Source organism: Rhipicephalus sanguineus, chromosome 7, assembly GCF_013339695.2.
Source record: "Rhipicephalus sanguineus isolate Rsan-2018 chromosome 7, BIME_Rsan_1.4, whole genome shotgun sequence".
NCBI lineage: Eukaryota > Metazoa > Arthropoda > Arachnida > Ixodida > Ixodidae > Rhipicephalus > Rhipicephalus sanguineus.
The window spans coordinates 35590781-35879138 of NC_051182.1; the positions used below are offsets into that span (position 1 = coordinate 35590781).

Below are 288358 nucleotides of genomic sequence, written 5' to 3' on the forward strand. Positions count from 1 at the left end.
AGGTACCATTGTTTGCTGGTATATGTGAGGGTTCGTCTCCATGAAGAAAAGAGACATTATTAGGTCCATTAATATTGAAATGTTTACATAATATTTTCCGTTGCGTTCATGTTGTTTCACATGTGTGTTGTGACGTTTTTTGTACCCTACTGTTCGTGTGTATTCTTGCTGTTTTGCATGCCTGACCTATTCAAGATTTGAGCAGTAGCCGCCGCCTTGTTTGTGCGCCAACATCTCCACATACTATTGGGACGTTGGCAATATCAACAAAAACACAGGTTTCTTTCAACAACGTGTATTTTTAGATATTGCAGGTAATTCAGAATTTTACTCAATGACAACTCTTGAATCCAAAGAGCTGTAGAAATCCGCTGGGGCATTCACAACCACGCTCATAACAGCTCTTGTCCTCGCAGCTCTGAAAAGCAGTTCGCCAAATGCTTAAAGATATCATCTTTTATTACCAACAAGAAATAATTTCTGCCCAAATAAACTTTGTCCCTATTAAAAGTAACATAAGATCATATAAAGCAAGACATGCAGTCACTGCTTCTGGTAAATGTTTTGGTGCTGACCATGAATTTAGACTTCCAGCCTTTTCTCAGACGCGCTAGCAAGACGTATTGTGTAGCTTAACTGAATATATTTACAAATTGCTAGAAAATCTTGTTTGCACTGTTCTAATGGTCTCTAAATGTCTGACATCAACTGTAGATTGACATTCATGTTGATTCTTATGTAACTGGGCATTAGAGTATTACAACTGTTGCAGCGTCAGCAAATACAGCATTCGTTCTCCTCAAGCGTAACATGAGAAAGTGACATCTCATCATAAAACTTGCTCACGGAAAAATACCGTCCAAATAATTAATATTACCACTTGTTCGTGACGGTCTCGAAGATGGTTGTCAGGCTATTAAGGGGATATGATAATCTAAATGGGTCGTATTGCTTTCAGAATGATATCTCACAAGAGGAAGCACATATTTAAAAATAAAAATTTGCGTGTTGGCCAAGTGGGATCTTTGCCATCATATTATATTCTTCTTGTCATCTATAGTGCTGTATATATTTTGTATTTGAGCAAGGCATTTTACACTGGTGCATAAAATAAAATGTACATTTCTTTGAAAAACATAAATAGAATCACCATGACGTTTCGCACGTTAGCTACCCATAGTAGTGGTATTATTCCCTTCCCAAAAAATGCGTTCCTACATTTATCTCACAAGAAAAATAAATATTGTCCTCACTTTCTAATTGTATTTTTGCTTAATTCTAATGTATCTATTTTTTGATAGTCGTTGTCACTGTGTGGGAGGGTTCTAAGTACAATCTCAGCATATTTCAGAACAACCGATTGGATAACTTTAGAGCGGAGCTATATCATGTTTGCAAATTTTTCAAAAAGTGATCTTCAGAAAAACGCACATTTATGTTAAGAACGCGTGGAAAATACTCACAACATAAGCTAACGACGCTGCTACACAATCATCCCTGGTGGGAAAATTTGCATCCAAAACTGATGAAATTGGCAGGACATGAATATGTTTCACCGATCTAGCAATATGTGCTTAAAATATTGTTACGGGTGATTGTGTTTATTTACAGATGAGGTGAAATGGCGTTGGGAAAGAGCAGCGTACTTCTGAGACAGGCCTAGTCCGGTTCACCCAACCACACAGTCCAAGCGCCGGCTCCACTACTCTTCTTCTTCCGCGCCCCGTACGCTCGCACATCTTCGTTGCATTGCCCCCGGCGGGAGACGAAGCTCGCCGAGCGAGTTAAATATGCCTATGATGGTACTGTTTGAGGCGGGCTAAGCTCTGAAATGATGGAATCATCTGGCACAGTCCCTCTTTTTCGGACACCAGTTGTTGCTTTCTCTCGGTGGCAACAAATGTAATTCACAAAAGCTTTACGATGGGAACGTGTGATCACGTATATCCCTGTAAGGAGTCTAGCGACATTTCGTACTATTTAGCATATGAACTCCAGGCTTGCGTGTAATGTGCTACACCAGAAACGGTAGTGTGCATAAAGGTACTATAAGCGCTACGCTTTCGGTATTTACTCCTGGCAATTGCTGCTTTCAAAAATCGGCCTTCAAACAGCCACAAACCGACTCCCATGAAGAAAGAAGCACAATATGCACGAAGACTAAGAAAGGGCACAGGACAGAGCATACTGCGCTTGTTTCATCATGAACCTTTACCAACATGCCCAACTGGCAGTCACCAACTCTCAGTCAAGCGAACATAACGGTGACAAAACGCGAATCACTGGCATGCGCTCTCTGGTATCGGCCTCGCAGACGACGCATGAGCACCTCGATCAAATAGCCGCGAACGGCACATGCCTTTAAAATTGGCTGCCTGTGCAGAACAAGCGGTTCATGGTTCTTGTTTGCAAAGTTTTATTACACTTTACACAGCATGCATAGAGCCAAAAACTGAACCATATAGCAGCTACGAATGCAGGGACGGCATTCGCTTCTGCGAGCGACCACGCGACGGCGGGTCAACTCTGGTGGCGGCGCCTGGCGGTTAAAAGCCTCACTAACGCCGCATGCCGCTTCCCATTGCGCTCCTCTCCTTCGCGCAGGCACAGTAAGATAGATGAGGCGCTGACTATACTCATTAAGGCTATGCTCTGCTTCGTCTTCTGCATTCCTTTCTCTCATCCGCATCCTTGCTTTCCTTCCCCATCCCTTTCTGTGATTCACAATACAAGACAATGATATGCCTCACCATCTCATTGGCTCATTTCCATCCTCCTCGCCCTGACATCACCCATCCTTATCATCAGTTTCTTTTCGCACCCCTTTCCCATGTGGGGTGCCAACGAACTATAGGTGGCGCGCTGTGCGATTCAAGATGGCGCCAGGAGAAGGGTCAACCCGTTTGTTAGCATAGAAACAGAACGTGCGGACGTACGACCCGTGCCGCTTTCATGACACGCACTGACACGGATATGAGACCAAAATACTTTCCCAAACCATAGAAAGTGCTAAGTGTTCGCCACCTAATTATTTTCTGCAGTTAGAAAGGTTATATTTCAGCTCCGTTAACGAGTGTCAACGATGATTTGCGGAACTCCTGTGCGTGCTACAGAAAACTGCATGATCTAGAATTGACGTATGAACTGAACGGCACTCCGAGGTACCGTGAAACTTCGGTGATACGAATCTCACGGGACCACCGAAAATATTCCTATCATCCGAAATTCGTATCACCAGAAAGCATGGAAAATTAGCAAGCGACAAAAGAAATCTGGCGTACATTCTCATTTAATGTTTTTTAGGGACGCAGGAATGTCAGGAAGAAACCTGAATGATTGTCAGCTAAGTTTTTAGGTGTCGGTAATCATACCAGCACTCGTAAATCTAGGGTCCGTACGCGCGTATTTAATTAACGAACCAGGTGCGTTGTGACCCGCGACAGCACTAGCCCCTTCCAAATTTTAGTATGCCTTTTTGTAAGACACTGCAGTACTGCAGCGAAAGTAACAGAACAAGCGCTTTGACGCAATGGATCAAGGCCACAAAATTAAAGAACCGTGGTCCTGTGTTATGATTTTGTTACCGCGGAGGTGTTGGGGATGTTTTTTGGGAGATTTACGGCCGTGCCCGCACAAGTGCGACCTCAACGGTCGCGCATGATGACGTTGTCAGGCCTGACTCCTTCGCCGAGACCGTGCTCGCCTTCTTTCGGTCCTCGTACACCTCTCATAGGACGTCTGATGCACGAGGAAGGCCCGTGTAAACACAGGACAACGACAGCAGCCCGCATCGACGCGTTAGAAAAAGAAAGCATGCCGCTAACGTCATCTGTAATCTAAACGCGAAGGCACACGGAGGCGCATAAGCGCCTCAAAGATTCACGCACACAATCTCGGAAGCCGTGACGCGTCTCTAAAGGTTTATGCTGACCGAAAGAAAAGTGTTTTTCTTTTCTTACACCGTGATTCTGACAATTTGGTGGTGCGGCACGCATGCCCATGCTTGCGTTCCCGCGCTCGCACGTGCTTGGCGCGTCTTCCTCGACAGCGCGGGCAGCACCTCTTTGTACCTGGGCGGTAGCGTACGTTCGTATCAAACGTCGCTGGTTCAAAATCGGTTCGCAACAACCGTACTCCATTGCATTGGAGGCCAACGGGCCTTGACCGGGACCGACGAAAAATTCGTATCACCCCGAAATTCGTATGAGCTGTGATCGTATCACTGAGGTTTCACTGAAGTACGTATCAAGCCTGCCTAGTACGTACCGAGTAGGCCGCTCGCGAGTACCATCATCGCTGCTGCACGGGACCGCGTGCCTAACGTGGTGATGGTCTGCATAGGTATTACGCCGTCGTCATTACTTGCGTAGTCAGGAACGCGGAGTTACTTCTTTAACGGAACACAAGCATTCAACATCCCATTCTGTAGCGTTTGTGTCACAGCCATGATCAGACTCTGGCACTTCACTCGGATGTTGCAGGTTCGATCAGCACGGTCGAACGTGAATATTGAAAAGAATGCACACGTATGCTTGTCGCAACTAGCGAAAAATTCGTCGAACAACAAGGACGTTCAGAATGTACCGGTGAAGTACGGGATAAATTAGCCGAGAGGAGTGGATTGTGCCATGACTGCATGTTTCATGCTTCGCAGGTCGAGCTCGAGGGTGTTGGCGGCATACGGCGCTCCATAATATTTAAAATAATTGTGTTACATGTAATGCACAAGAAAAACTGCTTTTATTTTGATCTCGCTCAAGAATATAATGCAATAAAGACAAGCAATGTTACTTACGAGCGTGTAAAAACAATAACGCACGAGGGGGACGTGAAGAGCAGCTCGCTTCACGCAAGTTAGCAGCTGATCTTCCATCGTCGCTGTCACCCTCGGTGCTTTCACAGCCTTCCATGTCCAGTGAAAAACCCTCGTCGTCCAGATGATTTCTTTCAACATCATTACTGAAAGCAATCTGAAGAATTTCCTTCACCGAAAAAAAGAACCACTTCGAAGTAGTTTTCTCTGCTTCTTGAGTTGACTGTCATTTTGGGTTATTTTTTTACCACGTGAATGCGTTGCACTTTAGGTGTTTTTGTGTTTTTTTTTGCAAAGCGTTGCAATAACATTGTTCCCATTAATAAAGTATTCAAGGGGATTAATAACAATACTTGTAACTCCAAGTTTCATTTTGCGTGTGTGTGAGCAAGCCTTGAATTGCTTTGACATGAAAAGAAATTCATTCTCTAACTGATGGTTGTACGTAAAATGTGCATGAGTTGCTGCGACAATGCTGTTACTTTGTTCACGTTATCTTTTGTTTATCAGTGACCTTACTTGCCTTCGTTTTGCCCTGCGCAAGTATATACTGCGCGGGGTTGACGATTAAAGCATTGTCGTAAGTCATCGGTGTTGTATGTGAACCTCTTTCTTCTGCTCCGTGTTTTGCGTTGTTTTTTATCCGCCATGTCGTACCAACACGTCCAAGCATCCACTTTAGCTAGCTGAAAGAGCTTCACTCCCCGCCACGGTGGTCTAGTGGTTATGGCGCTCGAGTGCTCACCCGAAGGTCGCGGGATCAAATCCCGCTCGCGGCGGCTGCATTCGATGGAGGCGGAAATTTGAGGCCCATGCGCTGAGATTTAGGAGCACGTTAACGAACACCAGCTGGTCGATATTTCCGGAGCCGTCCACGGCGTCTGTCATAATGATGTCGCTGTTTTGGGACGGTAAACCTCAGATATTCATTTGGGAGTTTCACTCTTCAAGTTCGATTCGGCGTACCTTCACTTCAATCGACTTGACGTACTATTCAATCTTGTACTTAGGTACTGTGTGCACATCAAATAGCACCAGATGGTCGAAATTTCCGGAGCCCATTCGGCTTGCCCACGCCTGTGTAATGAGCCGGATCCTCTACTCCGTAGCCCACCTCCGCACTATGAAGCAACACGGCCAACGCATCGAAGCCATCATTAGGAATGCTACAAAGCGAGCTTTGGACCTCCCGGTAACTACCTCCAATGCAAAGTTGTCGATACTAGGGGTGCTCAACTCATACCAGGAGTTGAAGGAGGCCCACCTCGTAAACCAATATATGCGACTTTGGGAGACGGTATCTGGGCGCCGCCTGTTAAACCGCTTGTACATAAAACGTGACTGCATTCCACAGAAGACAAGCCGACTTCTAGTGCGCCGGGGTTGAGGGATCCAAGTTCTGTGAGGATAGCCGAATGAGAGACCAGGTCAACCGCCTTTTGAAGATTGAGGATGAGGAGAGCCTTCGTGTCTGAGAAAGTGGATGAGCTGAGGAGGTCGTGGTGAGCTGCAAGAAAACGTCTTGCGTTAAGAGGCCAGGGCAGAAACCGAACATAGTGTGGGGAAGGAGGCTGTGGGTTTCAACGTGAGTTTGCAAGCGAGAAAGAAGGACGTATTCCATGAGCTTGCCGACGCACGAGGTAAGGAACATAGGCCGGAGATCCTCAATGGTGAGTTTCTTGTCTGGTTTTGGAATGAAACTACGCGCGCATGCTTCCACGACTGGGGGATATTCCCAGAGCGCCAGCAGTCACTGAGGAAAGAAGTGCGGCGACCGAAGGGGCGATGAGAGTGCGAAGGAGCTTGTTGAGGACTCGGTCTGGGCCAGGGGCGTATGTAGTCCGGAGCTTGTGAAGCGCCGCGTAAACCTCTGCTTCCGTGATGTCGCCTTCTTGTTCGGGGTTGGGGGACCCGGAATAGGACGCGAGAGGGGGCACAGACCATGCGAGGGAAGGAGTTGGAAGTAGTTAGCAGGCAAGTCTACCACCAGCGATGATGTCCGCCGGGATTGGCCTGAATTACGCGCTGCAATTGCTGCCGGACGCATTGCTGCCGGCGCTCTTCCAGCTTTCGCTGTGACTGTGCTGCGGTTTCAGCGCATGCCTGGCGTTTTTTTTTGCCAGCCTTTATCGTTGGCTGCACCATTATTCTTTCTTTTACAGCGTTTAACGCTGGCTCTTGCCAGCCTTTTCGTTGGCTATGTCAATACCTTTACGACATTTTCCACTGAATGTGTAGCTTAAGATGAGGTAGATTTTTGTGCACGTAAATAAATGCACGTTGCCCACGCTTTGGTTTTAGGGAAGCAGCAGGGATAATTAGCGTAGAAAAGCTGAGAGTGCAAACAAGTTTATTCTGCATGTATACATCTGACTGCGAATTTTAAAAATAATTTCACATTTCACGCTTTGTTCTACTTACCACTTTCTGGCACATAACAGCTGCACAGAACCTACACTAATTACCTTGAATAACGCTCTTATATTAGAAATTGCGGAAACGGGACCCCTCACAAACACCCACAGCCTCCCTAGGTGTTAGCGTTTATTTGAGTTGTCAGTTCACCACAGCTTCAAAAGGAAGTGAGTGAAAATCGAAGCGTGATACAAAATGAAATAAATGAACATCTACAAGTGAACAGGCATTCTTTACAGGCGATATCCATAAGCACCTGGAACTACCAGAATGTTCATCGTCTATTTCTTAATTAAAAGGTGACTTCGGTAAGAGCTTGAAACACTATGACAACTTGACAACTAGAAAAATGTATGTGTTACAAGTCCATCATTTCTTTGCGCGAAACGAGCGGCGAAGGGCAAATGAAAAACGGACGTTTAGCTGGCGCAAGGCAACGCGAGAAAAGAACAAAACAACAAACGCAAATGCTTACATCTCTAAGGGCGAGGACATAACTAACCTACTTCAACGGGCACAATGATGCCCCTCCCATGGGTATTCATAAACGAACAATTCTAAACAAAATACGCGGTAATGTAGACATTTATAAATGCAGCACATATTTCACGTACGAAACACACGGAAAGTAACATGCGACGAAGGAAAGAATGGACTTACTGAACGCGATATAAGCACACAAAAATCCGACGGAAAGTTTGGGAGTTGTCAGAACATATCGGCGGTCTTTGGCGGATCGCTCTTCAAAAGTCAAAACAATCAGGTCCGATGAAGAACAGGACAGCTGAGTTCTCACTGGGGCATCGCCGTCCAATCTCGGTATCCATAGAATCGCGGCATCCTGTCTCGGTATCCGACTCCATTGTTTTCCCGATGACTCTCGACTGAATACTATGGGGCGCACGCCCGCTGATACCGGGAGCCCGAACGCGGGAAAGTAACCACCACAGACTGACGAAGAATAGCCGCCGGCCAGAAGGGGCCGAAGCGCCTACGCATCTTTCGAGGTGCCGTCGTCTCTCGTCATTTACCTCGCCCCTCGCTCCCTCCCCCCCGCCCCCCGTCGCTCTCAAAGGCATTGAAAGCACGGAGCTACGTTTGAATCGTCGTGGGCAGAGCAGCCGTCAAGTGTCAAGTGTTTTATAGCCAGCCACCACCACGCTACCCCCCTGCCAGGAGGAAAGGACGTAAAATTCCTCAGGAAAACATGGCCTCGCGCTGCTTCTCCGGCCTCCCTATCACCGAGAACATTTATTCGAAGTGAACACGTCTGGTTGCGTAAAGCGTTGAGAGTGCAAACATAACTGATCGCTTATTTGGAGATTCCGCGGGCGATACCGTAGTTTTGGATAGCACGTCGCTGTAGCGCGCACATAAAGAAGTTACAATCCTGTAATGAAACCAGTCGTGTAGCAACACAAAATACGTGGCGTGGTGGAAGCCACTTGAAATGTTTTCATTGTTCGCCGCTAATAAAGCCGTGAGAATAATTTTGGTGCGCGTGCGCAAAAGCCGCAACAGCGCAGAGGCCCATTGCGAAGCAGACTAGAATTCTATTCTACTCCATTAACTCATCAACGCTATATACAGCTTAAATGTAAAGGCAGAATGTTTTTTTTTTGTTTTTATGCAGTTCCGATGTATACCCTGGCTGTATTACACAATTAACGTTAACTTTATGAGCATTGCAATGTGAGGTTTGTTTTGTGTTTCCATTCTCATAGATGTATTTCCAGCAGTGCGCAAAACTCATTTGAGAACTTGGTACTTATTTTACATTGCTCAACATCTCTAAAACAAATTTTGTCCATCTGTTTAGGATATATTTTGTGCCGCACTAAATGCCAACTTAAAAATCAAGACCCTGTGTGCGTCAATGTTCCCTTTCTTATAGAATTGAATTGAGAGTTCAGTTTCTTAACTGACAACGATGGACTGTTTTGCCATCTTTATACAGCAAAAGCTCGTTAATTCCACACCTCATAATTAGGAAAATCAGATAATTAGGACGTGTTCTCTGGTCCCGCAAGCATGTTTATTGTTTAATGGCATCAAACTATCGTTAATTCAGTCATATTTGGCCGCAACTCGGTTTATTCGGACGAACCTCAGAACGCGCCGAGCTGCGACGCGCCGCAAACATGCGATGTAAAGGAGCAAAAACGGCCGCTGGTTTTCGAATCGAAAGGCGTGGTCGTCCTTTACAATCGCGTTGTTATACGTAATAAGGAATGGGTTCAGAACACGTTTCGGATTAAGACTCGAGGTTCCTGAGCTACGTTCACATTTTGAACGAATTCGCAAATGACGAAAAATGCGTCTTTTGCACTGCTCTTATGCAAAAAAAAAAAATAAATGAATTTGTGTATTCCTCAAGAAAATGAAAGGGAAGTGATGTAATAGAGATTTATTTATTCTTTTCGATAATTCGCCATTCGATAATTTGACTTACGATAATTTGGCGTTCGGTTGATTCGGAGGGTTTTGCTAGTGCCGTGAAATCCGAATTAGCGAGCTTTTACTGTACAACGACGCTGCCAATATTGCACGTTGGGTGGCGACGTTATTCTATTGTTGCCGTCCTTACAGAATGGCCGTGCCAATATTCTATGTAGGCACAGAATAATGGAACTTTCTTGCCGTCCTTATACAATGGCGCTGCCAATATTGTATGTTGGCTGGGAATGATGGGCCTTGCTTGCCGTCCTTACACGATGGCGCTGCCAATGTTTTATGTTGGCTGGCTACGATGGGCATTTCTTGCCGTCCTTTTACGATGGCGGTAACAATATTGTATTTTGGCTGGCTACGACGGACCATTGTTGGCATCCTTATAGGCTGGCTTGTCAACGTTGCTTTTATAGTGGCTTATTTAGACCATCATTGCGCCACCGTTTCCCAACGTATAAACAATATTGGGCCAAAGTGCTGCGCTGCCTTGGTTAATTTCCTGGAGCGTGAGGACGTCGGCTGGAACCGGATGGTCAAGTTGTTACAGGTGTAAGAGGCTGCGCTTGGGGCGAAAACCGCGGTAGTTCCACTGCCAAATAGTTGCAGTAGACCAGTCAGCCATGATTAGCGTTAGTTGAAGACGTCTCGTCGGCTTGCTTTTGCGACGGTCGGGCACCGGGGGCGGTATTGGAAGCGTGGGTTTGAAGGAAATAATAATAATATTAATAATATCTGGGGTTTAACGTCCCAAAACCCCGATACGATTATAAAAGACGCCTTAATAGAGGGCTCCGGAAATTTCGACCAAATGGGGTTCTTTAACGTGCATCTAAATCTAAGTACACGGGCTCAAACATTTTCGCCTCCATCAAAAATGCAGCCGCCACGGCCCGGATTCGATCCCGCGACCTTCGCTCAGTAGTGGAGCGCTATAACCGGTAGACCACCATGGCGGGGTGCGGGTTTGAAGGGGTGGCCTTGCTCGGATGCTCTCGAGCGTGAAAGCGTGCAGGGTATCGACCGTGTCCTGAAGAGACTGAAGGGACGTGGTTGAGGGGAAAGCAGTAAGGTCTATGCGCAAGGAGTTTTGCACCTCTTGCTGCGTCATCTCGTGCTTCAGCGAGGGGGAAAATGTGATGAAGAAGAAGTGCACCCTGAAGAGCTACACTGTCGTATCGTCAGCGCTGCACTGGAGCGGCTCGTGCTGAACGTTGTTGCGGTTTGGGCTGGCTAGGCTTACGATTCTATACTCTGTCATAATACAGTTTCTCTTGTCGACGCTGTGTCTCGGCTCTTTATTATAATTGGTGGAGGTTGCTAGGACTTTTAACAATCCATGAGTTGCGCTACGGGACTCTACCTGCCGCCATGACCACCGAAACTAACACAAGTCCGCCGCTACCTGCACCGCAGTCCAACGCATGATCCGGCGCGCTCCGTCAGCGGGACCCTCCAATATTCAGCGGCACTGATGACCACGGAGTCGATGACTCACGACTGCCCTAAACAAATGCGACAACGCCATGAAACTGGCCACTGTCGGTACTTACGTCACCGGTATTGCTCACTTGTGGCTTCGGAACCACCAATCAGACGTTCCAACCTGGACAGCGTTCATGACTAAGATCAGCGAAGTCTTCAACCGTCCTGCTGTGTGAAAGCTTCGCGCGGAACAGCGCCTGCAATCGCGCTGTCTGCAACCTGGCGAGAACTTTACCAGCAATATTGAGGACGTCATTAACCTGTGCAAACGCGTCGATGCGACCATGGCCCAGGCGGACAGAATCAAGCACATCTTGAAGGGCATATACGAGGCCGCATCACAGGTGCTAATTCGAAGGACCTGGGTGTTGTCGCCCAAGTCACTGAGCTGTGCCAAAGCTACGACGAGCTCCGCCGGCAACGCGTCGTGACCCGCCGACCTGTCCAACATCAAAAATCGTTGTCCGGTTTACCTCTCTCGCAAGATCCCCTACTTATATTGCAGATTAAAGCTTTTGTGCGCGAAGAAGTTGCTCGCCAGCCCTCACTCATCCCCAACCTGCCGAAGCGTAGCACGCCGCTCAATTCCGCGCTACAACGCATCATACAAGACCAAATGTCTGAGGTCCTTCCCCTAGAGCTGCTGCCACCAGTCACCACACCGTTGATGTATGCCCAAGGAGCAGCACGACCACGACCACACACGTTCCGCGTGCCGCCTTCGTTGTCTACTCCTGCTTACGCCACGATGCCGCCAACACCTCCGGACCATCGAGTCGCCAATCGTTGGCGCACAGCCGACAACCGGCCAATCTGCTTTTCGTGCGGTCTACCCGGACATGTTGCACGCCTGTGCCGCCGCCGACTGCTATAATCGCGTGACGACCCGCACGGACCTGATTACAGCCACACGTCCTCCTACGCTTCCGACCGCGAGTTGCAACATCCGCGACCAAGCCTTCGACCAGCTTCTGACCGCCGTTCTCCTTCTCGTCGTCGTCGCTCGCTCTCCCCGATGCATCGACGTCCGTCTGCAACCGACACGGAAAACTAAATGGCGCAGTTCTCGAGGCAAGAACTGTGTCATCGTCGCAAAAATACAAGCCCTCTTCTTCTCCCGACGAATGATATTAATGCCGTTCTTGAAGGTGTCTCTGTTCTTGCTCGCATCGATACGGGTGCTGCAATATCTGTCATCGGCGAAAAACTGTGCCGCTCAGTCCAAAAAGTGACGTCCCCTTCTACGGTCCGTTTCTTCGCACTGCCACAGCACAGCCCGTCATACCTGTTGCGGCGTCTACTGCCAGCCTTCTCATTCAACGAGTGCCCTACGCAGTCGAGTTCGTCGTACTTCCGCACTGTTCCCACGATATTATTTTAGTGTGGGATTTCCTGTCCCGTCACCAAGCCGTCATCGATTGCGCCCGTGCAGTAGTTGCCTCCTCCTCTCTTGACGATGCTCTACCTGCCGACGGCCATCTCTCCTGCTCGAAGTTGGTAATCATCGACGACACCCAGATCCCTCCACACGCTACTGTCTAGGCACCTGTATCATGTTCCGCTGCCTCCGACAGTATCGCCCTCTTCACGCCTTCCGCTGTTTTCGTTCATCGCCACCTCTCACCGCTCCCAACTGCTCTGCGCACCCTTCGAGGTAGTGCGACCGACGTACATGTGGTCAATCCATTCCCATTCCCGATTACGTTGCTTCATGGTGAATGTATCGGCACAATGGAGCCTTGCGAAACCATCACGTACGTTCCTGATGGTTTATCCGAGGTCAACGCCCTCTTCTGCAGTCCCCTGACTGGCACATCGGCTGACGACAGTTTCAACCATGTCATCGACGACGATCTAAACCCGCAGCAGCCGCGACCTTTTACGCCTCCTTGACAACTTTCGCCCAGGTTTCGACAGCCACAGCACTTATATAGGCCAAACATCAACTCTATGCCACCGGATCGACACAGGTAACTACCCACCCCTACGACAGTGACCGTACCGTGTGTCGTCGAGTGAACGCCGCGTCATTGATGCACAAGTAGACGATATGCTAAAGCGCGGTGTCGTTCAACCGTCAGACAGTCCATGGGCATCACCAGTTGTTTTAGTTAAAAAGAATGATGGCAGGATACACTTTTGCGTAGATTATCGACATCTAAACAAGACAACACGAACGGATATTTATCCTTTGCCCCGCATATACGACGCCCTATACTGTTTACAACGTGCAGAGTTCTTTGCCTCCTTCGATCTCCGCTCTGGTTATTGGCGAGTACCTATGGATACAGATGATAGGCGAATAACCGCATTTGTCACACCGGGTGGCCTATACGAATTTAATGTGATGCCATTTGGCGGCATTTACAATGCGCCCGCGACATTTGACCGCATCATGGACACTAATCTACGAGGCCTCAAGTGGAACACATGCCTGTGTAACTTCGATGATGTGTTGGTATTTGCGTCTGACATTCCCACGCACCTTCATCGCTTAGAGTGGGTTTTACGATGTCTCATTCAAGCTGGCCTCAAACTAAACTTAAACAAATGTCACTTTGGGGCGCGCAAGCTGACCATTCTCGGACATGTAGTATCGAAGAACGGCGAAGATCGCGCTAAGCTACGTGCCGTTAAAGAGTTCCCGAGGCCTGCCTCTTTAAAAGAATTGTGCACTTTCTTCGGCCTTTGCTCATACTTCCGCCGATTCATTTGCAATTTCGCCTCGAATATGGCACCTTTGACAGATCTGCTTCAAGGAGACCCCAATCTATCCGCGTGGTCCCCGGCTTGCGATCATGCGTTTGCGACGCTACGTCAACTGCTCACCACACCACCCATACTGCGCCATTTCGATCCAAGTGCTCCCACAGAAATCCACATGGATTCTAGCGGTGTAGGTCTTGGCGCAATCCTCGCCAAACGAAAGCCCGGCTACCAAGACTGTTGTTGCGTACGCGAGTCGCACACTAAGAAGAGCGGACGCAAATTAATCATTCACTGAAAAAGAATGCCTAGCGATTATCTAGGCCATTACGAAATTTCGACCTTACCTGTACGGTCGACCCTTCGATGTCGTTACCGATCATCACACACATTGTTGGTAGTCCTCTCTCAAAGATCCCTCCGGCCGCTGGTCAAGGTGGGCTTTGCGGTTCCAGGAGGACGACATCCGGGTTATCTACTGCTCAGGCCAGAAGCATGCTGATGCCGACGCTCTCTCGCGTTCGCCTGTTTCCACTGACATTGCGAGGGTCTCCATGCTGGACAACTTATCTTCGCCATTAGGATCCATCGACATGGCATTGGAGCAACGCAAAGATTCGTGGATTGCGACTTTGTAGGATTACCTCTCTGATGCCCTCGCACACCCACCACCTCGAGCACTACGCCGACAAGCATCTTACTTCGCCATAAGTGATGGAGTCCTTTATCGCCCCAACTACTAATCTGACTGCCGCAAATGGCTACTTGTCATACCCAGGCAACTCCAGGAGAAGTTGCGTTTGGCCTAGTTGGTGCTTACTGTTTGACATTTTGACCGCACGAAAAAGCCGAGGACACAGGGAGGTACGACGACACGGCCGGTAAGCTGACGATTCTCAGACATGTCGCCCATGTCGTCGTACATCCCTCTGTCCTCGTCTTTTTTGTGCGGTCAAAATGTCAAATAGGCAACTCCGCGCCAGCATATACGTATGCTGCTTTCCATGCCGATCCACAGTGCACACACGCTGGTCTGTTTAAAACCTATGCCGGGTTACGTCTTCGGTTTTTTAAGGAGCGGTATGTACACATTCGTACAAAAGTACATTCGATCTTGTGCTGAGTGTCAACGCCGCAAACCCGATATTTGCCACTCTTGTGGACCAATGCCGCTGTTGCCGTGTCCAATGCGACCATTTGACCGGGTTGGAATAGATCTTTACGGTCCTCTGCCACAGACATCCGCCGGAAATCGCTGGGGTATTGTGGCGATATAGCTATGCAGAACTATCGATGACACTATCGAAACTAGCGATAGCTGAGTCACTATCGAACTATCGATGGTAAAAATACTATCGATAGCACTATCGATAGTAAAAACTTCGACGGTACTATCGATAGTATAAAACCAACAGCACGAGCTCATTGCAGAATAAACTTGGTTCCCCGCGCATGTGGTACATAGGGGAGCCAGAGCAGCAGGCTGAAGGGCAAGAAAGTTGACATACTTGTTTTTTTTTCCCTTCCGCACATGCAGTATTTAAGGAATGCATCGAAAACGACAATGACGATCGCGTTTTCCAAGATTTTTCCGGTATCTCTACTGAGTCACTTCTGGAACTCCTGTCTTTCTACCTAAACAATACGTACATTGTCTCGGAAGGACAAACATTTATGCAAAAGAAAGGCGTTTGTATTGGTGAAAAGGTGGCTCCCGTGCTGAGTAACATTTTCCTTAGCAAGGTTACAAAAGAGTAGAGGATGAATTAGCTGGTAATCGTATACGCATATTGCCGCGCGTATGTGCCAGTGGCGACGGCAACGAAGCAGCGCGAGTGTTTTTGGCCCATCGCGGGGACGAAGAAGACGTGGCAGTTTCTCTGAATTATAAATCGTGTTTGCCTATCGTTCTCCGTGTCCTCGTCGATCCCACGTCGTTACACTGGTGGAGGTGCTGGGTAAGCTTCGTGCTTGGCACTCCTTCGCGGAGCCGACAATCGAGCCCGGAATCGCCACCACGCGTCGAAACACCGGTCCACCGATTCAGTCGCCGTCTGTTAGGCCTGGCGCCCGAGCTCAACCCCCTGTCAGAAAATTCCAGCAATCGCTTGCCTCCTTCAATCATGACCACTGCAGCTCCATCGCACCTGACACTGCAGAATCCTATGATTCCTGAGTGCATTCATGGTGAAGCTTATGAAGACGCCCAAGACCGGCTGGACCAGTTCGAGCGTTGTGCGAAATACAACCAATGGGCCACCCCAGAAGCCAAGCTTTCGAATGTCTACTTCTACCTGAAGGACAACGCTCAGACGTTGTACATCAACCGGGAAAGAAGCTTGGCTACTTGGGACGACTTCCGCGCCCAGCTGCTTGACACTTTTACCAGTGACGACAGAAGGGAGAGTGCACAACGTCTCCTGGAAACCCGCATCCAAAAACCAAATGAGAGCGTGGCTATGTTCGCCGAAGACATGGCCCGTCTTTTCCGTAGGGCAGACCCCGAGATGCCGGAAGAGCGGAAGTTACGGTATCTCATGCGAGGAGTGAAGGAGCAACTGTTTGCTGGGCTTGTGAGAAATCCACCAACAACAGTAGCTGAATTCACCAAAGAAGCCACATCGATGAAATACAGGAGCATCGAAAACTGCGTTATTTAGATCTGGAACTAACTTTTCAACAAGACCACGTATGCTGGCAGTATGCCCCCAGGAGTGAGAAGCCTCTGCTAAACTACAAGTCATGTCACTCCAAACTTGTAAAAAACGGCGTGGTCTCGGGCTGCCTAGGAATGGCAGTAAAGAAGTCTTGTGCTCACAAGATGACTACTAGTCTAGAGACTCAGGTACGTCGCTGCAAGGAAGCCGGTTTCAAAGACTCGTTCATAATTGAAAATTTTGTTGAAGCGCACTAAAAAACAGCAAGCGCTGTCCTTGTCAGTCTCTTCTGTCCGTCTGTTTTTTAGTGCGCTTCAACAAAATTTTCAATTATGAACGTAATCCAACTGGCCCAACTTGCCATCTTGCTCAAAGACTCGGTTCTTGTAGAACGTGTGAGTAGATTAATGAGAACATTGAAACAGTCGAAACGTGACCTAGAGAAGCGCAGTAAGAGCGAGTTTTAGTATAGCGGGAAACACTTGCGTTAGCGTTAGCGTGCGTCTCAACGCTAACGCTAAAACGGAACGCGCTGCGTGCCAGCTGGTGGTTTTAGTACAGCGTAAGACATTCCCGCTAACGATAACGCAAGCACATACAGCGCCATCTAGAGATAAAAACCCTAAATGCACTGTAGAATCCACAAAAGCGCAACTAAGTCGAGCTGATCCAAATCACCGTTGTTGCGCTTCCACGTCGCGTTTGCAGAACCGTTGAGTTCTGACGACCAAAACACATAGGTTTCTGTCGACATGCCGAGTTCAAGGTTAAAGTCGTCCTCGCTCGTGAAACGCACACGCATCACGCATCAGATTCATGCACTGCCGCGATAAACATGAGGGGAAACGAATCTTGACAATGTCTCGGCTTGACTTGTGGCCGTATCTTGGAAAGAGGCGACTGAAGACATTGTCGCCATCTCTGCGCGGCTACAGAAAATATGAGCGGACCTTGTAACCAAATTTTGTTAAGCCTTCTGCACCGCAAATCCACTTTGTATCTCAAAAACGGAGCTATTTTATCTGCGGTACACGGTTGGCGAAGCCTCATTACTCAAGTCTAAATCAAATACGAACATTATTTGGGAATGGATGAGTTTAATAATGCAGAACGACGACTAGAAAGACTCGAAGTGCACGCCTCTCGCTTCAACAGGCACCGCCATCTTGCCCTACGTACGGAATCTCTTGCTTGCATTAGCGTTGAACGCTATATTCCAGAAATAGCATTCGTACGTAAGAGCTCGGGCTACGTTAACGTTCTGCTCATGCGCATTTAGGAGCACGCAACGCTAACGCTAACGCTAAATCCTTGCGTTTGCTGTTTTCCGATATACTAAAACTCGCTAATATGGATGACCGTGATTGAAAGGTAGCCGTAATGCCTTAGACACGCATTCCCCTTCCCATAAGTTTCGGAAAGTAGGTGCCAGGTATGGTGTTAATCTCTGCTCCTAATCAAGTGGGCAAGGTGGGAGCCGCAGTTCAAAGAAAGATAGAGGCATCATGAAGAAGCTCAGGCTGCCCAATAAAACACGTTAACAAGTTTGTTCCGTGCTAAATCGCTGTTGTATACCAGATACCTTTGTCATGCGGCCGTACATACATAGGGTAAACAGGGCGGTGCATTAATGTGAGGCTTCATGAGCACAAGAATTCATTACCAAAGAGAGCAACTAACTTGTACAAGCACTGTTTTGAGTGTCAGTCTGTACCATTTTTTGTTGACTCAAAAATCTTGTTTGTTCATAATGACAGCTACGCTGGAGAAGTAGCTGAGGCATTTCACATATCAAGGAAGGCAAGTGATTGCGTTAGCCAACCTTGCCTGGCGTTATCTTCGAAGGAAATTGGCCTGTTAACCAGGGGTGACTAGGGAGCTCACACGAGGCTTTGCCTTATGGTTTGACAAGTGATTTATCTTGGGCAATGAGCATGCGCGCTCGCCTTGGAAAGCACGTGTTGTTTTTTCATTAAACCAGTTCCAGCGCCGTGTGTGTCTCTTCTTCCTTCGTCCTGTGTTTAAGTAAGCGCCGTTTTATATTTTTACCATGGGGCATACTTGTGTTCTTCACCTGACTGCTTTGCTGATACATGATCATGAAGTCAAACTATTCAGTTGTAGCGGAAAGGAAGGCGTTACATGTAGGGGAACTGCGCGGCTTCAAATTTATATTGCACTGTATGATTTCAAAATACAAAAAAAATATGATGAACTATCTTTGGTAATTGTAAGGTGTAACTGGTTGTTTTTGGATGTGAATTTATTGATTTATTGATGGACATATGCTGCCCTTTTCACTGCGGAAATTTATTTCTTTTGCCAAGAATTGCTCATAAACTAAGCGAAGCTGATAGTAGGCTATCACGAATATTTTGGCAATATGGCCGACCCGAAACAACATCATTATTCACACCACTATCGATAGTATTGTCACGTGATTGTGACGGCGAAGAATGCTGCAACAAGACTTGGAAATATAGAACTCTTTATATGGGCGATCTTGTGACCAGAAAGTTAAAACTCAAAAGACAACCGATACAGGCTGCGCACTGAAAGCGGCGAGAACAGTCGTTGGCCGTCGAGTAGTCTGATCATCGCTGGAAAGCGTCGTCTTTTATACATCAGTCATTGAACCTTCCAGCGTTATCGCTGGTGCTCGCGTAAGCTTTCGAACAAACTTAACTATGCGCGTCCGGCGCGTAACCTCAGCAGAATAATCTCAAACAATCGTGAAGCTTCTCAAACATTACGGCGCGGTGTGCGTCAAACGTTGCTAACAGTCTTTGTGGAAGAAACCCGAATACATCAAAACGGAGCAATAAACACGCATGGCAGTAATATCGCTAGTAATATTAACCATGGTACTACCTATTGCACTATCGACAGTTTGTCGATAGTAGCGCTATCGATAATGTGTCTACACTATCGAGAGTTTCAAAGAAAATATTGATACTATCGATAGTCTATTTACCGATAGTTCTGCATCACTAGGCGATAGACCACCTCACGAAATATGCAGAAACAGCCGCTCTGCCAGGCGCTACGGCACGTGTGATTCGCCGCTGTACAACCGCATATCACTCCCAAACAAACGGTTTCACCGAGCGCTTCAACTGAACTCTTGGCGACATGCTTTTTATGTATGTCGCCTTTAACCACACCAACTGAGACCTTAGTGTTCCCTTCGTAGCGTACGCTTACAATACGGCATCCCAGACGACGACAGTCTTTTCTCCCTTCTTTTTACTCTATTGCCAGAACCATCGTCTCCGATCGACACCATTGTTCCCTACTGACGCCACTCATCAGAGGGCACACCAGTTTCCGAAGCTGCTCGATATGCAAAAGAATGTCGGCAACTAGCCCGCTCCTTTACAGCTCAAGAACATGGGCTACATAAACTTCAACACGACGACGGATGGCCCCACAATGAGTTTTCGCCCAACTCTCTTGTTTCGCTCTGGGTGCATCCCACTTCTGCTCCAGGTAACTCCGCAAAGTTTGTCAGCCGGTACTGTGGATTCTACCGCATCCTACGACAAACTTCTCCCGTAAACTACCTCATCGAACCCCTCACGCCCACTACGGACCTGGGTTGCTGAGGCCGCGAAAATGTTTGCGTGGATCGCCTCAAGCCATACAACGAACCCCTTGTTCTTACGACACCTTAGGACGCCTAATGGGCTCCGGCTTCAGCGAGGGGGAAAATGTGATGAAGAAGAAGTGCACCCTGAAGAGCTAGCTACACAGTCGTATCGTCAGCGCTACACAGGAGCGGCTCGTGCTGAATGCTGTTGCTGTTTGCGCTGGCTAGGCTTGCGATTCTATACTCTGTCATAACAGTTTTTCTTGTCGACGCCGTGTCTCAGCTCTTTATTATACAGACATCGCTTTAGCCCACGCCACACCCAAGCATCTTGCATCATCAGCGACTCTCTGACTGCCGTCCACATCTTCATAAGAGCCTTTATCTCTCAACCTGCGCAGTGCAACCTTGACGCCGCCCGAGCTCTAGTCCATCCCCCACCCCCTCGCAACCCGATACGGCCTAAAGGGGGGCGACCGTCTCCTCTTTTCGCGACGATGTGAGATAATATATCGTTACGTTCTGAAAAATCCTCTACTACCGTAAGGCCCGAGTCAAATACCAGCTGCCAGACACATCATACAATAAGCAGCAATTCACGACCTGGCTTTCATTAAACACGCACTTTCCCATGTCCTTCACTGGACAGCAGTATTTATCCCGCAGTCCACACACCCCAAAGCAAGGCGTGTGGTGCGCCTCGCGGCGACCTCGACGATCTCATATGGGCCTCTCTCGCAACTACTCACACAATAAGACACAGCATAAACCCTACATTTAGAATCACCAAGGCGGAGCAGTGGGAGGATACGCTGCTCAGCACGTGCCCAGAGGACCAGCTCTGGGCCCTCCTGCTGACCGAAGACTCCGCCAGCATTCAAGGCCTGGCCGCCGCCTGAGGAGGAGCCGTTACGAAGAGCTCGTCTCCCGGCACCCCTCCACTCTTGACCCCAGCCAGGGTACTTAAATAAAGCTTCTCTTTCTCATAGTTGTATAGTTTTTTAATCCCTTAAAACTGCTTATATTATTATTGTACTTACATGACGCCAACAGCCGTCTTTGCCAAATATAAGTCTTCCTGCTTCTACGATTACGTTGCTCGAAGGCTGCCAATCACAGCTGAAAAATTCGCACTTATTAGGTTGAGATGTATACTTCTAGAGATACGCCGATAATTCTCAAAATCAACAGGGTTGATACTGACTGCCATGATATTGGGCCAGATGCGCTTCGATGTCAAGAAAGCAAAGGCAGTGCTTATATAAACCTCTGGCGTTGTTGCTACCATCCATCGTATGATGCGCAAATTGGAGTGGGGTACGCATTCAAGCGAAATACGTTCGTTCTCATATTTGTTGTGGTAGTGAAGTGTTTCGTTGATTAAATTAAAAGTGAATCAATCCGCTTACAATAAAAATGATCAAAAAACAGCTGTGTCAAAATACTTGTCCCCTTTTGTTTACGTTCACTCATGGATACAAATTATTGTTTAAATATGTAACGTTTTCATTTGTGCAAGTGTACATCCACCAGGTCTTTAACCTGAACGCGCGACCGTTCACCACCGAGTCTATAAGTGCCGTATAGCGGAGCGCAGCGGCGAAACGAAGAATAGTACGCGCGCGCACGGGATGAACACGCCTTTGTACACCTCATCTGCTCCACTGTTGAGGGAACAGGACACCGCCCCGCTATATTGCCACGTGTGTTTATTATCACTTTTGCTGCATTCGGTTTTAGCCCACAAAGACTGTCAGCAACGCTCAGCGCAAACTGCGCCTCATTGTTCGACAGCCTTCCCGATTATTGTAGATCGTTTTCTTAAGATTGCGCGCAAGACGCGAACACTCGAGCTTATTCTAGAACTTCGCGACAACCAGCGATAACGCTGGAATACTCGACGGCACATGTACACGGTGTAAGAATATACTCAGGTGATGACATTCTTCCCCCAACGCATGGGAAACCGCAATCCACGCGCGTCCAGATATTGTTCGGGTTCTTATCAGATGAGTTGCAGAGGGCGCTACGAAAAGCGGGGCAGTCGTCCCCATAGCAACGCGCATGCTGCTGATAACGTGCATTTTTCTGTGCCATTTTGCTGGATAATGTGCATCCGCCAAGCGGCGTCGAGGGGCGAACTCGAGAGAGCAACAGGAGAGGGAACGGCGAGAGCGGCGGCGATGACGCAGCACCACCGTTATTCGGCTACTCGCGGGCGCTCTCCGCCTCAAGCCATTAGATGGCGCACCGCTCAACGGACCGACGACCGAACATTTTCTGGCCGCTTAGGCGCGCGCAGTGTCAACACCTGAATATTTTTATACAGTGCACATGTATAAATGCCGACGCGCTTCACCGCTTGTCAGTTGATCGACGGTCGACGCTCTGTTCGCCGCTATCAGTGCATACCGTGTGTATAGCTGTAAATTAGCTTTCCGTTTCCCAGCCACGAGTTCGGCCAAATAAACAGTTTTATCTTGAAAACGCCGACTGCTGTCTTCATCGACCTCACGACCACGTGACAATATTTTAGTACAGTTATCGCCTTCCTTTTTTCTTTTCCAGACGCTGCTATCCAGTTTTTATTATTATTATTATTATTATTATTATTATTATTATTATTATTATTATTATTATTATTATTATTATTATTATTATTATTATTATTATTATTATGACAATTTGTAAATACTGCAGCATAAGTTAGACCACAATAGAGTGGTACATATACCTAAGAAATGCACCTTTGGGCAAAAAAGAACAAACGATGGTAAGGCAGTTTTAACAGGATACAGAGCACTTCAGATGGAATGCTCTTCAAAAATGCCAAAGATTTCTTAGTATACAAGAAAGCTATAAACAAAATGATTATACTACGAGCGCATGAACTTTTTTTTTTGCTGTATTTCACGAGACGCTTTCCTGAGGCATAAAACACATCTGCCACTGGAAGCCAAACACAGGTAAAAAAGCAGGTCTCCTTAAGTCAGTTTCGTATAACATCTTGGCAGATGACAGCTGCACCGGACTGCTCACTGCTCGCATCCGTGTATTCTCATTCATTTCTGCGTTACGATCCGTCATATGGTGCGTATCGATTAGGAGGTCGACGCACACGCGTTCCGCTGAAAACAAAGAAAGGGGTGTCTGTGCAGTACCATTCGCGGTCGAATGCTACATCTCTAAAGTGCTAGTTACAGTGCGGACAAAAAGTCAAAACGGCACCAGCTTCCCGCCGAATAGCGAGAAAAGGTTATTCAGCGTAAGGAGAGAGAATGTGTACTGGCCATTTTCTGGCGTAATATTTTAAGCTCGATCGTACAAGTCTCATAGAAAACTGCAGCGCAAGAATAGATACTCACATAGGACGACAGGTGAATGCATACTTTCGTGCTCTAATTTTTCCCTAAAACCATGCATCATCTCGCCCAATAGCAAGCTTTGTTAAAATAAAAACCGCACAGTACAATATGGATGGCGACAGAGATAAGGGATTGAGCTAGAATTTTATCGGTGTTCTATCACAGTCGAAATTGCCCGCGTTAGACTCGCTTTATTTTGGTAAGCTTTTTGCGTGCATGGTGTGCCTAAACGGAGAAGCGACAGAGTACTACGACAATGGTCTGTTCGGTGCAAGGCCCACCGCTGGAAACGCCGGCGCTATCATCGGCCTGACGTGCTTGACAAGATCACACGGTCTTAGCGGCCGCGTTGGCTGCTTCTGGAGCGCTGCCGTGTGCTTTAAATGGGTCATGAAGCACCCCTTTGGCTTGTTGAAAAATACATCCTGCGGGAAGCTGACAAGGCTATGAACTGCTCTGCCAAATATTGCAGTCGCACGCGCCGCGTAAAGGCCACAAGCAGAGCGCGAAGTTGCCGTTTCCTCAGGCACCCTCTTTTCAAACAGAGGCCGGTTCTCGCTCTCGTCGTTGTGCTTTGGCGTCTGCCCGTTGACGTCACGGATCTGCCTGTTTACGTCGCAAGAGACATAGCATGCTTATTGGCCAATAGCCGAAATAAATGAAGAGCGGTGTTTGGATCGGATGCGCTTTTTCCCGTTGGAACTGTGTATAATAGTCCTTGTAGTTAAATAAACAGGCTGAAATATGGAAAAACTTCGTTCCGAGTTTGCGAAAAGATGACTCACTTCCGGTAGAAGCCAACTGTCGTCTGCTGAACTTGATGCGCCCGCGCACGTTCGAGCGTAACTTGAATTTGGCCGCACGACCTTTTCGGTATCGCAGTTTCTTGTGCCTCGCTTGTTTCGATTAGTCTTGTACGTCATAACTACTCTCAAACCTTACAAACCTTGTGTGTGGCGTTGAGTTCTAACGACATGGATCTCGTGCTGACTTGATCAGTGCGTGTACAGATAGAGTTGCAAGAAGGTTCTTCATTAACAGACCGGAGAGCGGCCCCTCCTGAACCATGAGGGTTGGATTATAGCTGAGGGTTTTAACACTATTATTTTGTTGACAGAGAATGCACACGATCCTTTGAACTTTGGATATTACACTTCACGTTGATGATATTCCGAAGATGGATTTAACGGTAAGGTCGAAATAATACAACCTGAATTCCACTGTCAACTCACTGAGAGTACTTTTGCTTACAGTCGTCTTCAAAGAACAACCATCGGTCTGTGCTTAAGCTGCATAATTTGTGGGGCGTCATGCAGGCCGAAGTCAACACCTTCTGCTCCGAATTCTTCGGTTCGTCGTGTCGTGCCGTTATAAAAATGATAAACGTGTGCCCTCTCGAGTGCTTCTCCATATATCGACAATGCTTCGCTCGCCCGAAATTTGTGGACACCAGCGTGACAAAGCTATCTTCAGTTCACCGAACGTATCTGCATTTCATGCGCATATGCTGTGGGACAATTTTAGTAATTTCTGCCGTGAGCTGCACGCGTCCAGTGGCAGCAGCGTGTTCTGAGCTGTTCTAAGACCGTCTGTGTTTGGATTGTAGGGGTCTGGGCCAGCCGCCGTGCAGAACCCCTTAGAGACGAGGACGAGGCGCTCAGCACGGCCGCTCGATCTCCCCGTGCACTGAGCAACACGTATTTATCATTCCAAGACTCATCCGCGACTCACTGTCAACGCCACTGAGCGCGAGCCGTGAGCCTGTTCCTGTCCATAGTTCTCTACTACCGTCGGCGCGCTCGCGGCTGCCGCTCCCATAGCATATAAAAGTTACACATGCAGACGCTACAATTACAAGGACATTGTAACGCTCCTACATTAGCTGCATTAAAAGGGCGCCTACTGTCGCGAGCTGCACGCACGGGCAACAGCGCCTTCTGAGCAGCTGAACGATAATCTATTTCTGCAATGAGCACTTATTTGCAATTCGCGCTTTAGCGTGGCATACAGTGGTTCTCTATAACTGATATTTTGTATTTAGTTGCTTTCATACTCGTAGACTACCTACTATCTTACTAATTAACCGTTATTGTTAAGCATCAGACCCCCGCGTTAAAGCGAATGCCAAAAGCGTGCCCCGATGTCAAGCTAATATAGTAACGTTGGTCAAGCACAACGTCCACAAATTTACCAATGACATGTTTCCCGCGAAATAAAAAAGGTAATGCACTTGCACTTCACCCTTGTGAACGTCCATGTGAACTTGGCATTCCCCGTGCACAGATGACGCAGAACGAATTAAAAATATATATATGTATTTCAGTCCTCCTCAATGAAACAGCTGTTCTCCAGAAAATAATGGTTCGCTTGAATTGCTAGTATACTATATTCACGGCACTAGACAGGTTGGCTTGTTCACAATTCAGAATGTTACATAGGTAACACAGAAACACGAGGACAACAGCAAATAGGTACAAAATTGAAAAAAACTTAGTCGTATGTGCACTCCCTCGTCCACTTGCACATTATGTTGAAGTTTACTTATACAACAGGCACCTTCAATTATGCTACGATTAATGAAATATCACCCAACCTACTTTAGAACAGAGTGATGAATTGTTGCCTAAATGCATGTCACCTATTTCTCTTTCACAGTGTGTTCTAATGTGGAAATCGCCTGTTCTACTTGTTTGGTAATAAGACACAGACCGGTACATTGAGCGAGCAGTGTTTCACTAATTTCTATTGCATGCAGAAGTCATTTATTCCATTTGCATGCACGACAAATAGTCATACCTCAACTGATACAAGAAACAGCGTTTGCACTATTTTATTGGAATCAAAACAGAAACAGTCCTCATGACGGCGTATGCATATGTGTATTTCCATTTTTGTGCACAGAACGTGCACCCAATACTGAACTCATGGAACAACATATAGAGTACGGCCCAAGCACTATATATAATTCACAGCAGGAAAGCAACATGAAAGTAGTTTATAAAACCTCCTCATAATGCATATTGATATGTGCGCTTCACAGTACCAGTATCTAAGCACAATCCAAAGAAATGGGATGCACAAGGATCTTGGTGTCAGCCTACACATGAAGGCAACTAAATTAGTACAATAAGGGTAGCTTTACTTTTGAGAAATATGCAACCATGCAGATAGGCATGTTCTAGTATTTTTATTGCATTAGTTTGCACTATGGCATCAAAACATGTCGCACGTGATCATACAGTTGAGTTTCCTGCAGAAAAGTTTAAAATTGATTGCAGATTCACTTACTAAAATTTATAAAAGCATACAGCAATGCCCACAAAATGACAACGCGGCCTTCATATATTGATGCACATATTTCCTCACAGATACCTGAAAACTGACGCAAATTTCTGGAATTATGCTTGGGAACTTGTCGGCGTTATCACATGAGTACAATGTACCAATACTTATATTATGCATAATTAGTACATCTATGTTTACAATATATCCATGCCAGCTAGTGCCATCTGCAACCTAAAGTTCTTGATATTTTATTCCTCACTTCATGGCTTACTCATAATTACTACATTGAAAACTAAGCCCAGCATTTGGCTTCAAGATGAACTTGAAATTAGGCAATAATGTGGCAAAAATAAAAATTCCCTACAAATAGTGGCTGACGGCTTGGCACATTCGATACTAGGACTTGATATGCCATGAGGTTGAATTAAATTTGACCACACACTTATAGGCTATAAAGCAGTCAGAACTTAAGTTCAGAGTAAAAGAAAGCGGGAAATGAAAACCACAACACACGCAGAAATGAAGGGGACAGGACGACGCTATACTGGCAACTGAAGTGTAACACGTGCTTGGTATTTTAGAAATGTTTTTGCTCTTTCTGCGACTGCGTGATTCTTTAATTTTGTAGTTTTTTCATACTGTGTGTTTATATCTTTCTGCGGTTTGCATAAAACTTCAGTTGCTAGTAGCGCATCATCTTGTGCCTTTCATTGTCATTTCTCTGCGCTGTGGGGGATTTTTTCGCACTTTCTTTAACTATGAATACACATCAACTCGCCCAACAGTCCATTTTAAGATAAAGTTTGCTGAATAAAGCCGGTTCCACTAAGTGTCACTTTGAACAATGCGAAATTTTCAAATGCACATGCTGCTCGAAATGTTGCACGCAGTATCATGCATACCACTCTTCATCAAACCCAGTATTTGCCCAAATGCTGTAAGACGTAAGAAATGTTCGAGATAGTGTACAATGAGTCACAGTGGAGTGTTCCCACAATACACTGTCTCTTACGCAAGCAGTGGGCGAGCAACTCTTGCTGATTTGCCAGAAATGTCTTCCTGAAAATAATAAAGAAAAGAAGTTCATTAAGCTTTCTGTGTCCATAAAAATGAATTTCTCGCCAAGGGCTCACACTTCACTATACTTATTGCAGATCTTTTAACAAAAGATGAAACAAATGCAAAATTGTGAGGCTGCTAAGTAGTTCCTTGTCAACTTTTCAAGTACACAGGGCGAAAAATATACGAGCGTAAAGAAATGCGAAACAACACTAGAAGTCTCTTGTCCAGTGTACCACCATTCGCGTAGATTTCGATGTCAGTCAAGTTAGCATTATTGTGTAAAGGGGTGGGATTATTGGGGAGGTTCACTTCGTTTTTAAACAATTTGGCCACTAGATTCTTGATCAACAAGAGCTGCTCTATTTAGGACTGAATATTGGGCAACTTGGTATTGATTCATGGCAAAAATTAACAGCATACTTGTAATGAGGACAAGAGAAGACCTGGACACAATGCCAGTGTTTTCACCTTGTCAGAAATTGTGTCAACAGTGAGAATACTGTGTACAGGCAATAAACACTATGGCAACATAATTCAAAACAAAATAACGAGATGGAAGGAACAAGGTGATTCAACAAGGTGGTCCAACAGGTTCAACTGGCTTATATCAATGTGATTAAAATAGCCTTGCATAATTAATACATCTCCTAAAGGCTATAAATATGCATATGTAACCCTGGCAATTTCTAGTGCTGATATGTGACTAATGAAGTGACAGTACCATAAAATGCATGTTCTTAACAACATACACCGTCACTTAGCGGATGTCTGTGACATCATATGGCCATAATTATATTTCATCATATTGTCATAATTATGTGACGATTATGTCGCATGTGAACGCGCACAAATTGACATCGAGCCGGAGGATCAAGATAAGCAAATCTAGCATGAAAACAACATAAACAGAAAACGAACTTGGCACCAATGCACATTTCATTACATAACAGCGTCATAATAGCGGCTTTTTTTTTGCTTTCGTGTATACTCCTTGAAAGCTCTCTGCTTCATTTATGCTTTATCGCAAAGAAAGAAATTATGCTGTAGAAACACTTTTTGTCAAGGCGCACTCGCGCATCATTAGCTGGCCGTGCGAAGCATGTGCTATATTCAGAGGAGTTTCTAAACACGCATTACACATCGTCGGTATGTGAGCTTAATGACTGTTCTTTCTTGCTTTTTTGATTTTTCATTGCATTTTCCACTCGACGCAATGTACAGGAGGATACCTTCAGCTGCCCGAGCGACGATAAGGACGTGCGAACAGAGGAAACATTCGTATTACTTACCATTGTGTTCCCGATGGTGCGGCGAACGTAGCGTGCCCATCATTTCTTGGTAATATACACAGCGGCAGGCTCGCCGCTTGAGTCGCCGGTACAGTGTCACACCATATTCCACCCGCAGTAAGACCCGCAGTAAGGCATATTGCACTGTCGTCAAACCACGCATTTCACGTCCAGCGGCAAATAGCTGGCACAAAACGCGCACACACGGCCGACACAGCTGGGCAGTTCAGAAGCGGCGTTCACAAGGCCAAGGTAATCCCATGACGGCATTGCTTGGGCATCTCGCACGCTGCTCGAGCAGCCTAAAACGACTCTCTTCTGGCGTTTCTTTTTTTTGCTTTTTTTTTCCTTCGCGCGCATACCTGGCGACGCTTTTTCAAACCTCGCTTGTATTCCGACGCGTCTGATTGTCTGATTTCCTCGCTCTCGCCCACGGGCTGGCGGGCTGCAACCGCCGGAAGGTCGAAGGCATTTTATCTCGCTTCCTTTCGTTCACAGCGGCCGCTTAAAAAGAGTCGCGTTTTTTTTTGTTTTTGCGTCGTGTTTTCTCCACACGGGATTTTATTTCGTGTGTTGAGGCAGGCCGCTTGGCCTGTTCGTTATATAGAAGCTTATACTGAGTGAACATGCCGTGCTAATCGGCAGCATCGAGGGCTTCCCGGCGTTTCCTTTCAGTTTAATTTTCATTTGATGGAAAAACGACATAAGCGAAGTCACGAAGGGAAGTAACGACAGTACCAATGCGAAGTATCAATATCAATGCGACATAAGCGAAGTCACGAAGAGAAGTAACGACAGTACCAATGCGAAGTATCAATATCAATGCGACATAAGCGAAGTAACGACAGTATCAATGCAAATAGATCGCGTCAGCGCTTACAACCCAGACGCGATAGACCGCGCCACGCCGCGAGAAGTAGCCGACCGGAACTATTAGTTTCCAGCAGCAGCCGTCAATGCCGCCAACTTACGCGGAAAGGCAGCCACACAACACTGATGCGAGGTGACTTGAGGCACTGGGCGGGGCTCCTCGGACAGCGCTCCGTCTCTCCTCCGGAATGAAGCGAGTTAAGAGGGTAAATATTGCGATCGCTATATATCCGGTCATTCTTTACCTTTTCGAAAAATTCTTTCGGCTATATATTTCTGGACTCATTCCAGGGTACTTTCACGCCAAGCCCACGAAGTGGTTCATGACCCCTTTAAAAATGAGTTTCAAGTTCCACTTTCGCTGCGGTCTGTGCAAAGGTGGAGGTTTTCTCGCAATTTGAACACAATCGAAACCATCGTAATAGGAGTGGCTGCTTCCGAAGGTGATGAACAGTGTGCTTTAGTGCTCGGTGCTGCAGTACCACACTGTCGCAACGGAGCCCGGTATGAGCCTGCACCGGTAGCTGCGGCACGAGAAATTGCGTGATGCGTGGGTTGTGAAGCTGAGAAACGGCAAGCAGCCATCGGCTACGAGTCGTGTGTGCATCAAGCACGTCCGCGATGAAAACTTTCACTAATGCGTCGGGGCTGTGGTGTTCGGTGATTGGCAGAAAGCGCACACTGAGAAGATCCCCCGCGCGCGACTTCCGCCACCTAATGGTGCTTATCGCCCTAAGAAGGGAAAACGCGCTACCTTTTCACAGATGCGATACCACCACAAAACCTTCGCGTGTGACCTCTTTATCGTCGGCCATGTGCTTGTGCGTCCACAAAATTGGCTGCAGATACATAATTTTTTAGATACGCAGGATAAAAAAATATTCACAGGGTCCCTTATGAATTCACCTAGGATGACTGGAAGTCGAAACTTACGTTCTTATTTTTCAGTGAATGTATTGATTGTACCCCACCCCGCTACAAAATCTTTCTGCACCTAACGTGGTTTTGTATTGCCTCCGTCAGCACTCGCCGCCATGACGACTAGCGGGGCTGATTAACACGCTCAAGTTTAAAATGGTCATATATACCCCATGAAGTCGCCGGGGGATGACCGCCGCTGTATCGCAGTTGGTAGGGCATCGGACGCGGCATTCGAAGGTCGCAGCGTCGGTCCCTGCCAGCGAAAAGTTATCTTTTCGTCGACTTTACTTTCTTGACATTTACATCGCAATTACTACAGCATAACTTTCCATGGCTTTCTTGTCTGTTAGTTCTCATTACTGCTGTGTTGAACAATGAAAAAAACGAGCCCTTTAGATTGCGCTTCTTTTGTTTAACCATTGCGAGAGAGTAATCGACCTGCCACTTGAATTTGACACTGCATTCTCTGACCACTGATGAAGCACAAAAACTGCGGCGCTGCTCTTCGACGGCTGAAGCAAACGCAAGTATGCGCGGTTACTTATCGTCCGTTGGCTGGCCTGGTCTGCTGCTTTTCATTTTCTTGAATGGGTTTTGCTTTATTACTATTGCATTGGCATTTTAAATATGGTAGGCAGTTGCTGTGCTGCAGCATGGTGCTGCAGGAGCTCCAACGATGATAGGCATATTCTTTTTGCTGATGCATGAGTGTTTATTTTTGGTCGGTGATTGAATTATTTTTTGTTACTCTACCAGTGTAAATATATGTAGATTTGCACTGATCCTACGGGTGTTCGAATGATTACGCTTTCGACCACTATGTTGACTGTCGCGGCAAAGTGATTTCTTTACCTGAAACCCCACCTGTTTGGCGTCTTCAGCTTGACTGCAGTATGCTGTGATAAATATAGACCGGTGGGTGTTAAGCCGTGCTCGCCGAAAGCAAATGCTGAACTTAGAAGTTGTCCCTGTCACTGTAGCATCTAATGGCGATGTTTTACACTTGTTTAGTTATGCAAGCTGGTTCGTTTAAATGGTAACTTTTTTTTTTATTGAAGCCGATGAGCGAGAATGGTTGAGGCCCGTGTACGTATATTTAGTGCACGATAAAGAACCCCAGGTGGTCCAAATTTGCGGAGCCCTTCGCTACGGCGTCTCTCATAACTGTATAGTGGTTTTGGGACGTTGAACCCCTGATATTACTATAATGATAACTGACGATGCAAACGGGATAGACACGCCATACACTTTGATGTGTCCCTGAAGACGAAGACCAACTGTGTACCAGCTCTTGATAAGACTTTCGACGTGATAATTTTGTTTCTTGCATTGAAAGGGCAGTGCTGCTTGGCTGTCGGTAATGTATATTGTCCGCTGTATTTACTCGTGGATTGCTTGTACTGGTAACGCAGCGGCGTAGCCGGAAATTTTATTTGGGTGGGGGACGTCAATTACCATTTCACATGTTCGTATGCGTGTTTGTATGCGTTCCTTTATATATACAGATGCGACATTGAAGACTTTGAACACTTCCTCCCCCACCAGCTGGCGGCGCCACTGTGGTACCCGTACATATCCTCCGATTTCATGTAAACCTAGCGCACGCCACTACAGCGTACTAAAGGGTGCTAGGGCGCTGAGGTATTGTGCTGGGCGTGTAAACGCACCTAAATAAACGGGGCGAAAGAGTACGAAGCACATGCGGCCCTGCGCGACTGCAGTCCTCGTTTGCAGCATCGTCGCATCTAGATAGACAACGCCAAAAAAAATAAAAAAAAACGACAAGAAACGTGCAAGAGCGGCCATTTTTTTCACTCAGAGAAAGCAGGAAAAGACGTCTTTGTTTCCGCTTCCTGTTTGCGCAGAGCAATCCATTGGTTCTAAGGAATAGTTCGATGTGCCACTGCTGCTAAGTTTCTAAATTTTTGGTACCTCTGTTAAAGCTACCGTTTCCCTTCTATAAGACAATTCTTTAATATTTGGTGTAATGCTTCCATCTTACTCTCTCTTGTACGTGTAGCACTACAGGTTTGCCCGCTCAATTTAATCCAATTGCCAGCAAGATTATTCCGGGCGCCAGTCAATTTAATCCAGCCACCACGCAAATTTATCCAAGTGCCAGTGATTTTATTTCAAGTGCCACTGAAATTAATTCGAACCACAGCCAATTTAATCCAATCGCCAGCGATTTTAATCCAAGCATGTCGTACGTGACTGCTTTGCGACTTCAAGACGACCCAGAATTTGCGGAAATGCTTAGAGCGATTGGCTTTGGCGTGAATAAAGTTTGATTTAATCAGGAGGTGTAGAGTAAGCCACGAGTGAGTCACTAGTGGTCACTTTGTGTGGTGTGACCGTCCCTAAAAAACCCACCTCGTGATCACTGGTTTCAAAAGGGGATTAACGAACGCTCATGTTGCTACTGTTGCAAGCACCAATGACTTTGAGTTTTCGTGATCACTAGTGATATGTTCATCTCTATGGCTTCGTACTGCCTTACGACGTTTCATCATGGGTATCAATGGAAACGACACTCAAAGGCCGACATAATTATTATTGCGATAGCAATTACATTGAGACACTCTCGGCGGATTTTTGCCGCCGCCGTCGTCGTCATGTCCTGGATATCTATATGTATATATATCTATAAGAAAGACACAAACAAAAATAAAGCAGAAGAAAACACTTCTGAAGTACCCGACCGGGGAATCGAACCAGCGTTGGACAACTCAACCACACGTCATGTATGCGCCGGCGGAAGAACGGCCGGTGCGCTATTTATGTTTACCATTTACTGCTTTAGGAGGAGCTTGGACGTGAATTCTATCACGCGACGCTCCTACTTTTCCTTTCAATTTCAAAACTGCCCTTATTACGCGCACGACAAAGTGGCCCCTTTCTGTACCCACTCGTGATGTGGAACGAAAAAAAGAACACCGGGTACATCTTGCGTCAGGTGCCGCCATGTGGCATGAGAGGCAGATGGGTCACTCCACGCGCCGCACTTTAAAAGAAAAAGAAAGATCTAAGAACGTCTCATTCTACATTTTCGACAGGCAGTCTTCGCCAATCTCCCAGAGTGGGTATGTGCCATGGTTTTGAGGAAACGAACAAACAATCATTGTCGACACTTGCAGCGCGTTGCTCAAGCACAAAGACGTAACAACTGTGACAGTTGTTCATGCTTGTCCTGTGTATTATTTTCATTTCGGGCGTCCTTCTTTGTACTTCAGCGGCGTGCTGCAAGTATCGAGGTGCTTGTAGTTCTTCGTATGACATGCCAATTTCTTGCTATCGCATACATTGCTTCGCCGTTGCCGCGAAACTGTGATTTTTGTGTGTAAAATATGGTACGGCCGTGTCACTCGTGATAAGCAGTCCCGGTTACAATTCGAGTGTGTACTCATTGGTATCAAACAAATTGTAATAAATTGAGCATTGCAGTAGTCACCATCGCAAGGCTAATCAATCTCACCTAATAGCGATCACTAGTGATGTGTTAAGATGGATTATCTCGCACATTCACATAACATTGCATCATGCGTATCGAACGGAAGGTCATTGAAAGGGCGATGCACTTTTTGTGTAGGAAAAATTGTACGACCGAGTCACTAATGTAAAGGAATAGGTTCCTGTTTATAGCAGTCCCAGTTACAATTAGAGTGTGTACTCACTGGTATCGAACAAGTTATCATTAAATGAACATTGCAGTAGTGAGCGCTAATCAACCTGACGCATTAGCGATCACTAGTCGTATGTTCTGAATGATGGTCTCGAACGTTCCTCTAACGTTGCATCATGCGTGTGAGATCAAAATATATTGAAAGAGTGAGTGAACCTTATTCTCAAGGCTTGGGAGGACGGTGTCACTAGTGATGACGAGTCGCTTTGTCTGGCAATATAGACGTGCCTATAATTTTCACATGTAGCGGTTGGTGTCAGTAAAGCCATGAATAATTGAGCGTCACTGAAAATTTTGTTAAGTAAGAATATTTGTGGTCACTAAAATATGCAATTGGAATAACATAGAAAACGTACATTTTGCGTAGTTATGTAAAAATTCGAAAAGCGCTACGCGCTTCGTAAGAATTTCATCTTGTAATGCGCTACCAGGAATGACACGGACCGAACAAAACGAAGGGCAACATACGTGGTGCGTATAACAGCTTACATTATTTCCAGCATGGAAAGGCTGTGCTGCGTTCGTTTTCTTCGGCCCTTGACATTCAAGGCCGCGCGTTACAAGATGATGTACCGACTAGCCCCCATTGCAGCCTTATCAGCTTTGTAAGCATCCTATTTTTCTAAACTACCTTACTGTTTACGCATTATACCTGAAGTCTAAAGTCAAGAATATAGTCACAAGGCTTTCATTTTGATTTTTGAGCCCCTCCATTAAGGCAGCAATGAAACTTATTTATATAAGGACAAGTCCGAGGGAACGTTGTAATAGAGTAATTCTCTAGAAGTAGAAGCTTGGTCAATGATGTCTTTGTTTTGGTTGCTCCTCGCGATTCCAAGTATGTATCTTTACGTCCGGCGAAAGCCTTCTATTACAACCGACTTGCCGAACAGGATAACCAGGCTAAATGTTAATGAAGCCGAAGGAGTGATTCATCAATCGTTTCGCAGCATGTTTATGGGCAGGAAGACCACACGTCTGTTGCTTTATTACCTCTTTACAGTTTAATAACCCGTCTCGCAAGTTATTGCAATGCCGAACTAAAAACGCTACCCGGACAAAACATTCTGAAATTGTTACGAAACAATGACTGTTCCTATAACGTCGAGCTCTTCTGATCGGTCATGGAAATGGTGATAATGAGTACCCGTGAAAGCAAGCCCGTGAAAACGAGCTTTATTAGCGTGAACAAAAGAGTGTTACAACCTGGGAGCCGTCCTCATGTTTCTGAGCTGTGTCTTACATATCATGGCAGTCCAGAGCACTTTGCACGTAAGTGTAATTGTGCCTATCATAAGCGGCACTCTCCACACACTGGATGAGCTCCATAGAGCGCCCCGCGGCCTCAGCCAGCAGGGCAAGGCAATGCTCTTTCTTAGAGATGCCTACCGGTGTCATGAGGAGGTCATCTCTCCGCTCGGAGAGAAAGCCCTTGACACCTGCCTTGAATTTTGAGAACAGTTCATCAATTGGACTGAAAAATAGGCTGTAGGGCGGTAGCCGCTTCACTATGTGCTCGCTTGCAGTGAGGGCAACCTGTTCAGCGCGGCGGTGCGCTGGTGCGTTGTCAAACAAGAACACTACCACTGTTGCCGGTTCCTGCTGAAAAACGTTTGCCGACGCTTTTCGTCGGCAAACGTCGTTAAATCAGCCCAGCGGACCTTGTCCGCAATATTCGAATGCAGAAGGTCATTTACATGCCGGCTATAATATGTATATTTGTACCCTTTGTGCTTGTGAAGATAGGTACACTGGAGCACCTCGTTTTGCTCTTCCGAAACTGCGTGAGCACCAGGCGTTGAAGTTTGTCTCATCAATGCAATGTCGCATTAACGTAGTTCCTTTGTTTTGAAACCATTGGGCATAACGGCGCCGCAGCTGTTTCATATCGGTGCTATTTCGGTCTACTGGCCTCTGGGTGAGCAGTTTTACTGAATAACCATGGCCATAAAGAAGCCGATCAATTGTCGATATGCTGACTTCAATATCAGGCTTCTTCTCCTTGAGAGGCCTCCTTATTTGCTCCAGTGCGAAGGATGGATTTCCTTCTACAATTTTTTGCAGGGTATCGACCGCGTCTGGGTAAAAGTTTTTCGACGAACCGCCACATGTCTTCACTGTTTCACAGTCAGTCGCCGCAATAGAACCCACTGTCTTTATATTTACTCCCAGTGTTTGGGACAGCACTTTCAGATCACCTCCGCCTCTGTGAACATCTATGATCCGGCAACGATCCAAACGGAAAACGCGAGCGTACCTCAGGTGTCTTCCGAGGCCTTCCAGGGTGTCGATTGTGGCCGTGTTCCATAGCAGCACTACGCGCAGCGCAAACTTTCGCCTAATTCAAGGATCACGCCCGCGCAGACATGACGATACCGTGACGAGACACTTCGATGTACATCTGCTCGTCTTCTGCGTCGCACCAGGCCTACTTCTCGTCTACGTGAAAATGACTCGCCAAAAACAGGCGCGACAGATTGTCGTCTGTTTTATTAATGTGGAACCATTTGTTTCGGATCGTAAAAAAAAAACTTAGCGATATTCTCGCAGAATTTATTACGTATCTTCCACACTTTGTAAAATATTCGCCTGTTTTTGGCGAGTCACTTGCCAGACAAAGTGACTCGTCTTCACTAGTGACTCTGTCCTCCACAGCTTTGAGAATACGATTCAGTCACCCTTTCAATTAATTTTGATTTCACACGCATGATGCAAGGTTACAGGAATGTAGGAGACCATTAATCAGCATATCACTAGTGATCGCTAATGCGTCAGGGTGATTAGCGCTCACTACTGCAATGTTCATTTAATGACGATTCGTTTGATACCAACGAGTACACACTCGAATTGTAACTGGGACTGCTTTAAAAACGAAGTGATTTCTTATCACTAGTCACTCGGTTGTACCATATTGTACACACAAGATCTGTATCGCCCTTTCAGTGATCTTTCTTTTGATACCCATGATGCAATCTTACATGAATGTACCAGATAATCGATCTCAGCCCATCACTAGTGATCGTTAATAGGCCGCAATGATTAGCCTTGCCATGATAACTACTGCAATGCTCATTTTATTCCAATTTCTTTGATACCAATGAGTACACACTCGAATTGTAACTGGGACTGCTTCAAAAACTAAGTGATGTATTATCACTAGTGAGTTGGGTGTACCATATTTTGCACATAAGAACTGTATCGCCCTTTCAGTGACGTTTCGTTTGATACCCATGATGCAATGTTACATGAATGCACGATATCATCGATCTGAACACAGCACTAGTGATCGCTCATAGGTCGGAGTGATTGGCCTTGCAATGGTGACAACTACAATGCTCATTTTATTACAATTTGTTTGTTACCAATGAGTACACGCTCGAATTGTAACTGGGACTGCTTATCACGAGTGACTCTCTCGCACCATACTTTACACACACTATTTGTGTCGGCCTTTCAGTGTCGTTTCCTTTGATACCCATGATAGAACGTTGTAAGAAAGTACGAAGCCATAGAGCTGAACATATCACTAGTGATCACGAAAACTCAAGGCTCATTGCTGCTTGCAACAGTAGCACCATAAGCGTTCAGTTAATCACCCTTTGATACCAGTAGTCACCAGGTGGGTTTTTGCAGGGATGGTTACACTACACAAAGTGATCACTAGTGACTAACTCGAACGCTACTCTACACATCCTGATTAAATCACACTTTAATTCACTGCAAAACTATTCACTCCAAGCATTTCCCAAAATACTGGGTCGTCTTGAACTCGCAAAGTAGTCACGTACGACATGCTTGGTATAAATTCGGTGGCGATTGGATCAAATCGGCTGGCGTACGAAATAGTTTCAGTAGCACTTGAATTAAAGTGACTGGCAATTGGATTAATTTGCGTGGCGGCTGGATTAAATTGGCTGGCACCCAGATTAATTTAGCTGGCGCTTCGATTAAATTGAGCGGGAAAACCTGTAGTTACTTCTGTTTTTATCACGTTGTTACCCCCTTTCAATTTTTTCTCGCTGTGTTTTTTTTATTTGCTTACGACTTCCGCGCTACCTTTCGCCGCGCGTTCCGTGAACTTTTACAATGTCCGGCCAGGTAACCATAACTTTTTTTTTCATCGTTCGAATTTTAGTTCCCTAAACCACGGTATCAGTATGAAGGACGCCATGTGAGGGCTCCGGAAGTTATGATCATCTGGTGCATTTTAACGTGCACCTATGTCAAAGTACACGAGCTTCTAGAAGTTCGCCTTTATCAAAATACGGCAACCATAGCCGGAATACATTCCTGAGACCCGCGGGTGAACAATCGAGAACCATAGCCACTTGACCACCGCAGAAGGTGGGCGGTCGTTGAGCATTGTAGGTACTTTTGCAACTTTTAACGTCACGAGAAGAATTCCCTGTCGTTTTTATATTAGCTATGATTGCGCATGAACGGCGTATTTAATTATCTGTTGTGTTCACTGGAATAAATGCAGGGACACGAGCAATTCTCGCGTACCATGAGAGGATGGTTCCTGTTAGAAGTTTATGATCACCTGCTGGTACTTGAATATTTATTTCGCTATTGTGCAGTGCAGTGCGTTAACCGTTCGCGCACCGCGTTCGGGGACTCATGCATGGGTCTTCTGTCATCGTGCCTTGTGTATGAGTATGAAAGTGAATCTATTTCGCGCGTTCACTATGTACCAATATCAGCATCTGCAAAGTGACAATAATACTGAAAAACAAATGTGTGCATGCATATGAAAGCTTATATTTTAACAAAGCATTTTCAAAGCTAGGACGAATAGCTGATTTACCCGCCAAGCTTGTTTTAATGGCGTGCCACATATTTTACCACCGTTGCATTGTTTGAAAACAACAGGGTAACATTGCTCATTTTTTACAGAAGTATCGCATTTTGCCCCGCTGTTTAAATAACAAAGAAGTTTAGTCACGAATTGTGTTACGTGTGTGGTAAACCAATAAATCGCAGGCTGGCTCTCAGCGAAGCTATCTCAGCGGCACATTATGCAATAATGTCATAAGTCTCAGTGGGTTACGCTGTTGAACGACCCGTATGCAAAGAGCACTATTTTCAAGTCTTTCATCGCCGTGAGGATGTCATGGCCTTCTCGGTCATGTGATTTGGTCGATATCCTTGTGAATGTACCATCTCGCCTTAGTGTTAGAGATGACTGCATGTTTTCGCAGTCCAACCGCACATTATAAGATGTCGTACATATAGCACTTAAAATATTTGCGTCTGCGGTAAGGAAGCACAGCTAATTATCTGCATGGACAAAAGCAACATTTGTTTCTAAAAAGGCCACTGATAGATGTCCAGGGGGTCTCACATTTTGCTTTTTCGTTTTAGGAAGCGGTTGAAGAACTGAGTTCTCACCTCATGAGCAAGAAGGCCGAAACGATGAAGCACGCGGTGAAGTTCTTCATTTTGACAGCCTTTTAGGAAGGGTTTCCTCACCAAAGAAATGTTCCGGCAAACTGCATAAAAAAGAAAATCCTATTACTCGAGTTATATTTGAGTGAATGTACTGCAGAAGCCCGAAGTATGAAATGTAGCGCGCTCATATAACGTGCAATAAAATGGTGCAGACTTATTAGTGAATGAAGAAAACTCTTTTTTATAAAGGGTAACGAGACGCACAAAAAACGAGGTCCTTTGACAAAAAAAAAACATAACACGTTTCGCAATTCATTCATTCATTCACAAACTTTATTAAGAGTCCTGAAGCCCGGTCTTTTCAGACCGAGGCGGGCCGCGTCCACGTCGGCACCGTTAGGCCGAGCCTTGGGGCGCCATCGTGAACCCTCGGGACAGCCCGAAGTTGATCTTCATATGAACAGCTGGAGATCATCTTCTGCCAGTGAAGCCAGTTTTCTTCGGGGTTGGCGAGAGTCGCGGGACAGCCCGCCAGCATGTGTTTGATTTCAATGATGCCACCGCATGCGTCACATTCTTTTCTAATTTCACTTTCAGGGTGAATTTTTTTTACAAAATACGGAGTGGGGTACGTCCCAGTTTGCAGTAAACGTAGCGTGACTGCCTGAGCCCTGTTCAACTTTACGTGTGGCAGTGGGAATTGTCTACGCCCCAAGTAGTAGTATTTAGTGATCTCGTTGTAGGTTAGTAAATTATCTTTATGATCCCCGGAGTGGTAGTGGGCGTCGGTTCGGTTCTGACGGGCACGGCAAGCGAGTCCTCGTGCCAGATCATTCGTCACCTCGTTGAGGTTGACCCGAGCCTCATCCACTTGTCCCATATGTGCAGGAAACCATCGGATTTCAGTTTCTATAGGTTCTACATTGCCGATAAGTTTAACAGCAGTCCCAGCGACATAGCCCTTGTCTAAGCTCTTAAAGGGCCCCTCACCAGGTTTCACAATTTTGACCTAACGAGCGCAATGCATACACTGGGCGTTCACGATCACGTCTGCCAAAATTTGCAACGCTACGCGCCGCGGAAATGGGTCAAATTTCAAGGTGAACGCTGCTTGCCCTTCCTCTCGCGGGCGCGTGCTCTAGAGAATGAGGGGATGACGTACATGAGAAAATGGCCCTACGTAGGTGGTAGTGCTGTGACGTCGCTCCTCTACGTAGACGACTGTGCTCTGACGTCGTCAACAGTAGCACGTGCCACTGCGATAATTATTTGACACGACATGTTTAGTTTGTGTAATTTCTTGCTTGAATAGATTAATAAAATTTGAGAGAAATAATGAGACACACAAAAGGAATGTGTGCGTCTTTTTCATTTTTTTTGTGAATTGCAGCGAGATGCGGGGCTAATGTACCTCCCTTTCCCATGCGTTCGTGTCCCCAGGGTTAGCGCATCGAGCAGACGCCAGCCCTGGAAACACGTAATGTTCTGGCGCGTCCGAGCACTCATTATGCTCATTTATTCTACCGCGTCCAAGTAAACGTTAATGCGGCACTGGCTCATGATACCGCCACTCTCATGCCCGTTCAAATGTCTCAACTTTCATGCCCGTCCCGCAGAAACAGGCAGTACACCACAGAGAACGCCGGCAAAACGCCCACGGCCGCTACATAAACAAAAAGGTAGCGGCCGTGCAACGCTGCTCGCGTGCTCGGGCTGGCTCGGGCACGTCATGCGCACGTGACTATGCATGCGCATGACGTGTCCATGCGTATGTGTCAAGTGAAGAGGGCAGGGAAGGGATTTGGCTTACGAAGGCTACACGGGGCGAGTGGCAAGGGTTTGAAACTCGCCTCCTCGCATCATGGTTTCGCGCCGCTACAAATTATTGTTTTTCTCAGCTCGTAATGAACCAATTTGAAAAATTCCTGCCGCATACTGCTCTTCATTTGGCACACAACAACTTTCAGCGTCTAACTAAAATTTGCTATGTGGCCTGGTGAGGGGCCCTTTAATTGCTGTTTTGGAATCGCTATAAATGTAAGACCATTTTCGGTTCCTGATAGCTAAAGCAATCGCGGCTTGCTCCGCCACCGTTGATTCCTTAGTGAACAGGGTGACGGCGTCCCGTATCTCGCCCTGGCTGTCGACCACCACGGCCGTGTAGGCCTCTTTGCCTTTGACCCAGGCGGCGTCTACGAGGGCTGCCTCTTCACCTACCTGTTCAATTTCTTTCAATAAAGCTTTCGCTCTCGCCTTTCTCCTGCTAACATTGTGCATTTCACATATATTATGCGAATCATCATCTAGTATTACGGTCGCCACCTTACCATTACAATAAAACCCACTTTTCGTGGAGCGGGTACTTGGTAAGTTGAACTTAGGCTGAAATAAACCCCATCCCGTCTTTGACGCGCAGTGTCATGTGTTTGCCTACACAGTAGTCAACATAATGCGCATGTACAAAGCAACGAAACAGAGCTAAACAAAAATAAATGTCATCTACATATGCCTCGTCCATTTAGGACGTAAAGTCCTGTTATTTATTATTAACACAGCTCTCGTTCACAGGTTGAAATCTGTACTCTTTTGGAACAGACATTGACGTTATTTCCGCTTCTCGGAAGGCAGAGAACTTTAGCTCATGGTGGAATCACGCAACATATACATGAATACTAACGTTCAAGTTCTTTCCCTCGTGGATAGCTTGAGGTCCACACGGAGACGTGAATAATGACAACCAAATGAGAAGGCGATATGAAAGAGGCACGACGACGCTAATCCATTCTACTTGTTCTTGCTCTTGTTCACCTTCAACTTTGGTTCGCACTCACTGTGGGGGATTGGCCAAGACTTGAGTGGTTTTATAAATGTTATAATACTTTAGAGGGGAGGCTACAGAATAGAAAAAATTATAAATTCGACAGGAAATTTTCAGGCTTGATCTAAAATGAAAAAGATAAATAAATAAGAATAATAAAAGAAAATAAATCAATGCCCGAATTTTATAAATATATACATGTGTTGACGCAGAAGAATAATATTATAGATTATCTAGTCAACAGATTGTCAAAACTGATCCTCAACTTTGTCTACCATGCATAGTTGAGTTGTGCAAGCAAATTTTTGGCATACACGCAATAACAATTACTTGAGAATAAACAAACACTCATCAATGTTTCAATAAAAATGAATTTATTTCGTTTCAGTTCATAAATTCATTATCATTGAGACATTGACAAGTGTTTTTTATTCTCAGGAAATGTATACCCTACGCGAGACGTTGTTTAGTCGAATCCTAGACTATGTAATAACAGCAGAGGCAAAAGAGGGAATATTCCGAAAGCAAATAAAAAAGAATTAGCTTTATTTCGGAATGAAAACTAGCGTCCACATGCGTTGAGCCTGCGAACACCAGTTACACTAGATACATCATCCTCTTTCATCGCTCGTTGGAACTTGGCCTGCCGGCGGATCTGTTTGAATGCTGCCAAACCATTTCTGGGGCCTACACTTGCCAACAGCTGCGCTTCAACGTATTCGTCTTCATCGTTCATTATCGCCATCATCAGCGCATTTATTCTCATGCGCAACGTTTTGATCATTACCGTCGTTTTAGCTTTCAAGGCGAATTTGCGTGCCCCTAGGTCTGTTACATCATCGTCATCATTATCGTCATCATCGTCGTCATCGTGGTCGTTGTAGTTCATCATCAGTATCAATGAGTACATTGTTTTATTAAAATTCTACGTCTTTATCCTCTGCAGCAGCATCGTTCGGAAACCCTTTCTTGCCGATGCCTCTGCGCCAGCGCGTCTGTCATCCGAGCTCTCCAAATCAGAACGTTCGCTGCCACTAGGCAACTCGAAAATAATGGCACGTGTCTTCATGACAAGTCCACGTCTCGAATAAGGCAAGTACATTATAAACAGAACATTTGAAAATTGTATTTCGCACTATTACGGCTATTTTTTGTGCAGAGTCACACGACAGCAAAGCCGGTCAATACCAGCGGGTCTTATTTCCAGCAGCTGCTCATATGAACTTGGTATGCTCAGCGTCCGCAAGCATGGACGCCGCAGTACCAACTCAAGCTACACAGCTTTTGTTGCTCACTGTGCAAAGAAAGTTGCATATGAAGGTAGACCCATCGTTGAGTCCAACGCATGATTTCCATCAAGAATTTAAGGCGTTATTTTTTACTTCACGGATGTGTCACCAGCAAAAGAGCACGCGGGTAGCTCGGAGAGAAGTTTAGAAGATAGCGTTACTGAATTACCCTGTGCATAGGCGTGCGCAAGGGGGTGAGGGCAGGGGGCAGCCGCCCCCCCCCTCTAGTCACCTGAGAGGGGGCACAAAGTTTGCCCAATAGATTGATTTATAGGGAGGGGTAGCTGCGATGAAGCTTCGCCCCCCTGAAAGGGAATCCTCCGCACGCCTATGACCCTAAGTGAGAGTCGAAACTCAGACTCCGCGGCTTTCGCGTAAAGGAGCTAAAAAAGCCGAGCTCTAGGCCACAAATTCATACAGAACCTGATGAGTGTGCATAAAATATATATATCTTCTGAAATTTGACACTTAAAGGGCCCCTCACCAGGTGACCTAACGAATTTTAGTTAGACATTGCAAGTTGTAGTGAGCCCAATTAAGAGCATTATGCCACAAGAATATTTTAATCGGTCGGTTAGAAGCTGAGAAAAACAATAATTTGTAGCGGCGCGAAACCATGATGCGAGGAGGCGATCTGCAAACCCTTGCCGCTCGCCCCGCGTAGCCTTCGCAAGCCAAATCCCTTCCCTGCCCTCTTCGGCACGCGCGCAGGAGGATCACATAACGCATACGCATGAACACGTCATGCGCACAAAATGTCACGAGCGCATGACGTGCCCGAACCAGCCCGAGCCCCCGAGACGCGAGCGGTGTTGTGGCGGCGTTCTTGGAGTTTCATCTCTGCAAGCTATGCCGAATGCACCCTCGCCGATCACTTGGCTTACTGAGCACGAAAGCTGCGACATTTTTACGGACGCGAGACTAGCGGTGTGCCTGCCGCATGAACATCTAGTTAGACGCGGGAGGATAAATGAGCCTAATGAGCGCTGGAACGCGGTAGAAAATTAGTTTCGTTGTAACGGGTGGCGTCTGCGCGATGCGCAAAGCGCGAGAACACGAACGCGTGCGAAACGGAGGTAGATTAGTCTCGAATCTCGCTCCGATTCGCAGTAAAAATTAAAACAGAAAACGCACACATTCCTTTTGTGTGTTTTATTATTGCTCTCAAGTTTTATTTATCCATTCAAGCAACAAATTACACCAACTACACGTCGTGTCAAATAATTATCGCAGTGTCACGTGCTACTGTTAGCGACGTCAGAGCACAGTCGTCTACGTAGAGGAGCGACGTCATAGCACTACCATCTACGTAGGGCCATTCTCTCATGTTCGTCATCCCCTCATTCTCTGGGCGCGCGGCCGCGAGAAGAAGGGCAGGCGGCGTTCAGCTTGAAATTTGACCCATTTACGTGGCGCGTAGCGTTGCAAATTTTGGCAGACGTAATCGTGAACGCCCAGTGCATGCATTGCGCTCGTCAGCTCAAAATTGTCAAACCTGGTGAGGGGCCCTTTAAGGCGCAGCCGTTTAGGAGTAGTGAAGCAAGGCACAACGCTAGAGCACTATGGCAGCGTCTCGGCATGGCACAGCAGAGCCATAACACAGTCGGGCTTGCGGGAAACAGCGCTCGCGCCTCTCAGGTGCGCACTAGAAAGTGCGCCTCCCGAGTTCATGAATCTGTGCTCGCCGTAACTTACTGGGTGGCGTCTGTGAGTCGAAAAAAAATCCTCTCGGAGATAGGTATCCTGCTTCGTGCACTCCCTCGATGCATCGAGATCGACAAAGTACCCTGCTTAAAGGGCCCCTCACCAGGCCACGCAGCAAATTTTAGTTAGACGCTGGAAGTTGTTGTGCGCCGAATGAAGAGCAGTATGCCGCAATAATTTTTCAAATCGGTTGATTACGAGCTGAGAAAAACAATAATTTGTAGCGGCGCGAAACCATGATGCGAGGAGGCGAGTTTCAAACACTTGCCACTCGCCCCGTGTAGCCTTAGCAAGCCAAATCCCTTCCCTGCCCTCTTCACTTGACACATGCGCATGAACACATCTCGCGCATGCATGGTCACGTGCGCATGACGTGCTTGAGCCAGCCCGAGCACGCGAGCGGCGTTGCACGGCCGCTACCTTTCTTTTTATGTAGCGGCCGTGGGCGTTTTGGCGGCATTCTCTGTGGTGTACTGCCTGTTTCTGCGGGATGGGCATGAAAGTTGAGACATTTGTACGGGCACGAGAGTGGCGGTATCATGAGCCAGTGCCGCATTAACGTTTACTTGGACGCGGTAGAATAAATGAGCATAATGAGTGCTCGAACGCGCCAGAACATTACTTTCGTTTCCAGGGCTGGTGTCTGCTCGATGCGCTAACCGCGGGGACAGGAACGCATGGGAAAGGGAGGCACATTAGCCCCGCATCTCGCTGGAATTCACAAAAAAAATGAAAAAGACGCACACATTCCTTTTGGGTGTCTCATTATTTCTCTCAAGTTTTAATAATCTCTTCAAGCAACAAATTACACAAACTACACATGTCGTGTTAAATAATTATCGCAGTGTCACGTGCTACTGTTGGCCACGTCAGGGCACAGTCTTCTACGTAGAGGAGCGACGTCACAGCACTACCATCTACGTAGGGCCATTTTCTCATGTACGTCATCCCCTCATTCTCTAAAGCGCGCGCCCGCGAGAGGAAGGGTAAGTAGCGTTCACCTTGAAATTTGACCCATTTGCGCGGCGCGTAGCGTTGCAAATTTTGGCAGACGTGATCGTGAACGCCCAGTGTATGCATTGCGCTCGTTAGCTCAAAATTGTCAAACCTGGTGAGGGGCCCTTTAAGGTAAATATAGAATCTATGGCAGTACATAAGGGGAGAGAACCGATTCGTTTGTGCGTCACCAGCGTTCACGGAGAAAAACGTGACTTGCAACTTTTTTTACTGAGCTCGAATTGGCTTTTTAATATACCAAGGTACTGTAATATATATTATTACACATGTTAGAATAAGTTAATTTTAACACATGATTTATTTAATGTTGGAACAACGCCGTTTGTCGACCGCCCAAAAACGGCGAAGTGAGGAAGACGGAAGCCGAGTATTGTTATGCGATGAAACGGTACGAGAGGTGGAGGCGAGTAAATGCATATCAAATCATAGTAAACAATAGCAAGGGTGTGAAAAAGGGGAGTGAGAGAGGGGAGGAGGCCAGGGCGTCAATCATGGGGTAACCATGCACAGTATAGTGAATGAAGGAGTCGGAAAGGTAAGTGTGGTAAAGTAGGAGAGGTACAAGAGTGAGGAGGACGAAAAGAAGGCGGTGTATAGGGTAAAGAATACCATAGCCATGCATTGTATACCAAAGCAAGGGGGTTGGAAAGGGAGGTGTGTGTTAGGAGGAGGTATACGAGGGAAAACAGGAGAGAAGTGGGTACAACGTGGTCATTGTAAAGACCTTTGTTAAACACTGGCGTAACATTCCAGTGCAAGCTTGGTGAACGGCTCAATTCACGGACTGCGAGAGTGAGCGGCGTCCACGAGCAATGAGCGGTAGCGAAAGGCCCAATGGATGTCGCTGGAAAGGGTTCACCACTATAGCGTTTCTCGTTGATACACCATGTATTCTATAGCATTAGGGGTGGGGAAGGGAAGTGGGGGCTGAAGAGAAAGGAAGAGGAGAGAGGGCACAGCGTAGCCATCTATGGTCAAAAGCTAGGGAGGGGAAGTGAGGGTAATGAGCGGTATCAAAGTGAGGAGGCGCGAGCAAGTAAAGCATAACATAGATAGCAGAGCTATGTATTGCATAGTACCTCAATAGGATGGAAGTGGAAGTGAGCGTTAGGAGGAGAGCTTTGAGGGTTGAGAGGGGAAAGAGGAGAGGGAAGTGAGAAAGTGAGAGGGTAAAAGATAGCATAGCGGGTCATTATATGATCCGCTATGCTATAGCAAGATGTGGGAAAGGGAAGATGGTAAAAAGCAATAATGTGAACGTGAGGAGGCGAAAAGGGCGAGGGAGTTTAAAGCAGTTGAGCGGAGGCGAGTTGGAGGTTTCTGAGCTGTCAGGGAAGGCCACCAGCTACACTGTTTCCTCAGCCTTGCACTTGTGACAAGCTTTCTGTCTGCCATTGATATACAATGTTGCCCCACTCCTGCTATAACACATTATGAGTTGCAGTGCGTAGCATAGGCGAACAAGTTAATCTATAAATAAACAAATTCATCTCGCTCTTAGGTTTCTTTTGCATCGCGGGTACAACGCATTCCTGAGATTCAGATATATTTATTTGCGTACTTAGTGGCGCCAGCCGGCCGAACGAGTGTTCGGCACTCATTGTCATGGCTACGACTAGCACTGGCTGACCCTCCCAGGATCACACATACCCAAATAGACCATGTAAATTAAAATTACACGGTCTATATTTAAATATATATTTGCCTAAATAACGCAGCATTCAATATGTATCAATGAACGATTCTAACAAAAAAATGCGGTGAGCCTTTGTGTTTTGCTATGATGGCAAATATGTTCCCACATTTTTGCGTTTCTCATGCATTGGCCGCCGTCAGGAGTTCAAAACGACACCATAACTTGAAGTGCTGCACCCAATCACGCTGTGAAAATTTTTGAATGGGAAGTTCATGTACTTATAGCTCATCATCGCCTCCGTCATCCTCAAGCAATACTGTGTCCTCTGCAGGACGATCGCATCAACCAGTGATCTCCAATGCACCCTAACTATTGTTGCGTTCTTTTTTTTTATTTTATCACCTCTCACTGAACTCGCTACCGGTCGCTGTTACTCGATATGCACTTCAAAGTGTTGTCAATTGGAGAGAAGCGGCCATATGTGCGCTCCCGAGAAATTGCGTGAACAACGCCTGTATTGATGCATACACTACCAAAATGTGCTTCATGGGGTTCGTAGCTTGAGCGCGAACACGCGCAGGCCTTCCACGTCCCACTGGCCCCTGTCGCGCTCCAGCAAGGCACGACATCCTCCCGCCCGACATCTTTGCCTTTCTTCAGCGTGTACTCTAGCAGTTTTATCAGTCGGTGTTATCGCACTCGAAGCAGTCGGCGGTGAAACACCGTTTGTGCATGTGGAAGCGACACTAATCGGACAAGCCGTCACAAGCTAACACGAAGGGAAAGGCAAAGAACGTAACTGCGTGTAAGCGAGTGTTTTTCGCTGGAATGGAGACGCTTTAGCCATGGCCTTTGAGACTGCGTGCCGGCGCGCATACTCCGAGCCCATGCTTTAGGTGCGTCGTCACCGAGTCGTCCTCTATCAGCGCTAGTAAATTTCATGCCATAGACTCAGAGATTGCGTGCTTGCGGATTTCTCTCCGGCCGTCCCAATCACATGAAGAGAATGTAACTTGTGGGCGTAGAGCGCTCCTCCTCCGCACCGCGGCACTCGCCACCGAGGGTGGGAAGGGCTGCCGTGCTGTTAGTGCGGCTTGCGTGAGGCGAGCATAAAACGGTTTCGCGCTTTTACATTACCTCCCAGTGATTTCGAATGGCTGCTCAGTGTGTACTAGAGGCAAAGTGCATGCTAGGGTCCATTTCTTCTCAACTCCGCTTTTCTTTGTGTAGATATGCGCCTCCCATATTAGAGCACTTAGAAGGGTGATGCATCTTAAAGCGATCCGCATGTTCTGGAAACGCGCTACGAACATTGCGGGTTGCATTGCATGGGGCTGCTGGCGAAGGAGATGAGAAAGTGATCGATTATTGGGCTAGTTGTGATGACGCTCGGGGCTCGCGCCCGCCCTGCCGCTGAAGACAGATCAGTAGCAGCCGGGCCTTCGCAAAGCAAAGCTGTTTTCTTGTCTCCTCCGTGTTGCCTCCGAGGGCTCCGGCTATCTACTGGCCCTGTGCCTACAATAGATATGTTCATCATTTCTGAAGCTAAATTTAAGGCCGGCGACAAAAGCAGCTCGTTAAAAACGAGCTGCCAATTTTAACATAGCTCTAATTGTTTAAGTTAGAATAAGCCAATTTTAAAAGTGGAGCTGCTTATAATAACGCCGTTTGTTGAGCGAACAAAAATAGCGAAGCGGGGGAAAGCGAAGCTAAGAGAGGAGTAAGGCGAAAGATTCCTGTGCAATACAACGATAGGAGAGCTGGAGGAGAAACATTCATGGTAGGGCAACATATTGAATTGGAAGAGGTGGGGAAGCAGAGTGAGAGCGAGGAGGAGGTGGATAAGGTAAAGCATAGCATAGCATAGCCATGTATTGTACGTTATAGCAAGCATATCGGAAAGGAAATCAAGGATTAGGAGGAGAGGAAGAAGGAAAAAGAGGAAGAAATAGGGTCAAGCATGTGAACACATATTACTAGGTGAGAAAGGCAAGCGAGGGTGAAAAGAGGTGATGAGAGCCTGAGGAAAAATGGAAAGGGGAGAGGGTACATCATAGCCATTTGTAGCGTGGTATATCAAGCGGGTGAGAAAGGGAAGTGGAGTTTTGGAGGACATAGATGAGGACGATAACAGTTAAAGCATAACCACTGTAAAGGCGCTTCTTGAACGCTGGCGTAAGATATGACCGGTCGCTTTATCAACTCCTCAACTAATGCGACGTCGGCGAGTAATGCGCGGTAGAAACTGGGTCTCTAGGGTACCTCACTACAGCCTTACTCTTCGCTGCCCCATGTATTCTATAAAAAAGAAGAGTGAGGGTGATTACTTGGGAAAGGAGGAGGGGATGGCGCAGCATAGGCAGGAAGGAACCTTCCGGTTGGTTACCCTATACTGGGGGATCGGGGAATGGGAATAGAAAGACGAGAAACAGAGAGGAGGCAAGAGAAAAAAAGAGAGAGAAGAAATGCAGTGTCGCTGAAAATGCGTGACAGGCTTCGGCAGCGTTCTCGTTGAGGAAAATATTAGGTAGATACAAATATTAAATATCGCGGTTAGAGCCGCAGTCAAACCCAGGCATTCTGCGTGGCAGTCCAGAGAGATACGGCAGTAATTCAAACTGCTTACGAAAAAAGACCCTGGCTTCATATTGCGACAATCCCAACTTTGGTTGCAGTGTTCGCTATTGCCATTTGCAGGAATGTTATAAACATTACATATTGTAACGTATTGCAAGAGGGGTCACACAAACACTGGTTTTATTATGGGCGAACTTGTGCCCAGAAAAGTAGGTGAAATAAATGAGAGTCCGCTAAAGCGTTCCACACAAGTGTCTCTTCCCGAACACACTTCTTCGTCGCCTCGCAGATCAGCCGCACTGTCTCGAGCCCGTGCACGAGGAGCGCCGCGGTGCCACAAGAAGCGCGCGCAGGCGCGAGACATTGTAGACGCTTACATAGCGGCTCGCTGGTCCTCTTGTTGGAAAGCATATTGAAAGCAGTCTTTGCGGCATTAGTCCCCCTCCGAAATACGCATCGTCCCGATGCGCGATTGAGGGTGGTAACCAAAGGGGGGGTGCGGGGGGGGGCTATGTTTCATTATCTCTCGTAATAGGGCTTCATGCGGACAACGTGTACGACTTCTGCATGGTTTTGCCGTCTTGAGCGCCCTTGTCCTTCGGGGATTACTTGATAAGTTAAGTCACTTAGTCGGCGGAGAACCTTATATGGACCAAAGTAGCGTCGAAGGAGTTTGTCTGACAGCCCGCGGCGTCGTATTGGTGTCCATACCCATACTTGATCGCCTGGCTGGTACTTCACTTCTCTGCGGCGCAGGTTGTAGTAGCTCGCGTCCTTGGATTGTTGTTGACGTATTCGGTGACGCGCCAACTGGCGCGCTTCTTCAGCTCTCTGTAGGAAGTCGTCAATGTCGGATGGCTCATAATTGTCGTTGTCGACTGGTAGCATGGCGTCGAGTGTTGTAGTGAACGTACGGCCATAGACCAGCTGAAATGGTGTGACGCGAGTGGTCTCCTGTAGGGCCGTATTGTAGGCGAAAGTTGCGTAAGGCAGGATTTCGTCCCACGTCTTATGCTCCATGTCCACGTACATCGATAACATGTCAGCAATGGTGCGGTTTAGACGTTCCGTCAACCCGTTCGTTTGGGGGTGGTATGCAGTGCTTTTTCTATGACTGGTGTTAGTCATCATCATCAAGCACTGCATCAACTCAGATGTGAAGGCTGCTCCTCGATCGGTAATGACTACCGTTGGGGCGCCATGTCGGAGAACTATGTTGTGAACGAAGAACTTGGCAACTTCTGCTGCCGTTCCTCTCTCAAGGCAACCAGTTTCAGCATACCGTGTTAAATAGTCGGTCGCGACGACAATCCACCTCTTCCCTGAGGATGTCATTGGAAACGGCCCAAGAAGATCCATTCCAATTTGCCGAAATGGAGCCTCGGGTGGGTCTATGGGCTGGATAAGGCCGGCCGTCTTTAGAGGTGGTGTTTTGCGCCTTTGACATTCGCGACATGTCTTCACATAATGCTGCACCGATGCTAACAGCTTGGGCCAGTAATATTTCAGGCGAATTCTGGCGAATGTCCGGCTGACGCCCAAGTGGCCCGACGACGGTTCATCATGGCAAGCTTCTAATATTTCATGCCTCATGGCTAACGGCACAACGAGTAAGAACTTTTCCTTGTTGTGTCCGAAGTTCCTTTTGTAGAGTACATTATCACGGAGACAGAATGAGGATAATGCCCTCTTAAATACACTTGGAACTTGGGAGTCATGCCCTTCGAGGTACTTTATCAATGGGAGCAGTTCTGTGTCAGCTCGTTGATGCTCGGCGATATCCGAAGCTTCCACCAGACAAAGGAATGGGAAGTCGTCCTCTTCTGAAGGAGTAGAGTCCAGTGGCGAGCGTGATAAGCAGTCAGCATCGTTATGCTTCCTTCCAGACCTGTATACAACGGTAATGTCGTACTCTTGGAGCCTGAGGCTCCATCTCGCAAGTCGCCCCGACGGGTCTTTTAAGCTTGCCAGCCAGCAAAGTGAGTGGTGGTCGCTGACGGCGCGGAACGGCCTTCCGTAGAGGTATGGCCTGAACTTGCTGATGGCCCATATTACTGCCAAGCACTCCTTTTCTGTCGCGGAGTAGTTTTTTTCAGCTTTTGAGAGGGTGCGGCTGGCATAAGCTATTACTTTCTCTTCTCCATTTTGCCATTGAACCAACACCGCGCCGAGACCAAGATTGCTTGCATCTGTATGGACTTCGGTATCCGCGGTCTCGTCGAAGTGAGCGAGGATCGGCGGCGCTTGTAAACGTTCCTTTAATTCATTGAAAGCTGCTTCTTGTTCCGTATGCCAAATGAATGGTTGCTCCTCTTTTGTGAGTCTGGTTAGAGGTTCGGCAATTTTCGAAAAATTTTCCACGAATCGCCTGTAGTAAGCGCATAGGCCCAGAAATCGACGCACCTCCTTCTTGTCTCTCGGCTTGGGGAATTGTGCGACGGCCGCAGTCTGTCGGGGTCCGGACCGACACCTTCAGCACTGATTACATGACCCAGGAAAAGCAGCTTTTCAAATCCAAACTGGCACTTTTCCGGTTTAATAGTCAAGCCGGCCGATTGGATAGCCTGAAGCACTAAACGTAGTCTCTCTACGTGCTGGTCAAACGTTGCAGAAAATACTACAACATCGTCTAAGTAGACTAAGCATGACTGCCATTTGAGGCCCGAGAGGACACTGTCCATCATGCGCTGGAATGTCGCCGGCGCACAACAGAGGCCGAATGGGAGTGCTTTAAATTCATACAGGCCGTCCGGGGTTACGAAAGCAGTCTTTTCACGGTCTCTTTCATCCACCTCAATTTGCCAATACCCGCTTTTTAAATCCAATGACGAAAAATATCTGGCGTGCCGTAGCCGATCTAATGTGTCATCAATACGCGGCAAAGGGTATACATCCCGCTTGGTCACGCTGTTCAGTTTCCGGCAATCAACACAGAATCTCAACGTGTTGTCCTTTTTCCTGACAAGAACTACTGGTGATGCCCACGGACTGTTGGACGGCTGAATGACATCGTCCTCCAGCATCTCTTGCACTTGACCCTTTATGACCTCTCGTTCTTTGGTGAAACTCTGTACGGGTGTTGATATACTGGCCTTGTTGCGTCGTCCGTTATTATTCGGTGCTTAACGATCTGCGTGCGACGTACTTTTGACGAGGTGGAGAAACACTGTGAGAAATTTCTTATAAGGTCTTCTATGACTTTCCTTTCGGCTGGCGATAGATTTCGGCTGATCGAAACTGCTGCTCCAACATCATGCGTAGTTTCCGAAGTATGTGGCGCTGACGCCAGGCTACATAAATCTGTCGCTGCAGTAAAACTGTGTAGAAAGGCGATGGCAGTGCCTTTTGCAACATGCTGAATTTCATTTCCGAAATTTGTGAGCAAAACATTGGCACACCCACCACGTAAGTGAATAATGCCCCGAGCTATGCAAATGCCTTTCTTTAGCAGTAGTTCGACGTTGCCATCCGCTATACCTTCGGAATCGACGAATGCGTCATTTCTTACGCCAACCAGCACACTGCATCGTGGTGGCACGGTTACGTCCCTATCGATAACCCGCAATGCAGTGCTCTCTACCTCCTTCTTGTCTATCGCCAGTTTCGTCGAGAAAGAAACGCTAGAATTCTGAAGGTTGATTATGGCACCGTTCGCTAGCAGGAAATCCATCCCGAGTATTACTTCTCTCGAGCATTCTGGAAGCACGATGAAATCAGCGACGTAAGTAGCACCCTGAATTCCGATTCTCGCAGTGCATCTTCCCAGAGGTGTTATAAGGTGGCCCCCAGCCGTACGTATTTGTGGTCCACTCCGTGGCGTCAAAACTTTCTTTAGATCCCTTGCGAACGCATAGCTTATGACTGAATAATCGGCACCAGTATCTACCAAAACGCTCAATTCACGCCCGTCCACCGTAACGCGCAAGTCTGAAGAAATTTTTTCTTTACTTATCGTGGGCGTCGTTTTCTGCTCGTCGCTGCTGCGTTGGGGCCTTGACGGAGGATCTTCGCTTTGTCGAACATCAGCGGCCTTGCCTCCCCAGGTCGCTGGCTTTAGTTTTCCTGCCGCGGGCTCATTGAACGACGCCTTGGTGAACCTGAAGATGGGGAACTTGAACGCCGGGGGCTTGGCGATCGATACCGAGTAGGTGCTGGTGACCTTGGCTGGTGCTGAAAACTAGCCGTTGAGAATTGATGCCTCGACAGGTAATCTTGTATTTCAATGGGTCTTTCACCATTACGCGGGCAAGGCGCATTTACAGAAAACCCACGCAGACCGACTCTTCGATATGGGCACATTCGGTAAAGATGTCCAGCTTCTCCGCAATGAAAACAGAGCGGCGTCCTGTCAGGTGTGCGCCACACGTCGCTTTTTCGTGGCCTCAGTTCTCCTAGAAAGGGCGAGCCGTGCGAAGCCGATGGGTGGCCACTGGGGGCTGCGAACGAAGCATTGTGCACGGCGGGTTGGCGTAGAGCGTCCGCGTACGTTGGTACACGACGTTGCTGCAGCGGTTGTTCGAGCCGGATAGGTTGCGCCTCAGGTTCCGGTTGAAGAAGTGCGTGCCGAACTTCATCACGAATGACGGTGGCGAGGGTAGAAACTGTGGGCGTGACTTGTGGCTGCAGAAGCTTCTGAAGCTCTTCCTTTACGATGGATCGCACCAGTTCCCTCAGCGCTTCACTGTTGCTGCCATGGCTCACCGAAAGGACGTCCACTGGTGCATTACTGGCATCACGGTTGTAGTGACGGGCACGCTGCTGTAGCGCCCTCTCTATGGTCGTGGCTTCAGCACGGAACTCGGCAACGGTGCGTGGGGGGTTGCGCACCAACCCTGCAAACAAGTCCTGCTTGACTCCACGCATCAGGTGGCGCAGTTTCTTCTCTTCCGTCATGTTCGCATCGGCGCGTTTGAAGAGCCGGGACATGTCTTCGATATACATGCTGACGCTCTCGTTCGTGCGCTGGTTCCTGGATTGGAGAGCGTTTTCTGCCTTCTCTCGGCGATCGGTGCTGGCATACGCAGCGAGCAAGTGTCGTCGAAAATCTTCCCATGTTGCTATCACTGCTTCGTGATTCTCAAACCATACCCTCGCCGCATCTTCCAACGCGAAGTACACGCGGCCCAGTTTCCTGGCCTCGTCCCAGCCGTTGATCTTTGCGACCCGCTCGAAATGCTCCAACCAGTCTTCTACATCTTCGAACGCATCGCCGTGGAAGGGTTCAGGCATGCACGGTGGGGACACGATGAGTTCAGATGATGCCACCGGGCTGGCCATCGCTCTGGAGTTGACGGCGAACGCTGCCTGTGTTGCCGGAGCAGTGGGGAGCGGTCCGAATTCAGGCGGGTCTCCTCGGAGGCGGCGGCTTGAACGCTGGTGTACTGGAGTCAGTTCGCCAGGTTCCAATCGTTGAGGATCAGGGCTCCGTTCTCTTGCGCCAAGGGGACTTCCAATCATACCCCGCACCTCCACCAGAATGTAACGTATTGCAAGAGGGGTCACACAAACACTGGTTTTATTATGGGCGAACTTGTGCCCAGAAAAGTAGGTGAAATGAATGAGAGTCCGCTAAAGCGTTCCACACAAGTGTCTCTTCCCGAACACACTTCTTCGTCGCCTCGCAGATCAGCCGCACTGTCTCGAGCCCGTGCACGAGGAGCGCCGCGGTGCCACAAGAAGCGCGCGCAGGCGCGAGACATTGTAGACGCTTACATAGCGGCTCGCTGGTCCTCTTGTTGGAAAGCATATTGAAAGCAGTCTTTGCGGCAATATTAACTCCTAGCACTCGCCAAGCTATAGTCAACCATTGCTAAATGCGGAGAAATACGGCAAAAAATACTTGTTATGATGCGCACGTATTCTCGCCGTACCATGCAGTTCATTTCGGTAAAACTGATATCTGTACTCTAAGGTGAGCAGCGGCTTGACGTCGGACCATAGGATGCCCTTCGGGCGTGTGTTGTTGACGTGTCTGGTAAGACCATGGACAATCCAGTACTCAGGGAAGGAAAGAAAGGCTTTTGGGGCCCCTTTCCTCAAATAGTTGCTTCCTCTAATAGCTACTTTCCTCAAATTGGGTTCTTTCTTCGAAAGCATGGTCTTCAGAAAAACGGTATTCGCCGGAGCTAGTTGGTTAATACCTAACACAGGTTTCAACAGCGAAACCTAAAACGTGGGACAAAAAGAAGACAGGCAGCGACGTCTTTGCATGTCTTGTTTTTGTCCCTCGTTTCAAGTTCCGCTGGACAAACCAGTCTTCAGCAAGTGCTCTCCTACCCACCCCGCCAAAAAAAAAAATCCTGCTATGGGCCTACCTATGATATACTCATAACTACTCAAAATGCACAAAGAGGTTGGTGCAGCTTTTAACGGTTCAGCGAAAGCAATAAAAAATTCAGTGTAAATTCTAGCTCGTCTACTGCTTCTCATGAAGCAGTAGACATGACACCGACACCTAGAATGAGTAGGTCCTGCTGAATGTTTTCGCCATTGCATTCTTGAATTGACTTGCTCAAACACAGGTATCTCGCCTCAGGCGTTGGACGACCTAATGTATATAACGGAATAGTTCGCTCTTTGCCCGTGACCTACTTTCTGCCATAGGTATATTTTGTTGCCCTGCTCCTCCTATAGCGCATTATGAGCTGCAATGTGCGAAAAAAACCCAGAAATAATCTATTTTAAATGAATGCTGTTTTAGAATTTCTTTCCAGCGCGGGTACAACACAGTCCTACGATTCAGATATACCCCGCTAGAAGATATACCCATTTTCATACTATGTTATGCCGGCTTGCAGGGTTTTCCGAACTCACCGTTTAGGCTGCGTCTGGCGCCGGCTCACATTCCAAGGATCGCACAAACACAAATACAACGTGTGAATTGTATATCTCAAGGATTAATAAAACTGTAACTACTCATATAACGAAACCTTCAATATTTATATTGTGAACGAGTCTAATAAGATTGCTATCAGCCTTGATATCTTGCAGGTGATGGCGAAAATATTGTCACATTATTAATTTTTCAAGCATTGACCAGCGTCAGGAGGTCAAAAAGACACCACTACGGCAGGTTCTGCTCCCAATAGCGCTGTGAAAACAGTTGACAGGCAACATAATTTTCTTATCGCTTATCATCGTCTCCGCCATGCTGAGACAATGATGTGTTTACTGCAGGACGATGGGCTCACCCTGTGATCTCCAATTAACCTTGACGAGTGCGGGTTCAGTTTTTGTTTTCAATGTTATCACCTCTCTCGTAACTCTCTGCCGCTCTCGGCTGCGCTTCACATCCTTTCGTATTCATTCCTTTACTTCAACTAAATCTACGGTTTTCTGGTATGTCATTAGTCTAATACGCCACTACTCCGCTAAGATTACTAATACGTCAATTTATGCCTACAATGTACACTTTCAAACTGACTCTTTTTTCTTCATTGATTATTCGGTTGATCTTTCAATCTTTCGAGAACCATCTACATCAACATACTTTGCAAGTGTTGTGGCAGTGTATACAATTATACAGCTGTAGCTTTCTCTGCGACATGGTGCCGGTAAAACAACATACCTTTTCCTAATCCACTGCCCTACCTGACGCGCCGGCAGTGTGTTGGTACTCTTTGAATCTAACAAAATAAACCAGTGATATGAAGCGCACAAGGTGATAGCACTCAATTAATGAACCAGAGGGAGGATCTACCTCCTCTTTCCTAGGTTCTTATATACCCTGAACCGCAAAATCACGCTGAAGCCTGATGCCGACTTAATTGGCCACCTACATGGGCTATACATGTAATTATTACAATTACAATGCAGGAAAGAAATGCTTCGAAGGGAGCCACAGCATACCTCATGCTGTGCTCTTTGTTCAATGCCCTTAGTTATTTAAATTCCGTGCAGTTAGCTACGAAGACCGATAGGAATTTCTAAACCGAAAATCTGACTCTGACTAAGGCTTAGTACGCGCGTGAACAAAAAGTCATTTAACCTTTTCGGACAATCACATCGAAAATAACGCCGAAAGCTTCGCAGCTTAATTTCTTCGTTATGGTGAAGACATTGTTCAGTCATATGTCTTCAAACTCTTTACATGCTCTGAACTTCGACATACTGAGCACCAACAGATAGAGCACTCCATCTGTGGCTCGCTCTTTACCTTTTTTTTAAGTGGCAGCTGCCCTGCGTCATAGAAAATGTTGCGACAAAAGCCCGAACCATGACGTGCTCCAAACATGTTTATCGCTGATGTCTGTAGCATATATTGAACAGCTGCAGAAAGCGCATGTATATTGCCACGCCCACTTCTTGTTTTATTTTGATGTGTTCGGGTTTGACCAGCAAGGACAGTTAGCAACACTCGACGCTGACCGTGCCGTAGTGTTCGAGACGCTTCGCGATTGTAGTAGATCATTTTGTTAAGATTGCGCGCAGGACGCGAACAGTCTAGATTATTACGGAGCTTGCGCGACCAACGGTGATAAGTCTGGAAAGTTCGATGCGTGATGTATAAAAGACGGCGCGTCCCAGCCATGAGCAGATTATCGACGGCCGACGCCCAGTTCGCCGCTATCAGTATACAGCGTGTATTGCTGTAGTTTGAGTTCTCGTTTCCCGGCCACAAGTTCGGCCAAATAGGCAGTTACATCTCGACACGCCGACTGCTGTTTTCATCGACGTCACGACCACGTGACAATATATACTGTATCGACGACTTTTTGATTGGCTCATTTTCATTAAAATCTGTTCTTGCTGCAAGGGCACGCAATCCAAGGTTCAACATTTGTGCTTTCTAAGTGGAACTGCCAAATTCGGACGTATAAAGGCAGTGATACCATAGAAACGCTCTCTAAAAGAGACATGGCATAGCTTTAACAAGTACAGCTGCGTGAGATGCAACTATTTTCACAGGTGACAGAACGACTGTTGCGTAGAGGAGCGACGTGCCACTGCTTTACTGGCTCAACCCCTAATCTCTCAAAAGTTATTACGCCTACGGCACATACAATTTTCAAAGCTATTAAATGCATCTGAGTGGCCATAATTATTCAGACGTACACTTTAGGTTGTGTGTTTTTAATTGTCTACAATAGAGCTATTACTTTTAAAATCTCAAAGAAGAATAGCCTGCGAATGATTGCTTTAATAAACCTAGATACTAATGTGCTGGATTTGGATATCGATGTCCTGCGGTTTTTGAACTATGTAGTCTAGAGGGCTGCCGGCTTTGAGTGTAACTGTACTTGAAGTTTCGAACTTCCGCCAGATGTTTTAGTAATGAAAACAAAGAATACCAAATTCCACAAATATTCATAGATCGCTTTATTCTGCTCGAGAGAGAGCCCCTTGAGCTCATCTTGTGAGTAGGTAGAGGAAAACTGGAGGCATATAAAGCACAAAGAAGCATATCATTTACATTTTTCTTGTTTTACCATACTGCTAATCACTTCATAGCTGATAGCAGGGAAGGCACAAGTAAAATATCACTTCTCTACAAAAAAACATGTGAATAACATTATACATTACTATTCGAGGTACACAATGTTAAAATAATTTTAGTCACAACAAAATCATAAACGAGATTACCACTAAAACAACTACAAAATGATAAGGTATACATTTCTAACATGGCGTAGCATGAGAATATATGCATTACTATAAGAATAGCACATTATAAAACATTTTTTAGAACATTCAAGTATCGAACAACATGTCACTTAAAATAATGAAATCATAAAAATAGAAGAACGAAGCTGTGCATTAGTAACATCGCTTAGGAGGCTTATCGCTTAGCGGGTTTATTGATTTCGCAATGTCGTTTGTGCTTTTGGTAAGCGGGCAATTCATTTTCAATCGCAGCTGTAAAACACTTCATTTATGATTCGTTGCATACAGTAGGTTTCAATGAACTCCAGTATTTATTGGTTAAAGGGGACATGAATATTTGAAGCAATTAGCGTTGGAAGATTATTCTGTAAGTGTATGGTAGTGCTTATCACGAGTTGGTCCGGCATGTGAAAAAGATGCATATCTTGAAGTATCCATTTTTATAATGCTGTGTAGTAGTTGAAATATTAGTTTATTTCGTTTGGTTTTCAAGTGTTGGGATGCCAGTGTTATTAGCAGATGTGTTGGCGAATCTGTCAGCATATACACGCTGAAAAAAACATTATCGCCTTTCTTTGAACTGCTTTTAATGTATTATTCCGTTGGTAGCTAAGCGAGAACCAAAGAGGGAAAGCACATTTTAGTACAGATCAGGTGAGGGTTGTATAAGCTATTAGTTTGATATTCGGTGGATCGTGCTTATGACGTCTTTTCAGTAAAATAGCCTCTTCAGAGTGTACTAGTAATGTTATCAATGCGAGTTTACCATCTGAGTTATTTGAAATGCTTATTCCTGGATATTTATGATTACAGACTCTGGTTAAGGCACAGTTCTCAATAGTGTAAGGAAAGTTACACGAGTGTTTTTTGCAAGGGACAAGGAGACACATTTACCACAAATCACGCACATTTGGCATTCCTTGCACCACTTGTGCACATCATCTAATGCTCTGTTAAGGATTAGGTGATCAGCAGCAGTATAATTTCTTGCTAAAGTACGCAGTCGTCTGCAAAGAACCGAAGTTTTGCATTAGTAGACAGGGGCACATCATTAGTAAATATTGTGAATAAAACCGGCGTTAAGACGCTGCTCTGCAGTACTCCTGACGTGACTGCTGTTATTCTAGAGGAGGTGTCCTGTAAATGTACAAGGTGGGCGATTAGTTAAGTAATCCTTAATCCAGTGGACATTGGGACTATCTCCAACAGTAACGTCTAACTAACTTTCTAGCTTGCCATGTGAAACGTGGTTGAATGCTTTCGAAAAATCTAAGATTAGATCAATTTGTTGATGGCTATCGATGGACTGGGCTGGATCGTGTATTAACTCTAAAAGTTGAGTAATTCTTGAGAGGCCCTTATGACCTCTCAACAATTACTCAACAATAGTTTCATCATGAATTACAAACTCGCCCAACAGTCACTTCGTCTAAATACATATGACTCTACGACTAATATCGACGTATACATACGGGTGCAATAAATTATCTATAACCTGCGACACACAAAACCCCTGTCAACGGCGCTTGCTTTATGCAGGTTAGAAGTTAAGCAGCAGTTAATATCTGTCATTCAGAGAGTTGAACCTCGGGCATATTTTCGGTGTTCGGCCCAACGTCTATGCTATTTACTGCCTGTTCGACAAGCGCATGGGCCATCAGAAAGCGTGGTAGGGTTCGTAGAAGAACGTATGAACCTATGGTGAACGTGGTGTTCCCCCAAGTAAATTTGTACTTCCTAGTAGAGAATTATTGTGGAATTTTATGGTGCAAAACTTCGGATCAAGATCATGAACTTGGTGCTGTTTAAGATTATACCGCACTATTTTAGGGGCGAAGCTCCTTAAGGCGGCACCCGTTCGTCCCTCGTAGTCGTCGTCGCCGTAGTAGTAGTAGTAGTCGTAGTCCGTAACAAGTCTTACGCTTTGACTTCCAAGGCGGTGCCGGTGGGAGATTTTTCCTGTGCGTTGTTGAACAATAAAAAATTCGCAGTGTGCGCGTTAACTAAAAGCCGAATTCTTCTGTCTCTCATTCCCATTAGCAGCCATTGTTTACCTCCAAGGTAGTGCCTGGTGATATTTCTCCTGTGCGTGATTAAACAATAAATTTTTTGTTCAAAACGCCGTTGATTGATGAAATAAACCAACGAAAGACGCCAGATGTTTTGTAAAAGCAGAACGAAAGAACGCCAGATGTTTCTAAAGCAAAACGAAAAGACGCCAGCTGCTTAACGAAAGACGCCAGATTTTTCGAAAGCAATGGTTTTCTAAACAATGAAAATTCACAGCGTACATGTAAAATTAAAGTGAGCTGCAAGTCGTCATAACTCATCGAACCTTAAGTATAAACGCGCCCGATCTCACGTCGGTGATGATGTACTGGGCAGAATTCACGGAAGATTCACGGTTTACCGATGAACCTCCGCAGCTTCGCCCACTCATCATCATTCTCTCCGTGGATATGCTGTGATTTTTTATTAGGTGCACTTCTTCTGAGGTTCAGCAAACATCCTTCTATGGACTTTTCGTTTCGACACCTTTTTACTCCAACACGTTTAGTGCAGGTGGACGAACTGTTTCTGCATGGTAGTGCTCCAGTGCAGGCGTAGCAGTTCACCGGAATGGCTAGACTCTTGATCAGCAATGCGGGCTCATAATCAAGATCGGCGCTTCATATATGTGTGGTATGTGCATTCCTGTGCATGTATTGATATTGCGGACTAATAACGTTTGTCCTCTTCAATTTATTACGTCTGAGACGCACCGGAACCAACTTACACTTCGTCTCTAAAATATTTGCAAAGAGAACAAGGGCAGCGTGTAATTCTCATAAGCGCCGAAATGATGTATGTGTTCGTGTGTTAACGTCTTTCATTTCTACCTCTCGAATAATGCACTTGTGCAATCTTTCAACCAGTCTACTCGTCAAATGCCACACATCATCTGAACTAGTATTCTGTAGTTTAGAACAGTGTGTCGGAACGAAATGTTTTTCGTTTCTGTTTTAGTTTCGTTCCGCCGCTAAAAGTTCCGTTTCGTTTCTGCTCCGGAACAAAAAAAATGTTCCGTAACGGTTCATAATGGTTTTTTATGCAAAAATTTGAGGTTGAGGTAATCATGAAGAAACATTAGATTTGTGATGTAGTTACTTGCCCTCCTATTAAGAAAGTGCGACAAGGGCAAAACACGTTTTTCAGAGGAGCGGACGTAACTGTACCACGAATTCCTACCAACTATAGCAGAAACCAGTATAATTTCAAAGTCATAGTATTTATTTTATCAAAAGACAAATACGAGTTTTTTAGTAGGCTCAATGCTTTGTGTCAAGGAAGTGAGCACGATCTCGGAAGCAGCATGTAATTGAGTGTACTCTCTCATGTGCGAGACCGCTGTTCTGATAAAAAGATCGCCAAGCCTCCGCGGAACAGGCCGCACAATCACAGCGAAAGCTGGAAGAGCGGACTTTGTAGAGCCCGTTGTAGTCTCTTGGGGCACCTAATACATGTACATATGCAAGGTACCCACTACGTCATAAATCATCGAAATTTTTCTGAAGTAGGGAAGTTCCCACTGCCATTTTTCATAATTCCTCAGAGAATCGTTGTAACCGTTTCACATCGGTAAGGCATTATGTGCAGTTTGTGCTGCGGCTGATGATAATGAAGAATTATGGCTGAGCACTTTGCAGTTGGTGGGAAGCAGTGTTTCGGAATGGACGCCTTCATTCCATTCCAATTCCATTCCGGGGAATTAGAAATGACCGCATTTCCATTGCTTTCAATTCCTAGGAATGAAAAAAGCTTAGCCCATTCGCACTCTGGGAATGGGCGGGCAGTTCAATTTTATTCCTGTAATTCTCCAACGTATGAAAGGCATCTTGATAGCTTTATCGAGTTAAGAATAAACGCCCCATAAAGCTGATGTCATCAGATGCATTAGGAACTCCAAAAGTATGAAAAACACGTTACTAAGGTCGAGGGATAGTAGCTTGGCGACATATTTCGTGCAGTGCAACCACCCTACTTATTCCCATAGGGGCTGTTCTCCCGCTACCTATAGTAATGGTTGAGTTTTATTAGTGTTTAAGATTAAGTGTGTTAGAGCTAAAATGACGTCATAGCGTATTTTATGCTGACATATGTAGTGTTCAAGAAGACTAAGCAGTTTTGCCACGCGTCTGCTAGATCTGCTGGTATCAGTTGTTACACTGCACCGCTCGGACACCCTGTGGCTTTGCATCAAATACGGAACACTGGGTCGCACTGCTCTACTGCACTCACGCTTGTCAAGCCCGCCTCGCAAGCACGGATGGGGTGAGGAGAACTTTCTGTGTTCGCCTGTTCGCAGGTATGCAGTGTGTTCCTTGTCGCAAAGGTTATTTACGTGTGTCAGGTACTAAACTGCTCGTGAGATAAAGATCAGGCTGTGCATAGAATATTCGCCACTTTCGTGTGGGGGTGTCAATGGGAACCAACGCGCAGGGGCAATTTGTTTCTCCTTCGGCATCTCCTGGGATAATCAATTTTTTGTACACTAAGCTATGTCTCGGTTTGTAGTAGGCACATTGCTTATAAATGTACCATGCTTGTAATCAGCCAAGCCATTTTAAAAATACTGCTTTATTGTTAATTTCGAGGCTCGGACTTTCTAATGTTTGAAAACGTGATCTATTTTCGGAAAAAGGCGAAATTCCATACCCATTCCATGCCGTGCAAAAGGCGCTTAATAACATTCCCATTCCATTCCGGGGTCGCAAACATGTGGAATGATGGCGCGGACAACACATGAAAAGCCAGAGTGAAAATTGTAAAGGCCATGGAAAATGACTAAAATTATAAAACAACACTGCTGATATGATTCAAAGCCAAAGAGCAACAACGATGAAACACACCAATGAGGCAAAACACCAAGGTTCGCAACTTAAAACCGTCTAAAAACTTTACAAAGCGTCATACAGAAAACAAAATAGGCGAAAAGATTTTCCTGTATGACGCTTTGTAAAGTTTTTAGACGGTTTTAGGTTGCGAACCTTGGTGTTTTGCCTCATTGGTGTGTTTCATCGTTGTTGCTCTTTGGCTTTGAATCATATCAGCAGTGTTGTTTTATCATTTTAGTCATTTTCCATGGCCTTTACAATTTTCACTGTGGCTTTTCATGTGTTGTCCGCGCCATCTTAGAGTTGTAAAAAGATTAAATAGTAAAGAGATAAAGTAGAGATGTACACCCCGTGATTATGTGACAACAACAAAAAACAAAAAAACGTGGCGCTCGCTAAAAATGAGGTTTTTTTTTTTTTTTCACAGCTCTGTCCACGGTGCAGTGTTGTAAATGAATCTTGGTGTTGTGCGCATCGTGATGGCGCAGCGTGGCATGCCTATATATTGGCTTCGTGAACTGAGAATAAACAGTTGGTAGTCTGCGCTCTTTCCTGTCTCCCTTCTTCTTTCCTGCTGGTTGCGCAGTAAGGGCGAGTTTACAAGTATGAACCAACTAGTCTGCAAAGAAGTTTTACTGTGATCCAGATTGTCACCAGATTGCCAAGCGGCGAGAGACTGTGGGGTGAACTGTCGCGATTTTCATCACAGCTTCCCGTCATAATCGACATAATGTTGAAAAGAACAAAAGTGATTGTACCAAAAAGCATGCCATGAAATCTAAAACTGCGCTTCGGACGATACATCGGAGTACTCTGCTCTCTCGTCCTAAGCGCAGTTTAAGTTTTTATAATATGTCTAACCTACTAGCCCCCAATACACGCTGTTCAAAAAGCATGCGACGTGAAATCGCAGGAAGAATTGATGCTCGGCACCTAGGAGTGCAGAAATGCAAAGAAAGAGCACGACGCCTCATTTTTAATGGCCTCGGCTCAGCAATGATATATACCTGCTGATTCAGAGTTGATCTACGTGTCGGAATTTGTAATACAATCAACCGAAAGAACCGTTACTCATAACGCCCAGTCCGATTATGCGTATGTATACGCGTTGCCGTGGACATTTTTTCGTTTGGAAGAAGTCCATGCGTCGTAGCGTACAACGCACTTTCAAACTTCACGGAAGTCCATAACCTCCAGGACGCTGCTGCAAAAACAAAAATTTCGTTATTGCGCAAAATGTTGGCCAGTTACAGCGTATCTCTATATGTGTGCACGGACAGTGGTCCGTAGTTTCCCGTAATGAATTCACAGTAAGCGCACGTACTACCACTTAGGTCATGTCACATCAAGTGAGGATTTTTCACAGTGGAACGGTCTGGCCCAGAAAAAGGTACAGATCGTTAAACGCCCCCTGAAGAGAATTGAAGGCTAGCGCGAAGACGTTTGCCTGGGCTTGTTGCCCTATCGCTCTACGCCGCTTGTGAACCTAAATAACTTCGCGAAGACGGCCGTGTCAGGTCGAACGTAGCAGACTTTGGTGGCGTGCGGTCTACATCAGTCAAAATGCATCATCAGAACAACCGCGGAAAGCCTTTGTCACAATGCTATAAAGGGTGGATCGTAAGGCTTAAGAACGTAACACTGTAACAAAAAGGTATTGTGATAGGAAGAACGTCTCCGCGGGTTTGCGACGTGGCAACGGAAGGTGGTCGGGTGTTTATACGTAAGAGACGACAGCTGTTGCAGACTAGTGAGCAGGGGATAGCAGAACTGAGTGATGACGATTGCGGGCCGTCCGAGAGTATGTCCACTGACTCTAGGGCGCCTGCATCAAGTAGCTCCGTTGATGCAACACCGCACCAGCCTACAACGCATCCTCAAGCGTCATCAATCGATGGAGAAGCGTCGTCCACCGATCTCTTCCCAGGCCGACACTTGCCCCAAGAAGATCGGGTAGCACAGTTGAGCCTCCTTAGCGGCTTCGTTAGGATGCGGCATTTAATCAAGTAACCTGAACTGCCATTCTTTCTCCTTAGCCCTCAAAGAATGTTTCCGGCGTGCACTCTATGCGCTACGTCATCACGACAGCATTGTTATCACGTATTTTGCTTATATAAATGCCTGACGATAAACACTGCATTTATTATTGTGCCTGTCCTCGTATTGTTGCATCGCCCTTTAACGAGACACACGTCTCACACATTGCAGTTGGGATCAAGCTGACCGTCGTCCACGACAAAACCAACGTGAAGGAAAGTTCATCAGCGCAGAAACAAACACAGACAAACACAAACACGCAGCAACAAACACGTGCAAGCGCTGATTTTGAACTCATATTTTATTCAGAAAATACACATATATGTAGTGAAAACTTGCGCAACGCAAAAATACCTGTGACTCTTACCGCGTATAATCGCTAACAAATGATAAAAAAATTAAAATAAAGTCCAGACAAGTTCAGCGAACTCGAAAGGCAATGACTCCAAGTCGAACACGATGTTTTCACGGGTAATAAAGTGTTGGCGATGTAGCGTACATACTGCCTACCCGCACGATAAGCGCGGTGTGCAGGCCTTGCTCACAAAGGAGAGGTTGAAGCGCACTGAAGCGTGCGCTGTTATTAATGATTCGTTAGCACTTCTCACTCCAGCGCTCTTTACATTGTTCGAGATGTACTTTACGCAATTTGCATAAGAGAGAAGCATTGCTTCTAATGAGGTAAACGCTGTGACGAGCATGTAGGAGCGCCGATGGTTCCGTGCCAAAAAACAGGATCGCTGACATATGCTGCAGGTGGCAAAACTAGCGCGTTCTAAGGGGCAAACAAAAAGAAGATTGGTTTCTTCACACTTGGTTGTGTTATTATTGGGCGGTCTTGGGAAGCTCCTTAACGCCACGGGTCGTGGCCGTTTCCTGCTTGGAAAAACGCCGGTTCAGGAGCGTCATAGGATGCTCATTTCACTTATCCAGAAGCTGACCACACATGTAGCATAAGCGAGCCCGGTTCACATCTTCCCTGTACTCTCGCAGTACTTTCGCCTATAACCGGCACAAGAGGAACGCCAGAAGCTGAGAGGATTCTGTTACCGGTCTGAGAGAGGGAACCGGTTTCGAAGCGACAAGGGTAGTCCGGGGTAACCCTGGCAGTAGAGGGCCCCTGCCAGCATTGGGAGTTTCCGACAAAGGAACAAAAAGATCCGAGTTCTGTATTCACCCGCCACGGAGTTCCATGGCGGGGTACAATACGAAAGTACTGTCCCAGCTCGTTTCCTCCAGGCACAGACGTTTTAAAAGACAGCGATGAGCGAACGATGAGAGACAAAAGACAGCAATGAGTGAACTTGATCCTGCGCACGCGTGTGGCTTGCGCTCGCTCACCACTAGAAAATCGGTCCAACCATGTTTATCAACAAGTAAATATGTTTCTGAACTTCACAACCTCCGTGTCCTTTCTGAGCGCTTCGACCGACCACTAGCCTTGATCCTGCCACTGTACCATAATTACAAACAAAATGGAGAGAAAGGTACAAACCATAATTCAACAGACTGTCACATGTATGGTGAGGGAGGCAAATTTGATTCGGAAGTGGTCCACGCGAAGAAAAAGAACTACATGTCGGTCTTAGCCCATATAGGTGTTTGTGCTTGAGAGCCTGGCGCCGTGGTTGCCTTGTGGAAACAGTGCTTCTGTATAGCGAAATATCGAGGGCAAATCTAGGTGGTATTTCTGTCCTCTTAGCTGAAGATAGGGAAGGTCATTAGCCAACGTTAACTCTCATTGCAACTCCAAACATTTTAATCTCGAATAAATTCAGCAAACGATTTCTCTGTATCTATGAACGTGCATTATTTTAAGTGTAGTATACCGATCCTGTGTGACACATTCATGCACACGCAATTTAGGCGGCCTAATGTCATGGTTTTGACGTTTGCTTATAATAAGACAAAGGTTGCTCTATGCGATACTAACTAACACTATGAACATCCATAATAGCATGGTGTCATCAGCACAGCGAAAGAAAAATCGAATTCCTTAGTGCCGACGAATCTTTAATAACTCAATTAAGCTAGACTGACCGTGTTGCTGACATTTAAGCGAAAGCGTAGTTACCTTGTTCAAAAAGACTGACATTTTATGTATACTTTACATGGTCTTTAAGGAACATGGCTGTGGAGGTCATTAAAAACTGAAGAGTCAACGCCCAATAGATTCAGCCTTACCTAAGCAGTAAGTGGGTGACTGCATCGAAGCCTACGCTGAGGTCCCAGTAAATGGTACCAGCCTACCCACTCTGAAATACAGACTTGAATCTCTGCTGGTGGATACAGGATGACATTCGACATTAGCCACAAATGAGATAATTTGTTATTGTCAATTAGTGGAATTTTCGCATTTAAACATCCGTTTTAAAAATTATCGAAGGTTGTACTAAGTCGCGCAAAGCTGGGTCACAGGAGAGCTGCTGGGCACTTAGGTTGTTCTGGCTTGGCTAGGCTTTTACACTCTCACCCGTCTCTTTCCCACCTCCTGCTGTACCGTGTGTGTCTATGCATAATCTCTCCATTTAAAAGTGTGCGCTCTAGAAATCGAGTAAATGCCACTAGTAACTGAATTGGAACATTAAAAATTAAGGGAACATACGGGCGGCAGACACCGATTAGGAGGAGGAGAAAGACTTCATTTATCCCAAGAGGGAAGGGTGCGGTGGTGGAGGGAGCAGAGGAGCCTACCCGGCGTAGGTCTCCGCTACCCTCTTGGCCCAATCCAGGATCTGGTCCTGGACCTCGGGCGCCGAGCTGCACATAGCAGCCTCCCACTGCTCCTTACTATTAATGTTTAGTGAGTTAGGTGGTGGGTTCATAGTACAACCCCACATGATATGATCGAGATTGGCTCTTTGTTGGCAGAAAATGCATAAAGGGGAGGGATATATCGCAGGGTGTATAAGATGGCGAAAAGAGGAGGTAGGGAACGTACGGGTCTGTAACTGGCGCCAAAGTATTTCGTCAGTGCAGGTTGCATCTCCCAAACTGCCCTTTCAATTCTTAATAAACATTCTCTCACACCGATTAGGGTTCGCAAGTATGAGCTTCTCTTGTGAACCGTCTGTACGAGTGATTGCGTGTTGATTGAGCGCGTTCAGGTTACTGATGGCGATGATTTTATGTCTACCGAACAAGGCAAAACTGCACCATTGTAGTTTTTATACATATTTTTTTCTAATATACAGATACCTTATTGGTTCCAATGTCTGGAACATTTTGTGAGGGAAGAGGTAACAGCAGCAAAGAAGCAATAGAAAATTGGAGAAGAGATATCAAATGACGTGTTACATTAGAGAAAATCGAATAAAAAAGACATATCAAGACAATAAATGTAACACATTTCAAGACGCCAGGGTATATATATATATATATATATATATATATATATATATATATATATATATATATATATATATATATATATATATGTATGTGCCTGTGTATGTGTGTGTGTGGCAAAAGAAACACACTCCAGAATGTAAATGCAGAAAATATAGTGAGTAAAAACTAGTCGCAGATACAGCAGTATGATAGAATGAACTGGTTTTATAAACACTTGTACGCGAGAAATGTAAGTGCAAGAAAAAACTTACTTCATTTCGGAAAATCGGGTCGCGTATGTTACAAAGGTGTCAGGTAGCCCGTTCCATATTTTGACACCCAGAGGCAGGGCAGAACTTTTACATGCGACCGTTTGGCCAGACACTCCCTGAAGGCACGTGCTATTATTCTAACGGCTCGACCGGCGATGCGACCTTACAAAAGGCAGTGTGTTTTGACGTTGCTGAATATTGTTTTCTGTTGTAAGCGTATTAGAGCAATCCCTACAAGTCTGAAGGTGTGGAAGCGAAAGTAAATGCTTAATTTTGGTTATACTAGATAATCTGTTGTACTTATGGACAGTGATGCGAGCAGCACGATTCTGAACAACTTCAAAACATTTGATAATATATATCTGGTGGGGCGACCAGATGGCTGATGCATATTCGAGCTGAGGGCGTACGAAAGTTTGGTAGGTGAGCTCGTGAGCAGTTTCAGGTGATATGAAGATTACGCTTCAGATAACCTAATTTTTGCGATACTTTTGGAGTTATTATATCAATGTGCGTGGACCACGATATGTTAGGTGTGATATTAATCCCAAAATATTTGTAGCAATTCAAACTTCGTTCTTGTTAAGAGGATATGTTAAGAGCGTTCTTGTTAAGAGGATATGTAAACACGGAAATTCAGAGCTAGCGGCAAATGTCATCGTTTTGCATTTGTTATTATTCAAACTCATCAGCCAATATTCACACCAATGCGTCATTCGGCCGAGCACACTATGATCGCTGACTGTATGAATTTTGCTATAGAGCACACAGTCGTCCACAATCAATCTGTTTTTTGATGTTATCAAGTCCTTAATGAATATGAGAAAGAATAGAGCGCCCAGGACTCTCCCCTGTGGCACACATGATGAAAAGTCTGCAATTGGAGACGGAGTAACATCGATGACTATGAAGTGTTTACGAAATGAGAAGAAGTGTTGGAGCCAGCAGGCAGTTACAGCTTCGCTGTAAAAAAATAACCTTAAAGATCTTTTATATGGCTAGAAAATTCATTGCTTGAAAATGCGCGGAAAAAGATGGTCACACGAGAAAGGCGATTAACACAGGACGACGTGCTAATCACAACTGATTATTTTTATTAGTCGGACTCGCTTTTATACCCGAAATACGTTTTGTAATCGCAGTAATAAATGTACTCTCTAATTAATATCATAGGTTTATATCTAAAACTTATCATCGGAAGCGCGATCACAGAGCTCCAAAGCAGGGTAACTCCTCGAAAGTTCCCTTTGTCCACTAAAACGAAAGGTCTGCTCGGAGTCTAGCTCCGTCCCGGCTCCCAGTAGTCATGTGACGCGACATGGGCATGCAAAGCCTGCTTTATGTGTCCAAATTGTTAATGTCTGACCTTTCGTCGTGTTCTGCTATATGGTGCGAAAGCTACATGATATTGCCGCATCATTTTAGGAATGTGCAGGAATAGCATAGATTCATTAAACAAGGTGTGGGGCAGAGCATATCCACTTGACGATATATAAGGCTTGAAAAAAGACAGTAATGAATTTCGTGTCGGGTGATATCTCCTTATGTCGAACCAGGTACATATAATGATTAAGCGTCCGCATTCTATTCGCGTCTTTATCACGAAATTGGTGATAAAAGATATCTATTTGTCCACCTCCTGCAAATCCTACCCGCATTGTGCAATGGCCAAATTCTACCCGTATAACATCGTTAGCAAAGCATACACCATAAAAATACAAAAAATGCGCACAGTACAAATCATGCATAACGTACACTGATGAAACCTGCAAGGAGAATCCCTCAAAGAAAAGTTTTATAGACTATATTGAAGAGTGCCACGAGGCTCTGGAACAAGAGAAATGAAGCGGTGAGCTGGAAATCACTGCTGTAGCCAGGGGGGGGGGGCACACCGGGCCTGTGCCTCCCCCTGAAAAAAATGTTTCTCAAGGGATACAGTGGACAAAATGACTTTCGACCCCACTTATTGGCCCAGACCCAATGTCGGATCAAGGAAATACCGCCCCCCGCCTGAAAAAAAATTTCACAGCATATCCACGTGGTGAATGATGATGAGTGGGCCGAAGCTCCGGAGGATTTCATCGGTAAACCGTGAATCTTCTGTGTAACGCCCAATCAATGATCATATAAAGAGTGAGAAAAACCGTGTGTATATTACAAGCATCAGACTTTTATTTTTCTTATTTAGATTATGGTTGGCTTGCGTTGTCCCTTGATTATCACGGCTTTATTTCCGTGAAATGAAGGGATAGGCGTTCCTGTACGGGTTGCAACTGGAAATTTGAAAATACCAGGTCTACACACGTCCCTCGGATGCTCGAGGGTTTCATATGATCAAAGGACGTGCATGTGAGAGCATATTTGGCTGCCAAATGTTGTATTAACCACTCACTGTTCTTTTCGGTAATATCGACGTTCAGATCACCAACTAACACAAATGGTCTATTCTTGCACTTGTCATAATTACAGAATGCCATGTCAATGAATGTCTTGATACTCCCACTCGACAAATTGGGTGCAAGGTACATGTTCATGATGATGCATCCATCAAAATCGATGGCAGCATATTCACCGTTGCGGCTCTGTGACGTTGGTAGTAGCTTCAGATCTTGTGCCTTTTCTGTTTGTTTGATGTATACGGCCACACCGTCTGCAGGACGCTCTGCATCATCGATGCACACGACTGGAACGTGTCATTTGATATACGGTCTTTTCGCGTTTCACGTCTCGGTAAGATAGAGAACGTCCACCGCAGTAAGTATGGGGTCCCGTTCCACATCGTCTACGCGGGCATGCAAAGAACGAACGTTGAGGAGGGCAATGGTAAACTCGTTGGTAGAGTCAACGTCTTCTTGCAGCGCTCGGAAGTACTGCTGCTTCAAGGCGGGTAGTCGATGTTGGTTCAGACGGTGAAATTCGTTCAGCATTGCCCTATCCTCGTTCTTGTCTTAATGGTAGAACCTGTGGTCGCCTTTAGCATTGGTAAGATATAGGTTATTTAGGTTTGTGCATCCGCTGAGTGCCACATATACCAACTTCTAAGGGTGTGTTTTATTATACTCGTATACTATAGACGAGTACGTTCCACCCTGTGACTTGTGAATGGCAATTGCGCTAGCCTGAACGAGGGGGAACTGCCTTCGCTTGCAAACAACGCCAGTCTTACGGTCCAATGTTAGTGTAGTAACTCTAGGTTCTATGGGTACCCAGGAAGCGTCCAACCGGTGACTCCGCACGAAAGAGAAAGCGCGCCAAGAGGGAGCCTCATGGCGCGTTACTTCTGAAATGTTGTCTTCGGGCGTCGTTGAAAACACGAGACGTAGTAAAGAAGAAAGAACGCCACACAGGCGAACACGCATGATAGCCTCACTCGTCGACGTCGTCTTCTTCTTCTACCGCATACCAGAACGCGTGCTTCTCATGAACTAGAGGTGGCTACTACAAACAAACAAACAAACAAACAAACGGAGGATGGATGGACCCATGGCATAAGGTGCTTCGCCCCTAAAAAGTTCTGCCTACGCCCCTGCTAGAACTCTATGTTAATTGTGGAGAAGTCTGCAGAGACGCCCGAAATTTGTTTCAAGGGTCAAAGTCTGAGAACTACGACTGCCCACGCCTTCAGTATCCGGAAGGAAGATTTCGTGCGCCCCTGCGGCTAGCGCAAGCAGTTCAAGACATTGCAGCCGCGGCAGAATACCTGATGCGATCGAGCATGGCTTGCTTACAGCCGGATTCTCTTGATAATTTGACTTTCCGCACAATAACATTTGAAGAAATGAACTATATACTATGACACAAAGACTTCCTTCATTTCATGTTTGAAAAAAGCGCGGTAAAAAATCACAGCACATAGACATGAAGGAGTAAGCATGATTCGCTCCTTCTTGCCTGTGTGCTGTGCTTTTAGCGATTTTTCAAACATGAATGTGCACTAACTCGCCCAGCTCTCCCTGTAATTTCATTGAATTTTCATTCATTAATAACCTCAAGGCCAAAGACATTGCAGAAGAGAGTGATTAAAAAACACAAGTAAAAGCAAACTGGAAACGCAGCAAGCAATAAATAAGGATACAAGTTATTCGGCCTATATACTAGCAGTGGTGTGATATATAGAAACAACGCTATAACAAATAGTTTTTGTCATCCTGTCTGCACTTTATACGTATTTTGAAATGCACACGTGGTTCACGGAGTTCTTGATCATTTTATATTGGTTAGGGCATTTACAACAAAGGTAATACAATTGCCATTTTTCCTGCATTTCTCTAGACATGACATGGTTCTACTATGCTGAAGACAGGCGTTACACAACCAGAAGCATGCACGATTGGGTTTGATAGTAGAGCACGTTTTAAATTTCAATAGAGAGTGCAATAAAAACAAAGTGACGAGAACGTTCTGTTCAATGTCTCCTCTGTTCTCTGCGCTCACTGTTGAAACTGTACTCATGATGGTAATCATTTTTCTTGCTGCAATATCTGCTATCAAACGATCTTGATGATTGTCATTACATCTGTAAAAAAAATATGCACAGTGTACCACTACCGAATAACCGTTCATCGTAACTGTTATGCCCGGTCAACTGTTGCCACAGTGAGGCCCTTTTGTACAAGGAATTGCCGTAAATAAAGCCTACTTGTTAGCGTATCATGCGCCAACAAAACGTAGGTATTTGCTATTCAAAACGCCTTGCTGTCGATTTCATGTTCGGCCAACAACACCGACATCATTGCTCGGGCATCCTCGCGGGGCCTGATATCGGGTCGGGCAGCGCCGGGCGGGGTAGGTGAAATTTTTACTCGAGTTCGGGTCGGGCCCGGGTCTTGCGTTTGACTCACCGGGCCGACTTAGGGCGGGTAAACTTCAACGAGTGCCGGGCTCGGGCCGGGCCCAGGGCGAGAATTACAACTCGTGGAGTGCTCTAACAGGGGCAGTCTATATACGACACCTACTGCGCAAGGCGCAAAAGGCTTCGTGTGGTTCATACTGCATGCCTTGCGATTTTGAGACGGACATTTAGCACGCTTGCTGATAGAAGAGTAAATGTGCCCCACTTTTCGATTAGCGGAAAACACAACACTGATGCCGTATCTCGACCCTACCCTCTTGAGGCCGTAGGATTGTCATTGGACGTACGGCGTCGTCGTCTCTCTCTTAACGTCTTGAGAGGCGACCCTGGAAGTGACAGTGCCAGCCTTGTGCTTGAAGGTGAGTCATTTTTCGCATGTGGTAGCCATGACATCCATTGGCAATCCCGCTTTTGTCAGTCACTGTACCTGTGTAACAAACCCGGTGCTCATTTGGTGAGCGCGAGATTTTCCAAGAGCGGATTTCAGGCAGGATGAGGCTATGCCGTCTTTGTCCAGTAGGGAATGCCCTGAGTGATAGTAAAAGAGCGACTTTGCCGTCCTGGGTGCATATATCCAGCATATGTGATCGGTATTTAATGTTAAGCGCACGTCAAGAAAACGTAGCTGCTTTCCCGCCGCACTTCATACGTAAAAGACAACCCCATTCTTTGCGCGAGACAACCTCCAACACTTCGTTGCGAGTCTAATCATCGCAGGTGGAGCTAACCTACACAAGATAGTCGTCCGACGTATCCGATCACTTTGTCACCCAAAGCGCTCTCTGGTGTCCTGTATAATTTAGCCAAAATATTTTACCAAGTATGGGAGCCACCTTGCGAACCCAATGCTTACTCCGAAGCTCTGGACGTAGGTCCCATCTTCCCAACCCAAGTAGGCGTATTCCATGTAGGACACGAACAACCGAACTCCCAAGAAAATTTCAACAGAGACGCCACACTTGCCGACAAATATCAACTTATCGTTGCCACAGATACATTCCTTTACGCACGTCAATATATCACCGTGTGGCAAGGAATAATATACGTATTCAATATCATTGCTAAATCCGGAAATTCGCTCACCATTTCCTTCCTTAGTAAACCGCATGACATGCGATTAGTTCGCGATCATATACGGGTCGGCGACAGTGCGAGCACTCAGTGGAATATGTAGGTAAGTGGGCTCCGCACAAAACGAAGTGGCCCTTTCCGATGTAATTGTGCGAAAGGGAATGTCCGGCTTGTGCGTTTTCACTGAGAAAAACGCGTCTAATGCCACGCCTTTCAGTTGTTTGGAACCACTGCACATCCATTCCAAGTTGAGCCTATGTAGGAGTATCATCGATTGCTTCTTCACCTCTGGTGGTCAGTCCAACACTTCGCAGAAATTCTTGGCCACGGCGGCGTTGGCCTTCTTGCTGAACATGCCATTCAGAGTCACCACAAAGGATCCATCTTTGTCGGACAACAAAATCCGAAGGCCGTTAGTGGCGAAGTAGTCGATTGCCGGGTTTAGATTACCACTGCGCGTCTGCCTAGCTTCTGACCTAGGCAAGCTTTCCCCACATTGCGCGATGTACCTGGGTTTCAGATGCGAAGCAGCATTTGCGCTGGGCTGTGCCTGTAGTTCCACTGGCGACCGTCCCACCTAGCATAGCAATTTGAGCGCGCGCTCGCGCCAAGGAGAAGTCTTCTTCCTCTTGTTCTTCGACCGCTTTGATGGTGATACGTGCAGAGCACTTTAGGGGCCTGGGCGGCCGTATGCTGTCCTAGCTTGGCGTAACGCAGAAAAAAAAATGCGCTGGCAGGCGCTAGCGGGTTCGGGTCTATGTAAGGGGCTGGGTTAGACTCTGTGGCCTCTCCCCCTTACACTCTCTCAGCAATGATGTGAAGACATCGGTGAACGAGATTTTGCATACGCGCAATGAACCAACGCGTTGTATCCTAGTCGGAACGCGCAGGCGCGCGCTCACGCGTTTCAGCCTTTGTAAGGGGCTGGGTAAGAGGCTCTGACCTCTCCCCCTTTCTCTCTCTCAGCAATGACGTGATGGCGTCGGGGAACGAGATTCTGTAGACGTGCGATGAACGCCCGTGGCGTGCTCCAACAAGAGTTCGGGACGAGTAACAGCAATAGCAACTACAGTGAATTCATGGTGTGCTCCACTTGTAAGGACGCGTTAACATCGGGCAAGGTGCCCGCGATGAACGGAACTTTAAGTTCACCCATGCGCTGCTTCCCATCCCCGCCTGTTACCCTTTAGTGGCAGATGATGTAATTTTTAGGGGCGAAGCTTCTTATGCCGTGGGTCTGTCCATGCTCCGTTTGTTTGTAGTAGCTACTTTTAGTTCGTGAAGTGCTCAGTAGACGGCATTGCTGGCGCATGCCAGGCGCTCTTGGCGCGCTTTCTCTTTCGCTCGAAGTCGCCGGATGGAAGACAGATGACGCTGTATGGCTCGCTTTATAATGTGAAAAATGATCCCTAAATGGTGCGTGTTAGCGCGCCAAGAGGCTCCCTCTCGGCGCGCTTTCTCTTTCGTTCGGATTCGCCAGATGGAAGACAAGGCTGCGGAACGGAGGGCTCGGAAGGCGGCGACAGCGCGCGCTCGCAGACAGAATCCAACAAGGAAGAGCTCAACAAGGAAGAAAAGGCGCAGCTAAATCAGCTGATTTTGACGCAGATAGAAACTGAAGAGCTGGCCAAATACGAAGATCAATAGTAATGTACGATTCTGGGCAAAAAGGAAATGAAATGAATGCGCGACGGCGCGTGGCCGCCATCGAACAGTCCCGCCAGTGATCCTTCCACAAAGCATATAAATGAAATCGAAACCTCCCGTAAATCTCCTCAGAATTACACCATGTCACCAATGTGGTTAACCTGTATAGTGAACCTTTGGCACCGCCGCAAATAAAGCTGCTATCAAAAGGTCCGACAATTTCTTGATATATTTTTCGTATGGGCTGATGCTGAGCATAGCATTTCAACCTTCTGTCCCGCCTCTGGAAAAATTGACGAGTTTCAGCTGTACCAAGATTTGGACAACTTTGCCACAACATTGCGTCTAAAAGAATATTTTCGTGACCGAATCAGCACACAAGCAAATCAATGTTCCGATAAATCATGGACTCCCAGCGAGCTACGGGCCAAATATTTAGACATGTACATTTTAGCCGTACGGGCAGATATAATGAAGGAATAACAAAAACACCAACCCATTCGCAACAATCTGCTCAGGGGGGAACGGCAGACTTTGCGCAGCTTAAGTGACAGCCACAGCACCATTGTGATACCGGCCGATGAGGGTGGCGCTGTGATTGTACTTTACGGGAATGACTACATAAGGGAAGGGCTTCGCCAACTGGCAGATCGAAATTTTACAAAAACTCTCTTGTGATTCCACAGAGGAACATGAAAGGGAAATTGAAGCTTCATTAACCTCGTTACGCAAAGGTGGTAAGATAACGCATCCTACGCTTACGATGTCACCGGCCAACTCCTCTCCTGGTCGCTTCTATTTACTACCTAAAATTCACAAGATTAACAATCGCAGCCAACCTATAGTTTCTAGCAATGGTACCGCCCTGAAAAAATCTCTAGCTTCATCGATTCTCTCATTAGGCACATACCACAATCATTTCCATCATATGTCAAAGATACCAGCCGCTTCCTTCGAGAAGTCTCAAACATTGTCGCCCCGCTAGGAAGCTATTTGATCACCATGGATGTCTCATTGCTATACACCAATATTCCCCAACCGAAGGAAGTGCCGCCACAATCGCAGCCTATGGAAAAATTAAATCGACAACTGAGAGCGATTAAAGCGCTTTCGAGAGCCTGCTAAATCTTGTATTGAAACATAATCACTTAGAATTCGACCGCAAACATTACCTACCAGTCAAGTGGACTGCCAAGAGAACCAAAATGACCCAAAACTATGCAGGTATTTCCATGGCACCTCTAGAGATTTCTTCATCGAAAGTTCTCGAGCCAAACCGATATTCTACCGACCTTTTCTTGGTATATTTTTCGTATGGGCTGATGGTGAGCATAGGATTTCAATATCCATCTATGGTACCAACTCCCTGCACCATTCAATAACACTTACACACACGTACTCGCAAGAGTGTGTTCATTTCCTGGATGTCATTGTATCAGTCATTGGCACCAGCATCTACACTTCCCTCTATAAAAAAAAACGAACTGACCCCCAACATCTGCATTTCCACAGGAGTCAGCCCCGCCACTGCAAAACACGTGTCCCCCCTCTCAAGCCCACAGATACAGAAGAAGTTGCTATGAAATTACGCAATATGATACCCACGCACAGCAACTGAGAGCAGCATTCTTGCGTCAAAAGTACCTAGAATAAATCAGTGACAATGCAATTGAGCGCGCTCGCTCACTGGACCGAGGGGTCACAATGGAAGCAAAAGACGGAAATAAAGATAGAACGTCAGGAGCAAATATACTACTCACGTTCTCCGCCACCACCCTCCAGGTAAACTCTATATTAAACCACCACTTCAACATACTGAAACAGTGTACTCGACTCTCTACCGTATTTAAAACCCGTATTTCAAACAGAGACTTGCTGGCCAGGGCGAAAACACAAAAATTCGACCACCATCAAGGTCTGTAGACTACGCAGGAAATATCACTGCAAGGTGTACAAACACATGGTGACCACAAATACGGCCGAAGTGTCCTATTCGGACTTTAGGCATAAAATTAACGACGACCTTAATTGTGACTCATCCAATGTGGCATAGAAAATTCGCTGTGTAGTGTGGAAATAGGAATACTTTGGACAGGCAGAAACCACATTCCGTTTACGTTTCAACAGCCACATGGCACACGTGAGAGGCCTCCCCAATTTACCGTTCTCGAAACACATTAACCTGTCTGGTCACTCTTTCGGGCTTATAAGTATAAGTATTATAATGCCGCTCTAAAAACACACGAGAGCGCGAACAGCGGGGGTAACATTTCGTAAACAAATTCAAATCAGTCTCCCACGGAATCAACGAGAGCTATGGGCGACTGACGTGCCTCCATGACTAATTATAGCGCCCAGAAAGGGACTTTTATTTATTTATTTATTTATTTATTTATTTATTTATTTATTTATTTATTTATTTATTTATACACACATGTCCTCAGACGCACGGGACGCTACGTAAACGATCGAGCGCGTGAAAATAGACCCTATCGGTGCCACATGCATCAACCAGCTCACGCTCTTTCTTTGTTTTCTTTTTTTGAAGGGAAAGAGGGGGGGGCACTTTTACCCTTGTATCGTGGCCAGAGTTTTCCCAAAGCTGGAGCGGGTCGTATATATCTCTTCTCGTCTGTGTACGGCCCGGCGCCGCGGGACAACCGCCGATCCACCTGATCATGGACTCCGTGAGTGTGATGTGTAGCAGCGACAATTCTCTTTTCCCCTTTTCCTTGGTCGCTTCCTCAGGCCGCCTTTTTATCTGCCCTACGAAGATAAGACAGGGATAACTCGCCCCCCTCCTTGCCTTCGGCGGCTCTCCGTCTTTCCCCCCGCTGTTCATCCTTCCGTACATCTCGGAGGAGCTTGAGCATGCTTTCTAACACGCAACGCTCCTACATATTCTTTCAATCTGAAAACTGCGAAAACTGAAAACTTCAATGCGAAAACTGTGATACAAGCCTGATAAAGTGGCCCCTTTCTGTGCCCACTCGTGATGTGGAACGAAAAAAAAAGAATACTGGACACAGCTTGCTTCAGACGCCCCGTGTGGCAGGAGGCGCAAAGGGGCCACTCCACGCCACGCAGGTTAAAAGAAAAATATGTAAGACCATCTGATTTTCCATTGTTGACATTTGTAGCACGTTGCTCACCAACAAAGACGTAACAACTGCGACAGCTGTTAGTTCCCACTTATCATGTGTATACCTGTGCATTTTTTTCGGGCGTGTTTCATTGTGCTCCAGCGGCACGCTGCATGTATCGAGCTGCTTGTCGTTCTTCGTGCAACATTCAAATTTTTTGCTATCGCGTTCATTGCTTCGCCCTTGCGGCGAAACTAACTTTTGTTCTCTGTTGATTTCTATTTATTTTCTCGCTTCTCTTTATGAATTTCTTTGTCTTTCTTGCTCTTTCTTTTTTCCTCCCTACTTTATTGTTTCTTTCTCGCTCTGTTACTCCTCGATTACTTCCGTGTTTTTTGTTATTTTATGCGTGGTTTTCTGGGTTTCTAAAGAACTCCGCATTTATCATCATCATGGTACTCCAATAACAAGAGGAAGAAGACTTCTCCTTGGCGCGAGCGCGCGCTCAATATGCTACAGATGGCTATGCTATTCGTGGTTTTACCTGCATTACGCCAAGCTACGACAGCGTACGATGACAGCATACGAGAGTCCGGCCGCCTGTACTACTCCGCACTTAATAAAAACTGGGAAGCGATACAATCAGCTACCCCTCTGCTTCTCTCCATCATTGGTCTAGTAGGCTAAATGACTTCACGTTTCGCATAGCGTGCGCGTATATAGGGGCTTCAAGACCCTAGAATGGCAGGAGTGCACCGAATTGGTCTGGTCGGCATAGGGTTAGACACGTGACGGTGATAGAACCACAGAGAGGGTGCCGGGACACGGCATGGCGATAGAAGAACAGACTCAGTGCGCTATCTGCCGTTCTATGACCATCTAGTGTTTAGCGCTCTTTGTTCCTGTCTTAACTAGAAGTACGCAATTTTAACAATATGTTAATCCAACCGATTGAAACCATCTACCTATGATTTACTTTCATATGACGCTCATTAGGGTATATTATATTATTGTAGCGAAGCGTTCGAACTTCGTAATGGGTCGTCCTCTCGAGCACCTTCTAGTGGGTCGCCCTCTTCGGCTCGAAGAGAACGCAGCTCGCGCTGAGAGTCGGCCCCGCCTTGACTGTCGCTGTATCGTCGAGTATCGTCGCCGCTAATAAACCTCTTTATAATTTGGTGGAGGTGCTGGGCCTTCACAACAACCTCGGCCCTCATTCGATGCCGCTGGCTCTTCGATCCCGTACCCTGCCGCCTACCACGCCTCAAGACGCCTCCCAGCAAACACCCCCGCCCGCACCGACCTCATGTCCTGGTGTCCCTCGTATTCGCGACCCTCCCGTCTTCGCTGGCGCCGATGGTACCGACGTGGAGGACTGGCTCGCGATTTACGAGCGCGTGAGTGTCCCCAATAAATGGGACGAGGCAGGAAAATTGACTAACCTCGTTTTCTACGTCGCGGGTGTGGCGGGCCTGTGGTACAACAACCACGCATCCGATTTTACGACGTGGTCCGACTTCAAGACCGCCATTATCAACGTGTTTGGCCGCCCTGCCGCTCGTCGCTCTCCATCACGCGACGCCGAGCTCGCTGGCTTGTCGACCGTACCCGACCACTCCGCGTTGCTCGCAGAGATGAAGACATTCGTGCGCGAGGAAATCGCGCGCCAGTTCTCTCTGCTGGACTTTGCTCGCCCTCGGTACGCTCAACAGCCGTCGCCCACCCTTCTGCCTCCCCTCCGTCGAGCAATCGAGCAGGAAATCACGGAGGTCATGCCCGAGTACCACCAGCACCATCCGGCTCCTGCACCTTTGAGCTACGCCCAAGTTGTCGCAAGAACGCCCGCACCAATCGCTACGGCTTCCCCACACATTTACGCCGAAGCCTCCGCTCGACCTCACTCTTTCGAAGCGGATGTACCGGTAACCTACGCCGACGTCACGCACAGGCCACGACTGCAGCCCACCATGCAGTCCTATCAGTTGCCGCCCCGTCAATCCCGTCCTGCACCATGGGCGGGCCCTGCCCCAGCGAACCGATGGCGCACACCTGACAATCGCCCCATATGCTTCGCATGTGGTTACGCCGGCCACGTGGCGCGCTATTGCAATCGCGTGCAGCCGCCTAGAGACGCGTCGCCTGCCACCAGCCAGTCGAACCGCCCATATTTCGACCCACCTGCGCCTCCGTCGCCGACGTCTCGCCCAGCTGCATCTACCCGCCGTTCACAGTCACCACGACGCCGCTTGCTGTCACTGATGCGGCCACGTCCGGTCCCACGCGATCAGGAAAACTAGTCGTCGCCGTCCACGAGGCAAGGGCTGCGACGCTATCGAACTGCGAAAGCCCTCAGCGAAGCCCATCGAACGTGATAGACGTTTTTGTGGACGGTGTTCGCGCCTCTGCCCTTATCGATACTGGAGCCGCCGTAACCGTTATGGACGCTAAACTAAGCCGCCTGCTACGAAAAGTGACGACGCCACTTTCCGGGCTCTCCCTCCGTACAGCCAGCGCCCAAAGTATTCACCCGACGGCGGTATGCACCGCCCGCGTCATCATTCAGGACGCTCTGTACGCCGTCGAATTCATTATAATTTCTTCATGCTCTCACGACGTCATCCTGGGCTGGGATTTTCTCGCCCGCCACGACGCCGTCATTCATTGCGCACCAGCCGAAATAGAGCTCTCACCATTCTCAGATTTGACGCCGGCAGGCAGTTCATCGGCTGCGACCAAGGTATTCGTCAAAGACGACATCACAGTTCCTGCAAATTCGTCAACGGCTGTGTCAGTCTATTGCACCGGTCTCTGCGACGCCGTTGCACTCCTTTCTCCATGTGACCGCGTTTTCACTAGGAAAGGCTTGCTGGTGCCATTTGCGACCGTGGAAATCACTCAGGGCGACACGGATATTTTTGTGACCAACCTATCCCCGTTCATTGTTACGTTGGTGCGAGGGGAATGTCTCGGCAGAGTGGAACCCCTCGAAGACGCACAAGTTATGGACACACCCGACGACACGCACTGTCCCAGTTCCCGTACGCTCAGTGCTGTTTCCACGTCCGATTCGTCACCTGCTGATGTGTTTAAGTCCTCTATTGCTGACAACCTCACATCGGTCCAGTGTTCCCAACTTCTGTGCCTGCTGGACGAATTTCGTTCTTTCGATATCGGGCAAACTTCTCTTGGCCGCACTTCCGTTGTTACGCATCGCATCGACACTGGCGCCCAACCACCACTGCGGCAACATCCATATCGCGTGTCTCCCGCAGAACGTCGGGTCATTAATGAGCACGTCGACGATATGCTTCGACGCGACGTTATTCGGCCCTCGGACGTCTCCCTCGGCCCATGGGCGTCTCCCGTTGTTCTCGTTACGAAGAAGGACGGTTCCGTGCGGTTCTGTGTGGACTACCGACGGCTCAACAAGATCACTCGCAAGGACGTTTATCCGCTGCCGCGAATCGACGACGCGATTGACAGCCTGCAAGGAGCCGAATTCTTTTCATCTCTTGATCTGCGCTCGGGGTACTGGCAAGTGCCCATGGCGGATGACGCTCGACCGAAGACAGCCTTTGTCACGCCCGACGGCTTGTACGAGTTCAACATCATGCCGTTTGGTCTGTGTAATGGGCCCGCGACCTTCGAGCGCATGATGGACACCGCTCTGCGCAACTTGAAATGGCACACGTGCTTGTGTTACCTGGATGACGTCGTGGTTTTCGCTCCGGACTTCTCCACGCATCTCCAACGTCTGCGGCATGTTTTGACGCGTTTGCGCAACGCCGGCCTCCAATTGAATCTGAAGAAGTGCCGATTTGCAGCACGGCAGCTGACAATCCTCGGCTACGTAGTGTCCAAGGACGGAATCCTTCCCGATCCGACCAAGCTTCGGGCCGTGGCCGAATTTCCCAAACCTACGTCCGTCAAAGAACTGCGCAGTGTCATAGGACTGTGCTCGTACTTTCGACGCTTCATACGAAACTTTGCCACCATCATATCACCGCTGACGAAACTCCTTGGAGGTAACGGAGCCCAAAAGTCGTGGTCGTCCGAGTGTGACGACGCGTTCGCAAAGCTCCGTCGTTTGTTGACGTCTCCTCCCATACTACGCCACTACGATCCTACGGCCCCAACGGAGGTACACACGGATGCCAGCGGTGTAGGCCTCGGCGCTGTCCTTGCGCAGAGCAAGCCAGGGTTCCCCGAATATGTCGTGGCATACGCAAGCCGTACGCTTACCAGAGCCGAGACCAATTACACGGTCACGGAAAAAGAGTGCCTGGCGATCATCTGGGCCCTTACAAAGTTTCGACCTTATTTGTATGGCCACCCATTTGATGTCGTCACCGACCATTATGCACTATGCTGGCTGTCGTCCCTGAAGGATCCCTCAGGCCGTCTCGCCCGCTGGGCGCTTCGCCTGCAAGACTACGACATCCGAGTGCTGTACCGCAACGGACGCCAGCATGCTGACGCCGGCGCCCTCTCGCGCTCTCCCTTGCCTGACGACAATGCCCCTTGCTGAGTATCTCACATAGCTGTTGCTTCAATCGACGTTCACACCATCGCTACCGAACAGCGCAAGGATAAATGGATCACCTCGCTGATCGACTTGCTCACTGATCCGTCCGCAACACCATCCACTTGCGCGTTGCGTCGTCAAGCCCACCATTTCTCCGTTCGCGACGACCTACTGCACCGACGCAATTACGACGCCGACGGCCGCCAGTGGCTACTAGTGATACCCCGCACTCTGCGTTCTGAAATATGCGAGGCCTTCCACTCTGACCCGCAATGCGCGCACTCTGGGGTATCCAAAACAAACTTACCACCGAATTCGACAACGATACTTCTGGCGAGGGATGTACCGCTACGTGCAGAAGTTCGTTCGCTCCTGCCTCAATTGCCAACGCCGAAAACCTGCAACGCACGTGTCGCCACCAGGTCTGCAACCATTACCGTGCCCTAACCGTCCGTTTGGGCGCGTGGGCATCGATTTGTACGGACCACTTCCTCTGACTTCGGCTGGTAACCGCTGGGCCATCGTCGCTGTTGACCATCTAACGCGATACGCCGAAACCGCCGCCCTCCCAGCGGCTACAGCGCGCGATGTTGCCCCCTTCTTACTACACCGATTCATACTGCGTCACGGACCACCCCAAGAGCTGCTCAGCGATCGAGGTCGTGTCTTCTTGTCGGAAGTCGTGGAAGCCATTCTCAAAGAGTGCCATGCTGTTCACCGCAAAACTACTGCTTACCACCCGCAGACGAATGGCCTAACCGAACGCTTTAACCGCACGCTCGGCGACATGCTCTCGATGTACGTCGCCGCCGATCACACCAATTGGGATGTCATTCTTCCCTTCGTCACCTACGCCTATAACACCGCCCCTCAGAGCGCTACTGGTTTTTCACCTTTCTTCTTACTGTACGGAAGGCACCCGTCGCACACCATGGACACGATACTTCCATACAAGCCGGATCGCTCTGAATGTGCGCCTATTTCTGCCACAGCCAGAATTGCTGAGGAGTGTCGTGAGCTCTCCAAGACCTTCACTACGTATAACCAAGAGCGGCAGAAGAGTGACAACACCACTTCTGCGCCCACGTTCCTCCCTGGAGCGCTCGTTTGGCTCTCTGTCCCTACCACTGCAACTGGCCTCTCTTCCAAACTACTGCCCAAATACGAAGGCCCATACCGTGTCGTCGAATGCACATCCCCGGTCAACTACCTCATCGAACCCATAGAACCGTCTTCGGACATGCGCCGTCGAGGGCGCGACATTGTCAACGTGGAGCGCCTGAAGCCCTACCACGACCCCCTCATAGTGACTAGTTGCTAGGTCGCCAGGTGGCTCCCTTTTCCTACTCGGGGGTAATTGTAGCGAAGCGTTCGAACTTCGTAATGGGTCGTCCTCTCGAGCACCTTCTAGTGGGTCGCGCTCTTCGGCTCGAAGAGAACGCAGCTCGCGCTGAGAGTCGGCCCCGCCTTGACTGTCGCTGTATTGTTGAGTATCGTCGCCGCTAATAAACCTCTTTATATTATTTTGAATTTCGCAGATAAGGAAGACCAATTATGGAAAATTCTTGATATATATGTTTGGCTCAATGGCATTCAAAAACGAGTTATCCAATTCATCGTGGATACACGCATGCCACATGGTGATCTTTTACGGTGTTTCGAGGAAACCCGCGAGACATGAACTCAAGCTTTATGACCGCGCTCACAAAGCAGCCTTCTGAATTGTGTTTCCAACGAAATAAGCAGGACGAAGACCGTGAACGTAACGTTTATCAAAGACGACTGCGCTTACGTGCAATGTGCAGCCGTCGAAAATTCTAACGCACTGGAAGTTGATGCCTATAGAAGCGGCCGATTATTTGGACACGTTCCGCGCGCCGGTTGTTTCGCAGGCGCTCAAATAACATTTCAGAGCCGTGCAGTACGGTAGCGCACAAGCGTGGTCACGCGGTTTATTTCGCATTTCACGGCCTTTCTGCTGAAAAAGCAATGGGGTTTAGAGAAGCAGAATGGCAGCAGTTCTTTAGTACACGCACGACCAGTGTGCGTGTACTCTTAGATCAGTTACATGGAGCTACGTTACACTAGAGTAGTACACGAATTTCTCGGCGAAGAACGCCGCAACCTCACCTTCCTCAAGAGTGATGTCACGGATCTGCACGAGAAAATGCTGCGTCTAACGTACTAGTGTACAACACTTAGCTGCAAAAGCAGAGAGTTATCTGCAGCAAACGAGAGAGCATGAGAAGGGTTGAAGTGCTTCAGCTAACAAATTCACACATTGACACGCCAGACTTGGCCGTATTTGGGTGGCTAAGAGCGCACGTATTCGATTCCAAACGTCAGTAAACGTTTGTACCTTATCTGTCTTATCTGCGTTCTGGAATGCTTTCACCGGTTTAGAGAGAGCTCGGCAGAAAAATAATTCTTTCTTCCACTCACTATGCAATCAATGTCTGTATTCGCTGTGTCCGCGATATTTTATGCTTTATTGCAGAGAAAAGCTCCCACAAAAATTATTTGGGATACTTGGGCCAATCTGTCGGTTCTGTAAAATAACTTTACAGACAGCTCAAGATAAGCGCCGTATAGTGATGGACTTGATCATCTGGGTTGGTTTTGCTGGCCACAGGTGACCATCCAGTGGTCACATGTGATGGTATGAGCCACCCCAATACAAATGATGGTATGGGCCATCATAAGCACCCAGCTGAAAGTTTATGTAATGAACTTCTGTCTGTGTATGTGCACGATATTCTTCAGTTTTAATCCGTTGTCATACTGCTGCGAAAACAGGAATTCATTGCCATAGCTCCCCGCACCAAGACGCTGGCGACAATTCCTGCATTCTTATTAATATCAGCGATGCAGCTATGGTGACAATAGGGCTCCATTTTGCACCTAGTCATGAAGAAGATTGAAATACTAGATATAACCCGCCGCTTAACTTACAATATGTATGTAAACAAGGGCCGTTGAAAGGCGCGTCGTTTCTGGCAGGTCATGTATAGTTTATCTACCATTGTTTGTACGACTAGATTCTACGCACTTAATATGATTGTCTGTGCTTCATTACGTCTCGACGTTTTCTCTACCCACTCCCCAGGTGAGCTCCAGCTGCTATTTTTCTCGAGTGCAATAAAACGTTCTATGAACATTATTGCACATTGCCATTCTCTGTTATCTTTAATAAACATGATCCAGGGGTGGGCCGCTTCAAGTACAGTCCCACTCTATACCGGTAGCCTTCCAGATTATATGGTTCGAAACGTCCGGAACAATAGTGCCCACATCCAGAATATTAGTATACAGAATTAGTAAAGCAATCATTCCCACGTTATCCTTCTGTGACATTTTTGTAAATAAACTCGACATCCGTAGAATTATGGTGGTGGTTTGTAAATGCTTCGCAAACGAAATTTGTCATTTGATTGAGGAGATACTTCTTGCTTAAAAAAGTATCTCCTCTGAAAACGGAAACTGAAACTTCCTGCTAGACCATTTAGATACATTGATTGGCTCTGAGACTTGTATGTGTCATAGGCGTAATAATGTTTCGAGACAATTAGGGGTTGAAGCAGTAAAGCAGCGTCGAGTCACACCTCTACAAAACAGTCCTGTTCTTTTTGGAAGGAGTTGCGCCTCACCTCAGCTCTACTTGCTAGAGCTATGTGAGAACAATCTCACAGAAGATTTCTATGATGTACCTGTCTTTCTACGTCAGCAAGTGGCAGTTCCACTTAGAAAACACAAGAGCTGAACCCCGGCCTGCGTGTGACCATAGCAAGCATAGACTGCATTGATAATGAGCCAATTGAATAGTCGTGGATACACTACAATAACATGCCCTTTCTTCTTTGTCTGATGCATGCTGCAGACGTCAGCGATGAGTATTTTCAAAAAGTTAAGGTTTTCAATTATTGCCGCCACATTTCTTATGGCGTAGGAGAGCTCCGACTTAGGAAAAAGGTCAAGAGAGAGCTACAAACGAAACTCTTTATCTGTCGGAGCTCAGTATGTCGGAGTTCAGAGCATGTGAGAACTTTGAAAACAATATCAATAAATAATGTCTCCACCTTACCGAAGCAATTAAGCAGTCAGTGTTCCGGCGTTAAGCTTTGATGTCTCTGTTCAAAAAGGGCAAATGATTTTCTATTAAGGCGAATGCTTCATGTGAGACATATTTCAGATTTTGATTTTCAGCTTTCCTGTCGGTCTCCGTAGCTTCTTCCACAGAAATAATTCCACTAAGGACATTGAACCGAACGTACAGCATGAGGCACGCAGTGGCTCTCTTCAAAACATTTTTTTCTAGTATTGTTGTAGTTATATTACTTATGTGTAGATCCCACGTAAGCGGCTAATTAAGCCGGCGTCAGGTTTCATCGTGATTTTAGCGGGTGATGGTATATAAGAACCTAGGCGAAACGGCGTACATCCTCCTTCAGGTTCATCAATTCTTTGAGTGTGATCACCTTGTTGGCTTCTCTAGTTTCAAAGAGTACCTAAGCACTTAGGACGCATCAGGTAGGAAAGTGCAGCCGTAAAAGGTACGTTGTTTCACCGGAAACATGTCGCAGGGATATGTACAGCTGAACAATTGTGTTTTTCAACCCTGCAAAACTGAGGCCGGCAGAAAATTAGGTGAGAGGCGAAATAAAAAGTGAAGTCGCTGTAATTAAGGGGAATTGGAGATTACAGGTGAGACTGTGGCAGCTACTGCTCGCTATGCGTTGGCTCCAAGAAAGTACAGGACGACGAAGTTTGTGTGCGCGGTGGGCCGTTCTCACCGATTGCCATGTTGTCAGTAATGTGAGCGTAGAAAAAAATACAATAATACCAAGTGTGAGTGTGTTACTCAATTACCTAAAAGGCCACCGTCCCGCAGTGTACCCAGCATCGCCTGATGATGAAGGTACCGATGACGAGCGATAACGAAATAAACATGCCTGTGAACAGTTGGCACAACGCTATTGGGTGCTCAGCCTGATGAAGTGGTGTCCCTTTTACCTACTGACACTGGCCAATGCATGACAAACGCAATATTGTGACAAAGTCTTGCCCATCAGATGTAAAATATAGAGGTTAATCGCTTTTTTATCAGAATCGAACCGATCATAAAAATTCAACGGTTTTGCTATATAACCCGTTAAAATCTCGTTAACGCTTTAGAAATACAATTTACATGGCATATGTGTGTGTATATGCGTGTGATCCCGGGAGTGTTAGCCAGTGCCAGTTGTAGCCATGACTGAGAGTGTGCAACACTCTTTCTGCTAGCTGACGTCAGAAAGTACGAAAATGAATATATCTAAACCATGGGAATGTGTTGTACCCGCGATGGAAGCGAAACCTAAGAAAAGATGAATTGATTTATTTGTCGATACACGTGTTAATCCTTTTTACACTCTCCAGCAAGTCATAATGATTTATGGTAGGAGTGGGGCGACGTCGTATATCAATGACATACAGGAAATAGACCATGGGCAAATAGACCACTATTCCGGGAGATGAATTAGAACGTTTAATTGTGTAGGGCGAATTGCCATGCGTGAACAATCCATTCCAAAATGCAATGGCAAACAAAAATAAAGTTGCGCAAGCTGCGTCCACCAGAAGGCTGCAAACCATCAAGTATGAACGTAAATTGGTACTTTAGGCTACATGGCTTTAAACAAAAAAAACAGAGCGCAATTGCTGTACAAAGAGAGAGGACCTTTGAGAGGACCTTTTTTTGAAGATTCATAATAATAAACACCCAAAACTTGATCGCTGTGCGTAGTACTCTAAATTAAAATATATAATTTTTCGTTTTTCCCTCGTCCTTACCCTCACTTCCGTTTTCGGCCCTCTTACTATAGTACTATACATGATAATGCTGAGCTTTACCCTATCCACCTCCTTCTTTTCACTCCTACTTACATTCACTTCTCTTTCCCATTCGTGGTTATACTACACTGCACATGGCTATTCTATGCCTTACACTCTCCTGTCCTCCTATTCCCAACTTCGGTTTTAGACCTCCTTGCTATAGTATACTACGCTTTACTATGCATCTACTGTTTTCGACCTTTCGTACCGTTGCATTGTATAGTATTACTAGGGTCCCCCTCTCTTACCTTGGCCATTTCTGTGCTTACGACTAATGATGTTATTCCAAGCTGAACAGATCCGCCGTTACAACTAAATTATGCTAACACTTAGTTGAATATAGATAATATGGAACATGAATATAACACAAAACCTATTTGCAAACAGAGTGAAAATGTTGGAAGTGACCTTTTACACTGTGAAGGCAGGTGACGTGCAAGCGGATCGGTTCTATCCCCTTATGCACTGCTCACTGATTGTCTCTGCTCTAAGCTGGGTGGCTTTGTCGTTCTCATTGTTCAGAAGCAGTGCAGGGAGCAGGATAATATCTCCACCAATGATTTGGTTCCGACTCACTACGCAACTCACCAGCAATAAATGATTTTAGCTGTCTTTGTCGGTGATCTTGAAGTGACGTTTTGCTAAAGGCCATCGCCATAATAAGGGCACTCAAACAATATCATCCGGTCATCGTGGAGAGATGAAAACGAGAACATGCGAACAATTAGAAGCTAAAAGCGTGTCATTGCTCCCTTAGCACCTTGTAGTGGACCGTATTACATACGTCGGAGTTCGGCTTAACAGTTTCGTGACAGCGCCTATTCTCATGGTTAGTATGCCAACGATGGCTTCAAGTTCAAATTTTGGCACTAAAAGAGCTCTTCTGCACAGCTCATCCCCTTTAAATGGTAAAAGGGGGAGTACTTCATCAGTTTCGCTTTTCAGATTTTTTTTGCGCCGCGGGTAGTCTTGTAAAGATCGTTCGAAGTCGCGAAGGTGACCGCCCGTGATTTCATTATGGTGGCAACATTGCTCGAGGGCGCCCCACGAAAACGGCGTATTTCGACAGTCTCCGACAAATCTGAGCTGAAATCTTTGAATGATGGTTGCAGCACAGACACAGAAGATGACTTCGATTCTTCAGACTTCAGTACAGACGGTGACATTACTTCAAACCACCCCGCAACATCTGCATGTATCCGCCGATAAGTTTCGATCTGCCTTCGGGACGCTGCTGTTGCGCGTTGATGTGAACGTATCCGGTGCGTACCAAAGGTCACAGCTCTTATCTCTAAGGTGTCAACTTCGTTCGGACCGGAGCATTTGGCGCCGGCTGCAAAAAGAGCGTAGTTTAGCTCCCTGAAGACGGCGAGGAGTGGACCTTGACCTAGCAGTGCGGAGTGCCGCGCAGCGGCTTCTTTTGGTTGTTTTTTCACTGCAGAATTCGTCCGAGAAATATGGAGCCGAACAAATAAGTATGCCTGGATGGATATTTTCGGAAAACCAAGGCACAGTTACAGGGACGGATCCTGGACAGAAGTGACTAAGGAGAAGATGCGCAAATTCGTCAGACTTCTGGTGTACACATGAATCGGCCAAGTCCCGCGCCAGCATCGCTATCGCAGTCGACGGCACATAATTCCAAGCCTTCTTCCGCCATCAGTGAGGCCACGAAAAAAAGTTCGAGGCGTTGCTTGCCTTCTTGGGCGTCCCTGAACCAAAGAATGCTACCTTTGCATACCACGGGAAGTTCCACCGCGTCTCTTGTCTACTGCAACACATTCAATACTAATCGGAGCTATTTTTCAACCACGTCGGAACCTCTCCGTGAGGAGAAAGTGGTGAAATAATAAAGTCTAGCTGTGATTTGGCAGTACATGCGGGACAAAGTGGATGAGAGACAAGCTTTACAGTGTTAAGAAGCTGGTTTCCCGGAAATCAGAAGTTCCTGCTGTGGCGACGGTGTCGGCGCCGTAGATTGTGAGCGACAAATCATCACCTTGGTCATCACCGTAAAATTGAGAAAGAGGCAAAGACAATAAACACTAAAAAATGTTGCAGTGGCTTAGCTCGGCTATTCGGGATAACGTAGCGTTAGCGAAGGTTCAGCTGATTGTTCTTAGCTTTCGCGATTGTCTAGGATTAGCTTGATTATCATGCCTACTGCTGCTTCAATGTCGCACACACGTTATACATATTATGTGACACATGTATATTTATTTTGCCAGGCAACTACTTCGGGATCCGATGAGTTAAGCTTCTCCACTCTTCTGCGTCGTTGAGCAGCATTTGCGCTCTCCTTCTTCATGGCTAAACCACACTGGCAAACGCCAGTCAGAGGCGCTATCAAGTGGCTCCAGCGCAGTGTCAGAAGGCGACTGCACCGCGAAGGCGAATAGCTGCGCGCGCGCCGGCATCAGTACGTCTACCTCGGCTACCACGTCACTCCTCTGGAAAGCACAGACCAGCGGAAGCCAGTCGTGCGCGGCAGCGGCGGGGTGCGCGGGAGGTGCCAGCTCCGATGCGTCAGCTGTTGACATGACTGATCCTCGAGCATGCGCAGGACGGCTCATGACCATCCACGCGAAAGTGGCTCGGCTAGGCAAGTGTAGCTAACGCTAGAAAATATTAAGTTCGAGTTAGAACCGAACCCAAGACATCTGCACGGGAAGCAGGTGTCCTACTATAAGACCGCGGTATTTATTGAATCTGTGAATGTGAAAAATGTGAATGTTATGTAGCGGAAGGAATCTCCTTAGCGCATGGAATATTACGTGGCAGAAGCGTAGAATCGGGCAATGCATCAAAACATGTGAATTGCGCAACGAGTGGGTGTTTTAAAGGCCCATCCGTTACAAAGCGATCAGATATATTTAATCCATAAGCTGAATACGCATCAACAAGGTGAGCTGCTGCGTAGAGTAGCGTTTTGCCTTTAGGACGCATACAGGGCCCTACGCCTACTTGCAAAATGAAGAATTATGGCTTAGTGGGCACTTCGCAACTGATCTTGCAGTAGGCATTCTAGGATACTTTTACAGAGCCAATGTTACGCGCACAGCCATTGGTTTCCTTAGGACACGGTTGAGGTATCCACCGAGAACCGAAGCGAGACTAACATGGCGATACCCACCGGCCCGAATATTCGCAATGCCCATAGACTGTCGCGCCGCCAAGCGGAATTCAGGAGCGTCCTCTCGAGGAGGGTTAGTAGACGACAAAATGGCAGCACTACGCAGTCGCTCCCTTGTTCGGCTGTGCTAACCTCAGTGTTAACGCGTTGACAAGGAAGGAACACTACGACTTGGCATGTTCCCTGCATCAGTGAACAAACTGGGCCCTCCGTGACACGAGAAATCTGATTCGTTCTTGCGAGGCGCGAAATTTTCGTGAAAATACGTGGCGACTCGCGCTTTCAATGCTAGCCCACAGCGTACGCATACTATCAGCTTCGCGAGGCTTTCTGTAGCCACGTAGGCTAGTTAAATGTTATCGTCTGACATATTCAGTTGAAGCTCACCCTGTTTTACTTGTATATAGCATTGGTCAGTGTTTCTTGTAGTGCATGAATCCCATAACACTGTACGCGGGAGGTCGCGCCGGCTCGCGATGTGCTCTTGTGAAACTGAGCGATCTCAAGTTGTCGATACATTAAAATATGCCTCTATCCTTTGTCAGCAAAGCGCTGTTACTAATCGTGCGAGCGACATTTCAATCATTCGAGGACGCGTCCGCTCCACGCCTTTCGTGGAGCGAACGCTTTCCACGCCTTCCTTCGCCAGTGTGTTGGTTTCATAGCCAGCGCTGCGCCGCTTGTTTTTGTACGTTTGTTGATAGGTGGCAGCACACTGCAAGCGATTTGCTCGTTGACCGATCTGAGAGCGAAATGTTCTCCGCGCCCAGACGTCTCTGTAATTGTAAACGTGGTGACGCGGAGTGGTCGAAGTTGTTCGGCGGAGGAAATTCTTCAGATTGCTTTCAGCAGTGATGTAGAAAAAAACCATCTTGACGACGAGGATTTTTCACTGGACGTAGAAGACTGTGAAGGCACCGAGAGTAACAGCGATGATGAACGATCAGCTGCTAACTCACGAGGAGCGAGTTGCACTTCACGTCCCCTCGTGCGTTATTGTTCTCTCACGCTCGTAAGTCACTTTGATTGTATTTAATGTATAATATCCTTGAGCGAGATCAAAATAAAAGCATAGTTCCTCTTGTGCATTGCATGTATCAAATATTGTGGATATTATAGAGCGCCGCATGCCGCCAACACGCTCGATCTCGACCAGAGAAGCGAAATGGTTAGAGCGTTGAAACGTGCAGTCACAGCCACAATCCACGCCTCTCGGCTAACTTCTTCGACGTTGCGAAAAGGATACGTGTGCATTCTTTTCGATATTCGTGTTTCGATCGTGCTGATCGAGCCTGCAACATGCATGCGAGTGAAGTGAATTGCACACTGCTAGAGTCTCAGCATGGCTGACACCAGCGCTACTGAATGGGAAGTTAAATGCTTGTGTTCCGTTGAAGACGTAACGCCGCGTTCCCGACTGCACAAGTAATGACGACGGCGTATTATGTTTGCAAACCATCACCACGTTAAACGTGCGGTCCCGTGCAGCAGCGATGGCGCTACTCGCTGGCGGCCTACTACTGCGGCAAATCCGTAAGGCAGGCTCGGTACAACGTATGTATAAACGTTGGCTCGGTACATACTACCTCGGAGTGCCGTTCTGCTCATACGTCAATTTTAGTTGATGCAGTTTTATGTAGCACGCACAGGATTTCGCAAAGCATCGTTATGCACGGTAACGGAGCTGAAATATAACATTTCACACCACAGCAAATAATTAGGTGGCGAGTACTTAGCACTTTCCATGGTTTGGGAAAGTAGTTTAGTCTCATATATCCAATTCAGCACTGCTCATGACTTCATCCGGTGAAAGTGGCACGGGCCGTACGTCCGCACGTACTATCTGCTCCTATGCTAACAAACGGGTTGACCCTCCTCCTGGCGCCATCTTGAAAAGCACGGCGCGCCACCTATAGTTCGTGGGCATTGCGAATACTATCGCGTCTTACTCTTGCAGGGGAAACTCAAACGTCCTCACAGTTTTTTTTGTCTGACCTTCAATTTCATGCATTTAAACACCTATAGGGGCATCACAATTTCCATATTTTATTCTTATCAGGAAGAGCCTCTTACCGTAGGCTGAGATTTGAAATTAAACGATGGTCCCACGTACCAGAAAAAATATTTTGAAAACGTGGTTAACCGCAGCTGTGGTCGTGACGTCGACGAAGACAGTAGTCAGCACGTTCGAGATGAAACTGTTTATTTGGCCGAACTTGTGGCCGGGAAACTGAAAGTCAAACTACAGCGATACACTGATAGCGGCGAACAGAGCGTCGACCGTCGATCAACTGTCCAGCGGTGAAGCGCGTCGTCATTTATACATATGCCGTCGAATATTCCAGCGTCATCGCTGGTTGTCGCGCATGTTCTAGAATAAGCTCGAGCGCTCGCGTCTTGCGCGGAATCTTAGCAAAACGATCTACTACAATCGCGAAGCTTCACGAACACTGCGGCGTGGACATAGTCGAGCGTTGATAACCGTCCTTGCTGGTCAAACCCGAATACAAGAAGTGGGCGTGGCAATATTTTCATTTTGGACGATTCTAATGACCATGTTCGGACCTCGTAGGCTCCAAATCACACTTATGCTAATTAGCACCGCCCTAATTAGCGTTGCTTTGATTAGCAAGACCTTACCTACCTCGGTCTTAGCTTGACACGGCTTCATTGCCATAGTCCTAGTAGGATGGGCCTTAATAAATCGGTGTTAGCATGATTTCGCTTAATTAGCTTAGTCATAGCATTTCCTGACTAACCTAGATATACCGTTAGGCTAAGTGGCTAATCAGCCGGGCGCACATGCTAAGGGAGCCTCAGATGATGAAGCAGAGGACGAATAGGGCGCGCGCCGGCCGAGAAACAACATAGAATGTCCACGTATGTGCCTTGTAAACGCGGGGTTGTGTACGAAATACCCCTTATTTGCGCAAATCGTACGTGCGACAAAGTGGCAGGTGTCTTACCGTTCTTGTAAAGGAACGTAATGAGTCCTTGAAAAGTCGAACACATCATAACTAGCATCGCATTGTAATCTTGTCGCTGCTCTCCAGTCTTCGTAGATGAAGTGCTTTCTAGGCACAGTAGCAAATTTCGCCGTGAAGTTATCGAGGCTTTTCACATGAAAAGAACGGGAGACGCATGGGTGAGCCACGCATGAGTGGCTCACGCAGGAAACAACCTTTTAAGCAGTTATTTGCGAAGTAATTTGGACACGATAGTTTTTCTAGCAGGTTTGTTCTCTAGAAAAGTTCAAACTCAGAAAAATTAGTTTAAATATGGCACACCATGTTATTTATCTCGATGGTCATAAAAATTAATCAGTCACCTGCTGCAGAAGTAGGGCCTCCCTCTTCAACACAGCGCTGCCCTGCGAGAGCTGCATCAAATTGTCTTGAATTTTTCTAAGCTTTCGAGGTGTGAATCTTGCTCAGAACCAGGGCTGGGCAGTATCGCGATACAAGATTATCGCGATAGTAGTACAGGGATACTGTTGTGTATCTGTATTTCTGTATCGAGACGCATTTGGAAAATGTATTTGTATCTCAGTAGTGAAATACATTTGAGATGTATCGTTTGTATCGCGATACTATGCCGGACACGAGCGTCTCGTTACATTTCTTTTTGTCGGAAATGAGTTGAGGCGTTTCCAAGGGGGGGAATGATGTTTTTGTTTTGTTTCTGTGCCAAGACAAGCAAAGGCGCGCCGCCGGTCGCCGACAGAAAGGGCGGTGGTGGTTTCTCCTCATGCACATAATGGCCCATGTGGTAAAGCAAGCGACGCCACAGACAGGAGAATCGCGGAGGCAGTGTTGTCGACCTCTGCCAAAAAAATCGCTGCCTCTCAAGGTCATTGCAGCACACCTCATTTTTTCGTGTGGCAAGCAATTACTTCGTGACCCCCGCGCGGATACCGCCTTGGACCAGAGGCTTTGCAATGCTTCGCGTGTGTTCACTTCTCAAAGCGGCGGCCCTTCGAAAAGCAGTTGCCGTTGTCGCGGCGGAAGTGACTAGAAGATGGTTATCTTTGTCGCGCTTTCAGCCACCTCTCCAGCGTGTCGTGGTGCGTTCCTAACTGATCACAAGCGTGAAACGGTCTTTTGTGGTACCAGGATCCACCACCGCCGGAGCCGACTTCGCCTGTTGCGGCTTGCTGAAATGGGTGCTGGTAGCGTCGGTGGTGGCGACACTCTTTCGTCCCTAGCGACGAGTGCTTGCTGTAGTTTGTGATGGGGCGCTCTGAGAAGCTGTCCCTGTTTCAACGCCTGTGTAGAGAGATGGCAGGAGCGACTTGGGAGGACTTAAGCCCTCTCATCCCCAAATAACATGATTTTAGGAAGCCAATGTTTGAATTGTGCAGTTTTGACGTATTGGGTTCCATTGCGCGTAGGTAAGGTGGGGAGCGACTTCGGCTTCTGAACGGTCAGAACAACCCATGTGAGGGCGGAAGTGTTTCGGTATCTAGATAACCCGAGAAGAGATATCGCCACGCTGCAGGCTACCCGGCTTTGAAGGCGGTATTTATTCACTATAACACCAATTTGTGCTCGTCTGCAGCGGTATAGAGAGGCTTTTTTTTCTTCTTTCGCAAGTGTTGTGCTGAGGCCGAACCGACACTGTCTAGAAGACAGCCTATTTGAGATGCTCACACAGCAACCTTCTGAGCAACACAGATTTTATGTGCAAAATAAATGCATACTTTTTTCAATTCACTGGAGTTCATTAGTGATTCGAGTGATTTGCTTAAACTGTGCTGTTTCTAGCATGGCTAATTTTGTTGTCGCCGAGTGTGTCGATTTCGGTGTCTAATGCTTGTTACTCTTGCTGTGAAATGGTGTACTATTTGTTCAGTTGACACATGTAATTATGTAATTATTACTAATTAAGTACTTTGTAACCCCCCTCCCTGTTTAGAATGGCACTGAGGGTAATGTAAGAAATAAATAAATGAACTGAAAGTATCAATGTGCTGCAACTTTACTTACGACATTATGCTGCACTTATAAATGTCTTTGCAGAGTTCGACCATCCTTGAAATGAAAAAAGTTTTCCAGTATTTGTATTGCTTTATCTTTATTCCAGAATACTTTTCCAGAATACGAAAGTATCTGTGAAATTTCCCGTTACGTTAAAAGCAAATGTATCTCAGCATCTGTATTTCAGGCTTCCAGTTCATGTATTTCGATATCTGTATTCCGGAATACTTTTCCGAGTATCTCTGTCCAGCCCTGCTCACAACACGTGTTGGCCACAAAGCGGACCACCCGCTGATCGTGATGTACTCACAGGAAAAATAACAGATGAGCCGAGGAGGACAGAAACGCAGCAAGTGTAACTCATAATTGGCGCGAAACCAGCGGTGAATGGTCACGTGATATGTTCCACCAATTCGATGTTCAGTTCCGGTTTCGCCAACAACACTGCTGATGCCGCAAGTAACAGTATACTTTGTAATTTATTTCTTTGCCCTCTGGTATACTCTCGTGAGAAGGTCATTCGTGACTAAAAGCCGCGAAAAACGAACTTTCCAATACGGGCATTCACTTTGTGTTCAGTTTCTTATCCGCTGTGATGCCGGGTCTTAAATAGAGCGTTTCAGAGATGCTTTCGACAGCAAATGCATGGCGCCATCTCGTAAAAAAATTCGTTTTATTCGTTTCTTCTGCACAGACAACAACCAGACTTGTTCGCATGTTCCTTATGCACCAGGAATCCAAAACAACTCAAATGTGAAAATGCATTATTTTTTTTCGAAAACCGGTTTTTTAGTGCCACCTCCACCATTAACAAACCTGAGAGAAGACGAAGAAATCAGTTTGTTTATTTATACTGAATTGAAATATTTGGACTCGACATCAGAATTAATCTTGGCTAGTTGCATTCCCTGTCTTCAGTTAAGACAAAAACACCACCTACATTTATCCTCGACCCTTCACTATACAAAACCCCATCTTTCCACAAGGCAAACACGGCACCATGGCTCTCAGGCACAACACAAACACACAAACACAACAACGCAAGAAAGATAACGCGGCAATATTTGAAAATTTCGAGGCTTACTGCTCTAAGCTAAGGAATGTGGTACATGAGGAATATCTGTTTCGTTAGAGGAAGCAGGCCGAAGGGAAGGCATTTAAATATTTTCGAGTCCGCAAAAAGCAAGCTGTGAAGTGCAGTTTCGGAGAACATCATGAATTAATGATCCGGGATTAAATAGTGTTCGGCACGAATATCGCGAAGTTGCGCGAAATAAGTGGTGCGCGAACCATAGTCAACGTGATGCAAGGTGGAAGATTTCTACGTTGCTACCGAATCTGTGGCGCAACAAAACAAAGTTTGGTGAGCAATGGACAACGAAACTGACGCGACTGCAGGGCCTGCACCAGTGCCGAAAACCATAAGCGCCAAGATGACAACAAGCAATACCTCAGCACCTGAAAAATTTCAGGTGCTGCGGGGATGCCGAAGGGCAATTGGACGTAGCGGCGCCTATGAAAAGGAATAGCAAAAGGGCTTGTTTTTATTGTTTACTCGCCAAGGTCACTCTGGTGAAAGCCGAAATTTGCGTCCATGCAAATAAATACAGTGGTACCGGCCAATTCTCCTTCGGCATTATCACGGATTGGGCGCTGGAAGCGTTCTGTGTTGATGTGCTCATTTATTTTATTGGGGGGGGGGGGGAATCCATGCAAATTGGCACTCTGCCGTCCTTTTTCTGGCGGTAACCAAAGGGCTTACCCTGTTCTTCAGGTTGTTTTCTTTTACGATGATGACGTCGTGCTTCAATCTTCGTCGCTGTTCCTAAAGAGGACTGCGCATGGACAGGAGAATGCGCCGCGCTGGTTGAACGAGTGGAAATCCTGCTGTCTGCAGGACAATGCTGTATGGTTACTTCAGGCAGTCTAATCCCCCGAAGACGTGCTGCAAATGCATCACTGCTTCGCAGTCTGCTGAGGTGCTTACGGTGCCGCAGTTACTTAAAAAGGTGAAGATGGCGTAAGGCTTCACTCACATCAAGTGGTACTGCGTCTTGATTTCCCTTCTTGACGAAAAAGAACTGCAATGTGCTGGAAGAATTTTCTACTATTACTTCCTGCGACATCCCTCTGAGGTGTGCTATGACGCCTCCCTTGAAGACCCATAGCATCCAAGGAGAACCTGTCAACAACCTTGCTAAACCTTGTTCCGGTATGGCTAAAACGGTAACAAGCTGGCCTGCGACGTAGTCTCTAAATTAAAGGAAACGTTCTTACCCGCGACCTCAGCTTCCACTATTCCGTATTTGATATTTTTGTAGGCAACACATATTTGCAGGATTTCGAAGTCGTGATTACTGTTGTGTTCGGTGTCTTGGGCAATTTTGGACGTCCCTCAACAACACAGCGCAAAATGCTTGACAAGGGGCATAGCTTGCATTTTTATTTGTACGCTGGAGAATCCCTTGGTCTTTGCCGCCGGCTGCGAAATGTGCAGTGGTGCTGCTCATTCTCATATTGGGCGTTGCGACTTTTTGGCACTGCTGCAGGCCCCGCAATAGCTTCGATGTGGCTGTCCGTCGCCCTCCAAACATCGTTTCTTTGCGGCACAGATTTCGCTACCTGAAGACATGTTACACCTTGCCAAACGTCGTCAGTTGGTTGGCGTAGCATTTCTTCGCGCAGCGTTTACTTTTTTTTGCCGAACACTAGTAGATCAGGGATCAGTGATCACGGTGCGCTCCGAAATAGCACGCGCAGCTCTTTAAGGACGTCAAAAATTTTTTTAACGTATCCCCTACTGCTAGCTTCCTAAGCGACGCGTATACCGCTCGTGCACTTTGTTGTTTACCTGAGCGCATTAAGCCTCAAATTTTTCAACGACTGTCATCCACCAGCCGAGCTCGGCATTCTCCTTGCTAGGCATCAACGATGCTGCCGTGGAGTTTCTCCGCGATGTGCGAACTCACTTACTCCTTGAGTTTTTTCAAGGTCCCGCTAGTAGTCAGCCGTCACCAGTGCTTCACCTCACTGGGGAGTGAACCAACTCTCGTTCCCATGTTCTATCGATGTACAAACGGGCCGTAGAGAGGCGCTGGCAGCGAATAGACAAAACACAACGAGTGAGTTTGAGCCCGCGCACTCTCGCGGCTTTCCTACCTCTGTATCCTTTCTGAGCGCTTCGGCCAACCACTTGTACTTAGCTTACAATGCATACACATACATTTATATTCACAAGACTGTAACAAAATCACAAACAAAAAAGACAGAGCGTCAGATGTGCGGTGATAGAAGGAAATTTCATTCTGAAATGTTCCATGGGAAGAGAACTTGTACATGGGTGATTCCACGTAAGATCGAACAAACGATGGCTGGTCGACCTCTGAAACTTATTTCAAAATTTTATATATGCGATGCCTGATGCGATGCGAACAGAGGGTGGATAAAATAGCGAAGCTCCAGTGCACGTGCGTTCGAGTCACCCGAGAGGTGTTGCTGTTTCAAACTCAATCGGTCTGAGGACGCGAAAACGGGCTCTCACTGCGCCGTCTCTTACAACGAGCATGTCGGGTGCGCCCGCTCCTGCTCGATAGCCCCGCGCTCGCGGCCGCTGCAGCGACCAAATAATTTCAAACTTAACGTCTTCAGTGCCGGCGACGCATTTTTCGGTACCTGCTGGCCTCTTAATAAAAAGAAATTAAATGCGGCCTGCATTTTATGCACTTGCTGGGCAAGAAGTCTGAATTGCCAATCCTTGCCTAAGGGTCTTATTGGAGGGGCCGTAACTATTAGTGCAACAACATTATGCAACATGTTTTCAATGATTGTGAAAGATGATGTGGACAAGAATAAGTGGACAAAGTTTAAGAAATATAAAAAAATGTTTTTTTAATTGTCGTCAGAAGTTTGCACTGTTCGGTGTTTTCTTGAACTTAGCTCGATCATATATCTTTACTGAAACGTTATATAATTGTAAGAGTCGGCACTTTGGGAGATAAGCATGCGACGAACTTAATGCGCAACTTTTGTCGCTCTGGTACAAGGCTTTTTTGAGATAACGGCGTTCAAAGTAAAGAAAATAACGTTCCCTGGGCCAAGTTTGAGGTTTCTTATAAAAACATCTACACTAAACAAAAAAACTAAAAGTACCTGAGCAGAAGCAAAACCATGAATATATTTAGTTAAAGAAATTTCAGCCACCCGACTTTAATATATTTCGTGCAATTCATAATGAAAGTTGGCCAAAAACAGCAGAGCGGATGAGCGCTCCACTCCACCCCTTCGTCATTATTGATTTCCTGTGCTTCGAAACAATTTTTTGCGGCAAAACATATTGCCGATCTCTTCTTTCCACTCATCACGCAATAATTTATAAAATTTTGAAATAAATTTAAGAGGTCGACCAGCCATCGTTTGTTCGATCTTAAGTGGAATCACCCACTTTTCTGTTTTAGTCGAGATAGGAGTTTGTGCTTGAGAGCCTTGGTGCCGTGCTTGCTTTGTCGTCATCTCACTCTACCGGTGCTATACAGCATACCCTTGGAGCTCTGTTGAGGTTGACGTTTGCACAATATTTCTTGGCAATGTCGCAAGAAGAGCGCTCCAAGGCTGGCAATTCACGAAGCCTGCCCCGTTGGGAACCCCTTCCTGCTTGGTCACCACCCCACAGAAGGATCCACTAGTATTCGCTGGCCTTCGTGGGGGCGACGTTGAAGACTTCGAGCAGTACGAGCGTGTGAGCGCACTCAACCACTGGGACGACTCTGCTAACACACTGTGTCGCCTTCTACCTGACAGCTGTAGCCAAGATCTTGTTTTTGAACTGTGAGCTGCACTTCGTCGATTGTGCCTGATGTAAACAGCAGTTTCGACAGATTTTTAGGAACCCTTCAGTCCGCTCAGACACCGCGAAAAATCATTTAGCGGAGTGTATCCAGCAAACCGGTGACACACATACTTTTTACAAAAAAGTTCTCCCTGCCCTTTGATGCCGCCTGACAACTCAATGACGGAGAGCGACAAGGTGCGCCAGCTGCTCAAAGGCAGTGGGGCTGCGGCATTCAATGCTCTTGCAGTGCAAAACCTCACTACAGTCTCAGAAGTTCTCGCCACGCGTCAACGCCTTGATGAACTCCGTCTGTTACGTGTGCAGCCTGACACATCTCATCTGAGCGCAACGAATGACAGCGAGCTACGTGCTTTCATTCGTTCCATCATACGAGAGGAAGTCCAAGTACAAGCTATGTCTTCCCTACTCGAGCTCAGCACGACGCCTCCGGCAGCAGCCTCCACACCTTCGTCAGGGAAGAACTTGTTGCCATGACATGCACGGAAGTTCCCAGGCATGACCCGGTACCGCGGCGAACTTAAGCTCAGGTTGCAGCCTTTCCACCTTCTCAACAGGCACCACCGCACGTGCCCACAATGCACCGTTCAGTGTATGTTATTACACCACGAACGTCCCATCCGCCTCCCAACAACTTGCGCTCACCTCGACCAGTTTGTTCCTACTATTGTGGAGTCCGTGGCCATATTTACAGGTTTTGCTGGTGCCGCCAAGAGGAGGAGACGGGGTTGCGACTACCATGAAAGAGACGAGTTTCGTGCTACGGTTCCACAACATGGTCGTGCCTCCCAATATTAGGAATATCGCTGACAATCTCCGCAGAGTCTCGACGGACCCGGTGCTTCCCGTCACCCACGCCGCCACCCTCCGTCACCGATGCGCTCCTCCTCTTTTTTCCTTCAACCACCTACTTCGACCCTACGCCATCACCCGGAAAACTAAATATTCCAGCTCGGGAGGGAAAGCTGCATCTTTCAGGCTAGGCCAAACTCATCCGCAACAGCTCTCAAATGAACTGTTCGTAAGTGTTGACGATGTATGGGCTCAATCATTTGTAGACACGGGTGCAGCGCTTTCCGTTCATAGTCCTTAGATTGCCTGGTCCTTCGCCTTTCGCGCTGTTTCCCTCCAATATGTCACACCAACTCGCCCAAGTAATCACTTTAACTGAAAAAAGGCTCTCGCTTGCGAAAAGTAAGATCGGCATAGTCTGGACCTCAATTTCGGTGTGCCAATGCAGTTCTTGTCGGCCCGTTGTTTTGTGCACAGGGCGCGTTTTCTCCTATGGCATACTTCGTCACATTGAGTTTCTCCTGGCGAAGGAAAGAAGATTACTTTTAAGGGCTCGTTTTTCTTTGTTAAACACAACATTAATGAGACCTAACAGAGAATAATGCCAAGGAAAGTATAGGGGCCGTTCGTTGTAGCAATTATGAGATAAATGTAAAGAAAGTAAAGTGGACGAAAAAATAACTTGCCGCAGGTTCAGTTCCTGCCGGCAGCAGTTATCTTTTCGTCCACTTTACTTTGTTCACATTTATATCCTATTTACAACACATAATACCCCTACACTTTCCATGGCATTATTGCCTGTTCTCATGACTATTGTGTCTAACAAAGAAAAGGAGTGTTTAAAGTTCATGTTCTTTCCTTCATTCTTAGCTAGGGTCTCGTTCTGGCAGACTTGATGCCGTCATGTAGTATGCGAGTGAATATTGGTCAGCTACCAGCTCGTAAAAAGATCACGTGTAACGTGACACCAGCAGGCAGAAAAATAGTGTTCCACACTAGCCGCCACGGCTGCCATCAGGGCTCACTAACACTCCTAGGTTTAAATGGTAAAGTGGTAAAGCATTGGAGGCGTAATTCGAAGGTCGCAGGTTCGACCCTGCCGGCGGCAAGTTATCTTTTCCTTCACTTTACTTTCTTCACATTTATATCCTGACTAGTACAAATAACACCCGATACACTTTCCTTGGCATTATTGTCTGTTAGTTCTCATTATTACTGTTTCTCGTGTATCATGTACCCACGTACATAGTGAATTGAATTGTGTTTATTCATAACAAGGTTGCGAGGATGACCAGGCAAAAAAGCTGCATTGAGCAGCTTGAGGGGAACCTGGCCACCTCATACGATGGGACTTTCTTCTGCGCCGGCCTTGATATCTTGTCGTCAGCTACTCGTTCATATAAATAACATGGAAGTTTCATCTGATGGCGATGCTCCCAAACTTCATTTGAAGTAGGACACGACGCACTCCGACGTTAGTCGTTTTTCTGCGGAAAAGCGAAGTACGCGCTACATATCTGTAAGCTATTATGTAGATTTTGTTGAAGCTGCAAGAGGCTGATAATGAAGAAGAATTATGGCTTAACACTTTGCAGTGGGTGAGAATCATTAAACCACACAATTTGCGCAATTTCATTCTCTGGTGACTGCTTGTTATTTTACTCTTCTGTCTCGCTATACTACACATGCTAACGCGAGTCCTTGCCCGACATTACGCCTGTATACGGTCTTTTTGCAAATGAGTTTCAAGCACCAGCATGAATCTGTCGTAGACCAGTCGACTTTAACGCAGAGGGCCCGGGTTCAAATCCCATTTGATCCTGGCTATTTTTTAGATGTGAAGCATCTTATAGCGGAGTTAAATCCGGTGGTGGTGGTGTGCGGCGTGACCACCCTTACTGAGCATGCGCATACCCTCTCCACACACCTCCTCTCCACTCCTCCTCTCCACCCCTCATCTCCACTTCCCCTCTCCCATTTCCCCCTCACCACTTTCCCTCTGCACTCCTTTTCTCCCCACCCCTTCTCCACTACCCCTCTCCCGTTTCCCCTCTCCCCTCTCCAATCTTTGAAACGCAGGCTACACATGCCAAAATTCTCTCCTGCGCAACGCCGCGATGAGCACCAGGGCATGTGCGCACCCTCCCCCTCTCTCTCCTCTCCTACGCTGCCGCCCTCTCGCGCGCCTGTCGACCGCGTTCCCCGCTCGCCCTGTGAGAATTAACGGCCAGGCTAGAGAGAAGACAAGGCGCGCGTAGCGTTCCTCTTCGCGTTGCAAGACGCGAGGTCGGTAGCATGCCCAGCGAACGCCAACGGAACGCGATCGTGCAAGTGCTCCGGCTTCGCATCGCCTCATGGTCCCAGTTAGCGGGAAATGGTGCAATTTTTCTCGTTTTCTTTTTCCATGTCTATCTATCAATTTTTCATGTCTATCGGTTACGCTAACGACGGCGTTTAAGCCACCTAACGCAGGGACAGGCGCCTAGGCTCTCCGCTCTAAAATATATTCTTATTCCACTCACTACAAGAATATTGTCTCTACTGCTTGTGTTGGCGTTTTTTCATGAGTTATTGCAGGTGAGATTGCAATAATTTGGAATGCTTTGGCTAATTAGTTGGGTACTGTAAGTGCACTTTACACACAGCTCAAGATAATCGCCTTAATCTAATCGATTCCATCATCTAGGCAGGCTTTGTTAGTCTCAAGTGACCGTTTATTGGTCACATGTGACGGTATGAGCCACGTTATCACAAGTGACGGTATGAGTCAGCTTAATCACCCCGCTGAAAGCCAATGTAAAGTATTTGGTTTCAGTGCCGGATCTGGGTTGCACGTCTAAACCAGCGTATTATTTCAGGCGATGGGTGAGATTTCATGAGTACATTATTCGACACGCGTAGATGTAAGGCGTATCACAGGAAATGAATACATTATTTTGCTGCTGAGGACAATTAGACCTCCTCTTCTTTTCTTTTACAAAGATTTTAGTAAGGAAATTTATCTTTGTTCTAGTGCATTTAAGGCACATTGAAGTGAAGACGAACAATATTTGTCAGTCTGCTATGTAACAAATGCACAGAAATGCACATAACATGCATATCCCCGATCTGGAGTGTGAGCACGCATCGCTTGTCAAGAGTCCGTGCATTTTTGGTGATCAACTACGCCTACACTGGAGTTCTATCGGGCAGAAGCAGTGCGCACCGCGTGCAGCAAAGGTGCTGCAGTAAATATGCGTGGAAATGAAGAAGCTCGTTAAGGAATATTTGCATAAACTCCAGAAAGAGCACAGATAGTAAAATAGTGTAACATCATCTATTCCAGCACCAGGTTCGTGCTCTCTATCGTCAGTTTTGCATTACAAATTGTCACAAAGTTTCTAGGTAGAAATATGCATGCACGGACCTCCTTCACATTCAATCCATGCCCACTGGTACGAAGCCCACCATGCTTTCCCCTGGCGTGCGCGCTTGTCGGTCACGCATTAAATACCGTAAATATTGGGCGGAACGCAGAAAAAATGCTCAATATTCCAACCTGTGTCTGTGTTCACACAATATTCTTGTTTTACTCTGGTCTGTGAATGCTGCAAAAAGACGATTTCATTGCAATTACTCTCAGCACCAGGATGTTGAAGACGATTGCAGCATTCCTAATAATATCAGTCAGGCAGCTGTGGTGGGTATTGCGTGCCATTTTACAACTTACAATGAAGAATAATAGAATGGAAGACATTACCCGTCGATTAACTTATAATCTGCACAAAAACAAGCGCTGTACACACTAAACATTTTTACACCCTTAAGGGTGTAAATCGGTTTGTCGCCAGACGGACACCCTTAGGGTGTTATTGACTACACCCTTCAATTAGGGTGTTAATTTAACACCCAAAGGAAAGGGTGTTCAGCAAAAATTTTATGGGGTGTTAGGGTGTTAGCTTGTATTAACACCCTTTTGTATGGGCGTTGGAAGGGTGTACCCCATTCATTTCGCGTCATGTGTAATGGCCGAAACAGAAGCTTTAGGTGGTCACAAAGGGCATCATGCATGTGTTCCTGCGGATATCATTATTCGGGGTGTACTACCGAATTTGCACAAACGCGTCTTCATATTGGTTTGGCAAAGGTCGTGTTCGCATAAGGAGGGCTTGGTTGGAAAGACACCCCGAATTAGTGAAATCTGCAGTGATCCATGCGTAAGCCTCGTGTGTTCATCTGAAGCTTCAAATTCGGTCATCACCCACTTGTGCTGCATATTAAGGATCATGAAATGAAATCAGAAGTAGTACACACATATAAATATGTATATACAACATCATGTACGAGCATATGTACAAAGCAATGCTTAATATGGCTTCCACATCCAGTCAAACTGGTCTGCAAAACATAACACTTGATTTTCAAAAAAAAATTTAAAATATTTATTGTACGCTGTGGTACACAAAGATATGAAAAATTGGGAAAAACAGGCATGGGAAACGATCATACTTTTTTGCGTACAACAAAATTTGCGTGTTATGTGCACTTTGACAACAAACAAAGGTGATCGAACCTGCCAATGAGGGTGCCTGATACTTGAAAATGATTTGTTAAATTAAAATAATGAATTCCTTATTAAGATGTCTTGAATAGTAAAAAAATCTAAAACATTCTTACTGTGCTCGAAAACTAACAACAGACCTTTGCATTATATCAACACTAAAAATATAATTCAAGCAAACAGATGCCGAAAATCGCCCGTTGTACTAAATATTGCAAAACTGAAACGGGCGCTTTCATACAGCAAGCCATTTCATTGTCCTTAACAGAAAATGTTCATGTTTGACCTCGAGGTTGGGGAAATCTGCAAAACGGCAAGTAGATGCACTTGGAACCACTGGAACACCACTGTCTAGTTGATGCAACATATGGCACCTCTGAAATACCGCTGTCAGTAGATGGAGCACAAGGGATTGCAAGAATCTCACCCTGCATTGAAAAATAAAATGCATTGTGAGTGTGTACTGCATATGTACAGTCAACCACAAAAGTTTACGGACCACGCGAGCGCGTGCCAAACTGCCTGTCCGCGCCACCTAGCGGTGCGCCATCTACCGTCGACCGCAGCGCTGGGCCGGAAATGGGTCTTATTGTTATTCACTGGCCTTACAATCTTCTAGTGCCTCGCAACGCATTGTTAGTTCGCAGCGCTTATGTGCAGTATGACCGTCACACTTTGATAGTAGGATCAAAGCTATCACGGCGTGCCTCGAACTGCGTGCCTTTGGGTAGGTATCACTGTGAGAAGGATTGCGACTGATAACAGTTATGCGGATACACCGCGGCCGCCAAAGAGCGCGTCTCGTGAAAAAGTGAAAGGCGAAGAATATTTCTGCCCAGTCGGAAAACAGACAGGCCATTAAGGAAGGGATGCGTCTCGGGCGCTGCGCTGCTGTCGATCGCCGCTGATGTAGCGGAAGTGTCGCGAAGAGGCTCTTGGCCACACGCTCGCGTGGTCCGTAAACTTTTGTGGTTGACTGTACCTTGTACTACAGCGCAAACACAATCGTAAATACGTTCCCGCTATTTATTGTGTCCTTGTGTGTTCGAGCACTAATACAACGTGAATACACACCTACTTCCCCAGACCCGTTCGCTACAGTATATTGTTCATTAATCTCCTGTACACAGCAGAAAATTTAGTGCCAGTGTAATGGCATGCATAATTAGTTGCGCAGGGAACAAACGGCAGAGGGAACAAAGCTGATGCTATGGGCGCTACTGGTCTCCCTGTGCCTTAAAAAAAGAAGGCGCACACAGTGGTGAACCTTTTCTACAGCTGCTTCTGTTTTACGAGCTGGAAAAAAAAATTGTTAATATATGGAGCACCTACTAGCTCTGTGATGAACCTATATAGGCGAAATATTGTGCTGTAATAACTGTCATATACGCAACAAATGAAACCAACAGCCAATAATACGCTCTGTCTAACAAAGAAACTAGCCCTCGAACAACTACTTTCCTTTAATAACAATTATAGTTGTGTACTTGATCGGTAGTACATAGGTGTGTGCACGTATTCAGAATTTCGAATACGAATCGAGTATTTCGATAATATATAAATTATTAGCATATTGGGCTAAAAATGTGAAATCACGCTTTTTGGAATATTCGGACAAATTCGAACAAATGAAGACCTGAGTGCTACGCATTCATGTCTTTCAAGTAAGATATCACTAACACGTAATCGTTCTAAGCCTGCTACACTCTAAAAACTGAAACTCCTGCAGTGAGAGTTATAGAGCTGTGTTACTCCCACAGATCTCATTATACTCTCTCTCAGGGAGGCGCTTTACTCTCTTTTGGCCAGGAGGAGTGAAAAGGCCTTTCACTCCTCCTGGCGAAAGAGAGTAAAGTGCCTGTTTCACTCCCGCATCCCACCAGAGAGTAAAAGGTTGTTTTACTCTCTTGCCATATAAAAGCTTGTTTCAGAGCTTGTTTTAGTCTTGCAACTCTCCAAATATAACGAGCTTTAAAGAAAAGTTCGTGCAGTCTAATATCTTTGGCAGTAGCTCAATCGATGAAGTGACGGCGATACGTTCCTCGTCAACTTATCGCGACGAAAACCGCTGACATGCACAAAGAATCTGCGATCATAAATGTACGCGATTATACACACACGTACGTACACTCTGAGTCAGGTCCTAGTTATTAACTGACTAGAGACGGCACGCCGCAACGTACGCAATAAAATGCTGCAGACAGAAAGCACGAGAAAAAAAAGAAAAAAAGGGGGCGGGGGAGACTCTTAGTTTCGCCTTTAAAACGTGGCAGTGGTATTCGTACACACTCATGGTCGCGCGCGCGCGCGCACACACACACACACACACACACCCACTATCGCCTTCTCAATCGCTAGCTTGCCTGCGCTTCTCGATGGAGACGTATACACAGTGCCGCAAGGAAAGCCAAAGTGCAAACGCCCTCTCTCTCTTTGCATCTACCTCGACTTTTCGCTCACGACCAACCAACGCTGCTTTTTCGCTCAGAACTAATGACGCCGGCGCCGCCGACACCGGAATTTCTGCGAGACGAGCTCTTTGACGCTATCGCGTCCAAATATATATATATATATATATATATATATATATATATATATATATATATATATATATATATATATAAACGCGACTTCCTTCAAGCAGCCACTAACCGGGAGGGCTGTTACATGAGCCGCCGAGAGAAACACGATAACACAACCTTACGACGCAGGCACATAGGCGCGAGCGAGGAAAGACAAAATAAAAAAAACAGACAGACAGACAGACACACACACACACACACACACGCACACACACACACACACACACACACACACACACACACACACACACACCACACACACGCGCACCAGGAGAGGAGAAGCGTGCGTGCTCAAGTCGAAGTCTCGCCGTCGCCCGTCGCTGCCTTCGCCATTTTCTCCCGTTGCCCGGTCATCGAAGTTTCCGAATTGCTCAGCTGTGTCGGCTGTGCGTGCCCGTGTCCTTTGTGTGCGCGACTCTGATCTCAACGCTGGACGTGAACGGCATTTAGCGACGGCAGTGCAACATCGCGTACTGTGAGCGTGTTCGTGTTGGTTTCATGATGGTCTGAAGACTCAAGCGTGCTTGCACCTTCGTGTATTCGTGTTCGGCCAGCACCTGGTTAGGCACAGTCGGAAATGCGAACGGTAAGTGGTGCTTCTGTGTACTCACTTTCGCGTCGCTCACGTGTGTAGTGCTGCACAGTGTGTCGCGTGGAAAGTACAATAAAAAGCAGAATGAAAAAGCATTAGCGCACATACGTGTGATGCCTGATGCGCGTTTAAAAAGCTTTTGTGAAGGCACACGCTTCGCACGGCCAGTCTATCGAAGAGCGGGTACGCCTCAATGAAGAAAATTTGTGCTATACAATTTCTTTGCTTGCCATAAAGCATGAATGCGGCAGCGTGCTTTCAGAAAATATAAACAAGCGAGAGGCCGCGGTTATCACTCCGTCATGTGTGCATTAAGGCTAACTTTTGTTTTCAGTTGATTCAGTTATTGTAGTTGTCAGCCTCCGTTGTACGATGGTTGCGGTGCTCGGCTGCCGACCCGAAAGTCGCGGCTTCGATCTCGGCCGCGGCGGTAGCATTTCGGTGGAGGCAAAACGCTAAACGCCTGTGTACTCTGCGATGTCAGTGCACGTTAAAGAAAACAGATGGGCGAAACTTCCGGAGCCCTTCGTTGCGCCCTTCACTTTTTTAGAAAAACGCCTATTTTCATAATTCATTTTCGGTAAAACACCCCCTCCATCAGAATTTCGCTCCCCCCCTTCCCCTGTGGCTACGGGCCTGGCGTACGCTATTCCAAAACTCCCTAATATTAGTAAGTGGGAATACTTTTCGATAACAATTTTGCATTGCGCACTTTGTTCGTCTCCAAGACAAAAAAAGGAACAGCATACCATATATAGGGTAATAACGTCATTAGGTTGGACTAGAACGAATAAATTATGCTGCATAGATATGAATATGGCCATATTATGTGAAAGTTGTCTGCTAAGTGACAGCCTTTATGGTGAAGCACGTGCATTTTACGATATTGTCACTTAATTCGTGACAATTTTGTGACATAATTAGTGACATCTTGATTTTTCCTGAATTTCATGTGGATATTCTCATCGAGTTGAAGATGTGCGAGCTGTGCCAGGCTTATTCAGTCACATCAGTGCAAGTCAGCTCAATGCAATACTGATGGCAGAGGGACAATAATTAAAAAAAATGTGACTCTCATAAGACTAATATGAAGCTTTGAAGCAAGGCTAAGCAGCCATTAAACATTATCACAGTTAAAAAAAACTAATGTTCAGCAAGAACAGAACACCTTTCGTCATTTCTTATGGTTTACTTCTTTAAGTCATATGTAAGCTTCCTACCTTCATGCTTCTTGATGAATGTGAATATTGTGTTTAGTGCAGCACCAGAAGCAGTAGACAATGGCACGCAGGTCACCAGATGACTCTATCGCAAATTCTCAAAGGATGTGCTGTTGTGCACCTACTCCTTGCTGTATCATGCTTTGTTTTGAGCTCTTTCATTAGCATGATACATGGCAAACAACTTAATTTATCAGAAACTCAAATGCTGTGTTCTTGACGAAATGGTAGGTGTGGAGTGAACAAGTATTTGCTTTCTAGTCTCGCACAGGCAATGAAATTTGTGGTTGGCTGTAGGTTGGCTGTAGGTTATGAATGTTTGTGCAGTTGGCAACACTACACTACTGAACTTGATGTGTATATTTGTAAATGCTGCAAGACTTAAAATGAAGGAAGGAAAGAAAGAAATAGATGGGAAGACAGGCAGGTTAGCCACTTCTCAAACTGGCTGGCCATGCTGTGCAAAGGAAGAGGGTACGAGGAATAAAGGATAATACAAAAGAAACTTTACAGAAAAAGAACAAAGCAGGAAGGAAGAGTATGATGCCTCGTAAAGTCTGTCTGTAAGCTCACTTTTGCGTAAGAAGCACAGCAGCACTTTCAATGCTAACATCAAACGGGAGCAGCAATGAAAAAGCTCTGGAATCTGTTTTCCCTGATATTAAAAAAAACGCTTTATCTACACTGCCAGTTTTGTATTATGTACTGAATTAGTTCTTGGTGTTCGAGTGCATTAGGATAATAAATTTAGAGTTAAAAGATTGTTACATGCATGCACGTCTAACTGAATTTATGCCGGTTATCTGAATTAGGTATTGGTGTGCTTTACAGCTGTTTAGTGTAGCATGAAATAGTGAGTCACTGCAAAAAATCTGTACATTTGTTTTCTTTGCAGATGGTGCTCAAGATGGCACATGCAACGCTATGCAGCTGTGGACACCAGCAGCTTGATAAGAACTCTTGAAGCTCATCTGGATGCTTCACAGAACCTGGGTTGGTAGCAGTAATTTCGTTAGGAGAGAGTGATCAAATAGAATCCATTTCTGAATTGTGCAATGCATACCTGTCTTTAATGAAGCAAGTCATTTATACATTGGAAACAATGAGAGTATCACTATTTGGAGTCCAATGTCATGGTAGCTCTTATCTCAGTCATCCGATACAGTATGCAGAATCTGCACCTGCACTCTGTCACGCCTATAACACTATATTGAATTTACAGTGGAGTGCCTCGGTAATAGACACCTGTAGCATGATATTGACTGTATTGTGAGGGATTCATAGTGTTCCTGGCGAAATGGTCAGTACTTATATAACGGCAGTGCTAAGAAGACAAGGACAAGAAAGTGCACATCAAGAGCGCTTACTCACAACTGAAAGCTTTATTGCCTAAACTTGAACCTCGCCCATTACCAGCCAACTAGTTCACATTCCCGTTTTGCTTCAAACGGTCAGTATTGTGATGCATTACCTTAACAATGAAGTGGCATATACATCGATACACATTGAAGCTCACTAGCCCATTGCTATTATGGTGTTTAACTTTATTTTTGTGTTCGGTAGTTGCAAAACCGTTCACAATTTGCGACACAAATGTTAGTCCTGCTGTGAGTCACAACAGGACTAACATAGGATGGGCTGGATGCGCCTTGTGATTTAAGTTATCACTGTTAGGAAAATTTTTACATTCATTTCCATTTGATAGTTATATTAATTGCTTGTCTAGTTTTTGTTGGCTAGGGGAGATTTAAGGTAACAGCAAGCAGTAAGCAGCATATAACATTTTCAGTATGCACGCATTTCATAGTTGGCAGAAGCAGGATGGTGCAGTGCTTACAGGCAGGTGCTATGTGCACAGCTGGTTTAGTCCGAAGTGCTGTGAGAAGGACAACATCTAGATGTTGCTTTGGCATAAACAGAGTTTTATATTTAAATGTAAATTAAAAAATCGAGGCTGTCCACTGTGGCATGCCTCATAAGTACTATATATCGATATTTTGTCCCGTCTAGCCTAGGAATTCACTAAGGTTTGAGGATAAATGAATTATTTTTGTAATAGGAGTTGCCTCTACAAAACAACAAGCAACACTGCACACTAGCTATTGTACCTTGTTCTTTTGCTAGGTGTATAAAAACATGGCAGCAAAACATGAACAAGCAATTGAGCCTCGTCTTTCTGTATTATAATGCTGCGTCTTTCTATATTACAAAAATGAAAGTGTGCTGCATACTCATTGCATATCTCACAAGAAAATACTTGGCAGCTTCTTAATTTTGTATTTTTCTGTTTTTTCGGAAAAGTCTGCAGTAAGAGAAGACAAATGGGTATTTTGTATGGATGCAGAAAGCTTAATGGACTTCTTTGCTTGATATCTTTTTCAGGAAGACTGAACACTTTTGGCAAAGCAGCAACAGTTCTGGCCCACCTGTTTGTCTACAAGACGGTCTCTTCTGTGAACACTCCTGTGCCTTACAGTATACTATACTGATGATCTTGTACATCTCTCAGTATTTAGGATTGTCACCACTTGGACTGCTGCACTGTGTTATGCACGGTGCTGAGTCCAAACTTTCCAATAACAGTGTGCATTTGAAAATTTTACATGGCTTGAAAAGATGCTGAATGTAAACTCATTTAATTTACTAAGCATGGTTCTTGACTGTTTTACAGCCGTTATTTATTCCCTGTTCAATTTTTATTCAACCTCATGGCATGTCCAGTCCTTGGCTCTAATGTGCCAAGCCACCACCAGTATTGATGGGCTATTTTTAATTCAAAGCATGTTATTGCCTAACTCCGAGGTAACTTTCCTGTCACGGTATTCGCGGATTCATTTTCAATGTGGCACTTCTGCATGAGCCATAAATCGAGCTGTTGAAGGTGACGAGGAACCATTGTTCCGGTCGCATTTCATGGCATAGCTGGCATGTAAATATTCTAACCATTGGTCTACTATTTATGCATAATAATACGGGTGAATAGGGTTGTGAAATAATGCCATGTTCCCAAGCTTAACTTTATAAATTTACATTATTTCTTAAAAATATGTGAATAAAGGCAACTGTGTTTACAAACCTTGGCAGGTGGATCTATGGTCGACACCACAGGTCTTTATACAAAACATTGAACTGCACAATCATGCGTAACATGTTTCCATGCCTGAGGGCAAACTAATGCAATATACAAGAAAAATGGCACACCACCATGCCCAAGTGTTGCAAGCCTTTATTACTTATCGAGTTGCCTTCATGTGTAAGCAGACACCAAGTTCTCTGTGCATCAGAGGCATAGGCAGAAATTTTTTTCGGGGGGGGGGGGGGTCGTCTCCTTGATTTGAAGTGGGAGCCGGGCAGGCAGATGTGTTCAGTTGTCATTTTGGGCTCTCTATGCCATAGCAAAAAAAATTTTCGAGGGGGGGGGGTGAGGGAGGCCCGGTGTGCCCCCCTGGCTACGCCACTGCTGTGCATGTCATCTCTTTGGATTGTACTTGCATACTGGCATTTCGAAGTGTATGTGTCTTGCTTTGTGATGAATTTTCGAACTATACTTTCATAATATTTTACTGCTGTGAATTAGTGCTCAGGTTGCATTGTGTATGTTGTTTCATCTGTTCAATAATGAGCATAGGTTCTGTGGTAGATGAAAATGTATAATTTACATTGACATTGTGAATGTTATTGTTTTGATTCTAATAAAGTGCTACAACCAGCATTTATTGTATCATTTGAAGTTTTAAGAATTTGTAATGCATTCAAACAAAAAAGTCCTTGTACATGTAAAAGAAATTGTTCAGGCTCTGATATATAGGTCGTGGTTCTCAACCATGGATGTTTTGGAGACCCCTTGTGGACTGGTGGAAGTGGTGAGGGACCCCTTGCAGTGAGAAGTAAGGAGGGGAGGGGCTTATAAATGAGCACAACATGCAGCGTGAAATAGGTGCCTTGCGTTTCTCCGTGGCAAAGAATGGTCAAACTAAAGTGCCACGCCAATTCAATCTCAACAGCTTGTCACTAAGTTGTGCGCGATCTGCCGCCACATTTCAGCTGTTTCTCGCGACGCTTTCTCTTCAAATATGGAAGCCTGGAAAAGCACATGTGGTAGAAAATTGCAGTAAAAGCTTTACAGCCATCTCATGGAAAGCATAAGTCAGCTCCGCCGCAATGCATAACCGTAATGCGGTGAAACAAAAAAAAAAAAAAAAAACTGGGGGCCGCTGTTATTGGACATGTTGTTTCTTCAAAAAAAGGCGTATTTTGTTTTTTGTTCGAAGATGCGTTTCGCGGACCCCCAGAAATGGCTTCGCTGACCCCCCCCCCCCCGCCCCCTTTGAGAACCACTGCATGCTACAGATAATGCTTGCGTTCTACCAAATAGGTTTAACCGATGATTCTTGCAAAACATCGTGCAAATAAGCGACAGGCAGTAAACGGAAACAGATCAACTGTGATCGAACATTGATGGGTCGCATAATTTGTAGATTTGGAATCAACTACAGGTACACGAGGTAGTAGGAGTGCACATGGCACCCACTTTTTTCAGTTTTTATTCATCTGCTGCACTCATGTTCGTGCTATGTGTAATCCTGAATCACGAAAAAGTCAAGTTGTGTCCTGCCGTGACAAAAATATCCTAATTAAAATGACACCTTATTTTCTGAAGAACAGCTGTTTCACTGAGGCATACAATTATGCCTTTTTTTTAATAGGTACTGCACAATCTCTTCAGGAGTAGTGCCAACTACACGCGGACGTTCGCAATACAGAGGCGCAACAGTATTATCTTTTCTATTTTAAGGGAGACATGTCACTCGCGAATTAATGGACATCGTGCTTAACCTTGGTGGACGCCTTCGACATACATTTTAACGGCGGCGTGATACGGAAGAGTAAAGGTTACTTAGTAAAAGGTAGCTAGTCTCCTAGCATAAAAGCAATTAAATACTGACTATAACTAATTCAGAAGCACTGTATGTCGTGCTTCAGCGCGCGTAAGTGCTCATCACGCAAATATTCGTCTAACTGCTCAGAGGTGCCGCTGACCCTGCGTGCAGATCGCAACAGCACCTACACGCGCAATAAATGCACATGCTTGTATAGGTGCACGCTAAAATACCCTTGGAACTCTGACATCGATGTATGTAACAAAAATATGCGACATATAATGGTCTTCGAACAGCTGAGAACGCACTGCCGACACTTGCAGCTCGCGGCAAAAATAACCAAAACTGCTCCAACAGCACACGCTCGTAGAATACACATACGTGAGTTTCGCTATCTAAAGGTACTTGTCACGCCGGTATGAGCAATTTTTTGGGCGAGCGAGACATCCACGATGTATGGTGAACACACAAAAAACACACGTTTATCATTTCTCTTGCGGCACGACAAACGACGAACAGAAGTCGGAGCTGAAGGTGCTAACGGTGGCCTGCGTGAGTTCATGGCGCCGCGCTAACTATTTACTAACCTAATCCACGCGCAAACACACGCCGATGATGCAAAAAAAGAAGTAGCAAGCTCCGCCCTCTCGTTGCAAACCACTTTGTAAATATATAAGGCCGTGAAAAGTCAATGAAGCACACGGTGGCTCTGTGGCGTAGTAGTTAGAGTGTCTGCTTTCGGTGCTTGTGGTCATGAGTTCGATTCCTGTGTCGTGTGCGATTTGTATGTGTTGTCATATGTGCGTGTTTACATTGATGTCCATTTTCTAATTACCCCTAGAGATAAGCATTACAGGAATTATTCCGTGAAACGCTGTTCGAGTGCCGAAATTTTTCTTTTTCGCAGCCGCTTTGTGTGCCGTAGCTGCCGCCACGTCAAGTTGCGCCAGCTATGGAGGATAAAAACAACTAACCGACACATAATGTATGACCTTCGAGATTCCGGGATTGTCACTCGCTAAGCCTACATCGTTGATTATTTGAGTATGGCTCTCAAAAACGGTGCCGGATCGACACGCATACCTTGCTGTCGAAGCTTAAGGACGTGAACCTAAAGCAAATAAAGGCATCAGTTCGGAGATAACGAGCGACAGAGAGCGCGACGGCCACTTGATAGATTCGAGGTGGGCGGCAATCACTTTCGGCGGCGCGACCATGTTTACCGGGCGTGCGTATGCGCAGTTCACACCCGGTAATCCGGTGCAAAGCATTTTGCGTATAGCGGTGTGCCGGACAGGCTGAAATCCTCTAATGTATGCGTTTCGGTTGCGAGCGCTCTACGTGTTTTGGTTGCGTGAATGTGTGCGCGTATGAATGTGCCATTTTCTGTGCTCGATTAATTTTATTTCAAAGCTGTTTCAACGTGACAGCTTTACTCCCTCGGAGGAGTGCTTTCACTCTATCGCAGACGGAGTACTGTACTCCATGAGGAGGCGTTGAATCACTCCCTGTCTAGAGGGAGTTGTTTCACCCCGGAAAAAGGAGTGCCCAGCGGGACAAGCCAAAACTCTCACAAAGGGAGTGCACCGAAGCCCTTTGTTCTAAGAGTGTAAGGTTAAAACGGAATTGCGACGAATCGCCCCTGGCCATATGCCTACCGGTTGGCGCATGCCGCGATCACGATTTCACGCGGAAAGATTAACCGCGTCCCTCAACTCGTGATATGGCCGACGCCACGCAAAAGGTCTTTCGTCCTTTGGGAAAGCGAAAGGCCTATCAATGAGTCCGACTTCAGCGCGAATGCATCGCGGCAACGCCGTTACAGATAAACACCGGAAAGCACAAAAAACGCGGTTACGGCCATCCATGAACTTGCCAGTACGGCACAGCCCTATAACCATAAGAAAGTGAAGCCATCTGCCACAGCGATGTTATATGCGTGCTGCGCGGCTTAAATAGGTGACGAGCCAAACGCGCCTGGCCGCCATTCGCTGCCACCTTCGTTCCTTGTGATGAACCGCGAAGTGCGCGTCCGTCGCGGAAACTAAAACAGCTGGCCCTCGCAAAGCCATTTGCTTTCCCAAAGGACGAAAGACCTTTTGCGTGCCGTCAATCATATCACGAGTTGAGCGACGCGGTTAATATTTCCGCGACAAATCGTAATCGCGGCATGCGTCAACTGGTAGGCATATGGCCAGCCACTACGACAGGGGCGATTCGTTGAAATTCCGTTTTAAGCTTAGCAGGCTTAGAACGATTACGTGTTAGTGATATCTTACTGAAACGCGGCCCCTGCGCTCTGATAGGAGAGGAGCGGGTACGAAGAATATTCTACAACAGGGGGTCGGCAAACTGAAGCCCGCGGGGCAGTATTATGTGGCCCCCCACACAACGTAAGGACCTTTCCCCCCCTCCTCTTTTCACTACCTATATGAAGGCCGACACGGCAGTTCTGACCTCAAATGGGGTTAGACAAGAACAAAAATTGCTTGCGGTTGGCATTACAACGATTGTTTGTAAATTGCTGCCTTAGGAGGTGCGTGCTAAACACAAACGTGATTTCTATTCCAGTTTTGCACGTTATTGTTCGTTCCACGAATTCGTTTGCTTTGACTGCAAACCGTACATAACGCTGAATACATGGGCCGTCAAAATAAGTAGCGCCGCGCGCGATAGAGGCCGAAAGGGGAGGATCAACCGGTTGGAAAACGTGAAGCTGCACGTGTCAAAGATCATGATGTGTGTGTGTGGGGCGGGGTGGGGGGGTGGGAAGCGACACTCGAAACACCGAAACAGCACAATGCAGAGAAAACACGAACAAGCAGCGGCAGCGAGTGTTTCGTTTACTTAAGTTTTTTCATATTTTTCTTGTTTCGTGTGCAGTTAACACGGGCGTTATGAGTCCCCAAGTAGCCCAACTGTCGACCCTGTTGCATTATATAACCTATAGGTAGGTGTCCCGCCGCATTGTACGAGCTGAGGCTGACATTCACTTACATCCGAGTATTCGCAATGCCCACGAACTATAGGTGGCGCACCGTGCTTTTCAAGATGGCGCCGGGAGGAGGGTCAACCCGTTTGTTAGCATAGGAACAGATAGTACGTGCGGACGTACGGCCCGTGCCACTTTCACCGGATGAAGTCATGAGCCGCGCTGAATTGGATATGAGACTAAAATACTTTCCCAAACCATGGAAAGTGCAAAGTACTCGCCACCTAATTATTTGCTGCGGTGTGAAAGGTTATATTTCAGCTCCGTTACCGTGCATAACGATGCTTTGCGAAATCCTGTGCGTGCTACATAAAACTGCATGAACTAAAATTGACGTATGAGCTGAACGGCACTGCGAGGTAGTACGTACCGAGCCTGCCTGACGGATTTGCCGCAGTAGTAGGCCGCCAGCGAGTAGCGTCATCGCTGCTGCACGGGACCGCACGTTTAACGTGGTGATGGTTTGCAAACATCATACGCCGTCGTCATTACTTACGCAGTCGGGAACGCGGTATTACGTCTTCAACGAAACACGAGCATTTAACATCCCATTCAGTAGCGCTTGTGTCACAGCCATGCTGAGACTCTAGCCGCGTGCAATTCACTTCACTCGCATGTTGCAGATTCGATCAGCACGATCCAAACATGAATATCGAAAAGAATGCACACGTATGCTTTTCGCAACGTCGAAGAAGTTAGCCGAGAGGCGTGGATTGTGGCCGTGACTGCACGTTCCATCGCTCTAACCATTTCGCTTCGCTGGTCGAGCTCGAGCGTGTTTGCGATGCGGCGCTCCATAATATCCACAATAATTGTGATACGTGCAATGCACAAGAGGAACTATGCCTTTATTGTGATCTCGCTCAAGGATATTATACGTTAAATACAATCAAAGTGGCTTACAAGCGTGAAAGAACATTAACGCACGAGGGGACGTGAAGTGCAACTCGCTCCTCGTGAGTTCAGCTGATCGTTCATCGTCGCTGTCACAGCTGTCACTCTCGGTGCCTTCACAGTCCTCTACGTCCAGTGAAAAATCCTCGTCGTCAAGATGGTTTCTTTCAACATCACTGCTGAAAGCAATCCGAAGAAATTCCTTCGCCGAACGACTTCGACCACTCCGCGTCACCACGTTAGAGAGACGTCTGCGACGTCTGGGCAGGTCTGGGCGCGAAGAACATTACCCTTTACCCTCGGAGCTCACTTTACCCTCGGATCGGTCAACGAGCAAATCGCTTGCAGTGTGCTGCCACCTATCAACAAACGTACAAAAACAAGCGGCGCAGCGCTGGCTGTGAAACCAACACCAACAAACTAGCGAAGAACGGTGTGGAAAGCGTTCGCTTCACGAAAGGCGTGGAGCAGACGCGTCCTCGAATGATTGAAACGTCGCTCGCACGATTAGTAACAGCGCTTTGCTGACAAAAGGATAGAGGCCCTATTTTAATGTATCGACAACTTGAGATCGCTGAGTTTTACAAGAGCACATCGCGAGCCCGCGCGACGTCCCGCGTACAGTGTTATGGGATCCATGCTCTACAAGAAACACTGACCAATGCTATATGCAAGTAAAATAGGGTGAGCTTCAACTGAATATGTCAGACGATAACATTTAACTAACCTACGTGGCTACAGAAAGCCTCGCGAAGCTGATAGTATGCGTACGCTGTGGGCTAGCATTGAAAGCGCGAGTTGCCACGTATTTTCACGAAAACTTCGCGTCTCGCAAGAACGAATCAGATTTCTCATGTCACGGAGGGCCCGGTTTGTTCACTGATGCAGGGAACATGCAAAGTCGTAGTGTTCCTTCCTTGCCAATGCGTTAACACTGAGGTTAGCACAGCCGAACAAGGGACCGACTGCGTAGTGCTGCCATTTTATCGTCTACTAACCCTCCTCGAGAGGACGCTCCTGAATTCCGCTTGGCGGCGCGACAGTCTATGGGCATTGCGAATTACACACGCGCTTCGGTCCACAGCCAAACGTAACATGAAGCGCGTAACAGCCGCTGCCCGACACCGCGGACGGCACACTGTCGACGCTGAAACGATTCGCTTCACGAAGACAGAGAACAAGGCGCGGATTCGAAGCGCGGACGGCGCGACAGCAAACAACGAAAGGACGAAAGAGTTCAGAACAACGGGTGCTGCGCCGGCGCGAAATTCGTCGCAGGTGGCAGCGGCCGCCAAGCTCCCCTGTTCCATTTAGCAGTGAACCGCTCCGTTCATACAATGACATCTCACACAAGACACAAACGCTAACCACAACAACATAAAAGATAAAACAGGTACTCGCCTGGAAGCTGGATTTGTTGTTTTGCTCGAAACATTAACGAAAGAGAAATTCAGGAACGCCGTTTTGAAGAATCTCAAAGAAATTTATTTTGAACCGAAAAAACAAAAGAAAGCCGCCCTAAAGCTGCTCAAGAACATACGCCTAAACTCGTTGTGGCAACTTGCCAACCCCGCAGATGCAAAGTTGCTGAAAGTTTTCTTCAGATACAAAACCCAGAATACTGATTACCTTCTTTGGGTGATTGTGTACGAGAAGACGCCTTGCAAGTGCCGTCTGGAGAATTTTCTACAGACTCATTTAAAAAACGCTGCCAATATTGGACCCTTTTCTGGTAAGAAGATCTGACGAAGGTATTTTGGCAATTACCAAAGCTCAAGGAACTGATCAAACTGCATTTTCAATGGATAGTGAGGACATGTACTATTCTGTGACGCATGGTGGCCCTATGTCAGCTGTCATTAAAGAATGGAGATATTGGGGAAGTGAATTTTCACAATTATCTGGGCCTTGGCGCCAACAACGTTTTAACGTGTTTAGAATTTTATATTCATTCAACGGTCATCGAGTTTCAGAGCCATTTTTACGTCCAGCCGACCGGAATGTCCATAGGTTTAGCCATAGCCCTTATTTTGTGCAACATATCATTATCATCTCTTGACAATGTTGTGACAGCTCAGTAGTAGACACGCCTGTAACAATAGTTAGGTTCTTAGAAGATTGCTCAATCGTTATGAAGAACAGCGATTGTTTCCATTTACGTCAGCAAGTCGATAACATTCTACACATTTTCATCAATCATCGGGAAAACCCAAGTTCACGCACGAATTTCAGAAAATAAGCGCATTCAATTCTTCACATCAAGCTATAATTTTCACCAAGGAAACATGTATGCTGGGTATAGCATCCTAGATTGAAGAAAACCTTTATACCGAATGTGAGCGTAGCCTGATGATGCAGCTAACAGGTTACGAGACGCACGCTTTCCCCGTTCAGTCATCACATCCGTGTGCGAAACATTCATGCGAAGAGCAAAAACAGAACCAGGCAACAAACAAAAAAGGTAAGAGAGGAGACCGGTGCACGTAGTTCCGTACCAGCACAAGTTGTCCCACGATCTTAAAAGGTGCCAAATAAGCAGAATCTTAACTTGCTTTTCAATGCCCCTTCCAAGCTGTCCCCGATATGGGCACGTATGAAACCAAACAGGACCCACGCATGCGCTACTAATCAGAAAACCCACTGCAGCGAATGCACGAGTTATGTGGCATATCTCATTCCCATGAGCAGTGGCAAAGTCTATATAGGTCAAACTGGACAACGCTTGAAAGAATGGTTGGTCGCGTCACCACTCCAGTAACGTGAAGAATGGATATGGCAGTCATTTGGTTCACCAGTGTAGGAAGTGCGCATGCGTTCTCATGTTTGAAAGAACGAAATTTAGAGGAAAAGAAAAATCTAAGAAGGAAAGATAAATTTTGGAGGCATTTTGGATCCATAACAAACGGGGCTATTGTATCAGTTCGCCCTCTCTTCTACTATCGGACAAAGAAATAAACTTCATAAACGAGACTGTGTGTGTGATTAGCGAGTGCTTGATGTGCGCATGTCTATTCTGAGAATGTATAAAAGGCTTATTTTCTTGAAATAAACATTCAGTTTGCAGTCAGTGCTTGTCGCGTGGTCTTTGTTCCTATGTCGTCCTTGTTCCATTCGCACTTTTACTTTCTCAGTTACTATTATAAACCAACTAGCCCTCACCAAGTTGGCCCTAAGAAAGTGCGTACTCCCCAGGAGCAAGCAGCGTATCTCGGAGCTGGACGTGTTGGTCAACGGAGGTACGAGCGACGAGGGTTTGCCAAGCTTTCCGCTACTTAGTGCCAACTTCCCAATTTTTTGCAAGCGCAAGTTTAGGGTGAATTCTATCGCAAGCGCTGGCCGACCAACAGAGGAAAAGAAGCGCCAGCAAGCACGGTGAGAAAAACAGGCTCGTTCGACTGCTAGCAGGGTGTTCATAGCCTCCGCCAGTATAAATAAAAGTCATTTTATGTACCTCGACGCCATCGAGTTGTTCCAACGCTGCTCTAACCCATATCTCAAACAAATGTAATGAGAGGAAAAGACAAACACAACTAAATGAAGCGGTGGTCGTTGTCTTTCTGTCCCCTTTTGTCTTCCCCGCTAGAAGAAACGGTAATTGTTGGAGCGATGTTTACAAGCTAACAAATGCTAAATTTTAGCAGTGTCAACTGTGTAAACGTAATGAAGAATAATATCCTGAACAAGACCTCGTGCTTGGTGAAAAAAATGCGTACCGCGAAAAGCAAAGGCTCATGTGAACAGCCTATGAAGATGCTGTCTTATGCGGCAAGCAGAGCTTAGAAGTGGAGCGCGAAGTTGCTATTTTCTCAAGTCCCCACTTTTGATTCAGTGGCCCATCCTTGTTCTTTTCGGAAAGCGGGTGCAAGCTCTATTTCACCTCGGAGCAGATTTCTGCCGTCATCCAGTACTTGACATAAATCAAGGGTGGCTTTTGCATGGGATGCGCTTTGCGCCGACTCGTGTGCCAGCACGAGTCGGCGCCAATGTCCCTTCCTGCGTATCTTCCAGCGCTATCGCTGGCAGGAATGAAGAGAAAATGCGCTTGAAGCGTGAGACAAGTTCCTGTAACTCTACCACTGCCTCAAGAGGTGAGTGAGTGAAAACCGTAATGAAGATGTCAGGCTATTTCGGTGGGATTGGGCCACAATCGTCAGGTTCTACATGACCGCATTGAGTCCATGGACGCGGACGCGTGCCTCCGCAGATTTGAAAAAAAAATTCAGCGATCTATTAATGAGACACTAACTTCAGTACTGAATCACTCAAACATTACCTTGAAATGTGTCTCAGGGCTACCCGAGAGAGAAATGGCAAGCATGTTCTCAGATACATTTCCTGTGTTAATGTATGACAGGTGTGTCTCAAATACTTATCCTGTCAGTTTCCTGTATCAGTATCTTCTCACAATTGCGAATTATTTCGCCCAGCCCTAGCTGATTACCTGGCAGGCATGGAACATTGTGCACACAACTATAGCTCAAATTTGGCGAATCATTATAACAAACTTGGCACACAGTAGATGCATTTTGGTATTGGTGGGTTGCTACTATTATTTGGCCTTTTGAGACGCTCACGAATACAAAATATAACAAGACACTTGGTGGTACCAGGCTTGTGAATTACAGGCGTGTCACATTGTGCATCATCATTGTCTGATGCTAGTTTTGCTTAACAAATTCCAGGCTCCATCCGTGATCTTCCGTTGAACAATATTTCGTGACATTTCTCGCAATAATAAGAAACACAGTGCTTAAACATCATTCAAATAACGGCCATTCGAGTTTGTATGAAGTAGTTTTCTTGCTACAGACAGTTCAATTTATCAATGAAAATGTATGAACTTCTACCAATTTATTTTTTTCTAACACGCCTGTAAACTCGCTTTTCTTCTGATGCAGATATGCCTAGAGTAATGGGTTGCTACATTTTACTACTTGTGGTGGTATTCTGTTGGCTGTCTCCTCTTCAAATGGCTGCTCGTAAGACCCGCACACGTGCGTATTCGCTCTCCTGCATGATGTTACTACGCAGCAATAGATTGCACTTTCCTTATGTTTAAGGCGGGATGCTGGGCTAAAACGCGTTTTTCTAAAAAAATGTATGCATTTTCAAATTTGAGTTGTTTTGATAGATGGTTCATTACAGAACAAGCTCTACAAGTTTGGTTGTAATCTGCGCAGCAGTAAAATTAAAAAAAAAAATGTTTTTACGAGTGGGTGGCGCGACTTTCCTTCAGAGAGCGTCTCTGAAACGCCCCTTTCAATACGCGGCTCCAAAGCGGGCAAGAAGCCCAACGCGAAGAGAATGCAAGTATTATATTGCTAGTTTTTCGCGATTTTTTGTCACAGAAGGCTTTCTGTGAAGCGTAATTCAGAGAACAAACAAATGAATTAAAAAGGCGCATTTGTAGCCGCTCGCCGACAGCAGAGTCGCTCAACAACTGGAACTGAACCTCCAATTGGCATAAAAGCATCACGTGACCATACGCCGCTGCTCTCGCGCCAATTTTGAGTTACTCCTGCCGTGTTTTTGTGCCACGCGGCTTTAATATTCGTTTCCTCGGGAGTTCATTGCGGTCAGCGCCGGGTCCGTTTTGTGACCAACACGTGATGTGAGCAACATTTCCAACTCGAAAGCTGCGAAAAATTGAAGATGATTGCGTGAAATTGTCACACACCAGTGTCATGTTCATGATGAAGGCCGTATTTGTGGAGGAAGTAACTTCGATAAAATTTCGGATGTTGTGAAATCTCTAAACTCATTTTTCACAGTTCGCATTTTTAGAGGCAACAAGCTTCTCAGCAAAACTATCACTTCCAAACTGTTTCGCCAAACGCCGCTTACAAGGTTCTTTCTAGAATGAAATTTTGTCAGGCACAAGATAAGGTGCTTTTCTGATCCCTAAGTAGTTTCTAACACACAAAAGAAATCAGTAGCCGTGCATGCAGTGACACGGAAAAATATTGTTCGCGTTTAAAGCGATGGCATGTTTACAGAAACATCATAAAAAAATTTACGACTGCCCTTATCCTGCACTACAAACCTTCTAGAGGACTTAAAATGGTAAATAACGCGTAGATCTTTATTATTTTTGAAGCGATATTTTTCCTAATTTAGCAAACATGATTCATAAATACACCACCTGTAGGTGTTCTTGTAGCCTAGTTAGGGTGCAGAAAATTGAAACGTTTCCTAATATTAAGAAGGTAACCCATCCCTGAAAGTTTTCATCAATATTGGTGCAGCAGTTCAAAAACTGACATTTTGTCTTGTTTTGCCCTTTGAGCACGCAACGCCAAAGAGCATTTTATTGTGCCAAGAAATCTGATGCTTCTGACGTTCCATATGCCGTATTTTAGAGCGCAGCTGTTAGGCGCCCGTTCCTGTGTTGAGCGGTAGCGCCGTCGCCGTCAGTGACGTAACCGATATGCATGAAAAAGTAGCCAGTACACATGAAAAAATAAAAGAAAAAAAATACCGAGGATCGAATGTGATTTGAACCGGGGCCCCCTGCGTGGCCGTCAAAACATCGGGCGCTGTTCTGTACAAATAGAAAAGCAGTCGCGTCGTGGCGCTTCTGAAGCCGGCAAGCGCCCTATGCACTATTGTCCTAGAGATCAACTGTCCTGGCGATTTGCGTTGGCAAGGTCATGGAAAAAATGGCGTTTACGAGGCAGGAATAGTCCCTTGAGAAGAACGACCTCTATCCAGACATGAAGATAGCTTTTCCCAAAAGGAGGCTTTTTGTTGACATAGTGGTCGATATACAGGGTGTCCCAGCTATCACGCAGCACGATTGAAAAAAAGAGGACCGGCGTTACGCGAAGCAAACCTACTGAATATTGTTCCTAGTACACTGGAGTAGCCACTGCTATTTTTTCGTTATTGAGGTTTAATTAATTAGTAATAATTATATTTGTAACTCGACAAGTACTCACCTAATTGTCAAAATGTCAATGAGGCGTGTGTAGACATGTTCAAGTGGCATCTAACTGCGCTACTTTCAACAACGTGCTAATTGCGCGCTCATTTTTCCCGCTTGATCAAGAAAGCCCGCGAAATATGCAAAGTGACACGTGACTAGACTGTTGCGCGCGTCGGGAACCAGCGCCCTCAAACAGGCTCCCTATGAATTAGACAGTAAGGAAAAAATGCAGAAAGACAAAAAAAAAACGCATCGCCCTATCTGCCACTCCCCGGCCTAAGAAACGCACCGCTTGGTTTTACAGAGTCAGGCCGTAATCAGAACATCTGCCGCGTTATCATTGAGAACAGTCGGCCGTGAAATATGGATGATTGCGGCGTACTATCGAACGGAATGAATCCCAGAGAAAAAGCACGCATATCGTTGGCGCCCGACCTGTACCCTTGCCAAAATACGGAACGCTGTCTCTCGCAACGGACAACAGGCAAATCGGTTGCTTGCAGTAAGCTTATTTGAGGGCGCTGGTTTCCTTTGCGGGTGGGAGCGTAGTCACGTGTTATTTTTCATATTTCGCGGGCTTTCTTTATCAGTCGGTAAAAATGAGCACGTAATTAGTACGTTGTTAAAAATTGCGCATTTAATGTCCTTTGAACATGCCTACATACGCCTCATTGACATTTTGACAATTAGGTGAGTACTTGTCGAGTTACAAATATAATTATTACTAATTAATGAAACCTTATTAACGAAAAAATAGCAGTGGCTACTCCAGTGTACTAGGAACAATATTCAGTAGGTTTGTTTCGCGTAACGCCGGTCCTCTTTTTTTAAATCGTGCTGCGTGATAGCTGGGACACCCTGTAGTGTGAACTGCCTAAAAGAAAAATAAACGTCAACGCTTGACATCGGCACTCTTTTTGGTAGTCAAGGGCGCTTATGATAATGTGTTACATTACACAATTCTCGACGCACTTGAGGAGCTTGGAAATGGAGGCAAGATATTTCTCTGGATAGGCAGGACCATATTGGTGGATATTTATGCATCTGACACGCAGGACCATATTTATGAAGACGCAGATGGCGACATCAATCATCATGAAGTCGTTCGTATTGTTCCTGATCCTGACAGCGGCATTCTCAGTCACCATTCTGTAACATAACCCTAATTGCAGTCACCGATATAGTACCAGAGAGTGCAAGAATGAGCCTGTACGCAGATGATATCCGCATAAGGGCTTACGGTTTTTCACGGCTACAGATTCGTGCAAGACTACAGCGTGCAGCGTCAGTCACCTCTAAATATATGCGTTTGCGAGGTGTGCAATTGGCGACAGCGAGGTGTGCGGCCCTTGCATTAACGGGCATAGCGGTATACCGCTATCGGATTACAGATGGCGCCGCCGTACCATCAGTAACGCATCAAAAATTCCTAGGAGTGATGATTGACCGAATCTTGTCATGGATCAAGCATGTGTCGATGATTAAGGCCAAACAAAGCAGCTTTATACACATGCTTAGATATATTGCCACACGCGCTCATTTCTTTCTATGTTTTATGCGACCGCCCCATTACGCATGTTACTACTACCTTTTGCAAGCCGCACCAGAATGTCTGGGCACGTTGGCGCGGCTTGCGCAAGGCATTAGTAACACGCGTAGGGGGCGGTAACGCAAAACATAGAAAGAAAGGAGCGCGTGTGGCAATATAGCAGACCCGAAACAAGGACACATCAGGGATGTTAATGCTCCAACTATATGAGGTACATTTCCTAGGCTATCTGCGATACAGCTCCCGCCCTGCCAGAGCATAGAAGGAAAGTTTCCAGGCACAAGAATTGAAAACATGTTTTGGGCTGCCACGCTGTTCTTCAGCGAATGGAGTTACTGCGGAAGCACGCGAAACTCCCGTAGACCTTTCATGCGAAGTTTTAAGAAGATATGTGCTGTTGTTGACCCGTCAGCTGTTTTCCCGTCTACACCACGGAATGACATCGACGGCCGCAGAGCTAGTGGCCATCGGCGAGGTAGTTCCTTATATATTGACTATGCCGCCTCACAGCTGGACTACAATCTGTGACTGGAAACGAGCGCTTCAAGTAATAGATTCTGCGCTTAAACGAGGGCCATATTATCTTCTTGCAGAAGACGTGGCATAATGACATGATGTAGCCCTGAAAACAGGCCACCGTATTAGATAGCTCTGTCTTCCAGTGCACTGCGGCATACTTGAAAGCGAGGAAGCCGATACGGAAGCAAAGATAGTCCTCGTTAATGGCACAGTATTGCCCATTCCATTTTCACGGCAGACACTAACGCCATTGTGTGTACTCTACTCAGCCAAACTGCTGTAGCATATTGGTCTTCGTCGAAAGCAAAGGAGTGGGGCAGGGACTTAGGAGAAGCATGATAGAGAAAGAATAGGAGGATTCTGCTTTTCTGCCTCCTCAACCACGGATCACTCCTCCTCACCCTTACAGGGATTATGTTATACAATGATACGCTATACTTTCTTTTTTTTTCTCTCTCTCTCTATTTAGTTTTAAATCTTTCTTTGTCACCCTTTTTTTGCTTTATCTCTCTCTGCGTTCTGTAGCCTATAGCAACGCAATCATATGGCTCCCCCAAACGCTCGTTCTGCTAGCGCGACTCCGCAGTGCAGGCCTTTTTTTGTACCGCAGAAAAAATAGGTGCCTGGATAACCGGCTGGTTAAGCCGTTCGCCTTGTGACCGTGGGTACGCGGGTTCGAATCCGCCCTTTGTTCGTATGACATTCCAAGTTGTCGATATCACATTCATTGCTTCACCCTTACAGCAAAAGTGGCTTTGTTCTGTGTGTGCACTTGCCGAAAGAAGCGGTGTTATCCGGCGTTCGAGAACGCGAGCAGAAATTACCCTTATTCTGAACATCAATTTATCACCCTATATAGGTTGATATGAAATTTCGCAAATGAAATTTCTATTGGTGCGACTAGGCGATGGGCCATACGTGTGTGCTGACGGCATCCACCACAACCTTAACTTCTTGTGCTTCAGTCGCGCATTCTTGGAGCTAATCTAGGCTCTCATTTCCTTTGCCTTTGTCTTTACTTATCTTATGTGGAACCGTGCAATAAACGTTGGAAGAATAATGCTTCTTCTCGCTTTAGATCTCTTCTGCCCGAGTGTGCTAGTAGCCACCGGTTGTGTGGGCGCTTGTGATGCAAAACAATAGCTAGTACTATCGATATTATCGATTGTTCACTCACTATAGAACTATCGATGGAAAACACTATCGATATCACTATCGATAATAAGTTTGACAGTACTACCGATAGGATAAAATCAACCACGCGAATTCGTTCGAGCACAAACTTGGTTCCCCAAGTGTGTGGAACAGGAGGACCAGGCTGAAGGGCAAGAGAGTTGAGATGCTTGCGATCATTATCCAGAATTCTTGGCTGACATGTGGTAAATAGGTTGAATTATTCACGTGTACAGCAAAACGAAATCGTTACTTTGACTTTATTATGCGGCTTCCAGTTTACATTGCATTTTGTAATTACAAAATACATAAGCAGAACTAGGTTTGTTCATCGTACGATGTAAGTGGTTACTTTTGAATGTGAATTCATTGATGCACGTATTCCTGCATTTTTTGAGCTAAAATAACCTCATTTCGCCAAAATGTTGCGCTTGCAATGCTAGGTATACTTAGCATTGCCGATAATAGGCTATCGCAAGTGCTCTGTGGCATTGTCGCCTGTCAGCAACATCATAAATATTTACAGCACTTTTTAGAGTAATGTGGGTAGTAATACTGCCGACGGTAAAATCGATTGCAGTTTCGATAATACTATCGAGAGCGAATCGAAAGCTTCGTTACTCTATCGATCGCTTAAAAGCTATGGATGCTATCAATAATCTCTTTGCCGATAGTTTTGCATGACTAGTGGGCGCTAGTGGCTAGGACGACATTCTCCCACTCCAGCCCTAATGCATGGTAACGTCGACCTTACATAACTATTGTAATGAAGGTGCAAGATCGATGAAGGTGTAAGTGACCAGAGCAGCTACATCTCTGTTAAAAATATTCTAAAAATGTTGTTGTTTAAGATTGAGGTCATGTTCGAATTCGTCGCGTCCATACATGACCTCTGGCACAATTGTCTCTCATTTGATCTGAATATCTCGAGGGTACGTCGTCCCTAAAAGCATTAGACATGTTTATGCTGCCTGGACATTGTCGTCTTCTCTTCGCCTAGTTGATCATGCAGCTCGGACGTTTGTACAAAATCCGAACTTGTTTTCCAATGCAGAACTATTACCCATTTGAAAGAAGATATTGTCACGTGGTTGTGACGTCGACGAAGGTTGCACTCGGCTCGTCCAAGATTAAACTCTTTATTTGGCCGAACTTGTGGCCAGGAAACTGAAGGTCAATCTACAGCAAAACACGCTGTACATTGACAGCGGCGAACAGAGCGTCGGCCGTCGAAAAAGCTGCTCATGGCTGTGACGCACTGCCTTTTATACATCACACATCCAACATTCTAGTCGTATCACTGGTGGTCGCGCAAGCTCTGGAATAATCTACACTGTTCACATGCTGCGCGTAATCTTAGCAAAGTGATCTACAACAAGTACGAAACTTCTCCAACACTGCGGCGCGGTCAGCATCAAGCGTTGCTAACCGTCCTTGTGGGTCAAGACCAAAAACATCAAAATAAAACAAGAAGCAGGCGTGGCAGTACGTTTCGTTAGTAAGAATGAAAAAGAGTGAAAATATCGGCTATTGATTACGACTGTGCAACAAAGTACGCAGTCCGGTACAGATTATCTAAGGTGCTTTTCTTAGGATCCACTTAGGCTCGACTGGGTCATTAGTGAAAAGTATCTTGCTGAGCTTGGCTTCACTAGCTTCATTGAGAATTTGACTGGGATTTAAACCTTTTTTTGTGTCACGCACGTTCCTGATGATAGTTTTCTGCTGACGCTAACCGGCATAACAAACAGCTTAACAGCTAAACTTTTAAAAACGTGGCCGTCTTAAACTTTAATCACCCTCTATATCGATGAAATAGGCAATTTATGCAGGCGTTTCACACAGCACAAGAATGACGTTGATAAGGGTTACGCCATGATAACTACACTTGCAAAACCCGCCAAAAAGACGGGTCATGAGATCAGCTGCGACAGTGCGCACATCTTGGCCACGAATAGGAATTTGACAAGAATGCTCAATCTTGAATCACTAGTAATTCAAACAAGTAACGCAACCAATATATCATCTCGAATCATTAACCACGTGTACAACGTTCAACGCTACTTAAAGTACTCCCGCTCACTCCATCGTGAACGGGGATGCCTTCGGATGCCGAAATACAATTTTCTTACGTTTTCGCATTCGTCTATCAGCTGTTTATTAACAATGGCTTTACTAGACCAGACGGTAATCCGTTGAACATTTGACTAAAAATATCAAGCAGAATTATTTGAACGGGTCCACGAGCACCTTTGAAACGCCTATTTTTTTACTTGAGGGTTGCGCATAGTGAAAGCTGGGAGTACTTTTAGCATAGGTCATACCACCAATATTCACAGATTTATCGCCTTAGTCACGGATTGCGGTATCTGTATTGTTGTCGACCGCACCAATGCGATGGTACTCTCTTGAACTATTCGCGGCGGAAATCGCAAGAACTTGTTTACATCTATAAACTATTACAATGAAACCGAGTGTTGCGTAAAAAAGATGGATGCTATTAGGTTTTCGTTAGATTTTTGTGATTTTTTATTGGCTGCCTGGTAGAGAGCAGTCGAAACAAATATTAGTGCACCTACAAAACGCGATGGATATACAGACATTGAAACGCAATGATCACGAGGACGTTATGCCTTGGCATCCGCGATCGGCTCCGACAGTGCGCTGCTTTACAGCCACGGACCAGGTCGCGGAGGTAACGATTGTACATTTGAGAAGGCACGAAAAATGCCCGAAAGCACCATTCGAGCGCTGTCTTGGTACAGCTGTGATTGCGGCAGAAAGTTCCAACGCCGGTACTATCTGTTTGCCGGCACCTGTTTGCGCACGTATAGAAAATTGGTAACACAATATTGTTAAGATCTGCACAAGAAGATGCTTGGCAATCATTTAGATGAACGTTTACAGCGGTTATGATACGCACTAGAGTCGAGCGAATCTCAGCGTTCGTAGAACAAAACCCTAGCACTGCCTAGGGAAGATTGGTGCATTTTACAAGTGAAAAACAGCGCTAAAGAGAGAAGGCAAGAAAGGACACGAGACCACGGAGCTGGCTAGCAACCAAATATGTTTTATTCTTCAGTCAGCTTTGATGTAATTCACCACTATCGCAATGAAATTACAGAAAACTGAAGACTCAGCCTGCGCAGAGGTATAAGGCGATCAATGGGACATGAATTCTATCTCCTTCGGAAGGAGGGAAATCGAGGGGAGGCTTACGGGGTCAACGAGTTTTGTAGCTGTGAGGAGCTGATGGAGTTTGCTATGGGAAATGAAAGCCTCCTTCAACGTGTCGAAGGGATAGCGGGGATATGGCGAGGCTATAACATCCGCTATGTATTCGGCTGCGTTCGAAGGTAAGGAGGACACCATACGCAAGTGTTTGCTCTGTTGGCTGGTGATTTCCCGTAGACGGAAGTGCACGTTAACCTCCAGAAACCATGTGCTGGGGCTGTTGAGCCAAAATGACGGTAGGTTGACATGTTGGAATGCAGCCACCGCAACGACGCTAGGTCTGGCGTCTTGTGTTTCAGAACCGGCCGGAAGGGTAGAAGAGCCGGCGTGATCCATGCAGGATGATTCAGGCTGCGTGTTCCTTACCGGGTCGCCATGAACTGTGGGAGCTATTCGCAATGCCCACGAACTATAGGTGGCGCGCCGTGCTTTTCAAGATGGCGCCAGGAGGAGGGTCAACCCGTTTGTTAGCATAGGAACAGATAGTACGTGCGGACGTATGGCCCGTGCCACTTTCACCGGATGAAGTCATGAGCCGCGCTGAATTGGATATGAGACTAAAATACTTTCCCAAACCATGGAAAGTGCAAACTACTCGCCACCTAATTATTTGCTGCGGTGTGAAAGGATATATTTCAGCTCCGTTACCGTGCATAACGATGCTTTGCGAAATCCTGTGCGTGCTACATAAAACTGCATGAACTAAAATTGACGTATGAGCTGAACGGCGCACCGAGGTAGTACGTACCGAGCCTGCCTGACGGATTTGCCGCAGTAGTAGGCCGCCGGCGAGTAGCGTCATCGCTGCTGCACGGGACCGCACGTTTAACGTGGTGATGGTTTGCAAACATCATACGCCGTCGTCATTACTTGCGCAGTCGGGAACGCGGTATTACGTCTTCAACGGAACACGAGCATTTAACATCCCATTCAGTAGCGCTTGTGTCACAGCCATGCTAAGGCTCTAGCCGTGTGCAATTCACTTCACTCGCATGTTGCAGATTCGATCAGCACGATCCAAACATGAATGTCGAAAAGAATGCACACGTATCCTTTTCGCAACGTCGAAGAAGTTAGCCGAGAGGCGTGGATTGTGGCCTAGACTGCACGTTCCATCGCTCTAACCATTTCGCTTCGCTGGTCGAGCTCGAGCGTGTTGGCGATGCGGCGCTCCATAATATCCACAATAATTGTGATACATGCAATGTACAAGAGGAACTATGCTTTTATTCTGATCTCGCTCAAAGATATTATACGTTAAATACAATCAAAGTGACTTACGAGCGTGAAAGAACATTAACGCACGAGGGGACGTGAAGTGCAACTCGCTCCTCGTGACTTCAGCTGATCGTTCATCGTCGCTGCCACAGCTGTCACTCTCGGTGCTTTCACAGTCTTCAATGTCCAGTGAAAAATCCTCGTCGTCAAGATGGTTTCTTTCAACATCACTGCTGAAAGCAATCCGAAGAAATTCCTCCGCCGAACGACTTCGACCACTCCGCGTCACCACGTTTACAATTAGAGAGACGTCTGGGCGCGAAGAACATTATGCTCTCGGATCGGTCAACGAGCAAATCGCTTGCAGTGTGCTGCCACCTATCAACAAACGTACAAAAACAAGCGGCGCAGCGCTGGCAGCGCTGGCTATGAAACCAACACACTGGCGAAGGACGGCGTGGAAAGCGTTCGCTCCACGAAAGGCGTGGAGCAGACGCGTCCTCGAATGATTGAAACGTCGCTCGCACGATTAGTAACAGCGCTTTGCTGACAAAGGATAGAGGCCCTATTTTAATGTATCGACAACTTGAGATCGCTGGGTTTTACAAGAGCACATCGCGAGCCCGCGCGACCTCCCGCGTACAGTGTTATGGGATTCATGCTCTACAAGAAACACTGACCAATGCTATATGCAAGTAAAACAGGGTGAGTTTCAACTGAATATGTCAGACGATAACATTTAACTAACCTACGTGGCTACAGAAAGCCTCGCGAAGCCGACAGTATGCGTACGCTGTGGGCTAGCATTGAAAGCGCGAGTTGCCACGTATTTTCACGAAAACTTCGCGTCTCGCAAGAACGAATCAGATTTCTCATGTCACGGAGGGCCCGGTTTGTTCACTGATGCAGAGAACATGCAAAGTCGTAGTGTTCCTTTCTTGCCAATGCGTTAACGCTAAGGTTAGCACAGCCGAACAAGGGAGCGACTGCGTAGTGCTGCCATTTTATCGTCTACTAACCCTTCTCGAGAGGACGCTCCTGAATTCCGCTTGGCGGCGCGACAGTCTATGGGCATTGCGAATACTAGAAATATCCAGCTCTGACAGCGTTGGGTTTTCGAAGAGTTTTTTTAACATGAAAGTGTTTTATGCCGGGGTCCACCAAGACTTCAGTGACGTATTTCCGGCACGCAAATGACGTTGAAAAACATTACACGGTCAGATGGCAAAGAAAAAACGTTCCGTCAACGGGCGTCGAACCAACGACCGCTCGGTCCGCAATAACAGATGCCGGGCACGCTATCCACTGCGCCACGGTCCATTTTTTTTTCCTTTCCCGGACCCCAGAAGCTCTACAAACGCGCCTTTTATATCTACCACTCTCCCGGTCGGCGGGGTGGTGTTGCCCTCTGGGAGCCGTAAAGTAAAGCAATTCGTCATTACTGCGGCCTCCGCGATTAGCACCTGAAACGCGTTACACGTCCGTCCCATTCGGCGCGTTTTCAATGGAACTTCAATTTTGTCAATGCCTTAAAACACACCGCGAGGTGGCGATCTTAGCCCAAGCGTCGCAAAAGCGTCGGCCTCGCTCATAGCATCACGCCAACATACCTGCCAAGTTTGGAGGAACGGAATCCGGGAGATCTACTCAACGGGGGGAGGCGCGGGGGAGGGGGGTACTGCGATAGCAATTATATGAACACTGTCAGCGGGATTTTGCGGTCGCCGCTGATCTGTACAGAGTCCAAACCAATAAATCGCTTACGCATCGTCTGTTTGACGTGCGACTGTGCGAGTAAAAGCGCGCTAGCGCTAGGGACAAACGCGGTTGAAGCAGAGATGAAACGACCCGGCCGTCACCGTCGCGCGAAGGGCACGTGCGATAACATCGCTCCGCGTGCGAGGCCTGTCGCCGCTTGCTTACCAGTTATTTCGTCGGGCAAGGGACCATAAGGGGCACCGTTGAGACGGGGACGGTCGTGAGCGCTGGCGAACGCGCTATCTCGACAGACATCGGTAACGGCTACCCTTTTAAGTGCAGGACTGCGGCGCACAGCTACTTCATGCGCAATGAAGCTGAGTTGGACCTTTCTACCATCGTTAAAAAAAAAAGAAGAATCCTTTCTACTACGTGGCCAGACCGCTTTGCTCATGTGGCCAGACAAAGCAATGGACGCGCGGGGCAAAACTGGATTTCCGGGAGATTTACCTATGACCCGTACAACCGGGGGAAACATTCAAAATCCGGTAGTCCCCGGGTAATCCGGGAGACTTGGTAGGTATGCGCTAATCCAAACCAAAAATAGCTGTGACACGCGCCTGCCTCACCTGGCTGTAAAACCGAGTTATCCGCTCACACGGTCGCCTCGAGAAAAATCGCAGCCGGGCTACCCGGGCGGCACGACGCGCTCTGAGTTTCCCTCTATCCGGGCGTGGTGTTCAATCACATTTTAACATGCCGCGGGATGGCGACCATGTTCTGCGTCCAATACGCGACGCTCTTCTGGCTATCACACCTCGTTCTCTGATTACGCTTTCACCGTTAACTACTACAGCTATCACAAGTGTTTGTTTAATCATTTAACGTGGACGTTAGCCGTTGGGATGGAGATGTACCACCAATCATCAAAGTGGGTGCATCCAGGTTAAATGGTGCTATAGCTTCCAGACATCAATATACATTGTGCAAACTCTTTTATATCAATGTACACTAAACATACAGTTTCTTCTGTAAGGGCATGCTTTACTTTTTTGTTATTCCGATTCCTTTGACGGAGGAATCAACCATCTTTTTTGTTATTGCGCTGCACCCGCCGCGTGGCCAAAAGTCAACTTGTTTTTACTTGACGGGCGCCGCATGCCAAGGCGCTAGAAAAGCACTCGCTTTAGGACATGGCGGACTCAGGTGTAAATAAACGTCTGCCCCGTAATAGAATACGTCTATTATTTTATAATTCTGTGTTGCGCGCCTGCTGGGGATGAGTAGGGTGTCTTGAAATACCACCATCACCAGCTTCACAGGACAGTCGATACAAGTTTCACTTGAATTGCTATGTTTTATGGATCTGCCAGAGTACTGAATAACGTTAAAAACAAGACACATGTATCGTCTGAAGAGGGCGTAATTGGGCAGGCCACAACCTGTAAAAAAACTTCACGTGTTATAAATGTATAAATGTGGGCCCAACATCCGTAAGAAGTGATACGGTAGTCAGGCGCTTTTTGACGACAGCACATATTATATCACATAAATGTGATACCGCCTAAATCTGGGCCCTCCCCGAAACAATCGGGAATCTAGCGCTCCTCAAGAGGCCTAGGCCAGGACATGATGGTGCGATGGTAGCATTGCACACCAAGCCGGCAGGGCGGCAGGTCACTGCAATACAGATCAATGGTCAATCGCCGCCACGAGATGCGGGCACCTCTAATCACCTAGTCTGCTGGCTACTGCCCCTTTATTACCAGGCCACGAACACCCAGGCGCATGCTCCTCAGGTCAGGTGCGGGATCAGGCTCCTACGGTAGCAGGTCAGCGGGTTATTATCAGGCGCAGAGTGAACATCGGCCTCGCCAGGTCCACACACGCGCAGATAGCCCGACCGAAGGAGCAAGCTCAGAGCATGACATGAACTTGCCAGGTCCGCCTGGCTGCAGAACGCCCGGCTTAAGAACGCCGTGATCAGAACCGCCAGTCAGCCAGCTGTCGTTCTAATTGTTGCACGCTCAATTCGCTCGAGCCGCTTGCCGCGCATACTTTCTTTTATATCATATTCACTCCACAGGCACATATCGCTGACCAGAACTGCCATTTTCGGCTTGTATCGGCGACAAAATTATTGTCGCAACCTTCCTTATACAAGGGCACAGTTTAAGCTCTACACGACTACCATTTTTTACTGCATTGAGGAACCGTTTTATTTGTAACGGAAAGGGGTATCCACATAATACAGCTATCATTTTCTTCAAATATAGCGTTTGTATTAGGTGAAATGGGTTCTTTAAATTTAATTATTATTTACACCTATGCGGAATGAAATATAAAATCATCAACGGGTTATCTTCGAACACTTACGAAATAACGGTGCCTAAGTAATACAAAACATGGGTTTGAGATAATTCAGCCTAATGTAAGACGGCAGCTAAAGAGTGAACGTGCTCTTCTGCTGACGCTGTTCAACTATTTTATTTAGGAGCTGCAAGCTTTCTAGTCATGGTTCAAAGCAATTTTTATTCACTTTCGAGCCTGTCGTCTTGCTTGCCTTGCTTCTTTTGACAGCTCTCGCGCTGTTCTATTCGCAATATATTGTCGATTGTGGTGAGCTTCTTTAAGCAAATGGACTGTATTTTGGCCAGGCTTAAATCCTAATGATTTCAGTATCTTGGCATGTGCGAGGCTGTCATCTATAACCGAAAGAATTGCATGGAATGTCGCAATCCATGAAACGCAAGCTACCACACAAACTGCAACAAAGACTCTGCGATGGAATTCCCATTAACTCAAAACATCCACCGCACATTATGAACGCAAGATTCTGTTTATTTGCATCACAAATAATTCGCATATCTATTAGAACATACTTTTGTCTACATGCACGCGTATGCGGCTTAAGCATCCCCGCTCCCCTACATTGTCCGAGCCTTTTGCTATTCTATGTTAAAGCAGTACTCTTCGAATAAGCAAGCTCCATTACTACACTCTGTTGTTGATATGCTTGGCTGACTACTAGTACCGGAGCGGCCGGTGGTTCAACTCAATTATGAGTGATTTGCCACGTAGGTAAATGTGAAACTTTTGAACAGCCCACACTAGCGCTAATCCATCACACTGTGTTGTAGAACGGCATGTTTCCCTGTCAGAAGATTGCAACTAGCGTGAACAACCGAGTGCAAAATATCATCACCGCTTGTCTGCAGAAGCACTGCGTTTGGGCTTGTACTTGAGCCATCCGGGTGAAGCCCGAAATGCTTCGTGAGGTCAAGGGTATGAAGTAGGGGACTTGCGCCGAGCTTGCCTTTTAGCACGGCGAAGGCTTTTAGATGCTAAGTATCTTAAGGTCGAGCTCAATCCGGCGGTGGTGGTGGTGGTGGTGTGCGGCGTGACCACCCTTACTGCGCATGCGCATACCCTCTCCACACACCTCCTCTCCACTCACCCTCTCCCCTTCCCCTCTCCACGTTCCCTCTCCACTTAAAGTCGGCGTTCGACTCGCTCCCCCACTCGTCTATCCTCAGTGCTGTGCGCGCGCTAGGTGTTGAGGGCAAACTCTTGAACTACGTTCAGGCCTTCCTCACTGACCGAACGTTTACTGTGCGCGTGGGCGGGGCGACAAGTGCGCCGCGATCTGTCAGCTGTGGCGTCCCACAAGGCAGCGTCCTCAGCCCGTTTTTGTTTAATCTGGTACTCGCGCCGCTCGTCAAGTGCCTACCAGAAACGGCTGTGTTCCCTGTTCGCGCAGTGGTGTACGCTGATGACGTCGCATTGTATGTGCGTGGTCCGACCCGAAAGTGCTCGGTGGTGCCCGCTTGCATGCAGGAGGCCCTCCAATGTGTGGCCGCCTTCGTGAGAAACGTCGGACTCGCGATCTCGGCGCCGAAAACCGAGGCCCTCGTCGTCCACCCTCGTGCTGAAGCCCGACGACGTCTTCCGTGCCTTCAGCTGGATGGTGCACCAATAGTTTGGAGTAGCAACGTCCGCTACCTCGGCCTGACGATAGACAATAGCCTCCGATGGTTCCCGGCGGTGCGACGTGTACGACAGACGACGCGTCGCGTGGAATCGGCCGTGCGCCAACTACTCGCAGGCGGCAACGGCTGCCCCGTTGCCTTCGCCTGCACCATCTACGAGGCGATGGCTCTGTCTGCCATCCACTACGCACTGCCGATCTGCAAACTCCAGGCGCCACAGTGGCGACTGATCGACCAGGACCACCGCCGAGTCATCCGCATGTGTCACGGAATGCCTCGTGGCTCTCGTGTGGCCGAGACCCTCGCGGAGGCTCGTGCGTGGCCTGCGTCGCTCACGGCGGACCTGCGCGCATTGTGCCACTTGCAGCGTCTCCACCGAGCGCCTGATGCAGGTCCCCTCCTCTCGCGGTTACGTGCTGTGCCAAACTCACGTGTCGGCCAACTTATCGACGTGTACGACGGTGTTGTGGCTCACGACCCCGCACGCCTTTCGCGCTGGCCACCCCCTCACCGTCGAGTGCCCTTCGAGTGAACTTGCACCTGCCGGGCATTCGATCCAAACGCCACACCCCCATCAGTGCCATTGCTCAGGAGGCCGCGGCGCGGATGTATGAGGACCTGGCCGGGAGGACGCAGGTGTTCACCGATGGGTCCGTCCTGCAGGATCGCTCAGCCGCGGCCGCCTGCATAGCCCCTCAGCTCAGCTCGGAACGACAGTGCCGCTTGCGATACTGTGCATCCTCAACAACAGCTGAGCTAGTCGGGCTCCAGCTGGCTGCAGACCTCCTGCGCAATTCGCCGGCCGTCACGAGCGCAGCAATCTTCTGCGACTCGAAACCTGCCCTCCGCCAGCTCGCGAGGGAGGAACGAGGCCCCCTTCTTGCTCAGCATGCCGCTCTCAGCCTGCTGGCCCTCCAGGAACGAGGCTGTGATGTGGTCCTTCAGGTGGCTCCCTTCACACGTAGGCATCGCGGGCAATGAGGCTGCAGACGAACTCGCAAAACGAGCACACTCCGCCGAGACTTCGCTGACGGATTACGCCAGCTCGTTCGACTCGGCACGCAACAACCACGGCCGCTACATAAAAAAAAACAGGTGCGGCCTGCTGCGTCGCGTGGCCGTCAATGGGCAAGCGCGTCCCGGTCGAGTTCGCAGTTGCGGCCGCAGTTTTTGGTGAGGACGCCACTAGCGCGGTCCGCAAAGCAGAGGCCAGTTCGTGCTACCATTATGCAGCGGCCGTGGTGCTACAATGTGGTCGGCTCGGAATTTATGCGTTGTTCGTGTGCTTTTTTGTGTGATCGTGTGTGTGAGTAGCTTTCCTCGTGTTTCTTGCGCCTGAGTGCGTTTATTTGGTGTGCGCGTCTGTGGCGGACGGTTTTTTCCAGCGGTGAGATGCCGCGAAGCTGTTGTGTGCCGCTGTGCAATTCAAACGCGAGAAGAGACGCTACTATGAAGTACCACGAATTCCCTAGCGCTCTGCAGCGTCGCGAAGCGTGGCTGAAGAATATTTCTCGGCAAGGGCCATCAGGGAAAGCAAGTAAGTGGGAGCCAAGCGACAGGTCGCTGGTATGTGCATTACATGTCACTGAGGATGACTATAAAAAGAACACGAAGATTAGGATTTTGCTTCCGACTGCGGTCCCAACTGTGTTTCCCGGTTATCCGCACTACAAGCAAAAAAAAAAAAAAGAACGCGCAGCCCAGGAAACGCCGGCGAATGAATGCAGTGATGACGCACTAGTTGGGGCAGGTGATTGTGAAAGCTCAGGAGAAAGCCCTCAGATCAAAAGTTCCTCGCACCCTGTGAAAAGACGAGATCGAAGCGTTCGTTCCACAGTCGGCCTCAGAACCAAGCACAGAACGTAGCTTTGCTGTAGATAAGGCCTGCCAAACCACATTAGATCTTGCGCATCTCTTGGCATTTCTAATAACGACTTCAATATTCAACCTGTAATGTGAAGCTATAAAACCCGTAATCTACGGCCTGATTGGAGTAAGTGTCGCGCGTACAAACGCGGCTGTCGAAGCGCTTCTCCGTGAACAGCTGGACCGGTGTGGTGGCGCCAGAGCGGGCGCAAGGAGAACTAGGCCCCGGACGCCGTTTCGGCGCCACGCAGCAGGCCGCACCTGTTTTTTTCTATGTAGCGGCCGTGCAACAACCTTCGCCGGGAGCTGGTGCGCGAGCATCCTGACGCACGGGTCGCCTCCGGACACCCCCCTCCTCCCATCCCAGACACTGGTTTCACTCGCCGCGAGCGCGCGCTTCTTCTTGCCCTGAGGACCGGTTCTGTGTGGCCCGCGGAACGCAGGCATCGTCTTCGCGGCGCCGCTGCACCGAACTGCACCGATTGCGGCGCGATCGAAACCCTGTGCCACCTATTGTTTGACTGTCCGTCTCTCAACACTGCGCGGAAGCGGCTCGCCATGAAGTACCGCCTCGTCGGACTGCCGTGTGCGACCCTACAGGACTTGCTCCATCCCACCGGCCACGTGCACCGTCGCCGATCAGCCCTTGCGGCCCTACTAGCTTTTCTCGAGGATGCCGGCCTAGTCGAACGAATTTTCTAGCCGCTCACCACGGTGTCTCGGACGCCCGTTCTCCTGCCCCCCCACCCCCTCACTGTTTTTTTTTTCCACTCATACCTTTCTTTTTCTTCTTTTACCATACTCTTTTCACTCTCACTGTCCCTTTAATCCCCAATCCCCCGTGAGTGTATCGGTTGAGGTGTCCTCACTTGAGAGACAGTTATCGTGCACTCCACACCCAATTTCCATTTTCATTTCCTTCTTCCTTTTAAGAATCACCTCCCCCCTCCCACTTTCCCTCTCCCATACCCCTCTCCCCTCCCCCTTTCCACTTTCCTCTGAAACGCGGGCTAGACATGCCGAAATTCTCTCCTGCGCAACGCCGCGATGAGCTCGAGCGCATGCGTGTCCCCTCCCCTTCTCTCTCCTCTCCTACGCTGCCCCCCTCTCGCCCGCCTGTCGACCGCGTTCCCCGCTCGCCCTGTGAGAATTAACGGCCAGGCTAGACGGAAGATACGACGCGCGTAGCGTCCCTCTTCGCGTTCCACGACGCGAGGTCGGTAGCATGCCCAACGAACGCCAACGGAACGCGATCGTGCAAGTGCTCCGGCTTCGCATCGCCTCATGGTCCCCTTTAGCGGGAGATGGTGTAATTTTTCTTCTGTTGGTCCGACGATGCAATGTGATTTTGGTGTTTTTTGATCAAGGAAGTCAGGTGCTTACGTAGTTCGGAATGAACGTGGTGTAATAGCCCGTTGTAGTTCTGAATGAACTTGATGTAATAGCCCGTTGGACGGAGATATGATTGTACATAATTCATAGTTGTAGGGCGCTGGGTGGCTAGGATCTTGTCCAGCTTATTTAGCATTTGTTCTACCATCGCCTATCCAATGCGATGTCCCAGGAATGTCATATTACGCTGTCCAGTCTTATATTTGCTGGCTTAGATTGTACGGTTTGCACTGCGGATTCTCTAGATTGGATGGCGCAAGGTTTCCAGGCGTTCGAGCCGTGTGGTAGCAGTAGTGACCCCATCGTAAAAGTAATGGTACACGTTCTATAGATCACCTACAACTCTCCTCATTAGGCGTTCAAAAACCACTGGGGCCGTCCAAACACTAAAAGGCGTATATTTGAAGTGGCAGAGTTCCCAACGTGCTTGAAAAGGCTGTATTTTCGCGAATATTTGAAGCCATGGGGACTTCCCAACAGCCCTTCGTGAGATCGAATTTCGAGAATAATGCTGTATTCCCGCAGGTGCAAGAACGATATGAATTATGGAAATTGGTTCAGTGGCAAAAGCCAACATCTTGTCTGTTATAAAAAATCAATGCACAGCCAAATTATTTTGTCACACCTCTTAACGACAACGGTCGGTGTATGATATGGCGATTTGGATATCTCTATTATAGCGAAACCAAGCATTTCGTGTAGCTCTTTTCCATGTTGTCAGGCAGAGCTAGAGGTATTGGGTCACGTGAACCGGGTTTTTGTACGCTAGTTTAAGAGAACATTCGAGCTGTTGTGGTGTGTTCTGCAGGTCTGAAAATATGTCTGTAAACTGTTCGCGCCACTGCCGGACTTGTTCTAGTTGTTCTGTGTGTACGTTAGGCGAAATCTTGACGTCTGAGGCCGTAGACTCAAAGTTGCAATGCCATCTTCAGGGTCGGAAGCCGGACTGATCACTTCTTCCGTATCTTCAACACTTGTAGTAGTGACTGCAGCCGAGTAGTCGTTATTATCTGTTCTTCGTACTTTGCAGCATATTAAATTTAAAGACCTTGAAGATCTACCGTAAGTGAATTGCGTAATCAACGTCGTTCTTGACTTCAGTAAAAAGGACTCTGCACTGCATGAGAAGCTTGTTTATGTCTGTAGGTAAAATATTTAGAACTTTGTCACCAGATTTAGCCTTTTCTGTCGGCTATGACGATCGTATTTAAAGTTTCTTTCTTTCACGTACTTTATCAAGCTCCTTATAACCCAGGTTACATGTCTGTTCGAGTCGATTCCGAAGGTCCGCATGGTTGGTATACGTTGTTCGCCTCTCATCATCAACGACCTCGTGCGTCCACTGCTCTGTGGAAACTCCCACAGGTGTAAGCACGTGTCTGCGGTATACTAACACAAACAGGTGAAATGCCCAAACAGGCAAGTAGCCCAAGGTCAAGAAGGGAGCCGACAGATGGATACACAGAGTGGGATAGGTTTCAAACAGGAGAAAGTGCCTCAGAGCAGGCTGGCCGACCTTTCGATAGATGGACCTATCTTGATCAATAGCGCCTTGTTATCCTTGGCGTGTAGTTTTAAAGGGTTAGTGTTGACGTCATGTCCAAGCGGTGGCGCTTGTCGCTGTTGGTGATTCCAGCCTGGAAACTGAAAACTCGAGAGAGAAAGTGTAGCCCTTGCCACATAATTTTGAGAAAGTTGGCAACGGCGCTCAGGGGTCAGGGGAGCTGCAAAGAGGAAAAAGAAAAAAGGAGAGAGAGAAAAATGAAAAAAAGGGGGGTGTCTACCAAAGGGAGAGCCATCAAAAGGCACTACAAAAAACGCAGTACGAAAGCGACCTGGGAAGGCCGCAGGGGCGGCGCGTCTAAGAAAGTAACTTAGGAGGGTGGACGATCGGGCTAGTTTTGGTTTCTTGTGGTTATTAGTGCGCTATACCGTCTTATGTCTAGGAGAGAGCGGATTATGCCAGCTACCTGGAAAAGCAGCAGTAGGGCGGCGCGGCTAGCCATCACAAAAGGCTGCAGAAGATTGTGGGGAAGGAACTATAGGCGGGAAAAGCGGACGGCGTACTTTTAAAAGCCCACATGTCGAGTTTAAGTGATATGAGAAGGGTGTCTTTCTTTGTTGTTATGAAAAAACAAAAGAGAATAAAACCTCGGCCCGCACCATAATAACATAGCAGGGAATGCCAATGAGAAAAGAAAAATGAACAGGGCAGAGCCAAGTTAAATTTTGAAGGGCAAGGGGAACGGGACTCCAACCCAGAATAGCAGACAAAAAAAAAACTACTGTTCATGTTTACATTGCTTTCTTGCTGCTAACATGTGTCAGAGTTTAATCTTCGGTGCTCAATCTTGAAAGTGGCAGCTCTTCAATCTTGTCTTCGTGGAATCTTCCTTGTCTTGTTTCCTATGGGGGCAGGCTGTTGATTTTTGGTTTAACTTCTCCTACTGATTAAGTGCTCTGCAAAAATAATGAAATTTTGATTACTGATCCCCCCACCCCCCACCACGGTAGAATGTGACTTGCATTACGTGTCAGTAGTAGATGCGGAGAATATATCTAAGTTGAATTATTCTTGAATTCTTGTTTTTCATTTTTTTATTACATTACCGATATCTAGTGGTTGAAAGTGTGAGAGAATGGTGCGGCGCTTACATATTCTGTGGTTGACGTGATAGTGTGGTTAACCTTTCTTCATGAATTTTAGAGATGTAATTTCATGGTTTTAATTGTGAGCAAGAGAATTTTGAAGTGTGACAGATGGTCCTCGATAGTTAGATTGGCATTCGTGAGTAAACATAGTATGTATATATATTTTGCATATACTTCCATTTTCACAGTTTTCGTTTTTTCTTTGATTTTATTTCTCCTTTTTTCTTTTGCATCAGTCTGTTTTTTGGTTGTTTTCTTTCTTTTTTCTCTCTCGATGATTTTTTTGTTTTTTTTTCTTCTGTATTCTTTTCACTTTTTTGTTTTGTTTTGTTTTATCTTTTCCTCTTTTGTCTTTTTTTTTCTTTTTTTTGTTACGCAATCCTTTTTTTTCTTTTTTTCACTTCTATTCTTGTTTTCTTTTTTGTGCTTTCTTTCTTTTTTTTTCTTTTTTTTCCTTTCTTTTTCCAAATTCATTTGGCGAATTGCAGTTTGAATGTTCCTGAGCATAGACAACCATTTGAAATAATAATACTTTCGTTTTGTTGAAGAGAGTGTTAGAAGTCAGAGGGAGCATTTGCTTTCGGTCGGTTTTTTTTTCCTCAATCCAATATAATGTCGTCTCCTTACAGCTCTTCCCCCTTTTTTTTATATTGATTTCATGGTGAAAAAGTTTTTGTTTTGTGTTCTGTTATTTAAAATTTTCTTTTATTGCCTTTATAGTCTCCTAAATGTTTTAGGGCTGTATTTATAGTTTGACCTACATTGTTCTTTGTTCGTAAAGGTTTTCGAAGTAGCTCTGATTTGCCCACCGGTGGGTCCTGGGGGTCTTATAGAGCTGATTTGCCACCACGTTTTATTCTGATTTTGAACTTCTCCTTGTGCACCGATTGAACAGCGCCAGGAGAGGATTGCCCACCTCGCATTACCAGGGGGTCATGTTTCCTCCATAGTTTTTGGTATTTGAAAGATTTCGCATTAGCTCGAGGTTGCGCTGCTCATATGCACCAAATACGGCGGTCGGAGGAGCTTTTATGCGCCCACCTTGTATCCAGGGGGTCTAAGTTCCTCAGAGCTAAGGAGGAATGAGGTGGCAGGAGTTTTTGTTCGAGGTTGCGCTGATCCGAATGCACCGAAGTTACGGTGTTTGCTCGGAGAGGCTTAAGAGCCGCCCAGTTGTTCAGGGGGTCCGGTTTCCTCTGAGAATTTGTAGGTCAGTTGTGTAGATTTTTAGCTTTTGTGTTTTTATAGGACCGTTTTGTGGTATTCTACAAGCGACGCACTGCCGCTCCCAGCAAATAGGCGTGCCGCCGCTACGGGACTCGCAAGCACCGGCCTCCGGTCACTCAGCCGCGCGGCCCGAGCGACAAGGCGTATTAGGTTACATTTTCTTTCTCACGAAGGACGCAGCGCATGGACCACGCCTTCGCGAACAGGAGGCGTTTTGGAAATAAAGGTAAAAATAAAAGCAGTTCATACGCAGCAGCCGAGCGGTGTGATTCTTCCCAGGGAATGCCACGCAAACCCCATAGCGTCATGCGTTTGACACAGATACTTCGAACATTTCTTCTTTTTAACACGAAAGTGCTTTATGCCGGGGTCCACCACGGCTCCACTCACGCATTTCCGCCACGGATATGACGTTGTAAAATATAAAGACTAAAAGCTCCGTCACCTGGAATCGAACTTGCGACCTCTCGATCCCCAGCGCGCAGCGCGAAACGACTCCGCCACAAACGGCATGTTCTTCGCCATACTAACGGCGTGCTATTTATATACACCATTTGCCAGTGGCGGTACTCAGAAATCAGGGTACATCAGCGTGTGTTCGTTATCACTTGCGAGATGGCGCGAAGGGCTCGATGAGCGCGCTTTTAATGTCGTCGCCCCCCGCGTTGAGACGAGCGCGTGTCTCTAAAGGGCGTGGTCGTTCCTGTGCGCGCGCTTATCTTGTACGTCTCGCGCTCTCACCGCAAGTTTGCGTTCAAGTTACAGAGAGCACGAAGGTCATATCGTTCACTGCAGAGGCCGCTTTTGCGAAAGGAGCGCGCTGCTCACAAACAAATAAGTTACAACTGTGACAGTTCGCGCTCATCCTGTGTATACTTGGGCGTTCGTTTCGTGCGTCCTCCTTTGTATTTGGCCAGCGCGCTTTAACTGTCGAGCTGCGACAGTTGTTAGTTCGCGCTCATCCTGTGTATGTTAGTTCCGTGCGTCCTTTCTGCTTGAGCAACGCGTTGGAAGTTTCGAGCTGCTTGCCGTTCTTGGCGTGGCATTACACCTTGTTGCTATAGCATTAATTCCTTCGCCCTCGGGGCGAACCAATGCACAACAAACGCTCCATTATTATGACATTATTATTATTATTGTTATTATTATTATTATTGTTATCATTATTATTATTGTTATTATTCGGCTAGAATGCTTTGGTTGGCTTTTTTGACTATCTCCTCTATAATGTTCATTTGTTCTTTGTCTTTAATTATTTCTGGCTTATGCTTGTCAATGCTCTGTAATATTTCTGTAATTTTTCTCTTTCATTTTTAGTAATTGAACGTGAGGTCAGATAATGATCAAACGAAGATGCCGCTTGTCCGCACTTGCATTCCTAGTCTTCGATGATGCCGAATCTTCTTAGGTAGTAAGGGAACCGTCCGTGTGCTGAGACCGCTTGCGTTTCCCAATGTCCCAGTGGAAAATGGGCCGGTAGGTTGTTCACATTTTTTACCCATTCGTAGCAATATATTCTCTTACCCATTTCATGCCATTCCGAGTTCCATCTGTCAATGTATTTTTCTCTAAGTTTCTTTTTGATAAATTTTGATGCGATTGGCACCTCAATATTCTCTCCACTCGTGCATGCTTTTTTTAGCTAATTCATCTGCTTTTCGTTCCCTGTTATTCCTTTATGAGCTTGACCGTATGTTAGGGATATGTCTTAGGTTGGCAGTGATAATATATTCTGTTTGATAGAGTACACGAAGCATTTGTTATTATGGGCATTTTCGAAACCTTTTAAGAAAGATAGACTGTCTGTTAGAATTAGGCAACAGTTGTAACAATCTATGCTTTTAATTTTTCCTAATGCTTCTCTGATTGCGATTGCTTCTGCTTCGAAGTTGCTGGAGTAGTTTGGTAGTTTAAATACGTTGGTCTCTAGTGTAATGCCATTTTTGTCGATAAAACCACGTGCTAAATTAAGTAGTTTTCAGACACCCCTCGCAAGGCGCCTTTGATAAAGATAGGTCGACCTATCGAAACGTCGGCCAGCCTGCTCTGAGGCACTTTCTCCTTTATGAAACCTATGCCAAACAAGCAAGCCGCAAAGACGAGGAGCAAGGTCGCGATTCCATGACCATGGCTTCTCCTGACATATTTTTCATACAGGGCCTTCAGCGTGCCATCGAAGTTTTCGCCCTGTTTATTAGCCATGGCATGGTATAGAATGGTACAAAAACTTTACATACAGACAGCAGTCGACCCATTTCTCTCATGGGTACTTCGATAGCCTCAATGTTGGGGAATGCTACTGCATCAAGACAGTGAGTAGAAAAGTGAATTATGGTAAGCACATAGCAATTACCCTTTTCTGATCGAGGAGACAGGGGTTCGATCAGGTCTTTAGTTACTCTTTGGAGTGGTGCTCGTACAAGGCACATATGTTCTACCGGGTGTTCAAAGTTAAGCTTTATGGTTGCGCTAAAACTCAGCACTTGGAAGAACGTGAAAACTACCTTTGCAGATAAGTTTTTCCAGGGCGACAGAAAGTGAGACAGTAATTATCGCAGTCAGCCACCCAATTAACTAAGATTGAATAATAGCTTTTTATTGAGTGTAACAAGCGGGCATGTTTGTATTGAAAAGTTGGAGCAAGTCGAGCAGGGCTGGGCAGAGATACTCGGAAAAGTATTGCGGAATACAGATATCGAAATACATGGACTGGAAGCCTAAAATACAGATACTGAGATACATTTGCCTTTAGTGTAACGGGGTATTTCGGAGATACTTTAGCGTTAGGACGAAAAAAGTATTCTGGAATACAGATACAGCAATACAGATACTGGAATACTTTCTTTCTTATTTCAAGGATGCTCAGACTCCGCAATGACATTTATAAGTGCACCATAATGTTAATTGTAATTAAAGTTGCAGCGCATTGATACATTGATACTTTCAGTTCATTTATTTATTTATTACAGCACCCTCAACGTCATTAAGACATTACAGACGGGGGGGTGTTATAAAGTACCTAATTAGTAATAATTACAAAGTGCACATATCAATTGCAATAAAAAAGTACGCTATTTCACAGCAAGAGTAACAAGCAGTGGACACCGAAATCGGCATACTTGGTGACAATAAAATGAGCTATGCTAGAAATAGCACAGTTTAAGCAAATCACTCGAATCACTAATGAACACCAGTGAACTGAGAAAAAGTATACATTTATTTTGCCCATAAACTCTGCTTTGCTGAGAAAATTACTGTGTGAGCATCTCAAATAGGCTGTCATCTAGACAGCGTCGGTTCGGCCTCAGCACAAGACTCGCGACAGAACAAAAGTCTCTCTACTGCTACAGACGATCACAAAATCGCGTTATAGTGAATAAATACCGCCTTCATACCCGGATAGCCCTGCAGCGTGGCGATATCTCTTCTCGGGTAATCGAGATGCCGAAACACTTCCGCCCTCACGTGAGTTGTTCTGACCGTTCAGAAGCCGAAGTCGGTCCCCATCTTCGGAATTTTCAGCCGTCTGGCCCGGTCGGCACCGGGTCAGACGGCTAATTCCACTGCCCACATAGGCCGGCCATAATTACCTAAGCGCAATGGAACCCAATGCGTCAAAACTGCACAATTCATACATTGGCTTCCTAAAATCACGTTGTTTAGGGGTGAGAGGGTTTGAGCCCTCCTAAGTCGCTCCTGCCAGCTCTCTAAACAGACGTTGAAACAGCGACAGCTGCTCAGAGTACCAGAAACTACAGCAAGCACTCGTCGCCTTGGCCGACAGGGTCACCCTTCAATAAAGCTGTTGCCACCACCGACGCTACCAGCACCCATTTCCGCAAGCCGAAACAGGCCATGTCGGCTCCGACGGTGGGGGCGCCTGGTACCGCAAAAGACCGTTTCACGTTTGTGATCAATTAGGAACGCACCCCGACACACTGGAGCGGTGGCTGAAAGCGCGACAAAGATAGCCATCTTCTAATCACTTCCGCCGCGACAACGGGAACTGCTTTTCGAACTGCCGCCGCTTTGAGAACTAAGCGCACGCGAAACATTGCAAAGCCTCTGTTCCAAGGCGGTATCCGCGCGGGGGGGTCACGAAGTAATGGCTTGCCACCAGAAAAAATTAGGCATGCTGCACTGGCCTTGACAGACCGCGACTTTCGTCAGCAGAGGCCGACAACATTGTCTCCGCGATTCTGCGATCTGTGGCGTCGCGCGCTTTACCACATGGGCCATTCTGCGCATGAAGAAAAACCATCGCCGCCCTTTCTGTCGGCGACCGGCAGCGCGCCTTTGCTTGTTTTGACACAAAAAAAAAAACAAAAAAAACGTCATTCCCCCCTTGGAAACACGCCTCAACTCCCTTCCGACAAAAAAAAATGTAACGGGATACTCGTGTCCTGCATATTATCGCGATACGAACGATACATCGTAAAAGTATTTCGCTACTGAGATACAAATGCATTTTTCAAATGTATCTCGATAGAGAAATACAGATACTCGAAAGTATCTCTGAAATACTATCGCGATACTCTTGTAACGCGATACTGCCCAGCCCTGTAGTCGAGTTTCTACACAGTTCCACTTGAAATAAATGTCCTATCATATCTGTGCCCCGAGATACTACGCTGAAAAGTTTACTTACTGTTCGCATCATTACGCACGCAAGACAGTGAGCATTGTCGCAAGGCTAACAGAGAATAACGGAGAGCTGAGCTCGTTGGTAAGCACTCATTCTAAAGGAGTAATGTACGGATGTAAGACTGTGAGGATCGGCGCAATGCTCCTTCCTGATGTGACGAGCAGTCATTGCTTGCTATCGCCAGCCGGTAGAGAAAGGGTAACCATTATCATCTTTGCCGATGCCTTCTGCCCGTTCTCAGATGTAACGCAGCACGCAACTGCCGCGGCACATCGGGGTGGAGCCTCAATGTCTTGCGTGCGTAATCATGCTCACTGTCCTGCGTGCGTAATCTTGCAAACCAGAATTAAACTTTGCAGCGGGATATCTCGGGACACAGACATGCTAGAAGAATTAATCGAAGTGGAACTGTGTAGAAACGTGACTGTCTCCAACTTTTCTATACAAAGATGCCCGCTTGCTGCACTCATTAAAAATACATTAATAAATATTAGTTAACTGGGTGGCTGACATCGATAATTCTCTCTCACTTTGTGTCCCCCTGGATAAAATCTTATCTGCAAAGGTGTTTTTCACGTTCCTCCCAGTGCTTAATTTTAAGAAAAGCATAAAGTTTATTTTGAACACACTGTATAGTAATGGGCTGTAAAGTTGAATTAAAAACTGCTTTAGTCAAAGATCTAACGCTACATGCCTGGGCGACGCCCTATACGCGTCGTACCGCGATGTGAGTCGAGCTTCCAATTCCCGCAGGTAGATCGCGCACCTCTTAGATACTTGAAGCCCGTGCCACCTGAGACCTGATCCCTTAAGCGTCGCTTTCTCCACATACCATGCCGCGCATAGCAACCGTAGGGCATCTTCGAAGTCATCCTCTGTTTCTGTCGAGCATCAGATATGGCGCTTGTAAGCACGCTAAAGCCATGATGAATCCCGACACTACATATCCCCCATTCAGTTAACGAACCGGGCAAGAGGGCGCACAGTTCTCGTGTGCGCGGTCACGTAGGGTGATGGCACGTTAGATGTTGACTGCGTCGTTACCGATTGCTTCATACCTGGAACCTGACCAGACAGAAGAGATGGTATGTCCAGTGTTGCCGGATGACTGTCCAACGCCACACCTGCGCTGTCTTTGACAAGGTGTCTTCTGTTGCGGCGGACACTGCCCGTTTAGCATTAGTTCCAGTATGAACGTGGCGAGTCAGCCTGTCTTATGACGGTACCATTGTATTTGATGCCTTTTATCCACAGTTGCTGCCATGGGTTAGGACCGGTAAATGACGGACCCCGTGGCGACGTATTTCCCTTCCTGGCGCTGCTTGGCTCCTTGCTCAGTTTTTTTTTTTTTTTGAAGTCGTTGACTGCCTGCGAGCGTCGGCTTCAGCATGTGAAGAGAAATCGGAACTGAGGTGCGAACGCGCCGGCCAAAAAGTAGCTCTGCTGGGCTGTAGCCGTTCTCTAGAGGTATTGCACGGTACGCCGGAAGAGCCCTATATGTGTCAGCTGCATTGGCTATCTTCGCTTTTATCTCTCTCTCTCTCTTTTGGCTATCTTCTGTTTCGCGATTTTCACTGCCGCCTTGGCGAATTCGTTGCTCTGTGGCTACTTCGAGATTGATGTCATGTGTTTAAATCTGCACTCTCTCACGAATTTCGAAAACTCGGATGTATTGCGGGGATGAAGCTGTGGCCCGTTGCCAGATACAACACGATTTGGAATGCCGGGGCGCGCGAAGATTGTTTTCATTTTCTGTATGATTGTTGCAGGACGCTGATCTTCGAGGAGTGTAATCTCGAAGTAGCGCTAGCAGTAGTCAGTCACTAAAAGATATTTGGAAACTTTCGCCTACAAGAGATCGACACCGAGCCGCTGCCAGGGTCCGTCTAGGAGTGCCGTTGGCAATCACGGTTCGTTCTTTTCATGTCGATGCTCTATGCAGTTGGGGTACTTTTCTATCAAGCGTTAAATGTTCATAGTGGTCCCAGGCCACCAGCACGTTTGTCGGGCAACTCACGAGCACTTGACGTCTCCCGCATATCCCTAAAGCAAGGCGTTCAGTGTTGCCTTCCGTAAGCGTTGAGGATTGACAAGTCGGTGGCCCATTAATGAGACGCCGTCGTTACTGTGACTTCATTCTTGAATGGTCACTACTCACGGAAGTATTTCAGTCTTTCTTGCTCTTGTGCGCTGGCCACCCGTTTCTGGTAAAGGCTTCTATAGCTTTAGATGTCGGATCGCGCTTCTGCGCCAGGACAAGTTTCCCGAGGCTTGCCACCTCCGACGACAAAAGGCCTACTACGACACTTGCGTTAGTTGATACTTCGCCTGAGATGTCTCCTGGGTTCTGCGTTGCGAGTGGCGGACAAGCGAGAGAACTGGCTCTGATGAGCTGCTTGCCTGGTATAAACGTGGTATCGTAGTCGTACCGCAACGTGCGTAGACAAAGACGCTTAAGTCTGGGTGTTAGGCTCTCGACGGGCTTAGCGGAAAAGATGGGAACTAAAGTCCTGTGATCAGTTTCTATCTTGAAGTGAAGCCCGATGAGGTAGTTCCTGAATTTCTCACATGTCCATGTTATTACGACAACTTCTTTCGGAGTTTGAGAGTAACCTGCTTCAGGTGAGATTGACGTTTTTGAAGCGTAGGCTGCAGGCTGCCGATTGCCGTGGGAGTCTTCTTGGAACAGAACTGCTCCCACACCGTTGCTTGAGGAGTCGTATGAGACAATCAGTCGTTGCCTCGGGTCATAAAGAGCTAGGGCAGGTCGTGATATGAAGGCTTTTTTTTCTTTCTTGGAAAGCCTGCTGCTGTGCGAGATCTCACAAATTGGTTGGACTTGCGCAAGAGCTCTGTCAGTGGGTGCGCGATGTCACCGAAATTCGGAATGAACCGAGACATGAAGTTGGTCATCCCGAGGAAGCGCTTGATCTCTGTCACGTTGGTTGGCACCTTCATTTTACCGGTGGTTTTAATCATACCCTCGTCTGGACGCACGCCGTTTTTATCAATGATGTGGTCCAAAATTTCACGCTATTTTGGTACAAGTAGCAGTTCGCTTTTTAGCACCTGCCTCGCGGCCCTTGGACTCAATGCCGTGACGAGGGCTTCGTGCTATTGCTATATATCTACACCATAAATTTATCACCACGAGCACTGCCATTCAATCCCGCTACACACATCGCACGTTATCCCCATGATTTTAAAAATTATATGTTTTAGCCGCCATAGCGCGTGGAATTTTAGGCCTGTTCACAGCCACATAACACTAAATAGTTGAGCTCACATCCCTTACATATTGTAAATCACGAATCATTGCTGCTTTGTCATGACTGTTAATGGCGCTCTTTGGCCAACCATGGTCGTTGCGCCATTAAAACCCACACATCATCCTCATGTCCCTTCTGTGGAGCCAGCAGTATGAATATGCGGTTGGTGCTTGAGGACTTCATCGAACCTTTAAGCGCAAGGTACTGCTTTTTCCAGTGTCAGGCCTTGGTCAAGCTGAACTTTCACGGTCAACTTTTTGTCACGCACGCCAACGACAATCCTGTCACGAATTAATTCGTTCTTTGAGCCGCCGTAGTCGCACCACTCAGCTAAACCATGCGGAGCTGTGATGAACTCTGTCATTGGTTCACATTCATCTATTATGCGGCGATTGAAGAGGCCTCTCTTAGAGATGATGTTTTTTTTTTCTTGACGACGAAGTGACTGTCGAAGGCTTCGATGACTTTGGCATACTTCTTCCTCTTGGTGGTTGTCAGGCAAAGTGCCGTGAGGACGTGTTCAGCTATGTCAGTCATGATGTAGATCAATGAGTTGATTAGATCAGTGTCTCATTGGTGATGAAGACCACTGGCGGTTCGGAATCTTTCTCACCTTCACTTCCAGGCATTTCACTGCTCGGCGATGAAGCTGATGGTTTGAGGTGATTGGAGTTGGTTGCGCTGATGGCTTTGAGTTCCCGAGTCACTCTTTGCTGGAGTTTTTGATAAGCATTGACTGGGCGACGTGAGGTATCGTACCTCAATCTTTCACGCCTTACTTGAATGAGTTGAGCGCATACGAGGACACGGACAGAAGGAAGATACGTACACACACTGGCGCTACCAACAACAATGGTTTATTTCATTCTCCTGCCGATTCATATACCAGTTTTGCGCACGACAGTCACGTGAACACTCTTTCATAAAAAAGAACAATTTTATAACAAACAAGGAAATTCACCTCACGATATAGATAAACCGGGTGCACAGGCAATGACAAGCACATTGAATTATTCATGCGCAGAAAGTGTAATTCTTTAGCACTCAGGGACATTGAGGGATTGCTAACACAAGCGTCTCCAAGAAAATCGATTTGCTCGGCTTCAATGATCAGCCTAATAATTTCGGACCGGTTCCTACTGACGACAACGGTTCCCTCAAAGTTCGGTTTGCACGCACAAGCATGGCAGTGTTGCGCCAGGAAGCCGTCAGGTGGGAAGTTGCCCACTTTATTACAGTGCTCTCCAAGCCGGACATTTAGGCAGAGGCCAGTCTGCCCAATGTAAGCACGGCCACAAGACAGAGGAATGCGGTATACAACGTTAGTCACACACTGCACAAAATGTTTTCTCTGCTTAATGGAGCATTCAGACTGAGCTGTCTTATCTGGATTAGTTTTCTTGCACAACTTACTGAGTTTAAACGGGGCGGAAAAGACAACACGGGTGTTAGCTCTGGCGGCTATTTTTTTGAGATTGTGCGATACTTGATGGATATACGGAACAACTGCCACGTTTCCATTTTCAGGCGTGGGGCGATCATTGGGGCTGGCATTACAGTGCATACCTTTAGATTCTTTAAGCAAACACTCAGCTACTGCAACTATGAGGTAGGTCGGGTACCCTGCTGTTTGTAAACGTGAAGCTTGCTGCCTAAAGCTCTCGTCAAGCATGTGCACACAGGACTTACTGAGGGCATTTTTGAGACACATTTTTACGATGCCCCTTTTAACGAGCTTAGAGTGACTCGAGTTAAACGCCAATAACGACTTATTTGCCCTGGGCTCGTAACACCAGCAAATTAGATCATCTGCAAGGGTGAGCGATACGTCAAGGAATCTGATGACACCATCTGCAGGCTGCTCCACAGTCACAACCAAGGGACAAAGACAGTTACGTATCAATGATACAAGGTCATTACACAGATCATTGAAATGATTAGTCGTACATTTAAAAAACACAATAAAATCATCAACGAACCTAAAAACTGTTACACTGCTACCCCTTGCGTCAAGCTGCGTGGACATCTGTCGGTCAATTCTAGCTAAAAACACGCCCTCTTCTATAGGGATGCGCTGTAGTCAAATTATAGAACTAGCTTATTCGAAGCTATAAAGCTACATAATTGGGCGACGCCCTATATGCGTCGTACCGCGATGCGAGTCGAGCGTCCAATTCCCCCCCCCCCCCCCCCCGGTACATCACGCGCCTCTTGGATAATTGAAGCCCGTGCAACATCAAACCTGAGGCCTTAAGTGTCGCTCTCTCCACATTCTACCCGGCACATAGCAACCATAGGTCATCTTCGAGGCCGCCCGCTGTTTCTGTCGGGCATCAGAGATGGTGCTTGTAGGCACGCCGAAGCCGTGATGACTCCCAACACTAATGCATGTTGCTCAATGAAGGAACTCTGACTTTCTTTTTCGGCGTCGCCCAATGCCATATAACAATACATTAGTCGACCGGCCCGCATATTTCAGCGCACTAGTCATCCACTTGAAGTTGTCCGGGCACGGATTAAAATGACAAATTTTTCTATGTCCTTCTTCATAGAGACTGCAGAAAACTGAAATGACCTGCCTCATAACGTCGTCACCGCTGCATATCTAAGAAGATTTTTCGATCAAGTGTGTTCTTATTTTTCAACATGAAAGCTTTTGGCAAAAGTTAACTTTATATATTAACGAACCTCTCGTCTAATACCCCCTCGAGGGTCTTTAAGGAAATGGAAGTGTTGTGATGTGAACTAAATGATGTTACATATATTGAAATCCATAAAAAAAACGATCCACCTTTTTTTAAGACAGTGTGCGAAATCTTCAGCTGAGCGCCAAGAAGGTCGAATACAGCGCCAATAACATTCCGCGGGAAAGCCAGAAAGCCTCTGCGCATGGCCGTCAACGATTTCGGTAACCGTAGGACTGCCGCTGATCAGTGAAGGCTCCCTTTTTTTGTTTCATTTTTTGATGCCGCTTGCCCCTGCGGCGCCACAGCGCCAAAATCAGTATATAATTTCTGCAAGTTCATAATTAACACATGGTATTAGAGCACTTTAGATTGAAGATGCACGATGCACGTGTACGCGTGCTCTCAGTATGGCCAGCAGTGAACCAATGGCATATTTAATATGGGTAAGCAGCTGAGAAATCTTAAATTTGTGCATACCACGAAAATAAGAGCAGTATTGCAGACAATATCCGCAGTTGCGGCTGCTATGTTTGAGCCATGTGGTAAAATATGGGCCAACATCTGTCCAGATATGACAATGTTGATTTACCTTAAAGATGCAGCGTTACCTCATACATCGCTGGAGTAACATATTTGAACGTTCTTGAATGTATAGGAACATCTGACAACATGGACCAAACGTTCTGAAACATCGCGCAATATTCAACAACATTCGCAAGACTGTGTCAGCAATAGGTGCTACTATTCTGCCACTTCTTGGAGCGTTCGACCGATGCACATTTCTCATCCATGGGCTAAGCCATGTCAAGAAATACTGCTTTTTCCCGAAATATATGGTAGCATAAGATACAAATTTTCCTGTACTGTGATCATTCCAGTGGATCAATTTGTGTCCACGACGCCCTCATGTCTTGCACTTCACAGACAGCTTGGGCGCGTTACGACTATCAGGAGCATCATGCCGTTTGCAGTGACAAACAAAGCAACTCGTATGTTTGTTCTGTAATATAACAAAACGGGTGTATTACATCGTCCGCATCGTCCGCGATTCCCGTTGTTTTAACGCTATGAGCTTCGAGAAAGCGGCCGATGCAGTCTGAAAGGGAGTCAGGGATTTTGCATTCTCTTTTTGAGGAAGACTGCAAGCTTCAGCTGACTGCAGAGTAACAATTGCTGGACAATTATATAATAACGAAGACCGCCAAATGTTTGGGAACTACAGCAAGCTCGATCCAGTTATCGAAGTTTATGGAGATCCTTGCTGCTGAGTGTTTCTTGCTTCACGATCGTCTGCTCGGGCGGGCCGGGAATGGTCTTTATATCCCTGCGCAGTGAATCTGAAGCGCTAAAGTAGGGCTTTTTTCACTTTGTAGCAGCCCAGTGCCTCCTCATCAGTCATTTCCTAAATGGCAGTGATTGCCTCGACAGTTAAATACGTGCTTACTACAACACCACATTTATCTTTTGGCCGATGTTGCTGAGTACCGACGTGTTCAAGCACCTGCAAATACGCACGCAAGTCGTCGCGCCGCACATCGAACAGCGGAAATTATTTTTGCAGGCTCGGACATCAGGTGTTTGCCAACTGTGCGAGTGCTGTGGCCGCACATGGCTTACTCTTAATCTCTTCCTGAAGCTTGCGCTTAAGGTGAAGGTATCGGAGCTGCCTCTCATCCTCTAACGCTTCACTCTCTGCTGCTTTGGTTGCATCTTCTCTATCAACTGCTTCTTCACCCCTCTGCCTAGTCCGTTCTCGCTGAGTTCACACGCGATGCTCCACGCCAGAAAAGCATACCTACGCTGCCACAGCCGCTAACGTATCTAGATACATGCATTTCGTCTTGTGATGTCTGCGCACACGTGGAAGGTGATTTCCTCATTATAGATGTTAGTGGTGGATACCTGAACCCTTCTCATGGTGGTGAAAAATGGATATATGTGAGCCTTGGATCCTTAAGAAGTGACATGGCACTCCAGTGTTGTGTGCAGACAACAGATACTCTATCTTATAAGATCTTATAAGTGTACCGCTAGAGGAACAGAACACTGACATTTATCCTCCAAATGTATCAAAGTCCTAAGCACCGAGACACAAAACATCCTTCCACTCGCCAGTGTGTCGTCATCGCTGCGGTGGGGTTTGTCGTCGTGAACCCACCACGAGGCAGTCCGGAGACCACCGCCTCTCGAGATGCCTGCACCAGGCCGTGATGTTGAAATGGTACAAATGCACAACAGGTCGGCAGGACACCAGGTCACTGTAGTTCATGTCACTGGCCAGTCGCAGGCACGAGCTGATATGGTGGTGGTTGCCCTGTGGTAGCAAGCCACGGGCACCCAGGCTCCATGTCCTTAGGTCAGGTAATGTGCCAGGCCGATACGGTAGCATGCAGCCGGTCACCGAATTAATATCAATCACTGAGCGGGCATCGCCCAGCTGCAGGTTGTCCTGTCGAAAAGCCAAGTTAAGAGCGGCAGATCAGGCTCACCATGTCGGCATGGCTGCAAGACGGCCGGGTTAAAAACGATGCCACCCGAACCGCCGGTCAGGAAGCTGCCGTTGAAATCGTTCCATACTCCGTACGGTCGAGCCACTTGCCGCGCTTGCTCTTTTTCGTCGTCGTCACGCCACAGGCCCATAGCGCAGATCACAACTGCCGTTCCATCTTCCTCTCCTGGCAGTCAAACAATCAACCTAATGTGAATACATTCACGTATCCCTCCTACAAATCACAAATGCGTTTTGCGCCCATCAGCTCTGCTGGTCACCAAACTTCACCAATTGCTACAGCTATAAATTTTAGGTGCGCAGCACTTCAGGGGCCCGGTCTCTTGTCTGGAGCTGTCTGTTGTCGCCGCTTGGTGTCACGCCCATAGCACAAAAAGCAGATGAAACGAGGGATCTCAGTGTCAAGCAAATAGCATAATGGGAAAATAGATGGCGCTATAGTCCAATTCAACACCAAACTAGGTCAAGAGAGGACGCCACTGCATTACAAATGCGGATTTCCTTCCGGCCATCAGCACCAAATGGCTTCATGTTTCGAAACCCAGCACTTCCTTGCCCTTGAACTCGAGTCTCGCCCAAGTGCTAATCGGCCTGTCCTGGCATCTCTTTTCTTTGAGGGTGTGTGTGTGTGTGTGTGTGTGTGTGTGTGTGTGTGTGTGTGTGTGTGTGTGTGTGTGTGTGTGTGTGTGTGTGTGTGTGTGTGTGTGTGTGTGAAAAACACATGGCTGATCCCTCCGTCATATGAATCGGTATAACACGAAAGTGAAACGTGTCTTCACAGAAGTAGTGCTTATTGTGTAATGATATATGAGAGCTTGTACAATGTCTATCCGTGTTTGGCCGCTATAGCGCCGTTTGTCGTGGATGCACCCATGTTGACGGCATGTATCTATTGTGACGACGAACGCCCATGATCATGATTAAACCGTTGTGGTAGCTGACCTTGTGAACACATATTTGGACACAGCGAATCGCGAATCCCGCGTAAGCATGATATCAACAATCTCATAATCAAAACTGGTACCCGGTATGCACTTCTTCAAAGCGTCGTCAATTAAGGAGAGAAACGGCACGGTGTGCCCTTTCTAGCAATGGGTGACTCACGCCTGCGCTCATGAATACACTACCACACACTGCGCTTGAACAACACGGGAGGTAGAGGTCCGTAGCCTGAGCCTCAAACGCGTCTGTCCCGCTAGCCTCTGTCTCGCAGGCGCTGGTCTCGTTCCACCAAGCCACGACATTCGCCCGTCAAATTCGCGCGCTTTCTGCAACGCGTATTGCAGCAGTTTTCTTAGTCGGTGCTCTCGCAATCGAAGCACTCGGCGGCGGAGAAATCCCGTTGGTGCATGTGGAAGCTGCACTACTCCGATGAGCCGACGCACGATAACACGAAGCGAAAGGCAAAGAACGAACTGCGTCAAGGCTGCCTCGGCGATGCCAGCGCGCCGACGCACACCGAGACGTTTTAACCATGACCTAGCGCTAGTAAATGTCGATCGTGAACCATTAGTTCTTTTCACCTATCACAGACGGCGGCACCGCCCCGCTATGCCCCGCCTACCTACATCGCCAACAGAGAGCACCGTGCGAAATAGAATGTCTGAAAGACATAAGGCGCGTTCGCGCCGTGTGCTCTGCCGAGTTAGCTTAGTCGGTAAGGTGTCGGGCGCTTGCCGTCGCGGTCGCAAGGTCGTGGGTTCGATTCCCACCGGGGGATCTTTTTCTTGGTTTTTTTCTTTCTCACCCGTTCGCGTTCATTTTATCAACGTCATGTCCGTGACGGATGTACTTAGTGGACCCCGGCATAAAACACTTTCGTGTTAAAACTTGCATTCAATAAAAGGAGAATCTGCAGGCCCCAAAGGCCCCTTACTTGGCGTGGTTCTTATTGCACTATCCCGGTGGACGAGGCTGCTCCCGGCGCCTGTTAGACTAGAGCCCTTTGAAACTGCACTCCTCTGCGAATGAGTAGGGCTTCCTACCATGCCTTTCTATTAGGAGAATAGTACGGAAAAGGGAATGATTCATCAGGCATGCCCACATTATGTGGCAGTTACTTTCCCACAGTGAGGGCACCGCCCATCAGCGGCCGTGGTCCTAGCAAGCGAAGCCACAGCGAAACGACAGCACCGGAAGTTAACGCAGATCTGTGGAAGAGGAAACGGAGTGAGAACGCCAGTGAATGCGAGGTAAACGTCATCTTCGGTAAAACACAGACGGCAGCCGAGCGCCAACAAAGACAGGTGAACACGCAGCTTTTATTCAGAGAAACGCAAGCCAAGCGTCAACAGACGCAGTCGAATCCTTCACACTGCTGCACAGTTTCGGTAGTTTTCACTGTGTAGAACTGGCTGGACTTTTTTAAAACGAAAGTTGTTTATACCGGGGCCCACCAACACTTTCATGACATATATTTCCGTCACGAAAATCTCGGTCATCTCGCTCATGACATGACATCTCGGTCCGCGACGATGGCAGGCGGGCGTTTAGCCCATTGAGCTAGCGCCACACATGCCGGAGGCTAAATGAACGCGCCTTTTATATTGCACACTTTCCTCTCACAGTGCCCTTGAATGGATGTATGGTTGCTATGAGTGTCACCTTTATAATGGGGTGGCTTCATATGTGTCACCAGGCTGAGAAAAAGAAACATGCTCCCATTCGGCGCGTTTCCTACAGAAGCGTAATTTCATCAACGCTTTACCACACCGCGAGATGGTGGCTTTATCCCAAGCATCACTCTTCATAAGAATATCTGGGGTTTAACGTCCCAAAACCACGACATGATATGAGAGACGCCGTAGTGGAGGGCTCCGGAAATTTTGACCACCTGGGGTTCTTTAACGTGCACCTAAATCTAAGTGCACGGGCCTCTAGCATTTTCGCCTCCATCGAAAATGCAGCCGCCGCGGCCGGGATTCCATCCCGCGACCTTCGGGTCAGCAGTCGAGCGCCATAACCACTAGACCACCGTGGCGGGGAAGCCTCGCTCATAGCATCCATCCATAATGAAAAATAGCTCTTCCACGCTCGCCTGGCTGCCGCACTGCGTTCCCCGCTCGCCGTGTGAGAATTAACGCCCAGGCTAGAGAGAAGACACGACGCGCGTAGCGTTTCTCTTGGCGTTTCACGACGGTTTGAATGATTCCATATCGAGTATCAGTGTTTATGATGTTTGTTGCTGCCATCTTTGCGCGGAATTCGCCCTAATACGGTGTCCACGTATATGTTAAAAACTTCAGCTACCGCAAGGGTTAAATCACCATCATCATGAGCATTAGTCGTCGGTTCGGAGGTGTGCCACTAGGCGGCAACGTTTTCATTTACTCTCCAGCTGCGTATTCGCCCGGAACTGGTCATGACTTCTAAATATTTTCATTCAGCGGCCGTGAACGGGACTTCCAAATGGGAGCTGCGATGCCGTGTGGTCGTTGCAGCCTCCTCTAAACGGTTTGGAGAGCGACTTCGAAAATGCGGTTTACTGCCTGGAAGTGCCGTGCAAAGAGACAAATAGTATCGCTTCAAAAGATAAAAACCCGTTCTTTTTCTCAGAAGCCATAACGGCCCACGTTTAATAGCTGCCTGGCATGTTCCATGGTGTAACTCACATAACACCATCAGATGCCATGATGGTATGCAAACTATCTAATTGCAGGGCTGTTGTCATATGCGCCCCCCCTCCAAATTTGAGTGGAGTTCGTTTTTTTCCTGCTATTCTAAAATTCCTAGCCAGAATACCTTCAGACAGCGTGCCCCTATGGTTACCGTTTGTGTTGTTTTAATCTGCCTATTTCCTATTTTTGTGCCAGCCTCAATTGAAAAAAAAAAGTTTCAAAGTTTCGGGGACCCTTAAGCTTGGCCTTTATGAGATGAACGCGATAGCGATATCCGGTCCCATCCTCATCTCTTTCGCTTGTCTTCGGGTTCGGTCGTCCAGCCAGCCAGACACACACACACACATATATATGTGCCCAGGAAAACTAGTCGTCGCACTCCACGAGGCAAGGGCTGCGACGCTATCGAACTGCGAAAGCCCTCAGCGAAGACCATCGAACGTGATAGACGTTTTTGTGGACGGTGTTCGCGCTTCTGCCCTTATCGATACTGGAGCCGCCGTATCTGTTATGGATGCTAAACTAAGCCGCCTGCTACGAAAAGTGACGACGCCGCTTTCCGGGCTCTCCCTCCGTACAGCCAGCACCCAAAGTATTCACCCGACGGCGGTATGCACAGCCCGTGTCATCATTCAGGACGCTCTGTACGCCGTCGAATTCATCATAATTTCTTCATGCTCTCACGACGTCATCCTGGGATGGAATTTTCTCGCCCGCCACGACGCCGTCATTCATTGCGCACCAGCCGAATTAGAGCTGTCACCATTCTCACATTTGACGCTGGCAGACAATTCATCGGCTGCGACCAAGGTATTCGTCAAAGACGACATCACAGTTCCTGCGAATTCGTCAACGGCTGTGTCAGTCTATTGCACCGGTCTCTGCGACGCCGTTGCACTTCTTTCTCCATGTGACCGCGTTTTCACAAGGAAAGGCTTGCTGGTGCCATTTGCGACCGTGGAAATCACTCAGGGCGACACGGATATTTTTGTGACCAAGCCATCACCGTTCATGGTTACGTCGGTGCGAGGGGAATGTCTCGGCAGAGCGGAACCCCTCGAAGACGCACAACTTATGGACGCACCAGGTGACACGCACAGCGCCAGCTCCCGTACGCTCAGCGCTGTTTCCACATCTCATACGTCATCCGCTGATGTATTTCGTTCCTCGATTGCTGACAACCTTACGTCGGTCGAGCGTTCCCAGCTTCTATGCCTGTTGGAAGAATTTCGTTCTTCGTTCGATGTCGCACAAACTCCTCTCGGCCGCACGTCTACTGTAACCCATTGCATCGACGCTGGCGCTCAACCACCACTGCGGCAACGTCCATATCGCGTATCTCCAGCAGAGCGTCGTGTAATTAACGAGCAAGTCGACGACATGCTTCGCCGCGACGTTATTCGACCCTCAAACAGTCCGTGGGCGTCTCCTGTCGTTCTTGTTGGGAAGAAGGACGGCTCTGTGCGGTTCTGTGTAGACTACCGACGACTAAATAAGATCACCCGTAAGGACGTTTATCCCCTACCTCGAATAGACGACGCCATTGACAGCCTGCAAGGAGCAGAATTCTTTTCATCGCTTCATTTGCGCTCAGGGTACTGGCAAGTCCCCATGGCTGATGACGCTCGACCGAAGACGGCCTTTGTCACGCCGGATGGCTTGTACGAATTCAACGTCATGCCGTTTGGGCTGTGTAATGCGCCCGCGACCTTTGAGCGCATGATGGATACCGTTCTGCGCAACTTGAAATGGCACACGTGCCTGTGTTACCTCGACGACGTGGTAGTTTTCGCCCCGGACTTCTCCACGCATCTTCAACGCCTACGGGATGTGTTGACGCGTTTGAGCGACGCCGGGATACAACTGAATCTAAAGAAGTGCCGATTTGCAGCACGGCAGCTGACAATACTGGGCTACGTCGTGTCCAAGGACGGAATTCTCCCCGATCCAGCCAAGCTCGGGGACGTGTCAGAGTTCCCCAAACCTACGTCGGTCAAAGAACTGCGCAGTTTCGTAGGACTATGCTCCTACTTTCGGCGCGTCATCCGCAACTTCGCGACTATTATATCGCCGCTGACGAAGCTCCTTGGCAGCAACGGGCCCCTCAATTCGTGGTCGTCAGAGTGCGATGACGCTTTCGCAAAGCTCCGTAGTTTGTTGACGTACGCCACTACGACCCTACGGCCCCTACAGAAGTACACACGGACGCCAGCGATGTTGGCCTCGGCGCTGTCCTTGCGAAGCGCAAACTTGGGTTTCCGGAATACGTCGTGGCATATGCAAGTCGTACGCTTACTAAAGCTGAGACCAACTATACCGTTAAGGAGAAAGAATGCCTGGCAATCATTTGGGCCCTTACGAAGTTCCGACCTTATTTGTATGGTCGCCCATTTGATGTCGTCACCGACCATCATGCACTATGCTCGTTGTCGTCCTTGAAGGATCCCTCAGGCCGTCTCGCCCGGTGGGTACTTCGCCTGCAACACTACGACATCCGTGTGCTGTACCGCAACGGACGCCAGCATGCTGACGCCGACGCCCTGTCCCGCTCTCCCTTGCCTGACGACAATGCCCACAGCTCAGTGTCTCACATAGCTGTACCTTCAATCGACGTTCACACCATCGCTACCGAACAGCGCAAGGATCAATGGATTGCCTCACTGATAGGCTTGCTGACCGACCCATCGGCCACACCATCCTCTCGCGCATTGCGTCGTCAAGCCCACCATTTCGCCGTTCACGACGACCTCCTCCACCGACGCAATTACGACGGCGACGGTCGCCAGTGGCTACTAGTAATACCCCGCAGTCTACATTCTCACATATGCGAGTCGTTCCATTCTGATCCGCAGTGTGCACACTCTGGGGTATCGAAAACCTACCACCGCATTCGCCAACGGTACTTTTGGCGAGGAATGTACCGCTACGTGCAGAAGTTTGTTCGCTCCTGCATCGATTGTCAGCGCCGCAAAACTTCAACGCACCTGTCGCCGGCAGGTTTGCAACCTCTACCTTGCCCTGACCGGCCGTTTGGGCGCGTTGGCATCGATTTGTACGGGCCACTTCCTCTGACGTCCGCTGGTAACCGCTGGGACATCGTCGCTGTTGACTACCTCACGCGATATGCTGAAACTGCCGCCCTCCCTGCGGCTACAGCGCGCGATGTGGCCTCCTTCCTGCTCCACCGATTCATGCTGCGTCACGGTCCACCCCAGGAGCTGCTCAGTGATCGAGGCCGTGTCTTCTTGTCGGAAGTCGTCGAAGCCATTCTCAAAGAGTGCAACGTTGTTCACCGCAAAACTACTGCTTACCATCCGCAGACGAATGGCCTCACCGAACGCTTTAACCGCACGCTCGGCGACATGCTCTCGATGTACGTCGCCGCCGACCACACAAATTGGGATGCCATTCTGCCCTTCGTCACGTACGCCTACAATACCGCCCCTCAGAGCACTACTGGTTTCTCACCCTTTTTCTTATTGTATGGCAGGCACCCGTCGCACACAATCGACACAATCCTTCCCTACAAGCCGGATCCATCTGATTGTGCGCCTATTTCTGACACAGCCAGGCTTGCTGAAGAGTGTCGCGAGCTTGCAAAGGCCTCTACAACGCACGAGCAAGAGCGGCAGAAGAGCCTTCGCGGTGGCACCACCACTTCTGAGTCCACGTTCCTCCCCGGAGCGCTCGTATGGCTCTCGGTCCCTACCACTGCAACCGGCCGCTCTTCAAAACTACTGCCGAAACACGAAGGCCCCTACCGTATCGTCGAACGCACATCCCCGGTCAACTACCTGATCGAACCCATAGAACCATCTTCGGACATGCGCCGTCGAGGGCGCGACATTGTCAACGTGGAGCGCCTGAAGCCCTACCACGAGCCCCTCATAGTTACAAGTTGCTAGGTCGTCAGGCGGCTCCCTTTTCGTACCCGGGGTAATTGTAGCGAAGCGATCGAACTTGGTAATGGGTCGTCCTCTCGAACACCTCCTAGTGGGTCGCCGTCTTCGGCTCTTTTCGAAGAGAACGCAACTCGCGCTGAGAGTCGGCCCCGCCTTGACTGTCGCTGTTGAGTATCGTCGCCGCTAATAAACCTCTTTATAATATATATACACGCGCATTAAATACCTTTAGTAAAGATAAAGGTTTGCGCCCTCTTCAACAGTACTTTAATGACAACAGTGCACCTATACGTATGTGCTAGAGAATGCGTGCTCTTATGTGTGTGGATTTTGTAATCGGTGACATGCTTTAAACTAACAGCAATTTCCGCGCACGATACTTTTTGAAGTTGCGCTGTACCCAATACGTGTACGCACTCTAAGTGTTCTTAAGGGAATATGAGCAATAATGTGTGTCTTTTGATATCAATTGCCTGCTTTAAACCATTATCTCGGTATGCAATTCACGCGGTGTGACGCCCGATGGTAATGTACGCTTGTACCAGGATTTAATGCAATATTACATCTCGAACAATGACACCTGTACACAATACACGTTTGTGCGTGAATCACTAAAACCACACTTGCCTGCCACGCAGAAGCGTGTGCGCGATTCAACCCCGGATACATCAGTTATTATAATGTGCATCTATGGCAATTGTTGCAGTCACGGACATGATATTTTTTCCGCTTAAAACCAACAGCGCTGACACCGGAATTTCTGCGACACGGTCTCTTTCCCGTTATCGACGTATTAATGCCAGAATGGATTGTCAGTAATGTCAGTAATGGATCAATGTGCCAGAATGCTTTTAACACTAAAATAATGATATTTTCAGTGGTTATGAAGCACCGTTATGAATTGTGTTATGTTATTGTTCTTCTATGGTATTCATTCTAAATTTCTTTTGTTGTTTCTTCTTAAAGGTTGCATAAATAAGCAAATGAAGTTTCAGTGTGGTGCGGACGGCATCTCACCCGAAAATAAGTGCCCGGATGTAGGTGTTAATTGCGTGGCAGGCACAGAAATATGTGGCTGTGGTGGCAGCTTGCATCGCAATAGAAACTTTCAATGCGTAAACTATGAAGATTGCGGTAAGTAGCACTATACCAATACGAACTATCTCGTTACAATAAATTAAAAAATGTTAATGCGACCGTAATGGAAATCGTAAGGTTCTTAGAGTAGCGCTCGCAGTGACTTTGTTGATAAAGTAGTGATGAACTGTGAGCTACCAACTTCTTTTCCTTATCAGTCGTTGTATTGATCCTTGCCCTCCACCGACAGAAAGCTTTCAGCACCTAACATGATTTTGCAATGCATCTCGAATCGGCGCATCTTTCTCCTTGAGATGATATGGTGTGATCACGTGCGCACGTTATGTTTTTCTATGCGACGGCATGGTGACATCAACGACGCCGAAAAAAAGTGCGCATCTGTGACGCCATGATGTATTCTCGAATCACGGGACCATGTTTGATGCCAGTGTGCCCCCTACACCTCTTCTACTTCGCTGTCCGACGGCATACCCACAAGAGCTGCTCGTGACGTATGTGGTGCGTACTCTTATAAGGGGGAAGTGAGGAGGAAAAGCGAGGCGTGTGACACCTGGCGAGCGCCGGAGCAACTGCACCGTACACGAGCCCTATCTTGTGTTGCATGCAGGTAAGGTGAACGCTGTGCAAGCCAGCACGCAGCTGGCGCAACAGCAGGAGGCGCGGGAGAGAGCGTGCGGCGAGGAAGATGTGACGTCAATGCGCCGGAAGTTCGCCGTCTTTTAGCGTGTTTGAAGTTTGACGTACTCTAACCTACGCACTATCGCACATAACCATTAGCTTAACCAATTCCATCCTCCTTATATACGTCTTCAACGCATGTGTGTGTGATGGTGTATTCGTGCGGTGAACATTGCGAAGTGTGTGAACTTGAGCTTGTTGGTACACATTCATAGTAAAAAAACTCGGCAGATCCCACGTACCGTGGGAGTGGATGTTATGCGAAGCATGTGGCGGGTAGGTGACTGTGGCGTAACTTTTAGATGCGAAGTATCTTATGGCGGAGTTCAATCCGGTGGTGGTGGTGGTGGTGGTGTGCGGCGTGACCACCCTTACTGCGCATGCGCATACCCTCTCCACTCCCCCTCACCATTCCTCCTGTCCTCTTCCCCTCTCTCCTCTCCACTCTCCACTCACCCTATCCCCTCCCCCTCCCCAATTCCCCATACCCTCTCTACTTTCCACACCCTCTCCACTTCCCGTCCTCCTCTCCCATTCCCCTCTCCACTTCCCTTCCCCCTTTCCACTCTTCTTCTACGTGGCGTTGGCTAGACATGCCGAAATTCTCTCCTGCGCAACGCCGAGATGAGCACCAGCGCATGCGCGTCCCCTCCCCCCCCCCTCTCTCCTCTCCTACGCTGCCCCCCTCTCGCACGCCTGTCGACCGCGTTCCCCGCTCGCCCTGTGAGAATTAACGTCCAGGCTAGAGGGAAGACACGACGCGCGTAGCGTCCCTCTTCGCGTTCGACGACGCGAGGTCGGTAGCACGCCCAACGAACGCCAACGGAACGCGATCGTGCAAGTGCTACGGCTTCGCATCGCCTCATGGTCCCCTTTAGCGGGAAATGGAGTAATGTTTTTACTGAGCGACATGTTACAAAATGACGCTAAAGATTTGTATATATTATATACGCACACATATATATGTTGAAGAGCCGCATACGTGTTATATAACCAGTTGCTTACGGTTGGGTAACGCTGCCAATGGCAACGTGAGTATTACGAAAACCAGAAGCGCTAAGCTGATATGTAGTGCTTATACGTGTCCCGGGAACGCACGCACGTTTCACGAACCCGTGTGCATGTGTGGAAGAAGTTCTTGACAGTTCTTGATAAGGGCATCATCACCATGTTCAGTGAGCACCAGCAGCTGGTCATGACTTGTTATAGGATCCGGTCGTGATCGTGGTGAAGAGGGGTCCATGTGTAGTGAAGTATGTGGTATAGTAGAGCTGTTGGAATTCGTGGATGCCTCGGTCATTTCGTCGACAAATTATCTGTCGACAGAGCCGGCGACATGTCCGAACCTGAAGCCACCCTTCGTGTTGGTGAGGTATAGCCCGTCGAGGCTTGTAGGCCTGGATAGTGCTACGTAGACCAACTTCAGTGGATGGTGTTTGTCGTATTCGTAGACTACCTGGGCGTATGTGGCCTACGTAGCCTAGTCTACAAAGCGGCTGTCAATTAATCTGGCATCATCCTCGGTCAGCATGATGCCATCGCCTAGCCTCGTAAGAAATGAAGAGGACACTGCGTCGTTCTGGTGGACGAAGTGCACTTTACGTTGCGGTGATGTGGATATCATATGTATCTTTCGTTAATGTATTCTTCCGGGGTCGAGCAATGCTTCAATATAGCTTCCTGAATCATAGGAATACAGATGTAATGTTTATTAGACTGCTATAAAAGAGGAGCCAACAATGGAACTAAAGACGTTCATCTGATATGACGCCTGCATCGTAGGAGTACACATCGTAGAAGTATCATGTAGTGTTTGTTGCTGGCTTGTAAAATCGAGGGAGCCGCCACGTTCCGCGGATCAGATCACCATGCGAGGATTCATGGCTGGAGGCATGCGACCGGGTCTCCACGTTCAACAACTGGGACTGCGTCGTGAAGCTACGCCATGTCTACTTCGCTCTTGAAGATGGCGCAAAGGCGTGGTTCGAGAGTCCACGCTAACATCATGGGACCTCTTCCGCACCAGATTTCTGAACACCTTCACGAGCGTCATCCGGAAAGAAAGGGCTGACACCCTTTTGGAGACCCGTGTACAGCACCGCAACGAGGACATCGGTCTGTACACCGCAGAAATGACCGGTATATTTCGTCATGCCTACCTCGCAATGTCCGAAGAAAAGAAAGTTCGCTTCCCTGTGCGGGGAGTGAAGGAAGACCTTTTCGCCGGACTTGTGCGCAACTGGCCGAAGACGGTCCCAAAATTTGTTTCGAGAGCCAGCACAATCAAAAAGGCGCTAGAAATCCGCACTAGGCTATATAACCGCCGCATGTTTATGTCAATATGCGGGGATGCTCAAGCGCTGAGCCACGCGCGTTGAGAGCTCCTCCACCTTTCGCGTGGCCGTCGAGCCTCGTGACGATGACGGCACCGAAGTCCACTTTTTCTTTGAAGGCACGCGTGCGCTTCAGAGGCTTGACCAATGGATGCGTCCATCACGAACATGATGTCTGGGTTGGTGGCGTTGGACACTTGCAACATATCCTCGAACAGCGAGTACTCCTGCTTGTGCTTGCCGCTAGTGCCGACAACGATGATCTCGAAGCCCTCATTCTTAAACTTCTCCACGCCCTCCTGAGCTATCACCGCTGTGTCGACCTCCGTATAACTTCCGTAGAAAGGTATTCTCGCCTTTGTCGCATTTTGCTTCAACTGGTCGAACGCGCCCACTCGGAAGGTGTCGGTACACACCAGGTACGTCTTCCAGCCTTTCTGCAGGTAGTGGTACGCCAGCTTTTGGCACGTTGTGGTCTTGCCCCTGCTTTGAAGGCCGACGAACATCATGACGTTTCTTGCCTTTCGTCGGCTGCCATGCCTTAGAGAGAGAGAGAGGTAAGATTCTTTAATGAAATGCCCGGAGAGGTTAGCCTGGTTTGTCGCCTGGCTTGCATGCCTTGACAACGGGTTCCACCAACCTGATCAGCTATTTAACACGGTGGACGGGATGATTCGTCGCTTGTTCAGCCCGACTGCCCTCTCATCTATGTCAATGACAGATCTGACATTTTATCTGAGCTGCTTCACGAGGGTCATGCTGATGTCAGCTTTTAGAAGTGCCATAAATGTCTCTTTTTGCACCGAATATAGACCCGCTTTGTTATTGATGGTCGCATTGTTGAGCAACCGCAACGCATTGATGATCTTGCGGCATAAGTCGGCTACAATCATGGTGCCAGTGTTGAGGCCTTGAGCCCGGCTTCCGAAATAAACGACTCCTCGTGGTTCCTTTAAAGGGGCCCTGCAACACTTTTCGAGCATGCTCAAAAAGCGCTGCCGATCGGTAGTCGAGGCTCCCGAGAACACGCGAGCCAAATATTATAGCGGTGCGCACGGCCTGGAATTTACAATAAATTCTCAAAGTCAGCTGAAAATCGCTCCCTCTTCTCTCGACAAATGATGTATTAGTCCGCAAAATATGACGCGATTGTCGGCAGTTCCACCATTGGCTGATGTTATAATCACGATAACACCCTCATTATTACTTTCGTTGTTAATTTTGAGTTCAATAAGTAGATAATATGTATGTTTATATTATGTTATCGCGTTAAAAACACCGAACAAACATTAATATTAGCACTTCCGGTCTCACCGACAGCTCGTCTGCTCGTAGTTGCGTGGTTCCGTTTTCTTCGCCATGCGCAGTGCCGAAAACGTGAATATTTCTGTGCTTTTGACCATCGCCGGTTGCAGTTGAGAGTGGCAGCCGTTCGAGTGTTGCCTCGTCAGCTGAGAACTGCATCGTCGGCACGTTCTCACGACCGACCGAGGCACGGGCGCAGCGTGTCTCCGATAACAATGCTGGCGTCCGGTAATGGCGGCGCTTCGGGGTCGTCTGCCAGTGCCGTCTTACGAGGCGGTGTATCGGAGTATGGGCCGAAACCGATCTCAGCTGTCATTCGTTCCAAACGAGCGCGCACGTTTGCTTCCATGGTTGGCAGAGCGATGAAAACACTACGGCGTTCGAGGTGCACAACCAACATTACCAAACCGACGCGCAGTTTTCAAGCACGCGCGATACACAGCGCGATCGACTCCGCTCGACGAGAACGACGCAAGCCGACCGGAAGTGGCGGCACAGACCACGTGGTTGCGCCGAGACGTCAGAGAGAAAAAAATGAAAAAAATGCCGCCGGCGCTGACGTCGCCTCCTCGCACCTCTGCCCTCCCTCCCTCCCCTCACGCCGCGCGCAGCTTTCCGCGCGCTCGCTGCGTTGAGTTGAGAGAGAAAGCTGCGGAACGTGATCTCTATAATTTGGTAACACCACTTAGACTTGACGGATTCGAAAAATTTTTGCCGGATATGGCTCGTGAAGAGTCATACGTCAATAATGGGACTATTCCAATATAACAAAGAAAGGTGTTGCAGGGCCCCTTTAAGCATCTGGAGACGGCATTTACTGCTGACCTAGCTCAGGCAATATTGAAATACAGCCAGACAAGCCACCGCCGAACCACAGCGTACCAACCATAGACCAATGACCTTACGGAGCGACGTGGGATACGATCCATCCGTACGTGACCTTCGCATACAACACTGCCGCGCAGGAAACGACGCAGATGATGCCATACAAGTTGATCTACAGAAGAAACCCGGCAACGACCTCGACGCCATGTTACCCGACTTCTCTGACGAAGAAAAATTCGACCTCACCGTCTCCTTGAACGCGCCAAAAAATCTTGGCAACTCGCCCGTCTGCGCATCCAGAGCCAGCAAAAGACCGAGAGCCGTCGTTCTAACATTCGACGCCGGTACGTGGAATACCAGCTAGGCGACCGTGTCTGGGTCTGGACGCATATACGCAGACGCGGACTTAGCCAGAACCTTCTTGGACGATGCTTCGGACCGTACATGTTACTTCGACGTCACGGCGGACTCGACTACGAGATTATCCCCGACGGCATGACGAGCTCTCAGTGGCTCCGGGCACGGCCCCAGGTCGTGCATGTGGTACGCCTGGAGCCTTTCTATGCCGGTTAAGGAACGTGTGGACTCCACTTTTAGCTTGCTTTATTATGTTTCTTTTGTATTACAATGTATTGCATGCATGTTTTCAATTCTATGTTCTGTTTTACGCATCGGGGCGATGCTTTTTCAGAGCGGGGCATGCCACGCGCGCCTCTTTTGCTATGTTTTTGTAACTAGTCCGTTGCACGTGCGATCGTTGTCTGAGCCATGCCAGAATGCCTGGGAATATTCCAGGTTGTAGTAAATCATTTTGTCAAGATTGCGCACATGACGCGAATAGTCAATATTATTCTAGGTCTTGCGCTACCACCCGTGATAAGGCTGGAAAGCTCGATGCATGATGTATAAAAGACGGTGCGTCCCAGCCATGATCGATTTATCGAAGGCCGACGCTCTGTTCGCCGCTGTCAGTGTACAGTGTGTATTACTCTAGAGTGACTTTCCGTTTCCCGGCCACAACTTCGGCCAGATGAAGATTTTCATCTTGGACACGCCGACTGCTGCCTTCGTCGACGCCACGACCCCATGACGATATTATAATTCTTAGAGTTTTACGTGCCAAAACCACGATATCATTATGATGGACACCGTAGTGGAGGGAGCCGAAAATTTTGCCCAGCTGGTGTTCATCACCCGCACCTAAATCTACATACACCTTCCTCAAGATAGGTGGCCGCCACGACCGGGATTTGACACTGCGGCCGTCGCGTCAGCAGTATAGCACCGTAACCACTAGACCACCGCAGCGGGTACACGAAGAATGGCAAGGAGCTCGACACCTGCAGCGAGCCGCTGTAGCGCAAAGGACGCACGAAAAAAATACGGCAGATCCCATGCACTTTGGGAATCAATGTATTGAGAAGGAGTCGGCAAAGGCATGCTACATCGCCTTGTTTGTCTTTGAGACAACTGAAGTCATTCATGCCATTGCGTCTAGTTATCTGTATATCGCATGTTTTACATTCATGCATGCATGTACCATCCGGTCTATGTCATGCTAATCAAATGTATATTCTGGAATATACAATACATGATCTGGTATTTATGTAATGACACACTAGTGCCATACCATACCAATTTTGGTATAATGCAGCTAGCAAAACGGCCGGAAGCGCACCATGTCATGTAAATCATGGCACACATACATGCATGTCATGATAGCTATGTTGCAACCTCTGATTTATGTTCGTCTACAGTCACGTCATTGAATACCAATATCGGTGTATTCATTCTAGCCAAACGGCCGCGAGTGCACCATGAGCGTGTCATGTATGTCATGTCGTACATGATGTGCGTGTCATGGTTTTCATGTTATCACCTGTCATTTATGTTCGTCATACAGTCGCATCGCACAATGCCAATTTTGGTGTATATCAGGCAGGCAAAACGCCACGAGTACACCGTGAACGTGGCATGTAACACATGTCATACGTAACATGCAAGTCGTGATTTTCACGTTACCACGTCTGATTACCACTACAGTATTATAGCGCAATACTAATTTCTGGACCCCACGAAGCTTCTGTCGCGAATATGTCAAGTTGTTCAGAGCCTTGAGACACCTACACATCAGTTGTTTCCTTTCCCAGCTGTCGCACTAAAGCAAGGTCGCAGTGAAGTAGACGTAGCAGAAGATTATTGTCAATTACTGGTAGGCACTTCCTCCTCACCGCTATCGCTTTTATGCTGCGCGTCACCCGCATATTGTGACGATCGCCTCGACTTGCCTTTCACTATGCACGAATTTGACACTGCGATTGCCGCCTCCCAACGCTCGTCCGCGACAGGGCGTGATGGGATCACCTATTCGGCGCTTTGTCACCTTGGCCAGGAGGCGCGGAAAGCTCCTATGTCTTTCTGCAATTCTACGTGGGACACGGCAACAGCCCCAGACAGCTGGAAGTGCACTCGCATAGTGGCCTTACTGAAAACAGGCAAGCGCTTACACGAGCTTTCTTTATATAGGCCATTTGTACTAGCCAGTTGTGTCGTAAGTAATGGAACGCATGGTGTTGACGAGACTGGAATGGCTATTGGAGAACAATGTCATCTTGCCAGATTTTATAAATGGCTTTCGAAAGGGCCGATCGTCAATAGACGGCGTCGTTGACCTAGTTTTGTCGGTAGAAATAGAAAAAAAAAACGTCAGAGATTAGTAGGCGCAATGTTTTGGATATTAAAGGCGCCTACGTTAACGTCCTTCATGAGGCTATTCTCGATGCGCTTGAAGACATTGGCGTAGGAGGCCGCTTTCACGCGTGGATAGTCAGCTATCTTAATGGTCGAACCATTTTCATGTCGATTCCCAATGGTCACATTGGCCGGCACCACGTCAGCCGTGGAGTTCCACAAGGCGCGCTCCTCAGCCCGATACTTTTCAACATCGCCCACGTAGGTCTTGCGGCTGAGCTCCCTAACGTAGTCAAAGTCAGCGCCTACGCTGACGATATATGCATATAGGCATCTAGAGCAACGCCTCCGCAACTGCGAGCAAGACCTAAACACGCCACATCAGTAGCGTCAAAGTACTTAGGCCGTCAAGGCCTGCAACTCTCAACAACATTGGCGTTTACAAAGAAATCAATCAAGTACCCGATCTTCGCTGCCGGAGCAGTGGTCCCTGCTGTCACGCACTACGGATAACTAGGTGTCGTCATTGATTGCATGCTATCTTGGACGAAGCATATCGCTGCGCTACGGACCAAACTTGTTAGTTTTGTAGACGTTCTTCGAGTCGTAGCAGGACTAAGATTGGGTCCCTCGGAGAAGAGTCTCCTGCAGTTATACCAGGCATTGTTCGTTGGCTATTTACGGTACAGTGCACATGTGCACTCGAGTATGCGTGCAACATGCATCCGTACATTGGAGAGCCTTCAAGCGCGAGCGCTGCGAACGTGCCTACGGCTACCAAGGTGTACAACAACCTCTGGCACAATAGAGGAATCACGTACATGCCCTATAGAGGTTTACTTGTCTTGTGAGCCCTTCGAGTCCACATTCGACTGCTGACTCGACACGCAAACCATCTCTTGTCTTCGCTCCACAGAGATCGACCAGGCTGCACCTACTCATGATGCCTCGATACACATAGGCACGTCATCCCTTCTGACTTTACACCAGTCGTCATCCCCACAGTGTCACCGTGGACGCTGAACAGGCTACTGGTGCCCTTTCAAATACCCGGGATTACGAAGAACCGTCGTGTTCCTTGTGCTGCGCTCAAACAACTCACCTTGGCACATTTGACTCCACGATACGATGACACTCTGCACATATACACCAATGGATCTGTGACTCCGTGCGCTTCGAGTGCGGCCATTGTGATCCCTCATCTGGGTACCTCCCGGAACTACAAATTAGATCACAGGTAGTCTTGAACAGCTTGAGAACTTGTTGCGATACGGGAAGCTATCCAATTCGAGTCGGACAATCACCACGTAAATGGACGATACCATCAGACGCAAAATCCGCGTTACAATCTATTGACTGTTGCTCAAGAAGGGGACAGTATTATGCGCTAGCTTTGGAAATCATTCACGGATTCGACGTTACGCAGAAGATTGGTCACTCAATGACATTGCAATGGATCCATGGACACTGTAGATTAGCAGGCAACGAACTTGCTGATGCTGAAGCAAGAGCCGCTGTCTGTAACACCCCACTGACGTGAAAGTACCGTACACGCGAGGGGACGTGAGCTCTTTATTGAGGATATTCCTGCGAGAGTGCATCACGACTTATTGTTCTCAGCCAGACCATCAATACAGGCGTCTGCAGGAGATAGATCCGGAAATGACCTTACTCCTCCCGGCTAGAATGTATCGACGCAACGCCAGCTTGCTGCACCGCATTCGTCTGGAAGTTGCATTCACTCGCCGCTATGCACACCTCAACCGCTGTGCGGACAACTCGAACTGTGAACGCTACCAAGTGCATGAAACAACAGCACATCTATTTTGTGGCTGCCCACAATACGTGTCGCAACGTAATACGCTCGCTTCAGCGTTGGCAGGAATCGGTGTGGCAACACTAAGTCAGAGTGGTATTTTGAAGTTGAATTTGAAATTTATTTGCATCATCATAATGCGGGAATGCTCGGGCAAAAAGTGAAAATCAGTTCACTTCAAAAGCGCCCGAGCCCCCATATACAAAGCACACAAAAAGGGCTACAATATACACTAACAAGAAATTTTAACCGTTTCACATTGCAGGTCAACCTCTAATGTTGTACAATATAATGCGAACAGCTCGATAAGAATTACACATACACAAAAACACTAGCACCACTTGAAGAACAAAGCACTAACATCATGGAATGAAACACTCTCGTATATCACGTATGCTGCGCTGTTCCACATGAATATCTTGGAAAATCAGTTTGTTAAACAGAACTGAAAGTGCATGACGTAACATTTGCTCTCCATGCTTAGTATGACAAAATGTAACGAACCAATACTCTTTGGTGCGAAATGGATATACAGAGGTATTCGTTTTCAGCGATGACATGCTAAGAAATGCATGCTCGCTGTTATCCACAGATTTTTTGTGCGCATATAAAAAGAACTCGTAAAGGTGGGACACGGGAACAATTTTAAACTGGCGAAACAGTTCAGCAGTGTGTTCATTGTAAGCAGCACTAGCGATATGGCGCAACGCCTTCTTTTGTAGCACATACAGTTTGCTAATGTTAGAGGATGTGGTATTTCCCCAAACCAGAAAACAATAGTAAAGGTGTGATAAGAAGATTGTCTTATACATTAAAACTTTTACGGATACGGGAAGATATGAGCGTAATTTTGCTAGAACACCCACACACCTATTTAGGCGAGACATAACAGCTAACATGGGGATCCCAGCTCATATTTTTATTGAAAATTATTCCAAGCGTCTTTACAGTATCCACTATTTCAATGTTACCGTTGTCGAACATTATCATTGGTTCTAAAATAAGCGGGCTTTGACACAGCTTTATTTTTTGGAATTTATTAACAAACAGTTTGCAGTGCTCCATATACTAAGTTTTTCCATTGTTTCGTTGATCACCGAGGTGACGTGCTGTATGTCGTTGCTTTTAAATAGGAGGCTTGTGTCATCCGCATACATAATATAATTCGGAGCGTCACTAATAGTTGTTATATCATTAATATATAATAAAAACAATAATGGGCCCAGGATACTACCCTGAGGAACTCCTATGGTGATATTCTGGCAATTAGACACGTGGTTTCTTATCGCCACACGCTGGCATCGATATTGTAGATAAGCTTTTAGGAGGAGAGCTGTGATTCCACGAACACCATATATTTCCAGCTTTTCTGAAAGTATTCCATGATAGATTCGATCGAACGCCTTCGAGTAGTCTACAAATACACCGATGCATCGCTCCTTGTTTTCAATGCACTCAAGAATTAATTATTTTTGCTTTAGGAGAGCTGTTTCTGTGGACCTTTTAGGTAGGAAGTTGTATTGTGAAGAAGTAATCAAGTTAAATTTCATGCAGAATTTCAATAGCCGTTTATAAATTATCCTCTCCAAGCCCTTGGAAAAAATTGGCAGAATCGAAATTGGCCTATAGTTGGCCATGTCTCTTCTTTCCACACTTTTAAAAAGCATACTGACTTTACCTACTTCCATCAGTTTTGGAAAGCAACCTGAAGTAATCGATAAGTTATATACATAAGCCAATACTGGTGATATTAGTTTAACGACGTGTTTAACCGGAATTATCTCTATACCATCAATATCACGTGCTTTGCTGTTTTTAAATGAGTAAAATATAGCACATTTTCGGCCTCATTGGTTGGTTCGAGATACATGCTCGAAGGGTTCCTCTTTATGGCGTGATTTGTCCTACTTGACCTTCGCGGACTGGACACAACATCTCTGAGAAACCATATTGCTCTTTTAGCGCAAAAAACGACACCACAAGAAAGAAGACGGAACACAGCGCTACTCTCAACTGACATGGTTTATTGCGTCACTCCACTCTATAGCAACCAGATACCGGTAGGACATGCGCCATGCACCGTATGCGCACAACCACCACACCTTGGACACCTGAGCGCAATCAAGAAAGCGTATCCAAAAAGCAAAATTCAGAAGAAAACAAGGTAATGGAAGGCACACTAATGCACTGGGACCCCAATGATTGAATGAAAACAGCTTCTGATAATTCTCGGGCGGTGGTGTCACGACTCTTTAGTTAGTCTAAACAAGGCTTGACAATTGCATTTTTTGCAGTGTTGAGCTAAATGTGAGCCTGTACCAGTTGGAAGGGATAGCTCATGTTCTTTCAGCTTTCAGCTCATGTTCTTTCAGCCTTTCAGCTTCTGCTGTGGGCCCTGTTTTTTGTGTGTCTGCGTCAACTCCGGAACCTACCGTTCTGGTCAGTCACATTGCGTTTGCTGTGTACCGCGCCAGGATGCTTTCTTTCTGCATGAAGAAAGGACTCGTTCCACAAGAAGTCGCTGTCCTCTTCGGTAGTGTGAGGCCGTCCGTTGGTCATGCACAGCGCCTTTCTTGGATTCTCCGCTCTGAAATTTGGCGGCAGCTACGTCTTCTCTGTGACTGGATGAAGCTTACATGCTACTCGCGGGACACTTCTACCGTGGCCGAGAAGAAATTGGGCTGCTACAAACGTCTAGCAGCTCAGACTACTGAATTCTGGTGGGTGCAGCTTCTGCTACAGCTTCGGTCGAGGTCTTCGCCGAGGAAAGACGCAACGCAAGCCGACGTTGGTGGTTACCATGTACTCGGTGATGTCAGGTTCCTGACGAAGTTGCGCATTTGTTAAGGAAAGGTTCGAAGTTCAGCACGGAACCAAGTATTCCTGCACATGAGCTGCTGGCATTGAATAGGCGCATCTCAAGGAAAGCTGAACTGGATGACCAGGAACGGTGCCTCCTTGATGGAGTGGATACCTTGCGTCGGACTGTCAACAAGGACTCCCCACCTTCGTCGGCTCTGATCAAGAAAACGGTGTCGTTTTAGGGGCGAAGCTCCTTAAGGCGGCACTCGTTCTTCCCTAGTAGTTGTCGTAGTCGTAGTGCGTAACCAGTCGTAACGCTAGTACCAGATCTTGACCTCCAAGGTGGTGCCGGTGGGAGATTTTTCCTGTGCGTTGTTGAACAATAAAAAAATTCGCAGCGTGCGCGTTAACTAAAAGCCGAATTCTTCTGTCTCTCATTCCCCATTAGCAGCCATTGGCATGTTCCAGTAGAAACGTTAGTAGAAGTAGAAGTGTAAGTGTTAGCTAAAAGCCGACTTCTTCTGTCTCTCATTCCCATTAGCAGCCATTGTTTACCTCCAAGGTAGTGCCTGGTGAGATTTCTCCTGTGCGTGATTAAACAATAAAAATTTTGTTCAAAACGCCGTTGATTGATGAAATAAACCAACGAAAGACGCCAGATGTTTTCTAAAAGCAAAACGAAAGAACGCCAGATGTTTCTAAAGCAAAACGAAAAGATGCCAGATGTTTTCTAAAGCAATGGTTTTCTAAACAATGAAAATTCACAGCCTACATGTAAAATTAAAGTGAGCTGCAAGTCGTCATAACTCATCGAACCTTTAGTATAAACGCGCCCGATCTCACGTCGGTGATGATGTACTGGGCAGAATTCACGGAAGATTCACGGTTTACCGATGAACCACCGCAACTTCGCGCACTCATCATCATTCACTCCGTGGATATGCTGTGATTTTTTTTCAAAGACAGTGAACTTCGGTTGTTATTAAGTGACAAGGAGGGTAATTTTGTAGTAGCCCTGGCTGCAGTCTTCAACGACAAAGCCATCCAGGCTGTCAACAAGAACTTCATTACGTCCACAGCGAAACGTCACAAGGTAAAAAGCAAAGCAGTTTCCTTGTTGGATAACGTAGGCCTCACCAAACTTGCAAAAGGTGTCAAACAATGAAAGGTGCTCGCTCTTGAAGTATTTTTCACTGCTAAGACGCAAAAATTGGATGTGCCTTTCTGTACTATAGTCAGTGAAAACAATTCTTCGCAGATATTAGTTAGCCGCTTTTTGCAAAAACAGATCAATCTGTTGACCATTGACGATCCTTTCGGCATTAAAAACTCCTTCGATGTTGTTTCCTTTCTGAGAGACAACCACTCAGTTGTCAACTTTTTTTCTGTGGACGTCGAAGATTTATATTATTCGATACCGCACGATGAGCTTTTCTCTGTGATGGCCTGCATCGAAGAAAATGGAGAGTTAGACTTTCGCAATGCTACTGGAATGTCCTCAGAAAAATTCTTGTCCGTTCTTGAGTTTTATCTAAGCGCAACTTTTAGCTCGTTCGAAAAGCAACTATTTATTCAAAAAAATGGTGTGTGTATTGGTTCGTGTGTGGCGCCTGCTCTTTGTAATATTTTTTTATCCTTTGTCGACCGTGCTCGTAAGAGTGTTTTAGACAATGACCTGGTCCAGATTTTTAGATATATTGATGATTTCCTTGTTCTGATAAAACAAACTAACCACGAAGGCTCTGGCGCAGTAGCTGATATTTTATCTCTGTTCACGGACAACGGCAAGGGTTTAACCTTCACACATGAACTCACAAAGGATGGTAAACTGCAGTTTTTAGATCTACAACTTTCCTTACAAGCACGTCATGCCTACTGGATGTACTCGCCGCGTGCACGTAAGGGTCTTCTGCCATACGAGTCTGCGCACTCTAAGGTTGTGAAACGTGCCATTGCCATGATGTGTCTCGAATCATCATTAATGAAGTCGTGCCATCACACAGCTAACGAGAGTTTTAACGCGCAGTTAAAAAGGTTGCAGGATGTGCGTTACCCAAGTGTGGTTGTGACGTCGGTCTCTGAAGTTTTGCTTCAGAAGCTGAAAGGCAAGCGCCAGGGGTGTAGAAACGACACAGAGAAGAAGCCAGTAGTAGTGCCGTATTGACATAAAGTGCCTCACAATCTTAAGAATGTGGCCACTAGGTACAAAATCCCGGTTGTATTTTCTGCCCCCCGGAAACTGTCTATGTTGTGCAGGCGTGTTTATGAAGAAAACGAAAAGCCGCAATGTGAAAAGAGACAACAGAAGTTTGTCGAGTGCAGAGTAGGGGCGGTCTACAACATTCCACTCTCTTGTGGCAAAGTGTATGTAGGTCAGTCAGGCCGCTGTGTGAATGAGCGCCTTAAAGAACATGAGCGATCCCTGCCGACTGGTACAGGCTCACATTTAGCTCAACACTGCAAAAAATGCAATTGTCAAGCCTTGTTTAGACTAACTACTATCTTAAAAAAGAGTCGTGACACCACCGCCCGAGAATTATCAGAAGCTTTTTTTCATTCAATCATTGGGGTCACAGTGCATTAGTGTGCCTTCGATTACCTTGTTTTCTTCTGAATTTTGCTGTTTGGATACGCCTTCTTGACTGCGCTCAGGTGTCCAAGGTGTGGTGGTTGTGCGCATAGGGTGCACGGCGCATGTCCTACCGGTATCTGGTTGCTATAAAGAGTGGAGTGACGCAATAAACCATGTCAGTTGAGAGTAGCGCTGTGTTTCGTCTTCTTTCTTGTGATGTCGTTTTTTGCGCTAAAAAGGCAATATGGATTCTCACCAACTAGCCCTCCAACGCATTCTGTAGAACTATATCTCTGAGAAACTTATTAAACTGCTGAGCAAGCTCGAACCCCTCAATATGATGTCCTTGATGGGTTAGCTCAGTGACTGCTGGCGAGACTGGTGAGCGATTTAGCAAACTGTTGAGCTTATTCCACATCTGCGCACTGCCTTTACACTTCTCTTTACTAAATTGATCATGCCGAAAACAACGCTTTTCATTTTTTACAAAAGTGTTAAGCTTATTGCGGTATTTTTTGTAAATATCGAGATCCTGTTTACGAGAACGGATAACTGGGCTAGTTTGTGGGAACTCATGTTAAGGCAGGTAGCGCAAAGAGACACGGACACAAGCAAAGAATAAGTGCACAGGACAAGCGCCAAGCGCTTGTCCTGTGCACTTATTCTTCGCTTGTGTCCGTGTGTCTTTGCGCTACCTGCCTTAACATCGAGATCCTGTGGTGACCTGGTCTTAAGAAACTTTTTGAACAATCTTGCTTTCTTTTTTATTCTGCGCCGACACACGCGGTTTATCCACGGTTTCCGGCTTTTGTTACATTTTAGCAATATTTTTTCTTTAAAATGCTCGAAATATATACGTTTGAAAGCACAAATGAAAACCCCGTAGGCAGCATCTGCCGTTAAAGAATGGTAAACGTCAGTCCAAGTTTCTTTTTCAAGGCACGCGTAGAAGGCACTTAAAGTTGTTGGTACGATATTTTGTACCGTCTTTACGTCATTCATTCGCGCGTATGTAAGTTGACCTTCACCCCTGATAAACAAATAAATCGGTAAGTGGCCGCTGATATCACAATTCAGGACACCGGTTGTCAAGCTTTCTGTATTTAAATATGTAATAAAAAATGCCCCCACCTGCCCGGAGGGCATCGTGAGGAAATGCGAAGGCATTTCTTGCGCCGAGAGTACGCGGCGTAGTAATTTTAATGGTGTAAAGCTGGACACATTGACGCGCTCAAGTGTCTCCCTTTTGGGCGCCTCTTTCAACGAACGCTTCCTACGTGCGTTCGTAATCACCTCATGGATGTTGCCACCGCCTTCAATGCAGCACAAACGCGTCTAGAACGCACTGTTTTCAGACTGTGCCAAGGCAGCACAAACGCTACAAACGCGCTTCAAACGCACTGCATTGAGGTGGTAGTGCAGGGAGGAGAGAGAGCGAACGGCGAGAGAAGGAGCGGCGAAGCACTGCACCTGCCCGCGCGCGCGCCCGCAGCTGTTGTTATGGGAGAGGGAGTGAGAGCGGAGAGGCGCGCGGACAACGCCGGATGCCTCACATAGCCTGACTAAGAAACGCATTCGCATTTAAAAGGTCGATGAGTGTCTCTGCGTGGGATGTAACGCGCGTTGCCGTGTCTGTTAAGATGGCGTGACCAGATGACTACTGCGGGAAAAAGTGCTTCTGTATTGTGGCTAGATTTTAAGATATCAATATTTACGTCTGCGCCAAGAATTAGTTTCGCTTTTTTCGAATTCACATGATTGAAAAGCTTTTCAAGGTATTCAATGAAACGTTGCATTTGTCCCTTCGGTGCCCGATACATGACAGTGAAAAAAAAATTCGCGGGACAAGAACGTCAAACACTATGTCATGGGATATAATGGAAAACTGGGTACCAATTTCACATTCTAACTTACGTTTCACGAGAACTTCTAGACCCCCACCTTGCTTATGTTGCCTATTATGGAAGAAGCTTTGATAACCACCACGGTTGAAAATTTCAGTAGTTGCAGAACACCATGTCTCCGTAAACGTTAACACGTCGAAATTGAAAACAAATTCATCTAAGAAAACTGACAGTTCATCCTCCTTGTTTCTGAGGGAACGCGCATTCAAGTGAAAACAGGTGAAAGGGTTTTTAGAAAGGTTAAATGCATTGTTAACATATTCTGGAGACAGAGCCATTGCAGAAACACTAAGTAACAAAAATACATCTGCAGTCGACGCGACCTACTTAATGCTTTCTAGATCACGCTCGCTGCGAATGCGCACAATTGGTGACGTTTCATCTTTCCTGGCCAGAATCTTGCCGCTGCTTGACCAAACAAATCCCCAGTTTTTCACTCTATTTTGCGCAAGCGCCATGCCAAGAAGATGCTTCAGCGTTGGGCAAGATGCTCGTTAATAAACAGCGGTGAACCGGGGCAAAAACCCAGTTCCCGAGTTGACAGGCATGACTTTTTTGCTTTCTGCAGGACTGAATACCGCTTGGTGCGGCTCTTAAGCTGCACGATTATGTTTGGGGTAGCATCAGCATTTCTTGTTGGAACACGATGGCACACTTAAATGTCTGTTTCTATAACAGATTCAATCACCGCCACACCGATTTTGTGCAAAACCTTAGGGAGGCTTTCACCTTCAGTCAATGGTACACCTTTTATCTCGAGATTGCGGTTTCTTTGGTACTGCGCAGACACAGTGACACGGTTCTCGAGTTGAAAAATGTGCTTTGATAGCGTTGAGCAATCGCTTGCAAGTTGTGCATTAATTGCCTTGAGCTCCTTGTTTTCTTGCGCGACTTCATCTTTTTCACGCTCGACCTTTTCGAATTCGTCATGACAAAAGTCAAGGCTTGCCTTCAGCTCTCTGAGTTCCTTTCTGACCTTTCCTTTCTGTTCCTTTCTGTTTTGTCAGCCATGTGCGACCAGCCAAAGTCACCAACTGCTATGAGGACTGTGATTTTCTTAAGAGCACAGAACTGAACAGAAGACTATGGCGAAATCACTTTTTGATGAGGTTATTGTATATACGCATATCTCTTTCCTCTCCCCGTCATCACCCCTCATCACTCTTTTTCCTCTATCTCTTTCCCCTGCGCAGAGTAGCAGGCTAGAGCGCACTAGCTCAGGCCGACCTCTCTGCCTTCAAATAAATTCTCCCTCTCTCTCTTTGTCTATATAAAGCCAGCGATACCGCAGAGAGTGCTCCATGAGCGCGGGATGTAAATCATGTCATACATCACATGCATGTCATGATTTTCAAGTTTTCACCTCTTATTTACGTGCATCCTACAGTCGTGCCGTGCAGTACGAATTTTTATGCATACAGCGCCAGCGAAACGCCGGCGATCGGACAATAAGCATGGCATTAAAATCTTGTCGTACATGACTTGTATATCATGATTTTCACGTTAGCTTGAGAGAACGGCAGCGTGGGCTAGTTGGTGATTTGTAATGGGCATATTTGCACAGCGCTACGAGAAAGAGGACGTATGAAAGGAGACAACACAGACGCCTGCGTTGTGTCCTTTCATACGTCCTCGTTCTCGTAGCGCAGTGCAATGTGTCGATTTCACGTTAGCACCTCCGATTTACGTTCATCATACAGTCTCGTCACGCAATACCAATTTTGGTGCATATCAAGCCACCGAAGTGGCGCGTGGGCACCATTAACGTGGCATATAAATCATGTCGTACATGACTTGCGTGTCATGATTTTCACTGTGCCACCTCTGATTTGCGTTCATCATACAGTAATATCCCGCAATACCAATTTTGGTGTACATTGCCACGTAGTCGTGACGTAGACGAAGACAGGAGTCAGCACGTCCGAGATGAAACTGTTTATTTGGCCGAACTTGTGGCCGGGAAACTGAAAGCAATACACTGATAGCGGTGATCAGAGCGTCGACCGTCGATCAACTGACAAGCGGTCAAGCGCGTCGGCTTTTATACAGGCGCTATCGAACTTTCCAGCGATATCGCCGGTGGCGGCGTTATCTCTCGACAAAGCTGGAACATTCGCGGGCGGCGCGCAATCTTAACACAACGATTTACTACAATCGCAAAGTTTCTCGAACACTACTTCGTGGACAGCGTCCAGCGTTGGTAACCGTCCTTGCTGGTCAAACCCGAATACATCAAAATAGAAGAACAAGTGGGCGTGGCATTGCCCCCCTCTGAAAAAGCATCGTCCCGATGCTTGTGAAAGACCAAAGAAGAGAAAAAACAAACAAATGCCTACATAAATAAATTACAATACCAAAGGAAAAAGTACAGTCCCCAGGTTCGCTAACGCGCAAAAAACGGCTTAAGGCGCACGATATGGACGACTTCAGGTCGTGCGCAGCGTCGCTGGGAGTTCGTAATGCCGTCCGGGATGACCTCGTAGTCAAGAGCGCCGAGACGTCGAAGAACCTTGTATGGCCCGAAGTATCGTCGAAGAAGCTTCTCACTAGATCCCCGTCGGCGTATTGGCGTTCATACCCATACACGGTCACCGGGTTGGTATTCCATGTGGCGTCGTCGAAGGTTGTAGCGGCGGCTGTCACTCGTCTGCTGGTTATTGATTCATAGGTGGGCGAGTTGTCGTGCTTCTTCGGCGCGCTGTAGGTAGGTGGTCACGTCGATGTTTTCCTCGTCGCTCACGTTTGGTAACATGGCGTCTAGCGTCGTTACCGGGCTCCGTCCGTAGACCAACTTGTATGGCTTTATCTGCGTCGTTTCTTGTACGGCCGTGTTGTACGCGTAGGTCACGTACGGAAGGATGGCGTCCCACGTCTTGTGTTCGACGTCGACGTACATAGCCAGCATGTCGGCGATGGTCCTATTGAGACGCTCGGTCAGGCCGTTGGTCTGTGGGTGGTACGAAGTGGTGCTCCGGCGGTGGCTTGTGTGGCTGTATTCCAAGATCGCCTGAGTTAGGTCAGCCGTAAACGCCGTACCTCTGTCGGTGATAAGAACCTGTGGGGCGCCGTGTCGAAGGACGATACTCTCAACGAAGAACTTGGCTACCTCAGCGGCCTGTCTTTGGGCAGGGCTTTTGTTTCGGCGCTGCGGGTGAGGTAGTCGGTAGCCACGACGATCCATTTCTTTCCGCAAGTCGACGTCGGGAACGGCCCCAGTAGGTCCATTCCGATCTGCTGGAATGGTCGCCGAGGAGGCTCGATCGGCTGAAGAAAACCTGCTGGTCTTGTGGGCGGTGTCTTCCGTCGCTGACAGTCTCGGCACGTCCTTACATAGCGTGTGACGTCGGCGGCAAGGCGCGGCCTGTGGTACTTTTCCTGTACACGTGCGAGCGTGCGGGAATGTCCGAGGTGTCCAGCCGTCGGGTCGTCGTGCAGGGCATACAGAATTTCTGGCCGCAGTCCTGAAGGTACAACGATAATGTAGCTGACTCGTGCCGGAGAGAAGTTCTTCTTTACGAGGACGCTCTTTTTCAAGGAAAATGATGCCAACCCTCGCCTGAATACTTTTGGGACAACAATGGTCCTGCCCTCAAGGTATTCACTAGACTGTTCAGTTCCGGGTCGGCTCGCTGTCGTTCGGCGAAGTCGTCGGCACATATGGCTCCCAAGAAGCTGTCATCATCCTGGTCGTCGGGCGGTGTGGGTCGACGGGGGCACGAGACAAGCAGTCGGCGTCGGAGTGTTTCCTTCCGGACTTGTACACAACGGTAATGTCGAATTGTTGAAGTCTTAGGCTCCACCGTGCGAGGTGACCTGAAGGGTCCTTCAAGTTAGCTAGCCAACACAAGGCGTGATGGTCGCTCACTACTTTGAAGGGCCTGCCGTAGAGGTAGGGGCGAAACTTTGACGTAGCCCAGATGGTGGCGACGTACTCCTTTTCTGTTGTGGAATAGTTGGCCTCTGCCTTAGACAGCGACCGGCTAGCATAACTGATAACCCTTTCCAGTCCCTCCGTCCTCTGCACAAGTACGGCGCCGAGTCCAGCGCTGCTTGCGTCGGTGTGAATCTCCGTATCGGCGTATTCGTCGAAATGCGCAAGTATCGGAGGAGTCTGCAGGCGTAGTAGTAGCAGTAGTGGCGTCGTTTCAGTTCATGAAATGCTTCGACTTGCGCTGTTGGTCACCTGAATTCAACGTCGGTCTTCGTGAGCTGCGTTAGTGGCTCGACGATCCATGAAAATTCTTTGACAAAGCGTCTGTCTTAGGCGCACAAGCCGAGCAATCGGCGCACGGCCTTCTAGTCGGTGGGTGGCAGGAAAGCGGCGATGGCAGCTGTTTTCTGCGGGTCTGGGCGCACTCCATGCTTGCTGATCACATGACCCGAAAACAGGAGCTACTCGTACGCGAAGCGGCACTTTTGTGGTTTCAGGGTGAGCCCGGAGTTCTTGATTGCTTGAAGTACGGATTCAAGGCGCTGGAGGTGTTCATCGAAGTTCGAGGAAAACACAACGACGTCGTCCAAGTAAACAAGGCAAGTTTGCCACTTCAATCCATCAAGAACTCCGGGCTCACCCTAAAACCACAAAAGTGGCGCTTCGCGTACGAGGAGCTCCTGTTTTTGGGTCACGTCATCAGCAAGAATGCAGTGCGCCCAGACCCGCAGAAAACAGCTGCCATCGCCGCTTTCCCGCCACCCACCGACAAGAAGGCCGTGCGCAGACCAGCACCTCCAGCAAGAAGACCAGCACCTCCACCAGACGTCACGTGCTCGTGACGTCGACGAAGACAGGAGTCAGCACGTCCGAGATGAAACTGTTTATTTGGCCGAACTTGTGGCCGGGAAACTGAAAGCAATACACTGATAGCGGCGATCAGAGCGTCGATCGTCGATCAACTGACAAGCGGTCAAGCGCATCGGCTTTTATACAGGCGCTATCGAACTTTCCAGCGAGATCGCCGGTGGCGGCGTTATCTCTCGACAGAGCTGGAACATTCGCGTGGGGCGCGCAATCTTAACAAAACGATCTACTACAATCGCAATGTTTCTCGAACACTCCTTCGCGGACAGCGTCGAGCGTTGGTAGCTGTCCTTGCTGGTCAAACCCGAATACATCAAAATAAAAGAAAGGGTGGGCGTGGCATTATAAGGTCTGCGATACGGCTGCGGGTGCAACATGAGCGCGGCATGTAAACCATGTCATACATGGCATGCATGGCTCTATTTTCTTGTTACCATGTGTCACTTATGTTCATCATACGGAATTGTCTCATCATACCAGTTTTGGTATGTATCCATTAATTTAAACTGTTGCAAGAGCCCCACACCGTGGCATGTAAATCAAGCTGTTCATGACATGTATCATGACTTCATGTTACGACCTGTCATTTATGTGCGTAATGCGGTCATATTATGTCATACCAATTTTGGTATACATCCAATTAACTAAACGGCCTGGAGAGCTCAAAGTCGTAGGTGGTTAGATAGTTAAATATATAGATAGATACGCTCTAAGTCGCAGAAGGTCGCTAAGTAATGCTACACACTTAAACACACACATGACGAGCACGATCAACCGTCACAGCTTGATACTGGCACCGCGCTGTTTACACAAGGAAGGACGTTCCAAAAGGACACACTTGTTTACGCAGGACGAGCGCGAACTAACAACTGTCAGTTTGTTACTGCTTTGTTTTTAAGCTGCGCGCTACAACCCAGCTTTCTCAAATACATTTTCCCCTGAAAATTGCGAAGCGTGGAGTGACCCCTCGGCGTGTCCTGCCGCGCAATGGCGTTCGACGCCTTGTTTACCTAGCGTTTGACATCGCGAGTGGATGCAGAAATGGGCCACATTTCAGTGCGTGTGTCAAGCGCAGTTTTGAAAGTAAAGCAAAATGTAGGAGCATTGCTTTAAAGCGCACCCTTCGGGCAATCTTGTGGGTGAAACTGCACACGATGAAGCACCTCCTAGCTCTCCGTACCGCCAGCAGTAAATGGTGTTTAACAATAGCTCGCCGTTACCATTAAAAAAACGGAATAGCGCGCGGCTGAGTTGTCTAAGGCGGCTCGCTAAAGAGTGAGCGTTCGCAGGTTCAAATTCTGGTGGCGCGCTACGAAATTATTTTTGTTTATGGCGTTTATATACATATACGCATATATACATATCGAGGACATGACGGTGATGGCGACGGCAAAAACCCTCTGAGAGTGTCAATATATTTCATACTTAAAAAAAAGAAAGTGAGCGAAGAGAGGGGTGCCAAGTGTGAAGGCAGTGCGAAGCTACGCAGCCGTCTCTGTTTGTCGTCGATTTTCTCTCCCTTTCATCCTATCTTTCTTTAATTTTTACTTGTTTCATTTTCCTCTCTTCTTCTCTACTTATTTTGGTTCGTTCTTCGTCTTTCTTTATCTATTTCTTCTTTTTCTTCATTCTATTCGTTTCCTTTTCTTTCCTTTCTTTCTCTCACTTTATATTTCTCACATGTTCCTCTTTATCTGTATTTTTATACGTGATTTTGCCTGGGTTAAGCCAAGCACGACAGCATCCGATAGCCCGGGCTCCTAAAGTACTCCATACTAATCAAGGCGTTCGAAGCACAAGTGGATAAGACTTCTCCTTGGCACAAATGCGCGCTCACCTATTATTGTCAAGGCGCCCAAAGAACAAGAGAAGACTTCTCCTTGGCGCGAGCACGCGCTAAATACGCTAGAGATAGTTGAAAGCGTAAGGAGTGCCCTTTCTAGGCTCAATTATAAATTAGGTTGTACAAGTCCCACTCGATCCTGGATATGTGTTTCTCATTGCACGTGATAGCGGCTACGGACAATGGCCGTAATAGTCCGTCCATAAGTGTAAAAGAAGGCCGCCCCCAGGGTATTTTGGAAACACACAAAAATTCGATAGCAGGTCTGTCGCTATGCAGCGACATAGTGCACCTTCGTAATAACGAGGAAGAAGGCGGTTGTGGGGCAAGGCAAAGAGTTTTGCCTTGTGTGTACAAGGCAAAACTCTTTATTCGGCGAGCTTGCGCGCAGGAAGTGAAAAGTCAACCCACAAGCAATACATGCAGCGCGCTCATAGCGGTGATTACAGTCGTCTGGGAAATGGTTCGGCTTTTATACATGTCTTATCGAACACTGAAGCGTTATCGCTGTTGCTAGCGTTAGACCTAGAATAAATTCCGTTACTCGTCACTTGTGCGTCCTCTTAACTGAACAGTGTAGAAATGTAAAATTTAGTAAACATTCCGGCGCCACCTGCGACGACCGGTGATGACTGTTTTTGTGAGTGAAACCCGATGACATCGCAGATAAAGGGAAACAATTCGGCAGACCCCACTCGTTGTGCGAATCAGCCAGCGAGTAGTTGCCTATGCGGCACTTTGTCAGTTTCATGCAAACGCTAGGAGCTGGATCGACCTCTTTTTATAAGTGTAGTAGTTGTGTGCACATCGTGGGCCTCTCGGTTGTTTACACTGGTGTTTAAAGGGTAACTTGTTGAACGGGTAACTTAAACAAGACTGGTGTTTAATGGGTAACGTAAGTTCTGACGTAACGTCAGCGCGCACGTAAGAGCGCAGACGTCAGTAGACAGATTTAGTTGGGCGTCCGCAACAACGTACGGACGCAGCCTGCCAGCCATTTCCTATGGCAGGCTGCGTCCGTACGCTGTTGCGGACGCTCAACTAAATCTGTCCAATATCTTCGAAACGAGGTGCAGTTTACGGTGTGAAGATGTGAATATCATACGTAGGTTTCGTTAGCGTATTCTGCAGGAGTCGAGCAGCTTTTGAATATAGCTTCATGAATCATGTATTGGCACATCGCGAGCGCCTCTATAAGGAGCGCGCGTTCTGGTATGCAGTCGAAGACGACGACGTTGACGAGAGAGACTCGCGTGCAGTTCGCTTGTTCGGCGTTGTGTTGCCTGTGTCGCATGTTATTTCTGATGTTTTAGTAAAGTCTCTTTCTTCTTTACCACGGCTCGTGTTTTCAACGACGCCAGAAGAGAACATCTTCAAAAGTGCGATTACCATCCAGTTGCCACCGAAAGTGTAAACGTGCGTTAGGTGCACGGAGCTGGTTAAACCTAAATGAAACCGACTGAGGGAACAGCCATACCGACTGGCAGTGGAGACACGGACTGTGGCCATGGAGATACGATCACGTCTCGCGATCTCCTTTATGTGCTCCAAGAAAAGTACCGACTGCTGTCGACACACCTCGAACGACTGACTGTGGCCGGCGCGGCGCAGCTTCAACCAGCGTCAACGTTCCAGGTGATCCCGGACTTAAGCCAAAACATGAGTGCCTTCCACGCCTCCGAGGACGCTCCTTCGGCGCGCGAGTGGATCGAGAACATTCGCGGAACATCGATGCTTCACGGGTAGCCAGCTACCTACACGCCGGAAACTGCCAAAGCCCGATTAGTTGGAGCTGCCAGGGACTGGTATCGTTCGAGGAGCTCCCGAATCACGTCGTGAAAAGAGTTCGAGGTACGTTTCCGTCGGACCTTCGTGAGCCAAACTCGCGTTGCGGAACTACGGCGCAGGATGCAAGATTGCGTGCAGCAGCGTAACGAGAGCACGACCACCTACTTCCACTCCATGATGCGTCTTTGCCATGAAGTTAACCTCGACTTCAACGATACGCGAGAACAAGTCCTCACGGGGCTACGGTCCCGAGAACTCTGCACCATGCTCTTGGGAAGGACGCGTGACGATGCCGACGACCTCCTTCACGACATCCTGGAATTCGATCGCATCGAACGAGAACGGCGGGAGATTTTTGGTACACGCACCCGAAGCTTTCTGTCATCACCGGGTTCGGAGCGCAGCCTGCTCATGGCAAGGGAATTAGCCAGCGACGACAACCAGCAAACTGATAAGCCTGGGATTGCCGACCGTGAAACAACACAGTGAACGCAAGGGCTACAACTGCAATGCTAGAACTGCAATGGCCACATACGACGTGACTCTCCGGAGCCTGGTTCAGGAACCGACTAATTCATACGGTTTCGGCCGCAAGCATGTTCCCGTGACCAGAAGCTTTGGTCTCTGCAAAGCAAAGGTCAGTATAGACGGCGTTGTCGCAGAGAGTATTCCTGTCCTGATTGTTCCGGACGACGCACAAAGCATTGACATACTGGTGGACCGAACGTTCCCCGAACTGCCCAACGTCACGTATGCCAAGCTGGGGAGCACGTTTCGTTTCTACAACCTTAAGGATTGTCTTTCTGCCCATCTAGTGTCACTGGCGCAGCAGCCTGAAGCGCACGTGAGAGCCAGAGAACATGAGCTTCGAAAATATACGGAGAATTTTATCACTATGTCCACCTATCACTCTGTCACAAGCCCTGTCGTTTCCCGGCACTGTGGACGCAATGTGCTTCGTGAGATGAAAAGAGGAAAAAGCGCAGCTGCCCTTGATGATCCTGAGCAGCATGATCGGGACATCGAACCGAAACAAGTTGAATGCGGCTCGAACAACTCTCTAAACAAGAGTATCAGGGAGAGCTCATTCGAGATGCCTTATAGTAACAAGCCAAATATTCATGGAGTGGAGCTTGAACAGCTTGCCGACATGGAAAGTCCGTTGAAGCCACTTCAGTAATTAAGAACCCAGGTGCATCAACCATTACTGGACTAACAGGACTCCGCCAAAGAGGGCCATGATCGACGACACTACCCTGCAAGACTTTACGACATTGGGTAAAACGTATTTATTAGCACGGCTCCAGCACATACACGGAATGCGACAAAAACTCAGCCGAAATATCGAGGACCTTTTGTTTTCGTTCAAGATTTGGCAGCGGGCACCTCCGTCTTCATTAAGAAGGCCTATTTGTAACAACCGCCCACGTCTCGCAACTAAAGAAATGATATTATACAGCTCGAACTTCACGCAAGGACGATGGCGCAACTGAAGGGTCCCTAGAGGAAGAGGAAATCCAGTACGGCAACTTCCGCATCGCAAATGCACGTTACCAACCAGACTACGAGACTATGTGTTGTGATGTTTTCCTGTGTGTGCGGATAGTTTTACTGTGATGAGTGAGTGCTTAGTACAAAACGTTTTTGTCCCATTTTATGTGGCTTTCCGCAACGTGAAGCCAGTCAAGCTGGCCCTGAAAATATGACATCTTATTCAGAGTTTAACGTTATGAACTGCTGAATTCCTGTTCGTTGTGTCGAATTTAGAGCGTCAGTGTTTGGGTAGTCTTTTGCTTCTGTTTTTATTTGTTACTTGCTTATCGTGTTCCTATCGTGTATCACTTAGTAAGAAGTTGAATAAGAGGTTGGCGGAGCGTTTGTATGCTAAATGATATGTTAAGGAACTTTTGCCGACATCGTCTTAACGGGACGTTAAGCTTTCTAGAATCCCAGAATGTAGGCACATCGCGAGCGCCTCTGTGAGGAGTGCGTGTTCTGGTATACAGTCGAAGATGAAGACGACGACGTTGGCGAGAGAGGCTCGCGTGCTGTTCACCTGTGTGGAGTTTTGTTCCCTGTGCAGCATGTTATTTATGATGTTTTAGTAAATTCTCTTTCTTCTTTACTACGTCTCGTGCTTTCAACGACGCCCGAAGACCACACAAGGAATACGATTGTGTTTATGAAACAACTCTAAAAGCGGAGCCAACACTTAGACCACAATTATGGTTAACTTACATGACGCTTCTGTTATGGGAGTACATATTGCCACGCACACTTTGTAATTTCGTCGAAGAAGACTGATGCCTAGGTCGACGTCAGCGCCGTGTGACATCTGGTGGAGGTGCTTACCAGTTCATGTACCATACGCCCCCCTTCGCGCTGACCAACGCCGTACCACCCGCTTGTCGGTCAGCGCTATACGCCGAGGAAGACCGGCGTTTGGTGTGCGCTGACAAGCGCCCCCTCTGCTACCTTAGCGGAGAAGCTGGTCACACGTACAGCCGCCGCCTGTATCGGCAGATGGGATTGCGTGTGTTTAATATCGACGCGCCGCATCCACAGCAGGGTGAATCCCCACGTGACATCACCGAGTACCTCACAGGAGCGCATTGGAGCCCCCGAGGACCTTTCCAATCGCCGTCGCCAGGCTGCTACATCTCTCCCCAATGGCGACCGTACACAAGCCCGACACAGGACCGGCCACCTAGTCCGTATTCGGAGAACTAAGGCCAGCAATCGATGGAGGTGCGGTTGCTGGACGACGAATACCGAAGATCCTGCGCCCCCGCCGACGAAGACTCGGGAGTCATTGGACCTCTTCTCGCCGCCTCGTAGACAGAGTTTTCGTGAGAGCACTTCTCCCCGAAACAAGATCAGACGACATGACGGTGCAGCATCGCAGCAAGTCGACGCAGCCGTGGCCCGACGCCACGACTTAACAGTAGCGCAAGGCGACAAACCACCGAACTTGACGTGCTTATTCATGGCCACAACGTCACCGCCCTGGTCGACATCGGAGGAGACTACTCCGTCATTGACCTATGATACCAATCGATAACGCTTTCCGCGGACAATGCCACGCGTCGGATAGGAATATCGGTCACCATGACTTGAATGTCATAGAACAGCAGGTCACTGGTCCGCCTCTCTCCAGCGTCATCATTTCCGTCCGCACCGAAGCACCGACAGACTTAGAAGTTGTCATCGAGGGCGACCAGCACCTGCTTCTGAGCCGCCAGATCTGCATTGCAAGAGCCACAGCTGACGTGCGAGATGGCAAAGCGAGGGTAATAAAGACGAACTTCAGCCACGAATACAGCCACTTCAACATTCATACGACGGTCTCTTACATGGACGAATTCGTGGATGCCAACAATGATTTCGCCCTATTTGATCCTACCGAACCTCATTCGACAGATCGACGTCCCCAACCAGATTTCGACGTACACCCTATTTTCGTCCAATTTACTTTCTTCACATTTATATCCTAATTACTACACATAACATCTCCTACACTTTCTGTGGCGTGATTGTCTGTTACTTCTCATTAATATTGTGTCTAACAACGAAAAACGACCCCTTCAAATAATTTTCCTTCATTCATAGCGAGGGTCTCGTTCTGGCGGACTTGATGCCTTCAGGTAGTATGCGAGAGTTTATTGGTCAGCTGCCAGCTTGTAAAACATCACGTGCTCCGTGACGCCAACAGGCAGGAAAAAGTACACTATGTCTCACTAAAGGAAACCATGGGGGGATACAAAGCAGCGCATGGGCCGGCTTAAAGTTCCGTTGCCCGATGTTAACGCTTCTTTGCAAGTAGTGCACACCATGAATTTACTGTAGTCGCTATTGCTGTTACTGCTCCCGAACTCTTGGTGGACCACACCACGCGGATTCATCGCGCGTCTGAAGAACCTCGTTCCCCAACGCCATCACGTGAGTGATGAGAGTGTAAAGGAAAGGCCACATCGTGTTACCCAGCCCCTTACACAGGCCCGAACGCCGCGTTCTAAGATACAACGCGTTGGTTTATCGCGCGTATGCAGAATCTCGTTCCCCGAAGTGAACACATGAATGCTGAGAGAGTGTAAGGGGGAGAGGCCACAGCGTCTTACCCAGCCCCTTACACACGCCCGAACGCGTTAGCGCGTGCATGCACACGTGGCTTTGTCTGCGTTACGCCAAGCTAGGACAGCATACCGCAGCCCGGGCCCCTAAAGTGCTCTGCACGTATCATCATCAAGGCAGTCGAAGAACAAGAGGAAGAAGTATTCTCATTAGCGCGCGCTCAGATGGTTATGCTAAGTGGTAAAAAGCGGACGGTCGCCAATGGAACTACGGACACAGCCCAGCGCAAGAGCTGCTTCGCATCTGAAGGAGCGTTCCGCACTCGCCGCCGTGACTGCGATAGGCGATGACTAACACTCCAAGGTTTAAATACACATATATACCCCATAAAGTGAACTTGAGGATGACCACCGCCGTAGCTCAGTGGCAGGGCATCGGACACATTATTCGAAGGTTGCAGGTTCGCTCCCGGCTGGCGGCAAGTTTTCTCTTCGTCCACTTTACAATCTTCACATTTATATTCTAATTACTACAAATAATATCCCCCTGCAGCGAAGCGTTCGAACTCGGTAATGGGCCGTACTCTCGAGCAGCTTCTAGTCGGTCGCCCTCTTCGGCTCTTTTCGGAGAGAACGCAGCTTGTGCTGAGAGACGGCCCCGCCTTGACGGTCGCTGTCGAGTATTGTGGCCGAGTGCCCGCTAATAAACCTCTTTATAATTGGGTGGAGAGTGCTGGGCCTTCACAACAACTTCGGCCCTCATTCAATGCCCCTGAAGCTTCGATCCCGTACCCTGCCAGCTACCATGCCTGAAGACGCCTCCCAACAAACGCCCCTGCCTGCACCGACCTCATGTCCCGGTGTCCCTCGTATTCGCGAACCTCCAGTCTTCACTGGCGCCGATGGTACCGACGTGAAGGACTGGCTCGAGATTTACGAGCGCGTGAGTGCACCCAATAAATGGGACGAGGCAGGTAAATTGACTAACCTGGTTTTCTTCGCCGCGGGTATGGGGGGCTTGTGGTAAAGCAACCACGCATCCGATTTTACGACGTTGTCCGACTTCAAGACCGCCATTATCAACGTGTTTGGCCGCCCTGCCGTTCGTAAGCTGCAGGCCGAACAGCGCTTACGTGAACGCGCTGAGCAGGACGGTCAATCATTCACCAGGTACATTGAAAACGTAATAGATTTCTGTAAAAAAACCGACGTCATCATGTTCGATTCTGACAAGATCAGGCACGTCATGAAAGGCATCGACAACGACGCCTTCACCGTGGTGCTGGCCAAGACCCCCAGCACAGTGGCAGAGGTCATAACACTCTGCCAAGCTATGAGGAGCTGCGCCGGCAGCGATCGATGACCTGTTGCTCTCCATCACGCGACGCCGAGCTCGATGGCTTGTCGACCATATCCGACCACTCCGCGTCGCTCGCAGATATCAAGACATTCGTGCGCGAAGAAATCGCGCACAAGTTCTCTCTGCTGGACTTGCTCGACGTCGGTACGCTCAACAGCCGACGGCCACCCTTCTGCCTCCCCTTCGTCGAGCAATTGAGCAGGAAATCACGGAGGGCATGCCCGAGTACCACCAGCACCATCCGGATCCTGCACCCTTGAGTTACGCCCAAGTTGTCGCAACAACGGCCCCATCAATCTCTAGGGCTGCCCCACATATTTCCGCCGAAGCCTCCGTTCAGCCTCACTCTTTAGAAGCGGATGTACCGATACCGGTAACCTACGCGGACGTCACGCACAGGTCACAACTGCAGCCCACCATGCAGTCCTATCAGTTGCCGCCCCGTCAATCCCATCCTGCGCCATGGGCGGGCCATGCCCCAGCGAACCGATGGCGCACACCTGACAACCGCCCCATCTGCTTCGCATGCGGTTACGCCGGTCACGTGGCGCGTTATTGCAATTGAGTGCAGCCGTATAGACATGTGTCGCCTGCCACCAGCCAGTCGAACCGCCCATATTACGGCCCACCTACGCCTCTGTCGCCGACGTCTCGCCCAGCTCCATCTATAGCCGTTCACCGTCACCATGACGCCGCTCGCTGCCACCGATGCCGGCACGTCCGGTCCCATGCAACCACGAAAACTAGTCGTCGCAGTCCACGAGGCAAGGGCTTCGACGCTATCGAACGGCAAGAGCCCTATGCGAAGCCCATCGAACGTGATAGACGTTTTTGTGGACGGTGTTCGCACATCTGCCCTTATCGCCACTGGAGCCACCGTATCCGTTATGGACGCTAAATTAAGCCGCCTGCTACGAAAAGTGACGAGGCCACTTTCCGGGCTCTCCCTCCGTGCAGCCAGCGCCCAAAGCATTCACCCGACGGCGGTATGCACCGCCCGTGCCATCATTCAGGACGTTCTGTGCGCCGTCGAATTCATCATTTCTTCATGCTCTCACGACGTCATCTGGGATGGGATTTTCTCGCCCGCCACGACGCCGTCATTGATTGTACACCAACCGAAATAGAGCTCTCACCATTCTCAGATTTGACTCCGGCAGACAGTTCATCGCCTGTGACCAAGGTATTCGTCAAAGACGACATCACAGTTCCTGCAAATTGGTCAACGGCTGTGTCAGTCTATTGCACCAGTCTACCGACGCCGTTGCACTGATTTCTCCATGTGACCGCGTTTTCACTACGAAAGGCTTGCTGGTGCCATTTACGACCGTGGAAATCACTCAGGGCCACACGGATATGTTTGTGACCAACCCATCCCCGTTCATTGTTACGTTGGTGCGAGGGGAATGTCTCGGCTGACCGGAACCCCTCGAAGAGCAGAAGTTATGACGCACCGGGTGACACACACTGCGCCAGCTCCCGTACGCCCAGTGCTGTTTCCACATCTCATTCGTCATCCGCTGATGTGTTTCGTTCCTCGATTGCTGGCAACCTTACGTCGGTTAAGCATTCCCAGCTTCTATGCCTGTTGGAAGAATTTCGTTCTTCGCTCGATGTCGCGCAAATTTCTCTCGGCCGCACCTCTGCTGTCACCCATTGCATCGACGCTGGCGGCCAACCACCACTGTCGCAACGTCCATATCGCGTATCTCCAGCAGAGCGTCGTGTAATTAACGAACAATTCGACGGCATGCTTCGCCGCGACGTTATTCGACCCTCACACAGACCGTGGGCGTCTCCTGTCGCTCGTTTTGCGAAGGACAGCTCTGTGCGGTTCTGTGTGGACTACCGACGACTGAATAAGATCACCGGTAATGACCTTTATACCCTACCTCGAATGGACGACGCCATTGACAGCCTGCAAGGAGCAGAATTCTTTTCATCGCTCGATTTGCGCTCAGGGTACTGGCAAGTCTCCATGGCTGATGACGCTCGACCGAAGACAGCCTTTGTCACGCCGGATGGCTTGTACGAATTGAACGTCATGCTGTTTTGGCTGTGTAATGCACCCGCGACCTTTGAGCGCATGATGGATACCGTTCCTCGCAACTTGAAATGGCACACGTGCCTGTGCTACCTCGATGACGTCGTCGTTTTCGCCCCGGACTTTTCCACGCATCTTCAAGGCCGGCAGCATGTGTCGACGCGTTTTAGCGACGCCGAACTACAACTGTATCTAAAGAAGTGCCGATTTGCAGCACGGCAGCTGACAATACTGGGCTACGTCGTGTCCAAGGAGGGAATTCTCCCCGATCCAGCCAAGCTTCGGGCCGTGTCAGAGTTCCCCAAGCCTACGTCGGTGAAAGAACTCCGCAGTTTCATAGGACTATGTTTCTACATTCGGCGCTTCACGCACGACTTCGTGACTATCATATCGCCGCTGACGAAGCTCCTTGGCAGCAAGGGGCCCCTCAGTTCGCGGTCGTCAGGGTGCGACGACGCTTTCGCAAAGCTCCGTAATTTGTTGACGTCTCCTCCCATACTATGCCACTACGACCCTACGGCCCCTACAGAGGTATACAGGGACGCCAGCGGTGTCACGCTCGGCGCTGTCCTTGCGCAGCGCGAACCTGGGCTCCCGGAATACATCGTGGCATATGCAAGTCGTACGCGTGCTAATGCTGAAGCCAACTATACCGTTACGAAGAAAGAATGTCTGGCAATCATCTCGGCCCTTAAGCAGTTCCCACCTTATTTGTATGGTCGCCCATTTGATGTCGTCACCGACCATCATGCACAGTGCTGGTTGTCGCCTTGAAGGATCCCTCAAGCCGTCTCTCCCGGTGGGCACTTCGCCTGCAAGACTCCGACATCCGCGTGCTCTACCGCAATGGACGCCAGCCTGCTGACGCCCAAGCCCTGTCCCGCTCTCCCTTGCCAGACAACAATGCCCGCATCTCAGTGTCTCCCTTTGCCGTTTCCTCCCTCTGCATTCACACCATCGCTACCGAACAGCGCAATGATCAATGGATTGCCTCACTGATAGACTTGCTGACTGATCCATCGGCTACACCATCCTCTCGCGCATTGTGTCGACAAGCCGACCATTTCGCCGTTCGCGACGGCCTCCTCCACCGATGCAATTACGACGGCGACCGTCGCCAGTGGCTACTAGTAATACCCCGCAGTCTGCGTTCTCACATATGCGAGTCGTTCCACTCTGATTCGAAGTGTGCACACTCTGGGGTATCGCAAACCTACCACAGCATTCGCCAACGGTACTTTTGGCGAGGAATGTACCGCTACGTGCAGAAGTTCCTCCGCTCCTGCATCAATTGTCAGCGCCGCAAAACTTCAACGCACCTCTCGCCGATAGGTCTCCAACCTCTACCTTGCCCTGACTGACCGTTCGGGCGCGTTGGCGTCGATTTGTACGGGCCACTTCCTCTGACGTACGCTGGTAACCGCTGGGCCATCGTCGCTGTAGACCACCTCACGCGATAAGCTGAAACTGCCGCCTTCCCTGCGGCTACAGCGCGCGATCTGGCCTCCTTCTTGCTCCACCGATTCATGCTGCGTCACGGTCCATCCCAGGAGCTGCTCAGTGATCGACGCCGTGTCGTCTTGTCGGAAGTCCTCGAAGCCATTCTCAAAGAGTGCAACGTTGTTCTTCGCAAAACTACTGCTTACGACCCGCAGACGAATAGCCCCACCGAACGCTTTAACCGCACGCTCGGCGACATGCTCTCGATGTACGGCCGCCGACCACAAAAATTGGGATGTCATTCTGCCCTTCGTCACGTGCGCCTACAATACCGCCCCTCAGATCACTACTGGTTTCTCACCCTTTTTCTTATTGCACGGCAGGCACCCGTCGCACACGATCGACACAATCCTTCCCTACAAGCCGGATCGCTCTTAATGTGCGCCTATTTCTGCCACAGCCAGACTTGCTGAGGAGTGTCTTGAGCTCTCCAAGACCTTCAGTACGCATAACCAAGAGCGGTAGAAGAGCATTCGCGGTGACACCACCACTTCTGCGTCCACGTTCCTCCCTGGAGTGCTCGTTTGACTCTCTGTGCCTACCACTGCAACTGGTTTCTCTTCCAAACTACTGCCCAAATACGAAAGCCCCTACCGTGCCGTCGAACGCACATCCCCGGTCAACTACCTCATTGAACCCATAGAACCATCTACGAACATGCGCTGTCGAGGGCGCGACATGGTCAGCGTGGAGCGCCTGATGCCCGACCACGATTCCCTCATAGTGACAAGTTGTCAGGTCACCAGGCGGCTCCCTTTTCGTACCCGGGGTAAGTGTAGGCAAACGTTCGAACTAGTTATTGGGTCGTCCTCTCGAGCACCTTCTAGTGGGTCTCCCTCTTCGGCGTTTTTCGGAGAGAACGCCGCTCGTGCTGAGAGTCGGCCCCGCCTTGACTGTCGCTGTCGAGTATCGTCGCCGAGTGCCGGCTAATAAACCTCTTTATACCCTATACTTTTTGTGGGATTATTGTCTTAGTTCTCAATACTCTTCTGTCTGACAACAAAAAAAAAATTACAGCATATCCGTGGATGAATGATGAAGAGCTTCGGCGAAGCTCCTGAAGCAGTCATGGTTACACCGTGAAATGTTCAGTGGTTTCGCCCAGCCGTCATCAAAGCGATACGCCGCTTTGATTATTTTTCCTTTTTCCTGTGTTTCTTCTTTCTATTTTCTATTTTTTGTTCTTTTATTTTTATGTTTTCATTTTGTATTTCTTTCCCATTTTTATTTATTTTACCATTTTTATCTTTTTATATTTTATTTCATTTCTTTATTTTATTTTTTCTATCTCTATAGGACAGCGCCATCTAGTATATCGTAACCCAAATGCAGTTTACATGCATCTCTATGGGACAGCGCCATCTCTTGAATGATACGGGAGACGCGACGGCGGGGGCACGCCGCATGGAGCGATGACCGTCCAGGCGATGCTATAAGGAGCTTCACTCATAAAACGAGCCCTTGAAAATATTCTTTCCTTTACCAGAGCCTCCCGAGCACAAGGGAGACCAACTAAAGCCCTGCTCCTGCAATTCAAGGACTGCTTCTCGTAGTCATCGAGAATTTGACAGACTCCAGTCGCGAAGACTCGCATCATTACAGAAGAAAGTACCCGACCGTTATGTCAGGACCCGTACACAATTTCGACGCGACAACGCGAAGCCGTTACGAAACCGGTCGACGAAATTTTACGCAACAACATCGTCCACCCGCCTAAGAGTCCGTGGGCGTCACCTGTGGTGTTAGTGAGGAAGAAGGATGGAGCCCTTCGTCCCTGCGTCGACTATCGTCGTCTTAAAACAACGCGAAGTACTCTTCGTGGATGGAAATCAAGGCCGGCTACTGGCAAATCGAAGTCGGCGAGAGAGACCGAGAAAAGACTTGCTTTATAACACCAGACGGCCTGTTCGAGTTCAAGGTCATGCCCTTTGGTCTTTGCTCGGCACCTGCAACTTTTTAACGCGGCATGGAAACAGTGCTGGCTGGCTTGAAATGCCAGACGTGCCTCGTGTAATTAGACATCGTCATTGTTTGCCTCAGATTTTGACGAACACCAACGGCGGCTTGAAGATTTACTTCAAGCAGCAGCACCTCCGGACTCACCTTGAAGCCTGAAAAGGGCCGCTTCGCCTACGAGGAGCTCTTGTTTTGAGTGCCGTGATCAGCGAGGGAAAATAGCAGCCGTTGCTGCCCCCCCGCCACCCTGCGACAAGAAGCCCGTACGCCGATTTGTCGGCTTGCGCGCCTACTACAGATGCTTCATGAAGGAATTTACAAGAATCGCCGAGCCGCTAACCCGCCTCACGAAGTGCGACGCGCCCGTGCTGTCCTTCTGCAGAAGGCTGACAGGCTGGAAATGGTCATCAGTTATTCTAGCCGGTTGCTGTAAAAGAGAGAAAGCAACCATTCCACAACGGAAAAAAAGTGGCTTGCCACTGTCTGGGCTACCTCCAAGTTTCGCCCTACCTCTACAGCAGGCTCTTCAATGTGGTGAGCGAATACCACACCTTGTGGTGGCTAGCTAACTTGAAGGACCCTTTGGGTTCGCCTCGCACGGTGGAGGCTAAGACTTCTAGAATTCGACATTACCGTCCTGAGTGCATTCAACACCGACGCTGACTGCCTGTCTCGTGCCCGCGTTGACCCAATGCCGCAGGAATGCCATAATGATGACTACTCTCTGGGAACCATAAATGTCGATGACTTCACCGAATTACAGCGAGCCGACCCGCAACTCAGGCGCCTTGTGGAAACTCAGGGGGGTTGAGGCCAGAAGTCCTTCAGGCACTACAGGACAACACCACGGTGGGACACCGGTGTTTCCCGCACGCTCACAAGAATACAGGAAAAGCACTACTGGCCGCGCCTTGCTGTTGGCGTCGCTTGCTAAGTAAATGCATGCGGAGACAATCAGCAAGAGCAGCAGGCTTTCTTCAGCCGATCGAACCACCTCTCTCACGATTCGGACAAATTGGTATAGACCTACAGGGGCCGTTTCCTACGTCCACTTGATGAAATAAATGGATCGTTGTAGCTACCGACTACATCACCCGCTACGCCGAAACAAGTGTCTTAACCAGAGAAAAGGCCACAGAGGTAGCGAATTTCTTCGTTGAAGACATCGTGCTGCGTCATGGCACCCCAAGTGTTCCAATCGCCGACAGAGATACGGCCTTTACTGCGGAGCTGGCTCAGGCGATCTTGCGATGCAGCCAGATAAGCCAACGCCAGACCACCGCCTAATACCCATAGACTAATGGCACCGCCGAGCGTCTAAATAAAACCATCGCCGACATGCTGCCCATGCACTTCGACGTCGAGCACAAGAGGTGGGATGCCATCCTTTCGTACGCGACCTTCGCATACAACACGGTCGTGCAAGAAACGACGCAGATGACGCCATACAATTTGCTATACTGAAGGAACCAGGCAATGAAGCTCGAAGCCATGCTACCCAACGTCACCGACGAAGAAAACCTCGACGCAACTGTCTACCTCTAGCGCGCTGGAGAAGCCCGTCAACTAGACCACCCACGCATCAAGAATCAACAGACGCCGACAGCCACCGTTACAATCTTCGCCGACGGTCTGTGGAATACCAACCCGGTGACCGTGGACAATGTGACGCCGATGTGGGTTTTATGAAAAAAATTCGCAGCATATCCACGGCTGAATGATGAAGAGCTTGGGCGAAGCTCCTGAAGGAATCATGGTTACACCGTGAAATCTTCAATGGTTTCGCCCAGCAGTAATCAAAGCGATAGCCCAGTACATCATCAAAGACGTGACAAACACTATATATTTATACAAGAAATTTTATTCATCGTAAGTGGTAGCTAGACGTGGCTTCCGTTCCCCCTTCATTATAACGGCTTTATGGTCGGCGAAGTAATGGATCGGTGATGGATCATAGTGGGATGTTTGCAAAGACGAAGTAGTGGGCAGTTTGCAAAGGATCGGTGATGGGAGATACTGTTCGGGAGGTACTGCCGGTTACGCCTTACGCCGGACGCCGGACGAGTGACAAGGTTAGACTAAGAGGAGCTTCGCCCTTAAAACTTATTCGACGATATTTCGTGACATACAAGGTACTTCGACGTGTCGGCGCTATACACTACGAGGCCATGCCGGACGGCATCACGAACTCTCAGCTATGCTGCGCATGACCTGAAGCCGTCTATTTCGTGCGCCGTAAGCCGTTTTGGGCACGTTAGGGAGCCTGGGACTCTGCCTTTTTCCTTTATCATTGTACGAGTACTTTATTTGCGTATTCACTTTTTCCTCCTTCCGTGTTGTGTTACAAGCGTCAGGATGGTGCTTTTAAGCCTTTGAGTGTTGTCGCCGTGCATGAATAGCATCACCTTACAGGCACCCAAAGGGTTTCGCCGTGCCTCTACGGTATTGCATGTATGTTTAAAACGCGCGCCTTTTACGATAATTTCTCTTGCTTGGAACCTGGTGCCACCATTCGGGAGTGCGTGAAATTTTTTTTATGCGCCGATGTCTCTGCGTTTTTTGTTGCTTTCCAAAGCGGCGCGGCGGCTACCACTTGCGCATCACAACGCGCGCACACGGTGCGACTGCTTTCGGTTTCGTCCGTCGGGTGGTTATTGCTTCTGGGGTCCACAAAGCTGATGGCTGTCTGGTTCCTAATCTCTTAAAGGAGTACCGCTTGCGAATCTCGTTTATTGCTGCCAGGTGGGCGTTTAGATCTGTTTCCGTGCGGCGCTAAATTACACCAACGACGCCGCCTGGCTGTGTTTCCTGTTTTGGGGAGTCGGAAAAGCTAACTCCAACTCGATGGCGATAAGACGAAGGGTTACTATTGCATTTTCACTCGTTTTGCTTTCCGTACGGTCGTAAAACTATAGTTTTCTTCCGTGCGTTCGCTCAGGCAGTTCGCTTGCGCTATGGAAGGGCGCGCCGGTTGCTCCACTAATAGTGAGTCGAACGTCGAATCTTCCTATGAGGACTATTCCCGATGTGCCGAATCAGAATCTGATTCATTGTATTTAGGTCCGTCGGACCAGGATTTTCTGCCAAGTTCACGATTTGATTATCACTCTCTGTGGAGCCATGCTCCAAAGACTATCACACGCTGATGTGTTGTTAGTGTTAGAGCATGAACGTTTTTTACCGGAAATGTAGGTTGATGAGCTTATTTTTATTTCTCTGTGAGCTATGTTTAATACAATGCGTACCTTTTATTTATAAAAAATCGTAAGAGAGATTTTAAGGCTTTTGCTTGATGTTACCCTATTACAAAAAGACAAATGGTGGATATTGTGGAAACCACCATCCACCATTATAGTGGAATAATGTAGTAGTGGATGGTAGACGGGGTGGATGGTGGACAACGTAGGTGGATAGTGGACGGTGGTGGATGATGGACAAGGTGGGTGCATAGTGGACAGTAATTTAGGTGGGCAGATGGCGGAGGGTATCCTAGGTGGGTAGAAAATCTGCTGTGTACAAGTTGTGTGCCAGGTACGGGGATGGCGGTCATATTTTTCAATGAACTATTTCCCTTTCAATGCTCTTTCAGTCCCATTTGAAAACATATTTGCCTTTTACACAAGGCACACAGGTTAGCCACAGAAAACAAGATGTTAAGTCCCAGTGTTCGTTCCAAATCAGTTATCAGGCAAAACAGGCACCATAATACCATGCTTGCACTAAGCAAGAGACTGGTTCATTTAATAGGTTTATTCTCTTTTCTACAGTTCCTGGTGTGGTACTCACTCCTTTGCCTCGACGAGCAGCTTCTGTAGAAAACCCTTGAAAAAAAAAAAACCCTCAGCATTTCATCACGGTAGTTCCTCGGTGGTTCTAAGTAAAGCGGCTACAAAGATATGCATTTCTCCAAAGAACCTAAAAAATATTTAAAAATCATCATTAAAATATAAATAATTTGTTTAGTAATCAACATATTGATGCGTGTCACACTGCTCCTTTCGCACAAGGAAATACATACTTTAGTGAGTCCTTGTTGCAAATATGGCATGTTGCTGGGCTAGTTGGTTCATAGATACAGCAGCCACGTTCAAACTGCGCGAACACAATACGTTAGAACACAGAAATAAACGCACACACGAAGGGCACGGTGCGTGTTTTCTGCGCTTCTGTTGAGCTTCTATGTTCTAACGCGTCGTCTTCGCGCAGTTTAAGCGAGTCTGCTGAACTTACTAAGTGACTTTTTTAATATTACAGTAAAATGGAACTACAAATCACTACAGCAGGTGATGTAATACCGGCTGTGATAATATTATTTTAGCGAGCTGCCGTAACCGGAATAGCGCCGGAATTCTGTACGGGGAAAATTACTTGCCGTCGCAACAGGCCACCAGCATTCGCTTCATGGCAGCGCTCGCTCCTGAAAGAAATCTTATTCAAACCACAAGCGGGTTAGTTTTCTCGGCAAATAACCTTCCCCTCGCAAAATGAACACGCGATTACCTAGCCCGCGCTGAGCAAAAGAAAAAAAAGACATAATCAAACCACAGCCTAAACTTTCAAACGTTGCAGCGGCAAATGAAATCCACATTGGACAGTGCCGGCAGCCAGCCAACGAGGATACACAGCCCACTATACTCGGCGACAACTTATCTTGGCATTGGAGCGAAGGCTACGGAGGCGGGGCATCCGCACATTTGTGTTACTACGCTAGTAGTTCGGCATCTTGCAGCCGATTTCAGTTCCAGTTTCGGTTTCGCTTGCTCGCATCGCTAGTGCGTTTAGTACCATGTCTACATGCAGAATGGGAACATCAGTGTGCGTAGATGCATCTACCTACTGTACTGTATATTGTATACTCTGTATACTGTATACTGTACTGGTTGTTACGTTGACGAAGGCAGCAGTGGGTGTGTCGAAGATGAAACTCCTTATTTGGCCAAAATTGTGGGCGGGAAACGAGTCAGTGAGAGCGTCGTCCGTCAATAATTCTGACAAGTCGTAAAGCGTGTCGGCTTTTACACATGTTCTATCGAATGTTCCAGTGTTATCGCTGGTGGCCACGTAATCTCTGACTATTCGCGTACCGCGCAATCTAACCAGAAAGATCTAAAACAATCGTGGCGCTTCTGGAACATCGCATCGCGGTCTGCGCGGAGCATTCCAAACAGTCTTTGCGGGTGAAGCGCGAAGACAACAAAATAAGACACATGACAATATGATGAACGCCATCAAGCGCACACCGCAGCCTGAATACGGCGTTTGCTCGATTGTAACGCGAGGGGCGACTTTAGTAGCAAAATTTGGAGAAAAAGCTCCCATTGTGTTCGAATAAATACGGAATGCAAGTACCATGATGCCGCTGAATTGGGTTTAGATTTAAAGAGAGCTCACGCTTAATTAAAAACAGTCTGACGCAGATTGTTTTATCAAGCTCGCTGGTCACACACCTTCAAAGAGCATAACGGCCACCGATGTTTTTTTTTCATCTGTACATGCAGTATGTAACAGGTATTGTCCATAATACCGATTGTCACTGGTAGAAAAAAATAAAGCATAAAAAACCATTCTTATTTTTTATTGCATTGCATCCAGGCGTGATTTGAAACAGCGGGAAAGCAAAAGGCAAGTAATTATATTTTACAGCACAAGAACTGGCATTGCAAACAAAAAGACCGAAAGTTCTTGTTGCTCTAAATCAGGATTTTCCAGACGCTTCGGTAACAAATCAGTCTTGTCCAATTCACAAATCACTTTACCTTTTTTCAAATAATCATTATGTCCGACAACAAAAGCATTTCCACATAGGCTTTCAAGCTCAAATAAGAAAACTTTTCCGCATTAGGGAATACAATATTCTTGGGCACTCTCTGTCAATATATTGTTTTGCGCTTATGGTATAGAACGAGATAAGCAAAACTTTTTGCTGACATTCATAACATTATTGCACTTGCAACATTACAATCTTTTGCTGGCACTCGATGTCAACATGACATTTTATTTGCGCGAGTCATGACAAAGAACATAACAATAACAACTTTCAGCTGGAAATGCATGGCAACTGAGATTTCGCCCTTGTTACCATAGGCCGGCGAGAAAAAAGCTGGAGCTCACTTACTTAAAAACATTTTGCTCAGAGAGCTCACTGTGACTCAGACTCACGAAATTTCCTTCATCCGGACTACCGAAACCTTTTCTCGACCACTCACTCAAGCTCAAACGTTTTTTTATTTAAATAGAAAAGAAAATAACATCAGAAGGTAGGCTATATTAGAGCCGGCTGTCTCACCGAGAAGAAGAAAGAGGCCATAACAAGAAAACTGAAAAGAAACAAAAAATAGAAAAAGAAAAACAATAGGCTCAACTATGCACATATGCAACATGCGTCGTACAACTTCGCACTTGCAGAGTCTAGCACATAGAGGGTCGTGTCGCATAACACCTCGGATGCAGTCCACACAGCCACTTTCCCATACAAGGACATATGACATGACTAGAAAGTATTCTCAATAACGTAGTGCTATGAAACTAAAGAATTATGGCAATCGTAAGCCTGTATCAAATAAAAAATCCAAAAGAGCACTCATAGCCCATCTTTTATTGTCAGGATTTGGCCATGGTCCAAACCTTGCAAATTGAGAGTGGTCGTTTGTCAAGTTTATTGAGTAGGTCAATAAGTCGAACACGCTGTTCTTCATATTTCGGGCATTCTATAAGGAGAATGCCCGCTCCACTGATGCATCAGAATTATCAATGGTCGCTGGTATTGCTCGGCAGAGTAACCATTTCTAATAAACAAATCTAACCAGGCAAGAGTAGGAACACATTGATAACAAGGAAAGCCAGGGTAGAACAACTCACTAAATGATTAAATAAAACACAAAAATTAGTAGTGGTATTACAATTTCAGTTCCGATTGCGACAGAAATGAAACAAGGCAGCAAGCGCCATTGACATGAGATCAGAAAGAAAAGGGAACCTTATTTTGATCATTTCAAGTCACAACTAAGCAATGTGGTTCTCGCTGATGCAGCATGTAATGTAACGGCACCATGTAACGACCTAGATAATCATATCCCAGCCACAGTGACTGTACAGTGCTTACAGTACGTGGCTGCTGACACGAAAGACTCATGTTTGAGCGTGTCGCATTTCAATGAACGTGAAATGCCAGATGCCCGTGTACTTATATTTGGGTGCACATTAAACAACGCCCAGAGGTCAAAATCTGTACAACCTCAAGCATAGCATGCCTCATAATCGCAACGTGTATTTGGCACACAAAATCCCAGCAGTCATTATCACATTACGATAACATAATCAGAACATGCACGAAGTGCTACAGAAGAGATCAGCAGCAAAATAACAATAAAGTGAATAAACTATCAAAATGTGAAGAAACAGCAGTGACCGATAGTCCTCAAAAACTATATCACAGTTTCTGGTTAGGTACATGTGCAATCATTTTCTCGAAGCGTTGGCAAGGCACACATGGAGATGTCACGGCAGTTCATCAATTCCACTCATATCGGAGCAGCTCGACTCAACTGAAGAACTTGAGTCTGTGCACAAAGAAATGATGAGACTTTCTGTTTGGCTGTCTATAATGCCATCACGCTCCCATGCCTCATCCTCAAGCCTCATCACGTGAGTGCATTCATGGAGCCAGTTCTGTTGGGTCACACTTGCGATTCCTTCCTGCAGCAGCTTCTCGACAGATTCAAACTTGAAATCTGTATTCCTTGAAGCAACATAGCCTTTGTCCTGGTTCAATACAAGCTCTATAGGATTTACCTCACAGTGGTAAGGAGGCGAGCGCACAACCTCATGCCCGGCAGCACTTGCAAGTTTGTCAACCTGGTAAGCAAGGAAAAAGACGCTTATTCTGCTTAACGAGCTGCAGCAGTTCACTTTTTAGTTCGTCATCCGAAAAAGGTATATTTTTCTATATCAACCAGGACTGGATTTCCGCTTTTCTGTATGATCTTCTCAACCTGAGCACTGTGATACGACGCGTTATCCATCACGATCACACTGCGTGCCTTAATGTTCGGTAGCAGCTGTTCAACAAACCATTTCTGGAAACGCGAAGTATCCATTTCTGTGTGGTGATCACCAGCGCCCTTCTTGGCACGGAAAACTAGTGCGGCTCCATCAACAAAGTCTTCTGCACTTCCAGCATGTAAAACGATTAGGCGTCCTTCTTTACCGCTGGGTACATGGAAGCCAGTTGAGAGCACTTGACGAAACGCGTCTTTCCGAGTCAACACGCCGGTGTCTGTCCAAACTCTCCCCTTTGTATGGCCGTCGTTTACCCAGGTCTCATCAATGTAGTGGATGGTCCTGTAAAATAGAAAGCAGTCTTATTAACAGCGCACTTTCCCTGGCAAGAGCCCGTTAACAAAGCAGGCAGCCTTCATCCGAGGTTATGCCTCTGTTTAAGGGCAAAAAAAGTGCACTGACAAAACTTATATGTGAATATATATAACATACATATGCTGGCAAAACTCCCTGTAAAAGAAAACTTGTTTCAGGCTGCCGGAAGCGTCGCCAGAGGGCGGCACTCCGGGCCTGTGCCCCCCCCTCCTCCCGAAATTTTCTTTCTTCCACGGAATACAGAGCAGAAAATGACACTCGCCCACATAGTCCGACCCGGCCCCAAGCTCAGACGAAAGTGGTGTAAAAAAATTCTGCCTACGCCCCTGCAGGCTGTATATCAAAGCTCATGCAACCACGTCCCCAATCCCCAATTACGTGCGCAGCGTATTCGCTCAATAAAATCTACAATTCAGAGGGCCATCACTAGCTATTCCTTGCTCCTACGCGGAAAAACGGCAGTAAGTCTTCCCAAACGATGCCAGGGCAAATGCTGCAATACACAGCGCTGATTTAAACCTACACCACATGCAACGGAATCCTCGGCGAATACTATTATTTACCGTACAAGCGCAAACATGAAGAGCCACCATATCTTAATGGGGAATTTTGCTGCGCTTTAAGCCAGGATTAAGTAAGGCTTTTGATCACTCACGTCAATAGCACACGTTTGGCGATCACAAATGCAAATCACACCTATCGTTTTCGCTAACCAGTTGGTCAACACGCATGCTCACCTTTCGCGTCAACTTTTTTACCAACAATCACGTGTAGTGAACAGAAAGTTTGCAGAAATAAAAAGAACGTAAGAACTTACCGCCGCTGCCTTCGCATTTCTCGGATGGTACGGAGGTACTTTCGACGACAAGCAACGATGTCGTCTCTCTCTAGCAACGCGGAATTCCTTGTTCTTTTTCGCAAGGCGAAGCCCAAGTCTTTCAGCATTCTTTGGATCGTACGGGTGCTGATGGTCGGCATATCCATGTCAGGGTCGCTGATCACGTCATTGTGTAGTTTCTCGGCCGTAGGTATTTCATTGCGCATGAAATAGCAGTGCACTTTGCGCCGCAATGATGCCAACGCAAACGTGTAATCGCGCAGCAGCCGCGTTTTGTCGGTGATGCGCTTCTCAGTTTGGCCCGAGAAATTCAATTTCTTGCGCTTCGGGGAGGCAAGTGGGGCCCGCAGAACTTCAGTCTTGATACGCTTAACTGTTCACTCACTCACTCCGGTGAGCTCGGCGACAGTCCGACACGCTGCATTTGCAGACAAATTCACGCTGACGGCGCCTCACTCCAGCGATGACATTGCGGATAACTTGCGTGGTGTGGTCTGATAGCCACTTTCTGTCACATTTAGAGTACAGCTTCTTCGGAGAACGAAACGGCGAGTTTGCGGCCGCACACGGTTCAGGCAAACGGTTCACGCGGCATCGCGAACGCCATGTTGAGAGACTGAGAGAGCAGGCGTGAGGAAATGTGGTGCAGGCATGAGAAAAACGTGGTGCTGTCCAAGAAATAAAGAGAGAAACAAATTTGAAGTTTACAATAACATTTTTTTTTCACGAATGGCTTCCCATACTCGTTCTCTTTTTATAATGAATAAATCTTTATTTATTCGAGCTAGGTAACTTTTTGAATTAGAAAATAGATATAGGTACTATTTCCTGGCGCGCGCATGCAGGCACTTTGGCTCTCGAGCTTCCACAGTGGTGCCAAGAAACGTTGTCGCCGAGTATAGTTGCCGCTCGCACTGCAGTGCGGAACCTCCACCCCATTCCGCCTTCCCCAGAAGCCCACCTACTGCATTATATCACCCTTCAGAGGCGGATTCTGAACAAATTCCCGTTATTTCCGAAGTAAAAACTTATGAGTGCGAATGTGTGCTAGGATAATCAGTGTTAATTTTTGCATCAATAAATAACACAAAGTAAGTGCTAAGAAATTCAAAATAAACTACTGGTAATTACGCCTCACCGATTCCAAGTCACAGCACAACCAGGGGGCTGTAGCAATACATTTTCTTTAGTTTGGTTCTTACAAATACCTGTGTAAGACGAGCGCCTTTATGGCGAAAATTTTATCGGCGATTTCAGTTTTACAGCGGGTAGTGCGTCCGTCTGACATATCCAAGCGCTTTATCACTCTAGCAATTAAGCCGTCCACGAACGTCGTGCGGGAGGAGCTTCAACACAACGCTAAATACATTCAGCACCGCGGTATTCAATATCTCTTGGCAATACGCATAAAGCAAATAATGCATAACGTGCGCAGGAGCACTCACAACCACCTACCTTTCTTAAGAAAACATACTGGCAGCGTACACGTTGCGACGTCTGCCGGTCTTCAGGTGATGTGTAGAGTCAGTGTTTGTGGGCATCCGTCGGTCTAGAGGCAACATGGTTAGTTCCCAAAGTGCACGAAATGTCACGTCGATTCTCTATGCCCCAGCGCGCATTCCGAGAAACTATACTGGCGCTGTTCATCGATGATGACCATCGACAAAAGAATCGTACTTGGGAAGCTGGCACCTGCTACTCACCGCGTATCATACTGATTCAAGAAGTTCCGCCTAAGTCAATGACCGCAACAGAAAACACGCAACAAGGACACGCATAAAAATCCACCGCAACAGCACGAATACAATCACCACGCTATGACTACATTGTATGCAGCGCGCCCCATGTCAGGTAATAGAAATGTGGGAGGACAACAACGGCGAAGCCAGTGGCCACGGCCTGAGCGCCTAAACAAATTTCACTTCCGACGCTGTCGGACGTGACGTCATTGCCGCCATTGAAACAGCGCCTGTGGCGAACGCGGCCTCAGAGACAGCAGTAGACGTAATCTCGGAGGCGCGCTTGTGAGGCGCTACCAGCGCCGCCGCAAGCTCTCAGCGAGGAGGACGGAGCTGGGAAACAGCTGCTCGGCAAGTAATGATAATTGCCGGGGTTTCACGACGTCCCAAAAGCGCGATATGATTTTAGAGACGCCGTAGTGGGGGATTGCGGAAATTTCGCCCACCTGGGGCTCTCCACGTGCGCCGAAATCTACGTATACGGCTGTGCTTTCACTTTCTCCACGTCGAAATGCGGTTCTCAACTCAACCCGCAAATTGTTTTAAAGACAATAGTCTTTCTTGGGATACTTAAACGGAGATATTTCGGTCTGTCTTTATGTCTGTCTGTATTTCTATTTGCCGGCACGTCACTCGATTCGGCCACTTGGCTAAAGTTGAACCACTTGCCCAAGGGCCAGGCATCTTGAACGGCTCACTAGGTTCATACTTGTGCTCATTGTCGATCAAAAAGCAAACATTACGCATATCTGAGGCACAACATCACTAGGTAAGTATTAGGTGGTGTGTTCCTTTAATAGCAAATGCGTACATACGTGTCAAGAGCGATAGCAGACGACGCTCGGTTTGTCACCACACAGCGTAGATTGTCACCAGCACAGCGTGGTCTCGTCAAGAGTATGATCAAGGACATCATTGATGCCAATATAGTGCGACCTTCTCGGAGTCATTGGGCGTCACCACTGGTCCTTGTAGCAAAGAAAGACGGGACGACGCGCATGTGCGTCGATTATCGACGTCTCAACGCAGTCACTGAGGACATCGTTTACCCCTTTCCAAGGATTGAAGATGCGCTGCAGGCACTCACCGGAAGCAAGTACTTCTCTGTTATGGACTTGGTGTCTGGATTTTATCAGATCGCCATGCATCCAGATGACATGCAGAAGACTTCATTCGTTGCGCCGTGGGGTCTTTACGAATTCCTTCGGATGCCATTTGGCCTTATAGGTGCCCCATTTACTTGTCAGCGAGCCGTGGATACAATCATTGACGGTATTAAATGCGACAATGCCCTTGTCTATATGGATCACTGTGTGGTCTTCAGTCGGACATTTGAAGAACACGTTTCGCACCTTGAAAACATCTTTACAAGGTTCGAAAAAGCAGCCTTAAAGTTCAAGCTACAGAAGTGTTTCTTCTTTTGTACTGCCATCAATTATCTTGGGCACGTTGTTACAAAAGATGGTCTATCTCCTGACCCATCGAAACTGGCAGCTGTTCAGATGTTCCGGCCTCCTCCAAACGCCCAGGAACTACAATCATTCATCGGGCTTACATCGTACTTCAGGAAGTTCATCCCAAATTACAGCGTTATCGCCGCACCTCTTCGATCACTCCTAAAGAAGAATTCTACTTATTCTTGGGAAGAGGATCAGCGAGTTGCCTTCGAGACATTAAAGCGCACTTTGTGTCAGCCACCTGTCCTCAAGCTATTCTCTGAGAAGCCGGAATTTCATGTCCAAGTGTACACAGACGCCTCTCGGCTCGGCTTGGGAGGTTTGCTGCTGCAAGAGGATGAAGAGCGCCGCTACTGTCCTGTACTATACTTCAGTAGATCGCTCAAAGGCGCAGAGCTGAATTACTTCGACGGAACTGGAAGCTCTCGCAGTTAAATAGGCATTAGAAGAGCTGCGACCATACCTGATAGGCCGAAAATTTCAAGTTATCAGCGACCACCACGCGCTTTGCTGGGTTTTACGCCACAAGGAGGGCAACCAACGTCTTCTTCGTTGGTCGCTGATTTTGCAGGAGTTTTATTTTGACGTCATCTATAAGTCAGGAATCCTGCACAGCGCACCGGATTGTCTTTCCAGGAACCCTCCTATTGCTGCTGACACAGACCAAATTCTTGCAGTGTCATATCCCTCACTGCAATCTTGTGACAACATGGGTGAGGAACAGCGTCAGGACGCATTTTGCGCTAAAGTTTTGGATGTACTTAGGGGTGCGCTGGGCACAAAGAAACAACAGAAATGGGCCCAGAAGAAGTTCGTTACGCACAATGAAGTGTTGTATAAAAGAGACCAATGTCCGGTCAGCAATCGATTCCTCCTCTGCCTTCGATGCCTTAAGGTGCAAGTATTACTGGCCGAAGCTCTATGCGGATGTCAGACGGTACGTGCGTCACTGTGACCTTTGTCAGAGGATGAAGATGTCGACATCGGTGCCTTACGGTCTACTACAGCCAATAGAAGTCCACAGCCCCTTCCACACAGTTGGGATGGACATAATAGGACCCTTCAAGACTTCAAGGGGTTACAAGTACATCATCGTAGCCATTGATTACCTCACAAATTTTGTTGAGGCAAAACCACTGAGGAACATAGAAGCTGCAACCGTCCAGAACTTTGTTCAGCGACGGATCATTTTGAAGCATGAATGCCCAGCCACGGTTATCACAGACCGCGGCACTCAAATGAAGGCGCGCTCTACTGAAGCCTACTTCAAGCATCGGGGCATCAAACATGCTGCCACCACCGCATATCACCCCGCAGCAAACGGCTTGTGTGAAAGGGCCAATAAGACAATCAAGCAGATGATTACCTTGACTACCGCCGGGGGAGAAAAGTGGACCGATGTTCTCCCATATGTTGTATTCTGTTACAACACGGGGTACCAAGACACGGTTCGCCAAACTCCATTCTTCTTGGTGTACGGTAGGGATCCGGTGCTGCCGTTAGATGTTGTATACAGCCGCCGAGAGCTTGAAGAGCTCAAAGAAGAATCTTGTTATTTCGCGGTAGTGCGCGAACGACTGCAAAAAGCCAGGGAGCTCGCGGCCGCGCATATCCGACTGGCTCAAGATAAACAGAAGGAGCACCTCGACAAGCACCACAAGGACGTTGTGTTTGAAAGAGGGCAACTGGTGCTCCTCAAGGCTCGACCATCCGGTGTGAAATCCACCGTACACTGGTCCTCACAAGATAGTGAACAGACTGTCTCCCGTGAATTATGAGATCGAACTCGCAGACAACATGGGAAGTGACATAGTGCACGTAGAGAAACTGAGACCCTATCTGAGCCCCATTGCTCACATGGAGCAACCTCATCCTTCGGACTAGTGCGTACATGTGGGCCGTGAAGTGTAAATAACCGTTGGTGTTTGTGTGTACTTTTGCGTGCGTGAAAGTGGAAAGACTTTGATTGACTTTTGTAAATATTTATAAATTGGACTGTTTAGGTTAGTTTAGTTCTGTTTCACCAATCTTCTGTTTGTGTTACGTGATGTATTACGTCGGGACGACTACTTTCAAAACCCGGGCATGTCACGAGCGATAGCAGACGACGCTCGGTTTGTGTCTCGCGCTTTCGCGCGAAGAAAACGAAGAAGATCGACGCCGAGCTCGCGCGCGCTCGGGCAGCTTCGCAGAGTAAAGGAAAGGGTCTGGCAGTCCCTTCCTGGCCTGCAATGTGTTCGGTCGTCTTTCTTACGCCGCCTCGGAACCCATAGATTCCGACGGCCACAGCGGCACGTCACAATACGTAATTCTAGAGACCCTAGTTTCTTAAGCTGCGCTGAAAATGCGACTGCGCGTTAAACTTGACTTCCTCCGTGCCCTCTGAACGAGCTCATTGTTGTGTTTCAGTTTCGGTTCTGTATTGCACTGTACGAATGCCATGGGGCGCGGCTCTGGCATTCCTGTTTTAGCCAGGCGACGTGTAAATAAAAGAGTGTGTGGAGAGTACTCGTTGAGTGCGGACGTTTCTTCTGATTCAGCGCTTCGCGCCAAACTACGTGTTCGAGCTGGCTGGCCTCCCTGCCGGTCGTTTTGGTCACCGCCGGTCTTCGCCTGCTGCTGCGCCGGGACTACCAGTCCGCAACACAGCATTCATGTTCCCGACGTATTGCCAGATGGCGTCCATATCTCACACAGCGTCTCTTCCATCTTCTTTAGACGACATTTGCGGCGAAGCACGCAGATACGCGGCCAATTTTTTGCATTGTCAATCTGTTTACCCGAGGTGATTGGGTTGCATCATGCATTTCACGGATCTTGTTCTCAACCTTTACATCCGTAGCACGTACAATGTTTACTTTCAGCCTTGTCATAATTGTGAGCGAGCCGCAGTTTCAGCGCGAATGTTAAAGCGAAACACGCGTGGTCTCGGGTGGGTACATCCCACAGGGCCAAAAAAATAACTGCTATACAGTAATCACTAATTTTGTTTTTTCTTCGTGCTCGAATCAACATTCCGAGCCAGGAAAATCGTAATAAAGATTACTAGTAATTTAGCAGTGCACTCTTGAGCATTTTTCCGCGATCAATACAATAGGTGGGCAGCAAACAAATCTAGCATTGAAAAGGAAAGCTCAAAGGGCTCAACCACTGACCATAAAATATTGATTTATTTCCTGCCAATCATCAAGCAATAAAGAAAAGGCGCTCACGAAGGGTGTTTACGATAAGTACAAGACAAATTAGTTCCTCTCTGTTGCGTTTTCATTGCTCCATTAGGCATTACCAACTCCAAAATGCTATTCAATTGCACTACAATGATTTTTCACGTTATACACATTACGGTTGCTTCTGCTTTCGAGTATATTCACGGTGCTTTGCACACCCTCTCCAGCATGGTACACCATCATTTTCCTCACCCACCATTCCTTCGCTGCTTCCCAGCATTCTCACGATAGTGGGCGTAGTCTCCTCACACTACCCACTATTTTGCGGTTGCTCTCCACCATCGTCCACCATCCTTTTCACCTTACCCGACTAACGTAACCCATGCCACCCACCACTGTCCACTATAAACACCATGATTTTCAGCATACCCAGCATTATTCCCACTATATCCACCATATTTTTCAGTATCCACCTTGGTAGTTTTTCCAACAGGGTACTGCGAATATACCATCTATAATACAGCATAAGTGATTTTTTGTGACTTTACGGTCATGCAAGAAGATTTTCGACATTTTTTTTTAAATATAACTCTCTGAAGAATTTGTTACAGCTATAAAAATTACAAAATTTTGGACTGCTTTTCGCGATGTTTCACCTCTCGAAGGGTTAACACGAAAGTGTTTTATGCCGGGGTCCACCACAGCTCCACTAACGTATTTCTGTTGCAGATAGAGCGTTGTAAAATATACACTAATCAATGGCAAGGAAAACAACTAGAGGAAAAAGTTCCGTCGCCGAGAGTCGAATCTACGACCACTCACTCCGTAGCGCGCGGCGACAACCGACGCAGCCACATTCGGCATTTTCTTCAGCATACGTACGGCAAGCTATTTTGATACACCTTTCACCTATGGCGGTACGCAAACATCAGTGGCACTGCAGCGCGTTTTCGTTATCACAAGAGAGATGGCGCGCAGGGCTCAAAGGACGCTCTTTAACGTTCGTAGATCCGCGCGTTGTCATGTGCGCGCGCCTCCACAGGGCGTAGTCACTCGCGCGCGCGCGCGCATATCTCATGATGGGGGGTGGTTTGTACGTTTTGGGTCCTCACCGCAAGTTTGCGTTGAAGCTGCAGAGAGAACGAACGTCACTTAGCTCACTGCAGAGGCCGCTCTTGCAAAAGCAGCGCACTGCTCACACACAAATATGTTACAACTGTGACAGTCAGTTCGCGCGGATCATGTGCCTACTTGTGCGTTCGTTTCGTGAGTCCTCGTTATCTTTGAGCAGCGCGCTTTAACTGTTGATTGGTGACAGTTGTTACTTCGCGCTCATTATGTTATGTTCTTTCCGTACGTCCATTCTGCTCGAGCAGCACGTTGCGAGTTTTGAGCTGCTTGCCGTTCTCTGCGTGACATCACAATTTGTTGCTATAGAATTCGTTTCTTCACCCTTGCGCCGCAACAATGTACAATAAGCGTTCAACTATCTCTGTGAAGACACGTTTGACTTTCGTCTTATGCATATTCCTGTGGCAGAGAGATCAGCCGTGTTTTTTTCAGAGGAGGGCTCTGCCAGGCACGCTTCTTATGTTCTTCTTATGTAACTAGTCCGTTGCACGCGTAGCTGCTGCCTTGCGCAAGCCGCGCCCTAATGTCTGGGAACCTTCCAGTTTTTATTAGAATCTTCTTATAGGCTTCAGCGCGAAAACGCGAACAGCGAAGATTATTCTGGATCTAACGCGGCCACCAGCGATAAGGCTGGAATGCTCGATGATGCATGTATAAATGCCAATGCGCCTTGCTGTAGATCTGTTTTACTGACGGCCGACGCTCTGTCCGCCGTCCTCCATTTCAGTGTACTATCGCGCTCAGTACGAGCTACACTACGCGAGCGCGTGGCAGAGAGCTCTGCAAGGTTGTGCAGTGGCACCGGTCATGGCTTATTTTCGAGTTATCGGGAGAGAGTTTGGCTGCTCGTTCGAGCACGCATCACCTCCACTTGCTTTCACCTTCGGCTTCGTTTTGCCCTGCGGTGATGTCAGCCTAGAAAATGATAACTTCGAGGGGGAGAGCAAGCAAGTTGGACTTTGTTCAGATGACGCGTAAATTAGTGTTTCGTCTTTAAATGACGCAAGGTGGTTCCACGAACACACGCCTAAGCTGATCACTTTGGGTAAGAATATTGTTATGATTATTAAGAGATGATACCTTTGGCACAGATGTGGAGTGAGTGAAGCCTAAACTGGTATGTCCCCTGAAATAAAGCAGGTTTTAAGTACTTTAGTGTGGTCAATTACTTCGGCTCGATTGACCACATAACTATTCTTACAGGGTATGTCTCTTTAATGAGAACATTGTCCGTTTAATGAGTCAGCCAGTTTATAAGTTTCCGAGTCTTCATAGCCTAATTAAACCACCCGGATTCCGTCACCCAGAGGGGTATTGTATATAACGCACTGGCGTCTAGAGTTACCCACTGCAGGTACAGTGGGCCGACCAAGGTTACTCTTTTTGTTAATTTTAGGTGTCGGGTTAAATCTACCAGCTGCAAGGCTTAGTTTAATGAGGGGCTTGCAATTTTTGCTTCTATGTTGCGATCATTTCTACGTGCAGGTATTGTATTTTTGATGTCATGTTTTAAGTCTGTTTCAGGAATAATATGCTCTACGGCTTTAATGTAAAAGTCCGGGTATTGCTCGCGTTGTGTCGGTGGGGTCCAGCGCCTTTTGCTTGCTTGTCCGGTGTGCGTTGCGTCTGCCCCTGCCTACCAAAATATTATTCCCCAAGACACACATTTCTTGCGAAGTTGTCTAGGTTTCGTGGAAGATGAAATTCATTAAAACCGTCAGTGGCCGGTCAAAGTTGAAGCCAATTGGAAGTACCCTAATGTGGCCTGCAGAAAGTCTGATATTACATAGCTTGAGAATGTTATTACAAGCGATTATTTTGTTCTTAGCTGTGATTGTTGCGTCGCGTTCAGCACGTCATTTTGTTCTTCTGCCCACATTTCGCTGATAAAAATGATGTTTTAAATATAATTTCAAAGGAAGAAACCACGGAAGGCAATTGCCTGCATATAAGACAAGGCTGTAGCAACTTCAACCAACAACATCATCCACTTTCTGTTGCTTTTATTAGCTTGTGTCAAACAAAGAACCCTTTGTCGATTCTCATTTTTGCGTTCACTCACAGTAAAGGTCGTGCTCCGAAATACTCGAGTACTGCATGTATTATGCGAGGTTTAAAGGTGAACCGCCAGGCTGTAAAAATAATTACAGTTTCACCGCACGGGCGAAGCAATGAAGGTGAAAGAAAAAAATTGGAATACTATACGAAGTAAGGCTAGCAGCTAACTCTTGCGGATCGGATCACGCCTAACGCTACATTGTGCTCATTAGAACAAATGCGACAGCTCCAGGGAGCAGAGCGGTTTTCGTGCCGTCTATCGTCTGAACACAAGGTAATCGGTGAGATCTCACCACGTATACCTGTCTAGTGATCTCTATTGAGATCAGGTCGTTGAGTGATTAAAGTTTGCAATTGCTGCTCGAGCGACAGCCCCCCTTACGCCTAGGGGTGCCCCTGCACGCTCCTTCACCTGACGAAAGATGTGTGGGACGTTTCATCTCTGCCTGACAAGCTTTCCACATCCGGCCTCGAACGCGGGCCGAATGTTATTGCATGGGTCCTCGGTGCGATTGAGACGACCGGCTCTTTTCATTTCTGCTTCAGCCACGTTCGTCCGCAGTGCTTGAACTTTATACGGATAATGACAGCAACGGTGACGGCAAAAACGCACCGAGAGTGCCCATATAAATTTACTGCAATAAATTATTCCATGCTACATCAGGCCAGCTCGCAAGGAAAGCAGGATTCCACATTTGCTGTCGTGGCTAAGAATGGCTCTTGCTAACGGTACTAAGTTTACCTGCACAGAAAAAACTCAATAAATTGGACGGGATCATGACCACCACCGTAACTCGACTAGCACAGCATCAAGCCCATTATAGGAGGGCTGCAGGATTGGTGCCTACCGATGGGAAGTTGTCTTTCCACCCGCTTTAATTTCATTACAATGATATCATAGTTAGTACACTACAGTTTGGACAACAAATACTGTGCCGTATACCTTCCTCGACTTCATCATCACCTGCTTTGATTAAGTTGTGTCTAGCAGCAAAAAAAACCCTTGATCAATTCCACTTCTTCTGTTCCTTTACTTTCTTTGCGTGTTTTGAAAATTTGATGCGAGATACCTGTAGCACAGTATTCTCGTTTTAGTTACTCTTGGTGTGAATAGCTATCGTTTTTTGGGTGCAGAATAACTTTAAAAGTGAATCATTCTAAAAGTCCAGTATTCAAGACTGCGCTCGACGCTGCGACATTTACGTTACCATAAATTACAACAATGATGCTTTCTGTGGCTAGAAGAATGTCCTCGCGCCAAAAATTTCTAATGCACTTAGTTTAAGCGAAACTATTGAACATTATACGCGAGCCCCGAGCTTTCCATTGCTATTGGAAGCCATTAGCACGCTGGACACTTCACATGATAACTGAGTGGTGCAAGGTAGGGCTGGTCAACCCGAAAGCTTTTGCGCAGATTTACCTCAATCAATCAATCAACCAGTCGAATTGTTATTTCAGTTTCTACATACAAACTGGGGATAGCGAGAAAAATGCAATTAGGTCCTTTCAAGTATTGGCTAAGGGAACACCAGACTAAAAACATTTCGGTTCCTTCGCGTGATAGACACTTTTTTTAATCAATTCGCCCCTTCTTATGACTCATACGAGCACAGTGCAAGCAAGTGGAGACGATGGTTAATGTTCTGTTTTGGCCACCTCATTTACACACAAACTTGGAGCTATGGTAGCACCACATATTATTCGCTAGTGGTCCCAAAACAACGCTGTTGACGGCTATTGTTGGCTAAATCAGAGCGTATGTTGGCTACTGTATGTTAATGGTGGATTGTGTCGGCTAGCCGCGGCTAAATATTCGCTAATGGCTGTTAGTCAAGTCAAATGTTGAAGTGACGCGGACACGAAAAAAAAGTCACAGTTTCGCCTCAAGGGCGAATCAGTGAAGGCGATAGCAAGAAATTGGAATGCCACAGGGAGAACGGTAAGCAGCTAGAAACTTGCCGCGCACTGCTCGCACACAAAGGACGCACGAAAATACATAGAACACACACAAGGCGAGTTCGAACTAACCACTGTCGACACTTGCAGCGCGCTGCTGAGTCACATCGAAGAATTCATGAAAATAACACGCAGGTATACATAGGTATACATAGGTCTACTTAGGACAGGTAGTAACCGCGGAGCCGAACCATGAGAGTGAAATAACTAGAAAAATAAAGATGGGATGGGGCTCATTCGGCAAGCATTATCAAATCATGAATGATAATCTACCACTCTCCCTCAAGAGGAAGGTATATAACAGCTGCTTCTTACCGGTACTTAGCTACGGAGCAGAAACCTGGAGACTTACAAAGAGGGTTCAACTTAAATTTAGGACGACGCAGCGAGCGATGGAAAGGAAAATGATAGGTGTAACCTTAAGGGACAGGAAGAGAGCAGAGTGGGTCAGGGAACAAACGGGGGTTAAGGACATCATAGTTGAAATCAAGAAGAAGAAATGGATATGGGCCGGGCACGTAGCACGTCGGCAGGATAACCGCTAGTCATTAAGGGTAACTGACTGGATTCCAAGAGATGGCAAACGCGTGAGGGGGAGACAGAAAATTAGGTGGGTAGGTGAGATAGAGAATTTGTAGGTATAACGTGGCAGCAGAAAGCACAGGAGCGGGTTGATTGGCGGAACATGGGAGAGGCCTTTGCCCTGCAGTGGGCGTAGACAGGCTGATGATGATACATAGGACGAACGCGAACTGTCACAGTTGTCAATTCAACTATCCCCTACCATGGCTCTTAAAGCTAGTAGATCACTCATTTCGCAAAAGCGGCCGCTGCAGCGGGGAAAGTGACCTTCGTGTGGTCTATAGCTTCAACGCAAATTTTGAAAAGCACAAGACGTCCAAATCTCCCCCTCAAGAAATAATCGTGCGAGCACGGTCGACCACACCCTGTATGTCAAAGTAGAAGTCGAACGCGCACATCCCAACTCTGGCGAAACACTAGACAGTTTTAGAATTGGGGATCCAGGAAATTTGCTAGCGGCCAGGAAGCATGGGCGAAACGCTAGCCACTCTCGGACTCTTATGCCCATGTTGTCCCAAGACCCTGCAGTGCTTTCGTTTGGGTGGCAAACAAAACCGCAGAGCGCGCGACCTCAAGAGAAGAAATAAAGACGGCACTTGGCAGTGCCACGTGAAGCCACGGCTCGCGTTCACTACGAGCGTCGATTGTGGTCACTAAGATACAACGTCATTTGGCTCTAGTTGGTACATATTCCTCAGGCTAAAATTACCCAGCAAACACACTTCTTTTTCTTCGAGGTTTACAGATGTTTAGGTAATCACTGTTTCACATTGTCATAAATACCTTATTCTTCTTTTGAATGTGGGTATTGGCGCGAGAAGTTTACACTTTTTTCTCGCATTCACCGAATAAACTCATTTCGTTGCTTTTTTATATTCCAGTTAAACCTACGCACAATACCTTTCAGGTAAGGTAATCAATCTATTGTGCTCAAGATAAATTTTCAAATTTCTCAAGTTGTTCAATGACACTTTCGTCTGTGTAGATTTATTGGTGTAAAGTTCTACTATACATATTGGTTACGAAGACTGCTAATGACATTTCTTCGTTCAGCAGGTTATACTGAAAATTTAGGCGCATCACTATTTAAGGACTACAGTTATATTTAAATAAACAAAATTCGGCAGATCCCACGCGTTGTGGGAATCGGTTTTATGCGAAGCAGGCAGCGAGTACTTCTATGCTGTATTTTATGGCTTTCAGCCAAGCATTACGAGGTGGATCGACGTGTTTTTGCCAGTGTATCACCTGTGGGCACATCGTGGGCTTACCAGACACGTCGACAACACTGGCGTTTAAAGGTAACTTATGGTGCGACGGTAACGTCAGCCCTCGCGTTAGAGTGCATACGCCAGTATTATCGAAACTAAGTCTACTTTATGCTGCAATCATGTGAATATCATACGTAACTTTCGTTCGCGTATACCCCTGGGTTGGATCAATGCTTCAATATAGTTTCCTGAATCACAGAATTACAAATGTGATGTTTATTAGACTGCTATAAAAGCGGAGCCAACACCGGAACCACAGACGTTAATCTGATGTGATGCCTGTATCGTAAGCAGGGTGTCGGAACGAAATGTTTTTCGTTTCGGTTTTAGTTTCGTTCCAGCGCAAAAAGTTCCGTTCCCTTTCTGTTCCGGAACGAAAAAAAAAAAACGTTCCGTAACGGTTCGTAACGTTTTTTTTTCGTTTGTATGAAAAAAAACATTGAAGGTAAGGCAATCCTAAAAAAACATTGGATTTGTGATGTAGTTACTTGCCCACCTCTTAAGAAAGTGAGACGAGGGTAAAACACGTTCTTCAGTGGAGCGGAAGTAACTGTACCACGTATTCCTACCAACTAGCACAAACCAGTATTCATTTCAAAGCCATAGTATTTATTTTCTCACAAGACAATTACGCATTTTTTTAGTGGGCTCAATGCTTTGTGTCAAGGGAGTGAGCACAATCTCAGAAGCAGCACGTAATTGAGTGTACTCTGTGTTGTGCGAGACCGCTGTTCTGATAAAAAGATCGCCAGGTCTACGTGGAACACGCAGAACTGTCACAGCAAAAGCTGGAAGAGCGGACTTTGTAGAGCCCGTTGTTGTCTCTTGGGGCAACTAATACAAATACACATGCAAGGTACCCACTACGTCATAAATCATCACAATTTTTCTGAAGTAGCGAAGTTCCCACTATGCCATTTTTCGTCATTCTTCGGAAAATCGCGGTACCCGCTACACATCTGTAAGGCATTATCTGCACTTTGTGCTGTGGCTGATGATGATGAAGAATTATGGCTGAGCACTTTGCAGTGGGTGGGAAGGTGTGTTGCGGAATGGGCGCCTCCATTCCATTCCAATTCCATTCCGGGGAATCAGAACTTGCCACATTTCCATTCCTTTCAATTCCTCGGAATGAAAAAGCTTTGCCCATTCACACTCTGGGAATGACCGGGCAGTTCGATTCCATTCCTGTAATTCCTCAACGTAGGAAAGACATCTTGATAGTTTTATCGAGTTACGAATGAACGCCTTATAAAGCTGATGTCATCAGATGCATTAAGAACTGCAAAAGTACGCAAAACGCATTACCAAGGTCGAGGGATAGTAGCTTGGTGACATATCTGGTGCAGTACAACCACCCTACTAATTCCCATAGGGGAGTTCTCCCGCTACCTATAGTATTTGCATGGTCAACATGTTTGAACGAATGGTGGTGTTTCAATATTGTTTATGCTTAAATATGCACGGCCGGTCTGGAGGCGCGCGCTCGCTCCTTCCTTTACGGCCTGCGCACGGGGGGCTGTTGCTACCTATGGCCGCAATTTCGTGGGGGCACTCCGAGCCAACTGCTCCCTAACTCACTCCCGGCTACTCCCGGCCATTGCGGAAGCTAGCGCGCGCAGCGAGTGCTCGGCTTCCGACTTACCGTGGCGCTTTCTGAAGTTACTCTATATGGTATTCATGGTACCAATGCGATAGAAACATGGTAGCAAGTATATATGATGACTCTGGTAAATTCCGCTTTACAGAAGTGGTGGCGCAGGCCGCTCAAAAGCCCGCTTCTGTTGCTCGGCAAAGCATCGACGCGGTTATAACACAGCGCCTTGTTTTTTTTTTTAGGTTTCTGTAACTTCGAGAATAAGTAAGAGGATGAACATTGCATTTGGTTGAGGAAACGATTGAATCATGGTTTAGGAAATGTTTATTTCAAATGTATGTGCCGGCCGTCGCTGTACTTGAAAATAACAAAATTGCACATTTTTTGTTGGAGGCATCTTAATTCGCGCTTTAATATTCAAACAAATACTTCAAAAAAGTGAAAGTCACTGCATAATGGGGACGGCCACACTGCAGACGAAGAGGAAACATAAAAAACTTTCAGAAAATCCTTTCAATGGGAAACAATGTTTTCCTTGGTACTACAACAATATGCGAATGGAGAACTGAAAAAAATTACTGCTGGTAAAACACTGTAGTGACGATCACAGTTTAAAGGAGTCAAGTCTGTCACAGCCTGATATGCTTCCGCGAGGGCTTGTGAATAAAACCGGAAGGCCTGTCATTCTGATCTGTTAACTTTTTTGTGTAGTTAATGAGAAGAATCCGGAGAAACCTCTCGGAAATAGTATGAGCCAGCACGCTCGCGTGACTCTTGTCCACACCTTCCGGACAGTCCAGAAGTGGCGAATCTTCAAGGTATGGCTCAACAGTCAATTGCACAGTCTCGAGGATTTTCGTTCGAGTAAGATATTTGACTGCTTTCTCGAAGAACGTCACAATTGTGTCCAGCATTGATAGTAGCTCCGGCTTTGGGTAGTGTAGATAATAGGCTTCTTGCTGACGGAGAAGGTGATACAAAGGACTGCTCGTTTTGTTTGTCGTCACTAGCATGGCACATGTTTCGCAACCGACATCAGTGATGAGTTTGGCAATGTAACCACCTACATAGACCAAGCTTGAATAGGCAACAGAGTTCGGTGGTTTGCGAGGAGGTTTTCGCAGAGCTTCAAGTTCCTCAATAACATCTTCCGGAATAGACAGCACCGCTTCTTCAATGTTTTCGTCGCGAATGCCCATGTCTTTTGAAGGTAGCGCCTTTTCCTTGACAATATGGGTCAAAGCAGCTGTGACGGCTCTTGCGTCTAGCGCGTCATTGCCCCCGCACATTGCCCTCAATTTTCCAAACAATGCCTCTATAGGATCACTGTTAAATTTCTTCGTGAGCACATAGTTTACTCCTTTTCTCAGAAAAAATCGGACTGTCTCCACTGTGGACTTTGTGGTGAAAAGCAGGGCAGCTGTACGTCTCGTCTGTAAAGTTTCCAACGCAAGCGGCGACAGAAGAATCCTGGATGCGCTTAATGTAGCCTGAAAATTCATTTTCCAGCCACAGAAATCTAAGCACACGGGCCTCAGGCATTTTCGCCTCCATCGAATATAAGGTGGTCGGGTATTAAAAAATATTGTTGTTGCTAGTAGCGCTGCGTGTGCGTCTTCTGTTGCCGAGTGCCGAGAAAGGCAGACTGTCCCCACACGCACCTGTACTTCCTTCACCGCTTCCTACAACCTGAAGAAGTAATTAGCACGAGAAATTGGCCGGGCACAGCTGGTTTACAACACGAAGCGCATGCGGCGAAACGCGCTTTGGGCGGTTGGCTCGCGACGCCCTCACGCGGAGCGCGCCGTCGTGACTGTATAGAAAAAGTTCCATTGTACTCCCGGCGGCTGCTCAGGCCGTAAGGGAAGGAGCGAGCGCACGCCTCTAGACCGGCCGTGAAATATGTTAATGCTAAAATGACGACATAGCGTATTTTTATGCTGACAAAAGTACCTTTGCATCGAATACGGAACACTGGGCCGCACTGCTCGTCAGCACTCACGCTTGTCAAGCGCGCCTCGCAAGCATGGATGGGGTGAGGAGAACTTTCTGTGTTCGCCTGTGCGTAGGCATGCAATGTCTTCCTTGTCGCAAAGGGTATTTACGTGTGTCGGGTACTAACCTGCTCGTGAGATAAAGATCAGGGTGTGCATAGAGTATTCAGCACTTTCGTGTGGAGGTATCAATGGGAACCAACCCGCAGGGGTAATTTGTTTTTCCCTTCGGTATCTGCTTGGATGATGCATTTGTTTGTACAGTAACTTATACCTCGGTTTGTAGTAGGCGCGTTGCTTATAAATGCACCGTACTTGTAATCAGCCAAGCCATTTTAAAAATACTGCTTTATTGTTAATTTGCGAGGCTCTGACTTACTAACGTTTGAAGTTTGAAAAACAGCACGTACACGAAAACGTCCTCTATTTTCGGAAAAAGACGTAATTCCATTCCCATTCCATTCGGTGCAAAAAGCGCCTAATTCAATTCCCATTCCATTCCTCCGAGCGTGTCCCCATTCCATTCCGGGGTGGCGAAAATGTGGAATGAATCCGGAGTCATTCCAATTCAGGAGTGGCAACTCCGCCACACTGGTGGGAAGCATTAAACCACACACTCTTTGCGCTATTAGCATTGTGTGATGACTAGTTGTTATTTTACTCTTATGCCACGCTATATTACATATGTTAACGCGATTGCTTGCCCGACATGAAGCCTGTGTAGAGTATTTTTGCGATGGAGTTACAAGCAGCCGCGTGCCACTGTGGTGGAAGATACGACTGCCACGCAGAGGGCGCGGGTTAAAATCCCATCCGATCCTAGAATTTTGTTTCTCATTTAATTTTTTCTTATATCACGCTATAGCGATCATGTACACCGGCGGCGGCGGACAACTATATGGCGCCAAAATCGGCTGTTGTGATCTCATAACACCTTTTGCTGTAACAAACTTCAGCGCCGACAATGCCCTCTCCGCTTTGGCCTGCGTGACAGGCGCGCAAAAGTCCACTTGCGTTAATATAAAAGTCTCTGGTTGTCACTGTATTTGTTTTTCCCACAATTTCAACATATCTTTACCCTGGAATTCCTGTCTGAGGTACGCGCTAATACTACACCCTGAGATATGCTCACATTGCATGAGCTCAGTCCCGAATTACGAAAATTTCTCGTGAACCGAAAAACGATTTAAAAAATTTCGGTTTCGCTCCGGAACGAAATAATAGATAAAGTTTCGGTTACGTTTTCGTTCCGGTCAAAAATATCGTTTTTTTCGTTTTTCGTTTTCGATTTTCGTTCCGTTCCGACACTCTGATCGTAAGAGTACATATGTAGTGTTTGTTGCTTTCTTGTAAAACTAGATAGCCAGCACCACAACTACAAATGACGTTGCGCCGCCTTTACGCCTGCATAGGCTCTTTTTCCAAATCACTTTATAGACCTGGCGTGGCTCTGTGATAGAATACCTGATTGCCACTCAGGATGCTTTGGTTCGATTCCTGCTGGTATCATATAGTTTTAATAACCGACATCATCGCGTCAACGCTGCCGATGTCGGTTTTTCTTAACGCTCTGCTGTGCTGGCTGGATATAAACCGTCAATCACCTGTGGTGCATACCTGTACACCGCGGCCTGTGGTAAACGGGTATTTGCGACACGTGTCTGGAGGAAAGGGTTTGACGATGTAGGCGACAGGATTTTCACGTTATTCATCTCATGACCGGTGAGTCACATTTGTGAAATCCTCTTACCCGCCCTTGCCAGTTTTCCTCTACACAAAGTTAAGGAGGCGGTCATGAGAGCACTCAGACGTAGCCGGATAGATAGATAGATAGATAGATAGATAGATAGATAGATAGATAGATAGATAGATAGATAGATAGATAGATAGATAGATAGATAGATAGATAGATAGATAGATAGATAGATAGATAGATAGATAGATAGATAGATAGATAGATAGATAGATAGATAGATAGAACGCTCAAAGTGCCAAAGTTTCGCTAGGAAATGCCTCGCATTTAAAAAAAAACCACAGCATATCCACGGCGTCAATGATAATGAGTCGGGCGAAGCTCCGGAGGGAATCATCGGTAAACCATGAAACTCTTCCGTGAAATTCGCCCAGTACATCATATAAAGAGTGTGAAACACCGCGGTGAGGTTACTATCGAAATAAAGTCGATCACACACGTCGCAACTGTGGCCAAACGAATGAGCGAGAAATTCCCGCTCGAACAGCGCGTTGGCTCCTTGAACGTGAGACCGCTGGCGCCGCTTGGTCGCCGCTTCCCGCGCACGAGCAACATCAAGGTCTGCCATTCGCCGCGCTCGCTTCGCCGCCGCTTCTCGGGCTCGCCTTTTGGGGTCTGCTGCTCCGAGAGCACGTTGCGCCGCGGCGTCATTGGCGCGCTCAGTCACGGGATCCGCCAGGTGCCGAGCTCGCTTCGCCGCCGTTTCTCGGGCTCGCACCGCGGGATCCTGGCGACGAGCGCGAGCCCCCGCGGCCCTCCGCGCCCGCCGCTCCGCTTCCTCCATGTCCCACCAACGATCCGACACGTACGGCGACGATCCAGGAGACTGAGAGAGGCAATACCCGGAAACACGGCCGCTCCGGCGTCCCAAAGAATTACGTCGTGATGACGTCACCGACACCATCTTGAATAATTTGCTAGTTCGGCGGCCTTTTAAAAGGGGCCGTAACTGAAGGTGAAATTGGCGCTAGTGTTCATGGAGATTCAAAATTAAAGCAGCCAATGGCAGCCTGCCGCCGTGCCGGCAAAGCTGTGCACCCCGCGCCGGCCGCGGAGGCCGCGCGCGCGCCGCGACGCCATGGCGACGCTAGTTTTGAATTCCTCGAAAGTTCCGTTGTAGCATGGAGCGAGTGCTGAGAGCGGGCACCAGGCTGGCCGTGCAGGGAGGCTATGCTTGGCGGACACCTGCAAGTCTCCCGTTGTGGTTAGCGGGTCATTGTTCGCTCTTGAGACTTATCGGAGTGGTCGTTATGTCAGCCGTGCTCCGTCGCCGCCATACACGAAGGAGCCCGTCCTAGTCGCCGGCCTTGATATGAAGTTTCGTGATGTTCCGTTACATGAAGCGAGCTTTGGCCGGCGTGTGGAGTTTTCGTGGTGTTTGCGTGTTGTGCGCTCTTGCCGCCGTGGTGGTTAACGGCACGCACCATTCGTACATCATGGAACGGTGCACGGATACTTCAAGACCGGCCGAGTTCCGCAAGATTCTTCGAGGTTCCGAAAAACTAAAGGTGAGCATGCGGCTTGCGTTCGCAGCCACACATTTACGAATTGCAGTTGGACAATACAGTTATTATTTTTTAATTACGGCTGAATCGTGAAAAGCACGATGTTGCAGTTAATATCGCTGTTCCTAGAAGGAATGAAATTAAGAACTTGAGACTCATAGTTTAACTTTTGCGTCTATGACAGAACTGCGTGATGGAAGTGCGTTTCGCTTTTTTTGCCTGTTTATCACTCACCATCGTTTAAATACTCGTTCCTGAGACGCAATAGGCAGTTTAGAATAGCGTATGAAAAGCTTTGCGTTGGCTTTTCGCGCAACTGTCATGCGTCGTACGCTAACCGCTTGCGGGCTCCCGTAGTGACGGAAATAGCGAGCCGCAACGCTAAAATAGCGTACGCTATTCTAAAACTGCCTAATGTATCGCAGCTTGCTCTGAGCCGAGACGACGAAACTACGTTTGCCTCATGCGACTGCGTAATTTGTATCGTTGCAAATAATAGTTTTCAATTGCTTATTTCAGGACGGAAACGTTTTCGGAGTATTCGAGAAGGCAAGAACTGATGCGTTGCCCAAGGAGGGTTAACAGCTGTAGAATCAGCGCTCTGCGAAGTCTCGATCCGCAACTCAAGTGGACCAGCTTTCTACCCTGCCCCCAGTGCTTCTTCTCGGTGCGTGAATATGCTATGTACTTACGGCTGAAGAAGTAGTTTGTGTGTTTATATATTGTCTCTGTTATTGCCTATGGAAAAACCGCTCTAAGGATTCATGTGTAGGCATGAGACATGTCCTATATGCAGAATTTTACTGTTTGTGTTTATCACAATGAAGTGCTCAGTGTACCCAACATGACGTCCTCCCTTCAGTGGCGTTATATTCAGCTAGGCATTGTATTCGCGGTGAAAGAAAAGCTGCGTATAGGCTTATTTCACCTGGTCGTTGAGTAATACGCTTTTCTTCGAATGTCATGTGCTGCTGCATAAACTGACCATGGCCTGCATCCCGTTGCCACCAACTAACTTTCAAGTAGTGTTCAAGTACCATATAATGTGTCTTGCTCTTTTAGCGCAATGTACTACTTACTGTGCTAAATCTATCTTTTTCATTTTGTTTATCTGGTGAAGGTGTCCAGCATTTCATGTATATTTGTGCAAAATCTGAGCAAATATGTAAGTGGTTGTTTTGTGTTTCGTATCATTTCAACGGTTAATAAGTAAATCATTGCAATATTATTTCATATTTACATATTTTGCGCTTCGTTATGTTTTTTGTCATGCACTGACATTTCTTTCAACTACATGATTACCTCTCATCAGAGGCTCCTCTGCACTTTGCTCGGTATTGCACCAAATGAAAATCGTGTTTCTTATATGTGTGTACGTCAAAGGGCCTACACTTTCCAATGTGTTCGATTTTTTAATTTCTAAATTTTACAATGAACTGTTGTGTTTAGTCATGCACACACTGTGAATTCTTCCCTTCTGTTCTTCTCCTGAACTTGTATCGTGTCCCATTACATGCAAATCTTGAGTTTCGGAAACAGAACAATAAAAAGAGGTAACAGAAATGTTGTAGGTGGATTCATCCTTTATGCTCTAGCACATGCTGGCTGCGGTCAAACGCGAATGCGCGGCCAAGCACAGCATGCGCGCGAGCGCACGCGAAAAAAAAAAAAATCCCGGCGCGGGGCATAGGAGAGGAGAAAAAGCAAGCGTACAAATAAAAAGCGGTGCGCGGCATGGGAGAGGAGGAAAGCAAGCGCACAAAAAAATAGAAAGAAAACGGCGCGCGGTGAGGGAGGAAGAGGGGGTGGAGGCGAGCGGCTGTTGTTACTGTTGCCCTGACGACGTAAGCAACGTAATCGCTACGTCATCGCCCTTTGAGCTTGGCGGCCTTCTGCAAGGGGCGTAACTCAATAGCGCTCTCGGCGCTGTCGGCGCTTGCGTCGGCGGAGCGTTTGAATTTCGCGTCCTATGGGAGGTATACGAAGAAACCGACCCTTGAGAGAGGCACTTGTTCCCCGCGCACCCAGGCACAACCTGCGCAGCAGCCAATCGGAGAGTAGCGGCACTTCCACCGCCATCTAGTGGCGATTCACACAAGCGCACTATTGCGCGCACTCCTATTGGACCAGCGCCATCTAGGAAATGAGACGAGAAATGTTGATGACGACACAGATTGTGTACAGCGCCATCTAGAATATCACCACTCAACTGCAGTTTGTATGCACTTCTTTTAGACAGCGCCATCTATTACACTGTTCGGTTACGCCTGACGCCGGACAAGGTTAGAATAAGAAGAGCTTGGCCCTAAAAAAGAAACATGGATGATTCCTCCGTCAAAGGAATCGTCATAGCATGAAAGTGAACGGTGTCTTCGGAGGTGTTCTTGTCGTTTATCTGTAGTAATGCATCAGCTCTCCCAAAGTCTATAGCGCACAAGACTATGCAGCCACGTTTACGCCTAGTGGCACGTCTCCTTCGGGGCGGTTAGACTATGAAGAGCTTCGCCCCCAAAGAAAACGCCAGGCCTGCGCTGAAACCGCAGCACAGTCACAGCGAAAGCTGGAAGAGCGGCGTTTCTAGAGCCCGTTAAGCTCTCTTGGGGCTACCGTACAAGTACACTAGAAAGGTACCCACTACGCCATAAATCAAAATTTTTGTGAAGTTGGGAAGCACCTACTAAGCCATTATTCGTCATTCCGCGGAGAAGCGAGGCACCAGCTACACGTCTGTTAGGCATTATGTGCACTTTGTTGACGCGACGACTGATGACAATGAAGAATTATGGCTCAGCCCTTTGTAATGGGTTGGAGTCTTTAAACGGGCCACCAGTTATGTAATTTGCATTGGGTGACGCCCGGTCGCTATTTCCCTCTCCCATCATGCTGTATAACATACGTTGACGTGGGGGAGAGACGGGGGAGCGAAGAACTTTACTGAGACCCCGAGGAAATGGATCATGCGCTTATGGGCTTCAATGGCAACCAATACAAGTGCACTTGCGAGGAACCCACTACGCTATAAGTCATTGTAATTTTTGAGATGTAGGGCAGCAGGCACTGTGACATTTTTCGTCATTCTACGGAGAGCGTTGGTACCTGCTATACGCATGTAAGTCATTATGCGCACTTTGTTGATGCTGTGCCTGATGACGATGAAGAATTATGGCAGAGCCCTTTGTAGTGGTTTGGAAGCATTCAACAACCTACTCGTTGCGCAATTCGCATTGTGTGACGCTTGGTTACAGAATTCGCGTTGTGCGACGCTTGGTGCTTATTTTACTCTTCTACCACGGTATATTGCATATGCTAATGTGGTTCGTTCCCGACATGAAGCCTGTATAGGACCTTTTTGCAAAGCAGTTTCAAGCACTAGCATGGCTCAGAGGTTGAATACTGGGCTCCCACGCAGAGGGCCCAGGGTCGAACCTCGTTCCATCGTGGAATTTTTCTCTTATTTCGTTTTTTTTTCTTTTTTCGAGCGATACTGGTTACGGACACCGGCGGCGGCGGCGGCAGCGGCGGACAACTACGGCGCCAAAAACGGCCGGTGAAATGATCTCATAACAGCATTCGCTGTAAAAGAAACATGGATGATTCCTCCGTCAAAGGAATCGGCATAGCATGAAAGTGAACGGTGTCTTCGCAGGTGTTGTTGTCGTTTATTTATAGTAATGCATCAGCTCTCCCAAAGTCTATAGCTCACAAGGCTATGCACCCACGTTTACGCCTAGTGGCACGTCTCCTTCCGGGCGACTGACGTCCATTATCATGGTTGAACCGTTTGGCGTAGCTTAAGTAGTGTACGCCTGCGCACAGTATATGGTGAATCCAGGCCCGTAGCCAGGGGGGTGCCCAGGGGGCCCGGGCTCCCCTCCCCCCCAAAAAAAATTTTCACGACACGTGGTGTTTTATCGAGAATAAATTTTGAAAATACGCGTTTTTCGCAAATTTTCAAGGCTTTCAGCAAGTGCCCCTACCCGCCCCCCCCCCCCCCCGAAAAAAAATCCTGGCTACGTGCCTGGGTGAATCCCACGCAAATATAGCATTAAGAAGAACATATTAGACACTGGCACTCGATATGAACTTATTCAAAGCATCGTCATCTGACAAAAGAAAGGCCATGGTGTGTGCTCCCCAGTAATAGGGTAACCTACGCCTGTGCTCATGCTTACGCCAGACAACGCTTCAGGAATGCGAGAGGTGAGGTTTGTCTCTGCGCTTGTCTCTGTTACTTTTTTGTCCCTTATCTGTTCAGCGCTGGATCTTGAAGATGAGGTTGTAGCTTGAGTCGTGAACGCGGGAAGGCACTCTGCTTCCCGCATTGGCGTGTCTGTCGCTGAACCGTAGCACTCACTGCGCGACACTCACCCGTCGACGGAATTGCCTTTCTGTGCCACCAGTCGCAGCAGCTTTTTGTTGTCTGTGCTACTGCACTCGCATCAGCAAAGGGTTGCAAACCACCATTGGTGCACGTCAAAGCTACACTGCTCTGGCGACGATGCGTCACACGCTCACACGCTAAAGGCAAAATATGTACTGCCTCACCATGAATCTGCATTACCATGAAGCCACCCGCAGCGGTAGCTACCCTGCAGAGGGTCGGCCTCCAATGCGGCAGGTACCGGGTTCGATTCCCCGTGCCGACTGGAAAGCCACCGGTTTTTCATAATGGGTAGATGAGTACGGTTCCCTGGCGCTCGGTTGTTTCTGGGAATGGTGGCCCCACAAGGTTCTGTAAAGGCACCTGGGTGCACCTTAACCGACCACAGCTTTGGTGAAATTGTTGAGCTTCCGCCACTGCTGTGGCAGGCAGAAAATAGCTGGTACCGGGTACCTACCGGTAAAGCACACCTCCAGCCTGCAGCTCAGTAGAACGAAGTACAGTCGAGCGCGATTTGAAGAATATCGCGCGAGCGTCAACCAAGAACCACAACAGCGTCACGGCCCCGAATCCTCTCTCGAGGCGAGGGAGGTATTAGGCAAGCTTCCCTCATTCTTTTTGCTGTTCCTTAAAGGGACACTAAAGAGAAACAATGAATCGGTTGAGATAGATAAATTGTAGGGGTGTGCGAATATCAAATTTTTCGAATACGAATCGAATACGAATATCCACCTTCGAATATAGAATCGAATATCGAATATCAAAGGAAAAATGCCTCCACAGTAACAATATTTTATTTAACATGTAGCTACTTGAAAAAAAAACATTTACAGCCTGACTGGCAACAAAACATACACTGCTATCTAGAGAACACAATGTCCAGGCTAGCACAATGCACATCACAACGGAAACAAATATCACGGCACAATGAAAGTAATTATTAGATGTTATCATGAAGAAATATGAGTTGCTCCACATGATCAGGCAGCAGGCGCTCCGTTCTAACAGAGACAACCCCCCCCCCCCCCCCCCCCCCCCGCCACTGAAAAGGAAAAGGCACGCTCGCTTCGAACAGAAGTGTCTGGTATAGGGAGGTACATGGGGCAAAGCTTTGCCAGACTGGGGTATCTGAAGGTGCCTACAGTCCGCCACCAGTCACATGGGGCAAAGCTTTGCCAGACTGGGGTATCTGAAGGTGCCTACAGTCCGCCACCAGTCACATGGGGCACTGTCTTTCTTCAGAAGTGGACCCGCATAGTGAACGAGTGGTAGTGCGCACGTTACGGCCGCATAACATCGAAAATGTACGGTTACATGATCGCCAACAGCGCTGCCCGTCGGAGATGCACCAGCAATAAATCATACGTATTGGGGCGTTCGTCGCAGGCAGATATCGTGCCTCCGTGTACTTACGATGTTTATCGCTCCTCTCGGCAACGTTTTTAGCGATACGAACGCAGCAGAAATGTGGAAGACGAGTATTTTATGCATGGTATGCGAATCGCATTTTCGAATTTCTTGTATCTTCGAAGTTATCGAATATTCGAAACTTTTCGAATACACGATTTTCGAATCGAATACGAATATTTCAAATTTAATATTCGACGAATATTCGAAACTTTTGAATATTTGCACACCCATAATAAATCGTGCTATGAGAACTCCAATGTCGTTATATTGGCCATCACAGGTTTATTAATAGAGGAGTAAACCAAGTTCAAAGTTTCGTTTTTAAATTTCGCGCCGAAATCTCCCCGCGTGCAGTCACGGATTTCAAAGTGTATTAATCGTATTTTGGCGCCATTGGCTCAACAAAATTACCCCAAACTTGGTATGTTAAGTCTATGGCCCCTTTGGAGGACAATGTACTTCATTTTACCGATTAGGAACTACGTAGTTCCTAGTAGGCGCCGTCAAAACATGTGGTGTTACGGCGAATGGTACGGAAAGTTCAAGGTGGCGTCGCCACCCACATTTTGTTTTTGCGCGTTTTTTCGCTTACTAAGCGTCTTCTCGCAGCAAGGTGGTGTACTTGGTATCGTGAAAGAGTACTTTACTAATATGAGAAACATCGTTTTGCTCTTTAATCTCCCTTTAAGCTGTAAACACTCCTGCCTGAGGAAGGCGCACTTTCATGTCTATTTTTTTATTGACAATGCGATATATTTTGTGCACCTTATCAAGTCGTTCAAATGAAGCAGTGCCAAGCACTAGTTTTTGCCATGTATGCTCCATCACTTTCGTTATCATCCGCGACGATAAGAGCCAACGATGTATAAGCTTTATCGCAACGAATGGAAAGCTTAGAATAGAGAGAAAAGGTACTGAGTTCGTCGTTGGGGTGACTATGGTAGCATGCAGGCACGTAGGCAAGGGGGGGGGGGCCCGGGGGGCCCGGGCCCCCCCCCCCCGAATTTTTTCCATCCCTCTATATTCCCAGGGTACTTTTTTTGTTTTTGCCATGGAAAGATTGTCTTTCGAACAATTAGGCCTTGGGCCCCCCCCGAAAAAAAATCCTGGCTACGTGCCTGGTAGCATGGAATAGCCAACGAGGGAGAGAAGAATGCGTAATCTTGATTTTTCACCATTTCAAAACGTGCCGCTAGGCCACTGGGATGCTAGGCCGGTTGATGCTTGCGCGATAACCTTCAAATCGCGCTCGACTGTACATAGTCGCTTGGGAGGGCACCCGCCCTGCGGAAAATTGGCGGCGTGGGAACACAAGAACTAAAAATACAATCATCCTGCTTTTTTGGCGGGGTATGACGGAACCTCGGATGATATGCACGCGTTTTGGCGTCTTGTCGCAAGCGGCTATCCTTTGATAGTCCGCCGGGGGTTTCTTCCCCTAGTTCGGGCTATCGGCATCGGCGGGTGTGCGTGCTTCAGCAGCCTGTCGAAATTCATCGCGAAACAAACGGACTCGCATACCGAAACAGGATGCGATTCTACGGCGATGCCGCAGTGAGAAAACAGCTGCACTGTGATTCGTCGCACCTGATTGTTTGGCTTTTGACGAGCCATTTGCATACGACCACCGATTTGTTTTCAGAACTCGCAATTCTTTCGATGGATTGTTGTGTTCGTGTCGCGTTCAGTTAATCGTGCATTCCCTTCATGGCATGTTACTTTTGGTGTTTTCAGTATGATAAATATGTTCTGCTATTATTAATATGCATGGTTTGACTTATTAGGCGCACGCAGACGATGCTATACTATTCCATACCTCATGACAAATTGATGGCGTGCGTTAAAGACTGCATCAGCCTAGATAATGATGAACTTTCTTTCTGCTTGAATTGTGGAACATCGGTTTCTTACTTCCTAGAATTACTCAGTTTCTACTTCAAGTCAACGTTCGTGACTTGAGGGAGAAGTCTTTATGTCCAGCGCTCTGGTATATGTATAGGCTCTTCCATTGCTCCGATATTAAGCGAAAATTTTCTGGGGAAGCAAGACGTAGGACTTCAAAGACATTTGTCAGGACTGCTAATTCGTGTTTTCAGATATGTTGATGATTTCCGTGTATTCAGTAGTTCCTCAGATTTGACACAAGATGTTATAAATATTTTGAAAGCGCTTAGAGAAGCAGCCATGAAACTAAAATTCTCTTTTGAACTGCCGCATCTCAACCAACTGCAATTTCTTGATATTAACTTGGTCTTTGAACCGCAACATGTTTGCTGGTACTATTGTCCTAGATCTATAAGACCTATACTTAATTACATGTCGAGCCACTCAAAGCTGGTAAAAAGGAGCATCATGCAACACTAGTTTAGGTTTTGCTCTGAAAAAGTCTTGCCAACACTAAATGAAAATGAGCTTCGACAACCAGGTGAACAAGCTAGCAGGGTATCCCCAAGATGTCATTAGGTCAGTGTGCAACAACACCGTTAAGAAACTAAAAAACAATGTACGAGATCATTTGGGCAGCCGTAGTGACTGTCGTAAGGGCAGGAGGCTGGCAGTTAATCCTTATCTACGTAGAACATCGCGCGAACTTAAGCAAATAGGTAATAGGTTTAATGTAGATGTGCTTTTCTCGGCAAAAATAAACTGCAATCAATTTGTTCACGCATCCGCAAAGAACTGCCTCAATGTCGTGTCAACCACAACAAAAAATTTGTAGAGTGCGCATTGGGAGTTGCGTACATCATCCCGTTTAGCTGCGGTAAAGTATACATTGGCCAGCAATCAGCTAATCCGAGAGATGACTGAAGCATTTCATATAAGAAAAAGAGGGGATCAGTGTGTCAGCAAACCTTCAGTTTTGTTGCATGAGAAGGAGCTTGTTTTCCTTGATAGCTTTCCGCAATAGTTTATCGCCATTTTAACCATAATTGTCTTGTCACGCATGCGTCGTTCACTTCTTTGTTGTATTTATATCCTTTCTTGTTCAATAAATTTTTTAGTTGTGAATAAGCGCTTGTCCTGTTGCCTTCCTTTTTTGTATTCGTCTGCGTGCGCTTAAGAAGTCAAACCATGCATTTCAACCAACTAGCCCAGTTGTCGATTCTCTTGCATTATTAATATGTGCATCACCACGTATTTTCGTTATAGTTGTTAGCCTCTTAATACTGATGGGATGGCTTTGTTATGCTTTGAAGCGTACTTTACAAAGTACATTTCATTTTTTTTGGAATAGAAAATACACTATCCAATATTATAATTTTTCTGATTAGCATTTTTGATGCTTAAGGTTGCAGCAAGACACTCCTAATCGAAGATACTGACTCAAGTCAATTTTTTCTGTGCTACGAGTTGTTAAACTTTTGAAAAACGAGCGCCCGTTGAACGCATGTGACGACTACTACGTTTTCTAAATTAATTTAAGGTTTCACACTGTATATATTGAAAAAAAAAAAACAGATTGATTGTGCTTCAAAAGGTACAATATAACCGCGGCGAAGCGCAAGAATCAGCTGTAGTGCACAGTTTTGCTCTGAGGGGTAATCAAATGTTGGCGTACTTTTTGTAGTACACTGGGCCTTTGTGGGAGCTTACATGTGCAGTGCGTTGTAGCTTGCCTCAGAAAGAAAACCAGGTATTTTCTTCAGAACAATGCCGTTTTTACGGTCATTTGAGACTCGGGAGACTGCAACAGATGCCGGCAGGGATATACGAGAGCCTCTTGGTGAAGTAATTGTCACTCCCAAACAGCTGAGGAGGAGGGGGCAGACGGCTGTGCGAATGAATGCCTTCCCTATTGAAAATTTATCCACCATGTGGGATGGTGGATTCCACCATCCGCCATTATGGTGGATTATGGTGCTGGAAGATGGTGGCACATGGTGTATGCTGGATGCTGGCGTATGATGGATGCTGGGAATAGCGGAGCGTAAAACGGCTCTACAGCGTCGGGACCATCGTGATTAGCTGTTACACATAAATAATTGTATAGAAGGCGATGTAGAAAGCATTAGTACAAAAAACGAAAAAAAGCCGTATGCAAAAAAAAAAAAAAGAACTGCCGCCACCGGGAGTCGAACGTGCGACCTTCGGAACTCGAGCCGAGTACTTTACCACTACGCCACGCTGACAGTTTCTTTGATTTCTGCAAAATGACTAGTCAACATACGAATACACCGTTTGGCTTCAGCTTTGTATTTCTCATACTGGAGACAGACGCGATCTTCACAACCTACTAAAATTTGCATAGTTACTAAACGCGAACAAACTGCTGCCGGTAACGAATGGCACGTCGATAATGGCAACAGGGCTAACTTTCTTGTAGAATTCACAACGTAACTCCAAAAAAAGTGTCAAGTGGACCGAGGAGCGGGTATAGTGAACCGAATGTTACAGCTAAGTTTAATTGCCGTTTCTCGCTTTTTCCAAAGGGCGACATGTGCAGAGGCTTTATGTCGACTCAAATCTCATTCGATAAATACGCGCGTACGGTTAATTGAGTATTGTGATGCTTTTTTCGCGCAACCTACAGCGCAGCCGTGCCAGCGCACTGATCTGACGCTGTATCATTAGCTAGAACTGCAGAACAGCTCGGCCAAACGCAAGTGCAGTGCGCGGTAAAAATATGCCATCATATTGGTTCAGTAAGGCGTTCGAATTGACAAGTCTATGTTCTCGCATACGTGTCAGAGAAGCGCCGGCGAGTGCGACCGGCGGCGGTTGGTGACCGGAGGCGTTTGCTGGAAGCGCGTCGCATCTATGCTGATCGCTTCTTGTGCGGACACCGTACACAAGAAAAAATGCTTCATTTAGGTTAGCCGATGCCACAGCTGTGCTGTAAAGTCATTCGTACTCATCGGAATCGTGTATCCTGAAACCCAGAAGTGCCGATAACACGTAGACGGACTCGGTCGGTAAGCTATGCCTAACCTTTGATGGCAATCATGGTGGTAGAATATGATGGTGGAAGTGATACTTGGTCGGGCTTATCTCGACGCAGGCCGAAGGTAAACGTTTGTGCATTTTAGCTTCGCACGCATTTTCACTGTTACTTTAAAGTGCCGCTGAGGTAAGTGAGTGTGCAAGAATTGCCAGAGTTGCGTTTCTAGCGTGACGGTATCAAGCGGCGGCTGTTTTCTGGTCTACCCGCTGGAAGGGCTCATTTACTTCTCGGCAACTGCGCGCCGATGTAACACAGATACTGTCGCTGTTCACACCGACACTTCTAGACTTGTAAACATCACAATGGAGCAGCACATCGCGGATGTAAACCTGATAAGTACGTGCGTAAAATGTAAACATTCACGGCTGCTGTGCTCCACAAATCTTGAGGCGGTTACGCCGCATGAATAAAAAAAAAGCGTGCTGGAAAGCTTAATGATCGGCGTTGGCTTCTTTGAACTGTAAACATATTTTTCTACACATTGAACAGCAAAGCATTAGAAGTGACAGTGATTTCACATAATGTCACGTGCACTTCCATCATGCCACCGTCATCGAGCTTGTTCACCAAGCCATCCACCGAAACATGTTTTGCTCGCCACCATCAGCCAGCATTTTCCACTTAACACCAAAAAAAGCTCGCCACCACCACCACCATCTGCCACCATTTTTCCACTCTCGCCACCATCAGCCAGCATTTTCCACTTAACACCAAAAGAAGCTCGCCACCACCACCACCATCTGCCACCATTTTTTCCACTCTCGCCATCATCAGCCATTATGACCACCACAGTTTCCACCACATCCACTATTGTTTCCACCTTGTCCACCAAGAATTCCAGCATCCACCAACCCACGATTTTCAATAGGGTTCTGCCTGATAGAACGAAAGAAATCGAAAAGACTGCTTCTGTTTTGATCCGGGAAGCGAGTTTCTTTTCGTAAAGGGCAAAGACAATAGCATAGTTGCTATGGCGATGAACTATGACACAGTCGAGCCACTACGCTCTGTAAGCAGATGATCATCAACTCAAAAGAAAAACGTAGTGCCATCACGAAACATAGTCAGCAGCTAGAGAAATATTGCCATGGGAAAGATTCACCTCCACAATCAAGCTGCGTATAACTTCAGAATTTTCATTCGTGGTAAAATGAGATGGAAGCACCTATTTACACAGAAATTCAACATTGCTGCACTGAATGCATAGAGGATCTGCCTACCTACTGGAGGTTAGCAGACCCTCTATGCGTCGACGGCTGTCATTCACCTGCATACTTGCAAGACACTACCTGTGCCGCGTACACAATAGAAATATCAAGAGGTCTTCCGTGTCCAGTGTGCCTGCCAGTCCCCTTCATCCATGTGGGCATTTCACAAGAAGATTGAAAAACGGTTGAAGCGCACTGTCTGTGATAAAATAGAAATGACGCTGCGAAAAGTATGGTGCAACGCTTTGCATGATGCGTCGCTGCTTCGACAAGTTGCATGTGCCAAAACAACTTTTGTATTAGTATGGCAAGGGCCAAGCATGCTGGCTATTCGTGTGCCGAGCCAGCTTGCATTGCTATCGCAATGGCCCAGCGTACTTTCTAAAGTACAGTATCATAACTTCTGAAGGAATAGATGTAACGCTATGAAACTTGCCAGATGTTGTTGTCTACTGTAGTTAGATAAGTGTGCGAAATTTCAATTAAATTCAACGAATAGTTTTTGCTTGGGCCTTAATGGGTAAAGTCAATGCTCTTAGCGATGTTTTCAGCATTTGCATGTCGTGTTCTATTCTTTTGTCGCGTTGTCGTTTGTCAGCTAAGCACCCGTGTTTGTTCTGGCCTTCGCGGTTCATTTCGTGTAGGCAAATGCTGGATTTGCAATACTAAGTTTTTTATTGTTGTGAAATTATCGAATTTTTTTTCAAGCACCAGTCGCAGTAACCGTTCAATATATAAAAAAATCACACCATCTCCCGCTAAAGGGGACCACGAGGCGATGCGAAGCAGTGTTTCGGCATGTAGAGCCCGCGTTTCAGAGGTGGAGTGGAGAGGGAGAAAAGGGAGAGGGGAAGTGGAGAAGGGGAATGGAGAGTGGGAAGGGGAGAGGTGATGATAGGGGGAGGGGAAAGGGAGAAAAGGGAGAGGGGAAGTGGAGAGGGGGAATGGAGAGTGGGAAGGGGAGAGGTGATGAGGATAGGGGGAGGGGAGATGGGGAAAGGGGGAGAGGAGAGGAGGAGTGGAGAGGGGACAAGAAAGGGAAATGAGATGGGGAAAGGGAAGGGGAGAGGTGATGTGGAGAGGGAAAGGGGAAAGAGGGAGTGGATAGGGGAAGTGGAGAGGGTTTGCGCATGCGCAGTAAGGGTGGTCACGCCGCACAACACCACCACCACCGGATTGAACTCCGATATAAGATGCTTCACATCTAAAATATGTAAATCATTTGGTCGGTGCCCGGTTGCCTTCACATATGTTTCATCCCGGACAGACGGGTTTCCCTCATACTCTAAACTTCATAAATAGGTCATGTACTCTGTGTTATTTAAAAGTGGATGTGGATGTCGGCTACATAGAATGCCTGATCAAGGGGAGAAGTTCAATTATTTCATTTTGTATCGCACTTCGTTTTTCACTGACTGCTTTATGAACCTTCCGTAAACTGACAACTCATGCACCCTTAAAGGGACGGACAACTGCCGAGAACATGAAATGAGATGACTCCCCTGATGGAAAGATTGTCCGTCGCATTGACTCAAACCAACCCTGTTTTTTTTTCGTGAGAGATGGATTTATATTTTTATTTCTTAATTGAATGTCGCCAAAAATGACCTGTGGCGCCTCTGGTGGCAAAACAATGAATGATTCGATGAAAGCGGCCACGTAACCGTTGACTGCTCTACGCGGTCGACGAGTTGTTTGTTTGTATTGAAATATTGTTCGTTTCGTTATATTGAAAAGTGTTACTCCGTGAAAAAGTACATATAGGCATGCGCAAGTAGTTTGGATTAAAGTGGCGCTGCCTTCGCGTGACGTAATGACTCCATGCTCGTCAGCGCGTCTTGAGCAACTTTTCAGCGTGTTCATGCAACCATGCACGAAGTTCCCAGGTCGCTAAGATTTTGAAGCGACATAGTTTTGCTACCTACACTTCGTCTCAGAAATGACGCGCGCTGCTACTCTGCGCGGCCCCGCGTATGCGTAGTGATGTTTTCGATGACATGGCTTGGCTGATGCATCAAGAGTGTAACGACGCCGGGACAAGCCACTTATGACACAGGCGCAGGCAACCTTGGACGCATGCGCACACAACGCGGTACTGATACAGGGAAGGTGTATTATGCCACATCTCATTGTAACAGCTTGTTATTTAGAAAATTAGTTGAAAAGCTGTAAACAAAGATGACTAAGCATAGCTAAGGAACGCCTGTGAAAGCAGAACAACGATAGCTTTTACAAATCGCGAGAAGGGCTGGCGGCATCGCTATCAATTCTCAACGTTGTTGGATGAAGGCTCCGTCCGTATTTGGAGCATTTCAGATAGAAAAATACTGCTTGTAAAATAACTACGCGCTTTTGGGATTAACTACTGCAGCTACAAACACTGCGATGGGTGAGCTTACTGGCGCGCCGTAAAAAAATGGGTCGAGAAAAATCAGTTATCGGTCCCTTTAACAGGGACGCATTTTCGCTAGGTGTATCCGTGAGTAGTGTATCTTCCCGAATTTTAATATAGAATGTAATTCTAAATATTTAGGTCCCTATGCAGTTGTTATCTGCTGACAAGTTGTGAATAGAACAAAGCGCGCAATTCTTTCCAATACGTTCAGTATTTTTGCCGTATGTATAAAAGCAGTATAAACCTGTGTTTACTCAGCTTTTCTACGCTGATGATCCTTGCTGCTTGTCTAAAGCAAAAGCGTCCCAACATGCATTCAGTTGCATGCAGAAAGTATTGGCCCCCATTCCGCTCTGCGACCGTCAATGTTCAGCGAAGCTGTTCCGTCCCCATTTTCAGCAAGAAAATTGTTCGTTTCGTTGAGCATTGTATTCACGCTGTTCTTCTCTGTCCCTAATTTCCGTGGTTTAAGAATGTATGGGTTTTTCCAAGGACACTGTTGAGCAAGACGATTTTGTTCCATTAGTCGAGCAATGAATGCACGCTGTTCGTGTGTCTGGTAGCAAACAAATGGGTTGCTAACCCACTTGCGGCGCGTAGGACCGCCTTCGCAAACGCGGCGCGTGGCAACACCTCATTTGCCTTGAATTGTTACATGGCTTTTTTTGTCTTTTCACAACCATGTTTTCCGACCAGCGCCGCTCAAATGCAAGATTCCCGTGCGTCTGCTAGCAGATGAGCATGCGTGCGTCGGTGGAAAGTTCTGGGATTTGCCCAATTTCTGTGACACATACGCGCTATAGGACTTTTGTGCTGACGCCACGAAATTTTCAGACCAACGACACGTCAACACCGTCGCTGTAAAGTCTACCTGAAGTTACAGTACACAAGTAATCAAAAACGTCGAAAGTATATTAACATCACCAACAAAGAAGGGGGCCAGGAACTCGCGTTAAACGCCAGAAAAAAAAAAGAACGATGGCGCAGCCATCGATAAAGCTGGCGAGTAATATTAGAGCTACCAATAGTTATTACATGTTGGCGATATTTGCGAAATAATAACAGTAATTGTTGCGGTTCACTATCCCAACATCAGGATATGATTATGAGGGACGCCATAGTAGAAGGCTCTGGAAACTTCGACCACCTGGGGCTCAGTAACGTGCACAAATATCTAAGTATATTAGCCTCAAGCATTTTCGGCTCCATCGAAAAAGCTGCCGCCGTGGGATGGATTCGATTGCGCGTCCTCCGGCTCACCAGTCGTGCACCATAACCACTACACTGGTGTGGCACGTGATACGTACAACGGACAATGCTAGCTAAAGCCGTCTTCGCCAACACTAGAGATATGTTCGGCGGCCAATATTGTCTAAAGCAATCTTTGCAAGCATTGGGCCATTATCAGCTTGCAATATTGTACCAACGCATATTTATGCGTAGCAAAACCAAAAGCAGTCAATGTGGAACCAAGATTTATGCCAATGGGTTACACCAGCCATAGGCCCAGATTAGTCCAATGCCGGCGTGAAACTTGGTCAGTGATGGCCAATCGATACCCAATCAATAGGTAATTGATAAACAATAAATAACCAACATATTCTAGAAAATCTTTGATAAAGGTAGCTTGACCCAAATACATGACCGCGTGATAACAACTGTTAGCAAATCAATAGCTGATCAATAGCTTTGAATAAAAGTGGAACTAAGTAAAACCTCGGTGATACAAATCTCGCGGGATCAGCAAAGATATTCTTTCATCCGAATGGAAATTCGTATCACCAGAAAGTATGGTAAATTAGCATGCGACAAAAGAAAGCTTGCGTACATATTCAGGTATTGTTTTTCAGGGCCGCAGCAAAGTCACGAACTGCTCTGAATGATTACAACTGAAGTTTTTAGACGTCAACGATCATACCTGCACTCTTAAATATACGACCTATCCGCGCGTGTGTAATTATTGAACCAGGTGTGTTCCGACCCGCGATGGCTAGTAGCCCCTTCCAAATCTCAGTATGCCTTTTTGCGTCACACCAAAGTAGTGCGGCGAAAATGGCTTAAGGAGCGCTTTGACACTATAGATGAAGGCCAGGACATTTCAGAACCGTGGTCTTATGCTGTTATTTTCTTATCGCGGTGGTGTTTTTCGAGAGATGCTCGAAATGTTTTTCGGATGTTTTTCGAGAGACTCTTCTTTCGGTCCTCGTCCACCTTTCATAGGCTGTCTGATACACGAGGCCATCGCTTGCATGGAGGACATGACTTGTGATCTAAACGCGAAAACATATCGAGGCCCATTAGGCTTTCGAAGAATCGCGCACAAAATCTCGTAGGCTACGGCGCGTCACTGAATGTTTATTGCGATCATTGTGTAAGGAAACTATTTTTCTTACACCAGGACTCACGAATTTGCGCCGCGGCTCGCATGCCCGCGCTTGCCTTTCTCCGCCCGGACGTTCTTGCGCGTCTTCCACGACAGCGCGGACAGCACCTCTTCGTACTTGCGCGGTAGCTTACGTTCGTATGATACGTCGCGGCGTGAAAATCTGTTTGAAACAAGCGTACTGCATTATAGTGCAGGCCAATGGGCCTTGGGTGGGACCAAATAAAAATTCGTATCACCCCGAAATTCGTATGAGCCGTGACCGGATTCACAGGTCACCAGCATAGGACCGAAACTGCAGGTACGTCACTGATGCCTGCGCTAGCATTGTTTTTTCCACGGGCGGTTTTTCCCTTCTCCATCGTCTCCCTTTCTTCCGTAGCGTATATGCGCTTTTACATATTGTGAGGGCGCTCGGTGCTACTTATTAAGGCGGAAGCCTTAGATGCCTCACCAAGCACAAAAAGTGACCGTTGACATCAACGCAAGTGATGCAAAAAATCATCATTCATCATCTCACAATGTCAACCTGACGTCACATATTGCAAAAGTTTGTGACGTGGCTGCGAGAGCACATAGTATACCGTCAAGAGCTGCCGTCATCACACGAGATCATCACTTCTTAACTTATGGGCCGATCACGGGGGTGCGTGAGGTGCAGAAAGCGTGAAATGCCTCTGATCTCGGAATCATTGCACGCTTTGGGTTCGAGTCATCTTAGGCAAATGCATAAAGAACGATGCGAGTTTTTTTCGATGACAGAGGATGGATGGATAATAAGGGCATCCCATTTATGACAAGATATTGACCTGCGGTGCACGAAGCTCAGTATTTTAATATTTTGGTACTAGTAGTATTAAAATTACATATCGGCCTAACGTCGTCTTCCTGATATAATGTTCTCTTCCTGCAAAAAAAAAATGTAAATTCACAACCCAACTTTCCCCGCCTTACCGCCGACTAAGTTTAGTTTCCCCGCTTTTTGTTTGTTTTCTGGCTACTTTTGTGTCACAAATACTCCAGTCGTAATTTACTGATTTCTATCGCCGGACTGTTTACCTCTTCAGTGTTGTCCCTAAAAGACAAGGCTTCATGTAGGCTCGTGCCGAAGCATACACCGGAGGGAATACCTCCACACGCAATCAGAACATGCTCCGTCATTTCCTTAGCTTCCCCATAAAACGTGCATTTTTCCGTTTTGTTGGACTTCGCTTGATACTATGCGTTCGAAGGCAACCTGATCTGTCAGCAAAGTGCTTCACCTTCAATTATCATTAAGTGTATTGCCTGAAATTTCGCCTTTACCCTTTCTGCAGCTACTCCCAGCCTTTTTTCTTTCCGTCGCTGCTATCCAATAATTGTTTTCCGCCTCTCTGACTCTTCGAATAATGTTCTTCGTAACAACGTCGCTTACTCTGCTTAGTCTGCCAGTCGTGTAATTGCTGATGAATCTCCTAGTTGTTTTACTGAACTGGGAGTCAACGCTCCACCCATAAAGTGCCGGAACGTATTGTGACGGGGTCGTGACGTTGACGAAACCAGCGTCGGCGTGTTAGACTAAACTATTTATTTGACCGAACTTGAGGTCACAAAACGGAAAGTCAAACTAGAGCAATACACACTTTACACTGATAGTGGCGAACACAGCGTCGACCATCGAAAAACTGGTCACTGAAACTCGCCGGCCTTCATACATCGTGCATCGAACTTTCCAGCGTTATCGCTGGTGCTTGTTCAAGCTCTGGAATAATCTTGGCTATTCACGCAGAGCGGAGCTTAATGGAAGGAAGCTTAACAGAATTATCTCAGACGCGAAGATTCTGCAGCATTGTGGCGCGGTCTGCGCCGAGCGTTGGTAACAGTCTTTGCGGGCGACATCCGAACACATCAAAATAGGTTAATAAACGCGTGTGGCACTTCTGTTACCACCTTCCATGCTCCTTAGCCTCTCTTCGAAACTAACTTTCAAACCGCTGAAGTCGGTAACGACTTCAGCGCCGTGACACGTCTGCATGTCGTATCGTGCAATGAAGTGTATTCTGTACCTCATTAATATTTTCGTTGTGCTGTTTCACGCTTAGGGTAAATGCAGCGTGATAATAAAGATGTATGGTAAAGTAGGGTGATATTGATCGTGACGTGGGGTATTTTCCAAAAATGCTTGGCGTCACTCTCATCTTGGCTCCAAATGATCCTCTCATTGCAGATTCGTCCGCTTGGACGTCAACTAAAGCGGTGATTATGTGACTATAAGGAAGCATGTCGAGGTCGGTGGTTCGCCGTCGTGCATTATTTCCACGGTCGCAGCAAGGCTGCGTTGGCTTGTTCCTCTCATTTTCTCCAGTCGCGTCGTTGCTTTATATTTACATAACGTAATCAGTACTTCTTTGTTTTTATTGGTTGCCCGCCTGTCTTCGCTACGGTTTCGTGATAAATATTGTATGATTGCCCTCGCGGCTGAGCATATTGGCTTTTTCGACGAACAGCAAGCGCACCTTCATGAGCATCAGCTTTTAGTTTTCCGGATACACTACTGACCAACCGGTTCCGGGTTGTGCCTGTGTATGTTCGACACTGGGAAGACAGGTAGCGTACTTGCCTTATCAGCGCCAGCGGCCGACGACATATATTTCCGCCATTTCGGCATACCAATGCAAATCAAACCGCTGATTTCCATTTTCACGCAGCCAAATTACTTGGTGTAACGAGGCGGCAAAACCAAAACCAGAAGGATCTTCTTGTCAGAGCGAAAACAAGCCCTGCTAAAGTTGGGCCAGGCTGTAGTTTCTGCAAAAAAGTTCATGGCAATATGACCATTACAAATGAAGCAAACGCAAGCTTCTCGGAGTTTAAAATAAAAACTGAGGCACTGCTTAGTTCTGACTGTGGTAACGTAACATACATAATATATTCTGACATCTCCGGGCAAGAAAACATTGGCGAAACGGACACAGCATTTCAGTTACGGTTCAATGATCACCGGTACCAGACCACTTCACTAATTCAGACACCTAGGCCTGCCAAACCACAAATTTGAATATTTCAGCGGGGCCATTTTACACTGCAGATTCTGAAAAATGTGCAAACGGAAGCACCGCGAGGAATATTTTATTTAGCAATTTTGCTTGCTATTCCCCTGGCTCTTTCCGCCCACCGCGTGGCAACTATTGGTGACTCTGCACATGCCGAGAACCGGCAGGCAACACGACCTAATAAGCGGATATTCACTTAGCGGCTTTCGGCCGTGTACACTTATCGTATCCCTCTCTCTCTGAGATGTGTCCGAGTAGAAGGGGGAATACGGCGAAAAAGCCAGCTCGACGATAATTTTTCACGCAAGCCCTCACAAAGAGAGGAGGCTTTCCGAAACTGTTGGCGAATAAATAATTTTTCACTACTCCTATAAATGCCTCCGACGTCCTATACATAATCTATATATGATATCTAAACAAACAACAATGTGAGCCTGAGGAAGAGAAAACAAGTACATACGGAAGGGCATCGAAGGCGGCTGCTTTTAAATTCAGTTCGCGAGAAACCCCACCACAATATCTGCGATCGTCACATTTGGCTGTTTTGGAATAGCGTACGCAAACGTCTGTCTTTGCGTTCACCCGCCATTTCAGTCACTTAGCGGAGGCCCTCGAGAGTATAGCGTACAATGCATGCACAGTGCCGACAATCCCAAACGAAAAGCTTTCATTACGCTATTCCAAATCTCTCTATTGTCTCAGTGATCTGGCGTGTTGGGTAGGCAGCACACCGTTGCCCGTCATACCCGCATGACGCCCGGTGCACTGTCAAGCTTGTAGTTTGCTTCCCGCTTGTCGATCGACAGTCGCGGCTATTCACAATGAATTGCTTTAGCCGTTAAGGGGTAGCACTGCAGAAGCGCACGTAACTGGGCTATTTGGTGCGTCAGTAAACCGAAAGAAACAACGCTGTACACAGGATGGTGATAGAACGATAGACAGGGCGCTGATGTCATTCTATCACAGTGTTGTACTGTGCGGTCCACTGGTAGAAGGAACACGCGATCGCGTGGCCGGCGGCCCGCGTGGCGCAAACTGGCGGCGATATTCGTAAACGCGGCGCACGAGCATAAAGGCGTAAGGACGGCACTTGCCGCTGTTCGTCTGCTACCTTCCGCCCCTGCGTTGGCGAGCGCTGGACAGAGCTTCCGTTTTTCACGGTGCCATTCATGTAGCCGCCTCTGTTTCTGTGCCTCATCGAGTAATCAGCAGGCAGAAAAAAATATGTGTGGTTTCTTTGTTACGCTGGTTTCTCGCCAGTTTTGATGCGAATCGCGGCCCCAGCGGCCGAATTTCGATTAGGGCACCCAGCTGTGTAATTTTGTGAAAGTGATAACGCAGCCTGTCACTTGCGTAACCTAGTGTAAGTGCTCATTATGAGGAAAACTGCGCAAAAAACAACGTCAACAAAGAGAAAACCGAACAGCACAAGCGCATGCGCTTGTGCACAAGCACGTGCGTTCGTGCTGTTCTGTTCTCCCATTGTCGACGTTGTCTTTTTTGCGCAGTTTGACTCATAACGAATTACCAACTAGCGCAACAGTCGATTCTTGTAGGTGCTCACCGATAACTTTGTTGTAAGCTTTGAACATGCTGCTCGCACCAGCCGGCCGTTTTTTATAACAGACAAGGAAATTTATGGCCGATGCAGATATCGTACCAAGCTTTTCCTTCCAACCGTAGAAATATAGAATTTCGCTAGCGCAGGCTGAGCGCTGGGGCGAAGAAGTAACAGACGACGTGGGACACGAACCGCTCTCGTGATTCACGCGCGTGCTCCGCGTTTCTAATACCCTTGTTACACAGGCAGCCTAAACCGCGGTTACGCTAACCGCGGTTACGTTAACCGCGGTTCGCTGATATTACACGGCACACGAAACCGCGGTTATGCCGCTAACCGCGGTTTTAAGAAACCGAGCTTGGCAACCTCCGTTAGGCAGATAACCGAGAAAATGGCGGCGCCCACCACCGATGAGTGCATGCCGGCGAGCGCGCGTGAAAAACGAACGAACTGGACGACACGGACCACGGAAAGTCTGATAAGGTTGTGGGAAAATCATTTGCGTGATCTGCGGAGCACGTCACGCGATGCAAAGGTGTACGCGGCAATTACAGCCGAGTTAAACGCCGAAGTTCCGCCTGACGCAGACCAATTCACGCCAAAGCAAGTCCGGATGGATGCTTTCGCGCTGTGTAACATCGGCGAACCCTGGTTGGCGCTAACCGCGGTTCAACGCGGTCAACCGTGGTTGGTCGTAACCGCGCTTGCTTTGCCTGTGTAACATGGGTATAAATCTCGCCAGCAGTTAGCGCTCCGCGGACCACCGGCCGCGCGCTCGCGTGTTCCCTGTAAGAGTGGACCGTACTGTACATAGCGCTGTTTGTTCCCGTGTTAAGGAGGTAGCACGCCAGCTTTCACTATAGTCGGATACAACTTCAGAAGTCAGCGGCATTTCCTCCTCAAACACGGATGAACACAAACCTGTACCAATGGGCGCGCAATCGGGACTGACGTCGTGAGCGAGACGACCGGTGGCTGCGCCTTCATAGAACATCGGCGCGCGCATGAGCGGGACTATTTCTTCAGTCGCGGAGGCGATCGGCTGCAGCGCTTCGGTGGTTTTGGCGGGGCGTCTCCTGACTTCTTAAGTTGTATCCAACTATAGTGTCAATCACACGCGAGTATCCGTAGTTTTTTAACAGTGAAGCTGTTTAATCCAGCTGTCAAACGTCCACCCTGTCGCAAATCTGTCATCATCAGGAACGGGTACCTGCCAGAGAAGTTGGGCAACTCCCTCTATTCACCGCTTTAGCACGGCCTGTAATAACCCTGATGGGTGAGAGCACGAGTACAGAGAGAGATCGAGAGAAAGAAAGAAAGAGAGAAACAAAGAGAGAGAGAGACGGTATGAAAGATGTAAAGTAAGAAATGTAGAAAAAAATTGTTCAAAATTCTCAAGAGCCCGCCTCTTCAGAATTTCATTGTCGACGAGATTTTTTTTTGTTTTCTTTTGGGACCCGCGTACCATCAATCATAAGGCGAGTGTCCTAACCACTCGGCAAGTTAGGCACGCTAAGCAGAGCATAGCATAGCCCTATCTTGTATAGCGTAGCAAGGGGGTGGGCAATTGTAGTGAGCGTGAGGAGGAGGGTTGTGATGGTTTGATGATGAGGACGATAAATCAAGTAAGTCACGCCAAACGACGGAGAGATCGCGCGAAACACTCGCTTTATAGTGCATAGCCTGGCTACGCCCGATCGTGTCCTCAGTCATGGGCTGACCAAAATGTGCGCACCCCCAATGAAGCAGCCGCGCATCTCGAAGGTAGCCATGTCGGTCGACGGGGAGTACGAGAGGCCACGGGCCCGTGTTTCACTCTCCCAAGCTTTGCGCGACTTGGTGCAAGCATTAGAGCATCGCAGCTCGGCTTCCTCAACAGCTTGCGCCATGTTTCTTCGGGCCATGCCGACCCATGCGTTGCCGATGACCCCGAATGCTGCTGTTGTTCTATTCGAGAGGCCGTCGGCTCCGTTATTTCGCGGTCCAGTCGCATGGCCAATGCCAATTGATAGGTCCACCTGCTTCGCCAGCAGTGTCACTTGACATGCAGAGAAGGACGCCGCAAATTAAAACTGACGACGTCGTTTTTGGGACAAATGTTCCGCTCTACCAGTTCACAGAAAATCGCACCTTCAACTGTGGGGACTGTGGGGGTCGGTAGTCAAGGTGAACTTTATTTATTAGGGTTATTCTGCTGCAATCATCCTCCCATGATGTTATCCTGAGGTGGGATTAGCGGTCGCGCTATCGCGGCTTCAGACTGCTGGCAGTGAGAAGAGGCTTACTCCGCTACAAACCTCTACGGTAGATCGTCTTGTAGACGCTCACAATTTTTTGTTGCTGCTACACATACATAACTCCAAAACCATCGACCTTTGTAAACCCGTCCGATTTGGCCGCCGTCGGCGAAATGCTTCTGTTCGACCGGTCAGACTCATTTCTGTGCAGCCAAGGCCTACGACTACCGTTTTCTGTACCCACCATTGACAGCGGTGCTAAAACCATGCAACTACTCATTTCCATCCCTATTTCCAGCTGACTCACATATTCATTTGCTTAACTTCATGGCAAATGTTTTGACCACATACAACACGTCGGCGTCCATTGCTCTCTGGAGTTCGCAGATAAGTGCCATCACATGAACTGTTCCAAATTTTCAGCTCCAGATAATTCACACTCTCCTAATGCCACTGATCTATTGTAAACACATCGCAACGAACATGTGGCCCTTCATCCGGCCTTGCGCCTTTCCATCAATTGCGCTAAAACATATTTGCGTTGTACAACGAGCTTCACACGCCACATTGACACCTGTTGGCACAGTTCCTTTAGCCAACGACCCTATCGAGTTTCAGATGGACTACGCATTATCAAGTAGTAAGTTGATCCTATCAACGAGCTAAAGCCTAGTGTCTTCCATCATTTCTAGTTATCTTGCCCTGTGGTACTTGTATGCAAAAAGATGGCTCTATCAGTTTATGGGTAGATTATCGTAGCCTGAAAAAGCTGGCCGCCCCCCCCGCCCTGCGAACGTGATATTCAAGCAGAGCTGTATCAAGCACCACATATGCTGACGAGTTACGGGTGATGTGTAATTATTTCTTTAAAGTAATGGTAGTCATAATCGCATCGTAGTCACGGTGGTAGACCACAATTAGCCCCACGACTATTTTCAGCAAGGTTACTTAGTTCTTTTCGTCAAGCATTGTGTTGACTCTGTTCTTCCGGTGTGTATTTTTCGGGGCCAACTCATCGCATTCTTAGAATAAACTCAATGAGTTCCTAGATGGGTCTCCCTTTTATATATGCAAGCTTGAAACACACGCAGGGAGAAGGAAGGGCCGTTTGACGACTTTCTAACCCCCCCTCCCCCGTGTGAAGTGTACAGCAGCTGCAACCTAATCTCTACCGGGAGCGTGGAGGGTGTTCCAAATGTTCACAGGCGCCTTTGATGCTCGTTTCGTGGTATTTTTTACTGAAACGCTCGTGCTCAGACGCACGGTACTGTTCTCCAGGAAGCCGCAAATTACGGTAATCTCTACGGTGCCTAGCTAAATGTGACCGCAATCATGATTCGAAAGTTTTACAGCCGCCTCGCTGCACGCTGCGCAGTAGTAAAAAACGCCAGGCCTGCGCTGAAATCGCAGCACAGTCACAGCGAAAGCTGTTAGAGCAGCGTTTCTATTGTCCATTGTAAGCTCTATTGGGCCTACAATACAAGTACACTAGAAAGGTACCCACTACGCCATAAATCACAATTTTTGTGAAGTTGGGAAGCACCTACACAGCCATTATTCGTCATTCTGCGGAGTAGCGAGGCACCAGCTACACGTCTGCAAGGCATTATGTTGACTTTGTTGACGCGACGACCGATGGCGATGAAGAATTATGGCTCAGCCCTTTGTAATGGGTTGGAAGCTTTAAACGGCCCACCAGTTATGTAATTTGCATTGGGTGACGCCCGGTCGCTATTTCCCTCTCCCGTCATGCTCTATAACATACGTTGACGTGGGAGAGAGACGGGGGGGGGGCTAAGATCTTTACTGACACCCCGAGGAAATGGATCATGCGCTTATGGGCTTCCTTGACAACCAATACAAGTGCACTTGCGAGGAACCCACTACGCTCTAAATCACTGTAATTTTACTGAGACCCCGAGAAAATGGATCATGCTCTTATGGGCTTCCTTGGCAACCAATACAAATGCACTTGCGAGGAACCCACTTCGCTCTAAACCATTGTAATTTTTGAGAAGTAGGGCAGCAGGCACTGTGCCATTTTTCTCATTCTACGGAGAGCCGTGGTACCTGCTAAACGCATATAAGGCATTATGCGCACTTTGTTGATGCTGTGCCTGATGACGACGAATTATGGCAGATCCCTTTGTAATGGGTTGGAAGCATTCAACAACCTGCTGGTTGGGCAATTCGCATTGCGTGACGCCTGGTTACCGAATTCGCGTTGTGCGACGCTTGGTGCTTATTTTACTCTTCTACCAGTCTATATTGCATATGCAAATGTGGTTCCTTCCCGACATGAAGACTGCAGAGGACCTTTTTGCAAAGCAGTTTTAAGCACCGGCATGGCTCAGAGGTTGAATACGGGGCTCCCACGCAGACGGCCCAGGTGAGAACCTCGTTCCATCCAGAAAGATTTTTCTTATTTCGTTTTTTTTTGTTATTTCAAGCGATACTGGTTACGGACACCGGCGGCGGCGGCGGCGGACAACTACGGCGCCAAAAGCGGCCGGAGAAATGAACTCATAACAGCTTTAGCTGTAACATCTAACCCCGGACAGTGAGGGAACCTGACGCACTATGTTTATTCCTTGATTTCATATGAACGAGAGCAAGAAAGCGCGAGGGATGGAACCCCCCCCCCCCCTATGCACACCCTCGTTGTCAGCGTGCGCCAATGCGTGGTTGCAATAACAGCGCCCCGATAGCAGGGATCTGCTGCTCCTCGGACGGGCGTTGCTGCCTGGGGACTTTTTACCAACCCTGTACTTGTGCTACATCGGTGACGTCGTCGTTTTCGCTACACATTTCTCCACGCATCTTCAACGCCTGCGGAGTCTTTTGACGCGTTTCAGGCACGCCGTCCTGCAGCTGAATCATAAGAAGTGCCGATGTGCTGCCCGGCAACTCACGATACTCAGCTACGTCCTATGCAATGACTGAATTCTCCCTGATCCAGCCAAGGTTCGGGTTGTGTCGAAGTTCCCGAAACCTACGTCCGTCAGAGCACTGGACCCTATCGTGGGGTTATATTACATCTTTCGACGCTCTATACGGAACTGCACCACCATCATATAACGATGCTCCTCTGAAGTAACGGGCTCCTCAATACGTGGTCGTCAGTGTGCGAACATGAATTTTATGGGGGCGCTCGGCGGCTGTGAGGGCGTAGAAGACGTCGACAATCTCGTCTGCGCTCGTGTCACGCGGCAGCTCCTGGCAGCTCGCAGTTGCGGCCGAGGCTTGGAACAGTAAAGACGTATCTCTTTGGTGCCCAACGGGAAGGACCACGCCCCGACATGTTCTGCCCGATCACGTACGCCGGATCACGTACGCCCAGCAGCTCCTGATTTCGGCCCCCTGCACGGCCATATCGCCTTCGCGGAGCTATGGGCGCTGAAACGGGCGTTCCTGGACATGGCCGCCTACGGGGTCTAGACCTGGTCCTCCTACATCAGCCGGTCGAGACCCTCGTGTGCCTCTGCCTCTCCGGGAAAATGACCCCCGACGAGCAGCGGCGTGCTATCATCGCCCTGGAGCACCTCGGTACTTCGGAGTGCTGCTGCTCGTGCAGGCCATGGAGGCTCGGGCGCGCTCGTGTGGCGAGGCGGTACTTAAGACCGACAACGAAAGCGCCGAACACGCGTGCGCTGACGAGGTCGGCGTCGAAGCTCCTGCGAGCTTGGGCGGCGGGCCTGCACCGCCGGACGACAAACGCCGCGCCGGCGACGCATCGTGCGCCAACGACGGTGCAGAGCCCCGGCACGGTGAGGCGAACACGTCGTTGGACGACGCGCTTTCTGGGGACACGGCCGGCGACTGCGACGACCTCGAAACAGAAGTCAAGAAGTCCCGGGATGACGATGCGGCAGCCGTGAAGAAAAGGAAGAAGAAAAAGAACAAGCAAGCCACGGCGAACGGAGCGGTCATGTGGAGGCTGCGGAGAACGTAAGTGACGAGAAATACGCGGACGTTGACGAGATGATCGTTTGCGACGCAGATGGTGACTGCCAGGACATTGAAGAAGATATCGGCGAGTTTCAGCACTATGAAGAGTAGGTCGGGGAGTCACAGCCTGGTGACGCAAAGGCCGAAGAGTCCCGCGATGATCAGGCTGCGGTCGTGAAGGAAAACAAGACGAATAAGCGAACGAAACAGCAGCAGAATGAACACAGGGACAAACGGCCAGGTGGGACAAACGCGTCGGGCGAGAAAAGGGAGCCGCGGAAGCCAAAGGTCGCCGGCGAGAACGAAGACGATAAGGACGACGCCAACGCTCGCGAGGCCAACCGTGAAAGTGACGACAACGACAACGACGGGGACACTGACAAAGACAATTACAAAGACACCGACAAAAAGACGCAGATAGCGGCGACAAAGCTTCGGACGCTCAGGACAAGACGGACGCGCAGAAGGAGCTCAAGGAGCAGAAGGAGCTCAAGAGTCGTCAGCATTTAAAGAATACCGCCTGGAGGAGTGGCCGCCACCCCGACGTGACTGGTCCTGGCGGCCACAGCGGAAAAACACGAAACTGCGAGCGACACTCTACGACAACGGTACCAGCACCAAGCAACAACGTCGGTGACCGGAGGTCCACCGTGACTGCTCTGCGTCCGCTGGCTCGGTGGGTGTGGTGCCGCACAGGGCTCTCGCGGTCCTGCTCTCGCGGATGAACGTGGTCGTCAAGCTGAGTGAGTCCGGTGAGCCTCAGTCTTCGTGCGGCTGCGGAGTTGGTACCCATGCACAAGTCAGCGGTTGCGACATTCGACGGCCCATGAGGTCCTACAAGAAGTTGTGGACGGACAGCGGTGGCAGGTCGTCCTGTGTGCAACGCGCAGTCCGCCGTGGCCAAGGATAGCCAGGACACTTGCGTGGGCTACCGTTGTAAAGTTCGCGTACTTTTCGCCTACTTCTTTCCGAAGGCAGGGGGCAGTCTGGGGCGTTCGGCGGTTGTGAGCGCGTAGAAGACGACGACGATCGCGTGTGCGGTCGTGTCACGGGGCAGCTGCTGGCAGCTGGCAGTTGCGGCCGCGGCTTGGGCCAGTAAAGACGTATCTCTTTGGATCTCGGCCCTATCTCTAAAGGGTTCAGGGCTAGCCGCAGCCGCAAACCCTACAATTCTCAAAGCTCCGTCTTTTGTTCTCCTATCCCATACTGCGCCACTACGTCCATACGGCCCCTACTGATGTACACATCCACGCGGCGTTGGCGTCGGCGCTCTCCTTGCTCAATGCAAAGCAGCATTCCCTGAATATATCGTGGCATATGCAAGTTGTACGCAAACTAAAGTTGAGAGCAATTGCAAATGATCACCTGCGCCCTCACGAAGTTCCGGCCTGATATGTATGGTCGCCAGGTTGATGTCACGGGCTACCACATTATTTGTTGGGTGTCATCATTGAGAGAACCCGCCGGTCGTTTTGCACGCTGGGCACCTCACCTGCAGGACTACGGTATCCGCGCGCTGTAGTTCAGTGGAGGATAACATTCGGACACTCACGCCCACTTGCGCTCTCCCTTGGCTGACCACAATGTGCACTGCTCGATATCTCAGCTAACTGTTTTTTCCCACTACCTTCACACCGTCGCTACTGAACAGAGTAATGTGAAATGAATCACCTCGCTGGTAAATTTGCTCACTGATCCGTCGGTAACACTTTAGCGCACTTGCGCGGGCTACCAGAATCCGACCAGAAAAATTTGCAGTGGCTTAGCTCGGCTACGCTAGGACATACGTAGCTTTAGCAAAAGTTCAGCTGAACATTCTTAGCCTTCCAGATTGTCTAGGATTATTAGCCTTCTGCTTTTCATTCTTCGTACACTGAACCGCTAATTGCCAGGCAACTACTTCGGGATCCCATGAGATAAGCTTCTCGGCTCTTCTGCGCCGTCGAGCAGCATTTGCGCTCTTCTTCTTCATGGCCACCTGCAAACGCCAGTCAGAGGCGCTATCAAGCGGCCCCAGTGCAGTGTCAGACGGCAACTGCACGGCGAAGGCGAATAGCTGCGCGCGCCGGCACCACTGTGTCTATGGCTACGACGTCACTCCTCTCGAATGCGGCGCAGACCAGCAGCGGCGAGCAGCGCGCGGCGGTGGCGGAGTCTGCGCGCGCGCCGGCGCCAGCATGTCTGCCGCGCCTACGACGCCACTCCTCCCGAACGCGCAGACCAGCAGCGGCTAGCTGCGCGCGGCGGTGTCGGAGAGCGCGTGAGATGCCAGCTCCGGTGACCCAGCGTGTGACATCACTGATCCGCAGTGATGTGTAATTCTTGATTGTGTAATTCATTACACCGAACCCATAAAGATAATATGTCAAACCAATAAATAATCGCTGAACCAATAAAGATAATATGACAAGATGGGTCGACTTCATCGCAACCGCTACGTGTCAATCAAGGATGATTTCGTAATGCTTCAAACGAAGGTAATTCCTCGGGAGGTTCGACGCCTCTTTGGTTTTATCGATCTATCCTTGGGATACTGCACGTGGCTATTCAAAGTGCCCAAGTCTGAGTTAGCGCCGCTCCTCGTCACTTATGTATTTACCCTTTGACTTTGTCCGTTTGCACAACACATACTTAGTGCCTCATATATACTGATGCGTTAGTATGCGCGCAAAGCTTTGAAGCAAGTTTGCAGTTGTGGCAGGGCAATATCAAATCACGTATATTAAATCCTGTGAACAGCGCACATGTAAAAGCACAATGGTACAACATAGTGGGTGCCTAGATACTGAGCCATATATGGTAACATATGTTTAGACAAAACTGCCGGAGGCCAACAAGAGTGAATGACTCCTTCATAGATGTCTGTCCCAGAGACTTCAAGCCTTTGTGAAGCAAAAGCTAAAAAATTACTGACTCTCATTATGGGTTGTATAAGTGCACATTAACCTACACCTGAGTGAGCCATGGTAATACTCCGGTAATTGAGTCTTCAGCGAGGGAAGGAGAGCGCGAGCGCCCCGCGTCTATAGCCACAGAAGCAGAGGCGGCCATCGGCCGCTCGTGCCACGTCAAGACGCAGGAGGCGTCGCTGCTGCCTACTCGTTGCAGGAGAGAATGAAACGCGCGAGAGGGGGAGAGGGCGCGGGGAGATTAGGTGTGTAGAGAGGGCTTGCGCATGCGCAGTAAGGGTGGTCACACCCTTACTGCGCACCACCACCACCACCACCACCGCCACCACCACCACCACCACCACCGGACTGAACTACGCCATAAGATGCTTCGCATCTAAAAAACATTTTCTATTACCATTCCTGCAACATAGTCCCCAGTCCTTTCATACTGAATCAGTAATGACACTTTTAAGAGACGCAGATGTCATATTCATGTTATTTACCTAGGCAATCTGCAGCACGGCATCTTAGTAGACGTTGCGGCTGCGGTAGCGTAAATCATGGAAAACACCTGCCTTCCGCTCCTTGGTGTCAAAGACGTTGATGAGGTATTCGCGCTATATCCACATTTTGACCATTTTTTATAATGGTCTCTGGAGACGCGTACAACACGTACCTAAGAATTCGAATGTCACTGCCGTAATTTTGATACTTCACATCTGTTATAATTCTGTACGACCATTACTTTTACGCTACTTTAGAGCCCTATTTGATAACGTATTTACATGACTGTTTCACTAAACTTGAAATTGGAATTTGTGAAAGGGGCGAGAAGTGCAGGGGACACTTACAAACAAAATTGGAACTAGCACAGCCATCAATGGCTGCACAAACGAGAAATCAAGGACGCTGTGGTGCGGTTACATGGAGTGTGGCTACGCGTATCATTTCAAGAAAAAAATGATGGTTTTCCTTTCTGTCCGGGGTGTGAGGAGTGCCTCTGCTGACCATATAATTGGCTCGTCGATAATTTTGCGGCGCCGTAAACCGCCGAACGACTGCATACCATCCGCAATCCAACGGCCTAACAGAAGGGGTCTAAAAACCATCGCTGACATGTTATCCATTTACGTGGACGTCGATCACATGAATGGGGACAGCTTTCTACCTATCTTAACTTTTGTATATAACACCGCCGTCCAGGAGACCAAAGGTCCTTTGTTGCTTGCTTCACGGTCGCGACGTTACCATGATATTAGATGTCATGTTTTACCTGAGACATTTGGGACCGCCAAAGAAAATACTGCTCACTATGCGCAGCGCGCTGAAGAAGCTCTTCAGCTCGCTCTCTTGCGTATTCGCTCTCAGCAACAGTACGACACTCAGCCATATAACATTAGTCATAGAGAAGTGACGTATCACCCCGGAGATAGTATGGATATGGAGTCCCGTCCACCCATGCGGCAGGTCTTAGAAACTCTTGCGTCTTTACTTCGGGCCTACAGATTTCCTGAACGCCTCACGACGCGATCTACTGAGTTATGCCAGGAACAAGCGCACGATCGTCCCGTCGTGCATTACGATCAGACATCTTCCACGTGACTACATAGAGAGAGAAAGAAATGGCATGTAGACATAGTGAGTTTCTGTGACTGTTGTGTGGCTACAGTTTCGCCATTATTTGCGCGTGGTGCAGAATTCGAGGTTTCGTAAGAGAAAAAATATGATCGGCTGCTCTGCTGAAAGTCGTGCTGCTATATATGCTCATTTTATTACTGTGACAATATTATTGTATAGTATAGTAGAACGAAGGGGTGGGAAAGAGAAGTGATGGTGAGGATGAGTGATTTGAGGTTGGGGAGGACAGAAAGAACAAAGTGAGGGGGTGAAGCATAGTATCGCATTTTATAGTGTAGTATAGGAACGGTGGGAGAAGGAGAAATGAGGATGAGATGGAGTGACGGGAGGGTGACGAGCAGGAAAAAATGAATTTACAAGGTAAAATCATTGCATACTCGTGCTTAGCATCTGAAGCAGGAGGGTGGGAAAGAAAATTTTAATGAGGAGCACTGATATGAAGTCTAGGAGAAAAATGAAGTTACGCCACAAGCTACCCTATTTTTTCAGTCTTCGCTCCACTAGTCTGTAGTCGCAATAATTGTTTTCTCGAAGAACTAAAGCGAAAATGCAAATCAGCTGCACCAAAAGCGCTGTTGTCGCAATATACATCTTCAATACCATATTGTCACGTCGCTTCAGAGGTCCAGGCAGGGCCTCTGCCAGCGACCTCGCCTCCAAAGGTCGCTTTACTTAGTTTTCCCGGCGGGGACTGGGGGACCGAGCGCCAGCATATCGCTGGGGCGGAGATGAAAATCGCCTCGGCGACGGTGAGCGCGACTGCCGCCCGGCAGGCGGTGGCACGCGCTGCTGAGCCAGGTAGTCCTCAATGTCCCGGGGTCGCTGGCCATACCGGGGAGGCGGCGAATATGCAGAAAAGCCCCGCAGTCCGAGGCGCCGGTATGGGCACTGGCGGTACAAACAATCTGCTTCACCGCAGTGGAAGCACAGAGGCCGATGATCCGGAGTGCGCCAAACATCGGATTTCCGAGGGGACGGGCGTCTATCGTCGATGTAATGTACTGGTTGTTCCGAACGATGTGCGACAGGACCGGCGTAAACGAAAGGTGGCGATGTACGTGTATCTTCGCAGTACTGTAGCTGCTGCGCCGACTGGAGGGAAACCGTGGGAGGTGCATGTACGAATAGCGGGGGAGAGGAAGCAGGGCGCTTCAAGGCTTCCGCGTAGGTCGCACGACGGTATTCAGTCGGCACTGCCGTGGTGTTATCGAGAGTCACAGGATCCCGGAGGGCCTGGTGTAACTCGTCCTTTATGATGCTTGCAATGGAGCTCACCGTAGGTAGGGGTGGTGCGGCCGCCTTTTGCAGCTCCTCGCGTACTACAGAGCGAATGAGTTCTCGCAGATACTCGGTGTTGCTCCCGATAGCCGGGAAAACCTGAGCATCGGACGTACTGTTGACTTGCCGCTCGTACAGGGTGGACCGATGCTGAAGCATCTTTTCCATTGTGACGGCCTCGGATAAGAACTCGGCGACCGTCTTCGGAGGGCTCCGTACAAGACCAGCGAAAAGCTGCTCCTTGACTCCTCGCATCAGATGCCGCAACTTCTTCTCCTCCGCCATTCTTGGATCAGCTCGTCTGAACAGGCGCGTCATATCTTCGACATAGGTCGTCACAGTTTCGTTGGGCATCTGGATGCGGGCCTGTATCGCTCGTTCCGCTCGCTCGTGGCGATCAGCACTGGTGTAAGTGTCTAGCAGCCGACGGCAGAATTCGCGCCACGGCGTCAGCTGTTCCTCGCGGTTCTGGTACCACGTACGTGCTCCGTCCTCCAAGTAGAAGTACACACGTCGTAGTTTCGCTGCGTCGTCCCATTCGTTCAAGGCAGCCACGCGCTCGAAGTCGACCAACCAGTCTTCGACGTCTTCGAGCACGGTGCCATGGAATGGCGTCGGAACTTGTGGGCTCTCAAGTGTGTAGCGATTCACCATCGTGCTTTCCGTACCGCTTGGGGTGGTTTGAACGGAAGTGCTGGTCATACCGCTCGAAGTGGTACGCACCGTAACGTCCGCTTCGGCTTCGGGAGGCCATCCCCTGATCCTGCGGCTGGCCCGATGCATGGGAGTGTTGACTGGCACTGGGCTTGTGGTGCGACTTCCAGGAGGGGTCTGCAACATTCGTGAGGGCTACCCCGCACCTCCACCACTTGTCACGTCGCTTCAGAGGTCCAGGCAGGGTTTATTTAACGTAGAGTAACAGGGCTCTTGCCAGACGCGTCGGTTGAGCTTGTTCGCCAAAAGGGACAGCGCGCGCACTTCTTCCTTTCGTGGCCTGTGCCTCTGCCTTTGCGTATAACCCACTACTACAGGTGGCAATATGAACCACTCATACCTGCCGTGTTTTGTTATGGTTATTGTTTCTGCTCTACTTGCTTTAATTTTACACGGCTTTCTTTTTTTATTATTTATTTTCTGCTCCATGGTAATTTCTAAAGAACATCCTTCCTCTACTGTTAAATTTTTTTCTCATGCATATTTCTTACTGTTTTCCTCAAGGAGGCCATATGTAATTTACTGCAATAATCTGGTATGAAGCACACACTATCCAAATTCTTTATTGCACCTTACCTTTTAGGTACACACCTATTAAGTATGCTTCTTGGCTCCTCAGAGCTCGAAATACCTCCCAAAATATACTGGCGATGTACTAAATCACCCAGAAGTTCATATCGCTAATAGATGTGGTGCATATCTTGAAAGCACACAGCACCAGTGTACTCTCTTACAATTCTGACGCTTATTAAATACGAAGCATGTTTGGCGGACATTGGCACTTTGAGCGTTTCTATCTATCTATCTATCTATCTATCTATCTATCTATCTATCTATCTATCTATCTATCTATCTATCTATCTATCTATCTATCTATCTATCTATCTATCTATCTATCTATCTATCTATCTATCTATCTATCTATCTATCTATCTATCTATCTATCTATCTATCTATCTAGCCACCTACGTCTGGGTGTTCTCATGATCGTCCCCTTAACTTGGTGTAGACCAAAATTGGCATGGGAGAGTAAGAGGCTTTGACGAATATGACTGTCCGGTCATAATATTAATAACGTCAGAATCATGTCGCGTACGTCGTCAAACCCTTTCCTCCAGACACGTGTGGCACATTCCCGTTTACCACGAGCCGTGGGTGTACGGGTATGCGCCACAGGTGTTTGATAGTTTACATCTACCCATAAACGGCAGAACATACATTGGTGATCTAAATGGGAGAGCGTTAAGAAAAGCGACATCAGCAGCGTTCACCCGACGAATGAAAAGAATGAAAATTAGCATCGCAGCAGGAATCCAGCCCAACCATTCTGCGTGGCAATCAGGTATTCTACAAAACTTCCACGCCAGGTCTCTAAACTGGTTTGGAAAAACAGCCTATGCAGGCGTATTGTCGGTGCAATGTCAATTGTGGTTGTGGTGCTGGCTTTCTAATTTTGCAGGAAAGCAATACATACTCTATGATACTACAATTATGTGTACTCCAGGGGCGTAGCCAAGGGGAGGGTTGGGGGGGTTCAAACCCCCCCCCCGAAATTTTTCAGTTTTGCTTGCGTATATAGGCACGCACACATACAAACGCACGCACGAACATACATAAAGTATGGTTGAACCCCCCCCCCCCCCGAAAAAAAAATTCTGGCTACGCCCCTGGTGTACTCCAACGATAAAGCCATCATATCAGATTAACGTCGTCGGTTCCAGTGTTGGCTCCGCTTTTATAGCAGTCTAATAAGCATTACATGTGTATTTTTATGATTCAGCAAGCTATATTTAAGCATTGCTCGACTCTGGAGGAATACAATAACAAAATTTACGTATGATCTTCACATCACCGCACCGTAAATTGCACTTAGGCCGCCAGAATGACGCAGTGTGCTCTTCCTTTCTTATGAGGCTGGGCGATGGCCTCCTGCTAAGCGAGGATGATGCCAGATTGATTGACAGCCGCTTTGTAGGCTAGACTACGTAGGCCACATACGCCCAGGTAGTCAGTCTACAAATACAAGCGCCATCCACTGATGTTGGTCTACGTAGCACTATCCAGGCCTACCAGCCTCGATGGCCTATACCTCACCAACGCGAAGGGTGACTTCAGGTTCCGACATGTCGATGGCTCTATCGACAGAGAGTTTGTCGACGAAATGACCGAGGCATCCACGGTTTCCAACAGCTGTACAATACCTCCTACCTCACTACAAATAGACACCTCGTCACCGCGATCACGAACGTCATGACCAGCTGGCGGTGCTCACTGATCACGATGATAATGTCCTTGTTCAGGAACTGTCAAGAACCTCTTCCACACAAGCACATGGGTTTTGGAAACGTGCGTGCCTTCTCTATCATAAGGGACAAGTATAATCACTACATATCAGCTTACCGCTTCTGGTGTTGGTAATTCCCACGTTGCCGTTGGCAGTGTTACCGGACTGTGAACAACTGGTTATATGACACATGTGCGGCTCTTCAACATATATGTGTGCATATAAAATTTATACACATCTTTAGCGTCATTTTGTAACGCTTCGTTCAGTAAAAAATACGCCACTGTCACCTTCCCGCCCTATGCTGCGCATAACATCGACTTCCAGGGTATGTGGGATATGCCCATTTTTATAGGCCAGTGTCTTTTATGGTCGTTAACTCCTTTACATCACAAGAGTGGACCATTAGCCATCCTTTATTCATTTCCTTTTAAAATGCAATCTTCAGTTGTCCATCGCTCTGGACAAACCTTGTCGCCCCAACTTCCCCATTGAAATGGAAGGCAAAGAGCACAGTGCAAATACAAACGCTGTCGACTCCTCAGATTTAATTAAGACTTATACCTGTATTGAAACTTCTCTGCAGCGATGCTTCCTGTTCAACAGTCAACTTCAAGTTGTTCTTGCGAACGTCTGTCTTACTTGAGTGTGATGTGCTGTGCAGTTCCTGACATTAAGTGGGGATAATTACCTGGTGGGGCTCACTGGAGGACTCAGACCAGCATCTTCGAACCGTGCGTATGCGTGCTTGAAATCCAGATACCTGCACAAAGATAACTCTCAAATTAATCATCAATTATTCGTCGAAGAATACAATGTAAGTATGTTCCATACCTGTTTCGTATGCAATACATTCACATATTTCGCAAGTACTACAACAATGCCCCCAAAATATAGAAGAATGCGAGTTAGCTTTCTTTTTTTTTTCCTTTTTTATTGCTCTGGATAACTACAGTGAACACCCGAGAAATATTTACTTCTATGTAATTGAGGGTTCTGTTCATGCCTTAGATAAGAACACGGAAGATGGAAGTATTTGTGCCATCTAAATAAAAAAAACCGGAAAGGGAAATAAAAAACACGCACGACGCAACATTTATTTGATCAACAATATTGCTGCATAAGCTGCAGATTTCCTGCTCGATTAGCTTACTGTCGTAAAAGATGAAAGTTTCAATATGCCTGCTGCATTTTCAGAAGATTGCGACATGCGTGGTGATGACCAGTGCCCGAAATATGTGCTGTTGCTCATGTATAACCAAAATGGATGTTTGTATGGCTGATTGCGAAATCCGCATCTATAATTGCAGATTTACCTTTACCTCGATTACAACGCCACACTAGAGAAGGATATAAAGTTCCAACAAAAGCAGTTTGCTTTCAGCCATTTTATTTACATTCCTCCTGGCTTCTTCTACCTCTTCTTCTAGCCTCTTCTTTTCCGCCTTCTCGAACCAATTCCTTTGGATCACTACATCCTCCCAGGCTCCTGTTTCCATCTCGCCGGATATGGTATGGAAGTATATTTGAGAGAGACGCCTCTTCGATCTTGCCGCGAGGCCCCTGGTGGTGTACTGTCTTCAGTATGCCTTGTTGTTTCGCGATCTTCGTGACGAAGTAGGGACCCGAAAACGGAGACTTCAATGCTCCGTTGCTTAAAAACAGAACATGAATATGTGCAATACTCAAGAAAACTAAGCAAGCAAACATTAGTGTCCTCAGGTGCGTTAACGAGCATAGTACGCTTTAAGGCGCACCACATGCACGACCTCGGGTCGAGCTCGGCGCATCTGAGAGTTCGTGATGCCGTCGGGGATAACCTCGTAGTCGAGTGCGCCGAGACGTCGAAGTACCCTGTATGGTCCGAAGTGTCGTTGAAGATGCTTCTCGCTCAGTCCGCGTCATCGAATTGGCGTCCGGACCCAGACACGGTCGGCGGGCTGGCACTCCACGAAGCCTCGTCGAAGATTGTAGCGACGACTGTCGGTGTGCTGCTGGGGCTTGATGCGCAGGCGGGCGAGCTGTCGAGCTTCTTCGGCACGTTGTAAGAAGCGGCGGCGTCGAGATTTTCTTCGTCGATGACGTTGGGTAGCATGGCGTCGAGCGTCGTCATCGGGCTCCTTCCGTAGACCAACTTGTACGGCGTCATCTGCGTCGTTTCTTGGACGGCCGTGTTCTAAGCGAAGGTCACGTACGGAAGAACGGCGTCCCACGTCTTGTGCTCAACGTCGACGTACATGGCCAGCATGTCGGCGATGGTCTTATTTAGACGCTCGGTGAGGCCATTGTTCTGCGGGTGGTAGGGGGGTGCGGCGGTGGCTCGTCTCGCTGTATTTCAATATCGCCTGAGTTAGGTCCGCAGTAAAGGCGGTACCTCTGTCTGTGATGAGGACCTCTGGGGCGCCATGACGCAAGACGATCTTGGCTGCCTCGGCGGCACTGCCTTTGGGCAAGGCCTTTGTCTCGGTGTAGCGGGTGAGGTAGTCAGTTGCTACGACGATCCACTTGTTGCCGGAAATGGACGTCGGGTGGTTCCATTGGCTGGTGGTTCAATTGACTGTAGGAGTCCCGCTGACCTAGTCGGCAGTGTCTTCCGTCGCTGGCGGTCTCGGCAAGTCTTAACGTAGTGGGCGACGTCGGCAGGGAGGCGTGGACAGTAGTATTTTTTGCTGTATTTTCGCGAGCGTGCAGGAAAAGCCGAGGTGGCCAGCCGTCGGGTCGTCGTGCAGGGCCTGCAGAACGTCTGGTCGCAGTGCCGAAGGTACAACAATAAGGTAGTTGGCCCGGACCGGAGAGAAGTTCTTCTTTACGAGGACATCGTTTTTCAAGAAAAATACGCCAATCTCCGCTTGAATACTTTCGGAACAACGGCGGTCCTGCCCTTGAGGTATACAACAAGGCCCCTGAGTTCCGGGTCGGCTTGCTGCCGTTAAGCGAAGTCGTCGGCACTTATGGTTCCCAAGAAGCAGTCATCATCGTGGTCGTCCTGCGGCGGTGCGTCGACGGGGGCGAGAGACAGGCAGTCTACGCTGGAGTGTTTTCTTGCGGACTTGCAATCAACGGTAATATCGAATTATTGACGTCTTAGGCTCCACCGTGCGAGGCGACCTGAAGGGTCCTTCAAGTTGGCTAGCCAGCACAAGCGTGGTGGTCGCTCACAACTTTGAAGGGCCTGCCGTACAGGTAGGGGCGAAACTTAGATGTAGCCCAGATGATGGCAAGACATTCCTTTTCCGTTGTGGAATAGTTACCTTCTGCTTTGGATAGGGACCGGCTAGCATAACTGATGACCCTTTCCAGTCCGTCGGTCTTCTGCACAACGACGGCTCCGAGTACTACGCTGCTTGCGTCGGTGTGGATTTCCGTATCAGCGTGTTCGTCGAAATGCGCAAGTATCGGGGGCGTCTGCAGGTGTCGTTTCCGGTCCTGAAATGCCTAGACTTGCGCCGTTGCCCACTTGAACTCCACGTCGCTCTTCGCGAGGTGAGTTAGTGGCTCGGCGATCCGTGAAAATTCATTGACGAAGCTACGGTAATAGGGGCACAAGCCGAGAAATCGGCGTATGGCCTTCTTGTCGGTGGGCGGCGAGAGGGCAGCGACGGCAGATGTTTTCCGCGGGTCGGGGCGAACTCTAAATTTGCTAATCACGTGGCCCAAGAACAGGACCTCCTCGTACGCGAAACGGCACTTTTCTGGCTTCAGGGTGAGTTCGGAGGTCTTGATTTCTTGAAGTATAGCTTCAAGGCACCGGAGGTGTTCCTCGAAGTTTGAGGCAAACACAACGACGTCGTCCAAGTACACAAGGCACGTCTGCTACTTCAAGCTAGCCGGCACGGTATCCATGACGTGTTGGAAAGTCGCAGGTGCCGAGCAAAGACCAAAAGCATGACCTTGAATTTGAACAGGCCGTCCGGTGGTATAAAGGCAGTCTTTTCTCGGTCTCTCTCGTCGACTTCAATTTGCCAGTAGCCGGTCTTGAGGTCAATTGACGAAAAGTACTTCGGCTTGTGGAGTCGATCCAGGGCGTCGTCTATCCGTGGGAGAGGGTACACCCCTTCTTTGTGATTTTTTCAGGCGACGAAAATCGACGCAGAAACGTAGGGTCCCATCCTTATTCTTCACTAACACCACGGGAAATGCCCCCGGGCTGTTGAACGGCTTGATGATGTCGTCGTGTAGCAATTCTTCGACATGTTTCTTAACAGCCTTCACTTCCCGCGTCGAAACCCGGTAGGCATCGAAGCTGTTGCTGTTGGCGAGCGGGAAGACTTGGGTTTGCGTCGAAGGGTGGCTCAGGTATTGGGGTAGTCGTCGTAGCTTCGTCAGAATCTGAAAAGGCAAACGCATCACTGATGGCCAAGATTTCTTCGATGTATGCAATCGTCGTGCACCTGCTGAGGTGTCTGTATTCTTGGCTGAAGTTTGTTAGCATCACGCTTCCTTTTCCTTCATACAACCGAGCAATGCCCCTTGCGACGCAAATGTCGCGGTCTAGCAGCAAACGCTGATCGCTCTCGATGACACCTTGGATGTCATCAGCTTTTTCGGTGCTGACGGGAAGTATGACGCTGGAGCGAGGCGGGATGCTAACTTGGTCCTCGGGCACGTTCAGGGCATGTTGACATGGATTCGTATCCGGCGGTGTCGTTTTGTCCGACGATAGGGTTTTCGACTTGGTTCTTAAGTCCATGACGGCGCCGTGATGATTTAAGAAGTCTATGCCAAGTACGACGTCCCTGGAGCAGTGTTGCAAGATTACAAAACTCGCAGGATACGTGCGATTATTGATTGTGACTGTTGCTGTGCAGACTGCAGACAGCGTTATTAGATGGCATCCAGCGGCACGGAATTTGAGGCCTTCCCAAGCAGTCTTAACTTTATTCCACTTCGTGGCGAAGGGCCCACTGATGACTCAATAGTCGGCTCCAGTATAGACGAGAGCGGTGACGTTGTGGCCGTCGATAATAACGTCGAGGTCACTAGTTGGTCGTATTGCGTTGCGGTTGGGTCGCAGCGTCGGGTCACGGCTGCGTCGGTTTTTCCACTGCTTCGATGTTGCGTCGTCGGGTCTTCTTCGGTCCGCGAGATGTCGTCGTCAGAGGGCTGTCTGGTGCGCGCCATGTTCTGATGGTTTCCTCGCGGCGTCGTCGTCGGCGGCGGAGGATCTCCGGTAGTTCGTCGTACAGCAAGCGCACCTCCATCGGTTGCTGGCTTTAGTTTTCCGGATACGGGCTTTCCGGTGACATGTAGCGGCCGGGCGACGGTGAGCGGGAAGGTCGTCGTCCTTGCCACTGTGTTCCGGTGAGGTAGTCGTCGATGTCGCGAGGCCGTTCGTCTGGCTTTGGGCGCAGCGCGTTGACGGCGAATCCGCGTAGCCCCATCCCTCGGTACTGACAGCGGTGGTACGTGTGGCAGGCTCCCCCGTAGTGGTAGCAGAGCGGGCGGTTGTCTGGGGCGCGTCAAACGTCGGTTTTCCTCGGCGTGCATTGCTGGCCGGGAGGAGGGCAGCATGACGTCGGTGGTGGCGGTGGTGGTGCCTGGCGGCAGAGCGGCGTCTTGACGCGGACGAGGAGCGGGGGCGTTGCGTCGGCCTGAAGCAGCGTAGCTCATTGCTTCCAGGTGCGGCTGCGAAGACTCGGGAACGCCCAGGGACTGCTGCATTTCCTCTCGGACGATGCCTGTGATGGAGAAAGCTTGAGGCTGGCACGACGGGAACATTCGACGAATTTCTCTGCACACTACGGCCTTTATGGTCTCGCGCAGATTGTCGGAGCAGAGTGATTCAATATCTGCGTAGCCTGGCGTCGAGCTGCGATTGAATTGTCGTGTGCGCATTTCCAGCGTCTTTTCAATTGTCGTTGCTTCGGAGAGGAATTCCTGAACGGTCTTCGGTGGGTTTCTCATCAGCTCAGCAAAGAGCTCCTGCTTTACGCTTCGCATGAGGAAGCGCACTTTCTTCTCCTCAGACATGGCAGGGTCTGCGTGACGAAAAATACGGGTCATTCATCCGTGAAGAGCATGACGTTTTCATTGGGGAGCTGGACGCGAGTTTCAAGCAGAGCTTCGGCCCTCTTTTTGCGGACGACATTAGTGAATGTAGTCAAGAACATGGTTCGGAAAATGTCCCGTGATGTCAGAGTGGCCTCTTGGTTCTCGAACCACGTCCTAGCGGCGTCTTCTAAGGCGAAGTAGGCATGGCGCAGCTTGTGTTCATTGCTCCAATGGTTGAAGAGGGCGACCCGGTCGTATGTTTCCAGCCAGCTTTCAGGGTCCTCGCACGATGAGCCACGGAATTTCGGCGGTTCCCTGGGCTCCTGAAATAGGAGTGGTGCAGGATGCACAGGTGCTTTCATCGTAGCTGCTGTCGAGGTTGGGGTCTTGGTCCGCCAGGTCTTTTCAGGTAAAGGCCCGTACTCTGGCCGTAGACCTTGTTGTCTTCAGCTTGCTCGCTGCTATGCGTTGCCGTCGATGTCTTCCTTGCGACTTGGGCTGGGTTCACAGCTTGAGGGGGGCGTCCGGTACATGAAAGAAGCAGCACCTTCACCAGATGTCACATGGTCGTGACGTCGACGAAGACCGCAGGCGACGTGTCCAATATGAAACTCTTCATTTGGCCGAACTTGTAACGGAGAAACGGAAACTTAATTTACAGCAATACACATGGTATGCACTGATAGCGGCGAACTGAGCGTCGATCGTCGATCAACTGACAAGCCGTCAAGCGCGTCGGCTGTTATACAGGTGCTATCGAACTTTCCAGCGATATCGCTGGTTGTTGCGCAATCTCTAGAATAAGCTCGAGCGTTCGCGTCTTGCGCGCAATCTTAGCAAAATAATCTACAATAATCGCGAACTTTCTCGAACAATGACGCGCCGTTTGCGCTGAGCGTTGGTGACAGCCTTTGCGGGCAAAAACCGAATACGGCAAAAATGATGAGAGAAACGCACGAGGAAATATATATATTGTACTGAATGTGAATGACAGACGCTCCGCTGTTACGGAAGACGACGACGACGATCGGTGGCCCCGTGGTTGTCGCTCGCGCACGCGCTCGCCAGTAGCCAGACCTGCCTGATAAAGAGCCTTTCGCAAATCAACGTCTGACCCTTTCTTGACGTACAACACCCCTATTTCAAGTGGTGGAGCAGCCGGGGTTCCCGTCAACCTGGAACTTCGCAATCGGACGCTACCATCGCCTTTCACCATGACTGCTCCTGGCCCTTCGCAAGCTGCCGCAACCACGACAGTCTTCTGTACAGGTGTGCCTCGCAACGCGACCCACCCGTCTTTCGCGGAAACGACGAGCACGACGTGGAGGATTGGATCGTCGAGTATGAAATAGTAAGCGCTTCCAACAAATGGGACGACTGCGACAAGCTCACGAACGTGCGCTTTTACCTCGCTGATGTGGCCAGCCTCTGGTTTAAAAACCATGAGGGTGAAATCACCAACTGGTCGACGTTTAAGACAACCATCGCGGCGGTCTTCGGTCGTCCCGCCGTGCGCCGGCTTCGCGCGGAACAGCGTCTGCGTAGTCGAGTCCAGCGCAAGGACGAGACCTTTACAAGCTACATCGAGGATGTCTTGTCTCTTTGCAAGCGCGTCGACCCATCTCTCGCCGAAATCGACAAAATCAAACACATCATGAAAGGAGTGGACGACGATACGTTCCAGATGCTCGTCGCTCGGAATCCTCAGACTGTCGCCGACGTGGTCCAGCTCTGTCAGTCATACGACGAGTTGCGAAAGCAGCGCGTCTCGACGCGCCGTGCAGCCGAAGATACAGCTGAGGTTTCCGCCCTTGTTAACGACGTCGCCGCTGACCATGCCGTTTTACTGCCGCATATAAAGCAGCTCATCCGTGAGGAAGTTGCGCGTCAACTTTCCCTCGTCACCCGAACACCTGAGCCAGTAACATCATTAGACCCACGTCTACGCCAGGTCATTGAGACACAAGTAGCGCAGGCACTACCGACGGCTCAGTGCACAGCTCGCGTTGTTATTCAAGATGTTTGGTATGCCCGTCAAGTTTGTCGTTCTTCCTCGCTCATCCTACGACGTCATACTAGGATGGGATTTCCTTTCTGCCCATCAGGCCCTCGTCGACTGCGCTCGTGCTGAACTGACATTGACGACTCCGTGCCCCGACCTCGACAACCGCAGTGCGCCTAAAGTATTTGCCGCAGCCGACGTCCACATCGCGCCTTTGTCCGCAATTCTAGTGCCTGTGTTTTCGCCTGCTGCCACTAATTCGAGCCTACTGTTTCAACCATCTATAGCTAGTGCGCGCCCTCGAACCTTCCTCCTCCCATTTGCCGTCACCGACTTTTCCAATGGTTCCGCGGCCCTTTACGCGTGCAACGTCTCTGCTTGCCCGTATATCCTACTACGTGGCGAGTGTCTGGGGACCCTCGAGACCTTGGATTGCATTTTCGAAGACCCAATGCTTCCAGACAAGCCATCGCTACCGACTTGTGCCATTACACCTGCAACTGACACCAAAGTTCCTATGGACGTGTTTCGCAAATCTATCGACTCCCACCTCACGCCTGGGCAGCAGGAACAGCTGGTCAAGCTCCTCCAGCGTTTTCGAGCCTCCTTCGACCACGACCAGCCTTCCTTAGGTCGAGCGTCAGCTGTTGTTCACCGTATTGATACCGGTCAACAGGCACCATTGCGACAGCGTCCATACCGTGTGTCAACTGCCGAACGCCGTGTCATCAGTGACCAGGTCGATGACATGCTCAAACGTGGCATCGTCCAACCATCCAGCAGTCCCTGGGCCTCTCCAGTTGTGCTGGTGAAGAAGAAGGACGGATCCATCAGATTCTGCGTGGATTACCGGCGTCTCAACCGAATCACCCGCAAGGATGTCTATCCTCTGCCGCGCATCGACGATGCCTTAGACTGCCTACAGGGAGCAGAATTCTTCTCTTCCTTAGATCTGCGCTCTGGATACTGGCAGGTACCCATGGCGGAGGCCGATCGCGAAAAAACAGCTTTCGTCACGCCCGACGGGCTCTACGAATTCACGGTCATGCCTTTTGGCCTGTGCAACGCGCCAGCTACATTCGAGCGAATGATGGACACGATCCTTCGAGGCCTCAAGTGGAATATTTGCCTTTGTCGTCTTTTCAAACGATTTTTCGACCCATTTAACCCGCCTTGAGCAAGTTCTCGCTTGCCTCTCCGCCGCTGGACTGCAACTGAACTTGAAGAAGTGCCACTTTGCCGCTCGAAAGCTTACGATCCTAGGCCACGTGGTTTCGAAGGACGGCATTCTCCCTGACCCAGCCAAACTTACAGCCGTTTCAGCGTTTCCCAAACCGACTACCATGAAACAGCTCCGAAGCTTCATTGGTCTTTGTTCTTATTTCCGGCGCTTCGTTCGCAATTTCGCGACCATCATCGCTCCTTTGACCAAGCTCCTCGCCGGCTCTAGTGATCTTTCGGCATGGTCTCCCCCTTGTGACGATGCTTTCAACGAACTGCGCCGCCTCCTGACGTCGCCGCCCATTCTGCGACACTATGACCCATCTGCACCCACGGAGATCCACACAGACGCTAGCGGTGTCGGGCTGGGCGCTATTCTTGCGCAGCGGAAAGACGGCTTCCAAGAGTACGTCGTTGCCTACGCAAGCCGAACTCTTAGTAAAGCCGAAAGCAACTATTCGGTCACCGAAAAGGAGTGCCTCGCCATTATTTGGGCGATAGACAAATTTCGGTCTTACGTGTATGGACGCCCTTTTGACATCGTAACTGATCACCACGCCCTTTGCTGGTTGTCGTCACTAAAGGATCCAAGTGGTCGGCTCGCCCGATGGGCGTTATGCCTACAAGAGTACGATATCCGCGTGGTGTATCGCTCCGGCCGCAAACATTCGGACGCAGATGCCCTCTCCCGTTCGCCTCTTTCTTCTGACCCTGCCTGCTGCACAAGTCCTCTCTGTGATACCACTGCCCTCACCATCGCCGACATGCCATCCGAGCAGCGCAAGGAACCGTGGCTTGCATCCATTCTGGACATCCTGGCTGGTCGGACCGCTTCTCCCTCTACTCGCGCGTTGCGTCGTCAAGTCGAGCACTTCACCACTCGCGATGACGTGCTTTACCGACGAAACTACACACCCGGTGGCCGTCAGTGGCTACTCGTAATTCCACGTCACCTGCAGTCCGAAATTTGTTCCAGGTTCCATGACGACCCCCAATGTGGCCACGCAGGTTTCCTAAAGACGTATTCTCGGATCAGGCTCCGATATTACTGGCTTGGTATGTACCGTTTTATTCAACAGTACGTTCGGGCTTGTTCCACATGCCAGAGACGTAAAACTCCCCCTCAACACGCCGGCGGTACCTTAATACCTTTGCCGTGCCCCTCCCGGCCGTTCGACCGCGTCGGCCTCGACATCTACGGTCCCCTTCCGAGCACTGCAGACGGTAACCGTTGGATCATCGTTGCCGTCGACCACCTCACGCGGTACGCCGAAACTTCACCTCTTCCTTCATCTACAGCAAAAGACGTTGCCAGTTTCATTCTGCACAATCTCGTCCTTCGTCACGGAGCACCTCGAGAGTTGCTAAGTGATCGTGGTCGCGTGTTCCTCTCCGATGTCATCACAGCGTTGCTGCGTGAGTGCCGCGTCATCCACCGTACCACAAGCGCCTATCATCCTCAAACCAATGGAATGACAGAACGCTTCAACCGCACCCTTGGTGACATGCTGTCTATGTACATCTCGTCAGACCACTCAAATTGGGACCGAGTACTACCCTTTATTACGTTCGCCTATAACACCGCCATTCAAAGCACTACTGGGTTCTCCCCTTTTTTTCTTCTTTACGGACGTGAACCTTCCTGCACTATGGACACCATTCTTTTGTACAGACCTGACGCCTCCGAGTCCACGACTCTGTCCCAAGCCGCTACATACGCCGAAGAATGCCGCCAACTGGCACGGTCATTCACTTCACAAGACCAAGGGCGCCAGAAGCACCACCACGACGCATCCACTAACGCTCCTTCCTACGATCCAGGCTCACTCGTCTGGCTGCGTGTCCCTTCTGCTACTCCTGGCCTTTCCACCAAGTTGGTCCCCAAGTACCACGGCCCATATCGTATACTCCAAAAAACATCACCGGTGAACTACCTCATTGAGCCAATGGAACCATCTTCTGAAAATCGTCGCCGTGGCCAGGAAATTGTCCACGTGTCCAGACTCAAGCAGTGCTACGACCCTCCCGTGTTTACTGGTCCCTAGTTCGCCAGGATGGCTCCTTATTTCGCGGGGAATAATTGTACTGAATGTGAATGACAGACGCTCCGCTGTTACGGAAGACGACGACGACGATCGGTGGCCCCGTGGTTGTCGCTCGCGCACGCGCTCGCCAGTAGCCAGACCTGCCTGACAAAGAGCCTTTCGCAAAGCAAAGTCTGACCCTTTCTTGACACGTACAACACCACTATTTCAATATATATATATATATATATATATATATATATATATATATATATATATAGGAAGAGAAAGAGTAGGAAGCGAAAGCGAGTTAGGTTGATGGAGTAGAAAGAAAGGAAGAAAAATGAAGAATGCAAGAGAAGAATAAGGAGAGGCAAGGGAAATAGCTGAACTCCGCACTTCCTTCAGTCTAGGCACAGCCTGAAGTGCAATGCTGCCGTGATGGTTTTACCACCTTGCCGCCACTGGTGCTCGAAGGAGCAGAGACGGCAAAGACAGTGCATATATTATTCAACTACAGCGTTTAGTGTTTCTTTGACAGACATTTTATTCAGCGTACAGCAAAATTCACTAGTGTCAATATCAATATTGGCAGCATGAACGCTGATGATCATTTTTCTAGGTAACCCCAAGCCAGGATTCTGTCCAACAACGGGACGACAAGCAGGTGAGTTTTTTTTTTCTAGCACACCATACCATACTGAACTGGTCGGAATTTGTTGAGCAAGTATGAGGTGAACTGAAGTGAACACATCTATTCAATGATAAAGAAAGAAAGGCTTCACATGATGAATATCTGCAGGCTGTCAACTGCTGCAGATGCCAATTGAATGCTTGTATCCCGCCCTGCTCTCTTGGAGATGTGTCCGCCAGGGTGGCCTAGTCGATATAGCACTCGGCTTCGCACACACAGGTCACAGGATGGAATCCCGGTCGCATTTTCGATTGAGGCGAAAATGCTTGATTCCCATGTACTCTAAATACATAGGTGCATCTTACAAAACATTAGGCGGTCAAAATTTCTCGACCTCTCTACTGTGGCATCTCTCAAAATCATATCGAGGCTTGGAACGTTTACCCAAGTGATAATACAGAGGGTCCCCCAGCTATCTCTAGCCAGTGTTAAAAAATACGCTGATGCACTGTACGGCGACCCAACCCAATGCATATTGCTGGCAATTGGATAGAGTAAGTCCCAATTTTTCTCTTCGGCTTAATAGCCTCGAAAGGCTTCTTTAAATAAATTAAATTTGAAGCGACAAAGCTGCTGAAAATTTTCAAGGACAAAGTTGTAGATTGATTTGCAACCCGCCCGTTGAGACAGTTTCTAACTTATACATTGTCACGTGGTCTTGACGGCGAATAAGCCGCCAGTCGTCCTATTAAAGACGTAACTTTGAAAATGCGAAGCATTTCTCAGCGAACTTCTAGAAATTTCGCCGTTTCTATCTATCTATCTATCTATCTATCTATCTATCTATCTATCTATCTATCTATCTATCTATCTATCTATCTATCTATCTATCTATCTATCTATCTATCTATCTATCTATCTATCTATCTATCTATCTATCTATCTATCTATCGTTGTGGGAAACCGATTCCCACGCGTTGTGGGAATCGGTTTCATGCAAAGCAGTCAGCGAGTACTTGTATACTGTACTTTATGGCATTGAGCCAAGTGTTACGAGGTGGACCGACGTGTTTTTGTAAGTGTAGTGGCTGTGTTCACATTGTGGGCTTACCATGTGCGTCGACAATGACGTTTAAAGGGTAACTTATGTTGCGACGTAACGTCAGCCCTCACGTTAGAGTAAATAGGTGAGTATTATCGAAACTGAGTGCATTTTATGGTGCAATTATGTGAATACCATACGTAACCTTCGTTAATGTATTCCTGCGGGGTCGACCAATGCTTCAATATAACTTGCTGAATCAAACGAATACAAATGTAGCGTATTTTAGACTGCTATAAAAGCGGAGCCAACACTGGAACCACCGACGTTAATCTAAATTGACGCCTGTATGGTAGGAGTACATATGTAGTGTTTATCGCTTTCATGTAACAATAGATAGCCAAGCGAGCAAACTAACGCCAAGCGAGATAAGGAAGCGAGAAAGCGTACGCTGAAACCAAACAGTTATTAATGGAGTACTACAGCCCAAGAAGCTCAGGGCGCTGTACGAGCGCTGTAGGTTCCATAATCCAATGCAGCAGGAAGTAGAAAGCGTAGAAAATTTGATAGCGGAGTAAAAAAACTGGTCAGGAAATGTGACTATGGTTACTTGCTACGTGATGTTCTTGGGGA

General features: G+C 47.6%; 1 pseudogene; it reads right to left on the minus strand.

The window, feature by feature from the left end:
- Positions 1-175809: 175809 nt before the first annotated feature.
- Positions 175810-176704, minus strand: LOC119398614 (signal recognition particle 54 kDa protein-like; annotated as a pseudogene).
- Positions 176705-288358: the final 111654 nt, after the last annotated feature.